Here is a 288,358-nt window from a genome sequence, read left to right on the forward strand (position 1 = left end):
TCATTCATATAGAATGATGCATTTCTTGGATCTGAGATTTTTTTGTGTCAAATTTGACATCATATGATCAGATCAGCGTTCTTTCTCTTTGTCTACAATTTGTTGTCTTTTTTAAACCAATTGAAATGCATGAAACATCTTAGTTGCTGAATAAAGATTGTGTTTCAAACTGCTGAGATAATGAAAATTTAACTTTATTGTCAGCAAACTGAAACTTCAAATACCAAAACATGATTTTTATTCCTGATTTAATTAATCAACTCACTTTGAGCCTGTTTCTTCACAGTAGTCTTCAGCTTTTTTTTTTGGTGCTGGCTGGTCTTAAAGCTTTACTGATGATTTAATGTAAAAGTGAAATTTTGAGTTCTGTTCCCAATCGGAGCCTCTTCCCTCCCTGCAACAAATTTCCGAACTTACCTAATACCCCAAGTTAAGCAAGTATTCTGTCTAACAGTGCTCTCTGGACCTAAAATTCATACTAAAAGAATTCTGAACTTAAGCGAAGTGCAAAATATTACCCATTACTTCTCATGCAATTATTAGAAAGGAAGGAATCACTCAAAGTCAAAGGACACCAAATTGCTTTTTTAAAGAAGAGGAAACATGAATGCAGAGAGTTATTGAATAGTGCGATGCAACTGTGCTCGCTACCATCCAGTCTGTTCTTCTGTCTGCATTGTTATAGTAATATGCAAGGGGAAAGGATAGTTTCGCTTCTATCTACAGAGGAAAGAAGAACTGGACAAAGAGCCTTTCCGAGCAATCTTGCACATCAGGACAAAATGATTTGCTGCAGATTTGGCAGCAATCCTCAAAGATCAGGAAAATGGTAGAAGATTGGATTTCATATCCTTTATATTAATGAAGAAAATAAATCATTTTTAAATGGTATGTCAGCTGGAGGGACATCCTCATATTTTGCTGCATAACTGCTCAGAAAAGCACTCACAAGGCATCACAAATTTCCCCCTGCTGTTAAGAAACATCTGGCTTGGCATGGGTAGGATTTTTAAAGATTCTGATAATTACAACCATGGATAAAATCCATTCAGCAGAATGTCTAGCCTGATCCTGGATTTGGCCAGTTTAATATTGAAAAACGTTCTTTTGTAATTCATGGAACATAAATGACTCGTAATTGAAGTGATGGTGAAATCCGTTTAACTCAGTCATTTTATCTTTACATTATGTGGTAGGATGGACCAAGCCTTTAACAACTGAAAAAACAGCGTTTTGTATCTTCACAATGGAAAAACACAGACTGGTGCATTATGATGGGGCTAACTTAGTAAACTAAAATCCTCCATAGAGGTTTATCTCAGAAATGTTTATCCCTTTAATTGTGCACGTCAAATTCAAACTGTTTATTGACAGCTTGCATATAAAAATACCTGGTAAACAAGAAGATTAATTTATTATTTGACACACAATATTTCAACAATAGCAAGTTTTGAATCCTTACAGTGAAATTTAATGTGGATTCTTAATCAATTGCATTTCTTTTAGCAACTAAAATGGAGAGTAATAAATATCATGTTGATGTGTATTCTCAATATAAGTATGGATCTGACAGTGCATTCATCACTCAGCATTCCTTTAATTACAGTCTCCTCTTGAACTGCAAAGTGCAAACACCTTGTCTCCTCTTTCCACTAAGTTGGAAGTGAAGAGAACCTGATATCCAACTCAAGATGAAATGACTGCAGGAGATGCACCCTTAGAGAAATCACCGACATCCCATAGCAATGAAATCCATTTTATTACACTTCAGTCTTCAAAAACCTGACTGGACCCTCCTGCAGGCGCCTGTAATGATGACCTACAATTGACCAGCAGGTTGGTTAGTACATTTCTGCAATCTTGGCCACAAAGCATTTCTGCCAAACAGGTAAGAGTTCACTGTTTAATTCATTCTATAACGCAAACAGAAACTGAACTTAAGAAAAATACTAATTCCTGACTTTTTGTATCCATATTTTGAAACTTTATAAAAAACAATTCTTCTTTCAATTCCATACCTGAGTAAGAATGGACAAATAAACATATTGGTGTTGTCAAACTATTTTCCAAACAAAGCTGTTTATCAATATGGGATTCTGAAGGACACAAATCATCAGTCACAAGCCTCAGTGTGTATCATGTGTAATCAATTCCAGTTAGTTATTGTGTTGCCCAGTACATTACTCAGAATCCCTATTGAGCCAATTCCGTTTCTTATTAGCAAATAGCCAAGAATAATAGACATCATTTCACTGACATGTAATCTCAACATTCATTCTTAAGGAATGCATGCTCACTTTAGCTTTTTGTGCATTTGTTGGCAAACTGTTAAGATGAAAATCAGTGTGTGTGCATTCTGCTCATTGTGAATATTTCGGCTCTTGTTTTCTGACAGCTCATAGATGTTTCTGAAGCAAATTACAGAATCATAGAATGTTCACAGCATGGAAGAATTTGAGCCATCCTGTCCCTGCATCTGCAAGAAAATGATCCCAGCTTCTGTACTCTGTTGATCTATCAATGAAGTCCTTCACTGCTGGAACTATTCTTCTCATTGTTTTTTGCTGTCTCTTCAAAATATTCACATTTCCTAAAGTGTGCCTAGAACTGGACACAATCTCTTCAATTAAGGTGAAACCATTTTCTGTAAAGGATTATCAATATTTTCTTATTTTGTACTCTATGTCCATATCTATGAGGCCCAAGATCCCATATGTGGTTTAACAATTTTCTCAAAAAGCCATGCCAATAATTTATATGGTCTTTTAATGGCTGTACACCACATAGAATTGTATTCTCTGTTCTATACTATCTTTCATTATTCTCCCTACTAATCACTTTACCTGATATGTATCAGCCCATTCCATTAGTCTATGTCTTCTTGAAGTCGATCTCCAACTTCCAAACAATGCACAATACTTGCAAGTCTTTATGCCTTTGATATATGGCTTTCATAGTATTTTACCTTTCACAATATTTAAAGTTCCATAATTTTGAATAGAGTTATTGTCATGAGTGGACTGACAGGAAACACTGCCTGATGTGAACCACAAGGGTGGAGAAAATGAGGTAATGAGAGGCAGAGGAGAATAAAAGCAAATGCAAATGCCAAGCAGGTAATTTCATAAATCGGTCAATTTAATAAATCATAGGATGTAAGACAGACAGTGCAGCTACAGTGCCCTTTAGAAGAGTTCAGACCTCATTTACTCACATTTATGAAGTCAGTCTGAGTGTGCATTTATAATACACATCATAAAACATAGGTTCAGTGTAATAAAAGTAGAAAATGTTGGGAATGCTCAGCAGGTCTGCGGAGAGAGAAAGAAACAAGTTAACGGTCCTGCATCGGGCCAGGAAGTCAGCTGGATGCTGCAAAATGAGGTGGGCTGTCAATGGGACAAACAGCTGACAACTACCCACCTCTGTCCAAGTAAGGTTCCGGGTGGGAGGTCAGTGGGTGGAAATCAACAACCTGTTCAGAAAATTCTGCTCACACTGTGCCATGTACGACAAATTCCACCACAGCAGCTGAGGTAATCCACAGCATTCCAAAATAATTATCAACATTCCAAATAAAACAACCTACCACATTTTTTTCAAAAAAAGGCAAGTCACTCCATCTCCCAATATCAATGGATACTAAAAAAAATCCAAGATCTGGATTCAGAGCTCTATCTTCACCAAAACGTATCAATTCTTTTTTTTTGCGCCATACTCTGACTGTGTACCAAGTTTCATCGAAATCTGTCCATTAATTTTTGAGATACTTTGTTTACAGAGAAAAAGTTTAACAGCAGTAAAAAAAATCTCCATCCAACTTCAGTGATGGAAGTAATTACAAGTCCCTCTGAGACATTTTCATTTCAATAAAATAATATCTTCTCATAGCTGTAGATGAGCCTGGTGTCTTCATATCCTAAACTAATAAAGTTAATCTTGTTACAAGCTGGGCTGTCTGCATCTTAATAGCCTCAATTGTACATTATTATTAATTTTGTAGGGTTGAATATCTCCCAATTTTTGTGACAAAATTATAATGTACTGCAATTAAATATTAATTAATCTATGCCCTTTAAGATAGTGATGCAGGCAGTATTCAAACTATGTACAGGTACACAATCTTTTATCCGAAATCCACGGAGCCAGTTGCTTTTCAGATTTCAGAATTGTTTGGATTTTAGAATAAATGACAATTTTGCAGTGAAATAAAATAAATCTTACCAAACAGCAGCGCAGACCCACGTGTGACGCATACGAGCGTTGAGACACACTTGAAGCCTGCCAGTGCTGGACCACGCTGCCACATCACATCCGAGTGGCATGGGTCAAGTGGGTGTGGAGTTGGGTCACCTGTTTGCACGCCAAACAACCTTGGTAATACGGAGAAAAACTTCACGAGAAATCTTCAGATTTCAAAGCTTTTTGGATTTCAGAATTTCGGATAAAGGATTGTGTACTTGTACTATCATTTGAGTTTTAACACACTGTCAGCTATTCAACCATAGAATTCATATCTCTCAGAAACACCATACTCATGGGCATAGTTCCTTTTCTTTTGCAGAACAAGGGGGTCTATAACAGATGGCAGCAGCAGCACAGCAGCAAGCACACCGGAGGCACTGATCCTTTAGATTAGATTAGATTACATTACATTACAGTGTGGATACAGGCCCTTCAGCCCAACAGGTCCACACCGACCCGCCAAAACGCAACCCACCCCATACCCCTACATTTACCCCTTACCTAACACTACGGGCAATTTAGCATGGCCAATTCAACTGACCTGCACATTTTTGGACTGTGGGAGGAAACCGGAGCACCCGGAGGAAACCCACGCAGACACGGGGAGAACGTGCAAACTCCACACAGTCAGTCGCCTGAGGCGGGAATTGAACCCAGGTCTCAGGCGCTGTGAGGCAGCAGTGCTAACCACTGTACCAACATGCCGCCCACTTTGGTGGAGATGATGCTGGGAATAATTAGAGTCCTGAAGCTACAGCGTCATTGAAGCCGAAGATGTTCCTGCTAAATGCACCTTCACCCTCCCCAACCCCTGTACCAATAGTTACCATATTTTAACCCGATCCTTGTGCCTTTACACCTTTACAGTCAGTGGAACGCTAAAGGCCTGGATGGAGAAGAGATCAAAGAAGAAGTACCATCACTCTACATGGCACTTGCAGCCACCAGCTCAGACACTGATGGAAACTAGTCCTGCTGCAGAGGATTTTCATAAGGTGATATCTAGGGAACAAGTAATGAACATGTATACAGAAATCCTTACTACATTGATAGACTTACGAGAGATCCTGCTGTTATTATCAAACAGCAGAGGAGTCCAGTTTCAACTTGCCCAGGACTTTGCCTGGATCGTAACCTCTCCAGCATGGACTTGATGACCAATTCCAGGAGAACATAAATGTATCCATACAAACAGCATTGATGTTCAATGTCTCAGCCTCCATTCACATACAAACAGAAGTTTGCCCAGTAATGGAGTGTTGCAGTGAAAGCTCAGACTGAGGTCATTCCATCTCAGCTCCGTATCATGCAAACTCAGCCAGAAGGTCTAGCTATATTTTGTTGGTATCAGAGCTCAAAAAGCTTCACAAAGTCTCACTGAATCAGAGCAATTAACTGCACATTCACAAAGTGAAATCCAGTATAGTTTCAACACATTTCAATGAGGTGTAGTGCCCATAATGCCATGTATGTGTAGTTAATAGTATCTTGCACCATGAGGAATGCAGCTACACCTGCAAAATCACATGCTTGCTCCTCCTGCTTCTTTCTATCCATGGAGAAGTATGAAATTTCTTCATATTATATACAAACACTCCAGTCTTCTGGATATGATAATGGATGCCAAACTGTGTGACATTTGCTATGTGGGCTATTTCAGCCTGGAAGCATCTGTTCCAAAAAGAACACTCAGAGACACAGTCACATCGAGAGAAATTGAAAGCATTCTCCTCACCCTACTCTGAGATTGCAGGTCTAGTTCCAAGAGGTGAAACAGTTCTGCAATCACTCATTCAATGAAGGACAGTTCCAATGCACCCTCCTCCTGACTAAGGTCTAGGCAGAAGAAGTGTTCTCTGAAAGTCCCATGTGGGTACAACTGTCTGTTGAGAGTGCTTCTTCCCAGGCTTCTCCAGCTCTGTCTGCCAGCACCTTGTCTTCTTTGCTTTCTCTAGTCTAACTCCTTCAATACAAGCCCTCCCAAGTCAATCTGCAACTGTAGCCCCATGACATAGCAAGTCCAGGTCCTACTGTGTGCCTTCCCAACATGCAACACCACTTTCTGCAGATGTTAGCAACCTTTCTGAACTCCTCCAAATCTGCTGCACCTCCACAAAATAAAGTAGATCCAACATAAAGTAGTTACCAATTTACCTGCAGGATGAACGGTAATGCTTTCAAATTGTGCTGATAGAGCACTGGAGAGACATCCATGTTGCTGAACACATACTTAATTGTATGTGTTTAAGGAAGGGTGTTAACTGAAGTGGAAAAGTCAACTCAATGTTGCCAAATCAGTATTGAATGCTGAATGAGTTCATAATCTACCTACTCCACATAATACCAGTCCATATATATAGCAACTGAATGAGTCCCTGAACTAACCCACTCAACACAACTGGGATGTGTCATGGGCTATGCCAGAAGTAACAGTGCAGATGCCATCTTTCACCTCATTGATCGTGACACCAGGGAGCTGGACAGTCAATGACATGAGGTAGCATATGTTTGAGGGCAAAGATAAACCCGGTTGCCGAATATCAGAAAAAAAATACAAGTCGTTGGGTGTGAATTTAGGTTCCAATTTTTGAACATGACCTTTTTCACAAACAGTTCATCTGTCTAATTGAAATGGGATTGATAATTACATCCTATCTGTCCTGACATTATGATTCTAATACTTTAATACATTTTGCTTGTTATCTATTGTGTATTAAACAGGTCAAAATATAAAGATATGAGCTACACTGTAGAATGAATTATGTAAACTCAGACAACTAACAAGTAAAAATACGCCAAAATTTATAGTACAAAATCAGGGCCAATGAAAGGAACCAGCAAATAAAACTCCCTCAAAATGATAGTGCAAGACTACTATTTAGGTAATTCTAATGACCTCATGGAAACTTGTTTCTTTTCATCATTTTTCACTAGACAGCATTGAAAAGTGAAGAAAAACTAGCAGAATCATCCTCATTCGTAGAAGATGATCACAGCACTAGCAACAAAGCATCTGTAAGCCCAAGTCATCCCACTGAGGGAGAAAGAATGGCATCAGCAGGTACCCTTACAGGAGAAATCAAAGAAGCAAGCAATTGTATACACAAAAGCAAAATACTTCTTTGTCTCAGAAACATCAGCATGTTTCCTTTGTGAGGCTTGGTATTTTGCTAATGGCACTATCAAGGAATTAATTACCTGGACTACAGGGAATGATATAACCATTTACAAAAAAGCATCCATTTTTGCAACACATTGACATCAAGGCTTGGATCAATCTAATCATCAAATAGCAGACTTTTGGTAAAGTTCAATGCTTAAAATCACTCAATAAAAATAATAAACCTTTCTCCCTTGTGTATTGGAGATGGAATGTGATGGAATAGGAGACTGAAAACAGAGTTTATATCCTTTGTAGTGGTATATAACAATAGATAGATAGGGAAAGAACTAGGTCAATATGTACTTTTTTATTTAATCAAATAAATGATGCTTCCTTTCCAGAATTTGAAGGGTATAATTGGTAGAGATGTCATTATGCAAATCACATGCAAATTAGGTAATTAGACAATACACTTTCCCCTAGCATTCTCAAAATATTAAGTCCTATTTTTAAGAAGCTTGGATGAGTTATGCTAATTTGACCTAATTTACAAACATAAATTAGGTTAATTGCAAAATAGACTTTCCCTGTAGCTCAAAACTTTTAACTCCCAGTTTTAGAAAGTCTACTGAGTATAGGTAGTGGGAGCCCTTTGAACTTTCAGATGACAACCTCCATTGGAAGGAGAATCTTTCCTGAAGAGCATGCTGTTGACTACTGCGATGAACACAAGAAAAGCAATCTCAGCGGCATATTTCCCAGACAGTCAGTCTGAGGTGACAGGCTGCTGCTGGTTACATTATGCAGCTAATGTTTCACCTTCAAAAGATCCATGTGCTGCTGCAGAACCAGCCGAACATCACCACAGATAGATGCTCACGAGCTTATATGATCAGCCAAGAGATATTCCCTGCTGTCACCTTTGATATTACATAGCTTGAGGTTATGCTGAAATGTATCCTTGAATTTCTTTTGCTGTCTACCTGCTTCCAGTCGCCGTGTTACAGCTTACTGTGCAGAATACTTTTCAACATTTCGGGATTTGTCCAAATGGAGGGCACATAGCAGTGTGGCAGTGTTCTGATCAGCATAACCTCACCACAGTAGTCTTGGCATATTCAAGGATCTTGCGGGTGTCTGTGGTTTTGCAGCTTCACTGGCCTACCTTTGACTTTGATCATGATAGGTTTGAATCTGCATTGATTAAACTACATGATTATTTCTTGTCCAGGATCAGCCTCAGGTGTTGGAGGTGGAGCCTGTCAAACTGCCAGATGTGATGGTGGGAACACCTCCAGGACGCACATGTCTATAAAGAAGCTTAAAATACTATCAGCTTTGTTGCACGTTTGATCCCATGCTAGTTCCAGGCATAACTTTTCAGTTCACAGAATGCAGATTTTTTCTTTCCTAATAAAACAGAATGTTTCATCATCTTTTCTCTAAACATGAGGGTGTAGATGTGTTAGAAATTGTACAGAATACTGCAACAGATGACGAAACAACAAGTTCTGTTTATGTTTTCCTTAGATAAGCACATGGATAATTTTAGATTAGTGGAGGGGGACAAGCTGAGAATAGTTCACAGGTCAGCGCAACACCGAGAGCCGAAGGGCCTGTTCTGCACTGTATTGTTCTATGTTCTGATTTGTTGAATATTCCCACTGGCAAATATGAAATGTGTGCTACCTTCATATGAGTTACAGTCCATGTGCTTTCACTGCTAAACCACCGTTGCTCAATAGCAAAGATGTCCTTTACTGAGACAAAATGACTTTCCTTTCCTAAGAGCCAGGGCTGACAGGTCAGCATTGTGGAGGGGGAGCCCCTTCCACAGGATTGCTTGTAGCAACAGCTGTGGCTCTCCATTTATAAGTGGGGCTGGTGTTTAAAGGAGGTGACAATGGGAGGGGATGTTCGAGTCATGCTGCCAACAGAAATCCTATGTTATATTACTTTGATTTCCATTACTGGCACTTCTTGAAGTCTGCCATCACTGCCAGTGTGTGGAGCAGTGTAAGGGATTGTTTGAGGTGCTTCACTACCACCAATCATCCTTTGGTCTATAATTTGTCTGGGGCCTGTCTGATGATCAGTGGTAGACAGTACCTTTACAGAAGAGGTACTGTTCCTAGTTAAGAGGATAGTTTAATGTGTGATATTATTAAGTATAACTACATCACTAGTCAGGCATAATTTCTAGGACTCTTTAGAGCTACACAGAATATATCTGCTCCCTCTGACTCCATCCACAGACCGCATGTCAATTTAACAGAGTGAGAACTCAATGTAGCTTGAGCATTAACTCCTACAGAACCATTAACTTATACAACATCACCCCCAACAGTTTTTCCCCATAGCTAACCCATTATACATTCATGCAGGTAACCATATTGCACATGCTACAACCCAACTCTCCCCGCCCCAGTCCATGGCAAATGCAGGCAGTCTAGATGTTTCACAATTTTCTCACACTCTTTTAGAACTTTGAAGAATGATCGATCTTCTGCTTGAAGATTGGTGACACCTGTTCTGATCCATGGATCATTTCTCTGCTGAAGCATCTTTTATCTTTCTGAAAGGCATTAACTTTACAGTGACAGGCAGAAACTATCTCTGACTCTTTATGAACCAACACAACTTTTGTACAATGGCACAGATTCCAGACCACATAGGCCTGTGGTTCCTTTTTGTAGCTTTTTTACAATCCAGAAGTATAATCACACAACTAAACAGCTTTTCCTACCATCCAAACACCTGTGGCAATTTTCACCTGTTCACTACCTCTAGTAAATCACCCGTGTTTCGAATTACAAAGAACAAAGAACAAAGAAAACTTACAGCCTAGGAACAAGGCCCTCCGGCCTTCAACTCTGAGCCGATCCAAATCCACTGTCTAAACCTATCGTTCAATTCCTAAGAATCTGTACCCCTCTGCTCCCCACCTACTCGTGCATCTGTCCAGACGCATTTTAAATGAATCTACCGTGCCTGCTTCTACTGCCTCAGCTGGCAACACGATCCAGGAACCTACCACCCTCTGTGCAAAGTACTTTCGCGTGTATCCCCCTTAAACTTTTCACCTCTCACCTTGAACGCGTGTCCTTTCGTTACTGAATCCCTCACCCTGGGAAAAAGCTTATCTCTATCCACCCTTCATGATTTTGTTGACCTCAATCAGATCCCCCTCAATCTCCTTTTTTCTAATGAAAACAATCCTAACCTACTCAACCTCTCTTCATATCTAGCACCCTCCATACCAGGCAACATCCTCATAAACCTTCTCTGCACCCTCTCCAAAGCGTCCACATCCTTTTTGCTCTAGAATTGTTCAAGTTACATACAGAGCCCATTAAGGACAATGCAATAACACCAAAAGGTGAGGGTGTGGTCCTTGGTTCTTCATACCTGCTAATCAACTTGTTCAGAAATGTCATGAAATGGAGGAATTTGAACCCAGGCCTCCTGCTTCAGAGATAGAGAAACTACCACTGCGTCATAAGGCCTTCTCAATATTAGTGATTGCCGTAAGCTGCCTTATTTGCATTGAGCAAAGTTAAGAATAATAAAGAGACAGAAACATGGTCTTGAGCTCAGTAAGATTATTTAATGTTAAAAAGGGAATTTTGGCAAACTACTGCATAATCCAAAATGACATAAAGGGATAATATTTCTCAGGAAGCTGATTGTTAACCATCTGTTGCTTCATAGCTGCTTCTAAAGCATATTAATATGACAGCTGGAGTGGACTTAAAAACCACAGGAACATGGACACCAACAGATACAGGAGCAGTCTTTGTAACTATACTCACAATATTCAGGCCCTTACCATAGGAAAATGTGCAGCTTTGTCAGAATCAGAAAAACACCCACTGGAGAACATAGTCACTTTATACATTGAATGTCACATTTCAAACTCTCACCTATTATGTCAAGTGAGGATCTCTGTATCATTTTTATTAAAGTGTTTCAATTCAACTACACATCCAGTTCAGTAGATATCAAAGTTTCTCCAGTTAAATCTATGGCAAGGTCATTTATTAAATCTGTAGACACACAGAATGCTTGAGATAATAAACTTGCATTAAAATAAATTCCAGCAAATATTTAGGGATTGGAAAGTTTTTGATCCCATTTGTGCTTCACGATATATGTTAACCTACATAATACACCATGAAGAATGGGCTCTTTTTGAGACAGACGTTTTAAAGTTCTATGCATCTATGTATGTTCTATGTAAGTTTATTTCTGTACTATTTACGTGGATTCAATATCAGACATACACACATAGCCTAGGTTCTGTACTTACTGATATTATTGTACGTTACATATGCATAGCTGACTACCTTAAGGTAGTACGCTGACTGCATGACACAGAAAGAGTAACTAAAGACAGGGCAGATATCGTTATATCAGAGAGTCACATGTCACATAACTGTCTTAAAGGTGCAGGCCCCTTGAGAATCCATACCACAGTACCATAGTTTAAATTTATTCACAAAAAGTTGAGATATTTTCTGCAGGTACTAATGGGTATCATATACCACAGTGTGATGTGTAGTTTAGGAGATGGTGCTGTTAAATCAATCCCTCGACAAAGAAAAGATCAGAAATAAGGATGATTTTCTGCACTGAAGTGTTTGTTTAGCTGAATATGGAAAGCTCATACTAAAAGGATCTTCTGTAATGAGAAAAGAAGTAATTCTAAGAGTATGTTTAAAGTTTCACAGTGTAATGTATTATATTGTCTTATATATTGACAGAATTTGTTACTAAATAAGTTCCAGTTAAGAGTTTATTAAACTGTTCATTCACATGAAAACTGCAAAATAAACTTGTTTCTTGATTTTTAATTGACCATGTCTCACTACAGTGTTAAAACAGTGCTTTTGAAAGATGCAACATACGGCTGGTGTTGTGGGATGGTGGGATGGGGGGACGGGGAGTTGTATGTAGCAGGGAGCTTATAATATTTATTATACTACCCACTTTGAATGTAATATAGGGCTTTCTTCTTATATTCTTTTGATCATATGTCATGTACTATAAATGCGCAGAATATTTTAGTTACTGAGATCAGTTCAACCTGCACCCAACAAATAAAATTCACATCAGCTCTCTGTGCGCAGAATAAATAATTATGTTTATTTGGTGTCTTTCACAACCTTAAGATGTCACAAAGCACTTTGCAGACAAAGAAGTTCTTTTGAAGTGTAACCATTGTTTGACCTTTTCCACTCCAGTCCAGCTCCGGCATCTCCACATCACTATTATAACTATAGGACAGGCAACAACAAAGCTCCCACAACCACAGTGTGATCATGACGAGGCAATTTGATTTTATGATGTTGATTGAGCGACAAATGTTAAACCAAGACAACAGCTGAAGTCATTTTAGACTCAAAACCTTAAGTCTGTTTCTCAGTCTACACATGCTGCGAGACTTACTGAGTTTCTCCATCATTTTCTGTTTAATTTCAGGTGGATGGTATATGAATAGGAATGGTTTAGAAGGATATAGGCCAATGCTGCAAAATGGGACTAGGATTGGGATGTCTGGTCGGTGCAGACAAGTTAGACTGAAGGGTCTGTTTCTATGCTGTATGACTCTATGACTCTATCTCCACTACTTTGCTTTTACTTAAAGGATAAATCCCTGCTCTTTTTCAATATCACACAATTGGATCAAAACATTCACCCAAGAGGGCAGATAGGGTCTCATTTTAATATCTTATCCATGGCACTTTCAACCGTACAGAAACCCCCCCAGTTTTGACGAAATATCAACCTGTTCAGAATAAACGCAAATGCTGCTTTGGTAGAAATCTGAAACCAATATAGAGAACGCTGGAGAAACGCAGCAGGTCAGTAGCATTGTGGAGAAAGAAATAAGAGTTAATGTTTCAAGTCTGGTCTGATTCTTCAGAACTGAAAGGTGCTGGGAATTTTTTTAATATACTTTTGACAGAAGTGGAGGAGGAGCAAGGGGGCCACATCATGTAGCAGTCCAGTGTAAAAAACAAAGGGATTGTTTATAGTGGTGAATGCGAAAAAGTGGATGTAAAAATGAGAGTAAATTAGGGAGTGGAAGGGAGAACAAAATAAACAAGATACAAACAAGACAAGGCTGCAGGGGGAGCAGGGAGCGCATATAAGGAAAATGGAGAACAGTTTCTGAAGTGATACCATTCAATGTTGAAACCTCAAAGCCTAAGTTTCTAAAGTGCCTAAGTGAAAAGTGAGGCGGTTTGGAACTTGACATGGTACAGATCTCCAGTCATCTACGATTTCATAAATGGAGACAAAGGACTGTAGCAGAACATCTTTTTGGAACGTCATAAATTAGCTACGTGGAAATCTCAATTATTGAACAGCAGTGAATTGAGAATTTCCAGAATCAAAATCTTCCATTCAGAAATATTATGAATTAGATTGTGCTATCCAAATCAATAATTATATATACAAGAGGAACCTCAATTATCCAGCATTTGATTATCTGAATTTCGGATTATCTGGACAGGATCACAAGGTCCTGATGCTTGGCTAAACTGTGTTATCCGGCATTCAATTATCTGAACATTCGATTATCCAAACAAAATATTCCCTGTCCGAGGCGTTCAGATAATCGAGGTTCATCTGTATATTGATCATGTAGAAAGGAAGAATAATAAATCTCAGATAATACCTCCTGCCTGCTAAAGCTTATTGTGAAATTGATGGTGAATACTTTTAGTTTTCACTGAACTCTCACAGTATAAGCACTGTAGGATATTTGTATTGTGGAAATTTTGTATCGAGGTCAATTTTCTCATTCATATATTTTTGAGAAGCTCTCCCAAGTGCCTTACAATGTTTGAACCTTTCATCATATCTTTTACCAAGTATCTGCAGGTCAGATTAGCAATTGTTAGAGAAAGCCATTGGTGGATATTTCCAGAGGTGCAATTGGGGAGCTCCTAACAGTTCATAGAACTAGGAATTGATTCTTGTTATTTCTAAAAACACCACCACCTATACATTGCCCTCCAAGCCATGTGTCATCCTGACTTGAAACTATATCACTACCCCTTCATTGTCACTGGGTCAAAATCTGACAGTTCCCTTCCTATAAATTATGTAGGTGCTCCTACATCCAAGGACTATATTAATTCAAAAAGGCAGGTCAACATCTTTTCTAGGGTCATTAGGGTTGGACAACACATGTTGGGGTGGACAGTGAAACCATATTCCCTTGAATGAATCTAAAAATGCCAAATTACTGGCAGCATTTTAGACCTACCTCCCATTCACAGCATCGATTGTTACACGGCATTTCCTAAGGGATCCACATGTATGACATCATCAAAAACACTTTGAAGCATCACAAGATGTGGAAAGGAGACTAAAAGAGCTTTTATTAAAAGAGACTTCACTGTAGGCCTTAACAGCAGTCTTATGTTTTGTGAAATAAAGTTTATCTTTGATAGCAGAGTCTTTAGCCTCACTTTCAAACAGCTTATCAGCTAACCCTGGCATGAAGGTACTAACAAGGGATGACAACAAATGCTGACCTGTGATGGCCATATCCTATGAGACTAGTACAACCCTGCAAGGGATATGGGCCAAAGCCAGGTATTTGATCAGTCATAGTCTCATTGAATAGTAGAACAAGCTCATGGGGCTAAATGATCTAGTCCTGTTCCTATGTTTTCAGCCTCATTGGCTAATGCCAATCATAAGATCATTCTGGGGCATCAAACTGAAGCAATCTCATTGGTGAATAGCAATCACATGTTTCTGATTGACAGACCGGAGACTTGGGAGAGATATTTTGGTATACTCAGGGGCTGGTAGAAAGCTTAGATGAAATATAAAGCCGAAGTAGAAATGGAAGGGCTGATCAATTGTTTTTGTCGTGTAATTTGCATAAATGGCCTACATTTTTGAAATCATAAACCAAGATACTCTAAAATGTCATAAATCAAGTATGTTACATCGTTATATTAAAATACTTTAATTGCGAATGAACACAATGATAGTGGAGCCCTCACTCTGTCATTACCATAAAACAAGAGGACTAACCCGAGTTCAATGTGGAATTTACTAAAGCATGCTAAGAGAACTATCAGGGATAGTGAAAAATGAGATATCAACCTGATGAATCTATAGAATAGAAATACATGGAAGCCAAACAGCACAAACAGCATGAAATAGATAGAGCTAAAAAATGCAACAACAATGGAGCAGACGCAAGGTCTGCAGTCATTGCACACCCAGTCATGAATGTTACATAACTCACTGGAGGAGGAGCCTCCAAAAATATCCCTGACCTCAACAATAGGGGAGCCCAGCCAATCAGAACCAAAGACAAAGTTGAAGCTTTTGCAAACATCTCCAGTCAGACGTCCAAGTGGATGATCCATTTCAGCCTGTTCTGGAGATCCCAAAATCATAGACATCAGTCCTCAGCCAATTTGATTCACCTCCTATGATGTCAAGAAATGACTGAAGGTATTGAACACTGCAAAGGCTATGGGCCCTGACAACATTAGCTGTAGTGTTCCAAAACTAGTCATGTGGCGGACCAATCTGTTCAGTACAGCTATAACACTGGCATTTACATGACTATGTGGAAAATTGCCAGGTACTATCTACTGGCTGAAACATTGACTCAGTTCGTCACTTGTGCACAAGGGCTCCAAGGTACAATGCAGCAGATTATCAAGCATGATTTGAAAACAACATCAAAACCTGCAACCGCTGCCACCCAGATTGCCAAGGGCATCAGATACTTGGGAGCACCACCACCTAAAATGCCCCTGCAAGCCACATACTGTCAGGACTAGGAACTATGTGTTCCTTCACCGTTAAAACCCAGGAACCTCCCTTTCTAACAGTGCTGTGGTTGCACCTGCGCCAGGTGGCATTGCAGTAATTCCAGAAGGTGGTTCACCAATACTGTCTCAAGGGGACCGGCAATAAATGGATGCCTGGCCAGTAACAGCCACGTTCATCTCAATGAAGACTTCTTCAGAAATGAAATACTGTATATGTTATTGCCTCCAAACATAGTATGCAGATTGTGCTAATTTGCATAACAGGCAGTTTGGGTTTTTCTTTTAAACAGCTTCTGTGTTTTCTTTCCTATTCTCATACCTTCCATAGAGGCATTTGACTGCTTCTATGTTTGATGGTTTAATTTGAGCCAGACACAAGGGTCAGGATCTAACTCAAAATTAGAGTGGTGCTGGAGAAGCACAGCAGGCCAGGCAGCATCTGAGGAGCAGGAAAATCAATGTTTTGGGCAAAAGCCCTTTATCAGGATTGAGGCAGGGAGCCTCCGGGGAGAGATAAATGGGAGGGGGTGGGGCTGGGGAGAAGGTAGCTAAGAGTGCAATAGGTGGATGGAGGTGGGGATATAAAGGTGATGGGTTGGAAAGGAAAGTGGCGCGGATGGGGGGGGGGAAGGAAGATTGGCAGGTAGGATAGATCATAAGGATGGTGCTAAGCTGGCAAGTTGGAACTGGGGTAAGGTTGGAAAGGGGAAATGAGGAAACTGGCGAAGTCCACATTGATGCACTGGGGTTGAAGTGTTCCAAGGCGGAAGATGAGGCATTCTGCCTCCAAGCGAGGGGTGGTGAGGGAGTGCCGGTGGAGGAGACCCAGGACCTGCATGTCCTTGGCAGAGTGGGAGGGAGAGTTTAAATGTTCGGCCATGGGGCGGTGGGGTTGATTGGTGCAGGTGTCCTGGAGATGTTCCCTAATGTACTCTGTGAGAAGGCATCCAGTCTCCCCAATGTAGAGGAGACCGCATCAGGAGCAACGGATACAATAAATGACATTGGTGGATGTGCAGGTGAAACTTTGATGGATGTGGAAGGCTCCTTTGCGGCCTTGGATGGAGGTGAGGGGGGAAGTGTGGGCGCAGGTTTTGCAATTCCTGCGGTGGCAGTGGAGGGTGCCAGGAAGGGAGGGTGGGTTGTTGGGGGGTGTGGACCTGACCAGGTAGTCACGGAGGGAACGGTCATTGCGGAAAGCGGATAGGGGTGGGGAGGGAAATATATCCCCAGTGGAGCCCACCCCTATCCATTTCCCCTTCCCCACCATTCCCCAGTTCCAATCTACCAGCTCAGCACCATCCTCATGACCTGTCCTACCTGCCAAGCTTCCTTCCCACCTATCCGCTCCCCCTCCCCTCTGACCTATCACCTTCATCCCCACCTCAGTCCACCTATTACACTCTTAGCTACCTTCTCCCCAGCCCCACCCCTTCCCATTTATCTCTCCAACCCAGAGGCTCCCTGCCTCATTCCCTGAAGGTTTTTTGCCCAAAACGTTGATTTTCCTGCTCCTCGGATGCTGCCTGCCCTGCTGTGCTTTTCCAGCACCACTCTAATCTTGACTCTAGTCTCCAGCATCTGCAGTCCTCACTTTCGCCTCAGGATCTAACTCAACTGATTAGCACAAAAGGGAGATGGATGTCATATTCTAGAACTGCGAATTAGCAGTTGGAACTGTGCCTGTCTGTGCACCTTCCATCATTTCAACACCACGGCAACAAGTGCACAATAGAGTGGTACCTTGACTGTACGGCAGCAGCCACTCAGAATGAAGGAACATTAAACCAGACCTTCTGCAGGAGAACTTGGGCACTTCAGGAGAGAAGGCACTGACTAGCTTGGTATGAAAATGGGAGGCTCTTATCCAGACTGGATTGATGGCAAGAACGCACGATTCCTTAAAGTCAGCAATGAGAGGGAGAAGTACCGGGTACGTGTGACAGCTAGACAGAGATGCTTTTGGCGCATTGTATCGACACAAATAGATCTGCTCCCTGCACTGCTATATTCATAATGGGAACTGAGAGAATCGCATTCTGGGGCAAATTCCAGTATATTCATGACCAAGAAGCTGCCCTCATAGAATCTACTTTAAAATCAAATTGTACTTGAAAATTTAACTGCTTCTGTCTCCACATGTTCTCTCTGACCTCCTGAGCATTTCCAGTCCAATGTTTCTATTTCAGGTTTTCAGCATCCACAGTATTTTATTTTTAAAATGTTAAAATCTGAGATAGCAAAATAAGCCAGGCGGTGATGCTGGACAACAGACTACTTTCTCACTTGCCTCTGTGCTTTATTACATCACAGTAAGTGCAGCAACAAATAAAGATTCCTCTTCCATCCATAGAATCAGACGAGACCATTCAGCCCACAACATCCCTCCCAGCTCTGTGCCACACCACTTAAATACTCCCACTCCCTCAACTTTCCCCCTTGGCACTGCAGATTTCATTTCTGATCAGATATTTGCCCAATTCCCATTTGAAAGACATGTTTGAGTCTTCCTCCACTACATTCACAGGCAGTGCATTCCAGATCCTAACTGTTTGCAGCCCAAGAAAGCTATTCATGTCAGGTGAGGATCACTACCCTTGACATCAAGACAGTATTTGACCACATGAGGCATCAAAGAAGCATAGTAAAACAATATGCAGGTTAAGCAGATTTGAAGCATCTGAACAGGATAAACTGCCTTCTATTTTCATCGATTTGGCTGGCATACCTTGCCTGTTACCTTCATTAATATTTCCAACATGAAATGGCTTGCCCACATTTATCATTGATTTATTTTCTTCTTCTGGTGCGATATGTTCTGTGATAATTACATCAGTTGTGCCTTAATCTTAGGTCAGTAGCCTATCTTGCAGCTTATTTTCCTTGTTTCATTTGAACCTGGCCTTGTTGCACAGATCTGAGGGCCTGGCATTGACAAATTATAACCCTTACTTTCAGAATGTCCTTTCCTCACTACTTCTTATTTTGTTTCTTTCAAAATAAATCGTGAGTCTTTTGAGAAATGCAATGGTCCATGACGACCACTGGGTTAAACTGGACCTCAATGCACTCCCTTGTGGGTTGCAAAACCAATTTATCAGGCCATTCTATTGCTCCAAACTCCTTCCTTCTCTTTCTTAGGCAGTCTCTCAGGATCGAGAATAACTTCCTTACATGTCAGTTTGATGCGTTCTAAGATAGCTGGTGATCCCTCTGTGTGATCTGCAAACTCTGCCACATTTGAGGCAGCTGGGACCAGAATGTTGAGTACATGGGTTGTTTAGATGCTTGTGCACTCCCTCTGTGTATTCATGACAAAGTTTCTTGATGTGTTTGGTGCCTTCCCAGAAGAACCTCCACAATCTTGAAGGCAGACTCTTCCAAGAGTTGACTGGGATGTTTGAGCTCTTCAGGGAGGCTTTGCGCACATTGCTAAAGCATTTCCACTATCCTCCTGTAGGACTCCTGCTGTAACAGAGTTCTGAGCAGAGCATTTGTTTCGAGAGTCTCGTGTCAGGTTATGCAAATGACCTGCCCTACCCAGTGGAGCTGATTTCAAGTGCTCACTGCCTCAATTCTGGGTTTGTAGACTTAGGAGAGGATCCTGTTATTGAGATCACCTTTCTTGCCACAGGATTTGGAGGATCTTGTGAATGTGCTGCTGCTGCTACTTCTTTACATTCACATCAAACGGCAAATTGCCATGGTTTTAAGTATAAAACAGGCTTATAAAGGGGCATAACGTCTCTGAAATGGTCAAAACCTAATTAGAGCTCACGGTCACAAAATTACAGGAAACCTGTGCCAACTGTACCCTAAAACCATTAACTCAGCAGATAAATGTTCATAAGGCACAACACGTTTTACAAAGTTTCTCCAGCAAATTATATTTTGCACATATACAATTTCCCTCAGATTACAAAGTAGCACACAATCATACTTGTGAACTTTCACATTTGGAAGTGTCCAATGAGCAATGACGTCTGTCTGATTGACTTCAATACCATTTAACTGAATAGTTAGGAAATCTACTAATGAACAAAGTGCAAGTAGGTATTCAAATATCAGTCAATGATCAATAGCTGCCGAATAATTACTGAAGGGAAGAGAAACCAGTGAAATCATTATGGGGGTCCAAAATTTGGCCATTTGCAGAATGTTTGGGTTCCAAAACAACTTGTTAATAATTTTGTGGATACATTCTTAGCAAGGCTCATTGTGATCTGCAGCTTCCATATGTGTACTTGCCAATGCTTTTGTGAGCTGAATATAAGAACATTTTAATGGAAATAAGCCATCCAGCTTCTCAAGTCTGTTAATTAGACAGTGATTAGTTAATTAGATAGTCTGCACCTCAACTCTGTCATCCACATTTATTGCCTATCCTATACCTACACCCATTAGTAATGAAACATTTACCCATTTTGGAAATTTCATGTGGTCCATCAGCTCTTTGGAGAAGCAAGGTCCAGATTTCCACTCGGCTGTGTTATAATGAGTTTCTTGATTACACTTCTACATGCCCTCAATCTAATTGCTGTTCCGACTACATTAGGAAACCTGAAACTAATGTCAGTTGCCAGACAATGTTGCCTGCTTCTATGTCCTCAGACTGGAGACATAATTCATTTTAGGATAACAATTACATATCAGATTAAAAAAACAGAAACACTCAGTTTCCTTTCTGTTCTTGCATCTTTTCTGAAAGTATTTTCGTACAAAGCTTTGCTCAATTTTTGGCTTTTGGAGCCTGAATTCTCCTTTTTACCGCAGCTATTGCTTAAATGATGAAACCCAACCAGGTAACAGACTACAAACTGCAGCACAGAGGTGCATATTGCTCTCCAGGGTTTCTGTTCTGGCCAATGGCAAAACCGATCATTCAGAGAACACGTTAGAATCATTGTTTGCAACCCAATCCTCCAATAGAATGATAAAAATATGCTATCAACACTAAAGCGCAGGGATATTTTCAAGGTAGCTGTGATTTATTTTGGCAAAATATGAGAACATTGAGTAAAGCATTTTTGTTCATTGCAACTTCAGTTTTTCTCCATGGGTAAAATATTACACAATTATCAATTCAGGTATTTTATAATTAACAAGATATTAAAGGTACAAATATATCAGATATCGTATAGAACCTTTAAGAGACGTGCTAATGTTTCTAATATATAGCAGTGTAAGGTATGTGATATAACATACCATTTGATTCCTGCATAGTATCGCCTGAAGAAGGTATCTGGACAGTGACGATCTGAGTGTGCATGTGGAATGATCCATGAATAAAGAATCAACATTATTGTGTTACTGATCAAGTCTTAAGTGGTTAGTACCATGGGTACTGTAGTAACAATTACAAAGGAGTTAGGAAAACACAACATTGCAGCTGATTGTGGGAACTCCAACATCTCAATTTCTTAATAAGCACAGTCAGAGAAGTGCTTGTTCCACCAATTGCCAATTCTATTGGAGCTTCAAGGCTGTGACTATCATCTTATAGAGACACACAACAGCAGCACTGCAGGCAAAATTTCAACCTGATGAAGGGTTTCGGCTCAAAACTTTGACGTTACTGCTCCTCGGATGCTGTCTGAGCTGCTGTGCTCTTTCGGCTTCACATCTATTGACTTTGCTTCCAGCATCTGCAGTCCTTACTGTCTCCAAATTTGTGTGCATGTGCACTGCAAGGTACAGCAGTTTTGTTCCAGTTGGGATCATTTAAGAAAATTCAGAAGGTCAGATTTCTTGTGTGAGGAGCAACTAGGGAAGGTTTCATTGTGCAGGACAAAAATAGTGTGATTCTGGGATTTTAAAAAGAGATTGACATTTTTCTGATTTATTTGATTGGATCTGCAACAAACTTGCAACACCAGGAACACTCAGTTTTGTGTATTTGCTGAAAAACCAATCACCATCAGCTGACAGTTGAGATAAAATGTTGCTACCAATCCTCCTTTCTCTACTGAGCCTAAGGTCCCACTTAATTACCATTGATAGAGGATGATTAACAAAGGTAGACTACTTGTGAGTATTCGTGAGATTAGATTAGATTCTCTACAGTGTGGAAACAGGCCCTTCAGCCCAATAAATCCACACCGACCCTCCAAAGAGTAACTGACACAGACCCATTTCCCTCTGACTAATGCACCTAACACTATGGGCAATTTAGCATGGCCAAGTGAGGCACACGTGTAAATAAGATGGAGTTTATGGCATGGCAGCAATGATGCACTAAAATAACTGCTCAGAGGCCAGTATCCTGTCACCAAGTCACCCTTTATTTACAAGTGCACAGTACACTGGCTTTGGCCAGCCAGCTCAGAGTCAGTCCCTGAAGTGAGGAGATGATTTGATTTGATTTGATTTATTGTAGTAAAATGTACCTAAATACAGTGAAAATATTTGTTTTGCAAGTGGTACAGGCAGCTCATAACATACAAGGACATACAGATCATAGGATGTTCAAATGGAGAATTGAGATTTAAAAGTGTGGAGCAGTTGTAAGAAATGTAACAATAAGATCTGCTGTAGAGAGTTCACAAAGAGTCACCTGGTGTGGGCACCATCTTGAATTCCATCTTTACTGAATCCCCTGTTTATGTCTGTCAGACAGGCCTTTCCTGATTGGCTCAGGTCAACATCCCCCATCAAGGGTATCATAGTTAATAAGATCCACCTGGTTCCAATCACTACAGGTACAAATTACATTGACGAGTCAGATGCAATAACTAGTTGGATGTTAGAGTACCAGGAAACACTGATGAGACATCTGACACATAGGATCTCAAAATAAATTCCTGTTTGCCTGACTCAAAACTGTATGACATCATCAGATTGGGTGGAGCTTAATTCAGTTCTCCAATGTTAACCATTGTACAAAGTCAGTATGCTCCAAAGGATTGTGGAAATCTTGCAATGCTGTGGTTACAGGTGGATCCACTTGCAATTATTTTCTCTACTTGTACTGTAGGAGGTTACTTTTATTTTAAGTAAGGTTAAAGGCACTGAGTAATCACAAGATGACAGCACAGTTTCCAATTATCAATTAGAAAGCTGCAGACCTACTATCAGAAATTCAGCCCTTCAAGCAGAGTCCAATGTAATTTGTTTTGTTGGCCGAGCAGTTGCTGAATCGAAAAAGCAGGCAGTAAAAGCATACGTTGGTGCTGGCAATGAAGGCTAATATAGTCTTAACACTACTGTCTCACCAAATAACAGCAGAAGGATACTGTCAAAATCTATTCTATAACAGAGCATCACCTTTGAGTCAAGCTGAATGTTTCTGTTTATCGGCATAAATTTCTTTATATTCAACAGCAGCCCACTGAGTCCACTACCAGTTTGTCAGTTGGTACCAATCTAACCGTCACAAATATGACTTGAATGGTTTGCAGGTTTCGATTAAAAGAACTTAGAAGTAGTTCTGGAATTTACATATTTACAACCGAAACCTGCAACCCGTTCTAAAAGATGGAAGACTTAACAGCAATCTAGGTTTGACCAATATATTGTTTAAATTGCATAACACTGTGATCTGTTGTTATAAATTCTGTGACTTAAAATCCTGTCTGACCAGTTACTTGTTGAAGGAGCAGTGCTCTGAAAGCCAGTACTTCTAAATAAACCAGTTGGACTATAATCTGGTGTAATGTGATTTTTAACTTACTTAAATATGATTGGAAATTTGAGGCTATCATTATGGGCTAACAAAGTTTCCAATCCCATGTGCTGTGAATACCAACAGTGCAATGAATAAATACTCTATACCCAGTATGACCTAAGAGTTAAAAACAATGACTGCAGATGCTGGAAACCAGATTCTGGATCAGTGGTGCTGGAAGAGCACAGCAATTCAGGCAGCATCCAACGAGCAGTGAAATCGATGTTTCGGGCAAAAGCCCTTCATCAGGAATAAACTTGTCCAGCATTTAACAACATATGGAAAGCATGATGTATCAGGTGTCACTGGAAACAGCAGTGTCAGAAAGCCAAATCTGAAGCTATTTGAAAGAGTTATGACAGAAATCAGGCAGACCTAAAAAGCCTTCACATCATTTTGGATACATCCACAAGATTGCAGATGAATCCAACCTCAATGATAATGGTGGTTAAGGTCCAAGTCTGATCAGGTAAGAGGAAAAGTCATTTCATTTTGACAATATCACTGTACACATTGCTCTACCAGATGCATTTGTATCTATTCATGTTTTGTGTCCAAAGAAAGAGAAGATGCATGCGTACACTCTTGGTAAAAGTGAACACAAGTGCCAACATGATTATTTTACCTTTATGTACACTAAAAAATACATTTCTGGATAAATAGGGATCATGGTATTGCCGACAAACACTCAATTGACCACATAAAATAGTTAATCCATTCCATGTCTTGAGTCCATCAAGATTAATTGCAAACATAACCAAACAAAACAGACATCTGAAGCCTGTTTATGACCAAATGGCCAGACCTGTTATCGCTGGACGATTGGTTTGCAGAGTTGTGACCCAGGAAGTGATTCGTGGGTGTCTATCATCAGCACAGGAGTCAGCTCAACATGGAAGAGCAACAACTTAAGTCAACAGCATCAAGAAAATTAAGGAAAAATACAAGAAGAAATAAGAAAAAGTAATCCAACTAAGAAAGGAGTCCACAAAGGACTCTGAAGAATTTAGGAAGAAAAGTGATGAAATTAATGTTGAAGGAAAAAGCTTCAACACCATATTAAACATAGGGAAATACAACTTATGTAAACAATTTATATGAACAAGAAAGCATTATCAGAAGAAGATAGACTATGTGACAGAGGTACAGCACAAGTCTACAAGTTCAAGAGATCCACAGTTTTACAAGGTTAGTACTGTTATTGATGCTTTATCATATCATAAAAGAAGTTAGATCAGAATATATCATGAACGACTCTGTCACAAATTCAATAAGATCTCAGGCAGAATGTGCATATTCTACTTGCATATATAAAAATCCATATAAATCTGTTACAGATTCCAAGATCTGTTATCTTATTTCCAAATCGATCTGTTTGATTAATCTACCTTTCTGTTATTGTGATGGATATATGTTTCGGGTATGGTTTTGCACCATGTATGATTATTTCCTATCATTGTTGTTGGATTGTATATTGTTATCTTTTACCTATTTGAGGGGGTATGTTTTTATTTGAAAAAGGGGAATGTTGTGGAACACTTGGAAGAAGTGGTTTTATGTTTCTAGTGTACAACAGTGAAAGGTTTGTGTTGAAACACATTAGATGATTTCTTTACGTTAGCACTCTGAGGAAGGTACTTGTACAGTGAAGACCTGTATGTGCATGCAGAATAGTTGCGAATAAAGAATCCGTATTATTGTGTTACTGATCCTGTCTTGAGATATCCGTGGCCTGTGAATTATTGTAGTCATTGGAGTATTGCATTCGGTTCTGGCCACCACATTATGTGAAGGATGTGGAAGCTTTGGAAAAGGCTCAGAGGAGATTTACAAGCATGTTGCATGGTATGGAGGGAAGGTCTTACGAGGAAAGGCTGAGGGATTTGAGGCTGTTTTCGTTAGAGAGAAGAAGGTTGAGAGGTGATTTAAATGAGATATATAAGATAATCAGAGGGTTAGATAGGGTGGACGGTGAGAGCCTTTTTCCTCGATGGCGATGGCTAGCATGAGGGGACATAGCTTTAAATTGAGGGGTGTCAGAGGTAGTGTCTTTACTGAGAGAATAGTAGGGGTGAGGAATGCACTGCCCGAAACAGTAGTAGTCTCACCAACTTTAAGGGCATTCAAATGGTCATTGGATAGGCATATGGATGAGGATGGAGTAGTGTAGGTTAGATAGGTTTCAGATTGGTTTCACAGGTCGGCGCAACATTGAGGGCCAAAGGACCTGTACTGCGCAGTAATGTTCTATGTTATCTCAGTGGTTATGAAAACATGGCAGTACCAAGTCCATCCCTCTAGACACAATGTTACAATGCCCATTCTGTTTCTCTTATCATTTTTATTCACAAGTGTCTCCTCCATTTTTGACATTATCCATGAATATTTTCACAGGAGATCCACTGAATAGGATAATATTTTATAAATGTACTTTCTGCTTCCCCTTTATCCCCACTTTAGCTATTGAAAACAAAACGAGCTTTAGAGCTTTTGAATACCCTGAATGAACAGTCAAGGAGAATGGAGAGAGAAAAAGTTGAAAAAAGTTTGGAAAAGTTAAAGACTATTTCAACTCAGAAAATCTTCACTAACCTACAAAAGGTGAGCCGAAATCATTTTAGTATGTATTAAATATATAGTTTCATTTATTCTTTATGTCAAAACATAAGAGAGGCTTTTAGCATTTGTGAAGAAGTCATTCGATTTAGATTAAACATATTATAATTTACTTTAAATACATCTAACATCAATTAAATATTTGTCTGCAAAACTTCTCACGTATGAATCAATTTCCCATAGTGTTACACAGGCTGAGTGGGAGAATATGGTTACACTCTTATCTGTCTTCAGTGGTGTTGAGTTGCTGTTTCCCTCTGCTTCTCTTTTCTGCTTATATTCACACTTTGGTTCTCCTTCTTTCCTTTAGTTTATTTTTACTTCTTTAGCTGTATTCTCCCGATTATCTGACCTGAAATTTCTTCAGTGCTGTCAATTTGAGAAAATCATCTGTGGTCAGCAGGAATTCAGTGCAGGAGACATGAGTAAATTCATTGTTGCAAACATTGGTGTAAAAGTCAGTGCAAGCGACCGAAGCTCTGGGTCTGCACTATATTTCAAAAACGCACTTTAGCTTACACTCTGGAGGGCAATCAAATAATGCCGCATCAAAGCTTTTTCTTTAATTTTGCTTTCAAATCATCTCTTTTTTTCTAAAATAAAAGCAAATTACTGCGGATGCTGGAATCTGAAACCAAAAGAGAAAATGCTGGAAAATCTCAGCAGGTCTGGCAATATCTGTAAGGAGAGAAAAGAGCTGATGTTTCAAGTCTAACTGACCCTTTGTCAAAGCTCTTTTTTCTTCCTATCAACATTTAGATACTATTTTTGAGCAATATATTGATCACCTAAATATAACTAATGCCCAGAAGGCAGCAGTGACGGACTCCGTTTGGGAGAAGGATACAGACTAATATAGAATTACACAGGATTTACAGAATAACACCAGCTCCAATTATCTATGCCAGAGTTTATGTTCCACTTCACCCCATTCACTACTCATCTCATACTATCGGTAGTGTCTATTCTTTAACGGGCTGCCCCTCAATTTTTTTATTCACACATGGGATGTGGATGTTGCTGCCTGGCCAGCAATTATTGCCCATCCCTAGTTGCCCTTGACAAGGTGCTGGTGAGCTGCATTCATGAACCACTGTAGTCCATATGCAGTAAGTAAACGTGCAATGCCCTTAGGGACGGAATTCGAGGATTTTGACCCAGCAGCAGTGAAGGAATGGCAATATATTTCCAAATCGGGATGGTAAATGACTTGGAGGAGAACTTGCAGGCATTTCCCATGTATCTGCTGCCCTTGTTCTTCCAGATGGAAGTGGTCTTAGAGTCACATATGGAAAGAGAACCTTTGGTCCAAATAGCCCATGCCATCCATGTTCCTAAACTAAACTCATCCCACTGGCCTGTGTTTGGCCCATTACCTCCAATCCTTTCCTATTCATGTAGTTCATCAAATGTCTTTTAAATGTTGTAACTGTACCTGTATCCACCACTTTCCCTGGCAGTTCATTCCACACACAAACTACTCTCTGTTTAAAAAAGTTACCCCTCGTGGCCTTTTTTGAATCTTTCTCATCTCATTTTAAAATATGCCTCCTAGTTTTGAGCTTGTCATGGGTTTTGTGAGTTGCTGTCTAAGGATCTTTGGTGAATTGGCTCGAAAGATCTTTGGAACATCCAAAGGTTACGAAAGAAGTTGTAGACAGAGGAACCTCAATTTTCCAAAGGACATGGGCAGGCAGTATTTCATTCAGTTAATCGAATTCCAGACAATCGAATGCCGGATAACATAACTTAGCCGAGTGTCGGGATCTTGTAATTTTGCCAGATAATCCAATATTCGGATAATTGAATGCCGCTAGTCAAGGTTCCTCTGTAGATCTTCATGCATAATACACCATCATGGAACTTGGGTTCTGGAATATCAGCAGTAGATTACTTCAATTCTCTCATTCTGATAAGCTGAGAAATTAATTAAGCTCATATTTTCATGAAAGATAAGAAAAGATAAAAGTAATTTAAGAGATTAATGGTCATGACAAAATCCACTTGTTTGTTACACTGTAAATTACTTTCAGATTTTCTGTATCCTGCTTTTAATTTTATGCTGAAACCCTCTTTCTCTTCTTTAGATTTTCTGAAAAGAATGGAAATCCACATCCACGCCCAATATTGCAGCTCATCCCCCACTTTAACCAGTTCTTGAGCTCATTAGTTGTACATTTTAATCACAAACGTATTAACTTCAGTGATATTGAGTCCCATGCTGCATTGAAGGCAACAGAAGCCTGGGCATGTGTATCAGCAAGCCTGCGGGACTATTACTCATGCTTCTAGGTGGGAAGGAAAGCTTACAGCACTGTTTCCACAAGATAAAACAACTTGCACAAGACTGGCGAGTCCTTCCTTCTTGGGCACCAGCACAATCTTCAATCTCTTAAACGTTTAGCATTGCTAATGTATGATGCCAGTAAGAAAATTCACCACTTCTCTTCCTATGGTGGATGGAATTGTGTAATAGAACAGAGACATAGAACATAGAACAATACAGCACAGAACAGGCCCTTCGGCCCACGATGTTGTGCCGAACTTCTAACCTAGATTAAGTACCCATCCATGTACCTATCCAAATGCCACTTAAAGGTCGCCAATGATTCCGACTCTACCACTCCCACGGGCAGCGCATTCCATGCCCCCACCACTCTCTGGGTAAAGAACCCACCCCTGACATCTCCCCTATACATTCCACCCTTCACCTTAAATTTATGTCCCCTTGTAACACTCTGTTGTACCCGGGGAAAAAGTTTCTGACTGTCTACTCTATCTATTCCTCTGATCATCTTATAAACCTCTATCAAGTCACCCCTCATCCTTCGCCGTTCCAACGAGAAAAGGCCGAGAACTCTCAACCTATCCTCGTACGACTTCCTCTCCATTCCAGGCAACATCCTTGTAAATCTTCTCTGCACCCTCTCCAAAGCTTCCACATCTTTCCTAAAGTGAGGCGACCAGAACTGCACACAGTACTCCAACTGTGGCCTAACCAAAGTCCTGTACAGCTGCAACATCACTTCACGACTCTTGAATTCAATCCCTCTGCTAATGAACGATAATACTCCATAGGCCTTCTTACAAACTCTATCCACCTGAGTGGCAACCTTCAAAGATCTATGTACATAGACCCCAAGATCCCTCTGTTCCTCCACCTGACTTAGAACCCTACCATTAACCCTGTATTCCGCATTCTTACTTGTTCTTCCAAAATGGACAACCTCACACTTGGCAGGGTTGAACTCCATCTGCCACTCCTCAGCCCAGCTCTGCATCATATCTAAGTCCCTCTGCAGCCGACAACAGCCCTCCTCACTGTCCACAACTCCACCTATCTTCGTATCATCTGCAAATTTACTGACCCACCCTTCGACTCCCTCATCTAAGTCATTAATAAAAATTACAAACAGCAGAGGACCCAGAACTGATCCCTGCGGAACTCCACTTGTAACTGGGCTCCAGGCTGAATATTTACCATCTACCACCACTCTCTGCCTTCGACCGGTTAGCCAGTTTTCTATCCAATTGGCCAAATTTCCCTCTATCCCATGCCTCCTGACTTTCCGCATAAGCCTACCATGGGGAACCTTATCAAATGCCTTACTAAAATCCATGTACACTACATCCACTGCTCTACCCTCATCCACATGCTTGGTCACCTCCTCGAAGAATTCAATAAGACTTGTAAGGCAAGACCTACCCTTCACAAATCCGTGCTGGCTGTCCCTAATCAAGCAGTGTCTTTCCAGATACTCATAAATCCTATCCCTCAGTACCCTTTCCATTACTTTGCCTACCACAGAAGTAAGACTAACAGGCCTGTAATTCCCGGGGTTATCCCTATTTCCTTTTTTGAACAGGGGCACAATATTCGCTACTCTCCAGTCCCCTGGTACCACCCCTGTTGCCAGTGAAGACGAGAAGATCATTGCCAACGGTACTGCAATTTCCTCTCTTGCTTCCCACATAATCCTAGGATATATCCCGTCAGGCCCGGGGGACTTGTCTATCCTCAAGTTGTTCAAAATGTCCAACACATCTTCCTTCCTAACAGGTATCTCTTCTAGCTTACCAGTCCATTTCACACTCTCCTCTTCTACGATACGGTCCCTCTCGTTCGTAAATACTGAAGAGAAGTACTTGTTCAAGACCTCTCCTATCTCTTCCGACTCAATACACAGTCTCCCACTACTGTCCTTGATCGGACCTACCCTCGTTCTCGTCATTCTCAGGTTTCTCACATACGCATAAAATGCCTTGGGGTTATCCTTGATCCTATCCGCCAACGATTTTTCATGCCCTCTCTTAGCTCTCCTAATCCCTTTCTTCAGGTCCCTTCTGGCTATCCTGTATCCCTCCACTGCTCTGTCTGAATCCTGTTTCCTCAACCTTATGTGAGCCTCCTTCTTCCTCTTTACCAGACATTCAACCTCTCTCGTCAACCAAGGCTCCCTCACACGACCATTTCTTTCCTGCCTGATAGGTACATACATATCATGGACACGTCATATCTGCTCTTTGAAAAAGTTCCACATTTCCACCACATCCTTCCCTGACAGCCTATGCTCCCAACGTATGCTCCTCAAATCCTGCCTTACAGCATCGTAATTTCCCTTCCCCCAATTATAAAATCTACCTTGTTGTGCGCACCTACCTCTCTCCATAACCAAGGTGAAAGTCACAGAATTGTGGTCACCATCACCAAAATGTTCACCCACTAACAAGCCCACCACTTGTCCCGGTTCATTACCGAGTACCAAATCCAATATGGCCTCCCCTCTGGTTGGACAATCTACATACTGCGTTAGAAAAGCTTCCTGGACACACTGCACAAACACCGCCCCATCCAATCTACTTGATCTAAAGAGCTTCCAATCAATATTTGGGAAGTTGAAGTCGCCCATGACTACGACCCTGTGGCTTCTGCACCTTTCCAAAATCTGTTTCCCAATCTGTTTCTCCACATCTCTGCTGCTATTGGGGGGCCTATAGTAAACACCCAACAAGGTGACCGCTCCTTTCCTATTTCTGACTTCAGCCCATACTACCTCCAGAGGCAGATCCCCCTCAAACTTCCTTTCTGCAGCCGTTATACCATTTCTAATTAGCAATGCCACCCCCCCTCCTTTTTTCCCACCCTCCCTAATCTTACTGAAACACCTGTAACCAGGAACCTCCAACAGCCATTCCTGTCCCACATCTATCCACGTTTCCGTGATGGCCACAACATCGTAGTCCCAGGTACCGATCCACGCCTTAAGTTCACCCACCTTATTTCTGATACTCCTTGCGTTGAAGTATACGCACTTGAGCCCATCTCTGTGTCCGCAAGTAGTCCCTGTCAGTGCTACCTTCTCCACAGCCTCCCTACAGTCTTGGGCATCCTGACACACAGCTAGCTTACTTGCTGGACTACAAGTCCGGATCCCATCCCCCTGCCAAATTAGTTTAAACCCCCCCGAAGAGTGCTAGCAAACCTACCCCCCAGGATATTGGTGCCCTTCTGGTTCAGGTGCAACCCGTCCTGCTTGTACAGGTCCCACCTTCCCCAGAATGCAGTCCAATTGTCCAAATATCTGAAGCCCTCCCTCCTACACCAGCCTTGCAGCCACGTGTTCAACTGCACTCTCTCCCTATTCTTTGCCTCACTGTCACGTGGCACCGGCAACAACCCAGAGATGACGACTCTGTCTGTCCTAGCTTTTAGCTTCCAGCCTAACTCCTTGAGCTCTTGAATGACCTCCCCACCCCTCTTCCTACCTATGTCGTTGGTGCCAATGTGCACCACGACTTCTGGCAAGGAAAGTAGTCATTACAGAATGCATCTACTCTTCCCCCTGAGAACTATCAATCCACTGAGTATACACCCTTTCTCACTATTATCCTTTATCTCACTCATAATCAGCAATCCACTTTCCTCACTCTGGGTCACTCTCCAAGGGTAAGGCCAGATGGGAAGAAGCCTCTTTAACTTTGACCAGTTTCTATTCTCTCCTGCCATTTTCTGTCCTGCAATGTTTCCCTCAAGGAATGTGTTTTACAAATTTATCTAATTTAAATCAGTTTAGAATGTGGAAAGAATTAGTCTACGTGACTTCAGATTCAAAATATATCAGTATTTCACAAGTATATGCAATTAATAATGATCTTTTTTGTCAACAAAATAGAATTAAGGTAATTAGTTGGTTTCATTCAACATTTCACAGCTTACAGTCCTTTTAAGGATGGATAGTGCACTGTAAAACCTTAAACAATAACATTCTTCTTGCAGTGCAGTTTAAACCAACTTCACAAACTAATCTAAAATTGGATCCAGAAGTTTAATTTTAATATTGAGGTACAATCTCTGTCTGACAGGCAGTGACCATGACAACCTAACAAAAGGCTGTGCTAAGTTTGCCGGTAGCCCAGGCACAGACTGAGTTCAGGACAGGCCTCCCCAGTTCTAGGTTTGCTGTTGTTGCAAACAGGTCACATTGGTGCAAAAATATTGACAAACCACAAAACCTCTCTGAATTTTGAGCATGAAAAGACAAATAATATTCTCAAATTGAGGCACAATATAGTAACTTTTCACTTTGAAAGATGCCAGAAAAAGTTTCAAAGATAATCCCATCAGAAGATCAAAGGCCAGTATCGATAAAGCCATCTTCGGACACATTAAAAAGTCAGTTTGGAGATCACCTCCCGAAGTTTGCAAGCTATCTTCAGAGTTCGCCGAAAAAGCCGGGTAGGAATAATGGAAAGAAACTATTGTTTAATTTGCATTGCTAAATTATGTAAATATTTGCACATTTTTATGATAGCTATAGTTCTACTGCGCAACGTCTCAAGCAAACATTTTTAATTGTAGCTGAAAAGCATCGTTTTGGCACATTGAGCAAAAGTATCAGCCCATCAGTCAGACTGTGCTTAATCATATAAGCCCAGAGGGTCACAGCTTTGATCACCACATTCAGTGAACTGATTGCAACTGGGCAATGGATGTATTAAATTATTACATTTGACCTAATTGTCCTTGGATTAAGATGAGGATGTACAGGGTTTGTACTCCTGACCCGTACTAGTACACTAAAGTGTGCAGCTGAGATTATCATGAGATCAGAATTAGTCTCCATTGGCATCTTCCCGATAATCTGCCAGTGCTGACTCTCCAGGCTTGCCCAGAATGAACTAGGTGCTAGAATGATAATTGTCTTCAGGCATGAAGACAAAGGGATGGGAAAAATGGGGATAAAGAGAAAAGGGAAAAAAGGGAAGAAACAGATCACCAAAAAGCAAATAAATAGATCATTATTGATAGATCTTGCTGCTCCAAAGTTTTCTATTTGAATCTTGTATGACAGGCAATATGATAAGTAAATAAATTACAAGATGACACAAAACACTTTATGAGGAAGGAGAACATGTGACAAAACTTACTTCGTTCATCTAAAACTCAGTTGTTACATCTCATTGTTTCTCAAGGGGAAGTTCAGAATTTTTGATTTTACCATTTGGCCTGGAAGTCTATTTTACATGTTGTTCATCTTCTGCACAAAGAGTCTTTGATATTAGTCCCAAAGAAACGTTTTGTGAATTTGAACCTGTATCTTGCTTTATTCCCCTATTGAAAGTATTCCATGAAACATTTCCAGACCATTTGCTATCTTGTGTCTCTTCTCCAGGCTGAAAACCCCAGATCTTTCTGTTCCTTTTCCACTTCTTAGAGAGTTAACATTAAAAATCATCCTATTGGCCCTTCTCTGCCCTGCCTTCAGTGTCTGAATGGTTTTCTTCTGTTTGTGCATACAGAAATCGACACTATCAAGGCACGGTGTGACCAAAGCACTGCATCATGCCTCTGGCAAATGTTTCTCATGTTTTCTGTTATGATCTTACTCTTAAGTTTAGTATTGCCTCTGATTTCTATTTTACTGTTCTAATATATATCAAAATTATATTGGCTTTGTGAGTCTCTCAACATTCTAGGATAAATACCATCCACCCCGAGAAACTGTTCACTTTATGTGCAGTCAGCAGGTTTAGGACATCACTGACATATCAATATCCTGAATTATGCCTTAGTATACTTTTCAAGAGACAGCTTTTCTGTCTTCCTTTGTAAAAGCTGCTGTTGTATTATTGAAACAAGTTTTTATAGTTATGTTTTGCCTCTGCATCCATGTCTTTTTTGTCAGTTTCTGTCTTTCTGATCACTCTTTTAACATGAAACCCAAAAACGTAGTCTAGATGAATTTGTTTACAATCAATTTGCAAATGCAAAATATTTGTCCAACATTTTCAGTTTAGATTCACCTTCTATATACAAATAGGCAAAATATTATCTGTCTCTCTACTACTTTTACCTATTGCACTTCTTGATATTGTTCATCCAATGGGTGGAGAGAATCTGTTGTGATCGCTTGATTAGCAACAAAGGTGGATGTAAAGAAAATAAATGTATTAACAGCAAATGTCTAGTTGATGACAATTCTTTTTCCATTCCCACAGTTCATTTTGCTTGATTGATTGCTGCCAGGCTAAGAGATGTGTTCAGAAAGGGAAAGAATGAGTGGATCTGAATGCAACCCTTTAACTTGTGCATGTGAATGTACATTTTCACCAGCAGGACAATTGAAGAAAACAGGGGATAAAGAGTCCATTTTGTTAACCTGCCAATCCAGGGGTGTTCTCATTCTAATATTGTAGGTTCAGAATTTCAAATTTGTGATATTTGGAGCATTAGTACAGAATTCCACAGGCAAATTGAACCATAAGATTATTCTGAGTGTCTTCATTAGTTTCATTTCATTGGTTTAAGCTTTGTTATTGATATCATGGTAGAAAACGGAAGCCTCCACACCTGATCACTGGAAATGTGCGCAGAATCTAAGCAACAGTGCTGCAGCTCTCATAGCTGCTCCCCACCACCAATACTTCACACTCTTGTCAGTCTTGGTTCATTATTAGCCCTATTAATGGTAGTCAGCTGATCATGGGTTCAAGTCCTACTCCAAATACTTAAGCATGTAACCTAAGCATTGCAGGGTTCTGTTGGGGCTGCTGTCTTTCAGATGAGACCAAACAAAACCCTTCCTGAATTCTCACACAGATGCAAAAGAGCCCATGTTAGTATTTGAAGAAGATTAGGAGAGTTCTCTTAGTGCATGAACATATCTATCCCTCAAAAACAAAATCAACAAATAAAATCTGGTTACTCGACTCCCTGCTGTTTAGAAGACCTTGGTGTCTCCAGATTGGCTATCTTCATTCTCTATACCACTAGAGTGACTGCACACTAAAAGAACTTCATTTATGGTGAAGCTCTTTGGGTGCTGATATAAATACAAGCTCTTTCTGTAAGATTTATCATGCCAGAGCAAGTTGTACATTAATATAGCATTCAACTGTTCACTAGTTAATTGTTCCATGATGTAGAGTACAGTAGCACACATAAGGAAAGGTCTGTATTCAATCCACAATCTATTCGATTAGCTATAATCTGAGAGTTCATATCCCCCAAAACACCACCCTTTGCCCTTCCATGTACCATGTCACCTCACTTGGTATCCACCATAGGTAGACCTCAGAATCAATGTAGGGATAAGAAAGAAAATGAAAGTTCTTACTTTAGTAAAGTAAATATATTATGAACTTCACCATATTGAAAAAAAATCAGAAAAACATATTTGCTATATTTAAATTGCTTCACCTCAATAAAGTCTCATAAAACAAGCATTTCATTCAAGTGCAACAAGCATTCGAATTCGTGACAGGGAGTTATATATCGTAAAGGAAAATAGCATCCCTCTCCATTCGAGAGAGTGAGAGACAGAGAACTGATTATACCAAAATTGAGGGTAACTTCTCCATGAGCAAAATGAGGAGACACGCCTTAATGAATTATCACAGCCACAATGCAGACTGAACTTGTATTGTTGGCTTTAATTTGTACCACACTTTAGACAATAGGTGCAGAAGTAGGCCATTCGGTCCTTCAAGCCAGCACCACCATTCATTATGATCATGGCTGATCATCCACAATCAGTATCCTGTTCCTGCCTTATCCCCATAACCCTTGATTCCACTATCTTTAAGAGCTCTAACCATCTCTTTCTTGAAAGTATCCAGAGACGTGGCCTCCACTGCCTTCTGGGGCAGAACATCCCCCATACCCACCACTCTCCGGGTGAAGAAGTTTCACCTCAACTCTATTCTAAATGGCCTACACCTCATTTTTAAACTGTGTCCTCTGGCTCTGGACTCACCCATCAGTGGAAAAATGCTTCCTGCCTCCAGAGTGTCCAATCCTTTAATAATCTTATACATCTCAATCAGATCCCCACTCATCCTTCTATACTCAAGTCTATACAAGCCCAGTCGCTCCAATCTTTCAACATATGATAGTCCCGTCATTCCAGAATTGACCTCATGAATCTACGCTGCACTCCCTCAATAGCCAGAATGTCCTTCCTCAAATTTGGAGACCAAAACAGCACATAATACTCCAGTGTCGGTCTCACCAGGGCCCTGTACAGCTACAGAAGGATTTCTTTACTCCTATACCCAATTCCTCTTGTTATGAAGGCCAGCATGCCATTAGCTTTCTTCACTCCCTGCTGTACCTGCATGCTTGCTTTCATTGACTGATGTACAAGCACACCTAGATCTCGTTGTACTTCCCCTTTACCTAACTTGACTCCATTGAGATCATTATCTACCTTCCTGTTCTTGCCACCAAACTATATAACCACACATTTATCCATATTAAACTGCATCTGCCATGCGTCCGTCCACTCATCGAGCCTGTCCAAGTCACCCTGTATTCTCATAACATCCTTCTCACATTTCATCCTGCCACCCAGCTTTGTGTCATCAGCAAATTTGCTAATAATACTTTTAATGCCTTCATCTATATCATTAATGTATATTGTAAACAGCTGTGGTCCCAGCACCGAACCCTGTGGTACCCCACTGGTCACTGCCTGCCATTCTGAAAGGGACGCATTTATCACTACTCTTTGTTTCCTGTCAGCCGGCCAATTTTCAATCCAAATCAGTATTTTGACCCTAATACCATGTGCCCTAATTTTGCTCACTAATCTCCTATGTAGGGCTTTATCAAAGGCTTTCTGAAAGTCCAGGCACACTACATCCACTGGTTCTCCCTTGTCCATCTTCATAGCTTCAAAAAATTCCAGAAGGTTAGTCAAGCATGATTTCCCCTTCGTAAATTCATGCTGACTCTGACCTATCCTGTTACTGTTATTCAAACGAGTCATAATTTCATCTTTTATAATTGACTCCAGCATCTTTCCCACCACTAACGTCAGGCTAACCGGTATATAATTCCCTGTCTTCTCTCTCCCTCCCTTCTTGAAAAGTAGGACAACATTAGACATCTCCCAAACCACAGGAACTGATCCTGAATCTATAGAACATTGGAAAATGATTACCAATGTATCCATGATTTCTAAAGCCACCTCTTTAAATATCCTGGGATGCAGATCAATGAGGTCCCAGGGATTTATCAGTCTTCAGACCTAACAGTCTATCCAACACCATTTCTTGCCTAATATAAATTCCCTTCAGTTCATCCATTATCCTAGGTCCTTCAGCCACTATTACATCTGGGAGATTGCTTGTGTCTTCCCCAGTGAAGACAGTTCCAAAGTACCTCTTCAACTCTTCTGCCATTTCCTTGTTCCTAATAATAAATTTACCCATTTCTGTCTTCAAGCACCCAATTTTAGTCTTAACCATTTTTTATTCTTTTCATGTACCTAAAAAGCTTTTACTATCCTCCTTTATATTTTTGGCCAGGTTGCCATCATATCTCATTTTGTCTCCCGCGTATTGCCTTTTTAGTTATCCTCTGTTGCTCTTCAAAAGTATCCCAGTCCTCCGGCTTCCCGCTCATCTTTGCTATCTTATACTTCTCTTTTATCTTCACATACTCCTTAACTTCCCTCTTCGGCCATGGCTGCCCCTGCCTCCCCTTAGGATCTTTCTTCCTCTTTGGAATGAACTGATCCTGCACCTTCTGCATTATATCCAGTTATACCTGCCATTGTTGTCCATTCAAGTAAGGTAACCAGTAACCCCCTCTCTCACCCTCACCCCCAACCCCCAATAGAATTCATCCTTCAGTCAGAGTCCAAAACCACTTGCAGCTGTCAATCCAACTGAACAAATAGAAGGCACCACACTGCCTTAATAGATCCTTGTAAAAGCAACTCTGCAGCATTCATCCAGTAATGGAAATCCTCACACTTGTGTCAACAGAGTTAAATTGAAAGCAATGATTTTGTACTCTCCTGGCATTTTTTCAAGATTTAAAAGCCTGGAGTTTGAAATGCCTGGAACAATAATTTTGACCATTTTTTCAGTTCTTTGACAGGTTGTCAGTCCCAACAAATTTAGTTAAAAATCACACAACCCCAGGTTATAGTCCACAGGTTTATTTGGATGCACTAGCTTTCAGAGCGCAAACGCCTGATGAAGGAGCAACGCTCCGAAAGCTAGTGCATCCAAGTGAACCTGTTGGACTACAGCCTGATGTTGTGTGATTCTTAACTTTGTACATCCCAGGTCAACACTGGCATCTCCAAACCAATACATTTATTCATCTTTTAAACACAGTCTGTTTTTTAACAATCCCAAATAGAAGCAAACTCTTTCAAAGGGGTAGAGTTCCTCTCTCAAAAGGTATAAACCTCCAGCAAAGGGCAGATTTGCTTCCCCTGATGATATCCCAGGACCAGATCCAAAGGGCTAACTAACATCTTCAACAGGGAACGCTGGCTATCCAAATGAATCAACAAGATTCAGATTTCTTGATCCTGACCTAATCTGCACATTTTGTACTCCAGATGTTAACTTCAACAAAATCATGCAGGAGTGGAGAAAGCTGATGATTTAAATGGTGGCAAACGGAAATAGAAGTTGCTGGAAAAGCTCAGCAGGTCTGGCAGCGCCTGAGAAACCATCACTGGACCCAAAATGTTAACTCTGATTTCTCTTCACAGATGCTACCAGACGTGTTGTGCTTTCCCAGCAACTTTGGTTTTTGTTTCTGATTTAGAGCATCCACAGTCCTTTCAGTTTTGATTTAAATGGTCATCTGCCTCTGTAAACAGCATACACATGAATCCTGAGCTGAATCCATTTTCACCTGTGGGACAATGGGACATGCTGCATGCAAGGATGGAGCTTGTGATCTGCAGCCACTTGCGCCATTTTCACTTCAAGGGAGAGGCTTTCCATCCAGGCAAAAGTCTGAGCCTCGTGTCTGTGGCTGCAGTCTGCCAATGACCAATGTTTGCTCTAATAGTTCTATTCCTTCTGTGCGCAAAGGCCACAGTGTATGTGGAACTTTATTTGAGACAAGTCAGTGGAGGGAGAGGAAATAAAATAGAATGAAAAGAATAATTTATTCTTTATTTCCAATCATATATTTTGGATAACCGAGGTTTACATTCCTGAGAGTGTTTTTGTTGAATTTTGGGCCCAGTGTAATTTCATGTCAGATTTTTACACTTTTTTGAAAAAGTAAACAATGCTAAAGCAAGTAATGGCCGAGCATATGTTTTCAATATAATATTGCTCCTTACAGTAAGTAGATTTCAATTTTAAGGAATATTTTGTAACACAGAATCCTTTTCTTGCAGGGCCATTGCATCTAAAATCATCAGTACCATTTAGTCGTTTAAGTTTGCCAACTAACATGCCAACCTCCAGGAACACAGAAACCCTGAACAAGAATACAAAGAGTGTACCAGGAAGTGTCAATCTGGCTAAACTGAATAAATATAGCACATCATATTCACGTTCCAGCCAGATTCCAAGCAGTCTTGGCAGTCATGGCACAACCACAAGGATGCCCTCTTTGTCAAAGGTCCTTTCTTCAGCTGGAAGCAAACCTCTGAACGAATCACGTGACAGTGCTTATGGATCTGTTGCCTTTGATAAAAGGTTAAATGAGATGCTTGCAAAGGTCACAAATGAGGATATTACAGATCAATCAACAAGTTCTGAGGCATTCAAACCTGAAGCGGTTCTAAGATGCAGGTAATAAAGTTAACAATAATATATTTACAAAATTCGTTTGTGGGATATGAGCACCACTGGCTAGGCCACATTTATTACCCATCCCTAACTTCCCTACAGAAATGGGTGCTGAGCTGCCTTCTTTAACTGCTACAATCCTTTGGGTGTAGGGACACTCATAATGCTGTGAGGAAGAACCTATCAATAGTGAAGGAAAGGAGATATAATTCCAAGTTAGGATGGTACATGGCTTCAAGGAGAACCTGTAGGTGGTGGTGATGTCATATACTTGCTGCCCTTGGCCTTCATCTGGCAGAGGCCTCATGTTTGGAAGGTGCTAATATAAGAGGCACGGTGAGTTTGTGCAGTTCATCTTACAGACAGTATACACTGCTTCCACTATGCTTCAGTGATGAAGGGAGTGAATAGGGAAGGCAGTAGATGGGGTGACAATCAAATGGGTTGCTTTGGAAGGTTTGACTTCTCGAGTGTTGTTGAAACTGCATTCATTTTGACAAGTAGATAGTATTTCATCACATCAACAACATTAAAAAATGAAATTAAAATATAATGTGCAAATCAAATAATTTTAGTGTATCATCTAATGTCTATTGACTGATCTATGTTCACTATGCTTGATTTATTAAGCCTGGGGTTGGAGCGTCTGTGAAGTAAACAGAAGCTTCCAGAAAGATCTAAAAAGCAAGAGTTGTGGGGAAATCCTGTGGTTGCTCACATATTTGAAAATGCTGTAAATAGACTAGTGTCATCTCTGCATTGCTCTGAAGTACATTAGTTACACAAATATATGATAAAGCAGCAAAAACATATCCTGATTCATTCCATAATGCACAGAGCTTCACCTTGAGGCCAGAGTTGTCAGAATTATTCCAATTTTCACACAAATACGTTTTCTTTGTGTGCCTTAAACGATATTTGCAAAATTGAGTTTTGTTTCTATTTTCTTCAATCACCTGATACAGCTCCAGTTATGACTCTCCAGTGTTCAGATTATTGAGTATAAAATATTAATAGTTTTTGCCTTTGTCTTTCTGTTTACAATGGGCACTATGGCTTTTTATCAGAGCAAATATTGTTTACCACATTCACCCAGTAGCAATGCTTTGGCACTCAACGCCAATGAACATTTATTGAATTAACTTTCACAGCTTGTTGTTTTGAGACTTGAATGAACAATATCTGAGCTTTGTTGAAAAAAAGGCACATTATGGCAAAGCTTTTCATCTTGCTTTCATCAGACAATTTGCAAGAAAAACAATTTTTTTTTGGCTTTTTTTAATGTGGATGTAAATAGGTACAAGGCTGTGTTTTAAAGGCAGTTGAAGATTTGAAGGACAGTTGAAGGATTGCTGTACCTTTTAAATGCAACCTACCTGACTCTCAGCATAAGTGTATTTACACAGCTGTTTATTCAAGCAATGGGGGAAATCTAGTAACAGATGAAATGGGGCCAAGGGGTGTTCACAAATGGAAAATTCCTGAATTGATTGGTAAGTTAATCAAAGCTTGGCAGTCCATGTCAAGCCTTTACCAATCAAAGTCAATTTGTCAATGAATCCGTGCTCTCCTTCCATTAACTATAAGTGCTGTTCTCCCTTTACTTTGGTATTTCTTACAAATTGACCTGAGAATAAGATGAGAAGCTTTGATAAAATATGTGTTTTCTTCAACAATACTCAAGTTATTTATGACCAAATGGCTCTTGGTAAATGTGTGAGTTATTATGAAGGGAAAATAGTTGCCAATTGAAAAGATAATATGTAGTATTTTATCGAAAAACATATAAAATACTATGAAAATACTTTCTTATCAACTCATATTTAGTCTATGTAATTTAGCGTTACTCAGTTTCACTTAGATTGCAAGTGCATACTTAATTCAGATATGTCTGTGTATTTGATTCAAACATAGTAAAATGATAAACGAATGATAGTGTAAATATATTCTTGCACCCCTTTTCCTTTCGTACATATACGTACAGTTCTGGATGTAGGTTTGCTCACTGAGCTAGAAGGTTCATTTTCAGACATTCCGTCACCATTCTAGATAGCATCTTCATTGAGCCTCCGAATGAAGCCATGGTAATGAAGCCCACTTTCTATTTATATGTTTGAGTATCTTTGGGTTGGTGCTGTCATTTCCTGCGGTGACATCATTTCCTATTCCAGTAGGAATGCCATGCTTCTAGGAATTCTTGTGCGTGTCTCTGTTTGGCTTGTCCTAGGATGGATGTGTTGTCCCAGTCAAAGTGGTGTCCTTCCTCATCTGTATGGAAGGATACTAATGAGAGTGGGTTATGTCATTTTGTGGCTTTTTGATGTTCATGTATCCTGGTGGCTAGTTTTCTACCTGTTTGTCCAATGTAGTGTTTGTTACAGTTCTTGCAAGGTATTTTGTAGATGGCATTAGTTTTGCTTGTAGTCTGTATAGGGTCTTTCAAATTCATTAGTTGCTGTTTTAGTGTGTTGGTGGGTTTGTGGGTTACCAAGATGCCAAGTGGTCTGAGTAGTCTGGCAGTCATTTCCCAGATGTCTTTGATATAGGGGAGAGTGGCTAGGGTTTCTGGACATATTTTGTCTGCTTATTTGGTTTTGTTGCTCAGAAATTGGCAGACTGTGTTCATTGGGTACCTGTTCTTTATGAATACACTGTAGGTGATTTTCCTCTGCTCTGCGTAATTTCTCTGTACTGCAGTGTGTGGTGGCCTATTGAAATAATGTGTTGTCCCAGTCGAAGTGGTGTCCTTCCTCATCCGTATGTAAGTATACTGTGAGAGCGAGTCATGTCGTTTTGTGGCTAGTTGATGTTCATGTTCATGTATCCTGGTGGCTAGTTTTCTGCCTGTTTGTTCAATGTAGTGTTTGTTACAGTTCTTGCAAGGTACATACAGATGAGGAAGGACACCACTTCAACTGGAACAACACATCCATTCTAGGACAAGCCAAACAGAGACACGCACAAAAATTCCTAGAAGCATGACATTCCAACCAGAACTCTATCAACAAACACATTGACTTGGATCCCATTTCCACCCTCTGAGAAAAAGAACAGGAAATCATGTCACCACAGGAAGTGACATCACCAACCCTAGAAAACTCAAACATATAAATTGAAAGCAGGCTACACCACCAGTGCTTCATTCGGAGGCTCACTGAAGATGTTGCCTAGTATAGTGATGAAACATCTGAAAACAAACCTCAGGGAGCAGACCTACATTCAGAACCCCAACCTGAGCTACAAATCTTCTCAAAACTCACTATTATGTACAACGTTAGCACCATTCAAACTGGTGTACTCTAGCCCATTACTGAACAAGCAATGACACTTGTTTACGTTTGTAATTCACCATTCAAATGTCCATGACATTATTTTTCTTACTTCTGTTCATTTTTTGTTGCTGACTACATCAGTGATTTGGCTCCAGGGAAAATGAATTATTGGTACTTATGAAAAGTGCATCAACAGTGCATCAACACAATAGATGGCAATATTAAATGAGCAATAATTTGCTTGTACACTGTGACACCAGAATTTGAAGGATACTAATTTTAGGAAGCATTAGGTGATAACAGCAGCATATAGATATTAACTTTATCTTTATTATAAAGATAGCTGAGTCCTTGAATTAGTCTTCAGAAATGACTGCAAAGATTAGAAGAAAGATACCGTACAAAATAATTGTCATTAACAAACACTAGAATCATTATTTGGAGAATAGATTATGTGCTGCAAATTATCAATGCATACTTTTAACTATCTTTTCCCTCAGATATTTGCGATTGTCTCAAAACAATATTTCTACTTTGCTGAAACAATGTGAAGAATCCGGTTTACAAGTCGATATTCATCCTCATATGCAAGAGTCTGAAGTGAATGTTGATGGGGTTTTTTCACGATCCTTTAGTTCTGATAAACTGTGATGCAAATAGTCATCTTTTTTTATTTGTCAGTACACCACAAATGTCCATCCTCTTGATTTCAGGGCATATTATTGCTTACAGGAATTAGCTAGTAATTAGATGTCACTGTTCAATTTAAGATAATTTCTATTTTAAATGTTCTTCTTTAGTCAAAATTAATACAATCTCAATTGTTTAACCTTCATGTAACAATCACATGTGATAACAGAAATCTTTCTGATTCAGTATATTTTAAATAAAGTTTTCTAGAACTGGTATTTAGATTAGTAGTTTCTTATTGTAAACACTGAGCAACCATCTAACAAACAGAACATAATCAGACAATGCTGCCGGGTAACTCCTCAAAATGTTAAAGCTAATCATTTTTATCCATATCTAAATATTTTTTCAAAGCTTAGTTAATAGGAAATATAATATTTGTTGATCCCATGATTTTCCTGTCATTATCTTTTTTTCAAAAATAATTTATGTTTTTGATAGACATTAGAAAATCATGTCATCTGCCCCTTGGTTCAAGATGATGTCTATTCAGAATGGTAGATTCCCTGCCTGGGTCATCAGGTGACTGAACAGGCACATTCTTAATTCACAGATATTTGACCACATGACATGAAATTCCACAAGATGGTGATATCCAGATTAAGCAAATAGGAAACAAGGATTACGTACCTAAATATTATGAATTATAAAGAAACCACTTTCGTGAACAGATGCAATATTCATGGTAATGATGTAAACTCCAATGACTATTCATTTTAACATTTCAGGTAAGGAAGGGAGGAAACATGGGTCACTATTAAAATAACAATGGCTCAGTGGTTAGCTCTGCTGCCTTATAATGCCAGGGACCTGAATTTGATTCCACTCTCAAGCGACTGTCTGTGTGGAGTTTGCATGTTCTCCTCATACCTGTGTGGGTTTCCTCCAGGTGCTGTGATTTCCTCCCACAGTTCGAAGATGTGCAGGTTAGGTGGATTGGCCATGCGAAATTGTCCGTAGTCTCCAGGGATATACAGGCTAGGTGGATTGGCCATGTGAAGTGCACGATTACAAGGATTAGGGTGGGGTTCTGGGTCTAAGTGGGATGCTCTTCAGAGGGTTGGCATGGTCTTGATTGAATGGTCTCTTTCTGGACTGTAGGGATTCTATGATTGTAAAAGTTCCAGCTAATTAGAATTTTCAGCTAATATTTAAACTGCAACAGATATCCCGCCATAATTCTCCTGTTTTAAAGAAATCTGTCAATTTGAGGAGCTTGATAAACTTCATAACAAAAAGTAACAGCTACAGGTCACAGGTCACCTTGCATTTCGTGCTCTTCATTAAAAAATGGAAGTTATCTCATTTGTTCACTTCATAGATAGCCTAAAAATTCAATTGCACAACCTTGTTTTGTCTGCACACATTAAATGATCTCCTAAGTCTCCAACATGGTGGACAGGGATTCTACATTCATTATGAATAATTTCTTCATCATCTTACAGATCAATGTGGGCAAACAAAAAATCCTTAAATGTCTTAAGTTTGAAACAGGCATTAGGTCCTTTATATGAAATAGGGGCCAGAAAATGTTTGACAACATTCTGCAATTATGATCTTGCTACATTCAAGAAAGCTGGGTTGATATGCAAGTGGACAGGCTACCTATAAAAAGATAACCACTGTCAATAAGATAAATATTTAAAATATATTTACCTGAAGGTGAAGCTGAGCGGAGCAGGCAAATACCCTAGACTCCATTTTAAAAAGTGGAATACAGAAGAAAATCTTGGCAAGCTGATCTATTTCTGAAAGATAAAGCTGAACATTTCAGATGTTACATTAGAAATGATATGTTTTCTAACTTCAATAGTCATCATGATTTTAAAACACAATTAAGGAGAATTAAGCAGGGCCCCTGGGACATTTTAGAAATGAAATGGGAAATTTATGCTTGAAAGTAAGGGAAATGGCTAGGATGCCTACTTTGTATCAGATATGATGATCTCAGCTGATGAAAATACTGATCAAGTCAGATCTCAAGAGTGAATCCAAGCTAGATAAAGCATCATATTTACTTTTCAATTTGTTTATTGTGGTTGTCAGTCCCTGAGTATATTCACAAGAGGCTGCCAATTTACTCTTAACAAGAACATTAAAAGTTTATTACACTCAAAAGGAAAACAAGAATGGTTTTACAGCATGTAAGAATTATTACAGATATCAAAAATAAAGATTCAGTCCTCTTCCCCTCACAACAATCTTATGGATATTCAAACCTCAGTAGAAACCCCACTTCTACTTTAAATTCCCTCATTTAGATAGCACAATTTATACTTGGTATCTTTCCAGCAAACTTCAGCATCACTCCATGTCATCATTTTTGGATCTCTTCATGATATCCTTAAATAAACTGCTCATCCAGCTCATTCACTCCTTAACATGTGCTCCTCAAACTTATGCATGTATCAACCTTGGAGAATGTCTTCCTTTCTGACATCTTAAAGTCTTCTGTTTCTATTACTTCTTTATTTCTGCTCTATTTTGGAGACTCCCAAACTACACTGCTGATGTTGTAGATTTTTTCTCTCTGTTTGATCAACTATTCTCTGAAAGAACCTCAATTTTGAATGATATAAAAAGTAATTAAAAATCTTAGGCCAAGTAAAAAAGCACTTCAAAGTATCTTCAGCAACATAAATCACCATCATGTTTTCAGCATTCTTATTAGAATAGTTCGGCCTTTCTAAAATAATTCTTCCCTGTCTGTCTCACTGTATTATAGGACACTAAATTGCTCGACATCAACCCTTCTTTTCTTCTATTCTGGATTATTCATCTCAAGAGTTTTTTTAAAGCCTTATTTAAATGTTTGTAAACAATGTTGAGGACCACTCACAGAACTCAAAATAAAACTTATACTATGTTTCTATTTTTTAAGATTATAGTCCAACAGGTTTATTTGGAAGTACTAGCTTTCAGAGCGCTGCTCCTTCATCAGGTGGCTGTAGAGCAAGATCATCAGACACCACAACCACCTGATGAAGGAGCAGCATTCCAAAAAATAGTGCTTCCAAATAAACCTGTTGGGCTGTAACTTGGTGTTATATGATTTTTAACTTTGTCCGCCCCAGTCCAACACTGCCACCTCTACATCATGTCTATTTCTTAACACACACAACATACAAATACAAATTAAACTGAAAGCTATACATGCTTCTGACCACTTCTGAGCCCAGGTTTCCATATATTAATATTACATTATCACACAGCGATTACATTGGTTTGTATTAAGCAGTCTTGGAATACATAATAAGGATGCAGAAAACATGATGGTGATTTATGTTGCTGAAGATACCTTGAAGTACGTTTTCACTTGGCATAAGGTTTTTAATTACTTTTTAAACCATTCAAAATGGAGGTGAATTATCATCACCAACAATAATTCAGTTTTCTTTTTGTATTTTTATGTGTAGGATTGCATTATCTTTATTTCACTTAGCCAAGAGTAAAATGTGAAACGATCTTCACTCCATTATAAAAAACACATACAATTTCTTTGGAGGAAAGTTCTCTAACTATTCACATTAAACAAAACTCTTTTGCAAATAGATTATGCTTTTCCATTGGCCCAGATTGTATCCGGCATTTTTTTTTTCCCTCCTGGCAGTCTGTCACCTCTGGATTAGAAAGCTTCCAATGAAATGTTTAAGTACTAGAAATGATTGCCACCAATACAGAAGAACATCAGTGACAAACCAAAATCAACATAAGCAGGTCAGGTAGTTTTTGTGGAGAGAGGATTACCATTTAACATCTTTCATCTCTAACTCAGAAGGATGATGCAAATTCAATTGTCACTGCAGGACATGAGCCCAACATTAAGATTAACACTCTAGTACTGAGGGAGTGCTGCACTGTGAAAGGTGCCATCTTTCAGCTGAGACTCTCAGCTGAACCGGTCTACTCTCTCAGATGAACATAAAAGGTTCCATGGCACTGTTCTGAAGAAGAGTCAAGGTGTTCTCCTTGATAGCCTAGCCAATATTTATCCCTTAAACAACACTGCAAACACTGAATATCTGATCATTACCATATTCCTGTTTGTGGAGCTTAATGTGTGCAAGTTGGCTGCTGTGTTTCCTATAGTTAGTGACTATTTTTCAAAGGCATTTGTTTAACTGTAAAGTGCTTTTAGATATCCTGTGGTCATAAAAAGGACTATTAAATGCAAATAATTTTTCTTACAAGACAGGCTGTGAAGCAAAAGTATTTAATGATACAGGCATAAAACAGTGAGGTGAACAACAACTCGCACTATAGCATGGTTTTAAACGCAATGAATATTCTGAGGTGCTGCAGAAGAGCATTACCAGACCTTGTTTGCATCAAACGCATTGTTTCAGAACACTGGGCTTTTGTTTGACTGAATTGCTATGGCTTTAGCACCAGCTAGTGGAGGAAAACTTAACTTCATAAGATGGTGCACAGGCAATTTTGCTGTAGATTTAATATGTTTATTCAACATTTCGCTTACAATTATGAATTACCATTGTCCAAGTTTGAAGCGAACCCTTTCTCATTTATTAACTCACAGCAGTCAGTGTGAACAAATTGCTATAAGCCAAAATAAATCTAAATTTATGTTTGTACACTTCCCCTTGCTTTTGCACGATTTACAGTTTGTGTTGGAGCGCTTGCCCACCAAAAGACAATTTTCTTCTTGTTTTTGGCATTGGCAATATAATAGATAATAGGCCTCAAACATTACTCTGCATTTGAGGATCACTGCAGAAATGCAGATTTTTACTGTAAATATATGTAAGTTACATCAAAATATGGGTAATAAACAAATGCCTTTGAAAAATAGTCACTAATTATAGGAAACACAGCAGCCAATTTGTACACATCAAGCTCCACCAACAGGAATATGGTAATGATCAGATATTCAGTGTTTGCAGTGTTGTTTAAGGGATAAATATTGGCTAGGCTATCAAGGAGAACACCTTGACTCTTCTTCAGAACAGTGCCATGGAACCTTTTATGTTCATCTGAGAGAGTAGACCGTGGAACAAAGTGGCACAAATTGAAAAAAATGCCACCTATTTTTGTCATTCCCCATCATTGTCTCACAAGTCGATCACTGGAGTTTTTCTGATATGCTTAAGACACAATGCCACAGGGAATTAACCCTGTTAGCTTAACGCCTGGGATGTCACCTGCCAACAACCTCTTGTTGCAGGAATGAAGTATTTTCTGCACAAGGTAGTTCCATCAAAGCCCCAAGATATCCTCTTGATTCACTAATAGATGAATGTGTCTACAGCCCATACATAATGAGTGCTTATTCCTACTGCATAAGCATGAATCTGCAACACAATTAGACATATGACTGAAGAGGACTGATTTGCAACATTAAGAGGAAAAAGTCAGGATATACGAAGTAACTAGAACAAGTTCTTTCAAAGAACCAGTGTCACAAAACTGAATGGGCCAACTGGCCTTCCTCTGTGCAGTCAGATTCTATTCTTTGCTACAGCTGAGAAGTGAAGAACAAACTAAAATTAACACACGTTTGTGAACTGGAGCAAATAGGGACATGATCTGCTTTAAAAAAAACTAACACGTAATTTCATACGAAGTAAAGAGAAATGTTCCTGGGCACCTCACACAAGTATGTCAACAATTGCTTATCCATTTTTTAAGTTGGTGTTAAAAATTTGCTTGTCCTGAAATTGCTTAACATTGTGTGCCCCTTAAAATTAGTTACATTACATTTGATCAAAATTGGTTTTCAATGATTACTTCCAGTTTACATTGAAATCAAGTAATTGTTACAACTTATTGAAGGATGTCCATAGTTCAGTGATAAAGTGAGAAACTGAATCAATTTTCAGAATAGAGGGAGATTTTGCACACCACCTATAACTTTGCACAGTGTTAATACATCATAAAAAAACACCAGTAAGACATTGAATGGTAGATTCTGGTGTGGGTCAGCCCACATTTCTTCTAAATTCACGACCGATCTTTGCATCGATAATGCAATATTGGAGAGAAAGGTTTACACACAAGTCTCAGTGATTAAGAATCTCATGGAGACTCCCTCTCAGAAAAGAGTACAATGGAACTGGTTCACAACAAAATAGGTCATAGTAGCAAGTTACTCACAGTTACCAAATGTCCTACATGCAAGACAGTGCCCTGGCCAAGCAGAAAAGAAATGAAGCATTATACGAGCAAGCAAATCACAGTGAGAACCAGCAAGCATCACAGAGACTCGGTATGAGATGCGCAATCAACCGTCCCAATAGCTTGGTGGATAGGTGTAGCATTGAGACATAGTGCCACGTATAATTCTTGGTCAGTACTACCTGCATAATTTCACCTGAGTTGGGGTTTCATTATTGTCTATCGTAGCATGGGTCATATGCTGCGAGGGGAGGAAGGAAATTATCCAGCATATGGATGTCAGGTACCATTGTTTTAATATATAAAAACAAGCAATGCTGGAAAGATTCCACAGGCCTGGTAGCATCTGTGAGGAGAGAAGTAGATGTTTTGAATCCAAAATGATTCTTCTTCAGAATTCTAAACTATTAAAATTCTCATGAATGTGAACATTAGGAAACATTTGTTGGCCAATCTTAATTGCCCTTGAGAAGAGTTAATGAGCTATTAGAAAGGGACTCCATAATTTTGATCTGATGATTGTTAAGATACAACGATATCATTCTAAATCAGGTTTGTCTATTCTTTAGAGGGGAGCTTTGGAGGTGGTGGTGATATCATGTAACAAGTGCCCCTGTCCTACCAGGCCATAATGGTCATGAGTTTGGAAGCTTCTGTTCAAAGCGCCGGTAAGTTACTGCAGTGTATCTTCTAAATGGTCCTCTACTTTTTGTCATGAACATAAATGATTTGGATGAGAGCATAGGAGGTACAGTTACTTTTGCAAATGACACCAAAATTGGAGGTGTAGTGGACAGCAAAGAGGGTTACCTCAGATTACAACAGGATCTGGACCAGATGGGCCAATGGGCTGAGAAGTGGCAGATGGAGTTTAATTCAGATAAATGCCAGGTGCTGCATTTTGGGAAAGCAAATCTTAGCAGCACTTATACACTTAATGGTAAGGTCCTAGGGAGTGTTGCTGAACAAAGAGACCTTGGAGTGCAGGTTCGTAGCTTCTTGAAAGTGGAGTCGCAGGTAGATAGGATAGTGAAGAAGGCATTTGGTATGCTTTCCTTTATTGGTCAGAGTATTGAGTATAGGAGTTGGGAGGTCATGTTGTGGCTGTACAGGACATTGGTTAGGGCACTGTTGGAATACTGCATGCAATTCAGGTCTCCTTCCTATCGGAAAGATGTTGTGAAACTTCAAAGGGTTCAGAAAAGATTTACAAGGATGTTGCCAGGGTTGGAGGATTTGAGCTACAGGGAGACGCTGAACAGGCTGGGGCTGTTTTCTCTGGAGCGTCGGAGGGCCAATGCTTACAAAATTATGAGGGGTATGGATAGGATAAATAGACAAAGTCTTTTCCCTGGGATCAGTGAGTCAAGAGCTAGAGGGCATTGGTTTAGGGTGAGAGGGGAAAGATATAAAAGAGACCTGAGGGGCAACTTTTTCACACAGAGGATGGTACGTGTATGAAATGAGCTGCCAGAGGATGTGGTGGAGGCTGGTACAATTGCAACATTTAAGAGGCATTTGGATGTGTATATGAATAGGAAGGGTTTGGAGGGATATGGGCCGGGTGCTGGCAGGTGGGACTAGATTGGGTTGGGATATCTGGTCGGCATGGACAGGTTGGACCGAAGAGACTGTTTCCATGCTGTACATCTCTATGACTCTATGACTCTAAATGGTACACACTACTGCCACTATGCATCAGTCATGCAGAAATTAAATGACTAAAGTGATGGATGGGACAGCAATTAAGGCTTCTTCTTCAGTGGTTTTGGAGTTGCACACATCTAGGCAAATGGGGATTATTCCATCACACTCCTGACTTGTGCTTTGTAGCTGGTGGACAAGCTTTGGGTGTCATGGGAAGTGAGTTACTCTCACAAAATTCCCAGCCTCTGACCTGTTCTCAGTAGTTATATGGTCAGTTCTGATTATGGTAATCCTGTAGATGTTGAATCAGTAATGAAAGTTTTATTGAATATCAAGGGAGATTGTTAGATTCTCTCTTGTTGAAGATGGTCACTGCCTGGAACTTATGTGGCGCAATTGTTCATTTATACTTACCAGCTAAAGCCTGAATGTTGTCCTGCTAAATATGGACAATAACTACTTGAATATAGGAGAAGTTGCAAATGGTATTTAGCATTCATCAATGAACAATCCCATCTCTGAATTATGACTGAGTGAGGAGGTTATTCATGAAGCAATAGAAGATGGTACGGTCAAGAACACTACACTGAGGAGTTCAAAGTGATGTCTTGGGACTGGGATGGTTAACCTCCCATAATCACAACCATCTTGCTTTGTGTTAGGTATGAGTCCAACCAGTGAAAAGCTTTTCCCAATTCCCATTGACCTCAGTTTTGATATGTGATAGCCCTATTTTCAACCCCTTCCATCAGTTTGCAGATAAATGGAAGTAGACTGATGTGGCAGTAATTGGCTAGGTTAGATTTGTGCTGCTCTTTGCTGATGAGACGTACCTAGGATACAGTACAGTTTCTATGTGGCAACATGTTGAAGGTCTCAATGGAGGTGCTGGAGAACTCAGGAGACCAAAATGAATTCTGGTTGAATATGGAGTAAATGCTTCAGCCTTGTCATTTGCACTGATGTGCTGGGTTGCCCCAACATGAGGTTAGAGACATTTGCAGAATCTTCTCCTCTCATCAACCAGCATTCATGGCTGAATCAGCAGAGCTTTGATCTGATCTGTTAGTTGTGGAGTCACTTAACTCTTTATAATTCATACTGCTTTTGCTGTTTGGCATGCAAGTAGCCCTGTACTGTAGCTTCACCAGATTGACACTTTATTTTTAGATATTTCTCAATACTGCTCCTGGCATGTCCTCTTGTATCTTCATGGAACCAAGGTTGATCCTCTGGCTTGATATAATGGCAGAGTGAGGGCTAAATGGGCCATAGTGTTACAGATTATAACTTAACACAGTTCTGCTGCTGATGGCCCACAGCACCTCATGGATACCCTGTTTTATTTCTACATCTGTTCTAAATCTATCCCATTGAACAAAGTGGTAGCACTACACAACACAGTGGAGATTAGTCTTAATGTTAACACAGGACTTTGTCTGCAAAAGAACTGTGTGTTGCTCACTCCTATCAATATTGTAAAGGATAGATGCATCTGTAACAGATAGACTGGTGAGGATGAGGTCAAATATATTTTCCCTCTTCTTGGCTCCCACACCACCTGCTGCAGAGCCAGTTTAGCTGCTATGCCCTTTTGCTCTCAATCAAGTCCATCAGAGGTGGCACTACCATAATTGGTGGTGAACATGAAAAGTTCTTCATCCAGAGAACATCCTGTGCCTTTGCCATTCTCAGTGCTTCTTCCAACTGGAATTCAAAACCGGGGAATACCGACCCACCTGCCAGTGAGAGAACTGGGAAGGGAGGAGGTAAATGGCAATCAGCAGACAGTTTCTTTGACATGTTTGACTAGAAGCCATGAGATTTCATGGCACCTGAAGTCAATGTTGAGGACTTCCAGGGCAACTCAGTCCCAACTGATTAGCACTGTGGTGCCTCTTCTGATGGGCCTGTCCAGGTGATAGGATAGGACATACCCAGGGATGGTATGTTCCGGACCTGCTATCTTGCAATGGCTTTAGTTCTATAATCTCTTCAATTAAGTAGGTTGCTATCAATCCTGATCTAGGCTCATACGTGATTGTAAAATTCTTTGGCAAGGTAGTAGAGTGACCCGACAGGCGAAACCATGACCTAGCAAACTTCAGTAAAAAAAATGGTTTCAGTAAAAGAGAAGAAAATGGGACCAAAAGGATATAAGACTGTGTTAAGACATCATCAGAAACTGAATGATTGAAAGAATTAAGAACTGCACCAGTGGGGCAATGTGAAGTCAGGAACTGTATCCAGAGGAATGACTGCAGGAAATGAGAGTATCCCTGAGAGAAAGAACGACATTGTAGCTAAGCCCAAGGGAAATAAAAATGCTGTAGCTCAGCAGTGCAGAATGTGATAGCAAAGCACTATAGGAAATGAGAGCATTGCAATTAGTTGCTAAAGGAAGCAAGCACAGTAAATCACCTCAGTAATTAGTGCATTGCACAGCCTTGTTTCATCCTTAGCCATGTGCCATTTCTTGTCTGTCTTGTCTTCTGGCAAAATTAGTTTGTGGAGGCTTTTCCTCCCTACAAACTACAACTCATTCAAAATGCTGGATACTTACAGGAATGCCTACAGGAACCTCCATTCTTCACCACTGCAGTCTAACTTTATAGTTATTGTCCAGACCTTCAAGTGCCTTTATGGTCTTGTCCCACACTATGATCAGCAACCTTATTTCACACACATACCATTCATTAATTTAACATTACATTGAACTCAGAAAGCTGCACTTAAATGGCTGGGAGGGAGGGGGAGAGAGTGAGAGCAAGCAGAACAGTAGAACTACCAAAAGGGTGACCTGTTGACCATGTTTCTACTTGCAGCTGCTGATGCCCTTTCACCAAAGAATTTGATGAATCTGAATTATTGCAAGAATTTACCCTGAAAATGCACAAGACTATTTAGATCAATGTTATGTTCTGAAGGCTAGATATTTCCACTGGTGTAATTTGCAGCAGCATCTCATTTATGTTTCCATGGCTTATACATTATAATGCAAGTATGACACCAAGGCTGCAGAAATGAAAGGCTGGCTATGTTAGACTGGAGTTTGGGAATGAGTAATATTAGGGGCAGGATTAGGGAATTTGGGTTTGGGAAGATGGGCTAGATCTGAGTTGAAGAGTTAGAAAAGAGGCCTGTTGCTAAGAATGGCTAAAGATCACAGTACCATGGCACAGGACTAGGAGGCAAGCAGCTTTAATGAATGGTTTGTCTAAGATTTTGTACAACTTTGTGAGCATTTTGTAACAAAACACATTTCAGCAAGATCAACATTCAAATATTTCTGGATGAAATACAGCAAAAAGAGCCGCGAGGTTTTGCTGCAGCTCTACAAGTCCCTGGTGAGACCACACTTGGAATATTGTATCCAGTTCTGGTCGCCCTACTATAGGAAAGATACAGAGGCTTTGGAGAGGGTGCAAAAAAGGTTTACCAGGATGTTGCCTGGACTGGAGGACTTGTTTTATGAAGAAAGGTTGAATAAGCTCAGACTTTTCTCTCTGGAGAGAAGGAGGAAGAGAGAAGACCTGATCGAGGTATACAAAATAATGAGAGGAATAGAGTCAATAGCTAGAGATTTTTCTCCAGGGCAGGATTGACTAGTACGAGAAGTCATAGTTTGAACATATTAGGAGAAAGGTATAAAGGAGATGTCAAGGTAGGTTCTTTACGCAGAGTTGTGAATGCATGGAATGCATTGCCAGCTGTGGTGATGGAAGCAAAGTCATTGGGGACATTTAAGCGACAGCTGGACGTGCACATAGATAGCAGTGAGTTGAGGGGTGCATAGGTTAAGTTACTATATTTTACGTTAGGATTAAATCTCGGCACAACATCATGGGCCAAAGGGCCTGTTCTGTGCTTTTCTATGTTCTATATTCTAAAATGTAAGTTGCTGGGGACAAATAAGATGAAATAAACTTATAGACCATACGGTGGCGTCAATAATGAGTCCCCCAACCCAAGACTCTGTGGGCAGATGTTCACCGACCTGACAAGTGAAGGTGGTAAAATACATGGACCTTGCTTGGGTATCAGCAGTTAACTCTTAAAATTTATACTTGCACAAATAAGACCACATAGCAATGTGCTCAAGATCCTATAGTGTCAGTTTCCATCTCCACTGCAGCAATCATTTGCATGCAGAACTTCATTTCCTTCAGTTAAGCAAGGCAGAAAAAGTGACAACAGTTGATTAAATACATCAAATATCTGCTGCCAAGAAGTTGGTCTGTAAAATGCAATAGTGGTCTGCACATATGCTGGGCTAAGGAATGTGAATAAATCTACGTGGATGACAAACCAGATTCCATTTCTTCCTTTGGAAGACATTTGTAAGACAAGGACAATGCTCCCAGACTCAGCAGCATTATGAAACTAAGAGAGGATGAGCTACCGTATAATATTTTCTCATTTCCATCTCTGACCTTATGAAGTTAATACAGACCACCCATGGAATTTTAACCTTTAGGTCAGTTTGCCATTTTTTAAACATGATTTTTATTGTAGGTCTAACGAAAATCATTTTTTTAAAACTTTCGAACAGTAAGATTATAAATTCATAATATGAGCCATATAGCTGATTGAAAAATTGGCAAGGCACAAGTTGACTGGGCTCAATATTTAAAAATGCAGCAACAGAAGACAATGCATGTCCTTTAATGTCATGCCTCATTTATTTAATAAATCCTATTGTAATGGTTCTCTAAATCGCAAATGCAAGATAGGACATAAATAAAACTGAGGCAGGACCATATCCTCCCCCAGAATTCACTTTAAAAACTGCATATTGTCATCTTACATCAGAAATGCATTCAAACTGTCATGTAATTTAAGAGCATTATGAAGAGGCTCATGATAAATGTCCTAAATACAAACCAAATTGTCAAACATGTACATGGCCCTTATAAAGTAAAATGCATCAGCGAGAGAGCAAACTATTTCTAAAAATTTTATGGAGAGAAGGACGACATACTTGAATTTTTAAGATCAGAGAAAGATAAGTAAATGTTTATTCATAAACTTGACTTGAAGGTAGTTGATACATATTCAAAATGTAATCCTCTCCATTTCCAGCAGCACTTTTTCAAACATTCTGGACTTTAAAATTAAACAAAAAGCAGAAGATTGACGTCTGATTATTCACGTCCCTGTGTTGTGGTCCTGGTCAGCTTGGGAAAATGTATGGGTCAATTTAAACAGCTCTCAGCTACTGATCCAGCTCTCATTTAGTTCTATCACATTCACTTAGAAAGTGAATGAACCTTACGTACCAAACCACATACATGCTTTATGATCCCTCAGATATTATTAAAATGAATTGTTTTGCAACAAATAAATATGAATGAATTGACAAATTCTTTCAACTTTTGCAAAAGAGTAAGAAGTGTTGTTTTTTGGAATATTAAATCCAATTTATAATTACATTTACAGTAAGCATGTTAAAGGGACACCAAAATGGAAAAAAGAGTAAAGGAGATGGCCTTCTTCATTCCCACTTAAATTAACAGCATTGAGAGATACTAAAAAAGGCCACTGCAAAGGTGAAAAGCAGATGAAGAAAGTCAAAGCAGGATTAAGCTAGAATGTTCTCTTACAGCTTATGAACAACTTTAAGCATAAATCTAAGAAGTAGATAATGAAGGCAGATTTGAGAGTGTGCATGCATACATGCATGAGGCAAAGGACAAATGCAAGAATTAAACTATCCGTTGTAGGACATAACACAGGGACTAGTGTTAAATTGAGACAGAAGAAAGACCTAATTACAGCTTTCAGAGTAGGATCATGACACTACATGATCACTATCATTTGAGTGATGTTAATTTATATTTCAGCACAATCACTGGTGCCATCTCTAACTTCAACAGCAGCACTGAACTATAAATGAAATGGAAATGGTGCTTCAGGCAGCAACCATCACAAAATTCTCTATGCACTGTCAGAAGCCAATATAAAAATCTGCTGCAACTAGAAATGTGTATGATATTGGTGTATTTTGGATGGAACTGTATAATTTATACAGATCTTCACTTAGAATCTATGGCCAGAAACCAAAATTGCAGTCAGAACTATGCAGGAATTACCTAGGTGTGGCTGTTTATCATAGCACACATTCCAAGAGCTCTATCCCATAGTATAAACAGCTACAGAAGGATCTAACTGCAAGGTAAGTTTCAAAGAGTTCTATAATACAGTTGAAACATCCATGGCTTCTCCAAGAACAGCGTCTGAGGCCTGGAATCTGCAGAAAAAGGGAAACTGTCAGCATTCTCTGCTGTTACTGTGTAAAACTGACAGCAACCTCTGCCACCCACGCATTGCAAATAAATGTGAAAAATCTATCAATTGCTATTAGAGCTACTCTGCTCAACCAAATGCTGTGTTGTTGTAGTCTTCATGGATGCAATGATTAGAAATCACTAATTTGTCATTAGCTTCAATAATTTATATCAAACACATGCTGCTAAAAAAAACAATGAAAATGTTAATTACTCCTAATGGAACAAGACTCGAATACTTAAAGGCATCCCAAGTCATGATTATTGCTGAATAACTCTCAGGCCATGAGAATCTATTTTTACACATATGGAGTTCATTCCCTCAGAACATTTTAAAATTGCAGAATTTTCACTGGCATTTGTTTCCCACTTAGCTGTATGTTGATCTCTCAATCTTTATTTAACTCTCTACACAATGGTTTAAGCATGATTTATCGATCCTGTTCTTTATTTGCTGCTTTGCTGTTTGTGAGAATACTTCAATCTGACTGGCTGATCACTCTGCCACCTACTGCTGGTGACACCAATTCCCTGTAGTTGGCATTAATTGAAGCTAAGGTAAGAGAAGAGGAAACCTACTTGCAAGACCACACAGCTTTTGTGAATCAGTTTTACTGGAGGTCAGTGGCTGTTGGTCTCTTAGTGGTGATTGCAATCTGTGGACTATATGATCCCACACCTCATTCGCAGATACAATCAACCACATAACCTACTTATTCCCTTAAGTTTGAGACAAAATAAATCATTCTTGTGCTATAGGTGTGGTATAGGATTCATCTCTACACGCGAAACAGTGAAGCCATTGTTGGGTGAACCTATCAACTTGTTTCTGTGGTTCCTTACCAAATCTGTTTCAGAATCAAAGTAAACAACAGAATTTTAAAGTGGTCCTCTTGTTTATTCTTGAGTTAACTGTGAGGCTACATTAGGAGTATGAAAGCTTCTCTGATTTGATTCTATATTATGTTGTTGTTACCTCACATTAAAACCATCACCAACATCATTGCTTAAAAACAACAAAAACTCAATGATAAAATTAAAATAAACTTTGTATGAAGTCCCACATGAGCTTCACAATTCTCTGGGATTACAGTTATTTTAACAGCTGCTTAAGATTGATCAGGATGCAATTACCTTTTGCCAAAGTCTTCCAAAATTCACCATTGAAATGGCACGCTGATCTTTACATTTTCTTAATGTGTTGCTGGTACTGTTTTTAACCAAATATTGAGTACAAGGTGGCGTGGTACATAGTTAGTATTTTGTACATTAACAAAGTGGGAAGCAAAGGATTTATTTCTGTAATTGTGTCTACACCATTATCAGCAGCTAATCTGAATGGCAGCAACGATTTGCAAATAAAATGTCTTTCAAACATATATCACATCTTGCATATTCTGCAAGTTTCCAAGTGCTGGTCTGGATTTAGAAAAATCAATTAGAAGCGTCTTTTGTTCTTGAATACAGCTTGGACTGTTCAGTGGCCAAAAACATGATTGGTTAGTTCATATTAATCTATTCCATCTTGTGGGCCCACTTCATGTCATCAGCCCTTGGCTTATGTCCAGTCAGGTTTGTTATGACATATTCAGAGTTCCGCCAAAATCCAATCTTTTCCAGAAGGTAGTTAAGCCATCCTGAGTATAACAAAGAATATTTTCATATCAGAGTGTGCAGTCTTAAAATGTCTAAACCTTTAGGTGACTTCAGTATCCTGGACAAATGTAATTTATTTCCCTCATTCTAGAGTATACGATCCTTCAAAGATTCAGATAATTTAACCAGTTGTTTTTGCATCATATGTATATTTCAGGATCAGGAAACATACATTCATGTGAGTAGTTTTGCTTCAATTTCCCATGATTGATCAAAAGCCCAAACACAGTCACATTCTACTTTCTAGAATGCCCGGTAGTCCAGCTGGAAGTGTGAGATAAGACAGAGTAGGTTAACAGGGATGTGGTCAGTGATTGAGACCTTTTTCAGTGCACGATGAAGAAGGCTATATTTTGGAGAATTTGGAGTTGCTGGTAATTGTGTTTATTCCATAAGACCTGAGCTGATTTTTTTTTGTGGAGATATGAACTTGGTTGGCCGATTTTTAAGATGAGGCTTAAAAGAAATCGGAGGAAATGTTCTTTCACCCGGGGGATATGGGATAGATATTAAATGTGCTGCCTGAGTGGATGGTGGAGACAGATACTCTCACAACACTTAAGCAGCATCTGGATGAACATTTAAAATGCCAAGGCATAGAAGGCTATGGGCCAAGTGCAGGTAAATGGGATTAATGTAGTTTGGTACTTGTTGGTTAGCATAAATGTGAATGGCTGAAAGACCTGTTTATATGCTGATGACTCTATGACTTAGAACCATAGAATCCCAACAGTGAGGAAACAGGCCATTCAGCCCAACAAGTTCACACTGACTCTCTGAACAGCATCCTACCCAAACTCACCCCTGGCCCTATCCCTGTAACCCTGCACTTCCCATGGCCAATCCACCCAACCTACACACCCCTGGACACTGTAGGCAATTTATAATGGCTGATCCACCTAACCTGCACATCTTTGGACTGTGGCAGGAAGGCAAAGCACCCAGAGGAAACCTACGCCGACAAAGGGAGCATGTATAAACTCCACACAGACTGTCGTCTGATGGTGGAATGAAACCCAGGTCCCTGGTGCTCTGAGGTAGCAGTGCTAACCGCTGAGTCACCATGCCACCCCCTGCTAACCACTGAGCCACTCAGAGTGTTTTCAGGAAGTAACCAAAAAGATTGATGAGGACAGAGCGATAGATGTCGTTTATTTGGACCTTAGTGATGTTTTTGACAAGTTTCCGCATGATAAACCATTTAGTAAATTTAGATTTCATGGGATTCAAGATGAGCTTGGCAATGGAATTTAAAATTGGCTTGACAGTAGGAAACAGAAGGTGGTGGTGGGAGGGTTGCTTTTCAGATTGTAGGTCTGTGACCGGCAGTGTACTACAGGGATCGGTACTCGGTCCACTTTTGCTTGTCATTTATATAAATAATTTGGATGAGAATAAACGAGGCATGGTTAGTAAGTTATGGAAGACATCAAAATTATATCTAAGATTCTCAAAAGATATTGATAAACTGAATCAATGGAATGAACAGTGGCAGATGGAGTTGAATTTGGATCTATGCGAGATATTACATTTTGGTAAAACAAAAAGGGCTGGACTTATACAATTAATGGTAGGGCCCTGAGTAGTGTTGTTGAACAGAGAGACCTAGGGGTTCAAGCACATAATTCTTTGAAATTTGCTTCTCAAGTACTCAGGGTGGTTAAGAAAACGTTTAGCATGCTTGCCTACATTGCCCAAATCATTGAGTATCAGAGTTGGGACATCATGTTGAGGTTGTATGGGACATTGGTTAGGCCTCTTCTAGCGTACTGTGTGCAGTCTGGTCACCCTGTTAGAGTCATAGAGTCATAGAGTCATAGAGATGTACAGCATGGAAACAGACCCTTCGATCCAACCCGTCAATACCGACCAGATATCCCAACCCAATCTAGTCCCACCTTCCAGCACCCTTCCATATCCCTCCAAACCCTTCCTATTCATATACCCATCCAAATGCCTCTTAAATGTTGCAATTATACCAGCCTCCACCACTTCCTCTGGCAGCTCATTCCATACACGTACCACCCTCTGTGTGAAAAAGCTGCCCCTCAGGTCCCTTTTATATCTTTCCCCTCTCACCCTAAACCTATGCCCTCTAGTTCTGGACTCCCCGACCCCAGGGAAAAGACTTTGTCTATTTTTCTTATCCATGCCTCTCATAATTTTGTAAACCTCTATAAGGTCACCCCTCAGTCTCCGATGCTCCAGGGAAAACAGCCCCAGCCTGTTCAGCGTCTCCCTGTAGCTCAGATCCTCCAACCCTGGCAACATCCTTGTAAATCTTTTCTGAACCCTTTCAAGTTTCACAACATCTTTCCGATAGGAAGGAGACCAGAATTGCACACAAAAGTGGCCTAACCAATGTCCTATACAGCTGCAACATGACCTCCCAACTCCTTTACTCAATACTCTGACCAATAAAGGAAAGCATACCAAATGCCTTCTTCACTATCCTATCTACCTGCGACTCCACTTTCAAGGAGCTATGAACCTACACTCCAAGGTCTCTTTGTTCAGCCACACTCCCTAGGACCTTACCATTAAGTGCTGCTAAGATTTGCTTTCCCAAAATGCAGCACCTCACATTTATCTGAATTCAACTCCATCTGCCACTTCTCAGCCCATTGGCCCATCTGGTCCAGATCCTGTTGTAATCTGAGGTAACCCTCTTCGCTCTCCACTACACCTCCAATTTTGGTGTCATCTGCAAACTTACTAACTGTACCTCTTATGTTCGCATCCAAATCATTTATGTAAATGACAAAAAGTAGAGGGCCCAGCACCGATCCTTGTGGCACTCCACTGGTCATTGGCCTCCAGTCTGAAAAACAACCCTCCATCACCATCCTCTGTCTTCTACCTTTGAGCCAGTTCTGTATCCAAATGGCTTGTTCTCCCTAGAAATGGAGGGCTTGAGTTATAAAAGTAGGCTGGATAGGCTGCGACTGTTTTCAGTAGAGTGTAGGAAGGTTGAGGGTGACCTTTTGAGATTTATAAAATCATGAGGCACATACATAGGATGAATAGCAAGGGTCGTTTCCCTAGGATGGGCGATTTAAAAACTAGAGGGCATATTTTTAAGATAAGAGGAGAAGGTTTTAAAGAGGGCACAAGGGACAATTTTTTTTTGAAACAGAGGGTGGTTTGTTTGTGTGATGAACTGCCAGAGGAAGTGGTGGACGTAGGTTCAGTTATAATATTTAAAAGACATTTGGATACGTACACGATTAAGACAGATTTGAAGGGATATAGGCCAAATGGAGGTAAGTGTGATTAGTTTAGTTAGGAAACATGTTCGGCATGGGCTAGTTGGATCGAAGGGTCTGTTTCCATGCTATAGGAGACTATGACCAAGACATCAGAATATCAGGATTGAGCAAAACTGAACAGAAAGAGACACCATATGAACTAACAGGTTTAGAGACAACTCAGACTCAACTTTAACTTGACACAGATTCAGTGAACTACGAAAGCTCAACGAAATTTTATGTATTTATATATGCAAGTTTGAAGTCCTGCAATAATCACATGATCAGGAATTTGCGTAGTCAGAATCAACATCAAACACAAAGTAAATCATTGTGCACTGTGAATGGCATTAACGATCACATTTTGTTTTAATTCATTCTTGGGGTGTGGGTGTCACTGCCTGCACCAGCACTTATTGCCGATCCTTAATTGCACAGAGGACAACTGGAATCAACACCATTCCAGTAGGTCTGTAGAATTAGATGAGGTATGAGTTTGAAACAGATACAGATATAAGGAGTACATAGATGTTAATTAAAGAATAAACTTAAATGGAAGTTTGGACTGCAGGCAAAAACTAGTCTTCTATTTATCTCAAAGCAGAAGTGGAACATATAGCACTCACTCATTGATTACACAACATGTAACGTTTGGAAGACATGGAATGTGACACTTTAGTGAAACAATAGGCATCAGATGCCTTGGGCTGACAAAAATTAAGTGTCCGACAACAGCTTTTAGATTGGTTTTATTTAGTAGCTTGTCACAGAACTGAGAGGAGAGGCAGTATTTGGGCTCTCAGATTTCCAAAAGCATGCAAGTGAGCTGGCTCCCTCCATCTGCCTCAATAAGTAGAAAAGAAATAACACCAAAATGCCTCAATAACGAGAACAAGTTTGAAATTAAGCCAAGACCCAGGTCCAACTGACCAGGCACCAAATTGAGGATGTGAGGACGCCACAAACAATATAACATCATTGCAGAAACAAAAAAAACTGAGGAAGTCAACTCAGTTCCCTACTGGCTTGGATTCTTGATCCTCATACTTTGTTTCTTTTTGCTTATGTTGTGCATGGAAAATAAACCTGAAAAACCATTGTTTCATATGTTCTGTCCATCCTTTTTATTAATGAATGCGTATGAGTAGATTTAAAGGTATATAGTTTAAGCTTGCATACTCACAATTGATAATCCATTTTTGCCACATTAAAAAAACCTGGTGTAAGTTTTTTTATATTAGTTAGTGGACATAGGCAAATTAGCCATCACTGTAAATAAGATGGCCATGTTTTACATTTGCAAAAAACTCTGAGAATAGTGGGGTTTGTTTACCAGCACTGTCTTCACATCAGGGTTGTCAAATTGGTTTCTTAGTGAACTAAGATACTGTAGCCCTGAGTGTCGGACAGTATAAAATTTTATAACTTATTTTGAGGTCCTCACTTCAATTTAAAGTGCAATGTGACATCTTTCTCTGCACGGGTTGTATCCTGGAATTACAAGTTATTTTCTTCATCCTAATATTTTTGCATTAAGAATGCATTTATCGGTCTCAATTCCACTCTTACAATCTCAGTGAATTATTTTATCTGAACACATGCTGGTCAGTTGCACTATATTCACTCTCCATCATCTTTTAATGATGCATAATCTAGGGTCAAGTGGACTGTAGCAACCACATTTGCGATCTTAACTTTCTAGGTTAATGCTCGATTTCAATGCTAAATCACAGGACATGCCAAATGCTGGATAATACATTAAAAGGAATCAAAAATCTAAATTAGCTGGGGCGGGGGTTCATAACACTATAGCCTCCTCATAATAAAATTACACATTATCGGAAATTTTTTCCTACATTAAATTATCAGAACTCAAAATTACGTACTCATGTTTTTCCCACAAAACAAAAAGCTGATAAAATACTATGAATAACGATAGCTTATGTCATGGAAAGTTCAAGACCTACTGCAGTGTCATTCTAAGTATGGCTTTTCTATGTATTGAGATTTCCAAGTGTGGGAGTGAAAGAAAGAACAAGAATTGACTAGAACACATATCAGGTTTTAAGCAGGTAAAGGGCAGGGCGTCACATGTGGGAAAGATCTGATAATGTCAGGACATTAAAAAAATACAATTCCTTGTAATCAGTATGTGAGCGATGGCTTAAAAAAAGGTGGATCAATATTGCATCTTTCTGTGGTGTTACACTTTGATGTTCTAAAGTACTATTCTGCCACACAGCCTAATAGCTGAAGTCAATTGGAAGCATCATTCACATACTAAAAGTACAGAAAAAAAACCCACAAATTTGACTAAATTATGGCCATTACAGAAAACAGGAAATAATATTGTCCAAACATAATTTGCCTCAATCTGGTCTCGGGGGAGAGAAATATGACATGTTAAGCAAGATTCAAAAATGGGTTTCACAGACAGAATGGATCGTAAAAAAGAATGATAAAACCATAAATTTCATTAAGTGTTGTCATTACAGTAAAAGCACATCATAATCATGATAGCAGTTCTGCTAAAGATTCAACGTCTGGTAGATAAGGTCTTAAGCAGAGAAACCAAAAGCCCAACAGCCTTATCAATTAAACTTCAAATGCTAAAAATACCTTCCTTATCAATGACTATAATTCTCAGCAGCAACATAAACATCCTTCCATTCATTCTATTCAAAGCAGACACATATTATCTGCTTTCCTCAGAGTCTGAGTTATTTGGAAAACTGTGGGTAATTTTATGGATGACAAAAATTGAAAATATTGTCATTTAATTAGAAACAACTTAAAATAAAGGAAGATAAGTTTGTCAAAACAGTGGAATTAAGAAGTGTTGATTCTCAATGATCCTGATAATGGCTCAGCATTGGTATACCTAAAATCATAAATAAATGAGTGCAAGCTGTACTTTAATTTGGTCTCTAATAATTACCAATCCTTGAAATATTGAAATCCAGTTATAAGGTGCATCTCAACATAGCGTAACTGAATAAAAGAAAAATGTTAAATATGGCTTTTTTTCAGCAAATAGTCATTCTACAATGCTGTAACTAAGAAACAGTGCTTCAAGACTACCTCAAAACCCTGATTGATCCCTGTGCAGCCAATTTTTCTTATTTTTTTTGCTGGTTCTGTTTTATTCAGGTCTATTTGTTACTACTGACAGAGGGTTATTAATAATTCGATGTGGAGAGTGTTGCTTACTGAGAACTGAGAGCACGTCATTCCTCAGAGAGAATAGGACTGTTAGGCCACATTCTCCCTGGAAACAGATACTCTCCCCTGTGGTTTTTTTGTAAATACACTCATCGCTGGTGTCCTACAAAACAACTCATCATTTTTTCCAGTGGTGTTCGTGAGCCCAGGTTCTGCAGCAAGGAGGATGTTTGAGCGCCTCGTGCTGTAAAACAAGGGTCTGGCTTCCTCGTGCCACCCTGAAAAACAGCACAACCTAAAACTAGAATTCGCAATTGGCTAGGCTCAGTCCTGAAAGGGATGATTGGCTATGTTCCATTTGATTCTCTTGATTGGATGGGCAAATTTTACTGTGCAGAACTAATACACAGAACTTTACCTTTGAGGGAGGTTAAGTGTACCATAACCGGCTTTATCCTTCAAATCTGATGACTCCCCAAAGTCTGTTCACTATCTTCAAATCAGGACTGTGATGGAATACTCCACACTTGCCTAGATGGCAACACTCAAGAAGCTTAACACCATCCAGGACAAAGCAGCCCACTTTATTGGCCACATATCCACAAGCATTCACCCCCTCCACCACCGACGCTCAGTCACAGCAGTGTGTGCTATCCACAAAATGCACTGCAGAAATTCACCAAAGATCCTCAGACAGCACCTTCCAAACTCATGACCACTTCCATTCAGAAGGGCAGCAGATACATGGGAACACCACCACCTTCAAGTTCTCCTCTAAGTCACTCACCATCCTGAATTGGAAATATATTGCTGTTGCCTCAGCATCGCTGGGGCAAAATCGAGGAATTTTCTCCTTAAGGATATTGTGGGTTAATTTACTGCACAGGGACTGTAGCGATTCAAGGAGACAGCTCATCACCACTTTCTCAAGGGCAACCAGGTACAGGCAATAAATGCTGGTCAGCTAGCAATGCCCACGTTCCACAAGTGAATAAATAAACTATAACTATTGACGAGATCAGGGTCTGGGGATAACCCAGGTTGTTACACTACAGTACTCATGTGAGCCATATCTCAACCTAAAACAGATGAAATTCAGCAAATATTCCACCTAGCTTGGATAATGAAGGATTACTTCACATACAAAGATGACAAGTGATCAATCCCATTCTGGACCATTTTACCTCAAGTGAGAGCTAATCCAGAAATACTGTTTTTCATTTTTAGGACAAAAACAGCCCCTTTTCTTTTATGTGATTGTAAGCCTCGGGTTGGTAACTGTTTTTGGACCTGAATTTCCATCAACAAATGACAAAGGCACCGCCGGCACCTAAATTCTCTCACTAATATCTCACAGCCAGATATGAATGCAAAAGAAAAGTAGGCAGCGATTCATATTTCTCCAGATAGGGCTGATTTCCCTTTTACAATCATTGCTAGCAGGAATAAAGAGCCATGGGTGAATTTTCTAATTTGTCCTATAGGTCTCATATCAACATCAGTGTTTAGCAAGTCGAGTGTTTACACTCGCGAGACAGTTTGACTTTTGGGCAAGATAACATTTATAGATTAAATGCTGTACTGTTGAAGTGTTCATTTCATTTACTGTTCAGTAATTTGCTAATTTCCTTGATATTTTACCTAAACAGATTTTAGTTCAAGGATTAAGGTTTAAGTAGTTTGTCGACAGCACAATTTGTGAAATAAAAATTGAAAGAACGATGGATGCTGTAACTCAGAAACAAAAACATGAAATGCTGAAAAAGCTCAGCAGATCTGGCAGCATTCTCTTGTTACCTTTGGTTTTGAATTTTCCAAGTAGCATTTACAACTCTGAGCCTACCTGTGGTAATGCAGAAGTAAGTTTCGTGAGGGGCAACATGATGGATTCGGTGATGCTTTCTGGGCAGAATGATGTGCAGGTCCTGCAAGATGGTGACCCAGTTAGGCAGACCAAAGTACGTGTGGGACCATTTGTGAATCTGATTGGTCATTGTCACAAATATGCCTAAACAGAAGACATAGCAGTCCCAAGCATAAGCTTCATAGATAGCTTCTGTAAAAGAAAACAAAAAATAAATGCTTCATATCAAGCTCCATCTCACAACACTCAAATCTTTGTCAACATTGTTTAAACAAATTTCCTTTTTGTTAATAATTGGAAAAATATTCAACCTTTCTCCTGGTGTTAGCTCTCATGACATATGCATGAACTTCAAATCTAGCTTCTCCATTTTATGATAGTTAATGGAATTATTTTCTGGAGTAAAATGAGGCAGAATCACATGGTCGGTAAAAACTTGTTTTAAAAGAAGCTAACAATATCTCAAGTAGCACTTTTAATTTCTACAAGACTTCCCACTAAGATAATGAAATACAAGAAGGGAATTTCCAATGTTGGAAATTGTTCAGTTAGAATGTTTCAATGAAATAAAACTCCTGACAAGTACAACCAACATGGGCTGGTTCCCACATCTGACCATGATAGAAATGTCCATCAGTAATTCCTTTCATTTCCTAAGCATGATTTTCCCTGCTATACTTAGGCGGTTTCCACCTCAAATATCTACAACAGCCTTTGCCTCCTTCATCACAATCTCAAACAAGTCAAAATAGAAAATACAGATACACATTACCTTTTTAAACTTGCAATTGTTTAAAAGGAAAGAACTCCTAGATTATCCATATTATTCAGATTTCTTAGAAAATGTTGCATTACTATCTTGGTGTCCAGGTCAAAAATTCAAAATGTCACACTCTTTGTTCTGTCAGTGATGTTGAATCCATTATTCAAAATATATTCTTCTCAGAAAGGAAGGATTCTTGGTGCAAAAATCAGAATTATAGATTTGAATCATTCATTTATGAGTGTTCAAGGAATTAACATTCAGTCTATTTCATGTTTAATCTAAACTGAAAAATGCATGGCTGCACAATGATGTGTGTTACTATTACCTGAAGTGATGAATTCCTTTCTCAGCAACAGCACTTCCCCTGTCAGGAGAGTCTGCATGGAGAGAAGAAAGAGGTTGCTGACCTGCGCAGCGTTTTGGGATGAAAGCAGTTTGGTTTCACAGGCCTACTTCATCAACTCTTTATATGGTTAACCTACTGAGTACCATATGTCCTTTGCAGTCTTCAAAATTCCCAAATGTTTTGTGGCCAGGCAACATATGAGAGTGAGAGTTGCTGCAATTTTCTAACATTTTATATAAAACATCTGAGCGATAAAAATCTGTAGAAATATGCAATTTTTCAGAAACCAACCAAAGTAACACTTTCAAATATGGATGGAAAGGTGTCAAATCCTCATGTGGTATTTAATGCATTAAAATACTAACAAACATGGTTCTTGCTCTGACTGCATACAAATTGAATACTTTAGGATACCTTTTCCTCATTAAAATTTTAACCGTCTGTTAAAACAAAGTGATGTCACAATATTTATTGTGAGTGTGTGTAACAGGTTTAACAGCCTTGAAACATTTAAGTGAATGTGAGGAGATAACTATCCGAAAATATTCTTGCTGACCAACAGATCCACCACAGACTCAGTATGACTGCAAAGTGGGGACATCGCACCAATGCTCCTCTTCACTTTCCTTGCCCCACTCCACACCCATCTCCATGACATTTCCCACTGAAGTGGAGCCACAGGAAAAATGGGAAACTGTTCAACCTTTAATGCCTCCAGGCCAAAGTACAAACCATCATTGATGCATTCACCCAAAGAACGGGCCTCAGAATAAACATCCGGAAAACAAAGGCTCTCTCCCAGCCCACTCCAGCCACACAATACTACCCCCAAACCCCCATCACAATCTATGGCTAGCCCCTGGGCAGTGTGGACCATTTCCCATACCCCAGGAGCCTCCTTTCAGTGGGAGCAGCCATTGACAATGAAATCCAACACCGACTCCAAGACATCAGGGCAGTCTTTAAGTGCTTGGAGGAACAGAGTGCTTGAATTCCAAGACCTCAAGCCCAAGCTCATGGTCTCCACTCTTGTATATGCATCAAAAATGGAGCTTGCACAGAACACACCTCAAATACTTGGAGGATTATCACCAGCAGTCCCTTTGCAAAAGTCTGCAAATCCACTGAAAGGATAAGCGTACCACAATCAACGTCCTCTCCCAGGCCAATGTCTCCACTATCAAGCACCAGTCATGTACAAGTAGCTCCGATGGGCAGACCACTTTGTCCATTGTGAATGACACAAGACTCCCTCAAAAAGTATTCTACTCCATGAGTCCCGCAATGGTGCGTGATCACCAAGTGGGCAGAGGAAACACTACAAAAACAGCCCGAAAGCCTCCCTAAACAAATGCAACATCCCCAGCAACACATGGGAATCGCCTGGAGAAGAAACATATGTGAAGGTGCCAAGTGCTTCCAGCGATAGAGTTGAGCACGAGGAGGCCAAGCACAATCAGCCGAAAGAGTAGCAGAATCCTGACTGACCTACCCACCTACTGAAACACTACCTACATAGAGACTGCAGCTCCAGTACTGACCGACTCAACCACCACAAAACCTATCAGTCCAGAATGGAAACAAGTCCTGCTAAAGAAGAAATTCTATTCAGCAGATTGGATTGATGGTAGCTTCAGTAGCCCTATTACATACTTAGGTAATAAAGTTCATGATGTGGAGCGTGAGGTGAGAAGTGATAAAGGGGAGCACAAGATTATTACAATTTGAGGACTATGGGACACTTCTATAAAATGCTACATTGTTGCAAAATTGTTGGTTATTTATAATACTATTTACTGCCATAGCTACACTTCTCAAATGTTACTTTAGATCACAAAGTACTCAACATTTGCAGAAACTGTCCATTTAACCGGGTCTAGCAGAAATCACACATACAGTAGCTGCAGAGAACATCAAGTATTGAAGAGTGAGTCACTCAAGGTAATAAGCAAGCTTGTGTGCAATTTTCAATTGTGCTTTGTTGAATATGAAAACAGCAATAAGCTAGGAAAATCTAAAAGGTTTACAATAATTATGGTAAGTTTCTAAAAGAATTAGAATATATTAAGAGTTTAGATTTTATCATATACTCTCAGTTTTCATAATTCAGTTATCTCCTCCCAGCATCATCTGGAACAAGCATCTCACCAACGGCCTTGGTCAACGAGTGGAATATTGACGTCTGGTGGCTTTGAAATACTAAATTATCAATTTATAATGTCCACCTGACAGATGTAGAAGTGTGAGAGATGATCTTACTGAAGCATTAAAGATCCTGAGAGGATTTGACGGGATGACTGCAGAGACGATGCTTCTCTTTGTGAGAGAGGCTAGAACTAGGGGAAATGACTTAAAAATTAACCGAGGAGATGACCAGGGCTTTTTTTCCCCTCAGAGGTTCATAAGTCTTTGGAGATCGCTTCCCCAGAGAGTAGTGGAAGTACAGCTACTGAATATTTGTAGAGTAGTGGATTTTTAATTAAAAAGAGAGTCAAATGTTATTGGGTAGAGGGAAGAGTGTGAACTTGAGACCCCAGTCACATCAGCCATGATCTTACTGAATAGTGGAGCAAGACAGCCAAGCCAGACAGCTCACTCCTGCTCTTAATTCATAGGTAAGTGTCAAATCTAAATCATTAAAAAAGACAACCTTTAAAAGCAGAATTATTTCTGTTTTAAGTCTTCTCAGCAACATCTCCCCTTCAAAAACCTCACAAATCACCTTTTTCGGTAAATAAATAGTTGGTATATATACTTGATTAAGTAAAAAGAAATACTTTACAAAGATGAATGATTATTGACAGTAAAAATGACAATCAATTACATTAAGTGCAAGTCAGAAATTTGTTTTTTTTAAGCTTAACTGACAAAAAAAATGCATGAAATTGCCACTAGATGGTGCCATAAAAGAACAATTTGAACACTGTTGCAGCTTGCTTGTGAGAAAGTCGGCCATGTATATAAATAACTAACTAAATAAATAAAGTGACATCTATTTATTAATCTTTTAACGATGGAATTCAAAAGAACAAGAAGCCAAACCTTCAGTCTTTGCCTCCGTAGGGATATTACTTATTGAGGCACATTTGTACAGATCAAACAAAAGAGAGATACCATCTATTTTAAATATTTAAGGTAACAAGAAACACTGTTGATTTTGAGATATTTCTAGTTTTAACGTAATACTGCTTTTACAATCAATCAGCTTTACATACTTTCAGATGCTTGCAATACCTCTTATAACATTCTATTAATGAGACCAGGCTGGAAACCCAGGTAATATTGCGACACATTCCGTGGAATCTGAGATAACTTCAAATTCCAAAACTGCCTGCAGTTTATGGCCCTTGTATTTTTTTTGGCAAGGTCTAATGGGATAAAAGTGACCAAATGATCACTTTGAATAACACAGGAATGTAAAGTTAGATTCTCCACTTCCTGCAAAATATTCAGGAGATTTGAAAGGTAGCTCAGCAACAACAGGTTTAATATAACAGGCATTGATGAAGGTACATAGAATGTATCTACAAAACCAAAGGGAGGGTAAAAGAACTTTCTCATTCCAAAATTGAGTTTACTGGTAAATTTCTACTGGATAAAGACATCTGTGTTTGGATACCATTCCTCATCTTCCATCATTCCAACTTCCAGCATTCATCTATTTCCATGTGTGCTCTTTAATTAAGTGTGAGAATTTCTCTCCGCTGCTAGTTTTAATAGGTGACATTTTGTCCATATCTGCAATTATCCCACCTAGGAATCAAGCCAACACATTGTAGATATCATTTGAATACCTTGCTCACGGCTGAAGTTCACCTCTTGGTCACGATGGTTTGAACAAGTGTTGAATGCGAGGTAAGCAGCTGCTCCAGATTTCCCAGAAAAAAAGCTAAGTTAATATCCCCTCACATTAATCAGAAGGGACAAACAAATCACAGGCTTTTCCTGATACAATGCCCAGATTGACTCAGTGGGTATCACTAGCCAGCACCTAGTGTGTTACTAACAGTAAATCTGAATGCTGCGACGTAATTATCAATCATTGCCTATATCAGCAGAATGCATGGGTCAGTATTTTAAATGCTGCATATTTTTACATTAGAGAAAGGTGCTGAATTGGACCCTTTGCGCATTTAGGATGTAACCTTAAAATTATTATGCACTTAAATATCTGTTAAATATCTTTATAAACCTGCATCTCCTTATTGTTTCATTAGTGCAATATTCTATTGCCACATTTACTTCATTTAATGTAGTATCTCCCTCTCTTTAGATACTTCCATGTCACGTTAGTCACTGGCCAACAGATTTCACCAACAGCCTGATTCAATATCTTCAGTAAAGCAATTGCAAAGTGTCCCAGAGCAGCCCAAGGCAAATCCCCCTCCCTGAACATCACCTCACCCTCATGATAAATTCAGCTTATATAAAATTTCAACACATTACTAACAACATGCGCTTATCTAACATTTTAACTTGGTAATATGAATTAGAAAAAATTAATTAGAATGACACCAAGCTAAAAAAAAGAGCGACCAAAGGTTTGATCAAAAGGTAGATTTTAAGGAGTGTGATCAAGGGAAGGAGGTAAAGAGACAGGAAAGTTTTGGAAGGGAATATCAGAGCTTAGAACTTAAGTGGCTGAATACACGGCTGCAAATTGCTGGCCACAACAACAATGCAAATGTACATGAGTCGACAATTGAAACATAGTTATAGGGCTGGAGATGTTTATAGGAAACACCAAGGTCATGGAGGTATCTGAGCTAAGAACTTCAAAATTGTTATTGGATTGGGAGCCATTCAGATCAGCATACAAAAAGGTGGCAGATAAATGGGTTTTGCTACAATTTAAGATATGCAGAGCTTAATTCTGGGTGTTTTTGGAGGGTGAACCGATAGGAGGCTCGCCAGGAAGGTTGAGTCAGCCGGTAATTAAAATATGAAATAGGGTTTTAGTAGCAGATAGCTTGGGCACAAGTGAAAACTAATAACACACATATCAGTCAGCATTTATTGTGGGAGAGTTGATTAGGCATCAAGAGCTGGTCTTGAGATCAATAAGTCTTTGAGATTACTGACAGCCTAGTTCAGCCTGAGAACCGGCCAGGGAAAGAATGATATCAGTAGCTAAGGATTACAGTTTGTGGCTTGGTTAGAAGATGACAATAGCTTTGGTCTCTCCAACATTTAACTGTATGACATTCTGGTTCATAATAGGTCTGATGTCAGATAAGTAGTCTTATGGTATAAAGATAAAGAAGGGATTAAGAGAGGTGGTGAGATCAAGCCAGGGCCTGGGACAATGAGGTACATTAGAGCTCAATAATTGAATCCCAGGGCTGTAGGAAGTCTGCTGTGCTTTAGTTGGAGACAAAACCATAGGGACAAGGTACAGGCCAGGAACAGCACCAGTGTATCATTTCAGACCCTGGATACAACTGCGAGTTGTCATTCATAGAGATGTACAGCACGGAAACAGACTCTTCAGTCCAACTCGTCTATGCTGACCAACCCAATCTAGTCCCACCTGCCAGCACCTGGCCCATATCCCTCCAAACCCTTCCTATTCATATACCCATCCAGATGCCTTTTAAATGTTGCAATTGTACTAGCCTCCACCACTTCCTCTGGCAGCTCATTCCATACATGTACCACCCTCTGCATGAAAAGGTTGCCCCTTAGGTCTCTTTTATATCTTTTCCCTCTCACCCTAAACCTATTATTGCACGCAATATTCCAACAGTGGCCTAACCAATGTCCTGTACAACCACAACATGACCTCCCAACTCCTGTACTCAATACTCTGACCAATAAAGGAAAGTATACCAAATGCCTTCTTCACTATCCTATCTACCTGCAACTCCACTTTCAAGAGCTATGAACCTGCACTCCAAGGTCTCTTTGTTCAGCAACACTCCCGATAATCTTACCATTAAGTGTATAGGTCCTGCTAGGATTTGCTTTCTCAAAATGCAGCACCTCACATTTATCTGCCACTTCTCAGCCCATTGGCCTATCTGTTGTAATCTGAGGTAACCTTCTTTGCTGTCCACTACATCTCCAATTTTGGTGTCATCTGCAAACTTACTAACTGTACCTCTTATGCTCACATCCAAATCATTTATGTAGATAATGAAAAGTAGTGGACCCAGCACCGATCCTTGCAGCACTCCAGTATTTATATTTGGAACCTGGACTGTATGATTTTTATGCTGTTGCTAAGAGATAGAACGTCTTGAAAGTTAGGGTGGATTAAGGATAGATGCTGACGTTATGGTGTGGAGGCAAGATGGAAAGCCACTGGAGGAGATTCACTGGTGATGTCCGTGTGGGTAAGAATGCCATCAGGCAAAGGTACTTTCAATCAGCTCAGCTAAAGAAAGAGACATTTGATAAGGTTGGTGTTGTCAACCACAACTTGCTGAAGGCTGCAAAAAGATCACATTGGCTATAACCATTGTAATGGAAAAAGTTTTCACCATGATTTTTTAGCAAGGTGCTGCATTAGAGGCAGGCAACTGGGGGCATAAATATCCCCCAAGCAAGGGGCACATTACTATTCCAGCACAAAATGCTGACCTGCATTGTGGCAGCACAGAGAAGTTAGATTACCCCAGTAACAAACAATTCAACAGGGTATTTCGGTATTTTTCACTTCCCTCCGGCAAAACTCAGTCTTGTAATAAATCCTATCTAGCAGCTCACCTGAGGAGAATGAAGATTCACCCTCCAAGGCAAACACATTTGAGTGACAGGCATCCCTCGGAATCAGACTTGCATCATTGTAGTCTGCAGCTGAGCATTAAACCACTGGAGCTATCATTGTGTTTTTGAGTTACTGCATGTCCTAATGAGCACCAAAGGATGCCAGATCCTAGTCAGGAAAGACTGCAGAAGCTTCTTCTTCATCTCTTCATTCTCTTCCTGGCTGCCAGCTTGTGCTTCATCCTATGCTATGTCCCACTGACACTTTGTGTTTCATCTGACTGTGTTAACCCTATCTAAATCCACCAATCCATATCAAGTATGTCTGGACTGATCAGCTATTTCATCTGAGTAGCAGATAATTTTTGACACATATTCACATCAGATAACGAACCTATGTTACTTTTTCACACATCCTAGTTAACAGTCCAGAGTTACATCTTTCTCATAGACATTTTCTCTCAGCATTTGCTTGTTCACAACCTCAACACATAGAAAATCAGGGGATGATCAGATCCTGGTAGGCTCGGATGTTTACAGTTATTTTTGAGCATTTACACTGTTCTACTTCTCCAAACTTGCTGTGTTAATTACATTCTTGACCTTTCTCACAATACACTCTACTGTCAGGGTTTGGTCATCAACTGTGATCGTGCGAGACTGCAGCAGACTGCAAATTAAATACCTCCCACAACTCATTACAGGGGGAGCGAAAAGGCAGAAAGCTGAAAAATGTGCCTGTTATACATACATTTGTTCCACACTGTGCTGAAACACACTATTCTCAAATGTACAATTTAGAAGTAAAATAGAATCAATTTGTAAAGACATTGCTCAGAATTGAAAGAATACATATGCAAGCACAAATGGCCTTTGTTAGTTTTAGTCGTTTGAAATAAACTTTAAAGAAAACTGAATATACAATAAATCTGTACCTTCTCCATATGACTGTGTACTTGAGTTCTAATTAATTTGATTCAAACACCTTTAAATAGAGTTGAGGTATTGATCAGCTTTGAATTAATGCTATGGAGGAACAGCTGGAATGGCTGAATAGTCCATCCCTATGTGTCCATTTAGGATTGCAGTTATCTGTCAGTTCATTTGTAAGCTAGTTTGTTACTTCTTTATAATGTTAACAGATTGTTGCGTGCGACGGAATAAATGAACAGCAGATCAGTACTATAGGTGTGAACAGATGATCAGAGAGTTAAGGTGGGAGCTTGACACAGCCTGAGAGATTAATATTCAGATGCAAGTATATGTTTTTATTCACTTTTGCCTACCTATCTTCAAAGTATTCAGGTATTTTAAAAATGGAGTGAAACATGATGGTTCCTATAATTTATCCATTAGCTGCTGATTTGGGCATTTTTAATTCAAAAGTTGTATCTTTCATCAACATTGGTCCAGAATTTGCAGCTACAATGATGAGGTAAGTGTCAGTGTTCACCTTTATTATTACCACTATCAGAAACTGATAAATGTGGCGGCACAGCGACTCAGTGGTTAGCAGGGTCCTGGCTTCGATTCCAGCCTCAGAGTCCAGCCTCAGGTGACTGTGCGGATTTTGCACGTTCTCCCCATATCTGCATGGGTTTCATCCAAGTGCTCCATATTCCTTGCACAATCCAAAGATGTTCGGTGGATTAGCCATGATAAATATAGCGTTATGGGGTTACAGGGATAGGATGGGGGCCTGGGTCTGGGTAGAATGTTCTTCGGAGGGTTGGTGCAGACTCAATGCTGAAGTGCCTCTTTCTACACTATAGGTATTCTATGATAGCAACCTCTGAAGTTGGGTTTTCAGAATCCTCTACTGATGGCCTGGGAGGTACAGGAGAGAAAGCAGGATAAGAGGCTGTTAAAAAAGTAAGGACCACATTGTAGACACCCAAACTATCATCTTTCAGAGTTCCCAAGGGACAGGAGGCATCCCTCTGGATTGAAAAATTGCACACGATCACTCTGCTTTTGAAGAAATGTGAAAGAGGAAAACAGATCAGGTATCCCAACATCTGTAGTGGGGAAACTGAATTCTACAATCAAGGATAGGTAACTGAACACCCCAAAACTTTTCAGTTAATCTGGGAGAGCCAGCATGGATTCATTAGAGGTAGGTCATACCTGACAAACCTCACTGAATCTTTTGAACAGGTGACTAAGGTAGTGGCAGGGAATGTCTACGGGTATTGTTTATATGGACTTCCAGAATTCACTTCCCACTTAACAGACTGTTAATAATGTTCGAAGCCCTTGGAATTGAGGGAAAATTACTGACATTGTCGGGAAACTGGTTGAGTGACAGGCAACAGAAAGTAGGGGTAATGGGTAGGTACTCAAATTGGCAGGATGTGACCAGTTGTGTCCCACAAGAATCAGTGTTCCGGCCTCAATCATTGACATTATTGATTAACAACTTGGATAATGGCAGAGAAATGTATATATCCAAATGTGCCAATGACTCAAAGTTAGGCAGCATTTTAGACAGTTAGATGATCACATAAAATTACAAAGGGATATTGACAGTCTAGGTGAGTGGGCAAAACTGTAGCAAAAAGAGTTCAATGTAAGCAAGTATGAAGCTATCCATTCTGGACCAAAAAGGATGGATATGGGGACTTTAAGAGACCTGAAGATTCAGATGCAGAGGTCTTTAAAATGCCATTAACAGATGCAGAAAATATGCAAGATGGCTAATAGAGTGCTGGGATTTATATAGAGTCATAGAATCCCATCAGTGTGAAAGCACGCCATTTGGCCCATTAAATCCACACCAACCTTCCAAATAGCAGCCCACCTACATCCATCCCCATATCCTATTCCTGTAACCCTAGATCTTCCATGGCTAATCTGCCTAGCCTGCACATCCCTGGACACCATGAGCAATTTAGCATATGGCCAATCCACCTAACTGTGGGAAGAAACCGGAGCACCCAGAGGAAACCCATGCAGACACGGGGAGAATGTGCAAACTTCACAAAGAATGTGGAATTGATCCTGGGTCCATGGCGCTGAAAGGCAGCTGTGCCAATCACTGAGCCACTGTGCTGCTCAATCTGGAGGATTCAGAAGCTACTGTGGTTCCTTTGTTCAAGGAGGACAGTAGGACTTGGACAGGTAATTATAACTGCTGTTCTGGCAGCAACCTTTACAGTCTGTTCCTCTCAGTACTGCCTGTAGAATAGTAAGCATGGTATTGCTCAAATACTGAATGCAAACACAGAGAACAGCACAAGTAGTTTTCATCAAGAATATTGAGAGCTTTGAATTTTGTACAAGCAGATCGATAATGCTGATAGTGACTAAGAATGCATCATTTTATCCCAAATTACAAAAAAATTAAACAGAGCTGTGTCCAATTATCAAATCACATTTTTATTACAGAATATTGTAGATCTCTAACTCAAAGTCTATGACCAATTGATCATTCCAATGAAAATAATTCAAAAGATAGTTTAACTATGCAGTTAATAATGATATTGGCATACAAGTCAACCTGTGGAACCTCAAAATGTCCCTCCAAATAGGAAGCTGACTTAAATACTGCACTTAGAAGTGAAATACTGGCATAATATGAGATTACCATTTTGAATGTCATTTGCTTCTGATGCAATGACTGGGCATATCTTAAACTCCAGTACACTTTCACAAAACATTCCCTGCTTGAACTCTTTGCCCAGCTAAAAGATACCTGTAAGTAAAACATGCATTTGCAAAGAGAAAAACTGAGAATGACTCCAAATATAAGTACAGGCTGTCACAGCTGGAAAGCGGATCAGCTGACATACCTAAAATAGGCAAAAAATTATATTTAAGTTGGGGAAATGGGGACATCTTACATACAGTTAATATCCCACCTTTTCAAAAAATAAGTTAAAGGAAACTGGTAAGAAAGGTATTTCATGAGGGTGGCTGGTGAGTCTTGAACATTATTTGTGGTAGTAGTGGTGGTATCATTATGTTGAGGTGGTGATCCTATAATTTTCAGACGTGAGTCAAGAGGTGTGTTGCAAAAGCATGAAGGCATTATAATCTTGAACATTATTCTTTTAAACGATAGACGCAAAAGCTTTTAAGTTAGTGGGTAGTATGTCATGTGACCTTGTGGCATATTCCATTCCTGGAAGTCCTAAACTGAAGTAAATTTGAGATTGTGGAGAAGATTTGTAGCTCAGGTTGTTGGTTTGCTCACTGAGCTGATGTGTCTGTTCTCAGACGTTTCGACACCATGCTAGGTAACATCATCAGTGAGACTCCAGTGAAGCGTTGGTGTTCTGTCCCACTTATTATTTGTGTGTATTGGTTTGTTGTGGTGGGTGATATCTATTCCAGTTCTATTTCTGAGAGGTTGGTAAATGAGGTCCAAATCAATATGTTTATGAATGGAGTTCTGGTTTGAATGCCAGGACTCTAGGAATTCCTGTGTGTGTCTTTGCTTGGCTTGTCCCAGGATGGATGCGTTGTCCCAGACGATGTTTACATCAATAAACATCACCCTAAACAAAGAAACACTGGCCTCGCTGCTAGACAAACCAGGGATACAAACACCTGACAGCACCAACTCATTGAGCAAGGAAAGCATCCCTCAAACTACTGCACCTGTGCCTCACAACCCACTTTCACCTTCAATGACAAGGTATACAAACAAGCCAATGGGATGCCTATGGGATCACCGATATCAGGACTCTTAGCAAAAGCAATTAGGCATAGGTTAGAACAAACAGCTCAGCCCACTATCCAGCATAACTTTGGGTCTGCTATGTGGATGATAGCTTTATCACGAAACGTGACAAAACTGGAAGAAATCCACAAACACATAAACAACATCCTCACCATATAAAACTCACCAAAGAGGAAGAGAACAATAAACGACTTACCTTCTTGGATGTCATGGGAGAACGAAAAGCCAATTGAGAGGTGAAGACCAGCGTCTACACAAAAGCCACACACACACACTGACCAGCAACCATCCCAATACCTACAAACGGAGCTGTATCAGGACACTAGTTAAACGAGCCAGAAGACACTGCAGTACCCTGGAACTACAAGAAGCCGAGGTAAAACACCTATACAATGTAGTCGGGAACAGCGGGTACCTGATAAGCACAGTCCACCAATTTCTGCACAACGGACCTAAACAGGAAGACACAACACACACAGAGACTCTTGACATCCTGCCATACATCAAAGACATTTCAGAGATGACCACCAGTTTACCCTGCCCCTTGACATCATCATAGCTCACAAACCCACTACCACACTAAAACAACTACTGATGAATTTAAAGGAACCCATACCCACAGCCAGCAGAACAAACGTCACATACAAAATACCTTGCAAAGTCTGCAACAAACATTACATTGGATAGACGGGCAGGAAGCTAGCCACCAGGATACATTAGCACCAACTACCACCAAAAGACATGACCAACTATCACTAGTATCCTTACACACAAACGAAGACAATGCATCCATCCTGATACAGGCCAAACAAAGACACGTGCGGGAATTCCTAGAGATCTGGCATTCAAACTGGAACTCCATGAACAAACATATAGACTTGGACCCCTTTTACCAACCTCTCAGAAACAGAACTGGAAATGATATCACCCACCACAACAAACCAAGACACATAAATAGCAAGTGGGACAGAACACCAATTCTTCACCGGAGGCTCACTGATAATGTTACCTAGCATGGTGACAAAACCTCTGAAAACAAACCCACCAGCTCAGCGAGCAAACTGACAACCTGACTCAAGCGAATACCTAATTACAGTATATACTTGTGTAACAGTCAAATTTGTATAAAAGTCCACCTCAGAATGTTGGCCCAAAAATCACTCTCTTTTCACAGGTTGACACCCGACAATTAACAGAACAATCCACTCTTCCTAATTATCACCCACTTGCCGTTGATGTCAAACCTGCCCTGGTGTAAACCCACTTAATGGAATTACACAATATCCAACACCGAAATGATTTTCAGCTCGTTTTAACTGTGAATGTCAATGTGTTGTCATCTCACTGTTGCACACTGATTCCCGAAAATCCCATTATCTAATATGACAACTACATACAGTAACTAAGGTCAACCAAAGTTACTTGTGAAATTCACACATCTCATTGTTAACAAAGAGGGCTTTAACATTCTAGCCAACCCATCCTTATGCTTCACCATGGATAACAGAGATATTAAACTCAATGGTTGCTGAAAGAATATGAAATGGATATCATTAACTTTTTATTGTATTATGATAGTTCTTCATCTTAAACACAAAGATAATACTGTCCCCAATACCCAAGGTGCAAAAAGCCACAACACAGGATGTTTACTGGCAAACATGCCATCATATTTGGACTCACATGGGTAAGACAATCATATTTATTGTTTTTATTTACTTGTATATTCACGTTGTTAAAGATATTAGGACAAGTTGTTCTGAAACTGAACACCACAAAGGGCACCGTCTGAAAGACCAACTGGAAAGCCATCAAACTAGCTGAAAGTCAACTACACACCAAGGTGAATTAGGAAAGGCCTTAAAGTTGTAGATGGACTCTACTCCAACTGGATCTAACTTCAACTGAAAGTTGACTTCACAGTAAACCAACTATAGGAGTCTTTGCAGTTTACTCTCTGCTTTTACTGACCGCCATTTCAGAAAAGGTATCAGCTCATCTGAGAAACGACATGCCTCCTACAGAAGGGACTGAAATAATTCCCAACTTGTAACTGCAAATTTTCACTTCCTCTGTACCTAAATCTTTGTGCATTTTATAGTGTGTGAGACATAATGTATTTTAAAATTCTGGTACAAGCACACGATAATAAATGGCATGTATTTTTTAATTCACAAAAAAGCTTGTGGCTTGAATCATGTAAATTGGGACAAATCCCTCTGGGAGTCAGAAAACACAATAATCTCGCACACAAAAACACTTTGATCTTGAATAAGAATAAAATACAAGTGCTGCCCATGTCAGATGAAGGAGTATTGAAATGCCAGGGTCAGCAAAACCTAATGGGAGGAGTTAAAGGATCCAAGGGCAATAGTGGGGCTTGGAGGGACTGAGAAAACCAGAGGCTGTGGAAACACTGGAAGGGGTGAGCCACAGTAGAATAATGGTGGTAGTTTGCAGGAATACTGGATAGAGAACAGTAGGTATTGGATGGATCAGCAATGGTGGGAAGTCATAAACAGTAAGGATGGGGGGAGTGAGAGCAGCATCAGGAAATGCCACGGGTAAATTGGGAAACACCTGGTGCTCAGTATTGAATTGTAACCGAAGAAACTCCTCATAGGAATTGTCAAGTACTGATTTGTTGAGTTCAACAAATCTATCCTTCTGTGTTGCTGCACCCCTGTCCTGTAACCAGACCAGAAGTGCTATGCATCTCCTGTTAGTTGCCAAAAGTCACATCCTCAATCATCACCAGGAGCCAGGTTTAAGTGCTTATAGAATCAACAGAGGGAATTTTCACCTTCACCACTTAGGCAGCGAGCCAATTGTTCGCCAAGAATAAAATCTGCCTGATTTTCATTTCCATGTGGGAATATGAAGGTCAGGCAATGACTTCCCCAACTGCAAGTGAAAATTATCTCAACGTGTTGATTTTAATGGGGCTGATTTTCTGAGTTTGCATTCAGAATTAAATTAATTATGTTTTCAATGCCAATTTGGAAAAATAAAATCTACTAAACTCTTTCGCTCCTAGTTTCAAAGAAGCCTGATCAAAATACCAATAGGCAACTGCAGCTTTCACTTTGTATGACTGCTGACCTCTTTCAGGATCCCATAGATTTTCTCAGTAGGTGTCCCCATAGATTATTTGAATGTTTTGGAATGACCAAAAAGGAGGAATTTGGAAGGTTGAAGCCTCTCGATCCAGAATTTCAAACACTTCCCTGCTTGAAGAGAAGTCTGATGCCTGCTGAGCTGTTGGCTCTCAATTGAAAAAAGGCATCAAATCATTTTACACAAAGCTCATACACTATGTAATTCAAACCACCCCCCCTTGGCAGTTAGTTAGTGTTCAAACATTACTGAAGATGATGCTGCTCTTAATTTTTTGAAAGCAGACCTGACTCTGAAAGTGAGGTTTATCCTCAGGAGGGGTGTTGCTGCAAAATTCTGTAAAAGTCTGTGAGGCGTTTCAATTCTGTAATGTCAGCACAGAAAGATGAAGGAACAGGACCACCAATATTATCTCCACTTTCCCATCTGGGAGCTAGATAAAAGAATTCCATAGCACTGCAGGCAAAACAGCACTGACTTTTTACATAGGTTTTGCTTACTGGGGGGTCTCAATAATGTTTCCTGCAAAGAGCACTGGGAGACAGAAGGGGGTCAGATCAAAAGTCCATTTGAAACTAGAGGGGAGGAAGAACATGTGGTGAATCAGTTTTCCAAGCACATACGGGATTATCCCCAGGGAATAGAATTCAAACAACACCATCTGGATGCTCATCTCCTGGGAAAAAGGCCTTAGCAGCTGGACATCTGATTCAGAATGCATCCCCTGTTGGTTGTTAATGGGCCAATGGATATGACCCCGTGCTCCTTGCAGGAAATGGCATCAGGACTCACCCCAATTTTCCTGTGTGACCTGAACTACTACTATACGGTCTCACGAGTCATTCTGAACTGGAAAGATTGTTAAAATGTGATTAGCGGGGTTCAACTATGCAGGAGTAGATTACCGTGAATCATTCAGATATCGTTTAAAAATAAAAGTGAGAAATATCACGCACTGCTAGCGATTCGCTGGCAGCCGCTCACATTGAACTATCAGAGCTTTTAAAATCCTCTATCAACTGACATCATCTGCTGGCACAATGAGTCCATTTGAACTGCTGTTACTCAGCTGATCTGATTGTGCAAGTCCAGTATTTCCACAGCAACCACTCTGAACACAGTATGCTGATAGAAGTGCCAGCTTCATTACCACTACCCATCCCCTTCTGTGGGAGATGCTTTCACCAAAGGTCCGCTATTTAAATGGACTTCTGCAGGGAGGACAAAAAAGGTTCAATGACACACTGCATACTGTAGAGGAGAACAATGATAAATCAAATAACCTTTCAAAATTAAACAGCTTGGTCCTTCTTTAAGAGGAGTAAGACAGCATTTGGTAAATACAAAGTATAAAAAGAATTCATACTTTAAAAACCACATGCCTTGGATTCTTTATAATACTTGAAATGCATTAGAATAATAAAACAAGCAGCTATTGTTAGTAAGACCCATCCCTGCAGGGGTGGCTTACATTATAGCTCCTTTTATATTGCCGGTATGTCACATCAGTACTGCTGGCTCCCAATGCATGGGTCTCATGCAGCCTGCAGCAATCCTAAAGTCATTACTTCAGCTTTTTTTTTGAGGACCTGCAAGAGGAAAGAGGTAGTTAAAGAAATGGCCTTGATGAATTCAACAAGTTTATTTTGGGGCTACCGCCAGATGCACAGGATCTGTGCTCTGGCACTTGGCTCACAAACAGAACAACATAAGCATGTGTATATGCCTTTCAAATAAACAAGATTTGTGAGGAGGTCCATCTTACAATATGTCTTTCAAGCAAATAAACAAACGAGACCAGTGCCAGGATATTTCCATGCTCCAGTTTACATTCTGATTCTTTCTACTGAATAAACAAACTGAATCACTGCCAATCCTTAATAAGGCCCATCTCCATGGATCCAATTTACATATCTCAAACAAACAAACTAGACGAATGCCAGCCCATATTACGGCAAATGTCCTTTGTCATACAATCATGTCTATAAAGATAAGGTTACTTTCGTATGTGATCTGCAGTTTACTTGGCTGTTTTTCTATTGTTTCACATGCTTTTGATTAATTTTTGATCAGTTTTTTTTGGTATCAGGTTGCAGTGCAATGGCACCCCAGGTTGGGATATCAACACACTATATCAATGAATGGGAAATGCTAATCAAATCCCTCCATTTCACTCAATTCCAATCTCCAGCCGAGTCTTTCAAAGAAGAGCAGTGCATTAAAGACACCATTTCAGACATATATATCAGGTGAACAAAGAAGTATAAATTTGTGTGAAAATGCAGGTGTCCAAATACTTGACAACCTATATGGTTAAAATAGTAGTAGAGACTCTAACAGCCTGTCAAAGATGGGGGTATTAATTAAAGAGCATTTAGACACAGGTTTTTAAGGCATAATACACTTAATAAAGTAAACCGATCTCAGATAGTTAGGTACTAGATCCAAACCGGAATAAAAAGGGGTTGCTAGCTAAGGGTGCAATTGAAGAGGTAATGGTTGAAAATGGAAATGGGGTGGACAACTGGAATTAATACCAGTGTGGGTAAAACAGAGCAACAAGCAGCAGTCCAGAGTTGAAAAGAGCGTGAGTAGGGGGCTGAGAGCTGGAGAATACTCTGGCAATAGTATGGAAAGAGACAGTGGGGGGATTTGAAGGATGATGAAATTGAAACTGATCTGCTGAGAATGAGAAGCCAGTTGAGCTTGGTAAGAATTGGGCCGATAGGTGAGTGAGTTAAGATGCAGACACCATGCTCTGGATCAATGGAACTTTACTAAGCATATACGGTGGACAGCCAGCTAGGAAGGAATTCAAAAGATTAACACATTCAGAGATGAAAGGTCTTTTGGAGGCATAGGGAGGGTGCCCTGGCTATGTAGTGGATTTGAGGTTCACAGCTTTGCCCAGGGACAAGCAACATGTAACTGCTGGACTGAGCTTTGCAGATGGCCTGACAGGGTGATGAGATCAGAGAACTGGATGCATGATATTGAGCGGTCTTAAACAAGCTGGTTTTAATCTTGCCAATAATAAAGTGCAAAAAACTCTGATTGGTCTAAAATTGATGCTGGGTGGCAGTGCAGCAGTGGAGTAACAAAAACAAAATCTATTGGACAGCAATCAAAGGATAGAGCCAGTTACCATTGTTATACAAATAATATCTGATTCATTGCTTATTATTGAAGCATAAAATATGAATGAAGGATAGAAAGCTAGGAGCACATTGCAGTTAACCATAACAACATTGGAGAGGAAGCTATTGGGGGAATTGTACCATTGCATTGTGACTAGTACCAATGAAACTGTAGGAGCATAAGACCAACGTGATGGGCAACAAGCCAATCAATAAGGAGAATGGTATAATTGATCCTCTCCAAGATTTCGAGATTTTTGGAGGGCAGTGTTCAAGTCAAGTTCCAATTCCTTCCCTTTTTTTTGGTATTTATATGTTCATATTTTAGCTAAGTGAAAAATACATGCTTTTGTCCATTTCTATTGAAATCCAGAAACCAGAGTCCTAATTTTCAGTACAATGTGGCTTCCAAAGAAATATGTAACTGGTTGAGACTTTTCCTAATGTGGAATGAACTTACTCTCGACAACACCGGAGGACTGGTCCCACATATATATATACTCCCCCTGCCCGTGAAGTTAACTTTATTATCAGTCTATAACTGTTTCTTCTGAACCCACTTCTCTTTTTGTTTCACTTTATATTCCCTGGTGGAACTGTTCTAACAAGAAACCACCAGGTATTACCTGTGCAATATAAATAAATATATTTGGAAAAAAAAATGATGGTCATTAATATTAAAAAGAGAAATAGATTTTTCAGAACTAAGACAATTATAGACTGACAATGAAGTTAACTTGAAAAAGACAAGCAAAGCTAAAACAAAACTTTATGACAGGTGATGATGTCTCACATTATATCAGTGACCCATCCTGATATCCACACTATTTTCTTTTGAAAGTCACACCACTTCCAATGAGTTTACTGTTCATGGGCTGCATAATTGTGTACATCACACCAAGCAGATTTGGAACAGAACCAGAATTGTTCAGGATCATCCACACTCTCAGCCAGCGAAAATATAGCATTGCTTGTTTGAAGTCTGATTACATATAAATGAAAGGTTTTACAAACAATCTGGAATGGCTGTGAGCACAAACAATCTGGAATGATGGCAGCGTGATGGTTCTCCTGTTGAGCATTTGGAAGGGGTGTGAGTAACGCTGCAATGTCGGCAGTATGATAACCCCCACTGAGTATTTGGAATGAATTGTGAATGGCTTTTATGTCTCTCTTTGCCTTTTCTTTCAAGCAGATGGTAATGCAGGGAACCCCAGCTACTCAACACTTTATAAATTAACATGGATGCAGTGGAATAACATTAAATAAGGTGGAATCTGAAATGTTTCATATTTACTGACAATATTCTATAGTTTTGCATCTGCAGGTTATTTGTTGTTAAACCGTGGTTTTGCTTATTCCAAAACGGGCTTTGGCAGAATCCTGTATGTTTTACTTACAAACCCCACTGGAGAGAGCAGTAAGTGAAACAACATTCTGAAATTTCAAATCTGTATCAGACACAGATTGCATCACCAGATGATGTCAGGTTATCTTAGCAATCTTCAGAGAGGACATCACCACCATTAATAACAATAACTGCATTTACGTTGTACCTTGATTGTAAAAAAAAAAACACCCTGAAGGTGCTTCACCAGGGTGACAAAATGACACTCAGTGAAAGGAAGGACTACAAGGAAGGGTGATAAAAAGATCGATCAAAGTGGTATGATCTAAAAGATCTTCAGTGGTGAAAGGGAAGCAATTTCAGGGCACAGAGGTTAGATGGCTAGAATTCAAAAAAGTGAGATGAAGGAACCTGAGAAACAGTGCGTTCTCAAAGGCAATGGGCCTCAACTAGATCATAGACAACTTGAAATGCAATGTCAGTAAGGAATTTGAACAGCAGAAAGACAGCTGGAAATCTGAGGTGTTGGAAGACCAGGAACCAATGTATGTTCTCAAGCCAATGTAAACCAGGGCAGACATGAGCAGGACAAGTGCAGGATTGAACAGCGACAGCTGAATTTACAAGGGTTTGGAGGGTGGAAGATAAGACAGCCTGAAGAGAATGGGACGAGCAAGTGTGGAGTTAAAAAAAAAAGCATGAGGTTTTCTGAAGAAATCTGGCTGAGGTAAGTGTGAAGGTAGGTGATGTCGTAAATGTGGAAGCTGATAGAATTCCTTCAGTGTGGAAAGGCGCTTTGGTCCAACAAATCCACACTGACCCTCCAAAGAGTAACCCACCCAGACCCATTCCCGTACCCTATTATCCGATATTTATCCCTAACTAATGCAACTAACCTAAACATCCCTAAACACTATGAGCAATTTGGCCTGGCGAATTCACCTGACCTGCACATCTTTGAATTATGGGAGGAAACTGGAGCACCCAGAGGAAACCCACACAGACACAGGGAGACTGTCTGTGTGGAGTTTGCACAGTCTCCCGAGGCTGGAATCGAACCTGGGTCATTGGTGCTGTGAGGCAGCAGTGCTAACCACCAAGCCACCATGCTGCCCATTTGCAACAAGCTCGTTGCAGGTGGGATCAGAAGGAGCACCCAGATTCCGAACAATCAGCACAAACATGGTGGGTCAGAAGACCTTTTCTCTACACTGTATAACAATTCAGAGACAGTCTGAGTTAACATGAGGCTTTGGGCAGGATGGGGATGATATTAGTGGCATAGGTATAGAGTGAGAGGAACAACTAATCTGGTCTTCCTGAGGCTTAAATAGTGGAAATTGTAGCTCATCCAGTACTGAATGTCAGAGGAGGAGTCTGACAACATATGGCCACTCTCGGGGCGATAAAAGAGCAGAGTGTCACCACAATACAAGTGGAAAAAATACACAATATCTTCAAAAATACATTGAGAACAAAAATTCAATTCCACAATTTGTAGTGCATCACTTAACTTGTTTAAAACCACATGTTGGGAGTACATTGTTTACATTTTAAAGGAAAAGCATGATCTAAGTTTACATGCTAACCTCATCTCCGTGGAGAAGGAGCACTGCCTTGTACATTCCGAAGGCAAGCTGTCTCTTTAAAGAGATAATGCTAACTACGGTTGAACCAGCTTACACTTATTGTGCAGCTTTAGGTAGTGTGACACAAAAAAATCTCTTTTTCTGTACATCTACAAACTAATATCCGTTAAATAAGTTCCATAAGAATACCAGTGCTTTCATGAATCATAACAATAGTCAAAAGAAAAGCGAAACAAAAAAAAGGTAAAATTGCTTTAAAAAATAAAGACTTCAAAGCACAGACGTGACAAAACTTAAATAAAATATGCTCATTAAAATATATTTGTTGCAGCCTCTTAAGTAAACATAGTAGTTTGTCACCATGATTGACAAGAAGACAGCCTCCATAATTAGTGGTGTTTTAATTCTTTCTCATGAGTTTGAAAGCGAGCAGACTCTTATCCAAAAATGCAGGCACTCCCAGTTGAGACTCTAGCCCAGAGATTGCTTTATATTTGACTGGTGCTACAAATACTGCGTGGTCTTTTTGGCAACATTTGAATTGTTGAATGTCTTAGCAGCTAAACTATTATGAGCTTCACAGCTGCTGCCAAGTGTTTCAATCCATATTAGGATAGAGGTCGAAAATACAGCCACATCTGGTACAAAGCTTCGCAAATGAATTCTGACCTTTCAAGTGCTTCAGAGTTAAAGTTTACCTGGACTTCTAGTGAAGTCATAATCTGGCCAGCTGCCCAATTAAGAGGCTCAAGGCCCCAGCATCAATATCTGCAAATTTATTAGCCCAAAGAACTGGAATAGGGTGGGAATAAAAACAACACCCACAGTTTCTCAATCTAGTGTTTCCAAAAAGAGTCTCTAGCCCAATGGGAAATTTCCTTTTAACAAAGGAAAAATTGCAATGTCAAATTGCAATTTATTTCTCTCCCGTTTTCTCAAAATTCCCAACCAGTGGGCCCATGCAGAGGCTTAATTTGATTCCCAAAGATCATTCTAACTTCATAGCCAGGGATATGCTAACTTAATATTGTACTCAGTCACTGGTGCACCATCTAAAATTATTACTCACCAACAGGAGACAAGCTGATTTCAAATAAAGTAATACCCACACCTCTTCTCCTCCACCACCTCCTCAAAGGCTCTTCTGGTGCAGTGGTAATATCCCTACCTCTGAGCTAGGAGATCCCACCTGCTCCAGGGGTGTGTAATAACATCTCCGAAAGGGTGATTGGAAATTACCACACCTCCTTCTCTACACCATGATCCACCACCCTGGCCCTTCAATCCTCCCACCCGCACTTCCAGCTTCCAAACCAGAATCAGTTCCTGAAGCAGCACTTTCCATGCACTTCGCACAATCTAGTCTACTGCACTCACTTCTCAGTGTGGTCTCCTCTATACTAGGGGAACGAAGCATATACTGGGGGACCATTTCATGGAACACCTGTGCTCTGACCCTGAGATTCCAGTTGCATGCCACTTCAACACCTCACCCTGTTCCCTGGCCAACATCTCTGTGTCAGGCTTGCTGCAGTGCTCCAGCAAAACTCAGCGCAAGCTGGAAAAACAGAACCTCATTTTCTGCTTGGGGGCCCAGCAGCCTTCTGAACTCAAGACTGAGTCCAACAATTTGAGGGCTTGAGCTCTCCCATGTCCTTATCCCAAACCCCACACACCAGACCTTGTTATCACATGGTCTGCTATTACACACAAACCATTGGTAGCTACCAACAGTCCCAAATAATAGCTATTCACCTTCCTAGCCAGATTTTTATCCACTCCTTTGTCTGTCCAACTGTTCTTTTTTCTCTTAGGGCTCTACTCCCACCTATCATTTACTCCTTATATTGTCACACCTCCAATCCTATCTTCTGCATATAAACTAACATTTTTCTAGACACCATCAGTTCTGAGGAAGGGTCACCCAACCTGAAACATTAATTCTGCTTTCTCTCCACAGGTGCTGCCAGACCTACTGCGTTTGTCCAGCAACTTCTGATTTTGTTTCTAATCTCAGTCTAATGTTCTGAGGACTTGGGTTCAAATCCATGACAGATGGTAAAATTTGATTCAATAAAAATCTGGAATAAATCTGCCATCCATACCTGGTCTGGTCTACATACGACTTCAGACCCACAGCAATGTGATTAGTGCTTAATTAGGAATGGGTAGTAATTTCATACTCTAGGTAAACTAATCTAATCTAAATGTTGGCAAAGCCATTGACACCCACATTCCATGAATTAGAGAGGAAACCAGACAGAAACATCAACTAATTACAGTGCCAATAACCTCCTCACAATCTGTGCAGTTTGTAATTAGGACATTGAGATTGGACTTGGAATCTTTAATGCTCAGAAATTTAAAGATCTTTTTATCCAATTAAATGGCATCACAATAAAGAGTTACATAATCTCACCTGGACTGTTAGTGATAAACTTGTAGGTCATATGGGCCAGTGGAATAATAGTGAACATACAGTTATCACCGTTAGTCTCAATGAAGTCATGCCTTGTTATTGCAGTTGGGTCAATATGATGCTCTCGAAAAGGTCTTATAAATGCCTGTATATAAACAAAAGAAAACAAAAAAAAAATTGAAGTGTGGCTTGACTTTTTCTCCAATCTTACAAATATTTTAACCAAATACATCAAAAGTACATCTAAATCACATGTTTTAATGATAACTGCTTGCAGATAAAGGGAAGCTGTTTTACTGTTGCATGAAATCTTTGTAAATATGGTGTAAATTAAATTATGAAGTGTTACAATTATACATTAGGATCGCTGGTCATAAGTTCTGGAAGACCCGATACTCAAAGCTCCAATCACTGAATATTATATTTCCAAATTACACATTGCACCGTATTTGTTGAACATGAGATGTTTGGGCGAAACTTGTTGGCTCAAAACTTTCTGCGTCACTCTAATTGAAAATACTTGGGCAACATTCAAAAGCTAGGAGATTCCTTATTCAGAGCTTGCTTGCTGGAAATGGTCACTAATGCCCTTCTGCAGCAGTTTAAAGGACAAGGATGTACAAACACAAACATGCAATACAGCAGCAAAGGATTTTAAATGGCAGGTGTGTGTAGCAGTAGATATGCCATTACAAATGCGGAAATGTTGGTGATTGAAGTTAAGCTAAGCGACAGGGTTCGGAGCAGATCACTAATAGGAACAGCACAGGGAATGAAGATGGTGGACAGACCTGGACAACAATTCTCCAGAGGAACGACACTCCCATTATGCCATAAGACCTCTACCATTTAATAAAAAGCTTGCTCCTATTGTTATAATTAGTCTAATTCCTCTCGCTACCAACTTTAATTGCCAAATATTCCATGTTTTAGCACTTCTCCCCAGAACACAAGTTCACAGATTTAGAGAGATTTTTAATGAGATGGGGAATCAAGCGTTATAGGGAAAAGGCAGAAAAGTGGAGTTGAGGATTATGGATCAATCATGATCTCATTGAATGATAGAGTAGACCCAATAGACTGTAGGATCAACTTCTGCTCTTTCATCTTATGATCTTATCTAACCACATTCCAACTACTGCTTTTTAATTAGGGTTTGATTGCATATCGAGCAAAATAAATTACTGTTTAACAAGCAATCAATTGGGGAGGATAGGGGATGTTAACCTTTGTGTTTAATAGAATTAACCAGAGAATGTATTTATGCACTTTTATGAATTGATGAATCCTATCACTGAACCTCTTAAATTCTTTCTGAACCAGAAGGTTTATTGCCAGGTAAGGAAGGATGAATATGCTTCTCCGTTTTAAACTTCTTTGTTTTCTGGAACGATTTCTTTTTAGCATAAGATTATACCTCTCGTTAATAAAAATATCAGTACTCAATGTGTATTTTAACAGAAAAGTTGCAGCTAAAAGTTTTCTTGAGGGAAAGAAAGAACAATTGTGTTACTAGCTCATACTGAGAAAAACAAAAAAGTTGCATCAGGAATATACACACACACACACACACACAGACAGACTACAATGATGTCTTGTATCCTCAGCAGCAGCAAATCATTCTATTGCCTTTTGAGGTTTTGATGATCTAATATTTCTTTATAACCAGCTCTCTCCAGTTCATTCCAGCCACAAATCCACCTGCCCTCCTCAATGAAAAGTAGCTCGCTGAAATACTGTTAATTTGTGTATTCCAACATCTGAGTTCCTTGTTCCTGAGCTCTAAAGTTTCAAGGCACGACTGGCCAGCATGCTGCATACAGCACCAGGGACCCGGGTTTGACTCCAGCCTCAGGCAGGTGCATGGGTGGAGTCTGCACATTCTCCCTGTGTCTGCATGGGTTTCTTCTGGGTGCTCTGATTTCCTCCCACAGATGTGCAGATTAGGTACATTAGCCATGGGAAAAATGCAAGGTTACAGATTTGGGGGAGGATTCTGGGTAGGATGCTCTTCAGAGGGTCGGTGTGGATTCGATAGACTGAACAACATAGGGATTCTATGACTTTCTTCTCTGCTATGTGAAATGTATTACACAGGCATAAATCAGAATAGAAGATATGAGATGCTTCATCCTGACTGGTTGGAATATTTTCAGTAGCTTTGGTAAAAATGCTTATTTCAATTCAGATAAGTTTAGTTTAATCCATGTTGGCTTCATGAAGTGTGGCTAACCAACGTGGTCAGCTGATTACTATGGACATTTTAAGTCATTGTCTTCTGTTGGCAAAATATTTATGCCTTGAAGGTCCCAGGTATTAAAACTTGGTGATGGAATGTGGAATTAACCCATCACTATCGTGACAGATGCAATTCTAAATTCTTCTTTTGAATATGGTATGGCAGTGAGAGGGAGGTGGATGAAGGGGACTCCAAATGTTACAAAACATAAAAGCCTGTGTTTGCTGACATGCAAAATGCATTTTTTAAAAAGATCAATAAAAAAAAACCAGCTACACATAAAACTGGAAAGAACTGAATGAAAGAAAAAAAATTATTAAATGCAAAGCAGTATCAAGCAAAGTATCCTTTTAATACCAGCCTTTTTATTGCACATGCACAAAATGAGAAAAAAAAGAAGAGTCCAGTGCAGTCAGTAATTATAGGCAGTTGTTGGCATCAGCAAACATTTCGAACCCAACATAAAAATGTTTGGCATGTATAACTCTGCAACCAAGTAAACTGTAATTTACATATGTGAGCTAAATGTGCACTCTTCCATAATCAGCAACTTTTAAAGTGAAATGTAAGTCACACCAATTACTTGGTTCAGGCCTGTGGTATATGCATCAGTGTTAATAGATGAAAATAATTCAAAGCCCTACTCAAAAATATTGCCTGTCATTTGCTCATGGAATAAGTCGATACAGCCATCGTATAATGAGAGCTTTAAAAAAGCTGTATTAGTGGGGAATCAAATATCGAATGCAAAGTGGTTCATCTTTAATCAAAGTAAAAAACAAATGGTGTGCATTGTCAACTTTGGACAGGGACTCGTACCAGTTTTGTCACTTCAACTGACGCAAAGCCTGAACAGTGGCTACTCAATTGGCAGAGGAAGGATTCAGCAGAAACAAGGGATCAGGAACAACATCAATGAGGATAATAAATGATGAAGAGAGAAGAGGGAGTAAACAAATTGGTCAAGTACAGAGGTCATGTGGTACTCTTGTGCAAAAAAGTTTTCGTCACCTTCTCCCTCACCTTCCTGCTTCGAAATAGAGCATATCCCTTCTGCACCAACTCTCTTTTAATGAATGTATTTACTTTTTAAATGTCACTATGACAAAGAGGTGGCATTCTCCAAGGAAGATTTCAGTTAGCCCCATAAGAAAATACACAATATAAAAAATGATCTATGAGTGCACAAGGGGAAAACTAAAAGAGGAAGAGTTTTGAATACAGCAGAGAGAAAAAAAACCACGTAGAATGAAAAACAAACTGAAAACTACAATGTCACAGGTATTGAGGTATGAAAAGGCCACAATAGAAGAGCAAGTCAGCCCTAGTTTGATCTCTTTTAACAATTCAGAAAAATTATAATCGGAAAATACTCCGCAAGCTAATTTCTGCTTTCAACTAACAAGAGACCACATTCACTTGTGTGAGGAGTCACAAGATAAATACCTCAGAGTTTATGCAGAGATCTGCTCCCAGTTAGTATGTGTATTAGTCTGCCCAATAAACAAGGTCAAATACTGAAAGTTGGTATTCCAAATTCTAAGTAATAACAGCAGTATTCAGATAATTGAAAATGTTACAAGAAGCCAGAAAACATCTTTCACCAGTCCTTTTCAATATATACATTTTTCTCTGGCAGTGAATCGAAGCAAACCACTGCATCTTTTAAGTGAGAACACTTAGTGTAGAGTACAGAAGAAAATAACATTTCTTAATGTCACAATACTTAAAAGTTGAAGTTTTTTTATTCTTTGCTGAAATGTGCATGCCTCTGACAAGGTTTATCCTTTGTGCCCATCCCTAATCGCCTTGAAATGAGTGGCTTCCTCTGCCACTTCAGAGGACAGTTAAAAATCATCCCTATTGCTGTACTCTTGAATTACATGTAAGCCAGACTAGGTAAAATTTCCTTCCTCAAAGGGCATAAATGAACCAACGATAAAGATATTGATTCACTATTGTTAACCATCCAAATCTAGCTTGTTGCATTTCACACACAGCATCATCCTGACAGGTTTGTCACATAATTTAATAATCTATCTCTATCATTATCATTAACTTCAGAAACTGCTATTCTTCAGTCGATATTTACCCAACACTTTGAGTGGAATTTTCGCCAGTCTAGTGTGTGCATGCAATACTGAGACATTTTGGAATATGTGAAGAGAATGAAAAAAAATCTTAGAATCCTGATGTGAAAACATGTTGCAATCTTTCCCCTTAAACCTTAATGGCAACTTCAGAATTGGGCTATTGAGTGGTCTTGTTTCTACGAATACTCAGCAGTACTCCATGTTGTCTTTTTATATGCCACTTCCAAATCTCTCCTTCCTCAAGAAACTCAAGCACAAATTTCTGACACGAAAGCAGGTATCTGGAAATTATAGCTCACTGACAGATTTCCCTGGCTGCCATCCAAATATATCTCCAGCACAATGTCCACACGTGCTCCATGGATACCATCCTTCTCACCCCATTGTCCATGACAGTCAGCGTAGGCAAGCTGCAGCCTCACCACTTCACAACTCCAGCTCTTGGACCAAATCTCTCACCATTTCAGCCCTTCAACATTTCACTTTGAAACTCAGGGATAACTAGAGCATGCATAGTTCTGCCAGGTCGTTTTGGCACAGGGACAAAGGCATCTGTACGGGATGCATCCTATGGCCCTTAGCTTGCTTAGTGCGCACTCACTTTGCGCTTACTTAGAGGATGCCAGCCTCTAACTAATTCATCCTGAACAGCAGGAAATCTGCTGTTCAGATTCCTTTCAACAGTGACTGAATTCCAACTTTCAGAGTGAGAGAGAGACATTTCTTTTGCTTTGCATGTACCACAGTTGTGTTTAGAATGGCTGTCTTCAAACCTGTGGCCTTCAGAGCACTTTCGTCCATGCAGTAGGACATCCAGATAATAATGCAGACGAGACAAGCACTCAGTTTTTAGCCACTGCTTTTGAATATTTGCGAAAGGTACAACTGACATGTCTGCGAGAGCTGGCTTTCTGTTGAAGGGGGCACAGATAGTCCACTTGCTATCCCATCTTAAGTCTCTCCTTATTTGAAGCTTCCCTGACATAAATATGAGACATTCCTGGAGATTCATACAGAATTGTGCCATACAGTCACTGCATTAAGATCCTTTGGGTACTTTTTCTCTCTCAGTAGCAGTGTTCTTTTTAAAACAAAACACATTTTGGAATTAAAAGCAAAACTTTTCTATGAATATTTCTGGGCTCGTTATAACACTCGCCATTCTGTAATTTTAGGAATTATTTATTACAACTAGAATAATCCAAAAATATACTGCTACTTGCCAAACAACTTCTTACCCTATACCAAAGTAACAGTGAACTACAGAAAGCAGTTCCCAGAACAAACCATGATGCAGTTCTTATTCTCTCTGATGGCTCTCTGCTTTATTCAAACATACTTTATTCATAAAAATCATCTATAAGTAGATACAAAGGTTCTAAATCAATTCTGTACACTCTTTGCTGAGGAAGGAAACAAAAAAAGCATTGGAATTTTGACATTTTTCAGAGTTTCTCTACAGTTGCAAAAAACAAAGACATTTTTGACTTATGCAGGGAATAATCTATGTTCATTTTGAGGCACTGAGACGACTGACAACTAAAAAGACCTCATTAAACTTTAGTAGAAAGATCTGACACAGTAGGCTTTCCCCACTGTGCCTAGGCACAGTGTGTCCCTCAGCATGTAACCCTGGACCTTAAAATATGCCAGTCTGCAACATTCATTCAGGGCCAACTCCTGGATCTGGAAGACCAACAGGTTTTGGATAGACCAAAGAACTTCTTTCACAGAGTTGATGGTCCTCCAGGCACAGTCACTGTCTGTATCAGTGTGTCCCCCAGGGAACAGACTGTAGAGCACAGAGTCCTGCTTGAACATTTCATGCTCTCAGACCACTTTCCTCCCTGAGTGATGCTGACTGCCTGTCATTGGGCCCTCACCTCAGCTGATCCTACAGGTAATGCCCATTCCTGGAGGTGATGTTGACTGCCTGATATTGTGTCCCCCCCCCCCCCCCCCCTTGGCTGCTGCTCTAGGTGTTTCTGACTGCCTTTCACCAGCTCCTCACCTCGTTTTCTCCGCTATGTGATGCTGACTGCCTGACACTGTGTCTTCACCTCAGCTGATCCTGTAGGTAATGCCCATTCCTGCAGGTAATGCTGACTGCCTGACATTGTGTCCTCACCTTGGCTGCTCCTCTAGCCTCAATCTTTTCTCCCATGAAATGTGCACATTACTGTTTGCGACTTTTCTGTGAACATTACCCCAAAATATCAATCTCTTTTTGAAGGTGATGCCTACAGAACAACATTTCAAAGTTTGAGATGACTAAAAATTTTAAAACATGACTTGACATAACATAACCTGTCTTGTCAACCAATCGAGATGTTGGAAGAATATTCTACAGGCTACTGAGCCTTGCTAGTAACCCAATGCAATGACTGGTTACTTTCTGCACATGACTAATAATCTGACCAAAATCCTTTTGCTCTCAACCAGTTATGATTCTGTTCCAACCAATCAATAATAACAACTTGCATATAACTGAGGATGCCATCTAATTATTTGATGGTTGGATCCTAAAATGTGTAAGGCTCTCACATGACTGTAAGAATTGCTGGTGCAGCTTTTTGTGGCAAGTAGTGATCATATCAAGTCCCCACTGTGTTAATCTAATGGGCTGGGAGGCTCTGGTGAATATAATGCAAAGACAGACTGCAGCCTCATTACTCAAGGGTGTTACAGCATACAGTTAAGTGGTTCACATATAAAGGAAGCACTTGTAAAATTGTTGCATTGATATAACACAGACATTTTAACAAAAAAACACCATCGTATTCCAGACACCTTTATGGCACCAGTAATCTAGACTTGCTAAAACCTGCTCCCTGTTCTGGTGTCGCAATTGATTTTATTCTCTTTCAGCACAAGTTACAGTTTGTAGCAATAAAATCCTACACCACTGCAGTCATCAGATAGTGTCCAGTATAACAATTCTGCAAAAGTGCTTTGAGCTTTAAAACCTTTGCTTACTACAATGAGGACAACAACCTGAAACAGGTGACAGTTCTTTTAGTGTCACAGGCACTCCAGAATAAATATCAGCAGTTTGTTGAGAAGTAGTAAAGGTATTTTAAAATAGCAAAGACACTTCTAAAGGAAGCACTGAAGCAGGATTATTCGGTGTGCAAATGCATTGACTGCTACACGCCAGATTGAGAAAGCAGTTAAACTAAGGCATAGGTAACTCAGTGGTTAGCATTGCTGCCTCAAAGCATCAGGGACCCAGGTTCGATTCTAGCCTCGAGTGACTGAGTGGAGCTTGCACGTGCTTCCCATGTCTGCATGGGTTTCCTCCCACATTCAAAAAATGTGCAGGATGGGTGGATTGGCCATGCTAAATTTCCCATAATGTTCAGGGATGTGCAGGCTAGGATTAACCGTGGGAAATGCAGGATTACAGGGATAGGATTGGAGGTTTCTCTGGGTGGGATGTTCTTCAAACGGTCAGTATGAACCCACTAGGCTGAATGACCTGCTTCCACGCTGTAGGGATTCTATGATTCTTGATGATATTGAATCCTGCAGCAGTTTACACAGTATAAAAGCAAGGTGCTTTGGTGAACTAATTTTTAAAAAAAACTGTGATCCCAAATTAAGTATGGTGTCCAATTCTGGGCTCCACACTTTAGGAAAATGTGAAAGGATTGGAGGGACTATAGACAAGATTTAAAAAGCCACTGAGGACTGAGATGAGGATAAATTTCTTCACTTTTCAGGGTGGTGGACCTGTGAAATTCTCTATCACTTAAGGCTGTGGAGCCAAGTTACTGAATATATTCAAGAAAAAAATAAAGGTAACACTAAAGTTGCTGTAGTCTTACCAGACCATTGGGTGGTGGTGGTTTAATCTGAGGATCACCACACCTTAGGTGAAGGGAAAGGCTGAGAAAGAAAATCCTTCATCGTAACCTCAACTGTGGCTGCCAAATGAACGCGCTCTGCATCACGAATCAGCTGTCCAGCCAATTCAAGACTTATATCGGCGAATTTCATCATGGTTTCTCCACATGGCTCATGGTTTTTCCACATTGATTTCCGCAACTCTCCTCATTAGCTATGTCCCACATGGTGCCCTATTTGTGCTGACTGCCTTCTCACCATTGGTGGAAGCATTCACCACTGCTGGGATCTCACGGGATTCCCAGCGCAGCACCATTGTTAAAGCACTGTTCTAATTTTTAATTTTAAAGTTCATGTCATGGGAAGGGAACAAAACAAAAATGCTTCTCAGGGCATATAGGTGACATGGCTGACACTCCATTGCAAATACAGGAGCACATTGTAAAGGTGCTGCTATTTAAGAACCAAGCTCCACAGATTACCAGTCCTTAGCGCCATGCCCTGCCTAAGGGAGCATTACTCTTGCCCCAGTGCTCAGTACAGTCCAACTTCTTTTCATGGTTCACTGGGGGAGCATCACAGGCTGGTAAACCTTCAAATGGTTGAAAACATTTACTTTTATACTGCAATAACAAAAGCGAATTAGAAACAAGTAAAGTTGCAGTTGCCTCTGGGTATAGATAAGGGCTGCTTGTGTTCCAAGCAGCAACAAGTTCACAGTCAATGATTGATCACTGTACCCAGCTCACAGCTACTGGAGCTGCTGTCAATTTAACCCTGCCTGGTTTGTTGTACCCGGTGCTGCAGCACTCTGTCATGCTGAAGGTGATGCTCCTCCTGCTCAACATCGTTACCGAAAATGATTGCAATATACCAGCTCTCCAATGTCCAGCACATGGCCTCATTGTCTGCTGCATGCAATGATTATCAGCTCACTGCCTGGAGTGCACTTCAAAGACACCCTAAACCCATCCAAGCAATGGAAACACACCTTCAGCAGGGCTACCGTCTACTCCATGATGGCCCAAGTCGAACAATGGGTAGCGCTGCATTTACACTCAACCTTGGTCAGGCTTTCATCGAATTGAGGCATTAGCCATTGTTGTAACAGGTTGCTTTGGTCTCCCAGCAACCATTCTTAGAATACATCAAGCCCATGAAATGAAGGAGGAAGATAAGAATTCCCAAAGATAAAGGTATCATGGCAGTTCCCAGTAGACCCGGAAAAGACGTTAACGATCCGATACCAATGATCACATATAACTTGTGCATTGATGGAATGGAATCAGTTTCTGTTGATGTGAGTTGTGTTATGATATGGCCCTCTCATAGGACATCGTTGTTTGCATCAGGGGCTTCATTGGCAAAAACGTCTACTGTCTGGTCTGCAGCACACTGACCCCATCACTGAGAAACAAGAAGTGGCATGATCTGTCACAGATTTCCTCAGTAACAGCCTTGAAACATTTGTGGGTTGAGGGTTGTGAGATCCCACACAGGGCCCCAGTGGATCACTGAAAGCAGCCAAGTCCATCAAAGTTTAATGCAGCTGTCACCCTCACAGCCACTCACTCCTTCATGTCACAGTCCTGCTCATGGAGTTGGCATAGTCAAGGGCTGTCACTCACACTGCACCTCTGAAATTCGCTTTTTTGTCCATGTGTGAATGAAGACTGTACTGAGGTCAGGAGCTAAGTGGCCCTGGTGGAACCCAGACTTGGCATCACTGAGCAAGTTAGTGCTGCGTGAGAGCACTGTTGATGACTCCTTCCATCACTTTACTGATGATCAAGAGTAGACTGATGGGGGATATTTGGCTTGGTTGGATTTGTCCTGTTGTGTGTACAGGATATACCTGGGCAATTTCCCAAATTGTCAGGCAGATGCCAATGTTGTAGCTGTACTGGGCCAGTTTGCCTAGGAGTGTGATACATTATCAACCACAAGTCTTCACTATTATTGCTAGAATGTTGTCAGGGCCCTTTGCAGTATCCAGTGTCTCGAACAATTTCTTTATACCACATGCAGCGAATTGAATTGGCTGAAAACTGTGATGCTGGGGACCACTGGAGGAGGCCAAGATAGATCATCCACTGGACACCAGGCTGAGGTTTGTTGCAAATGCTTCAGTCTTATCTTCTGCATGACATTGGGCTTCCCCATCACTGAGGATGGGGATATTTTTGGAGCCTCCTTCTCCAGTGAGTTGTTTAATTATCCATCACCACTCACAACCAGATGTGGCAGAATGCAGGGCTTAGATCTGATCCATTGGTTCTGCAATTGCTTAATTCTGTCTATCACTTACTGTTTACTGAGTGGCATGCAACTGGTTCGGTTTGGTGGCTTCACCAAGTTGACACCTCATCTTCAGGTATGCCTGCTCCTAGCACGCCCTCCTGCACTTTCCATTGAACAAGGATGACCTCCTGGCTTGATAGTAATGGTTGGGTAGGGGATATGCCAGGCCATGATGTTATAGGTTGTGCTGGAGTACAATTCTGCCATTGTTAATGACCCACAGAGAACCATGGATGAACAGTTTTAAGATGATACATCTGTTTGAAGTTTGAACGATTTAGCACAATGACATGATGAAGGTTGTATTCAATGTGAAGGCGGGACTTCATCTCTACAAGTTCTCTGTGGTGCCCGCTCTTATCGATTCTGCAGATTGGTAAGAATGAGATCAAGTATGTTTTTCCCTCTTGTTGGTTTCCTCCTCATCTGCTGCAGACCCAGTATAGCAGCTATGTCCTTTAGGGCCCAACCAGATTGATCAGTAGTGCAGCTGCTGAGCCACTCATAATGATGGACTTTGAAATCCCCCACCCAGAGTACATTCTACACCCTTGCCATTCTCAGTGCTTCCTCCAAGCATTATTCAACATGAAGTAGTACCAATTCATCAGCCAAAGGAGGACAGTATTTGGTAATCAGCAGGAGGCTGCCTTGTTCATATTCGATTTGGCATCATCAGACTTCATTTTGTGCAGAGTCAATGTTGAGAACTCTCAAGGAACTATCTCTTGACTGGATACCACAGTGCCACACCATCTCTGCTGAGACGGGATATACCCAGGCCTGGTGATGGTGCTGTTCAGATGTTGACTAGAGGTATGGTTCTGAGTAAGGCTCATAAGGCTGCATAAGGCTGTCACTGGTCTACTCAGTGAGACAGCTCTCCCAATTTTGGCACTACTCTTGTTGTAGGGTCGACATTGTTGTTTCTGGTGCCTAGGTCATGACTAGGCCTTTTACCTTCTTTGAAATTTTCTAGTGACTGTTAAAACTGGTTGGCTTTCTAGGCCATTTCAGAGGGCAGGTAAGACTCAACTACTGGATACATATGTAGGCCAGACCAGATAAGAACAGCAATGTTTAAAGTACATTTGTGAACGACATAAGTTTTTTTTGATAATCGACAATAGTTTTATGTTTGTCAGTAGACATCTAATTCTAGATTTTCACTGAATTCAAATTCACCATCTACCATGGCAGAAGTATTGCGAGCCTTTAAGCTCTAAATGAGGGGACAAAGCACAAAGAGGCAAGACAAGCCAGAGATGTTGTATGTACCCAAATAGTTGCAAAGTGAGTGAACACTAACAGGCCAAGTGAGAAGCCTCGAGTCCAAACAATAAACTGGATACCTGTTCCTGTACACTGGTAATGTGTTGCTGGAAAAGCGCAGCAGGTCAGGCAGCATCCAAGGAGCAGGAGAATCGACGTTTCGGGCATGAGCCCTTCCCCGAAACGTCGATTCTCCTGCTCCTTGAATACTGCCTGACCTGCTGCGCTTTTCCAGCAACACATTTTCAGCTCTGATCTCCAGCATCTGCAGTCCTCATTTTCTCCTGTACACTGGTAGTAGCATACCAATGACAGTGTGTTCCAAAGTGCTGAAGTGCAGAACCATACTCTAAAGGGTGTTTTCCCAACTGACTCGCCAATGCCCATGTCTTTTAGAGCTGGGAAGATTCTATCCATTGAACAACACATAAATATAACTTTATCAAGAGCTTAGTTCATGCACATGCTTCCTATTTAGTCACTATCACACTATTTTAATCACACTACTTTCCAGTGGTTCCTTTCAGATCCACCTCAAAGACCGATTTCTTTGATCTCTAAAGGTCACCCACTAGCCAACAGTTCTGGTCACCCAAAGGTTCTCTCTTGCTGCTTCCCTATTAGACAGCCTTGAACCAAGCATCGTGCCAAGAGCAGCCTTTTTCCCACCATTGACCACAAGGGAAGCTCTTTTCAGCTATTTCAAACTTGACACTTGTGTCTGCAAGTCAGATTCGTGTCCAGTCGAACTGCTAAAATCACACATTTAAGAGGCATTAGAAGGTCCCCTTAACTCATGAGAGATTCAGTTTGTTGGCAGAATACTATTTGGATAGCTGTTTAAAACCTTGAAATCTAGGTGCAATTAATTAACACTGCCTATCCACACACCTTTACATTATTGTTTTAACATAAGCAAATATTTTTTTTTTAAATAAAGCCTCATACAGTTCTTATTTTTGGGGCACTACCCTCATCAAATTCAGAGGAACTAGCACACTAGATTAGTAATGGGGACCCCCTTTCAGGTGGCTGAGAATAGTCAGTCTGCACCCAGTTCTTGGCAGTAGCAGAAACACTCAGACTGGAAAACACACTTTGTGAAAAATGTCTGTGACAGTTATTCCTTTTAACTTACTTTAGTTTTCATTTGCCAAAGCAACAGAAAACAATCAAGTACTTTATGTTGCTAGTTGTGCTGTAGAAACATGTAAAAATATTCAGTAAGATTCCACAGTCAAAATAGTCACTGCAGAGTAATTAGGTTTACTTTCCATTCAACAAGGTAGAGTCAAGTTCAGCTCAAATCATTGGCATTCCATCCTGTAATGTATACCAGACTCTAAGAATGAAGCAATCCACTAGGGACTATTCTGAAGTCCAGGAGGGAAGAACAGTTCCATGTTGAACTTTAGCCCATTTTACCTTCATTCCTCCAAATATAAGAAGCATTGCTTTGGGGCTTGTATTTCTAGCTTTTACGTGAAGCATTTTTCTGAAAATTAATCAGTCCCACTAGCTGCATTATAAACACCTATTTCCCTCGATTATTTCCCTGGATTGCCAGATTGAGAGCCGGAGTTGGTAACGTGATCACAGCCATTCAGAAAGTAACGTGCTGAGATATCCTGCGAGAGGGTGCATTGAGTACATGCAGTCTTGCCCTCTGTCTCAGCTGTCACATTCTGAAGGAAGGGTTCCTTTTTTAAGCCATTTTTCCTCCCCTCTCCTCCTTGGGCCTCACTGCTATGCTGCATCCCTGGAAAACAGAGTGGGGGAAGGGAGAACAACCTGTACACAGGCCTTTGTCAACACTCCTTTGAAACCAGCCCACTGGAGGTATACAAGAATGGTCCAGCCTGACTTACTTTTTAATTTTCTATCCCCGTGGGTGGGGGCTGGATTCAATGCTTCCTCTAATGGTACAATTGAGGCAGGTATAGTTGACATAGTACAAATGAGATTAATTAGTGCCTGTTTACTGCACAATTAGATTATTGGATTTATAATAACCATACACATAACAATTCAAAGAGATTATCATCAGCAGTACAATGAAGGACAAAAACTAAGTTCATGGTATTTAACATGCATTAGGATATCAGTTAGAATTTCCAGAAAGCACAATCTCAGAAATTATCTGAAACAGCTCACAAAAATAACGCTGGAATTAAAAAACAAGTGTGATATAGTTGATACACAGTGTAGCTTGCAAGATAACGTAGCCCTTTTAAAAGCTTCACCCTACATTATAATGCTGTCTCTTTCAACAGCTCTCAGCTGTTCCCTGTTAAGTCACAAGCTGATTTCAATTAATCTGATTCGAGCAAAATCTTTGGGTCATTTAAAATACTCCTTCAAGAAAGATCCTCTCAGTGAAGGGTCTTACTATAATGCAAATCTCTACAGATTCTGGTGTTAGCCCACAAGGAGCCACCAGTATATTTGGTTCACATTAGTTCATGCCCAATTTACATTGAAGCTTTCTGAATTAGCTTTCAAGCGTAAATACAAGATCAGAAATATTTGCAGGGTGTGTGCGTCTGTGTGTATGTGAAGAGAAAGTAACAATGTGAATGGGTCACTGAAACAAAGCACTTATTTTTAGACAATTTTTAATTGTGGCCCAGATGTCAGCATGCTCACAAGACAATGCACATATTAAATGCTATTCATCCAGTCGGCCCTCACCTTGCCAATGACAGGGATATCAACAGAACCCCAGGTGTCTGCTCCCCAGTGAACCAGGCCGGAGGCAAAATCCGCAGTAACAATCCCAGCAACTGGAAAATATGGAAAGGATTGGAAGATCCATAATGAGCTCACAGACTGAAGCTATGTATGTTCAGATAGTTATTTTATCCAAAGTACTGTATTTAAATTAAAATGTGAAAAAAGCAAATTACTTTTATAGTTGCTGTCTTTTTTTCTCATAACCGTGACAGAAATCAACAATTTTCTTACAAGCAGGAAATGGACATTGAGACATACACAAATTATTTTTTTAAATACAATGTATTCATGTTTTTCAAGTCAATACAATCAAGGCGGACACACATTGGAAACAAAGGTTTCGTGTAATTATGAACAAAAAAACTTTTTGAAACCTGAAGACTTTTTACTGTCACTGAATGGACAGCACAACGCAATCCATTCAGTGAAACACTGACATGCTCAGAGACATAGGTTAATGCTCATCTCCCTCACCACCCCACCAAATTTTCCACATTATCATAACCTTTCCTCTATGAACCACATGATGACTGATCAGTTTTTTTTCATCTGGGACTGTATTTCTATTTCTTCTCTTTGAGACCTCTTGATCTCAGTTCTGTTTCTTAGGTAGACAGCAAGCAGACCCCCTCTGGAGTACGAAACTGCAAAGTGAGACAGCCACCAACCAAGCACCACATAAAAACTACAACTACAGAGCATGGCAATTGGCCTGGGATCAGAAACCCACTCATTCATTGTTAGTATAAAGTGGACAGATAGAACAGCAGGTGGGAAATATTTAAAAAGTGAACACTTTTCTAATCAAGTTTGCAAACCCATGACAAAGCACCTCATTATTATTTAATTGAACAGTATGATTTCTTGATCTGTAAAGTCCTGCACAACTCTTAAATGTCTTGGCTATTTCCAGGCTTTAGACCTAATGTAGAAAGGCACTTCTACATTTGTAGACTCTTTAACTCAAATCAAAGGACAAAGACACTTCACGTACCAGCCACGGCAGATATTAGCTCCCTTATCCCCACAGTATATAAAGTAGTAGTTCCATCTTTCTGATTTGATCAATAACTTTAGGAAACATGTCTATACTACAGAAGCTGTGCTGGAATGGCCAATACAATTCAACATTTGACTTTTTCTTCTTCTTAGGAAGAAGCATCCAGTCTATACTGAGTGCCTCAAACCAGCCCAGCTTAAGCAGTTTGGATGGAAGGCTAATCAAGAGCCAAAATCCAGAGCCAATATCAACTCGTATTGCGTCACTTTGATAACAAATGGTCTCTGAGACACAACTGCACAACAGAAGACTACCCATCTACCATGGGCACCAATGTTCATTCTCAAGTAATCATGTCACAGAACTTCAAGATAATTTACAGCTATTTTTCTTTTACACTGGGATCACATTTCCAGCCACATTGTGCCTGATGTAAGTTGCTAAAGTCTTTTGAGAGGCTTCATGTGGCGAATTGAAACAGAATGCCAGTCACTTAATGTTCCTGGTCAATCAATTGGAAACTCTTCTGTCAGATACCCTGCTTAAAATTCCATAGTGGTTTTTTGGAATGCTTGTTTTTGAAAAATGACGTTCTATCGTGAAAGTTCAGTTGATACACTAACTGCTCTGAATCTCCAAATCCTATTGTCACAACGGTTGGTCTGTTTTTTTCACCTCAGTATCCAACATTATAATTGTCCATGTCATCAAGTTTCATGCAAATTCACTATGTAACCAGATCTTGGTGGCACTGTAGTTGCAGATTACAGGGCACCAGGTGGTGTAGTCATCCTATCGTATCACGTACCACAGGATCGTCTGATTTGCTGTGAGCAGTGCCACAGGACATCAACTAACATTTAACAATAGCCACAGATTTATTGACTATACTCCTCCTGGCAAAAGAGGCGAGGAAACCATGATAATATTCTTTACCACATCAGCAGAGCAGCAAAGTAAGGAGATTTCAGCTAGACTTTCCAACATACAACCAGAGTTCACTCAATTGTAAATCAAAGACAAATGCACTTCATTACACTGTTATTTGTAGGTTGTTAAAAACAAACCAATTTTTATTGCTTTCATTTCTAAAATAGCTCATTATTTTAATGAGGCCTTCGGAAATAAAAATGCCAGTTGAGGGGTTACGTGGATTTAAAATAATGAGACATACAACTGTGTAGGAATCGTGGGTGCCAACCTGCATCCTACATCTCCATGTCACCACAACTTCCCTGCTGCTACACCGGCATACTCATTCTACCATGCTGCTTCAACTCTTATCATTTTCATTAAAATGATTCAACTGTGCATAGCTCTGTGTCTGGTCCCAATTCAGTTGGTTATTCAGGTTCTTGATCCAATGCATTTGAAATGCTCTTTTTTTTTATTAGACATAATGTAGTTAAATGCTTCCAGCTTTAGTCTAGAAATTCATATTTCATTTTGGGACTTAAAATTTGATTGCAAACAAAGCCAAATACAATTCTTACTGGCGTCATCTATTTTGATAAGAGTGCGAGAATGAAAGATAGCTCATTTATTAAACCCACATTACACAACTAACAGTAGACTGATTAGTATCAGGAAGCAACCACATGAAGTGGAAACACCTATTATTTAAAATGAAAGTACACCAGATAATCAGCATGTTTCAAATTTAACAGTAAAACAAATTTGTTGTTCATATCTGAAAGGGTTGAAGAAATCTGAACTCTTTAAGCCTCATACACAGGCAGTTTCTCTGAACATTAAAATAAGTGGCTATTATTCATGTAAATCCACTTCAGATTGTAACCAATGCAAAATATATTTCCATTTCTGGTTAGCAGGCTGTTTGGTGACTTGGTAGTTTAAGTTTCCCTGAGTGTAGGAAGGTGCTGCTCAAGCTGCAGTTATCACATAAAAGAAAGGCCAAACATAAAACAAAATTAGCTCAAACGCTCATCTGTAATTTTTCTGGAAAGGCTTCCCTCTCACAAAATTTTCAATTTCTTCCCTGAACAATGGTTTTACAAAAAGCACAACAATAAGGAGGTTCTGCAAATTCCAATTCAGAAAAAGCGTGGTTAACAAATTTCCAGTGGTGCAGGTCCTCTTATTAATTCAGATCAAACTGCTACCAATGCTGGAGATAGGATATTTTAATTCTGTTTTTTTCTGCAAAAATCTGCATTTTGTACTTTGCAAAATTGCAATTTTCATCTTTAGAATACATCAAATAGTTTTACATTTTACCCCATTAATATTATCAAGGTTGAAACATGCCCATAAAATTTTCGAAGTTACAACAGCCTTATATCGTTGTAAACAACTATTGCATGGAATTTCTCTTTCTCTTAGGCAGTCCCTTGAAATTGAGAAAAAAAACACATTTCCATTCTAGTCCAATGGGTTCTGAGATAGCTGATAAGTTCAATGTGCGATCTATAGACTTTGCCACATGTGGGGCAAGGGATGCTTGGATGAGTTGTTAAGAGATTTGTGCTCTTTCACAAATACCTCAACTTTGCCTCTGTGCGTTCCCAACAAAGTCTCTTGATGTATTCAGTGCCTTCCCGAAAGCACTTTCTTCATTTTTGGTCACAGGACAGAGACTCCCATGAGTCGACACGGACATTTGGCTTCTTCACAGATGCTTTGGGGTCATTCCTAAAGCATTTCCACTGTTCTCCTGGGAGTCTTTTGCTGGAACTGAGTTCTGAACAGAGCAGTTCCTTCAGGAGTCTGGTGTCAGGCATACAAACAACAATGCACTGTGATGATAACAGTTGCTCCATCCTAAGTTACGTTTTCCAGTTAATTCTTAGGGAAACTTACATCTGCAACAATAGACTTAACATGAAATATGTACATTAAAATAAATTACCTTAGGAAGCATTTTCAAACATTTTTTTGCTTCCATTGCAAGAGCGTAACTGTGGGAAAACTTGAAACAAAACGATACCAAGACAAATTACAATAGTTAATGTTACTGATCAGTTATGCAACAGCAAGTATGCAAAATGTAAAGGGTTTAATCAGGAAAAATTATTAGGTAGCTGGAAGATGCAAATCACATTCCTTAAGCATATCAGCGCTACCCAGGGAGAGGTCAAGTAAATATACTCGCATGTATCTGTTGTCATGAAATGCAACATTACCAATCCAAATGAGTCTATAAACCTTCAGAGTACAGGATGCAAGTAAAATCTTTCCCTGTTCTACAGTATGTCATGTTAAATTATAGTTGTGAATGTTCCTGGTCTTAGAGTTGTCCTGATTGAGGCACTTAACTCAAGATACAATCCCTAATGCTATCATGTTGGTTAGTATGAAGGTTTCGTGTTTAAATCACAAATGAACGAATCCTATACAACAATATCACACTATTTACTGCATTCTGTAATCAGCGTAAGTGACATGCCATAAATGAAAGGAATTTATAAACTTCCAGGGAACCATTCCTAAGATAGTGATGAAACACAAACATTTTTATCCTTGCTAAGCTTGGAATTACTGATGTTTTAAGTTAAAAGATCTCTGTTCCACATATCAAATATCAGACATCATTTAAAATGATAAACTAGAGAATGGGAGCCCCAAATATATACTTGGAATTTAAGTTTGCAACCTATGACTCGCGAACAAGCTGCCAGAGGAAGTGGTGGAGATGGGTACAATTCAAACAATTAAAAGTTAAAAACCACACACTATCAGGTTATAGTCCAACAGGTTTATTTGGAAGTACAAGCTTTCGGAGCATTGCTCCTTCATCAGGTAGCTAATGGACATAGGACATGTCTTATGGTCCTGCTCCACTAGCTACCTGACAAAAGAGCAATGCTCCAAATGCTTGTGCTCCCAAATAAACCTGTTGGACTATAACCTGGTGTTGTGAGATTTTTAACCTTGCCCACCCCAGTCCAATGCCAGCACCTCCATAAAATGTAAACGGCTTTTGGATAAATTTTTGAATAGGAAGGATTTAGATGGATACGGGCTAAATGCTGGCAAAGAAGAAGAGGTCAGATTGGGATGTCCGGTCGGGATGGAAAAGTTGGACCAAAGATCTGTTTTCGTGCTGTATGACTCTGTCACTCTTAACGCAAGGCCATGCCAACATTTGATGAAAAAGCACTTAAACAGGAGAACAGTTTGTAAGAAGAAAACGCTTGCATTATTCAAGCTTTGCAAATCAAATACCACTTATATTCAATAGTTACGCTAGAAAAAAGTACTTTCATGGAGTTTTTGTGGCCGTACAAATGCAAAAGAAGATATTCCAGGGTAAAGAACAAAAAGAACCAGAGATGCTGTAAGTAAGAAACACAAGCAGAAGTTGCTGGAAAAGCTCAACAGGTCTGGCAGCATCTGTGAAGAGAATTCAGAGTAAACATTTCAGGTCCAGTGAGGCTTCCTCAGAATCCAGAAACCCAGGTAATGTCTGGAAACCCATGTCCAAATCCCACCCTTGCAGACAGTGGAAGATTATTTGCAGATGGTGGTATTTCCAAGGGCAGCCGATACATAGGAACACCACTCACCATCCTGACTTGGAAATATATCACCGTTCCTTCACTGTTGCTGGGTCAAAATCATGGAATTCCCTCCCTAAAAGCAGTGTTGGGTCAACCTACAGCAAGGAGGAGAAAGTGAGGTCTGCAGATGCTGGAGATCAGAGCTGAAAATGTGTTGCTGGAAAAGCGCAGCAGGTCAGGCAGCAATCAGGGAACAGGAGAATCGACGTTTCGGGCATAAGCCCTTCTTCAGGAAGTAGGTCAACCTACAGCAAGTAGATTGTAGCAATTCGAGACGCAGCTCACCACCACCTTCTCAAGGTCAACTCGCCTCAGGCAATAAATGCTGGCCAGCCAGTGCCACCCACATCCCACAAAAGAATTTTGTTTAAAAATTGTATTCAGTAAAAAAATCTGGAATTACGAGTTTAATGTCAACCACTATCAATAGTCAGAAAAACCCATCCAGTTAACTAGTGTCCTTTCAGAAGGAAATCGGCCTTCATTCCCTGGTCTGGCCTCCAGGTGACTTTAGACACACAGCAATGCTGTTGACACCGAAAGACCCTCTGGGCAAATAGGGATGGACAATAAATGCTGGCCTAGTCAATTGGAATACTACATTTAATTCAGGTCTCCCTCCTATAGGAGGGATGTTGTTAAACTTGAAAGGGTTCAGAAAAGATTTACAAGGACATTGCCAGGGTTGGACAATTTGAGCTATAGGGAGAGGCTGAGTTGGCCTGGGTATTTTGTCTGGAGCGTCAGAGGCTGAGGGGTGACCTTATTGAGGTTTATAAAATCATGAGGGGCATGGATAGGGTGAATAGTCAAGGATGATTCTCCAGGGTAGGGGAGTCCAAGACAAAAGGGCATAGGCTAAAGGTAAGAGGGGAAAGATTTAAAAGGGACCCAAGGGACAACTTTTTCACACAGAGGGTGGTGCATATATGGAATGAGCTGCCAGAGAAAGTGCTGAAGGCTGGTACAATTACAACATTTAAAAGGCATCTGAATAGCAGGGGTTTGGAGAAATATGGGCCAAGTGCTGGCAAATGGGACTAGATCAATTTAGGATATCTGGTCAACATGGAGGAGTTGGACCGAAGCATCTGTTTCTGTGTCTACATCTCTATGTCTATGCCTGCATCCCATGAACAGATTTTTTTTTAAACTCACAGGCTTCACAGGCAGTGGTATTGAGTAAATAAGCAGTGAAATTATGCTTAATCTCAATAAAACTCTGAGAAAGCAAGAGCATTACAACCATTCTAGTCACCATACTTTGGGAAAGATATGAGGGCACTTCAGAAGGTTCAGAAACCTACCAGTATGGTTGCAGAGATGTGAGATTTTAGCTATAAAGTTATATTGGAGAAGCTGAGGTGCTTTCCTTGCAACAATGGAGATTTAATCGAGATGCACAAGATTATGACAGGTTTAGATAAAGTAGACAAAGGAAAGCTGTTCCATTAGCTTAGGGCACAAGTAATAGGGGACATAGCTTTATCACTGTGGGCATGGGATGGTGGGGCATGTGAGAAAGAATCTTTCCACACAACAAATGGTAATGCCATGGAGTTCACTGCTTATGATGGTGGTGGAGGCAGAAATGATCAATGATGTCAAAACAACATTGGATGGATACTTGAGAGAAACAAACTTGTAGGGCTGCAGGAATAGAGTGAAGGAATGAGACTAATGTGGAATCAATGGGCCAAAAAGCCAGAGTGTGTGGACTGAATACTTAAACCAGTTAAGTTCTCATTGGAGAAAAGGAATGTTGGTACGTTTACAACAGCTGCTTTGGATAATTGACAAACTGTTTCACCTTCCGAAAAATGTGTTGCTGGAAAAGCGCACCTTGACCAGGACAGAGGTCACAGCCTTTGCTTGAAGAGCTATGCATTAAAAACCAAGCAGCAGAAGCAGTGGATGGAATTGTAGCCAGCAAAATGGGAGAGTTGGTGTCAGCTGAGGTGCTGAGATGTTAAAAAACACACTCCAAATATGTTTACTTTCAATTTAGACACAGCTGAGTCAGCTCTTTAAATATCATAATGAGATTACATGCCTCACATTTAACCACCATTTTAAATTTCATCCTGATTGGTCAGGTTTTCTGGGCCTTGACAAACCTGACATCTATAGGAAGGGACTATTGCAGGATCCAGTAGCTCAGTGCCTTCCAATACTTGTTGGATTCAATATACACTAATTCACCAACTTCCCATTCTCAAATACCTCCCAATCTTTTCAATTTGTCCCACCCACCTATTATAGCTCCTCATCAGATCTGCCCCAATTCCATTCCACTCTGGTCCCTGCCAGTTCGAGATCTCCAATACCACTGGCTTCGACTCCCAAAAGCATCTGTTTTAGACTCCCTGAGTTTGTTTTGCAGTAACCACTTTGAAAAGTGCTGGGCAATGTTGTAATGTTCTATTTTGTATTAAGTCAGGACAATGGCAGGAACCTATAGTTTGCAATCAAGATAATGATGTTGAATGAAGTATTGAAAATCCTCATTGGGAACAAAATTCCACATTCCTTCCAGTTTCCTGAAAGTGTGCATGAACCTCATTCATTATCTCTAGATAGTCTGTGTTTGATTCAAGAGTATATTAGAAAGGAAGACTTGACTATTAAAAAATTGAGAAACTTGACCAATGTTCACAAAAGCATTGATGAAAATGTCGACTGGGGAAGTGGTACAGTGATTGAAATGACTGCAGAGGAGGCAACATCTCTGGACACGTAAACATCATTTGGTAGCCAACAGGCCAACTGGCAGATTACAAATATGTTAGTATTTCCTTTGGCAAAGTACATGATTTGTATCATTTTAAGTGCAAGGTCTGCTAACTGTAAAAATCGATGGTAGCTGTGCAATGAATTAGCAATCTTATGAATCATGAAAAATGTTTGAAAATGTATTACCTAATGAAATTTTGTTTGCTGCCAATGTGTTGGCCACTTTTGGTAATTTATAGTTTGTTGTCGGTGCATCCCAAATTGTGCATCAATGCCACTTCAAATGGAAAAAATGTATGATCACTGGTCTGACAATTGTCAACTGCCAGATTTTTATAGGTGACATGTCATTTAATGTTGTGATCTAGCTGCAAGGAGATAAAGCAAATCATTTTGCAACACCTGACCATTATCTACCAGGAAATCCTGACAAGTGGCTTGTGTGGTGCAGTGGTAGTGTTCCTACCTTGGAGCCTGGGTTCAAGTCCACCTACTCCAGCAACATGTAATAACATGTCTGAGCAGGTCAATTAAAAATAACTGCGAAGTTAATTATTGCGATTATGAATATCACATTAACTATTGTGCTTTTATCCCTTTTGATCTATGTTCACTTTAATTAGGCTTCAGCAATTTAAAGGGAGCCAATATGAAGGTTTCTTTAGTGAATATCTGTCTTGCAATGCATCTAATGAACTGAGACAAGCAGAAAGGCATATCTGTTCCTGATTATGAGAATGAGTGAAGCGTTAAGATCTTTTCTGATAAAAAGCATTATTTAAGATAAACAAATTACAGTACATGCATAATTTTGTCCTTGTTACTTGGCATCTACCTTATCTATCTTAACAAATAATGTTGGTAATCTAAAGCCTGAGAGAGACCTGGTCTGCCAAACATTATGATGCTTGTCGCTGCACAAGAGGAATCATGTCAAATTACGACCAGTTAGACTATCAGCAGAGTAAGGGGGCTGTTGCTTGTCTTTACTACACAGAGGTAAATTGTTGCTAAGATAATGTTCAACATACTGAGTAAGAGCAAACGGGAGTGGTCCGTATGTAGAAATATCTTGTGGGAGCCTAAATCAATATTGGATTACATGGGACCTATGGAAAAAACACAGGCCATTCGACCTAACCAGCATTGATGCCCCATTCAAGACTTCTCCCATTTTCTTCATCCAACTCTATCATAGTTGCCCTGCATTCCTTCTTCCTCATAAACCTGCCCAACTATCCCTTAAATGCATCAATACTATTTGTTGAAACCACTCTGTATGGTAATGAATTCAACATTATCACCGCTGTTTAGATAAAGACATTTCTGACACACACTACTGAAATTTGTTTGGTGGCTATTGCATAAGCATATGAGAACCCTGGAGCAATCTTGTGATGGCATCACAGAGTTGCACGTTACCGAGCCTAAATAAAGCAGTTAGAGTGGAGTTAGAACATTACTGAATACTCTAGAGTTGCAAGAGAGAGTTTTGATTTCATGTGAACATGAATGTACAAAGATGGATTAGTCTTTACTTAACATAATAAGAAGTCAGGGCCTGGTATATCTATCATTAATACAAATACTGCCATACTAGTGTTGTATTATAAATTGTGTTACTTTGACATCTAAGCCTGAAGACATTCCATGACTTTGCCTTCTCCTTGATGAGTCTGTCTTGAACACAACTTCATCCTGTGGCATCAAACTATACAACAAAATAATAGATTTTTATATTGATCTCCCCCTACCCACCTACAAAGTGGAAACATTCTCCCTGTATCCATTCTACTTAAACCCATTAATAATTTTAAAGGATTCTATTGGGGATCCCTCAGCCTTCCTGGGATCGGATGGGAGGATGGGAGAGTCCCTGAGAGAGAGAGCAGAAGAGATTTTAATGCCCACCCCCCCCCCCCCCCCCCCCCCCCCCCTCCAACACATTAACAGCACAGAATTGGAACGAGTGGAGAGTGTCAAGCTCCTGGGAGTGATCATCCACAACAAGCTTTCTTGGACTCTTCATGTGGATGCACTGATTACAAACGCCCAACAGGCAGCTGAGGAAATTTGGCATGACGGTGAATACCCTTGCCAATCTTTATAGGTGCCATCGAAAGCATTCTGTCTGGATGTATCACTATCTCGTATGGCAACTGTACCACTCAAGATCAGAGACGGTTACAGAGAATGGTGAACTCGGCCCAGACAATCACAAAGACCAACCTCCCATCTATAGAATCCATCTACAAGGCTTGCTGTCAAGGAAAGGCTGCCAGCATTCTCAAAGATCCATCCCACCCTGGCAATATTCTTCTACAACCTCTAACATCGGGGAGAAGGTACAGAAACTTGAACCAGCCGGTTTCAAAACAGTTTCCATCCTAGTGTTGTTAGAATACTGAATGGACTCTCAAATTCCTAACATTCACTTGTACCTGTGTTTTTGTTTTTGCCACTGTTTACCTATTATTTACTTACCTATGCTACTTAACTCTGTGATCTGCCTCTATTGCTCACAAGACAAAGCTTTTTACTGTGCCTCGGTACATGTGACAATAAATTCAATAAATAAATAAAATAAATAATGATTCCAAGGATGAAGGTTTTCAGCTGCGACATTAGATTGGAGAAGTTCGATCTATTTTCCTTGGAGCAAAGGAGATTGAAGAGAGATTTGAGAACAGGTTTTGATAAGGCAGACAAGGAACAGCTGCTCCCATTGCCTGATGGTACAAGGATGAGGTACAGAATTTTTAAAGAGGTTGAAGTAGACTAGAGGCAAGTGAATCTGCAATTCAATCTGCTGCCGTGCTGTTTCCTTGCCACAAACCTGGACCATGTTTAGAGATTGGCTTGGGGTTGGGCTGACATCCAACCAGTTACCATTAAAGAAAAGTAATCTAAAGGCTTATTAAGGTCCCCTTCCCATATCAACTAAGATTTTCAGATGGCGATACAAGCAGTCCTCCTTGGACTGAACTACATCCAGGCTAAAATGGTGGGTTTAGAGTGGAAAGATACAAAGGCAATGACTGTTCGTGCATTTTGTTTCATGATATCCTTCCACTGTCTCCCTTAGCAGGGATTCTATGATTTTTTTCTACTGCCGATGTTAATGATTTGACTTAAAATTTCTTGGGCATGTTCTGAAGCTCTAAAAAAGATGAACCACATCGTCCTGAGCTGACAGCCTTTGCACAATGTCTAATGAATTCAATCAGCACTTGCACAGCAAACATCCACCAAGTTTTGATTTGTGAAAAAACAAATTCAGTATTTGATGAAAAAACATTTCTTTCAAGTATAGTTAAAAGGCTATTGAGATTTTTGCATATTTCAGTGACTCGTCTGTATTTCCAGAGATAACAGCACAAGCAAACAGCTTCTAGATTCTCTAACATAAAACAAATAAATCATTTGATGTCAAGCCGGGGTAAAAATACATAATTTCTTCCTGTTCCATTATACTTTATTTGCTCCCAGTTATATTTTTCCACGATTTGGAGATGCTGGTGTTGGACTGGGGTGTACAAAGTTACAAATCACATAACACCAGGTTATAGTCCAACAGGGATCACCTGATGAAGGAGCGTCGCTCCGAAGGCTAGTGTGCTTCCAGTTAAACCTGTTGGACTAAAACCTGGTGTTGTGTGATTTTTAACTTTATATTTTTCCACAAATAAGACAATAGACCTTTACCTGGTAATTGGGAGACAAGTGAGAGTTGATTCAGCAACTGATACTTCCTCACTTCCTGCAGAGTAACAGTAGTCTCTACTCAGCACTTCCTCTGGATGACATGGTCAAGATCAATAATTTGATATGTGAGGAATCACAGCACAGTACCACAGAATCACTGCAAGGGACTAAACACTGCAGAACCAATAAGGCAGTACTTTAATATTCAAATGTTAAATATTTCCAGATGCATAATTCAAACCATTGATTCTTCTGCTCAGTTTAAAATAAAATACAAGAGAACACATGAACTGGACCTTTTTAAACTTCCAAAGAAATGGTCTTGATATTTATTATAATATTCAATAACTTCAGATTTGGGAGTACAGGCAGAGTTTCACATCTTGCAATAGACACAAAACTTAGTAATATTGTAAACTGTGAGGAAGTTAGTGATAGATTTTAAGAGGACATAAAGTAATGGAATGGGTGAATGTGTGGCAGATGAATTCTTTTTGCACAAAAGTATGATGAGATACAGTTTTGTGGGAAGAACACAGAAAGGCAATACTAAACAAAGGATACAATCTTAAGAGGGATGAGGAGCAGAGGAACCGGGGGCTATATATGTACAAATCATTGAATCATGTGATAGGGCTGGTTAGAAAAACATCAAGTCTAACCAGATCTTGGCTTTTATCAATAAGACACTGAGGACAAAAGCATAGTGCGTTGGTGAATCTTTATGACTCGGCATCAACTGAAGTATTGTTCACAATTCTGGGCACTGCATTTCAGTCAGAATGTGAAAACATTGGGGAAGGTGCAGAGAATGTTCACAAAAATGCTCCCAGGAATGACAGACTTCAGTTACAAGTACAGATTGGAAGAGATGGGGTTGTTCTCTTTCTTCTCCTCAAGAAAAGACGATTTTATTGAGCTATTGGAAATCATGAAAGATAGTAGATGGAGAGCGATTGTTCCATTGGCAGGAGAGCTGAGAACCAGACAGTGAATGGACAAAGAATCAAAGGTAACATGAGGTCTTTTTTTTTAAATATTGCATGGTTAGGATGTGGAAGGCACTCCCAAGCATGTAATCGAGACAAATTCAATCATGACCTTTCAGAGGAAGCAGAAAATAAATGCAAGATTGGAAATGGGGTGGAGGAATGATAGCGTAATGGGGCTACCCACAATGGGGCTACCTGAGTTGCTTCGCATAGAATTGACAAGGACATAATGGGATGAATGATCTCTTTTGATGCTATATCTATTCTATGCCGGTACCTGAACCATCATCACCTTAAAAGGCAGAGCAATCACTTGATTGTTGTATTGCCTGCTTTGGTGCTAATGTATTTGGCACAGATATATTCTTATCCCAATGAAATCAATCCTCCTATACTGTAATATTTTTAGTGTAGATTGTTCCTTGTCCTTTTGCACCTAATTTAAAAACATGATACAATGATCACCACTCACTACTAAGACTTGAATCCACTTCATTCTCCAGCAGCAGATTCGGCTATACCTCTTTCATATTTGGTCCAGAAATATATCACCTGAAGGTACCACAGAAAATGTCCCCCTCTCTGCCCTTTACTATGTTATCTAAAGTCGACATTAGATTAATTAAATCTCCAGTCATCATCACACAATAGTTCTTTCACCACTGTTATTTCCCTGAGAGCTTGCTCCTCTATACCTTTCCCATTACAGAGGAACCTCGATTGTCCAGCATCTGAATATCCAAATTTTGGATTATCTGGACAAGGTGGCAAGGTCCTGATGCTTGGCTAAACTGTGTTATCTGGCAGTCAATTATCCAAAAATGTGATTATCTCAGCAAAATACTCCCTGCCCATGTCGTTTCGATAATCAAGGTTCCTCTGTAGTTGGTGACTTATCAAATAACCCCTTTTGCATAATGGTATGTCTAACCAGACTGAGGCTCTGTACTTGACCTCTCCAATGCATCGTTGCTCAGCAGCACTGCAACATTCTACATAATCATTACCGACACTCTTCTCCTTTTTCTTTCTCTATTCCCTAAGAATTGAAGGAAATTAGTGTTAGTTTTTTTTAAAAACTCTGAAGAAATTAATAGGAGTGAAAGAATTCCCAGCAACCAATAATTTACATGCCAGGGTAATAAAGAAGGGGACCATGGAAACATTGGTTGTCAACTTCCAAAATTCTGTATATCCTTGAAGAGGCCCAGCAGACTCAAGGCTGGCAAATGTAAATACTTTATTGCTGGAACAGCACAGCAGGTCAGGCAGCATCCAGGGAACAGGAGATTCGAAGTTTCGGGCACAGGCCCTTCTTCAGGAATGAGCAGAGAGTGTTCCGCAGGAGAAGATAAAAGGTAGGGAGGAGGGACTTGGAGGAGGGGCGTTGGAAATGTGATAGGTGGAAAGAGGTCAAGGTGAGGGTGATAGGTCGGAGTAGGATGGAGGCGGAGAGGTCAAGACGACGACTGCAGGTCAGGAAGGCGGTGCCGGGCTGGAGGGATCCGGCTGAGACAAGGTGGGGGGAGGGGGGATGAAGAAACTGGTGAAGTCCAAGTTCATCTCCTGCGGTTGGAGGGTTCCCAGTCGGAAGATAAGACGCTCCTCCTCCGACCGTCGGGTTGTTGTGGTTTGGCGGTGGATGAGTCCAATGACCTGCATATCCTCGGTGGAGTGGGAGGGGGAGTTGAAATGCTGTGCTACAGGTTGGTTGGGTTGGTTCGTCCGGGTGGCCCAGAGGTGCTCTCTGAATCGCTCCGCAAGTAGGCGGCCTGTCTCCCCAATATAGAGGAGGTTACACCGGCTGCAGCGGATGCAGTAGATGATGTGGGTGGAGGTGCAGGTGAATCTGTGGCGGATATGGAAGTTTCCTTTGGGGCCTTGGAGAGAAGTGAGGGGGGAGGTGTGGGCGCAAGTGTTGCACCTCCTGCGGTTGCAAGGGAAGGTGCCGGGAGTGGAGGTTGGGTCAGTGGGGGGTGTGGATCTGACAAGGGTGGATCCACACCCCCCACTGACCCAACCTCCACTCCCGGCACCTTCCCTTGCAACCGCAGGAGGTGCAACACTTGCGCCCACACCTCCCCCCTCACTTCTCTCCAAGGCCCCAAAGGAAACTTCCATATCCGCCACAGATTCACCTGCACCTCCACCCACATCATCTACTGCATCCGCTGCAGCCGGTGTGGCCTCCTCTATATTGGGGAGATAGGCCGCCTACTTGCGGAGCGATTCAGAGAGCACCTCTGGGCCACCCGGACGAACCAACCCAACCAACCTGTAGCACAGCATTTCAACTCCCCCTCCCACTCCACCGAGGATATGCAGGTCATTGGACTCATCCACCGCCAAACCACAACAACCCGACGGTCGGAGGAGGAGCGTCTTATCTTCCGACTGGGAACCCTCCAACCGCAGGGGATGAACTTGGACTTCACCAGTTTCTTCATCCCTCCCTCCCCCCACCTTGTCTCAGCCGGATCCCTCCAGCCCGGCACCGCCTTCCTGACCTGCAGTCTTCTTCTTGACCTCTCCGCCTCCATCCTACTCCGACCTATCACCCTCACCTTGACCTCTTTCCACCTATCACATTTCCAACGCCCCTCCTCCAAGTCCCTCCTCCCTACCTTTTATCTTCTCCTGCGGAACACTCTCTGCTCATTCCTGAAGAAGGGCCTGTGCCCGAAACGTCGAATCTCCTGTTCCCTGGATGCTGCCTGACCTGCTGTGCTGTTCCAACAATAAAGTTTCAACTTTGATCTCCAGCATCTGCAGACCTCACTTTCTCCTGGCAAATGTAAATCCACTATTTTAAAAAGGAAGAAGGGACAAAACTGGGTTCTACAGACTAGTGAGCCCAACATCAATAGTAAGGAAATGCTGGAGTCTTTTATGAAAAAGTGGATAACAGGTTACTTAAGAAAAAGTACTAGGAATATTACACAAAGCCAACACCAATTTGTGAAAGGAAAATTGTATTTGACAAACTTAATTGCATTTTTTGAGGATGTAGCTACCGTAAAATCTCCATTATCCAGTAACCCATTGTCAAGAAGTTTCATTCAACCAGCAATCAATGAGAGTAGGCTTTCTCGCTCTGAGAACTAATTGTTTGGTCACCTCTCTCTCTCTCTCTCTCATCTCTTCAGACATAACCTCACTGCCTGCATCAATGAGCCATCCTGGCCACAAATTATACATTCATGTAAGTGGCAACTCTCATTCTCCATGCATACCAGATACCAAGGAGATTATTGTAGTAAAATAGTCAAGGGTGAACCAGGGGATGTGGTATATTTGGATTTTCAGAAAGCTTTTCATAAATTTCCATTTGAGAGGTTATTGTGCAACATCATGGGCTTGGTGGTAATATACTGGCACTGATTGAGAATTGATTAACAGACTGTGAGAATAAATGGTTTGACTCAAAATAGCAGGTGTTGAAAAGCAGAGTACCACTGGGATCAGTGCTTCAGTCCCAGTTATTTACAATATATATCAAAGATTAGTTCAATTGGCTTGATGGCTGACCACTGATGCAGAGTAGTGCCAATAGCATCGGTTCAATTCTTGCACCCAGCTGAGGTTACTACGAAGGACTCTCCTTCACCCCTTACCCGAGGTGTGCAGACCTTCAGGCTAAACCACCGTCAGTCAGCTCTCTCTAATGAGACAGCAGCCCTAATGTCTGGTAGGGCTACAAGGAATTTGATCTTTTCTTAAATGCTGTCATGGAAAGATAAAATACTGTCACAATCCACTTGAGAACCCACACTGATATGGAATCCCCACTATTCCTGAGATCATCACGAAAGTTAAAGATTTAATCAAATTATTTAAATCCCCAATTTTATTGTCTAACAAACTCAGATTATTCAAAAACACTGACAAGGTTTCTATACTTAGAAACTGCTATTTATTACAAATAAATTCATTCTAACTACAGGCAAACAATCTGAAATATCAACTTATAACTTTTTTAATTAAACTCTACCCCTTCTTAAACTCTTATATACATAGGCAGACAGATATCAAAAAAACAAACAAAAATATGTTATGGATGGAGAAAAATATATTAGGGGACCTCAGTAGAATCACTGAAGTATTGTTTTGTTTCTTTGACGTCCTCTTGATTTCTTATCTTGTTACTAAGTCCTTTCAATTCTTTACTGCAGACACAGAGCAATTGGCACACTAATTGTTCAGTCTCTCAGTCACAGGTTAGAGACAGCAACAGTAAATAGCGAGTAAGAATTGCTAGGTATACTCCAATACTTTGTCACTTCTCTGCAAGGAGAGATGGCAGATGTTTTCTTTTTAGAATCTGGAGGCTATGTGTGACTGTATTGCTCACACATAGACTGTCTACTTGTCCAGATGCCATGCCCAGCACTCCTGACCCACACAACTAAACCGGATTGAAAATCCAAATCAACAGGTTGTCTCTGAACAAAACTGATTGTTGCCAATTAGTGCAACAATCCTCACCTACAACTTGAACAAAACAACTGTGCAAATAAAACTCAAAGTGAGTTCAAAACTGCAAAACCATCTTCCACAATTTTCTTGGTATAAAGCTGTATTCTTTTCATATTTTTGGTAAACAATCAAAGTAGTAGAGAAACATAAAAAGACCTGGTTTTTATAATAGATAATAAAGCGCTAAAAGACATAGTTCATCCAAAATTATCTTGCAACATAACTCTGATGAGCAGTTTATTCCCACACTTAAAATTAGCAACATTCACTGGAGCAGAGTATTCACCCAAGATCATCAATATGGACCCTTAGCCCAAAGGTGCAAGCTAACAATGACATATAGATCAACAGCATTAACAGTCTATTTCTTGAATTAATTAAATACTAGGTCCTGGAAGACACTGGAACACAGGAAAAGGACAAGGAGTCAAGTATCAAGTTGCATACAGAAAAAGGAAGGAAAGAAAGTTTAGATTGAGAGGGAAAAAATTAAATTAAGAACAAAAAAATGAAGTTTAAAATCTTGTGGGAATAATTTATGACATGCAGGAGTGAGGCTGCACAGTTTCAATTATTCCCTTGCACAGCCACTCTGCAGAAATATTAAATCACGCTATTCAGAGTCTTAAGATGTGAAACATGGGCCCTAACATTCTATGGCAAGTTTAATTTGTTTCATCAGTGAAAATTCATATAGTATGATTGATGGTAAGCTCCAGTTTTCATAAGCTAATGCAGAAGTAGCCTAAACTGTCCAGAAATTTGTGGTGTTTCACCATTCCTGGGGCAACTCTTCCTTGCTGCAAACTGTCTGTTTTAAACATAATAATAGCGTGATCATTTAATTCATCGATTTTTCAAGAAAATTGTTCACTAATATGATTTTAGATTTGAAAGTTCTTTTCAAAAGCAAAGAGACAAACAGGAATGTAGCCAGTATTGCTATAATGAAGCAATTGTTTCTTAAAGGCAGAAAAATGCAGATCTATTAAACAATACTTTTATGACCAAAAAGTAAAATAGAACTACAGAGGATAACAGGAACAATGCTTTCGCTTCTATTTTCCTCCTTTCATCACTGATGTGGTAAAACAATTATGTTCAACCAATTGTTTGTCAATAAAAACTGTGATCTTGGTCGCAGGTTGTAGTTACAATAAAAGATATACTTGAGTTTTTCTGGCATCGAAAGCAACTCTTCCATGGGCTTAAAAGCAGCACACCATTCAGTGCCCATCTCCATCAAAATTAACTGTCTGAATCTCACTCGTCATCCCTTGCAGAACAAACCACCTCAACCCCTCACACTACCAGCCCTTCATATCATGATGCCCATTCCCTATGCTCTATATCTCCCTCCCACCCCTCTGCGTTGTTCCCTGGCTATGCCCGCACAACTCTCCTCTCATTCTGGCTGGCCAGAAGCAGGGAAGAAAACTCCAATAAGTTCCTGTTATTCAATTCTACACACAGCCCACATTTCCACTATGGCACATCTCCTGTCCCATGTAAATATTGGGGCCCTACTACCTAAAATCTGAGTAAAGTAAAAAAAAATCTTCAGCTCTGGGTTTTGTGGCATCATTTGTGACCGAGGAGGCAAAAGGGTGGTCTTTGGAAATCCAGAGAGATTTCAACATTTTATGATTGGCTAGCTTGAACCTGGACAGTCACTACAACACAGACATGATGAGTGGATATTTCCACTCAGCCGATAAAAGTGTTTGCCCATTTTAAGAATTATGTTAAAGTCATATTTGTATTGTGTATGCACTGGAAAATATAGATTTAGCTAACCTGGCATTAAAGATTGTGCTACAGGCTTCTGCCAATGCCACTCCTGAACCAGTCATTGATCATTTTACAAGAGCAGTTCCTGCTGACTAACATCAAATACAATCTCCTATTTGGTCTCTGTCATCCCACCACCTAATGTGAATATAATGTGACCGAAATCAAAGTACCACCTCAAAGAACTAATGTGACAAGCTAGTAGCATCATCACTGGAATTTTTGCTCAGTCTTTACAAATCTTGTACAGTCCAAGGAAGATTTAACTTTGAATTCTCTTGGAAGCAGCAATCAGAAAAATAAAAATCGACAAATAAGGAGAACAACAAACTTGCCACAGAATCTTTTATCTTCAATGGGTCCAAATATTCTCATGCTAAGCAGCACACAAAGTAGGCAAGACATCAGATACTGAAAAATCTTCACACGAAAAAGGAGTGTCCGGCTATCATAAAAGAATGTGAGATCTGTACAAAAATGGATCACTTCCAAGGAATATGCATAAGTTGGAAACAGTTCCAGAATAGTGCAAGCACTGGTTGGTACACACAAAGCACTCTACATAGAAGCTCATCCACCTCCATGAGAAGGGATACCTACTTTTGCAGATATACCCATTTAAATAAATACCGGAGATATTCTTAAGCAAAATAGAAGATCTATCAGAATTGGATACCAAACCTGAAAGATATGCACTGAAGATGCAGTGTTAAATCTCTCGAAACATTAAATTCATAAAGTCAGAAACATGGTGCAATAAGGTATAATGCTATGATGTAAAATAGCTTTATGAATTGTGTATAATGGATTAGTTGAAAGGAAAGATTGGGTGAAGATTTTATATAAGAATGATCATGAAAGCATTAATGATCAAGCTATGTTGAAGCTCTGCCCATAATATAGCCATTAGGCTGAGGCAGATCGGGCAGCCTTCAATAGAACATAGAACATAGAACATAGAAGAATACAGCACAGTACAGGCCCTTTGGCCCTCGATGTTGTGCCGATCCAAGCCCACCTAACCTACACTAGCCCACTATCCTCCATATGCCTATCCAATGCCCGCTTAAATGCCCATAATGAGGGAGAGTCCACCACTGCTACTGGCAGGGCATTCCATGAACTCACGACTCGCTGAGTAAAGAACCTACCCCTAACATCTGTCCTATACCTACCCCCCCTTAATTTAAAGCTATGCCCCCTTGTAATAGCTGACTCCATACGTGGAAAAAGATTCTCACTGTCGACCCTATCTAAACCCCTAATCATCTTGTACACCTCTATCAAGTCAACCCTCAACCTTCTTTTCTCCAATGAAAACAACCCCAAGTGCCTCAGCCTTTCCTCATACGATCTTTCTACCATACCAGGCAACATCCTGGTAAACCTCCTCTGCACCCGTTCCAGTGCCTCCATATCCTTCCTATAATATGGCGACCAAAACTGCACACAATACTCCAGATGCGGCTGCACCAGAGTCTTATACAACTGCAACATGACCTCAGTACTCCGGAACTCAATTCCTCTACCAATAAAAGCCAGTACGCCATATGCCTTCTTCACCGCACTATTTACCTGGGTGGCAACTTTCAAAGATCTGTGTACATGGACACCAAGATCCCTCTGCTCATCCACACTACCAAGTATCCGACCACTAGCCCAGTACCCCATCTTTTGATTACTCTTACCAAAGTGAATCACCTCACATTTAGCTACATTGAACTCCATTTGCCACCTTTCTGCCCAGTTCTGCAGCTTATCTATATCCCGCTGTACCTGCCATATCCTTCCTCACTGTCTACAACTCCTTCGACTTCCGTATCATCCGCAAACTTGCTCACCCAACCTTCTAACCCCTCCTCCAGGTCATTTATAAAAATGACAAACAGCAATGGTCCCAAAACAGATCCTTGCGGAACACCACTAGTGAGGGCACTCCAAGATGAACCTTTGCCATCAACTACTACCCTCTGTCTTCTTCCAGCCAGCCAACTCCTAATCCAAACCTCCAACTCACCCTCAATGCCATACCTCCGTATTTTTTGCAGTAGTCTACCATGGGGAACCTTATCAAACGCCTTACTAAAATCCATATACACCACATCTACCGCTTTCCCCTCGTCCACCTCCTTAGTCACCTTCTCAAAGAATTCAATAAGGTTTGTGAGGCACGACCTGCCCTTCACAAAACCATGCTGACTATCCTTGATCACATTATTCCTATCCAAATGTTCATAAATCCTATCCCTTACAATTCTCTCTAAGATTTTGCCCACAACAGAAGTGAGACTCACCGGCCTATAGTTACTAGATCGAGCATCCAATAGTTCGAGCAGCCAACAGATTGGAGTTTGTTGGACTTTGGCTCAGTCTCCCGATGGAGGCACATTACTGGAGTCTTAGCTGTCTCCTTTTAGTAGTACAGTAATCAATATGCCCAAAGATTCAGGTGATCTGTAATATAATAATTTTATATAATACACCACTACTTGTTTTTGAGGATAACAGACAGATAACTGCTGAGCCTTATTTCTGGTCCATCATCCACCATAGATTACTGAGTAGCCCTTTGGACTAGTAAAGGATGGGGGGCCAGTGACAGCACATGCCATAAATTGTCAGTGGTTGCTAATGCAACACTCTCCAAATGAGATTGATTTTGATTAGTGACTATCAGGCATTCTGGCTACAAGACCATTCCAACTCAGTTGCGAGCGAATCAATAGTGTGGTTACTTAGCAAACCAACTTGGGTCAACACCTCAACATTGAGTCTTTTTGTCCTACTATCTGATTTCAGAAGTCTCTGAAGGGAGGTTAGTGGAAGTGGTTGAGCTTCTTGGCATGATGCTGGTACACAGCTTCCAGTTTTGTATACGTAGCAGGGACAGTTGCTTTTTCAGTTTGGTAGGCAGATGTATTCTTCTTCATTCCCAGACTGATGTTCAAACCCTTCTGGAGGTTCAATTATACTTGCATTTGCTCACCTAAAAGTAGCTGACTGTTTGAACTGATGTTATCATGCTGTCTGGCCCATATGTCTGAGGTTTACATACAAGCGAGACTGTCAATAACCTAGTTAACCGTGGAGGATATTGCAAAGTTCATTCTCGCTCTTACCCGTGGTCCAACATGCAGTCACTGGATAATGGTCAGACATAGGTACCTGGTTGACTATCCCTATTTCCAGTCCAAGATGGCAAAGTTGGAGACCAACTGTACTACTAAAACAATGCTTAATGGAGATCATCTAACTCACTAAAGCAAGAATCAAAGCTAGAAACTTGGACCCACATACACTGTCAATGTTTAATTTCCTGTTCTGAATTCTAACAACTTTCCTCGTATCACACAACAAAGTACAAGAAAATTGTAGAACATCTCTCTGTCTGACTGGGGAAGGGTTAAAGGGCTTTATTTTGTAAACTAATCAGATTGATGCAAAGCAATTTGTCTCTTTGCATAAACAAGAAGGACAAGGTCATTGTAATCATGCCAGAAACATGTGCACAGTATGCAATTATATCTTTGAGTATTTAAAACTGCCCCATTTGGGTCAACTTGCTATTTCTGGATAGTTTCCTACCGATTTTCAGAAAATGTAATCTTCTAAGTTTTAGTTATTGAATTTACTGAATACATCAATTAAATAACACTATTCTTACTGTGCTTGAAAACAATGTGAAAATGATCTCTAGTCCAGCCCATTACTAGCTATGTCCTTACAAATTCAGAAACAATTCTCCAGCTAAATATGTTTTATAAACTGAAAAGAAGTATCATAGAAATCATCAGCAAATATCCATACCTCTGACCTCATGTGGACGGAAGGTTACAGAGGAAACAGATGAAGGAAATGAGCTTGGGACACCACCCTGAAGAACACCGACAGCATGTCCTGGGACTGAGGTGACTGCTCTCCAATAAACATCTTCCTTTAGGCTAAATATGGCTCCAAACAATTAATAAAAATTTTTCCTTTTTATTCCAATTCCTTTCAATATTTTCAAGGGTTCCTCAATGCTACACTCAAGTCAAATGCTCCCTTAAATCAAAGGCAGTCCTCATCTACAGAATTAAGCTTTTTTGTCCTTTTTGGACTAAGACCGAAATGGTACCCAGAATTAAGGGGTCCCAGTAGATACTAAAGAATAATTCAGCATTAACGAACAGGTTATTGCTGAATAAGTGCCACTCGATATAGCACTGTTGACAATGTTTGCTCATTACTTTGCTGATGATTGAGAGCAGACTGATGAAGTTGTAATTGGCTGATTTGGCCATGTCCTGTTTTGTTATGGAAGGACATAACAATGTACAGCTACGACACTGGCAACTAAAATGTGTTGCTGGAACAGCGCAGCAGGTCAGGCAGCATCCAGGGAACAGGATTCAGGGAACAGGATCCTTTTCCCTGGATGCTGCCTAACCTGCTGCTCTGTTCCAGCAACACATTTTCAGCTCTGATCTCCAGCATCTGCAGACCTCACTTTCTCCTCGTAGCTGTAATGGTATAGCTTGGCTAGGGAGATCTAGCAGTCTTCAGTACCACGGCCTGGATACAGTTCTTGACCCATAGCCGTTGTTGTGATCTATGCTAAAAATCCAGCTCCAACCATTTCACTCACCTCTCCCAGCCTCCTAAGGTGGTTGCAACTCCACCGACAGTGGTTACTATCCAGAAGTATATCTAGGTAGTTATTAGTAATGAATTAGCCTCGACAAAAGAGGCAGGTTCAGCTCTCCTACAGCATCTCTTTCTCCACACTAACCACTGCTCCCCACATCAAACTATCCTCTCCCCTTTCTACATGAAGCAACTATGCTCTGATACAAAAATAAACTGAAGAAATATTTTAAAATAGTGGTAAGATAGGATAATTATTTACACTTCCTTTAGGAATGATTAGACAGGTGCAGCATTGATCTACTAGAATGGCACCAAAGATAAAGACCAATATGGCGAGATTGACAAATTCGTAGTTCTTCTCCCAGAGCAGAGAAGACTGAGAGATTTAATAGAGATGTTCACAATATTTAAGGATTTTAATATAATAAGAAAGAAACTATTGCTTCCAGTTGTAGAACTGCTCATGAACCAGAGGACACATCTTTTCAGATGATTGATAAAAGCACAAGAGGTGACATGAGGAAAGATATTTTTTGTAAAAATGATCTCTGATTGGAATTGCACCACTTAGAAGGTAGTAGAAACTGATTAAATAATAACATGCAAAATTGTATTAGATTAAATATTTGAACTGAAATTTCTTCAATGAGTGAAGCCAGGAGGAAAGAGCAAAGAAATAGGGCAAACTGAATAGCTATACCAAAGACCTAGGAAAGGCACAATTAGTAATATAGCTTAGAAAAACAGAGGTTTACTGCAGAGAGAGAGAGGCCCTTTGGCCCACTGTGACCACAGTTACCAAGCACCTTTGTTACTTTAGTCCCATTTTCCAACACTTGGCCCATATGGTGTTCCAAGTGATTATTGAAATACGTTCTAGATGTTGTAATGGCTCCAGTTCACAGGCTTTACCAGATACCCACCACACTCTGAGTGAAAGAAATTCTTCCTTAAATCCCCTTGAACCTCCTGCCCTTTATCTTAAATATATGTGCAATGTTTATCGCCCCATCTACTGAGGGGAAATGTTTCTCTCTAACATATCCGTGCACACCATAATTTTGGATATCACATAAGGTTCCCCTCTCAGCCTCTCTACTCTAAGGAAAGCAATGTCAGCCTCTCTGGTCTCTCTTTACAGCTGGTGAATCTCCTCTTCATCCTCTCTAGTGAAATTACATCCTATAGAATGTGCAACTCGAACTGCACAAATTATCTCAGCTCTGACCTAATTATTGTCTTATACTGCTCCATTACTCAATGCCTTGATTAGGAAAGAGAAGTATCTGATATGCTTTCTTAACCACCTCATCCACCTGTCCTGTAGTTTGAGGACACGAACACCAAGTTCCCTCTAATCCTCTGTACTGCCTAAGGTCCTACCATTTATTATGTACCCCTTGGCCTTGTTCATTTCCCCCCAAAATGCAGTACCTCACACTTATCAGGATTAAATCCAGTTTATCACTGTCCTGCCTGTCTATATTGTCCTGTCTAAGGCGTTTCTTTTCACCTCTTCTGTACTGCAACAATCAATGAAGAAGCAAATTACAAAAGCATTATGCTTGTTTGCATTGTTTATTTCGAATTGTCTCCATCCTGGCACACTGAACTTTTCATCTTGCAAAGTCTTTTCTTTCTTGGTCACCAAGAAATCTCTCAGGGAATTTCTCCAACTTGTAAAGTGCAATTGTATCCTAGTCAAAAACCGTCAAATTGCAGCTCAATGGCAGGTCAAAATGATATCATTGGGGTAAGGACTAAAATCATTGAATAAATAGGTTTGTTCCTAACAATACATACATCTGGCATCCCTGTTAGCCACCAAGGCCTCAATATTTGTAAGCCACACTTATCTTCATCAGTGCAGTTTAAGCTTTGATAGAAAGGTCATTCTAAGTTTGAAGTGCGCATGTTATAAGAAAAACAAAATAACAGCAGAAGAGAGAAATTTTGAAACTGATGGCAATTAGCAAACAAAATGAAATTGTTCAAAATTTTGCACTGATGATCTGTCAGATGGTACATCCTGGGTATAGGTGCTTGGTTTATGCAAGCCCAGTGTAACTGGTGAATTTATTTAAAAATCACACAATACCAGGCTATAATCTAACAGGCTTATTTGGAAGCACTAGCTTCGGAGCAGCACTTCAAAACCTAGCGCTTCCAAATAAACCTGTTGGACTATAACCTGGCAGTGTGTGACTTTTAACTTTGTTCACTCCAGTCCAACACCAGCTCCTCCACATCATAGTGAATTTATAACATAGTTACGACATTGTACTATATATAGAAATAAGAGACATTACAGTCTTACATTACACTAGGTAACTGATGACACCTCACAAGGTTAACTAGGTACAGTATCAGAATGCACACTCTTCATTAGGAAGAGAGAAAGTTAGTATTGTAGCTTGCACCATGGACATAGTGATACTGCAAATGGCATCACACTGATAAAAGTTTAAATACTGTACCCGACAATGTACAATAAACCTTTAAAGGGCTTAAATTCATTTACATTTTGCCTCTTCCTATCAAAATGTCAGACATTTCAGTTACAAGTTTTAGGTGGGATATTACAAGTGATGCCTTAAGGAAAGCAGACTGTCAACGTTTCAGTCAGTGTGCTTGTGCGGTGTGAAGTAGCTCCCTCTTTTCTTATCTTAATTAATCTCATCAGCAAGAACAATTCACATAGAAATTCAGCAACAACTTTTTCCCTGTGTTTCACCATGAACCAAATACGTAGCAGCAACAACACCTGAAGGAGCTGCAGTACTGGATGCTACCTCTTCCTGTCCATGCAAATAAACACTATGGACACACAGTGATCTTCACAACAATTTACAGCATGCATTTGAATGGGTTTTTTGCTGGGTGAAGACCAGGCAATTGTAAAATGATTCTGATGTCTCCTGTGTTAATGTGGGGTCCTGTTGCACAGCATTTAATATAAACAGTCACAGAAAAATCAGTGCCTTTAGAAGAAAGCAAGCTGTTGATGCAATCTTCTACCATCCTATCAAGATTATATTTTCTAATGTTTTCCTTCCGATCTGATTTTCTCCCTTTCTTAAAAAAAGGAATGCCAGAATTGCAAATCGCTGACTTGCAATTTGCAGCAGCGAGAGTGTTGAGGGCACGGACCAGGGGTCTGCCGGGTAGGAATGTTTTCCCTCTTTAAAGACTTACCTCATAAATAGGCGGAGCAAAGGCGCAACAGGAGTGGATGTGGACACAGGGACTGCTGGGTACATGAACTGATATATTCAGGCAGTGGCTAAACCCGAGACTGTGTGTGGAGGGTTGGTAAGGTAAGGTTTTGTTTTTTTGTTTCTTCTTATTCAATCTGTCTTGGCATTTTAGAGCAAAAGGGATGGAGGTTAGGGCAGCTGCATGCTCCTCTTGCAGGCTGTGAGGTCACCACTGGTGTCCCTGCTGACTTCACCTGTGAGAAGTGCACCCAACTCCAGCTCCTCACAGACTGCGTTTAGGGAACTGGAGCTGGAGCTGAATGAACTTGAGATCATTTGGGAGGCTGAGAGGGTAATAGAGAGGAGTTAAAGGAAGGTCGTCACACCTAAGTTACAGGATAAGTGTAGCTGGGTGACTGTCAGGAGCAGGCAAGGGAATAGACTGTGCACAGACTCCTGCGGGCGTCCTTCTCAACAACAAGTATACTGCTTTGGATACAGTTGGAGTCAGGGCTCCTACCAGGGGAAAGCCTCAGTGGCCAGGTCTGTGGCACTGTGCTTGGGTTTTTGGCTCAGAAGGGAAGGGGGAGAATAGGAGAGCAATAGCGATAGGTGATTCAGTGGCGAGAGTGATAAACTTAGAACATTGACCAGTACTTGGAACTATGATGGTGTGGCCATTATGGAGACATTGTTGGATGTTCCAGGGTTTAGATATTTCAAAAGAAATCGTGGGTGAGGGTGGGGTTGTGGGGGGGGGGGGGGGGGGGGGGGGAGATGGAGGTGTGGCATTGCTAATCAGAGATAGTACCACAGTTGCAGAAAAGGAGGTCATCAAGGAGGGTTTATCTACAGAGTTCGTATGGGTGGATGTCAGAAACAGGAAAGGAGCAGTCACTTCATTTGGAGTTTTCTACAGATCCTCTAATAGTAAAAAAGACATGGAGGAGCACATTGGGAGGCAGATTGTGGAAAGGTCCAGAAGTAACAGGGTTGTTGTCATGAGTGGAACCGCCTTAGTTCAAACAGTTTGGATGTTTTTGTCAAGTGTGTCCAGGAAGTATTCTTGACACAATATGTAGATAGACTAACTAAGGGTAAGGCCATATTGGATTTGGTGCTTGGCAATGAACCAGGTCAGGTTTCAGACCTCTTGCAGGGAGAGCATTTGGATCATTGCAATCACAACTCCTTGACTTTTTCTATAGTCATGGAAAGGGATCAGAGCAGGTGGTACAGGCAAGTATTTAACTGGGGGAGGGGGAATTACAATGCTATTAGGCAGGAACTGGGCGTCTAAATTGGGAACAGATGTTCTCAGGGAAATGCACAACAGAAATGTGGAGGTTGTTTCGGGAGCACGTGCTGTGAGTGCTGGACAGGTTTGTCCCACTGAGGCAAGGATGGGATGGGATGGGATGGGATGGGATGGGATGGATGGGATGGGAAGGGAAGGGAAGGGAAGGTGAAGGAATCTTGGGTGTCAAGGGATGTAAAGCATCTAGTCAAGACGAAGAAGGAAGCTTACTTAATGTCGAGGAGGCAAGGATCAGACAGGGTTACAAGGTGGCCAGGAAGGAAACTGAAGAATGGACTTAGGAGAGCTTGAAGGGGGCATTCTACACTATGTAAGGAACAAGAGGATGGCCAGAGTGAGGGTAGAGCTGAGCAGAGATAGTGCAGGGAACCTGTGCCTGGAATTGAAGTAGGTAGCGGAAGTTCCTAATGAATACTTCATTTCAGTATTTAGTACTGAGAGGGACCTTGTCATTTCCGAGGACAATGTCAACCAGGCTGATATGCTCAAACAGGTTAATGTTAGGAAAGAGGATGTGCTGAAAATTTTGAAAAACATAAGGATAGATGAGTCCCTGGGCCAGACGGAATATACCCAAGGTTTCTACACAAAGCGGGGGAAGAGATTGCTGCACCTTTGGTAATGATCTTTGCATCCTCACTGTCCACTGGAGTAGTGCCAAATGACTGGAGGATAGCAAGTGGTATTCCTCTGCTCAAGAAAGGGAATAGGGATAACCCTGGGAATTACAGACAGTCTTACGTCTGTGGTGGGCAAATTATTGGAGAAGATTCTGAGAGACAGGATTTATGATTTCTTGGAAATCCATTAGAGATAGTCAACATGGCTTTGCAAGGGGCAGGTCATGCCTCACAAATCTTATTGAATTCTTTGAGGATGTGACAAAACACGTTGATGAAGGTAAAGCAGTGGATGTGGTGTACATGGATTTTAGCAAGATGTTTGATAAGTTTCCCCATGGTAGGTTCACTCAGAAAGTAAAGAGGCACAGGATATAGGGAAATTTGGCTGTCTGGATATAGCATTGGCTGGCCCATAGAAGCCAGAGGGTGTTAGTAGATGGACAGTATTCAGCCTGGAGCTTGGTGACCAACGGTGTTCTGCAGGGATCTGTACTGCGACCTCTACTTTGTGATCTTTATAAATGCCTTGGACAAGGAAGTGGAAGGATGGGTTAGTAAGTTTGCTGATGACACAAAAGTTGGTGGATTAATGGATAATGTGGAGGTTGCAAAGAGATATTGACAGGATGCAGAACTGGGCTGAAAGTGGCAGATGGAGTTCAACCTGGAAAAGTGTGAAGTGATTCACATTGGAAGGTTAAATTTGAATGCAGAATACAGGGTTAAAGGCAGGATTCCTTGCAATGTGGAGGAACAGAGGGATCTTGGGGTCCACGTCCATAATCTCTCAAAGTTGCCACCCAAGTTGATAGGGTTGTTAAGAAGGCATATGGTATGTTGGCTTTCATTATTGGCGGTATTGAATTTAAGAGTCGTGAGGTTATGCCGCAGTTGCATAGAGCCATGGTTAGACCACACTTGGAATATTGTGTTCAGTTCTGGTCACCTCATTATAGGAAGGATATGGAAGCTTTAGAGAGAGTGCAGAGGAGATTTACCAGGATGCTGCCTGGACTGGAGGACATGGCGCGTGAAGAAAGATTGAGGGAGCTAGGATTTTACTCATTGGAGCGAAGAAAGGTGAGAGGTGACTTGATCGAGATCTACAAGATGGTGAGGGGCATAAATAGAGTGAATAGTCAGAGATCTTTCTCCCAGGGCAGAAATGATGGAATGCATTGCAGCGGTAGTCATAGAGTCAGATAAATTAGGGACATTTAAGCGACTCTTGGATAGGCACATAATGATAGTAAATTGAAGGGTTTGTAGGTTAGTTTGATCTTAGAGTAGGATAAAAGGTCGACACAATATTAAGGGCCGAAGGGCCTATACTGTACTGTACCGTTCTATGTTGTATATGAACCAAACAGGGAATAAGTGAAAGCATCAGCAAAACATAAATCTTGTTGTAAAATTCACTATTCTTCATAAGAAAATTACTATGTTCTTTTTTTTAAATCACAGAAACCACCTTAAATTAGATGATACACTCCTGCAAATAGTTCCTTGCAAACAGAACAGTAGGGCATACAGAATTCATTAATGAACTGATTTATTTTTCCCTGCCTTCCCACCTTTCTTTAGTGTTGTCTTCTTGTCAGGTTCTGCGTCTTGGACACTAGCTGCCCTTCAGAATCCAACCAAAGTGATCATTCTTCATGTGTAAGTTTGACTGTGAATGTTAAGGTTATATGAACAGGAGTAAGCCATTTAGACTAAAACCGTTTAGCCTAAAATCTGCTGATTTGTCCTAAACTGATTATACATTCACAATCTTCAGGGAAGGAAGGTTCCAGTTTTCCACTACTTTGTGTGAAAAAGTAATTCCTGACTTCACTTCCAAATGCCCTAGTTCTAGTTTTAAGATTCTGCCATCTTGTTTTGGATCCCTCTGCCAGTAAAATTAACTTCACTCACTTTGCCTTATAATATAATTGAATAGTCTTAAATACTCAATTAGATCAACCCTTTAACTTACTAAACCCAAATCGGAAAATAAACTAAGTTTATGCAACCTGTCCTGACAATTTAACCCTTTAAACCTTGCTCTCATCCTCACAAATCTGAGCTGTACTCTTCAGTATGTGTAGTAACTCGAAGGTGTCCAAACCCAGCTTCACATGATATCTAAACATTCGCACTGGTAGCACTTTATCACAATCGGATGTGGAAATTCTAGCTAATTTTCTGCTCTTTAACCTGGGGAAGTAAGGCTGATTATAGCATAATTATCATTGTCTCTGCTGAAGCCAGCTAAATTAGGAGTCCTCTGGAACTTTAAAATGATGGTAACTCAGTTACTCACTAAACGGACTTGTCAAGTTGTTAAGATTTTATGGAAATACAAAAGTTGCCAGATCTAACAGTGCTCTCCCATTCTGTTTTAAATCAGTTTCTATTCAGCACCTCCTACTGTTTGAACTCAAAACAGCAATATTGCTGCATTACCTGACCTTTTGCCACCCAAGGTGATAAGTCACAGGAATAAAATAATTTGTTCGACCAAGGAGAGGAATAAGGAGGAGTCAAACTCATCCTAATACGAACTGACAACATCTGTATCGCAACAACCTCCCAACAGGAATTGGCTGCTGCCTTTGAATTTTTTTTGAAAAGCATCCGAAACTTCTTCAATCTGTTTCTCTCGGGAAGATTTGATCAGTATGTACTTGACCTCAACCAAAAACAAGAAAGGAAAAGCATAGAAGTAGAGAGATGCACAACGATTCTTCTGCTGAATTTTGAAATGGATGGACTTAAAAAGGTGTCAGATATAATATTAACTTAAAGCCTCATCATAAAACATTGCAACAAACAGTTTAAAGAAACTAATAGCTGTAATACAGCCAAGATCTCATTCACATAGTAGAAACGGTGTAAAGGACACAAACATTTGTCTTCTATTGATTGATTTCTGTACTTTGTTGCTACGAGTCTGAAGCCATTAGCTGCCATCAGATTCCAGCAAATAAACTTGTTTATTACTCCATAGCTTTAATGTTTCAATATACAGTTCTCACTGTGCAGAGCTGGCATTTCCACTAGGTTGCCATCACAATAGCACTGGATAAATGCTATACGTTTTTCCACAGCGGGGGATATAAAATGGAAAGTGTCATCTTCAGACTGTTTTTGCGCCTCGTGTTGTCAGCTCATGACAGTCACTTGGCTGAGGACTAGCAGAGGTCATAAGCTGCGGTCTCAGCGAGAGGAAAAACATCACTCAGGGAAATCAGGGAGGAAGTTAAAGAGCAACTCAGCATAAACAAATTGTTCATGTATACAGCTATAAATTCTTGGGTAATTCATTCTCGGACTTCGGTTCATTGTTTCCAAACTGTGGTTTGTGACCCCATTGGAAAACTGGAGTCGTGAGCCCTGGGGCAGAATGGTGACCTCTGAGAGGAGACTCTGCTAAACAAGTTCGGTGACCAGCTTTAAAGCCCCATGATACACGTGTGCTTGTTTTAGTTTCTGTCCCTGGTTCACTGTGAGGTGACGAAGCGAATGAACTTCACACAAGCAGCAACAGTGCCTACCATCAATTGGCCAGATGTTTTCTATAGACCCCATGGCTTACGGGAAGGGGAGATTACCTTCAAGTGACCCCATACATGACAGGGTCACATCAATCCACAGGAATCCCTACTGGAAGGTCAGTGAGCAGAGGAAGAAAGTGCAATTGCAGGGGTGAGGTAAGGAAGTTGAGTGAGGAAGGGGCCCATTAAAAAAGTTATCTAATCTTAGAGTGAAAACAAAAAATGCAGGAGATCACAGTGTGTTCAGGCAGCATCCATGGAAAGAAAGCAAGCTAACATTTTGAATCTAGGTGATTCTTCATTCTCTAATCTCGAGTTGGTAGGCTGAAAATCATTTTGATCATTATTGCATCGAACACCATGGAAACATTTTCACACAGAGCAATGAGTTTTCGAACTCTGTTGCAAATGAAAAACAAGAAATAAGCACAGTATGATGAATATGAATTCAGAAATGTTTTCACCAAACCTGAAGACTGGGCAAACGTATAATTTTTCTTAAAGCACCATCTAACAACAACATAAAGCCATGTAAGCTCATCGTGGTCTGTCTCCCACTTACTGACCATGAAATGGCACAGGGAATAATTAGTGTGTTACAGGGAAAATGAAGGACGAAGATATTTCTGGGCTTGCATGGTTGGACCTGGGTGATGATGTAGAAGCCACTAGTCAGGTCTACATCAATGAGAATTGCCCCGCTGATGTCTGGATTCACCATAATTCACAAGGCCTTACCAGCAAAGAAAACACTGAGCACAGAGCTAGGTGCAATATTGCTAAGGATCACATCTACCATGAACTATATTAAACGTCCCTCACTTGGAGAAAATCTGTTTACAAATCTACATGAAAATATAGGCTTGGATTACGTGTTATTTCACACTTGGGCCCACTGGCTTTGGAGATAGAAAGTACTACAAAGATTTTTGTTTTGAACTAAGGAATCACATCCTTGCATTTGCAACAGACTTCAAACAAAGACAATTCAATGATTTTTACTCCATAAACAGCACAGACTTGCTTTTTTTTCCTATGGCAAAGGCATATTTGTGAAATTAAATAAACTGATTGTAAATACAGAATCATAGAGATGTACAGCATGGAAACAGACCCTTCAGTCTAACTCGTCCATGTGACCAGTTATCCTAAATTAATCTAATCCCTTTTGGTAGCATTTGGCTCATATCCCTCTAAACCCTTCCTATTCATATACCCAAACGGATGCCTCTTAAGTGTTGTAATTGTACCAGCCTCCACCACTTCCTCTGGTAGCTCATTCCATACACACCATGTGTTGCCCCTCAGGTCCCTTTAAATCTGTCCCCTCTAACCTTAAACCTATGCCCTCTAGTTCTGGACTCCCCCCACCCCAGGGAAAGACCTTGGCTATTCACCCCATCCATACTCTTCATGATTTTATAAACCTCTATAAGGTCATCCCTCAGCCTTCGACACCCAGGGAAAACAGCCCCAGCCTATTCAGCCTCTCCCTATATCTCAAATCCTCCAACACTAGCAACACCCTTGCAAATTTTTTCTCAACTCTTCCAAATTGTACAACATGTTCCCTATAGCAGGGAAACCAGAACTGAACACAGTATTCCAAAAGTGGCCTAACCAATGTCCTGTACATCCACAATATGACTTCCCAACTCCCATACAAAATGTACTGACCAATAAAGGCAAGTGTACCAAATGCCTATGCAAGGAAAGAATACAGAAATTCTTCAATTGTTGTGTTAATCAGTCATTCATGAAAAGATGCTATGCAAAAGTTGAACTTTGACTCTTTCCCTCAACTTTTGAGTTGAACAGAATGAAGGTGAACAGTGTCCAACTCATAATGACCAATCAGTCACTTGAAGACACATTTTGGATGTGGATGCAGCAAGTTCAAATGGGTTCAAAAAGATTTACAAGGATGTTGCCAGGCTTGGAGGATTTGAGCTATAGGGAGAGGCTGAAAAGGCTGGAGCTGTTTTCCCTGCAGGGTCGGAGGCTGAGGGGAGACCTTATAGAGGTTTCCAAAATCATCAGGGGCACGGATAGGGTAAAAAGACAAAGACATTTTTTCCCTGGGGTGTGGAGTCCAGAACTAAAGGACATAGACTTAAGGTGAGAGACGTAAGATATAAAATGGACCTAATAGGCAACTTTTTCATGCATAGGGTGATGCACTTATGCAATGAGCTGCCAGAGGAAGTGGTAGAGGCTGGTACAATTACAACATGTGCTGCCAAATGTGACTAGTTTAGGTTAAGATATCTGGGCATGGACGAGTTGAACCGAAGGTCTGTTTCTATGCTATACACCTCTATGGCTCTAAAGTTGTTGGAGGGTTGCTTCCACAGAAACTTATATTCTAATAAAAAAGAAAAAACCTTCCCATTCGTATAGCATGCTTCACAAGCTGAGGGTATTTCAAAGCACTTCAGAGTTAATGAAATGTTTTCAAAAATGCAGTTACTCTTGAAACGTTAGGAAACACAGCAGCCAATTTGCACAAAGCAAGGTGCTATAAATGAGATAATTGGCTGGATAATCTGTTCTAGTGATGTTGTGAAAGAATAACTTGTTGAACAGGGTACTGGAAGAACTTCAAGCATGTCTTTGATGAATGCTTTAATTGATGTTTACTTTTAATTAGAGAACATAAAGATTTGGTTTAGTTTTTCATCTGAAAGATGAAATTTTTGATGGCAGCACACCCTCCTCATGGTACAGACCTGTGTGCCTGATTTAGTACCTTTAGTACAGCAAAATTTCTCTGAATTTTTCACTGTGTAGTGGGTGGGAGGGAGCCTCATTAAAATACTTAAATTACCAATCAACCTCCCAGGAGTAGGATCCTGCACAAGCCTCACTTCTTAGGGGTGGCTCGGTGGCTAAGTGGTTAGCACTGCTGTATCACAGCACCAAGGACCCAAGTTCAATTTTCCCCCTCAGGATACTGTCTGTGTGGAGTTTGCACATTTTCCCAGTGTCTGCGTGGGTTTCCTCTGGGTGCTCTGGTTTCCTCCCACAGTCCAAAGATTAGGTGAATTGGCCATGCTAAATTGCCCATAGTGTTCAGGGATGTGTAGGTTAGGTGCATTAGTCAGGGTAAATGTAGAGTAATAGGGTAGGGGAATGGGTCTGTGTGGGTTACTCATCCTGGTGAAGGGCTCATGCCCGAAACGTCGATTCTCCTGCTCCTTGGATGCTGCCTGACCTAGAAACATAGAAACATAGAAAAAATACAGTGCAGTACAGGCCCTTTGGCCCTCAATGTTGCACCGATCCAAGCCCACCTAACCTACACTAGCCCACTATCCTCCATATGCCTATCCAATGCCCGTTTAAATGCCCATAAAGAGGGAGAGTCCACCACTGCTACTGGCAGGGCATTCCATGAACTCACGACTCGCTGAGTAAAGAATCTACCCCTAACATCTGTCCTATACCTACCACCCCTTAATTTAAAGCTATGCCCCCTCGTAATAGCTGACTCCATACGTGGAAAAAGATTCTCATGGTCAACCCTATCTAAACCCCTAATCATCTTGTACACCTCTATCAAGTCACCCCTAAACCTTCTTTTCTCCTATGAAAACAGCCCCAAGTGCCTCAGCCTTTCCTCATACGATCTTCCTACCAGACCAGGCAACATCCTGGTAAACCTCCTCTGCACCCGTTCCAGTCCCTCCACATCCTTCCTATAGTATGGTGACCAAACCTGCACACAATACTCCAGATGCGGCCGCACCAGAGTCTTATACAACTGCAACATGACCTCAGGACTCCGGAACTCAATTCCTCTACCAATAAAAGCCAGTACGTCATATGCCTTCTTCACCACACTATTTACCTGGGTGGCAACTTTCAGTGATCTGTGTACATGGACACCAAGATCCCTCTGCTCATCCACACTACCAAGTATCCGACCATTAGCCCAGTACCCCATCTTTTTGTTACTCTTACCAAAGTGAATCACCTCACACTTACCTACACTGAACTCCATTTGCCACCTTTCTGCCCAGCTCTGCAGCTTATCTATATCCCGCTGTAACCTGACACATCCTTCCTCACTGTCAACAACTCCACCGACTTTCGTATCATCCGCAAACTTGCTCACCCAACCTTCTAGCCCCTCCTCCAGGTCATTTATAAAAATGACAAACAGCAATGGTCCCAAAACAGATCCTTGTGGAACACCGCTAGTAACTGCACTCCAAGATGAACCTTTACCATCAACTACTACCCTCTGTCTTCTTCCAGCCAGCCAATTCCTAATCCAAACCTCCAACTCACCCTCAATGCCATACCTCTGTATTTTTTGCAGTAGCCTACCATGGGGAACCTTATCAAACGCTTTACTAAAATCCATATACACCACATCTACCGCTTTACCCTCGTCTACCTCCTTAGTCACCTTCTCAAAGAATTCAATAAGGTTTGTGAGGCACGACCTACCCTTCACAAAACCATGCTGACTATTCTTGATCACATTATTCCTATCTAGATGTTCATAAATCCTATCCCTTACAATTCTCTCTAAGACTTTGCCCACAACAGAAGTGGGACTCACCGGCCTATAGTTACTAGGGTTATCCCTACTCCCCTTCTTGAACAAGGGAACCACATTTGCTATCATCCAGTCTTCTGGCACTATTCCTGTAGACAACGAGGACATAAAAATTAAGGCCATTGGCTCTGCAATCTCCTCCCTTGCTTCCCAGAGAATCCTAGGATAAATGCCATCAGGCCCAGGGGACTTATCTATTTTCACCCTTTCCAGAATTTCCAACACCTCTTCCCTACATACCTCAAAGCCGTCCATTCTAATTAATTGTGACTCAGTATTCACATCGGCAATAATGTCCTGTTCCTGAGTGAATACTGACGAAAAGTATTCATTCAGGTGTCTCCCCAATCTCTTCAGACTCCACACGCAACTTCCCACTACTATCCTTGACTAGACCTATTCCTACCCTAGTCATTCTTTTATTCCTGACATACCTGTAGAAAGCCTTTGGGTTTTCCCTAATCCTACCAACTAAGGACTTTTCATGTCCCCTCCTTGCTGCTCTTAGCTCTCTCTTCAGATTCTTCCTGGCTACCTTATAACTCTCAATCGCCCCAATTCAACCTTCACGCCTCATCTTTACATAGGCCGCCCTCTTCCCTTTAACAAGGGATTCCAATTCCGTATTAAACCATGGCTCCCTCACACGACCCTTTCCTCCCTGCCTGACAGGTACATACTTATCAAGGACACTCAATAGTTGCTCCTTGAACAAGCTCCACATATCAATTGCGCCCTTCCCTTGAAGTCTACTTTTCCAAGCCACGCATCCTAAGTCGTGCCTCACCGCATCTTAATTTCCCTGCCCCAGCTATAACTCTTGCCCTGCAGTGCAGTGCACACATCCCTCTCCATCACTACAGTAAAAGTCACTGAATTGTGGTCACTGTCCCCATCTACCTCCAATTCTAACACCTGGCCTGGTTTGTTACTCAGAACCAAATCCAGTATGGCCTCACCTCTTGTTGACCTGTCTACATATTGTGTCAGGAAACCCTCCTGCACACATTGGACAAACACCGACCCATCTAAAGAACTCGAGCTATAGCTTTCCCAGACAATATCTGGAAAGTCCCCCATAACAACCACCCTATTACTTTCACTCTTCTCCTGAATCATCCTCGCAATCCTTTCTTCTACGTCTCCAGGACTATTAGGAGGCCTGTAGAAAACTCCTAACAGGGTGACCTCACCTTTCCTATTCCTAACCTCAGCCTAAACTACCTCAGATGGCGAGTCTTCATCCATTGTCCTTTCCACCGCTGTAATACTGTCTTTGACAAGCAATGCCACACCTCCCCCTCTTTTACCCCCACCTCTGACCCTACTAAAACATTCAAACCCTGGAACCTGCAACAGCCAATCCTGTCCCTGTTCTACCCATGTCTCCGTAATAGCCACAACATCGAAATCCCAGGTACCAACCACGCTGCAAGTTCACCTACCTTATTTCGTATACTTCTTGCATTGAAGTATACATACTTCAAGCCACTTTCCTGTTTGCAGGCACCCTCCTTTGATGCCATGTTCCTAACCTCCCTACACTCCAGGTCCTGCACCCTAAAGCTACAGTCTAGGTTCCCATGCCCCTGCAGAGTTAGTTTAAACCCCCCCCCCCCCCCCAAGAGCACTAGAAAACCTCCCCCCAAGGATACTGGGGCCCCTCAAGTTCAGGTGTAGACCATCCTGTTTATAGAGGTCCCACCTTCCCCAGAAAGAACCCCAGTTATCCAGATACCAGAATCCCTCCCTCCTGCACCATCCCTGTAGCCACGCATTTAACTGTTCTCTCTTCCTATTCCTCGACTCTCTATCACGTGGCACGGGTAACAAACCAGAGACAACAACTCTGTTTGTTCTAACTCTGAGCTTCCAACCTAGCTCCCTGAAAGCCTGCCTAACATCCTCAGCCCTCTTCCTACCTATGTCGTTGGTGCCAATGTGGACCTGCTATGTATTCCAGCACCACACTCTGGAGAACAGTAGATACCTGGCCATGATATCAGCCAGTAATCTAATCAAGGAGTTCAAATGACTTTATCAGTCATGACATCAAGCTAATGATCTACTTTAGCCAAGGATGAGATTTCAGCCTCTGACACACTTCAGGATAGTCAGTTATCAGAATATGCGCTGTTAACTCCACAAGATAGCTTTTGTTAGTCATGAGTTTGTTTTTCTAATGATACTAACACACATTGTGGCCTCAGTAAGGCAAGGTACTCTATGGCGTTCATGTGTGAAGACACCCACACAACTAATGACAGTGATGTAATCATGGCATGCTTAATCACAAAATAATTAACAGTTGATTGCAAAGTGAGAACTGCATATTATTATAGATAGTGGAAGGTCTCCTGTGGAATAACTCTCAGCATGTAAGAGATTACACTGTTGCAAGGGGTGTGGGGAACTAAGTGTATGAGTTGGGATTGCACACTGGCTGGTAAAAAGATTTCAAAATTAGTTTCTGAGATGCACACAGAGACAGTGATTTAAGTGTTTCTAAGATTTGAAATTTAAGCCAATCAATTTTTCCTCAGATCGTGATAACGGCAGGGAGCATAGTGCAAGTATTCAACATTCAAAAGGTTTGTATGATGTCATGAATCACATGAGTGAAGCTTATGCAATTCATCATCTGCCAAAACGCAAGAGTTAGTTACAGCTGTAAAAACACTGCCTGTCATTCTTTGTTTTTTCTAATGAATACATGCAGTTTGTCCAGTTGCCAGGTTTCCATTTTAGTTTTTAACCTGTGTTTAGAGATTCTGTAAACTCACTTAACGAACATTATTGTGACTCAGTATTCTATGTGGCTTTACACTACACAACAGGAAAAGGGAATGGGAGCCAGCTGGAATAAAAAGGGCATGCTGGACTGATAATGATTTGACTATCTGCATTTCTCCTCTTGCAAGAAGAGGAGCTGGCCATTCTGCCCCTTGAGCTCGTTCTGTCATTCAATCAGATCATGGTTGATGTGCACTTCAGCTTAATTTACCAACCTTTTATCCAACTTCTTTACTACCTTAATAATCCATTAAAATTAGGCTTGAAATTTCCAATTGTCACACCATTTACTCATTGCCTTTTGGAAAACGTTCTAGATTTCCACTACCCTTTGTGTAGAAGAAATGGTTTCTTGATTGCATTTTAATTTTAAAAGAGGGTCATTTTGTTTTAGTTTTCCATCAGAGACAATAGTTTCTCTGCATCTACCCAATTGAACCTGTTATTGTTCAGCACCTCAATTAGTTCAATGGTTCTCTGAAGTGCATAGGAACCTGGTTATTTTTGCATTGCTTGAACCTTTCTGTTAGCGCATGACTGGTTTCATAACCATATAACTGCGTACTTGATATTTTCAAGTGATCCCGCCTTCAAAATGTACTATTCGATTGTCAGAGTAAATGGCCAACAGGAGCCTGGAGTCCCTTAGGGTCAGGTGATGGTAAGGAGATGCCTCAGGATTTCTGCCCAACCTGTTGCTGTAGATGGATATTATATGCTAACCTGAAATCACATAACTGCTCTGTCTCATTGCCTGCTGCTTTCTCCCTAATGACAACTATGACATGTAATGATCAGGTACTTTAAAGTGGGATCACCTGAAGATATGATAGACATAATTGTATGGATACAAAAACATTTATTTCATGCAAGAATACTTCAAGAAGTGCAGAAATAACCAAGTCCACATGTACTTTGTTACAGTAAATAGTACATGTACTATATGGCTGCATGCCATATAGCCAACAGAAAGTTATACAATGAAAGGAAGTCCAAACCCAGTTCATTTCTTCTGGAAGCAGATTCAGTGAGGCTCCATTTGGTCTCTTACACTTGACAGTGCATAGCTCTATCACGATTTCTTGTGAGTCCCTCCCAGTCTTGATCCTCATTCTCAGAGAATTTATGTCAATCCTCCATTTTCTCTGCATGCACGCCTCACCCTTCATCAACTCCTGTTGTGAAGGAAATTGTCACAATGATGTGACACAACCTTTCTGAGCTAAATTGTTAGCCCTATGAGAGTGGTCCAGGCATCGAAATACCATGGTAAGGAGGCTTATGCTCTGTTCCACTGTGGCCCTAGTAGAAGCAGGGACAGCATTTCATCTACCATCTGGAACCATCTGAAGGTTTTGTAAAGATATCATGAACCATGTTGGAAGCAGCCTTCCCTAAATGACCCAAGAACCTTGGAAGGATGCAGGACCTTGTGAGTTCTCCAGAATGTACAACATCACAGCTCCCAGAATATTTGGTACACCCATCCAAAGTCTAGCATCTTTGGTCGAATTGATGGAATAAAACCAGTTCCATTTGCCTAGCGCTGCAGTTTGGTGATAGCGTGCTCTCAAAGCAATGTGGGTGCAAATTATAATATCCTACAGCCGTGGAAGCAAAGGGAAATGGCGAGTCCCAGTATCTGAGGGACTTAACTACAGTTAACATCATGAAGGATGTAAACTGTTTGTAGAGAAAAATGGCATCATTGACATTGTATTTATGGGTCAAGAAGTAGGATATGCCAGACAGGTCCTCAGATATTCCTCAGCACAGAGTCCATCTCAGGTACATGAGCCAATAAGCTAAGCCAAATGTCAGTATTAGAAGAGCTCATCAGTAACAGGACTCCTGAGCCCTCACATTGATCACTATGAAGCAAAACGTAATGCCCTTACACAGTCCTAACAGAGGCTTCACAAGAAGGCTAATGTTATGCCTCCTAGAGTTCTGATTTATGTAACTTTATCCAGATGTAAGTTGCAGAACCAAAGTGCTATTGCTACATTGGGGAGTGAACATTTGGTACAAGTCCATTGCGATAGTACTCCTCCTGAAAAAGATATCCCAAAACATCATAGACCACATCCTGAGATACTTAGAGTTAGATCTACATGCTAGAGGCTTTGCAAAGCATTATTTTCCAATACTGGATTTGAGGAGTGATACAGAAATGGTAAATTCAAGTGAGATTTCTAAGTTCACATCTGCATGATAGGGGTTCAACTGCTGCAAGCAGTAGAATGGTCAGGATTGCTTAAGGCTTTAATTTTTAACATTCATTTTTGCAAAAAGGAATGAACAGTCAACAAAATGGAATTTGCTCACTGTACGGTATGTTATTTACATATCGACTTTTTTTTATAAAGCTGAGGACTGAAATGAGAAAGAGCTGATTTAAAACCAATGCACTAAGCCAAACATCATGAAAATAATTGATTCAATAAGCAGTAATTGAAATTGAGTTGCAGCCAGTTTGCAGCTGAGGCGGGGGGTGGGGGGGGGGGGGTGCGGTGCATGTTCAGATGCAGCTCTTGTTGGCAAATTAAGTTGACTGGTCTATGGACTTGTGCCCAATTATCAATGATTTGGGGGTGCCAGTGTTGGATTGGGATGTACAAATTTAATAACCACACAACACCAGGTTATAGTCTGGGTCACTTTGCGTACAGGGACAAACGCGAATCTCATGCATTCACAGAGGACTGACCTTGTTGGTTTTAGCTTAACTTCATCTATTTAATTGAAAGCAGTAGTTTTCGGAGCACTGCATCTTCATCTGGCGGTTGTGGAATACACCCAATTATCAATGACAGAGATCTTTTGTCTGACAACAACTGTGTTATTGGCTTTCCCGTAACTCAACAATTTGGAGCTTGGTAAAAACAATGAGGTAAAAACAATGACTGCAGATGCTGGAAACCAGATTCTGGATTAGTGGTGCTGGAAGAGCACAGCAGTTCAGGCAGCATCCAAGGAGCAGCGAAATCGACGTTTCGGGCAAAAGCCCTTCATTAGGAATAACAAGCTACAGGGATGGGGACAGGGGTTGTACAGAGAAAGGGAGAGATAAAGATGAATAAAACAATGTGTTGCTCAACAGATCAACCATAAAGGATCATCTCAACAAAGGAATCTGGTGACAAATAGTTTGTTGAACTGTTTTTCCATAATGCACATACACGTGTGTGTGCGCGCACTCGCGTGTGAGTGTGAGAGCGAGACAGAGTGTGTCAGAGTGTGTGTGAGTGAGAGAGAAAAAGAGAGAGAACTGTGTGTGTAAGAGAAACGGTGTGTGTGTGTGTGTGAGAGAGAGAGTCAGACACTGTGTGTATGCAGTTTATAAAGGGATTACAGTTTTAATTAGTCGTGTTATAGCTGACAGCTTATTACTGTTTACCTGTAGCTAAAATCTAATTACCTGTCATAAATAATTATTCTTGCTCAGTACAGAAGCTTGATCCATGCATTCTAATAACCTGGGTCTGAAAATCTGATAAAGTTTCAAAGTTTGTGTATTTAAAAAATGTTTAAAATTTGTAATAACCCTGGGTACAATGGGACTTTATTTCCAGTGCACTACTCCACTGAGCCATAACGTTTGGGGGCTCACAAATGCCAGTGGACTATAATCCCTGTCTTATATCTCAAATTGGCCCCTTTCACTGTAATCACTTCCTCAGCAACCCAGTCCAATAATCCCTATCATCGGATTGGAGATTCACACCTGCTCCAACCATTACTGGCCAAATCCCCAGGACTGACCATGCCCCAGCAAATTGGCTAATTTGGCTGGACAGCCCTGACTGACGGTGGCCCAGCGACTATATGGGCGTCTCGACAGCACCCTAACTGATGTACCTGTGACCCCTAGACTGGTTGCATTTGATCTACAAGACAGACTGTGCTATAATCTCAGACTGCAAGCTTACTGATCCCCAGACTCCAGTGAGACTAAGCAACTGACGGGCAGTTGTCACTCCTCCAACCAAGATTGAGTCACTTAACTGAATCTGGCAGCAACCCAAGATTGACCACAATCCCTTTTCAACTAACTAAGGACTAGTCCCATTTGACTTTTAGATATGATCATTTGGTTGAAGCCCAGGCAGTGTGTTCTGCCACATAAACTGCTGAGACGTGCTGCAGATTGACATCGACATTGCACAGTGCCAAACTGCAACATGTCCACCCCCTTGACTGTTCAGTACTCCAAAAATGACAAGCTGCCTACTTCTCCTTTTGTGCTAAATAGCAATGTAAACCGCAGAGGCTGGCAACATGTAAGTTGGGACTTTAGAGCATTATGTGCTTAAAAGCAATGCAAGCCAGAAAGCCTGGCAGCCTGCAGGTGAGTGCAAAGTGACTGAGCTGTAAGTTAAGCTAAAACCAACATGGTCAGTCCTCTGTAAATGCATGAGATTCGCGTTTGTCCCTGTATGCAAAGTGACCCAAGAAGTATCCAAGCCTTAAGTGTACCTGAGCTCCAAAATGTAGACATGACAGGCTAAAGTCATGGGCAAATTGGTCCAAAAGCAGCCATGATGATATGGGGGCGATGCTGGGGTGGCAATGCCCACTTACATGGAAGACAGTTTCCATGGAGCATGCCAGGGTGTTGTGGTGAAGAATGATTGTCTGGGAGCCCCCCCAGTAGCAATAGGCAAGATGCTGCTTCCAGCAGGTAATCACTCAATCTTCATGTGGGGAATTTGTGCCATCTAGTTTCTTGGAGTAAAGCAGAGAGAATTAAGAACTGCATGGATAGGAGGTGAGATCAGCTGACAGTGAAATAAGGTGCGTCATCAATCAGTGACAAAAGTCAGAATTCGCTATTTAAATCCTAATAAGAAAATAGGAAGTTTTATTTTGTCATTCTCACTACTTCCCCAATTGTTTTCACCAGTGTTCATGTGACACAAGGCACCTGAAAATTGCACCGAATATTAAACTTTTATTGTCACCATGAAATAAACCACGTCTTGTTCAGACAAGAGCCTCTTTATGTTAAGACTCACTTGATGGCAGCAAACTATCCCAACTCTACATTGATAGTGGTTTGCATCACAACACACTCAAAGTGGTAACAGAGATGGGCATTGTTCCTTAAGATCTCAAGGTTAACAAAGGTGAGAATTCCAGTGAACCCAAGCGTGGACCTGAATATTCATGGCTTTAATGACTTTATGGATACAAGAACTACTCACAGAGAGACTGCAGATAAATTACAGAATGTTCAACCAGGGAGAAAGAGTATTTGATGGTGAATCCTTTTACTTCAGACATGGTAAGAAGTGCAAAGAATAGAGTTAGCAAGAAGTTAGTAACACCTGGAAGTTACAGATTCCACAGGTAAGTGAGAACCTGTAGGAACAGTCCCAATTAGAGGGTCAGCTAAGAAGTAAATAACAATAATGTATGAGAAAATTACGGCAGATGCTGTATTTCTGTACTGAATACTGGAGGTCACAGTGGGTCATGCAGCATCCATGGAGAGAGACCAAGCTAACGTCAACTCTGATGAAGAGTCATCTTGACATGAAACATTAGTTTGTTTTCTCTTCATGGATGCTGCCTGATCCGCTGTGATCTCCAGCATTTTTTTGTTTTCAATCAGATAAACATTAGCAGCTTCATAAGAAAGATTATTGTTGGGCAAGGGGAAGACAGTGCAGAATGGGCTGACAAGACAGGAAGTTAAAAAAAGACAATTTTCTGCTTACAAGTGCTGTCATCAAAGTAAGCAGACTCCATGAAGCAAGGCTACAGTAGAGAGATCGGGGGCCACAGAAATACTTTAACCAGGGGATACAATACTGACAACACCACAAGATGGAATTAGGCAAGGTCAGGGCAATTAAAGAGACTAAACAAAGAAAGTCTAACCAAAGGGGATAATATGAACTTTACTGAGATTTCAATAATAGTGAGAAATCTATAATTTAATACATGGTTTGGATGAAAAGAATTTATTCAGTTCATAGGAAGCAGGCTTTATTTGAGAAAGTCATAGAAAAGGACAGGCAATGTTTTATCAGACTTTGAAAAGTAGAGAATCAATCACTTTGCTGGAAAAGGGTGGAAAAACCTGATTTTGCTCTCAGAAGATGGGAAACCTGCATGTTGGTGGAATGTGAGAAGCCGGCATTTTTTCTGTAAAAATGAGGGGGACAGCTCCAACAAACAACACAGAGATAAAATATCATAATATAGCAAAGATTAAAACTTTAAGAGGAATTTAAATCAGCATTGCTACACAATGCAATTTAAAAGTTTCCTTTAAGACAAGGAAAATAAAACAACACCATTACAATGAAGAAATACAATTCTACTTATGAAAGAGATTAAAGCAACATTGGTACACTGCAAGATTAAAAGCATATAAAGCAAAGATTAGAAGCAGTATCAAGATGCTGCAAAATTAGAAAGCTTCGAAGTATGAAAAATAAATAACCACATTAGAAAGAAATGGCTGGAAAAATAGTACTGCTTGCCAGATTTAAATTTCAGAAATGAGCCAAGTAGAACACAAGAATGGACATTTTAGAGAAAAGACTTAGAGTCATAGGGATGTACAGCACAGAAACACACCTTTCGGTCCAGAAATGCTTCCAAGTTACATGCTATATCACAAGCTGAGCAACTGAATATAGAATTGTATTCAATGGGGCCTACAGCTGATGCCTCCTTGTTATAACATAAAAGAAGACAAAGGTACTTTTGATGAAGTTGTACTAACCTTTGAAAATTACTTCAATCTGAGAATAAATAAAACTATTAAATTGCATGATTTAGATTAGATTACTTACAGTGTGGAAACAAGCCCTTCAGCCCAACAAGTCCACACCGACCCACCGAACAGCAACTCACACAGACCCATTCCCCTACATTTATCCCTTCACCTAACACTATGGGTAATTTAGCATGGCCAATTCACCTAACCTGCACATTTTTGGACTGTGGGAGGAAACCGGAGCACCCGGAGGAAACCCACGCAGGCACGGGGAGAATGTGCAAACTCCACACAGACAGTTGCCTGAGGTGGGAATTGAACCCAAATCTCTGGCGCTGTGAGGCAGCACTGCTAACCACTGTGCCACCGTGCCACCCACTCACAGAAGAGTTTAACAACCCTGGGAATCCATGGATAATTTCATTAATGGACTTGATATATTGATGCAAAATTGCAAAATTGATGGAACTTTGGAATGCTAGAATTTCTAACAGGCAGAATTGTTTTTGGATTGACTGATGAGTTTTTGTCAGATTTGTTACAATCAAAAAAAAATGGATTACACTGACAACAAAGCAGGAAGAATTGCAGTGAAATCCTGGGAGTAAAAGAATAATCTTATCACTGGAACCAACTAAATCTATCCAACTAAATCTATCCACTAAAGATACATATGGCAAGTCAATGCAAAAAGTAGGCCAGACAGCAGATTCCAAAGGACAGTGACAGCACTGTGGATCAACAAACACTCACAAGCACAAGCAGTGCTTATCTTTTAAAAAAAAATACTATAAAAATATAAACTAAAAACTTTAAACTGTAGATCACTTCAAGATGACAAATAGTTACAGCAGAGTGAAACGTCAGCAAAATGTCAAATGGCTACTGGTACAAAGATGTTAATGCATTAGAAAAGATACAAATGCAATCTCTAGGGAAACTGGTGATCCAACTAACTCACATTTGACAGGATCTGTTTATATCAATAGACATCTCATTAATTTTAAGTTTGTTACAGGAGCAATGTCATTTTATCATATTTCTTTACCCATGGTAAATAATCTAAGTTATGGCCTACAGTGATGAAACTGTGTGGTCCAGGTGGAAATGCTCTCAAGATTGAAGCTGAGCTGTGTTCGGGCAGTTTCTCCCCCTGATAGATCACTGATTGGTTTTTCAACCAGAACCAGTTGTGTGTGTGTGTGTGTTCAGAAGTACACAACATAGTAACCACATCTTGATTGGACAAGTGGCTGCAGCTTGATATTTGGACAGAACTGCAGAAACATCCAGTTTATGAAAATAAAAAAAACTTCCCCTTTCCCTTCTTTGAGAAGATAAGCAAAAGAACATTAAAGCAGCTAGCTACTCTCTGTCTCTGTAAACTCCATTCTTGAAAGGGGAAAGGAGAAAAAAAAACACCTTCGGAGACAGTTAAAGGCAAAATCCTTGGCCAATGAATGAAGGATTGAGAATTGATATATTCATAACCTTGTGTCCTCCTCAGAGTCGAAAGGAACTGGAAGGGAACTGACAAAATACATCACTTCGACATCTGTAATCGAACATAATACCAGAATAGCAATTCACTGTCCTTTTTCACTTTATCCACAAATGTAATAATGTGTCTTGTCATGTCTCTATGTGTGTCCGTTCATCTGTGAATTAAATCTTTCTTTAAGAAGGAACAGAATATAGGTTATGTAGATTTATAAGTTAGTAATTTGTATTATTTTCCTGTTATTGGTTAAAAACAATCTGTTTGCAATAAATAGTTGTTTTATTTTTCAGGATAGAAACCTGGTGACTGTTTCAGTTTAACCTGGTTTCACCATGCAAGTGAGGACTTTGGATAGTTTGATTGACAATGACTCCAGGAATAGAGTTTGATTTCCAGTGCACTATCCCAGTGAGTCACGATATTGTACACCGAATTATGTTAGGTATCTTTCAGCAGACTCATGGGAAGAGTTTCTTAGTTGTATGAAGACCTTTCTTTCTGCCCATGGCCCTGCACAAGTTAAAAATCTCTGTAACTAATTATTCATATCTAAACTTGTATACCTCGTTGATACTTTAAATATATTGAACTTATCAATACAACTGTCCACTGAATGACAAGATTAAAGAAAATTGAATATGAAAAACTATACCGTGCAATGAAGTTTCTGATATGTTCCGACAACTGACTGAGTTTCTGCATGCAAACTCAACGGCAGCTGAAGTGTGTGAAAAAGGGATCGTTGATCATCTTGCAACATTGGCACAGTACTTATAGAGTCATAGAGATGGATGTTGATGGGAAACAGGTTGAAGCATTGTTTTGCTGTTTACTCAAACCCAATGAAATATTATACCTATCTGAACTTTAATTTCTTATGTAATTGACCGATTCCAGTTTTAATGGCCAAGGGATCTTTGTCTGGTTCTGATGACGCCGATTCTTTCCCCATTCCAAAGGCCTAGAAATTTCATTCCAGTTCTGTTGGCCAAAACCACTTTTCTGATCAAATGGCCTATAAATGTTTAGATAAACCCTCACAACATAAAGACTTCATAAACTAATGTACATTCTACTGGGTGAAAACATTCCTCTGAACTGAAAATACAATTCTTTTGAACTAAAAGCTGATTCTGAACTCGAACTAATAGTGGCATCCAGTCTGGGTTTTTTTGTAACAAGAGATTCAACTTTATAAACATGCCAACAATTACCTCCTCAGGAATTCTGCTGCACAATTAAGTAGCATGCCTCTTGAAAAATGTGTCTTCACTGTACACAGTTTCAAATAAATCCTTTAAACAAAAATTACCTTCACAGAACCTAACCATGGATATGTTTAGATCTCCTTCAAGAACTCCAAATTCCCAAATGATAATACCTCATGAAGTTTTATCACAAAATTTAAAAAATTCCTGTTTCTTTCACTGAAGAACACCTTGTCATTGGCTCCTTAAGTTTCACAAGTATAACATTTTAACTGAAGTGCAATAGCTGTGAGCTAAAAGTAAAAACCAAGAGAACTGCAGATATGCAAATCAGAAACCAAAACAGAAACTAATGGAAAAGCTCAGCAGGTCTGGCAGCATCTGTGGAGAAAAATCAGAGTTAATGTTTCAGGTTGAATAACCCTTACCCGATACTTTATACTGGGGTGATGATCTCTTTGAGAAACAGGTTTCTCTGGAAAATGATTCATGATAAAAGCAATTTGATTCCAGCAACTGATCAGCCTTGAGTGACTGTCTGTGTGGAGCTTCCACATTCTCCCCGTGTCTGTGTGAGTTTCCTTCGGATACTCTGGTTTCTTCCCACAACCCAAAGATGTGCAATTTAGGTGGGGATTGGCCATACTAAATTGCCCATAGTGTTTAGGGATGTGTAGGTTAGGTGCATTAGTCAGGGAAAATATAGAGTAATAAGGTAGGGGAATGGGATACTCTTCAGAGAGTTGGTGTGGACTTGTTGGGCCAAATGGCTTGTTTCTACACTTTAGGGGTTTTATGATTTGACTAAGCTGCCTGGAAGAAATGCAATATTTAAATTAAAAAGTATAAAGAAGAAATTAGCAATGGGATTCTTGTTAATGCTGCTTTTTTTTTAAAACAGTGAATATTGGAACAAGCTGGATGCAGAGAACATCTTTTGCAAGCTAAATTCGATAAAGAGGTTCAACAGTTTTGAAACTGAAGAACAGATTCAGAGTGTATCGAATTTCTGGGATGGGCAATCTGAAAAGAAAAAGGGAGAGAAAGTTCCTAGATGCAAGAAATCAGACTTAAAGGATGTTCGAACCAGGGGAGTTCTGAGCTGACATTGCTACATTAAAGATGTGAGCAGCACCTGTATTGAGTTAGAGTCTGCAACTGTAGGACTATTGAACGTGGTTTGAAGGTTTAGTCTTGGTGGACATACATTGCTTGGGTATGCTGAAGAAATTTCAACCTTTATACAAATCTTTGGAACCATACTTGACCAAACGTTGGGTATCAGGAGAATCAATGTTTCTGGCATAAAGGACTTATGCCCGAAACATCAATTCTCCTGCTCCTCAGATGCTGCCTGACCTGCTGTGCTTTTCCAGCACCACACCTTCGACTCGAATCTCCAGCATCTGCAGTCCTCACTTTCTCCCAAATGCTGGGTAAGGCATGTTTGAGTTACAAAGAAAGGCTGGGTAGACTGGGGCTTTTTTCAGTAGGGTGTAGGTGGTTGCCTGGAAGAAATGCAATATTTAAATTAAAAAGTATAAAGAAGAAATTAGCAATGGGATTCTTGTTAATGCTGCTTTTATAGAAGTTTATAAAATAATGTGGGGTATAGATACAGTTAATGGTAGTTGTTTTTTCCCCGAGGATGTGGAATTTCAAGACCGGGGGCACACTTGATAGGACAAAGGCTTAAAAAAAACATAAGAAGAACACTTTTTTCACTCAGAGGGTGGTTCAGGTGGGGAATGAACTTCCTGAGGAAGTGGTAGATGTGGGTACAACTACAATGTTTAAAAGACATTTGGATGGTTACATGAATAGGACAGGTTTGGAGGGATATGGGCCAGGAGCAGGCAGGTGGGACTAGTTTAGTTTGGGATTACGTTTGACTTCGACTGGTTGGACCAGTCGAAGGGTCTGTTTCCATGCTCTACATGTGGTTAATCCTCCAATTTCAGATGACTATCTAACTTGAGTTGTCAAAGGGCATAAATAAAATGAGTTGGGAAAGTTAGGAAGCTTTGTTCAAAAAATGAGTAACTGAGCTCACTGTATTTTTAATATGTTTATATCAATGGAATCTGTGATAGCGTATGGTTATTAGCAGGTATACAGTTATTAGTAGTCATGCTTTTCTCGTGCTATTGAATTTAATATAGAAAGAAACTAAGGTTTTAAATAAAAAAAAACCCTGTGGTTTCATTACTTTAGTAGAAAGCTGGGTTTTTGGATTTCCAAAACAATATATACAGACATTACTGGTCTCCACCAAGTTATAGCACCAGATGCTGGGTTTTGTTCTTCCGCAACACCTGGGATTTTATCAGCCCCTGGAAGACAGTCTGGGAGGTAAGAGGCTTTATACCTCATACTGACACTTTCTCGATTGGAATGTTCCAGTCTGTGGGAATGGAAGAGATAGGCAGCACCCGATGTGGCCTCCTCTATATTGGGGAGACAGGCCGCCTACTTGCGGAACATTTCAGACAACACCTCTGGGACACCCGGACCAACCAACCCAACTACCCCGTGGCTCAACACTTCAACTCCCCCTCCCACTCCACCAAGGACATGAAGGTCCTTGGACTCCTCCATCGCCAGACCATAGCAACACGACGGTTGGAGGAAGAGCGCCTCATCTTCTGCCTAGGAACCCTCCAACCACAAGGGATGAACTCGGATTTCTCCAGTTTCCTCATTTCCCCTCCCCCCACCTTGTCTCAGTCAAATACCTCGAACTCAGCAGCGCCTTCCTAACCTGCAATCTTCTTCCTGACCTCTCCGCCTCCACTCCCACTCCGGCCTATCACCCTCACCTTGACCTCCTTCCACCTATCGCATTTCCAACGCCCCTCCCCCAAGTCTCTCCTCCCTACCTTTTATCTTAGCCTGCTGGACACACTTTCCACATTCCTGAAGAAGGGCTCATGCCCGAAACGTCGATTCTCCTGCTCCGTGTATGCTGCCTGACCTGCTGCGCTTTTCCAGCAGCACATTTTTAGCTCTGATCTCCAGCATCTGCAGTCCTCACTTTCCTCTAGCTAATTAATCTAACCAATACACTAGCAACCGACCACATCCCTCCCTCACAGGTGGCAGGATGGGCCTTCACAATCTGAGAAGGCAACAGCTGGGTAAACCTTGGCCGTCCAGTGGACTCCCAGATGGAGTGGGCGCCTTCCTTAACAGGTGCTCTGTGGACTATGGATAGAGCCCCCTACACCATAAAGACAATGGCCGTCCTCACAGTTCTGAGGCCTCAAGTGACTCTACACATTGAAAGCTTATTCCACTTTCCAGGGCAGCTCCACCCTGCAGTCTTGGTAGAGGACACTTTTATCATTGGTACTTCTAAGACTGCTGCCACTCAAATCTGGAAAGTCTGAGAGGCAGGCTACCAGCCTTAACTGGATGGTGCTCCTCTCATAACTGGCCTGCTGCCCACAGTCCATTTTGCTATCCGTTTTCCAGAAGAAGATTAACTCTAGAGTTCACAAATGAGAAATTTCCATCTCGAGCCATTTACCATTGGGAAAATATCCAACATGACTTTCTCAGATCTAAAGTGAATGGCCTCTCACTTCCTCACATTAACTATCTGATACTGTTTTACCCACACAATTAATTAGTTTTTACAGTACTTGATTAGATTAGATTAGATTAGATTACTTTACAGTGTGGAAACAGGCCCTTCGGCCCAACAAGTCCACACCGACCCGCCGAAGCGCAAACCAACCATACCCCTACATTTACCCCTTACCTAACACTACGGACAATTTAGCATGGCCAATTCACCTGACCCTGCACATCTTTTAGACTGTGGGAGGAAACCGGAGCACCCGGAGGAAACCCACGCAGACACGGGGAGAATGTGCAAACTCCACACAGTCAGTCGCCTGAGGCGGGAATTGAACCCGGGTCTCTGGCGCTGTGAGGCAGCAGTGCTAACCACTGTGCCACCGTGCCGCCCACTTCCTCAAGAGAACTGCTTCTACCTTGCACCACCTAATATGCTTCCAAACTTGGTATCATCTACAAAGCTGGATGGAGAACTCTACCCAAATCTGTAAAGCTGAGGCAAGAATTCAAAGAACAAAGAAAATTTACAGCCCAGGAACAGGCCCTTCGGCCCTCCAAGCCTGAGCCGATCCAAATCTACTGTCTAAACCTGTCGCCCAATTCCTATCTGTTATCCCTCTGCTCCCCACTGACTCATGCATCTGTCCAGATGCATCTGAAATGCATCTACCGTGCCTGCTTCTACCACCTCTGCTGACAATGCATTCCAGACACCCACCACCCTCTGTGTAAAGTACTTGCCATGTGTATTCCCCTTAAACTTTTCACCTCACTTTGAATGCGTGACCTCTCGTTATTGAATCCTTCACCCTGGGAAAAAGCTTATCTCTATCTACCCTGTCTATACCCATCATGATTTTGTAAACCTCAATCAGGTCCCCCCTCAATCTCCTTTTTTCTAATGAAAACAAACCTAACCAACTCAACCTCTCTTCATAGCTAGCACCTTCCATACCAGGCAACATCCTGATAAACCTTCTCTGCACCCTCTCCAAAGCATCCACATCCTTTTGGTAATGTGACAACCAGAAATATACACAGTATTCTAAATGCGGCCAAACCAATGGCTTGTACAATTTTAACATGACCTGTCAGCTCTTGTACTCAATATCCCGTCCGATGAAGGCAAGCATACCTTCAGGGTATAATGGACCTGCACTCCCAGATTTCTCTACACATCAACTTTTCCCAAGGCTCTACCTTTTACAGTATAATTCGCTCTAGAATTAGACTTGCCTAAATGCATCACCTCATATTTGTATGGATTGAACTCCATCTGCCACTTTTCCGCCCAACTCTCCACTCTATCTATATTCTCCTGCATTCTTTGACAGTCCCTTATGCTTTCTGCTACTCCACCAATCTTCGTGTCATCTGCAAACTTGCTGATCATACCAAGAGTGCCCTCTTCCAGGTCATTTATGTATATCACAAACAACAGTGGCCCCAGCACTGGTCCCTGTGGAACACCACTGGTCACCTTTCTCCATTTTGAGAAACTCCCTTCAACTACTACACTCTGTCTTCTGTTGCCCAACCAGTTCTTTATCCACCTAGCTAGAATACCCTGCACACCATGTGACTTCACTTTCTCTATTAGTTTACCATGGGGAACCTTATCAAACACCTTATTAAAGTCCATGTATATGACATCTACAGCCCTTCCTTCATCTATCAACTTGGTCACTTCCTCAAAGAACTACATTAGGTTGGTAAGGCACGATCTCTCCCGCACAAAACCATGTTGCATATCACTGTAAACCCCTTCTTTTCTAAATGTAAATAGATCCTATCCTTCTGTACCTTCTCCAGCAACTTTGCCACCACTGACATCAGGCTCACTGGTCTGTAGTTACCCAAAATATCTCTACTACCCTTCTTGTAAAGGGGGACAACATGAGCAACTTTCCAGTCCTCTGGCACCTCACTTGTGTTTAAGGATGCCACAAAGATATCTGTCAGGGCCCCAGCTATTTCCTCTCTCGTCTCCCTCAGCAACTGGGATAGATCCCATCCGATCCTGGGGATTTGTCCACCTTAATAACCTCTAGCCTACCCAACACATCTTCCCTACTTATGTCAACGTGATCCAGACTCATCAAACTTCTACCTCTAATCTCAACATTCATCATGTTCCTCTCCTCAGTGAACACTGATGCAAAATAATCATTCAGAATCTCACCCATTCTCTCCGATTTGACACACCGCCTTCCTTTATTATCCTTTAGTGGACCAATCCTTTCTCTAGTTACCCTCTTGCTTCTTGTATAAGAATAAAATGCTTTGGGATTCTCCTTAATTCTGCTTGCTTAAGCTATTTCATGACCCCTTTTAGCCCGCTTGATTCCTCGTTTAAGACTGGCCCTACTCTTCCAATATTCCTCCAGAGCCCATTCTGTTCTTAGCTGCCTGGACCTTATGTATGCTTCCCTTTTTCTCTTGGCAAGTTATATGATTTCTCCTGCTGAAACTTTATTGCTGGAACAGCACAGCAGGTCAGGCAGCATCTAGGGAACAGAAGATTCGACGTTTCGGGCACTTCTTCAGGATTTCTCCTGTCATCCACGGTTCATGAATCTTGCCTTTCCTATCCTTTGCCTTCAACGGGACATGCCTATCCTGCACTATCTTTAACCTATCTTTGAAAGCGTCCCACACATCAAATGTGGACTTCCCTTCAAATAGCTGTGTCCAATCCACATTTCCCAGCTCCTGCTTAATTTTGATCGAATTGGCCTAGGCCCAGTTTCGTACTCTTCCCGTAGGACCACTCTCATCTTTGGCTTTGACTATTCTAAAACTTACAGAATTGTGGTCACTGTTCCCAAAGTAATCCCCCACTGCAACTTCTACCACCTGGCCTGGCTCATTCCCCAATACCAAGTCCAATATGACCCCTTCCCTCGTTGGACTATTGACATACTGCTCTAGAAAACTCTCCTGGATGCTTCTTACAAATTCTACCCCGTCCAGACCTCTGATGCTAAGTGTATCCTAGTCAATGTTGGGAAAATTAGAATCTCCCAACACCACTACCTCTACATCTTTCCATAATCTGTTACCTATTTGTTCTTCTACCTCACACTCACTGTTGGAAGGCTGTAATACAACTCCAGCAAAGTAACTGCACCCTTATTTCTCAGCTCGCCCCATAATGCTTCATTTCCCAAGCTCTCCATATTGTCCTCCTTTAGCACAGCCGTGATATCATCCCTGACCAGCAATGCAACTCCACCTCCCACCCCCTCCTTTTAATTCTCTCCCTGTCCTGTCTGAAGCATCTATATCCTTGAACATTCAGTTGCCAATCACGCCCTTCCTTCAACCAAGTCTTCGTGACTGCAATAACGTCATACTCCCAGGCACCAATCCAAGCCCTAAGTTCATCTGCCTTACACACTATACTCCTTGCATTAAAGTAGATGCACTTCAGGCCACCAGCTCTTTTGCGTTCATCTGCTAGGCCCTAAATTCACACTAGGCCCTAAAGTGTGTTGCTTTTTGTTACAAAAGTTTATTACATTTATGACTTATCTTGATAGATATCCTCCAGCTAGGGATTTCTAAAAATTAAAACACCACAACTATTAAAACATTTTATATCAGGTATACATGTTAAAGAACTTCCTACCTTCAAGACTTCAACATCACTAAATGTGGAAGTTTGGATTAGGTAACTAGTTCTGTTTAAGGAAGCACGTTGTTCAGTTCCCTTTATGGAAAATTAACGCTTGTGACAGCTCATAAATGTAGTAGTAAATTCAAATTCTTGATATTCCTGGCCATTGGGTGCACCAATTGCAAGGCAGGTTCAACTCTGTATCGAACATGCTCATTGTGGTCTTGAGAAGACATCAGCCAAGGGGAAACAAAATGGCAGGATGTACAGATGAACAGAACTCAAGTCAGTGATTCTGGAGGGGTTAGTTCTTGCTTCTGAATGAAGACTAATAACATCGGGGTGAAGGGAAAATGTGTGTCCAGCTTGCTTATTTGTCTCTTATTAGAAATAAAGTGTTGTACAATCGGGTTCTTTTCTCCAATGTTACTGCATTTAATAAATCCAATGGCCAATACCATTATATGTTTTGTAGCTTTGTCTGGAAGAAAATGCTATTCCCTTTAAAATCACTAAGATCTCCAAAAACTTCAAGGCTTGAAATAACAACACAGCAGAACACTCTGCCTTTACTACCCGAGTTCAAATCGTGGCCAGACAGAAATTAGGAACTTTTTCCCATGCTGATACCTATTAAAGATTCGCTCTGAAATTACTTTGCCCAATTTGAATAAATTCTCTGCAGGCATGGATCCACTAAGCTACCTTTCATGACTTACAAGTACACAAAATCCGGCAGCAGCATACTGCAAAAGAAAACAAATTGTGATGCTCCTTATTCAAGGCCAAAACAATGCTTGTGGGGCCCAGAGAAATGCTTATGTTCTTCTTAGCCAATATAGAAATGTAAAATAAAAGTAACTGTTTGGAGTCTCTTCACTTCTCTGGAGAGATCAATTCTCTTCAGTGTAATGGGAAAACCTTTCAGCCAAAATCAGAAATAGAGCATGATGCCATAATCGGATCTCCATCTTGAATTTAAAATGGGACACTGTTGGCTTTAGGCAAGTGGCAATTGAGCATTCATTCAGAAGCTACATAAAATCAGGATCTGGATGCCATGACAGCAGTTTAGTAACCCCCACCTGGGGACTTTTTTCCCCACAATGTTGTGATGTGGTTTAATTACAGCTAATTCATTTACTCCACAGAGTGGCATTTTGTAAATGTCCCCAATAAGGGCAGCCATTGCTTCAGATCACAAGGATTGTTCTCAGGATTGTGCCTTTATAAACGCCACCAAACCACCCCCATCACTGCAGTTACTGTAAATGTCGTTTTCCCTGTCGCAGTGTAATTTCCCAGTACGCAAAAGGATAGATATCCTGCAGGCACTGCTGAATACAAAAACGTATTTACATGTAGGACTGGTCATGACTTGACTATCTCATGTGTTTTCACGTGTGTAACTATGTCCTGAAGGAAATTCCATTTCTGCCATCTGTATTTTATTCAGTTGGGGATTTTTTTTATATAAATGCTTTAATCATTTTGCTCTTTCTATGAGAATAGACTCCTCGCTGAGTCCTAGAGATGTGTGCATGATGGCAGCTCATTCCAAAAGCAATTTTATTTCAGGGCTAGAGTACAGATCAAGGAAGAGTTGCTGCTGGCTGGCTGTGCTCCATAGGGAGGCCTCGGGAAGAAACTGGGAAGAGCTGGAGGTTGTGAAGAAATCATGGTCAATAAGAGTAGGGAATCGGTTTGTTCCTAGGACTCAGGGCAGTAAAAAGAAACAGAGGAAAGGACTTGTGGCACTAAACAGAAAGACTGCATTTTTTAACCATTACATAGCATCAGCTAAAAAAAACAATAAAGTTTGATCCCTACATTTTATTATGTGAAAGGACAGACTAATTATTAAACAATTATTTCTTTTTTTAATTACTTAGCTTAATAGAGCTAGTGCCTGGATGATTATTCTGTACCTCAGAATAAAAGTCAATGCGGTTTCAAGTTCTGGATTACAAAATTTATCTCAGGACTAGAAATCACCTGGCTCACAAGTACCTGAGAATACAGTGCTCCATTCACACCATGAACTCAAACAAGTTTCAAACCACAAGACTTTTTCTACAATTACCTTTTACAATGCTGCATGCAGAATCAGCACAATGCTGGACACAGACACTCAGCAAGCTTTCGCTCACATTCTATGGACGGGGCATTCCCAAACGTTGCTGAATAACTTCAGTTTCAACCAATTGCAGAATTACTGGGTTCAGACTACATACCAGGATCAGCAAATGCCTGGAAGCAGTTATCCAGCTAACTGTCCTGGATTTTCAAACTTTACAGGTACAGGAGAAATCTAATTTAATTTGCACTGGAACAGAGAGCAGAGTGAATGAATGATGAGGGACTGACGAGAGACTGTACTGCATGGGACAAAGTTACATTCGCTAAGGGGATTGCATTGAAGTGAAACAGCACAAAAACAACTGAACACAACAATTAAAATATTAAATGCATCATCCACTCAACTGCACAAACACTTCATACACTTTTCTGTTTGCGTTGCACCTGAACACCATCTTTGACTCTCAACATCATAATGGTGCAATTTTTTCAATATTCTTCTGGATTGATTGTCTTTAGGTTTCTGGATTCTAATAAAAATCACAAAGTCTTAAAATGGTTCAATGCATCAGACACTGTAAATGATTCATAATTTAGTACCAAGCCAAATCACCTCGAGCACTGTCACTTATTCCAACTGGTTATAGTTTTACAAACACTCAGGAAATCATGGTTTTCATGGAGCGGTCCTGATTTAGTCAAAGTTATAAGAAGAAATTAGAATGTTTCCTGATTCAATGAAGAGTGGGGTCATATTGGATTGCAGATGGGAAAAAGAAAGTGACAAATTGTAAGTAAAAACCGAAAGAACTGCAGAGGCTGGAAATCAGAAACAAAAACAGAAATTGCTGGAAAAGCACAGGTCTGGCAACATCTGTGGCCAGAAATCAGAGCTAACGTTTCGTGTCCAGTGACCCTTCCTCAAAATTAAAGTTTTGTCCACAGATTTCTGTCCACTGATATTGCCAGACCTGTTGAGTTTTTCCAGCAATGTTTGTTTTTGTTTCTGTTTTTGATAAATAGTAAGGCTAGATGCGACAACAAAAACCTGGAAAGACAGAATTGAAAAGGTTTAAAAGACATTTCTTCTTTATGCTTGGTTATATTCTGAATAAAAGAATCTTACATTATATGAGATGGTGTCAGATCACTCTTAATCAATTAGAATCTTAAAAGGGCAAACCATCTCTACGGTAACTGGTTGAAGTCACGAGAGTACTGATTACTAGAGAAAAATGATCACAATTTTGCAGACAGTCCAACTAGAAATAAAATACAAACACTAATCTCACAGAAATTGCAGCTTGTAATACTGCTGATACACAACATGATGCAGCTCTCACTGCAATTTATACAGCAGCAAGTATAACCCTGCTCTTCATCCTTTCAAAACCAGCACAGATTAACACTATGGCATGCAATAGTAATGATTCCTTCAAATGATTAGTGTGCAACATAACATCAACATTATCTGCACAATACTTACATATGGCTACTATTAATTTGGAAAAGTGATCCATAGAAAAATGCAGCATCAGGAAAAAGAAGTTGATCACCACCAAACAGACACACAAGATGACACAGATCCATTCTTGTAACCGTTTACCTGAGAAGAAATGGGAAAAGGAGATATTATTGTTGGAAATTACAAGGGGTGAGACAGTATGCTAAAAAGTAACAATTAAACTTTGTCAATTTGCAGTCAGGTTTTCTTCATTTCATTACAGCAACTTCAGATCACTTTTTAAATTTAGGCATTTGATCTTAAATGATGATTTAACTCCTAATTTTCTTTTCTTTATTGGACTAATATTTTAATTACATTTGAAATCAAGCAATACAACCTTGAATCTTTAAGCAACAAAAATAATTTCCAAAGGCAATAAGGCAATATTTAAAGGAATAAAATATTAGAAAAGGTGTTTTTCTGGAAAGTTTAGCTAACCTTTCCCCCAACGCCACCCGCATAGCCCCCATAGTTGCTCCATTTAGTTTAGACATTTTAAAACAAAACTTTGCATTTTTTATTAAAGGTTTACAGATCAAAAAAGTCACAAAAGTGAGTGCCCATTTTCTTCTTGCTTCCGACCAGCTTACTGCCTTTCCTGTTCATGCAGAGACATCAGAATTTTCCAGAATACTTTGAGTCAAGGCAGAGAAGCAGAATTCTTCTAAGAGTGATTCCAGCTGTCAAGAGTGGGCTGGTTGAATAAAATGAATTTCTGTCCCCTTTTCATGGTTACCAACAAAGTCTTTTTGTAAGGAGTGGGTTTGAACACAGCAGGCAAATTGCAGATTGCCAGATATATTGTACTTATTTTTACAAAAATGTACTTTCACCATCACATTACACTTTGTTGTGCACAATCCCCGATTGAGGAGCAGGGCGTCATACTGCTTCCATACCTCCACCAACACCATTCCAATAGGAGACTCGAGACAATGGTACAGGTTAACTAACTGACCATTTTTTTCTGACAATGGATTACCTTGACAGCCTCCTGCTGAAGACACATTTGACAGCGTGAATCATAAATGCAAATACGCTAATGTAAACCGGCTTGAAGTGAAGTACAAAGCAAAGGCACTGACAAAGGAGGTCAGAATAACGCAGATTAGAAATTGTATAATAAGAGAAAGTTCACCTCTGTTATTGTTTATAGCTCTTAAATCAGGACTAATCCCATTCAGCTTTTCAATTAATTAATTGGGCTCTTCAAACTTCGGCTTTTTTTGTTCTTCCAATATTTTAATACGAGAAACTGCCAACACAATATGGGCACAATCTGATTGGAAATTATACAGGAATGAACCCAAAAGCTGTATAAATAAAATGTCACCCAAAAACGTACAGCAAAGCCTTGAATTTTCAACTGTCTACACATGAAGTTTAATAGAACAGATTCCAAGTGGAAGACTTTAAACCCAAGGATTAATTACACCAAGAAGTTTTTTCTGAAAATCTGAGCACTGAAACAACAGGACCAGAATTTTCTTTCAATGGAGACAGGGAATAGCAAAGAGAAAATCTTGGTCCAGTATATCCTTCATTCTGCCATTACCACAAAGCCAGAGATGGACTGTGCCTGACTAAAAAGAAGGAACCAATGCATTAAGACTATACCACAGTGTATTCTACTGTTTAAATGCCAAATAGGTGAAGCACTGTGCTATAGACAGAGTTAAGCAATGCCACAACCAGTGGGTCTGATTACAACACTGCACTACTGCCACAAGGTTATGCCTGGTGATAGAAAATTAAACTATTAGTGGGAGGTGAAATAGCTCCAGAGAGGCCAGTATCCAAGTCACCCTTTATTTACATGTGGAGAGTCCTTGACACTCATCCAGCCTCCTCAGAGCCAGCTCTCAGGCTGAACAGAACCCTTGACATTTCCGTTTATATCTGTCAGCCAGGGTTCCCTGCTTCAACCACAATTAACAGACCCTATCAGGGAACTCATATTCTATGAGCTCCACCTGACTGACCTTGTTACAATCACTACAAGAGGAGGTAACAGATCCATGAAAATCTCCATCCTCAATGATGGGGGAGTCTAGCAACTAAGTACTAAAGACAAGGCTGGTGCATTTGCAAACATCTTAATCTAGAAGTGTGCTGAGCTGATTATTCAGTGTGGCCTTGTCCTAAAGTCCCATCATCACCATCATCAGACAATTCAATTCACTCCACATCCCATCAAGAAATAGCACAGCATATTAGAGGGCATACAGCAAAGGCTACAGACTCCAATAATATCCCACTTGTGCTCCATTCTAAGACACACCTTCAGCTAAATGCTTCCAATCCAGCTATATTAAAAGCTTCTTCTCAACAAGTGGAAAGTTGCCAAGCTGCGTTTTCTCTACAAAAGGCAACAAATTGTATATCTAAACCAACAAATGAAGTAACACTCATCAGTCCACTCTTCATCATAAGAGTGATACAAAGGAGGATGAGGATTTTTTCAATTTGTTTATGGGATGTTAAGGTTCTTGCCAGAGGCATGTAGTGGGGTGCAGGTCTCTGACACAGAGTCTGCCCCTGTTGCACAGAAGCGAAGGAGGGAAAGTAGGACTGTATTAGTCATTGGGGACTCAATAGTTAGAGGGTCAGATGGAAGGTTCATTGGGAATGAACGAGACTCACGGTTGTTGTGTTGCCTCCCAGGTGCCAAGGTCCATGATGTCTCGGATCGTGTCTTTGGGATCCTGAAGGGACAAAGTGACCAGCCCCAAGTCATGGTCCACATAGGTACCAACGACATAGGTAGAAAGAGGGATAGGGATGTAAGGCAGGATTTCAGGGAGCTAGGGTGGAAGCTGAGAGCTAGATCAAACAGTTGTTATCTTGGGTTTGTTACCCGTGCCACGTGATAGCGAGGCAAAGAATAGGGAGAGATATCAGCTGAACACGTGGCTGCAGGGATAGTGCAGGAGAGAGGGTTTCAGGTACACGGATAATTGGGGCTCATTCTGGGGAAGGTGGGACTTGTACAAACAGGACGGTCTTCACTTGAACCTGAGGGGTACTAATATCTTGGGTGGGAAATTTGCTAGTGCTATTCAGGTGGGTTTAAACTAACTCAACAGGGAGATGGGAACCTGAGGTGTAGTTCCAGTGCACAGGAGGATGAGTGTAGGGAGGGGATGGACAGGAATTCACAGTCACAGGAGTGTGCTGGCAGACAGCAAACTGGTTTGAAGTGTGTCTACTTCAATGCCAGAGGTATCCAAAATAAGGTAGGTGAGCTCGCAGTATTTGGTGCTTCGATATTGTGGCCATTTCGGAGACATGGATACAGCAGGGTCAGGAACGGATGTTGAAGCATGTTCCAGCATTTAGATCTTTCATTAAGCACAGGGAAGGCAGTAAAAGAGGGGGAGGTGTGGCCTTATTAGTCAAGGACAGTATAATGGTGGCTGAAAGAACGTTTGACGAGGACTCGTCTATTGAAGTGGAATGGGCGGAGGTTAGAAACAGGAGAGGAGAGGTCACGCTGCTGGGAAATTTTTTTATAGGCCTCCGCAGGATTCCGGGTATGTGGAGGAGATGATTGGCAAAACAATTCTGGGTAGGAGTGAATGGAACAATGTTGTCATTATGGGGGACTTCCACTACATTGACTGGAAATGCTATAATTCTAGTACATTGAATGGATCAGTTTTGGTCCAATGTGTACAGGATGGTTTCCTGACACAATATGTCGAAGGACTAACAAGAGGAGAGGCCACGCTGGATCTAGTGCATGGTGATGAACCAGGCAGATGTTTGATTTAATGGCAGGTGAGCATAATTCGGTTACGTTTAGTTTAGCGATATAAAGAGATAGGTACATGCCACAGGGCAAGAGTTATAGATGGGGGAAAGGGCAATTATAATATGATTAGACAAGACTTAGGATGCATAGAATGGGGTAGCAAAATGCAGGGAATGAGGACAATCGAAATGTGGAACTGATTTAAGGAACAGGTATTGCGTGTCCTTGATAGGTATGTCCCTATCAGGCGGGGGGGGGGGCGGATAAGGGAACCGTGGTTTACTAAAGAAATTGTATCTCTTGTTAAGCGGAAGAAGGAAGCTTATGTGAGACATTGAGATGAGATGGTTCCAGGAAGTTACAGATTAGCTAGGAAGGATTTAAAGACAGAGTTAAGAAGAGCAAGGAGAGGACATGAACAGTCTTTAGCAAACAGAATAAAGGAGAACACTAAAGCTTTCTATAGGTATGTGAGGAATAAAAGGATGACTAGGGTAGGAAAAGGGCTAAGGGGTAAAAACAATGACTGCAGATGCTGGAAACCAGATTCTGGATCAGTGGTGCTGGAAGAGCACAGCAATTCAGGCAGCATCCGAAAAGTTTCGAAATCGACGTTTCGGGCAAAAGCCCTTCATCAGGAATAAAGGCAGAGAGCCTGAAGTGTGGAGAGATAAGCTAGAGAGATAAGCTAGAGGAGGGTGGGGGTGGGGATCTGCTACTCTATCCCCACCCCCACCCTCCTCTAGCTTATCTCTCCACGCTTCAAGCTCTCTGCCTTTATTCCTGATGAAGGGCTTTTGCCCGAAATGTCGATTTCGAAGCTCCTTGGATGCTGCCTGAATTGCTGTGCTCTTCCAGCACCACTGATCCAGAATCTGGTTTCCAGCATCTGCAGTCATTGTTTTTACCTCGTTGATTTTAACCCTACTGCGACTCTATGCTACTCTATCCCCACCCCCACCCTCCTCTAGGAAAAGGGCTAGTCAAAGACAGAAGGGGAAGTTGTGTGTGGACCCTGTGGAGATCGGAGAGGTGCTAAACGAATATTTCTCATGTTTTCACTCAGGAAAAGGAGAATACTGTAGAGGAGAAGAATGAGATATGAGATATTAGACTAGAAAGGATCGAGGTTAGTAAGGAGGAGGTATTATCAATTCTAGGAGTGAAAGTAGATAGGTCCCCTGGGCCAGATGGGATTTATCCGAGGATTCTCTGGGAAGCTAGGGAGGAGATGGTAGAGCTCGATCTTTGAGTCATCATTGTCTGTAGGTGTAGTACCAGAGGACTGGAGGATTGCAAATGTTGTGCCCTTGTTCAAGAAGGGGAGTAAAGATCACCCAGGTAATTATAGACCAGTGAGCCTTATGTCTGTTGTAGGAAAGGTTTTGGAAAGGATTATAAGATATAGGATTTATAATCACCTAGTAAGGAACTGTTTGATTGCAGATAGTCAACATGGTTTCATCAAGGGCAGGTCATGTCTCACAAACCTCGTTGAGATTTTTGAGAAGATGACCAAGCATGTGGATAAGGGTAGGGCAGTTGGCATGGCGTATATAGACTTCAGTACAGCCTTTAATAAGGTTCCACATGGTAGGCTGTTGGAGGGATAAATGGGTGGGTTAGTAAGTTTGCAGATGACACTAAACTCGGTGGAGAAGTGGATAGTGTGAGAGAATGTTGCGAGTTGCAGGGGGACTTGAATAAACTGCAGAATTAGGCTGAGAGGTGGCAAATGGAGTTCAATGCAAATAAATGTGAGGTGACTCACTTTGGAAAGAATAACAAGAAGGCAGAATACTAAGCCAATAGAAAGATTCTTGGTAGTATGGATGTGAAGAAGGATCTTGGAGTCCATGTACATAGATCCCTGAAAGTAGCCACCCAGGTTGATTGTATGCCTTCTTAGCAGCAATGTGTGTTAGATTTTATTGGTAGAGGGATTGAGTTCCGGAGCCGTAATGTCATGTTGTAACTATACAAAATGCTAGTGTGGCCACACTTGGAATATTGTGTATAGTTCTGGTTGCCCCATTACAGGAAGAATGTGGAAGCATTGGAAAAGGTGCAGAGGATATTTACCAGGATGTTGCCTGGTCTGGGATCGTCTTATGAGGAAAGGCTGAGGGTCTGTTCTCACTGGAGAGAACAGACTGGAGAGAAGAAACTAAGATGAGATTTGATAGAGTTCCAACCAGAACTCTATCAACAAACGCATTGACCTGGATCCCATTTATCACCCCCTGAGAAAATGAACAGGAAATGACACCACCAACTCAAGGAAACCTAAACACATAAATAGAAAGCAGGCCATGTCACCAGCGCTTCGTCCAGAGGCTCACTGATGATGTTACCCAGTATGGTGACAAAACATCTGAAAACGAACCTTCCATCTCAGCGAGCAAACCTACATTCAGAGACATACAAGATGATCAGAGGATTAGACAGGGTAGACAATGAAAGTTTTTTTCCTAGGATAATGATGTCAACTTGTACAAGGGGGCATAGCTACAAATTGAGGGGTGATAGATTTAAGACAGATGTCAGAGGCAGGTTCTTTACTTAGAGATGGTAAGGGCATGGAATGCCCTGTAGTTATCTCAGCCACATTAGGGGCATTTAAACAGTCCTTGGATAAGCACATGGATGATGATGGGATAGTGTAGTGGGAGGGCTTAGACTATTTCACAGGTTGGTGCAACATCGAGGGCCAAAGGGCCTGTTCTGTGCTGTATCGTTCTATGTTCTAATGGTTGAGTGGGGGACATGCCTGGCCGTGAGGTTGCAGATTGTACTGGAGTACCATACTCTTGCTGTTGATGGCTCATACCGCCTCATAGATGTCCAGTCTTGAGCTGCTAGATCAGTTCGAACTCTGTCCCATTTAGCACGGTGATAGGGCCACACAACATGATGGAGGTTGTTCTCAATGTGAAGATGGGACTTTGTCTCCACAAGGACAGTGCAGTGATTACTTTTATCTTTGCAATCATGGACAGATGTTTCTGCAGCCAGCAGGTTAGTAAGGATGAGGTCATGTATGTTTTTCCTCTTGTTGGTTCCTTCACCACCTGCTACAGACTCAGTCCAGCAGTTATATCCTTTAAGAAAGAAAGAGCTGAATTCCAGAGATGAGGGGAGAGTGACAGCCCTTGACATCAAGGCGTCATTTGACGGAGTATGGCATTGAGGAGCCCTGGCAAAACTGGAATCAATGGATATCAGGAAGTTAGAGTCATACCTGGCACAATAGAAGATGGCTGTGGTTGTGGAGGGTTAGTCACCTTAGCTCCAGGACATCTCTGCAGGACTCCCTCAGGGTAGTGTCCTAGGCCAGAAGTGGGGATGTTCACTGATGACTGCACAGTGTTCAGCACCATCCGTGACTCCTCAGATACTGAAGCAGTCCGTGCTCATATGCAACAAGATCTGGATGATATCTAGGCTTGGGCCGACAAGTGGCAAGTAACATTTGTGCCACACAAATGCCAGACAATGATCATCACCAATAAGAGACACTAACCATCATGCCTTGACATTCAATGGTATTACCATCACTCAATTCCCCACTGTCAACATCCTTGAGGTTACCATTGACCAGAAACTCACTGGACTCACCACATAAAAGCAGTGGCTACAAGAGGAGGTCAGAGACTAGGGATACTGCAACGAATAACTCACCTCCTGTCACCCCAAAGTCTATATAATACCATCTACAAGGCACAAGTCAGGAGTGCGATGGAAAACTCCCCACTTGCCTGGATTGGTGTGGCTCCAACAACATTCAAGAAGCTTGACACCATCCAGAACAAAGCAATCCGCTTGAATGGCACACACCTACAAACATTTAATCCCTCCACCACCAGAGCTCAGTAGCAGCAGTGTGTACTATCAACAAGATGCACAGCAGAAATTCAATAAAGATCCTTTGACAGCACCTTCCAAACCCATGACCACTTCTATCTAGAAAGACAAGGGCAGCAGGTACTTGGGAACACCACCACCTCAAGCCACTCGCTACCCTGACTTGGAAATATACTGTCGGTCCTTCACAGTCGTTGGCTCAAACTCCTGGAATTCCCTCCCTCCCAGCATTGTGGGTCAACCCAAAGCAAGTGGACTGCAGTGATTTAAGAAGGCAGCTCACCACCACCTTCTCAAGGGCAAATACGGATGGGCTATCAATGCTGGCCAGCCAGCGATGCCCATGTCCCACAGTGGTTCAGTGGTTAGTACTGTTGCCTCACAGCACCAGGGACCTGGGTTCAATTCCAGCCTCAGGCAATTGTCTGTGTGGAGTTTGCACATGTCTGCGTGGGTTTCTTCCAGGTGCTCTGGTTTCCTCCCACAGTCCAAAGATGTGCAGGTCAGGTTAATTGCCTATGCTAAATTGTCTGTACTATTAGGTGCTTTAGTCAGAGGGTAATGGGTCTGGGTGGGTTACTCTTCGGAGGGTTGGTGTGGACTTGTTGGGCCGAAGGACCTGTTTCCACACTGTAAGTAATCTAATCTAATCTAAATCTATCTGTTCCAGGTTACTGAATAAACTGGAAATAACACTCATTGTGTCAGCAACAGCCATGTTTGTTGTGTTGCTGTGTTATTAAACAATGGGAAATTTAAAGAAGCAATCTGTAACAAGGATATAACTTGCCCCCTGCGCTGTTACTACTTTCATCCAAGATGTGGATAGATCATCATGTGCATTGGAAGTTCCTTCTGCTACTGGCATTGACAGATATGTCTAATAAACCTGTTCAGACATTTATAATACATCTGTGAAGAAGGTCGGACTTGATCCTTGGTCCTTTTCACCTTGAGGAAGGGACCTACCACAAATTGCAACTGCTGTTAGGGTTGGCATGCCTCACATGCATTCATGAGTCATTGAATATCCGATTTCATCCCTGGTCACACGTTAGTTGTCTTGTGCATCCGATACTCTGCTGATGGCTGCAGAAGGTATCTCTGACACAATATCATCTCCCTCCTACATCAGGATATAGTAGCTCACAAAGCCAAGTAGTCTTTACTCTCGCTGACCACACACCACCTCTTGCCTGTATATGATATTCATTGATTTGTTGGGAAGCTTATAACCCAATCTTCAAAATGGCTTCCTCTGCTTCCTCTCCCAACATGAAACAGAATAGCACCATACCCAGTGAAGCATAGAAATGCTACTTATTTATTTTGACTCCAATTCTCTTTTTCTTAAGTAAATAAATCAAAGTACAAATGTTTACAAGCGGATATCGAAAACACCTTTCTTGGACTTTAGGTCTACAATTAGTCTACTCATTCAAAATACAGATCACAAGTATTTTGCACACGTTTCTTAATGAAACTATCCAAGCCCTCTCTTAACAGTCAAAGCACCCAGGCCTATTCTAGGGCAGACTCTAGAGCAGGCCACAGATGTTGAAATAATTCCACAGAGGCCAGTCCTTGACTAACTATAGTATTGCCCCATAGGGAGTCAGGTGCCAGAGTGTCATAATCTATGACACTCACTTGTTTTATATGTCAACCAAGGGTCCCTGCTTGGACCAGGTTAACAGCCCCAATCAGGGAACTCATACTCTATGGAGGTCCAGCTTGCTGGCCTCATTACAATCACTACAGATGCCATTCATTTACCCGAAATTTAAAGTTACAAACTTAAAGTTAAAAACAAACTTATAAACTTCATAATTGCAACTTGATCAACGCTGTAGCTCAATCCAAATTCAAGTGGACTGCATCATATGATTCTTCATTTCTGCCTCTTTATTTTCAACCATTTCCTTTTAATGTTACTTTTTCTGGTCAAGCTGCTTGTTTCCAATGGATGTCACTATACCACATGGTGGGATTGGATATATATAATTTCACAATGAATTCTCAAATTCCAAAGGAATAAGGGCCTGATGTTTGCAGCTCCATGGGAAAAATAAACTAACATTAAAAGGATGTTGCATAACAAAACCTTATAAGATTTCTTGCAAGTTGCATTTAAAGACAGCTTTCAACACGTCGCTTCTAAGCATACATTAGGTTCTCTTAGAAATCTGAACCAAGTATCGACAAAACATAAATTTTAAAACAGGAAGACATGGATCTCAGGCAAGAGCATTTTTAAAATTCTTTCAGAAGAAGTTAAATGCCAACAGAATACTGGAGTGTTAACATGCTCAGTCTCCATTAGCTGACAGCACAGTGGGGTGAAGAACAAGGCTCTATTGTCTTCAGCTCCATCTGTTTTGTGACCATACCATGGTCTGATTCAATTAATATAAGCTAATAGCTACTGAAATCCAAATACAGCAAAGACAGCCCTCAGCTAATTTATTAATTTTAGTCCTCTCTGCATTGTGTCATTTTCATACATATTCATACAGTCTTAACTCAGGAACTGGTTAAAGTTCCTCAATACCCCTGCAGCCAAAGCTGGCAGGATCTTTGACTGCATGCTGTGTCGGGTCCCAGTGACCACAATATTTACTAAAGGCTCAAGCAAGGAATGGTATTCAATTTCTCTCGAACACAGCACTACATTAAGCCAAGATACTCTCAATGGAAATGAACTAAAAGTTAGTATCAACTTGCTGAGTAATGAAGACAATTTCAGAAACAGACCTTCAGTATGGGCCAAATTTATTTTATGATATATCATGGGAAGCAGTTCGCAATCCATTTGTTTAACTCACTGGCTGCTTCCCATGATATATCATGAAATAAAGTTGGTCAATACTGAAGGTCTATTTCCGAAATTTTCTTCAGCACTGAGTCTTGACAGTTTGTATTCTAAGAGGCCTTGAGACACAATGGTTAACTCCGCAACTTATGAACCAGAAGCTCAAAGTTTAAGTCCCACTCCAGAACTTGGTGACCAAACAAGATTGTACATAACACAACCAAAGAGGATATATATCAACTTTTCAATTCTTCCATTATTAACTAATGGGAGGCAGTAAGAGCGGGAGGGATTTCTGGTCAGTGAGGTGACAAAGAAACTTGGAGCCTCTACCATCACCAATCATAACTCCAGCACTATAACATGCAGGAGATGAAGTAAAGAAATAGTCTGCTTTCTATATACATTTAATCCAAAATTTAAAATGCAGTGGAAAAATATTTTACAGAAAACATAGTACGTTCCTCCAAAGACTTTCAATACCAATTCTGAATTCATTCCTTGTTTATTACTAGCAATGTATATATTATTCGACAGTAACTTGAAGAAATTATGTTGGAGGAAAACAATATCCACCATTCTAAGCTGATGATGAATAACATTGTCAACAGCAGTTATACTCCTTTATTTTTGCACAAAGAATACTCTTCCTATATGTGGCTTGGAAAATATAATGTAATTATATTACACACAGATTCCTCTCACTATAAACTGATCATCTGTTCACGTTCACAGCCTAGTGTGCATCCACCCTCACTTAGAAAGTCAGTTGAGACTAGTGTAGGCATGAAATATTAATGAGAAAAAGGAGGTGGTGATCCGGTGCCCAATGCTTACAGTATTTCTCAGAGCAAGAAGGGGAGAAAGAAAGAAACCTCTGTATTCCAACTGGACTGGAACTGGATTGATGTGCTACCCATTCACATGGTCACGGATCTTTTCAACAAGCCTTGCAAACGTTGGCACCAGTTTTGTGCTGAAAAAAACAGGGAGGCTGCCAACATTCATCATTATTGAGCAAAATGGGCAATAAATTTTGGTGCTCGCAGAAGTACAGTTACATTCAGAGATCAGGAAGTTGCTGAGTTCGCCTGATCGCCACAAGCTTTGCCATACCAGGTGTGCATTACTCAACACTGCAAATATGCAATCAAGTCCAACTATTTACCCAATAGATTATGATTAAAAATGTGTCAGGAAAAGTCAGGATTTATCCATTCCAATATAAGTGAACCAGCTTGTGAAGTCTTAATCATCACTCAATCATCCTCATGACGTTAAGACAGCAATTTTATGACAGAAGGTGACATCTCATTCCTTCAGAACATAATTATTTTTGGAGGTTTAAGAATTTATTTTTGCTTTTACAGCTACCTTTTTTATCTCTCGTTTTCCCTCTCTTTTTTATTTTCTGCACATTAAACATTTTCTAATCAATTTTTCAGAGATGTTATGGCACACCCCTAAAGCAGGCGGGACTTGAATACTACTACTGTGCCACCAGAGCCGCTTAAAAATACACTCTATTTAGAATACAACCCATTCATACAAAGATGAGCATTCCCCATCAAGGAATAACCTGTTCAGCAATGTTATGACACAGCTCTCGAGCAGGTGTGACTTGAATCTGGCTCAGGGGTAGGGGCAACAACCATTTCATGACAAGAACCCCAATTTCTGCAGGTTAATAAAATATTCTGACTCACAACAGCTGGGTTAGACTCAAGAGGAGAAGGAGCAATTAGATGTGAGAGATCAGGTGTGGGAATGTGATGTGAAATTATCCCACGCTAGGTTTGGCAGCAGGGAGCACACTCATCAACATGATTGGATCATGCAACCCAGTGTGAAATGCAATGCTGATTGGTTGCATACGCTACAAGGGGGCCATGCGAGTTTTTGGCTAAGGTGACATCTAGTTAGCCTGCATTTCTTAAAGGCACCCTGTCCTTCTTCAAGGAAAACGGGTACAGCAGCTGCTAGAACTGTAATAAGAAGGGTTTGATGGAAGGCGGAAGTTTGTTTATGGAGTTGCTAAACCAGGAAAGGGCTCCCACATTCTAGAATGAGATACTGGATGCTTAGTAATGGAGCTCAAAAAGGTGAAGAAAGGTCATGGTTCACTGGAAAGCCTGGAGTCCACTAAGGCATTTCCTGAGAAGGATACCGAAGCACATGGCCATGAAGTTCAACACCTGGGGCCTGACCCTGACAACTTAGCTGCAACATTGGAAAAAATTGACTGATTTCAAGAGTGGTCCATGTCAACAAATGATCCTTCAAATGCCATCGACCCAGCAGAACACTAGGCTTTCACTGTGCCTCAAACAACCATAGCTCCATCTGCATCTGGTCTAATCTTCAGAGGTTCCATCTTACCTCTACATCCTTAACAATGACGTTAGCCTTGTTAGTATCTCATCTAATTCCAACATACCAAATACCACATTAGCTGAATACATTGCAAAACCGTGAGGTCCCTTACTGTACTTGGTATATCTTGAGGAGGTGCATGATTACAAAGTACAGACACCATCCAAAAATTGGTCATGTGGTGGAAATTGAGGAAGGTGGACACTACAGGGAGATTTCATTAGACATGTCAGATCATGAAAAAGTGGTAAATAGAATTCTATCTACAGAGGTTTGAGGTAATGTATTTAGGCAGAGTAAACAAGGCAAAGGAATTCACAAAATATTGTTAAAAGTGGAGTAATAGTGGGTTCTGCACGTCCACAGATCCTGAATGGAAGAAGGACAGGTCCAGCAATATAAGAGCTGGGAGATTGTACTACACAATACAAAACACTACTTAGGCCAGGACTGGAGTAATACATTCAACTCTGGTAACTAGAATTCAAAAAGGATATGATCACACTAGAGAGGTTAATAAATAAAATTGTCAAGAAGTTCCAGAACCAGAGAATGTTAGATATAAGCAGTCTGAGGTTGCTTGCTTTAGAAAAGAGGCTGACTGAAAGTCTACATAAGATGTAAAAAAAATTATCAGGAGCCTCAATAGAGTGGATAGGAAAGACCTATTTCCTTACCAAAGAGGTAAATAACCAAAGTGGATAGACTTTTAGATCACAATTGATAGAATGATTTGAGGAGAGCTGAGGAGAATTTTTTTCAACGAGAATGGTTGGACGTTGAAAGTCAGTGAATATAGAGGCAGAAACCCTCACTCCACTGGATATGTACTTAGAAGACAATAACGTGCAAGATGACAGATCAAGAGCTAGAAAGCCAGATTAGACTGGATAAGGTCTTTTACCGGGCAGCATCAGACATTTTCTATGTTTCCAAGCACCATCACTGACCTGACACTAGTAACCATTGCAATGCACGTACCATAGTTTAAATTCAGGATCAACTTGCAGTACATCACCAGGTGTGAGTAGGTTGTTGCAGAAGGAAACAGCAGTCCATGTGCCAACTCACCAGACATCAAGAATAACTCCACTGGCCTCCAGCTTCTATAATCCTTCAAGGGAAAGTGCTTGGAAGATTTATTAAAGAGGCTATAGCAGGGTGCTTAGATAAGTTCAAGGTAATCTGACAGAGTCAACATGGTTTGGTGAAAGATAAATCATGTTTGTACAATCTACTGGAGTTCTTTGAGGAAGTAACACATGCTCAGCAGAAAGCGGAACTGGTGGATGAGCTGTACTTAGATTTCTAAAAGGCATTTGATAAGGTGTCACATCAAAGATTATTGCAAAAGTTAAAAGCTTGCGGCGTAGGGATAGAAAATTGAGTGGCTGACAGAAAGCAGTGAGTTGGCATAAATAGATCTTTCTTGTTGGCAAGGTGTAGCAACTGATGTGCCACAGGGATCGGTGTGAGAACCTTAACCATCTCCATTCGTATAGATGATTTAAGTGAAGGAACAGAAGGTATGCTTCACAAATTTGTAACAACACAAAAATAAGGAGGAGAGTAAGGTATGAAGAGGAGGTTGCTAAAAAATAGGTTTAGTGAGTGTGCAAAGATGTGATAAATGGCATTAAAATGTGGAAAAATATGAAATTGTCCATTTCTGAAGGAAGAATCATATTAGACAAATGGGAGTGATTAGATCTAACATGCAGAGAGATCTGGGCATCCTCATGTGTGATTCACAAAAGATTAGAAAGCAGGTACAGCAAATAATTTACCACAAAGGGTACTGAATACAAAAATGGGGATGTTATGCTTCAGTTATACTGAGTTTGGTGAGATTGCATCTGAGTATTCTACACAATATTGGTCAATTTATTAAAGGAAGGATCATAAGACCATTCAGTACATTTCAGCCCCATCAGTCCATCATGTCTGCACCAACAAATCTACACTAAATCTACACTTTTCCCACTTTCCAGCACTTGGTCCATAGTCTTTAATACTATGATATTTCAAGTGCTCATCCAAATATGTTTTTTAAAAAATTATGAGGTTATCTGCATTAATTTTCATCCCAGGCATTGCAGATTCCCACCACCCTCTGGGTGAAAAATATTTTCCACAAATCCCCTCTAAACCTCTTGCCTTCCACCTTAAAATCACAGTCCCAATTATCATCCTTTCAACTGAGGGGAAACTGCAACTTTCTATCCACCATGTCCATGGCCCTCATAATCATCAATCAGGTCCCCTCTCAGCCTTCTCTGTTCTAAAGAAAAAGACCTGGGCTTATCCAGCCTCCCTTCAGATAAAATGCTTCATCACAGACAACATCCTGATGAATCACCTCGACACCCCTCCAGTGTAATCACATCCTTCTGAGAGTGTGGTGGGCAGAACTGCACACAGAGCCCCAGCTGTGGCCTGACCAAAGTCCTATAGAGTTCCAACATTACATTCCTCTGCACATCTATGGCAGGGGTCCCATAAAGACAGGGGTCCCATATGCTTTCTTAACTCCCCTATTAACATGTCAGGTTCAGGAACCTGTTAACTAGCACCCCAAGATCTCTCTGTTGCTCTGAGCTTCCTAGTGTCGTATTCATGAAGTACTCTCTTGTCTTGGTACTTCTTCCAAAATCCATCACCTCACATACATCAGAGTTAAGTTCCATCTTCCAATGATCAGCCCATTTGAGTAATCCATCTATATCCTCCTGGAACTTAAGACCTTCTTCCTCATTGTCAAGCACCCAACCATGACATCTGCAAATGTATTTGTCATCTTTCCCACACTCTCATCTACATCATTTATGTGTATCACAAACAATAAAGGACCCAGCGCTGATCTGTATAGTATGTCACTGGACATCAGTTTCCAGTCATGCAAACAACATTATACCATTCTTTGTCTCCTATCAATAAGCCAATTTTGGATCCTACATTCCAAATTTCCCTGCATCCCATGTGCTTTCCATCATCATCGCTGTCAAAATCACCCACTAACAAGTACGATTGTCCACCTAAGAAATGTCCTGTCACTGGTCATGTGTTCTGTGGGCCCTCGTGTAGCTGAACTGCCCAATCCTAGAGCTGCATCTCCAACCACACATTTGGCCACACCATACCACATGCTTTTATCAGCCTCCCATGTAGGATGTCATCTAAGATTTTGCTGAAATCCATACAAACTACATCAACTGTACTACCCTCATCCACACACCTGGTCACCTCCTTGAAAAATGCAATAAAATTTGTTAGCATGACGACCCCCTGACAAAGCCATGCTGACTATCCCCAATCAAATGTTGCCTTTCCAAATGGAGATAGTTCTCTCCTTCAGAATTTTCTCCAATAATTTGCCTAACACCGGATGTAAAATTCACTGGTTTGTAATTTCCTGTCTTATCTTTACCACTCTTCTTGAAAAGTGAAACAGTTGTAGGAGCTGGCACTGTCCAGTCACCTGTCTCTTGGTGAAACACAGGCATCTCTCACACTGCTCCTGGCTGAGTTCGAGGTAGGAGAGGAGTCTCCAAAAACCCTTGATGGGCAGGGTCTTCCACTGAGTGTCCTCATCCTCCACTTCTTCATCTTTTCCTCTCTGTTGCTTATGGTCCACTTCCAATTTTAACTGCTCATTTATCAATGTACATTCTCAGCCACTTGGGAATCCTCAAAGCTTTTCTGAGTTTCTCTAATAACAGTCAACACAGCCCTTCCACTTCCTCTACAGCAGAAGCAAGTCAGAAGCACCTCATCTGCAAGTTCCATGATGGTCTATTTAAAGAGCAACAGTTGGAGGTGGGTCCCTAATGCAGTTGATCACATTCTCAAATGGAAGTCATGATTCGGATGGAAGTGATTATGAGAGGACATTAACTCAATCTGCAAAATCTAAAATGACAGTTTGTGCACTAAACCAATGTTGGCAGTTCTCTGGTGTTGTGGTCTACTCACCGGGCATGTCCCAGCACACACATGGTACACCCATTCATGCCCACAGTCTGGGTATGCTACATTTTTCCATAGCGCCAACACTAGGGGAATTTTAGCCCACAATTGCTTACCCTCTTCACAAAGATCCCAAAGCCCCCACTGGAGCTCTCCAAATACTGCAAACCACCATGTAGATGCCCAGGGAATGCCTGGGAGCAAGTAGGCACTTTTCATTCATGACTGACCGTAAAATCCAGGCACAAAGGTTTCAGATTATGAGGTCACAGAATAATTTAGGCAATAATTTATTAACACCATAAAAAAAAACTGAAGAAGCTCACTGGCTGTGGCCAAATCACCATCTACCTGCCCAGATTATTATGGAAAGTGATTACAACATGTATATATCCCTTAAATGCAGCTAGTATTGACAAAGTATCACAACATTCAAGAGTTTCATTATCAGGTAGCTTTGAGGAAAAGATTTCAGAGTGTAGCAGCTCAATGACAAACAAAACTTACCCTGCATTTTAACCATGCTTTTTTTGATTTGAAAATTGGCCAATTTCCTATATTAACATCCTTCACTTACTAGCAGCAAAGCTTGGCCTATGATAATATACAACAAAGAACTGCGGTGCTAAGGATCTGAAACAAAAACAGAAATTGCTGCAGAAACTCAGTAGGGCTGGCAGCACCTGTGGAGAGAACGTAGAGTTAACATTTCGAGTCCACTAATCCTTCTTTAGAACTTCTGCCAGTCTTGCTGAGATTCTCCAGTGATTCCTATTTACGCGTATAATAATTTTGAAAAATAAGTCATTTTACAAGAGTTGCTTAATGAAGAAATAGTTATCGACTCCTAAAGATGGAATCTAATACCCTTATTAGATTATCCATCAGAATCAGGTGTGGGGACTGCTTTTTATCAAAATTAGCTGGGCAACTAATTGTAGATCTCTTCTATCAACTCCTCCAAAATGTTGTTGGAGTCACTGAGGCCCCACACTTGGCAATCTTTCTCTGAACATCTCTACCTTGCTACCTCTGTCAACTTCTTTAAAATGTTTAAAACTCAACTCTTTGATCAAACTTCTGATCATCCCTTCTAATCTTTCCTCTTTTGGTTGGGTGTCTTTTATTCCACCCCCACCCTGCCACTTCGCCAACAGCTACAGCTCCTCATGATATTTTTTTCTACCATCTTACCTGCAAGATGTTGCTACCTCAAACCATTCATCAAGCTGCATCATGAAGGCAAACAAAGGCATCTGAAAAGGTACTTGAAAGCCAAACGCAGACCCATATGTAATCCTTAAAGACTGATTGATGCAGTGTGTTCTATGCAGCAGTATTACACTCAATATGCTCAATTTTTGCAAAAAACAAATTTTACCTGTAAATGATTTTAAGACTTCAGAGAGTTGTTAATCTGTCCACCCTATGACTAACTAATTGTTATGGGAGGTCAAAGCTCAATAGATTTGAATTATGGGACCATGCAGTAATCGCAAAACACTGACTTAAGTCTCATGTCAAGTTTTACACCCAATAAGTAAAGAATGTTAATATGGGGAAGGACAATTTGCACACCAGATATTTTCAAGTTAATAAAGGCATGGTTATTCACATTTAAAACTTGACCTCACTTAATTTATTCCAGGACATTTTGAAACCTGGCTGTCACCAGTTTATAATTTCACTTCACTAGAGACATGGATGAGATCAAATATTCTTTTCTGTAAATAGAACGGTATGACTTTTTTTTTTACACAATGCACAAAGCAAAAAATTAGCTTCACAACCATACTCAATATCATCAGCTAAGTTCAAAATCTTGCCATTAAATCACAATCTAAGCCAATGAAGGTATAAAATTTCCAGAGTCATTTACTACGGTTCAGTTGGTAACACGATCGCCTCTGCGTCAAAGGGATCCAAGCTCAAGTTCCATCCCTAGGGCTTCAACATAAAAATCAAGACTGACACTGCAGTGCATTACTGAGGGAGTGTCAGACTGTTGGACAGACTGTTTTCAGCGGAGATATTAAACAGAGGACCTGATCTGCTTGCTTGAGTCATGTAAAACATACTATGACAATATTTCAAAGAATACCTTAAGAGTTATCCCTGGTGGATGGGCCAATATTTTCTCTCAAAACACATCACAAAAGCACAGATAGTCTGTTTTCTATCACATGGTTGTTTGCTCTGTATAAATTGTTCACCATTTTTCCTGCAATATCACAGCAACTGCACTTCAAAAATACTTCATTTGCTGTAAGGCACTACACAAATGAATTCACCTTTTTTTCTTTAAATGTAGTTTGTATAGGCGCTGCTTTCTCTTCTGTTTTTCTGCTGCTAGTGACAGCTTTCACTACAAAACATTGCAGAAAGGGTTTTATGGATTTCTGAGGAGGAAAACTTAGCAAACATTTGAGGCCAGAATTGCAAAATGGGGTCAGGAACTTGCCATCCAGATGTATTCCTAGGTACCAGAGCTGCATTGTGCTCACAATGTTATTTTTAGTGCAAGCAAGCCAAATTGGCCAAGTGGTAAGCCCAGCGTCCAATTAGAGGCATTGGGAGTCTAGAAGGGAAAATGTCTTCCTGGTTCCAGCAGCATGGGCAGGTGGCAGCCATTTTAACTTTGATGGGGAACATAATGGAACTCACCCATGGACCTAAGGGTGGGAACAGCACTTGTTGAAATCGCAGGATAAATTTAAAAGCTAATGCAAAGCAAATTACCAGGACTCCACGGTAGATTCAACAATTATGCCACAAGACTGTTTGGGTTCACCAGAAAAAGATTTTAGAAATTCAATCTCAAACTGATTGGCCCTTAAAGGAACTAGTAATTAGCAATGACCATGTTTTGCATATTTTGCCCTTTGCCCCAACCCACTGTCACTCCTTTCAAAGTTCGAAACTGTCCCACAGGTGTCAGGATCCTGAGGCAGCTTCACAACTTTTAATTCCCACAAACTTCAGGCCCCAGCCCCAAAGGTGCTTTGGAGATCAGGCTCACACAGGTCTCCAGTTTTGGAGAGGTGGAGGGGAGAGGTGTCATGCTTTGCAGGGGCAGATGTTATTTGGGACATGGTGTCAGGTTCACCAGGTATTGGTTATTGGTTTGGGATGATGTGTTGTTGGGTCATGGTGGGAGGGAAATTGTCAGAGCCAGCATTGCAAGGTGTCGGGTTCGGAGAGCAGATGCTGTTGAGGGGTCGGGAGGGGCAGTGATGGCCAGTATGGTTTAATAGTCTTCTGCAGGTGTTAAAAGTGGTTTTTTAATCGTCTAATTTTTCCTGGGTAGCTATTAAACTTAAGTGAGTTGGGACCCTTCATACTCTGGAATTAGGGGATGACTTTAGAAAGTTCCAGATTCAAGGGAATGTCCTTCAGTGTTATCAACTTCCCCATATAATTCCCAGAGAGTTAGCTGCCTCAGGATTTCTGCACATTTCCAACACATAACTCCAGTCCACATTGCTGCAGTGACTGTTCAGAATATCTGAGCCAGTATTGTTTCATTTATATGTCACCTTGACTCCATTTGTAGTACTTGGCGAGGTCAGAAGGTTATGGTTTAAGTGCTGAAATTAAGATAACCCACACTATTCTTAAAATCACAGAGTCTTTCCAGCGTGGAAGCAGGCCATTTGACCCATCATGTCCAATCACATCAACCTACCCAAAACCACCCTCTTACTTTACTCCTGTAACTCTGCATTTTCCATGGCCAATCCACCTAACCTGCACATCTCTGGACTGACACAGGAAACTGGGGCAACAAGAGGAAATCCGCGGAGGCACAAAGAGAATTACAAACTGCACACAGACAGTTGCCAGAGGGTGAAATCGATCCTGGGTCCCTGGAAATGTGGGACAGCATTGCTAACCACTGAGCCAACATGCTGCCCAGGAGAGGGAAACATTTGCATTGACCTATCTGTTTGTTGTCAAGTTTAGCTCCATTCCCCAGTTCATGTTCAAGAATAATATAAAGATAATAAGGAGTGCTAAGGGAATGCTGCACTGTCAGGGGTGCTGGAATTAAACCATTCAATCAGAGCCCCATCTGGCCTCTCAGAAGAATGTAGATGGTCCCACAATTTCAAAGAGGATTTGGGGAACTGTCAGCTTTATCCTGGCTAATATTTTTCCTTCAAACTATGTCACCAAAACTTCACTACCTGGTCATTATCACATTGCTATTGTGGACATTCGTAGTTCATTAATTACTGTAGGCTTTTCCTTCTTACAAGAGTGACTACAGTACAAAAGTATTCCTCAGGCTGCTAACCCTTGAGCAGGTTATAAAGCTGTGAAACATATTATATTACTTCATTTCTCATTTATTGCAATACAATCCTCTGATTAAACTGCATCTACCAGCTGCCTGCCCATTTTATTGGCTGATGTCCTCAAGTCTGGTACTATCTTCCCTGAGTTTGACACAATTTGCAAGCTTTAAAATTATGCCCTGTTTATCCATGTCTTAGAGATCGATAGGTATTAAGATCAGTCGAGGTCTAATATCTCTCTGAGCCTGTTTTATACTCAAGCTGCCATTGTCCTATTAATCCTATAGATTTCAGTCTTGGTAACAAGTCTATTATGCAGCATTTTTTTTTAAATCCATATGACTTAGTCAAACAATTCAATCAGGTTAATCAAATGCAATTTATTTTAAGAAATGTAAGCTCCCGGAAGAGACTGCCAAATTTATATTACAGTCTGATAAAGGACCAGGAAGCCTTTTGTTTAACATAGATAAAATTTGAGACCCCAGGTATTTACCAAGAGAACAAAGTCTACACAGCCAGTTGCCAAAGGGTGGAATTGAACCTGGACACTATGAGGCAGCAGTGTTAACCACAGAGCTACTCGGGAGAGTAAGACATTTGTATTCACTTGCCTGCATGGTTTTAAAGAAGCAGAATAGCCTTGACTCCAGAACTTTAGAACAGTAAAGCAATGTATGTACAATTTATGCTCAAACATCCAGAATTATTATGAGGTAACTTTGGGTGACAAACTGTTAGCAAACACCCACAGAGCTCATCACATGGCAAATTGCAGTGAAAGCAAATCCCACAGATTTGTCAGCAATCCCCCAATGTTAGTCACACTTTGGCTCTCACCTTGTCCAAGAAATGCAAGCTTGCGATGTTCTTTTAATTACTCTTTGAAAAGAACAATTAGATTCCACTCTGAACTGACACAGAGAGAGTTTCCTTTTTAGAAATGGGAGAGATCAGCTGGGCAGCGAGTTCATAGTGAGCTTTCTTCCAACTCAACTTTTAATAGCAGACTTCACTTCAACTCAACCAGGTAAAACAAGTAGGGGCAGCCAGGTCTCCAACCAGCCACTGCTCAAAACAACATCACCAGGAGTCTACAGGAAACAAGTAATATCACCAGTTCGTTTTGATCTCTAGGAAGTCTTTTAAAGAAACTGCTTCAGATATTTTCACAAATCACTAAATAAATATGTTCCATGATCCTTCAAAACACAAGTCCTCCAAGTGATGTTAAACATTTAGCATCTTTGGAACAGGTAGCGTGGGAGTGCAAAACCTCAAATTTACAGTGTAAACTTGGCAAGACTGCGCGAGATCTTAATACATTTCTGTAAGTAGCCAAGACACCGTTTTGGATATGACCCTGAGACACCTCTGGGGGAGCACAGCTGCCCTTTGGAATTGGTGAAACTAATCATGAATGTACACACACAGTCCATTAACTCAATAACTGTTAAGCTCATTGGGAATGGCAACTGACCTGTCAAATAAAGCTGTCAAAGTTGAGAGGACCTGAGAGAAGTGTTAAGAGAAATTGTCAAAAATGGCAAAAAGATGTGTCAAACACAAATGTCAACAAGAGCTGCCATGGATTTAAACGCCCTGCACTTTAAATCTTGGACAGAAATTTTCAGGAATTAAATAAATCATTGGTGTCCTATTTTCCTCTCACTGTCAATATAAGACTGGGGGTTTGCATTCTTGAAATAGTGTTGCATGACTGATTTCACAACCAATGATCATCACCAAAGAATGTCATCCATTTCATCGTTTGATTAGCTACTACAAGTGGTTACAGACACTTTGAAATCAAACTATTAATTCCAATGCTTGTTATAAGAGTCTGTGCACTTAAAGAAATGTTTCTTTTTATAAGGCATTACGTAGCTGAAGGAATGCAAACATAATTGTAGGGTTTGATGACTGAGTGAGGTTTTTGCAATAGACTCTTAGAACTTTACTTCATCCCATCTCAACTTGGCTCCTCAGCTCAGTCTACAATAGATATTTGGTATAAGGACAAAGGTGGATGGGAGGACATAAGTAAACAAACAGTAACCCTTAGTTCTAGATTCTTCCACATGTGGAAAAATCCTTTCTACAATAACTGTTGAGATCTTCTTATATGTTTCAATCAAGTCATCATTTGCTCTTCCAAACTTAGGATGCAAGCCTAGTTTGTCCAACTTTTCACCCAGGTATTAGGTCTAGTAAACCTTCTCTGAACTTCTTCCATTCTTCCTTAAATAAAGAGACCATTACTGTAAATAATACTCCATATGTGGTCCCACTATTGCCCTGCATTAATTGCTGATTTTGTATTCAATTTTCTTTATGATCCCTCCCAAAACTGTCACTGATATCATTGTGTCTGAAAGATAGGTGAGACATTAAGCAGTAATTATGTAGTGTGATCTCCCAGAACTGGTTATGATCAACTTTCCTCTGAATCGACTCATGTTGTCTTTCGCTATTTGTTTCTTTATCTTTCCTAAGCAATTACATGGTTACTGATGAAAGTAATACAGTGGATCCTGATGCTATTTGCATCATGTCTGCCTGGAACAGGACTATCCAGTCCTTTGCAGTCTGTTTGTTTTTCAAACATTTATATGTGTCAGGAGGAGCAATTCCATTCCAGAACATCCCAGAAGGCTTTCTACTTCAGGGACCATAATTTCCCCTCCCACGTGATCAGCAATGCCCTCCAATGCATCTCCTCCACTTCCTGCACCTCCACCTTTGAACCCCTCCCCCACCAAACGCAACAAGGTAGAACCCCCACCTCGGTTCTCACCTTCCACCCCAACAATCTCTGGATAAAGCGCATCATCCTCTGCCATTTCCACCACCTACAATCAGACCCTATCACCACAGATATATTTCCCTCCCCATCCCTATCAGCATTCTGAAGAGACCATTCCCTCCATGACTCCCTTGTTAGGTTCACGTCCCCCATCAACTCATCGTCCATTCCCAGCAGTTTCCCTTACCATTGCAAGACGTGTAAAACCTGCACCCACACCTCACCCCTCACCTCCATCCAAGGGCCCAAAGAATCCTTCCACATCCAGCAGAGATTTTCCTGCACATCCATACACCTCATCTACTGTGTCCATTGCTCTTGATGTGGTCTCCCCTACACTGGGGAGACAGGATGCTAACTTGCAGAACATTTCAGGGTACATCTCCAGGACACACACACCAAACAACCCCACTGCCAGTGGCCGACCACTTCAACTCTCCCTCTCACTCCACCAAGGACATGCAAGTCCTGGGCCTCCTCCACTGCCAAATCCTAGCCACCTGACACCTGGAAGATGAATGCCTCATCTTCCATCTTGGAATGCTCCAACTACACAGCATCAATGTCGATTTCCCCAGTTTCCTCATCTCCCCTCCTCCCACATCATCCCAGATCCAACCCTCCAACTCAGCACCACCCTCTTGAACTGTCCCACTTGCCCACCTTCCTTCTCCCCCCCATCCGCTCCAACCTACTATCATCACCCCCCCCACCTGCATCCACCTATCGCCTTCCCAGCTACCCACCCCCCAACCCCACTCCCCCCTCCTATTTATTTCTCAGCCCCCTTCCCCCACCCTCCTCTTCTTCCCCCCCACACCCCCAACAACACATTCATCATGAAGGGCTTATGCTCCTGCTCCTCGGATGCTGCCTGACTTGCTGCGCTTTTCCAGCACCACATTTTTCAACTGATCTTCAGCATCAGCGCCAGAAACCCGGGTTCAATTCCCGCCTCAGGCAACTGTCTGTGTGGGGTTTGCACATTCTCCCAGTGTCTGCATGGGTTTCCTCCGGGTGCTCCGGTTTCCTCCCACAGTCCAGAAATGTGCAGGTTAGGTGAATTGGCCATGCTAAATTGCCTGTAGTGTTAGGTGAAGGGGTAAATGTGGGGGAATTCTTATGGTGGGTTGCTCTTCGGAGGGTCGGTGTGGACTTGTTGGGCCGAAGGGCCTGTTTCCATACTGTAAGTAATATAATTTAATCTAATCTGCAGTCCTCACTTTCTCCTATTCATATGTGTCACTTGAACATGAGGGCAATTCAAGTGGTTTTCCTTATAGTAATGCCAACTGAGTGAACAGTTCACACAACATACTGAGGGGGGGACAGGCTATACAGAGGTATGTAACGGTTCCTGATCACCAGAAACTCAATATTTATTTGACTAAATGAATTTTCATTGGCATCCGAGATCCCACCCTTGTCCAACATGTGCCCTTTCTGGCAGAGGCTTTGAAATTATAATCAGGGACTAGAACCATGGATGATTTTCCATTCCCAAGCCCAAAAGGTGCTGAGGCCCAATATTGTGCCTAACCATCACCCCAACTGAGATAATCTAATTCAATACAGATCAGAAATTAAATGAGGTACTTGCAGTTTCACTTCCACAGTAAGCAGTGAATTAACTTAACGGCAACATTGGGTGTAAGCCTGTAATTAGTGACATCTTCAACTATATTTAAAATAGCAGATCTCTAATTTTAGTTAAAGGGCAAAACAATTCTCATGCCTGATGAAGAATTCTAATTTAATCATTACTAGTAGTATTTGTCCTGCTCTATATTTAGTCTATGTATTTAAATAAAATAGTCAGTTTTAATTTTAAGCTCTTTAATTAAAAAGTTTGCAGCATTTAGAGTTTTAATTTACAGTCAAAAGTCAGAACCTAATAATTTTGTATGGCGACTGAGAAACTGTCAATCATAGACGCTTGATAAACCAGAGCATATCCTTCAGCATAGCATCATTTGGGACTAAACAAATCCAATTCAACAAAGATATAGCTTAGCTACGATAGTGAAAGATTCAAAACAGAAGACAACTGCAGGATTGCACAGCAACGTGTCCCAAGATGATTTGTTTTCCAAATAATATTATTGTTTATAGGATTCCTCTGTGGAATCTTGTATCTGTAAGCTCTCCTTTTTTTTGAGTGAAGTGGATGTGCCCTTCAAGAACAGAAGTCGCATCAACTTCCCACCACTGGTGTCAATTCCTATTGTTACTAAAAATAGAATCAGAGGGCAATTCAAGTGGTTTCCCTTACAGTAATGCCAACTGAGTGAATCCACTTCACACATTTGTACTGAGGGGGGACAGGCTAGACAGAGGTATGTAAAAACAATTACTGCAGATGCTGGAAACCAGATTCTGGATTAGTGATGCTGGACGTGCACAGCAGTTCAGGCAGCATCCGAGGAGCAGTAAAATCCCGAAACGTCGATTTTACTGCTCCTTGGATGCTGCCTGAACTGCTGTGCTCTTCCAGCACCACTAATCCTAGACAGAGGTATGTATCCATTCAAGATCACCAGAAATCCAATATATACTATCCTTGCTCAGCATCACTGGATGAGTCAATTCATTCCTCTTTGTATTCACTAGTTGACAGCAATGTTAATGACATTATGTCATTTGTTTTTAGTAGATGGATGCAAAATCTTTAAATATCTTTAAGGCAGAGGTAGATAGATTCTTTATTACCAAGGGGATGAAAGAGAATATGCAGGGATGTCGAGTTGAGGTTAAAGTCAGATCAATTATGATCTTATTGAATGGCCAAGTGGCCTAGTCTTGTTCCTTGATGATATGTTCATAGATTATTTTTAGTCCCTGCCAGAATTCTGATTCTCTCACTACTGATTCCATCTCTCTCACAGCAACATCTGGGCCTCAATCAGACTGTATGCAACCTCAGTCTCATATCTGTCCCCAAGATATATTTTCAATCTCATGTCCATACTGTCACTAAACTGCCTTTTCCACCTCAACAATATCACTCATCGCTGCCCGTACTTCAACTCTTCTGTTGCTGAAACCCACATCCATGCTTTATTACCTTCAGATTCAACTATTCCATCACTCCCCTAGTTGGCCTTACACATTCTACTCACCATAATTGTGCTGTCCCTGCCCTAACTTGCACTGAGACCAATCCATTAATTACCACTGCTCTATACTGGCCCTCAAGTAAACAATGTCTCAGTTTTAAAACTCATTTTTTGTTTTCAAATTTCTCCACAGTCTGACCGCTCCCTGTCTCTGTAGTCTCGTCCAGCTCTACAACCTGCCAAGATATCTGCATGCCTCTAATTTCCAGTCCTTTGAGCATCTCTTACATAAATCACTCTACCAGCAGTGGTTATGCCTTCATCTGGCTAGACCCCAAAGCTCAGGGAATTTATTCCTTAAGCCTCTCTACCTATCTTTCCTCCTTTAATATATTCCTTAAAACCTAACTGCACACAGCAAAAGGTTGTCCCAATATGTTATATGGCTCCATATGATATTTTCTTTTAAGATCGCTTTGAGACATTTTATATTGGCTCAGCACAAAATGAATGCAAATTGGTGTTGTTGCATCAAAAAGTCACACGCCCAAACTTCCTCACTTGTGTTAATCAATTGCATTTTAAGATTCCACTTCTTGTCAGCAACATTAAAAACCGATTTTTTTTGAAAGCTAGACTTGCATTATTAATATGGCTCCTTTTACAGCATCAGCATATCTCAGTGCTTCATGACCAAATTACTTTTTCAATTATAGTCATTCATAATGTAGGAAGTGCAGCTAATGTGCACAGAGAAAATGACAATGTGATAATGATTATTGACCACCTGGTTTTGAGAAATTGGTTTTGGATAAATATTGGGCCAGACGCCAGAGAGGACTTCCCTGCACGTCTTCAAGATAGCACCCATGGGATCTTATTGGCCCATCTGGGAGACTGGTTCATCAGAAAGATGCCATCCTTGACACTAGGCCACTCTCTAAATAGAGCTCTGGAGTGTCTGAAATGATCTGCCCGAGTTTCTGCAGTGGGATTTGGACCCACAAACATCTGACTCAAAGCCCAGGGGGTGCCACCGCCCTCACACGTGATGCTGTAGCACTATCTAAACTGCAAGCTCCAATAACTTAGCTACCTCGGTGTCCCAGTTTGACCACCCTGACAATGCAATGGAGCGATCAGAATCCTGAACTCAGCGGCTCCCTGTACAGTTCGGATACACATGCTTTGACAGCAGCAAGGGGTAGAAACATGGACCATTGCACCTTCCAGAGAAGTAGTGGAGCGTTACAGCGGGGCAAAAGAAAAGGGGGAAAACAACTTGATTAGTTCTGGTTTGCTGTTAAAGGGTCAATGTCACGTCCTCTTCTTAAACTTCCAGAGACTACCTGTTGTCATGGCGTTTCTGCTCTGTAAGGGGAAAGCACCCAGTGGTACTTGCTGGGTAGGAGCCGAGCCGGGCTGGGCTGGGCACTGCCTTGTCTCCAGCCCTGACTGGGGGGAGTGTGCCCAGGGGGTGGGTGAGTGAGTGTACCCGGAGTGCTCCCCTGTTTACCTGGTGAGTAAAGCTGTGCGAGCTCCTTGGCCCCGGCGTGCTGTGGTCCCCAGCGCGGTACCGTGCTGCTCCTCGCCCCGGCTCCGTGCTCGTTACCGTTCGGATCCTCCTCGGCCATGGAGCGCCGCTCAATCTCCGGCTCGTCCATCGTGCGGAAGGCAAGGAGCACTCAAATCAGCCCCGGGGAGGGACCTCCTTCCAAAGCTGCTTTCCCCTCCCCTCGCTGGCTGGGATGGAGAGGGGGGAGGATCAGGTGAGGGCCCGAGAGCCGGGGAAAGATGCTGAAGATCAGCCTCCCCAGCACCAACCCCGGTCCGGAAAGGACGTGCGTGCGGTGGAAGCAGGGGCGGAGTGTCTGCCCCAGTCTGAACCGCTCTCACTGTCAGCTCACTCACTGCAGCGACAAAGTTGGAGAGAGAGAGAGAGAGAGACACTCAGAGGTTCTCAACTCCAACTCCAAAAAAGTTCAACAGCACCATCCAACATAAATCTGGCAGAAACCGGAGGCTTGGTTCCATTCTGCATGAGATTTCCCTCATGATGGTACTCTGTGGGTTCAATTTGCCTTGATGTTCAAAGACAAGGGGAGGCTGACGGATTTCCGACCCTCCAGCTCAGGGGATACAGAAAGTAGAGGTGTTCATGTCTCCTCTGTCCAGTCAGGGGACATTCCTACAGTGCCCACCCCTTTGTTGGCTGCTGGAATTGGGAGAACGGGTAGCCATGTGGATGTGGGAGAAGGTAGCACGGACAAAGTGATGCTATCAACTGCATAAATAAGATTAAGATCAGCTCTGTGCAGTTCCAGCGTGAGAGACTTTGAAGAGTTTTATGGCAAATATTCTTTCATGGGTGACGCTGGCTGGGCCGGTACCTGTTGCCTATCCTGGGTTGCTCTTGAGAAGCTGGTGGTGATGGTGAGCTGCCCTCCTGAACTGCTGATGTCCAGGAATGGTTTGTTTACAAAAAGTGACCAAGTTTTGAGCAGCCACACAGAGAGAGTATTAAATATGTCCCCGATAAGCTGTGGTCTGCTGGACTCTGCATAACTTGAAGATAAAATGAGATCTGGAATTGTACATATCTGGGGAAGTGGACCATCTGTTGTGCATGGACAGCATCAGGATGATCATCACTGATGCTAAAGAGCATTGAAGCAATGATTGTGTGCTGAGAATTTCAATAGGAGCAAAATTAAAGGAGCAATAGATGAATGTCATGTGATAGAGCTGGTGTCACCTAAGGGGAAGTGGAAGGAAGATTGGAGAATGATAATGGCATCCAGACTAGAATAAAGTCCTGGCTGTACTGGGAATTATTAGATGAAGAGGAGACAGAGGTTGAAGCAAACAATTTCAATTTTCAAACAAGCAAATCTCTAGGCTTCTTACAGCTGGAGCTGAAGGAATGGATGAAAAGAGAGAAATTAAACAGTTAAGTGACTTCCAGAAGCCATTTGATACAATGCCACACAACTGACATGTGAGGATAGTTCGAGCTCATGCAACAAAAAGACAATAACAGCATGGATACAGAATTGGCTAAGTGACAGGAAACAGAGACTACTGATTAATAGATGCCTTTAAGGCTGGGACAATGTTTATCGTGGAGACCTCTACAGTCAGAGTTGGAACTATTGCTTTTCTTGATCTAGGTTAATAATCTTGATGTACTAAACATATTTTTTAAATTTGCTGCTGGCATGAAACACGAATGTGGAGGTGCCAGTGTTAGACTGGGTTGGACAAAGTTAAACATCACACAACACCAGGTTATAGTCCAACAGGTTTATTTGGAAGCACTGTAGCTACGTGACAAAGGAGCAACACTCCAAAAGCTTGTACTGCCAACTAAACCTATTGGACCATAACCTGGTGCTGTGTGATTTTTAACCATGAAACTTAAAAGCATTGAAATATTGCACCCAGTTCAGGGGACCATGCTTTAGGAGGGAAGTGAAGACATTGGAGAGAGTGCAGAAGAGGTTTGTAAAAATGAGTCCAGGGATGAGCAATATCATTTAGGAAAATGGAGTTGAGAACCTGAAACAATTCTCTTTAAAGAAGAAATTTAGAGATCTCAGATCAGGAGATCTGACCAAAATGTTCAAAAATATGAGTGATTTGGTTGGAGTAAATAGGATAAAAATGTTCCCACTCATGAAAGGATTGTGAACAAGAAGGCACGGATTTAAAGTTACTAGTAAAAGAAGTAAAAGTGATATGAGAAAAATCTTTACCATGCAGCAAGTGTTTAGGGTTTGCAAAGCACTGCCTAAGAGTGTAGTGAAAATGGATATAGGTTGTTGTGCTATAACGCGATAGATATTTCCTCATGCTATGGAAAACCACTACAGAAAATTGCGCTAGTAGAAAATTGCTATACCCGTTCAGTAGAAAGTACACATTATCCAAATAACATCCACAATTCATCAATCGCATTTTAGCCAATTCGCTCTGACGAAAGGTGTGTTATTGCAGAATGGCCTGTCTTGTTTCATAAGAGAGAATATGCATGGTCTCAGAGAGAAGTCAGAGGAATGGCACCAGGTGAGTTGCATATTTGGTGAGCTGGTTCAGACGTGGCCGTGTTCTGTGTTGTATTAATTGTATGATGAGATTCATTGGAGTTTGAGACTTGCTTTACTATCATTGATGACAAAAAAAAGTCTGGTCATGGAAAGTAAGGTAGGCTCTTTCTTGAATCCTGATTTGGCAGCGAGGTAAAAACAATGACTTCCGTGACTATCTGGTCAGGTCCACGCTCCCCAACAACCCACCTTCCCATCCTGGCACCTTCCCCTGCCACCGCAGGAACTGCAAAACCTGCACCCATACCTCCCCCCTCACCTCCATCCAAGGCCCCAAAGGAGCCTTCCACATCCATCAAAGTGTTACCTGCACATCCACCAATATCATTAATTGTATCCGTTGCTCCCGATGCGGTCTCCTCTACAGAAGAGCGCTTTAGGGAACATCTCTGGGACACCCGCACCAATCAACCACACCACCCTCTCACTCTGCCGAGGACATGGAGGTCCTGGGCCTCCTTCACTGCCGCTTCATCACCACCCGATGCCTGGGGGAAGAACGCCTCATCTTCCACCTCGGAACACTTCAACCCCAGGGCATCAATGTGGACTTCAACAGTTTCCTTTTTTCCCCTTCCCCCACCTCATCCCAGTTCCAAACTTCCAGCTCAGCACTGTCCCCATGACTTGTCCTACCTGCCTATCTTCCTTTCCACCTATCCACTCCATCCTCCTCTCTGACCTATCACCTTCATCCCACTCACATCCACCCATTGTACTTTTTGCTACCTTCCCCCACCCTCCTCCCTGACCTATCACCTCCATCCCCACTCCCATTCACCTATTGTACTCTATGCTACTTTCTCCCCACCCCCACCCTACTATTATTTATCTCTCCACCCTGCAGGGACTCTGCCTGTATTCCTGATGAAGAGCTTTTGCCCGAAACGTCAATTTTCATGCTCCTCCTCAGATGCTGCCTGAACTGCTGTGCTTTTCCAGCACCACTCTAATCCAGAACCTGATTTGGCAGCACCCACACTTAAAGGTATGGGGTGGAAACTGAATCAAGAGGAACAGAGTTATTCAAACCCAATGGAAAAGACAAGAACATTTAATAAAGTGAAGGTATCAACAATAGCATAAGGGTCATAGAAATTAAAGGACTAGCATTTGGGAACTGCAGTTAGAGGGTGGAATGATAAGCAAGTGCAAGCAAATGTTTTTCTCAAAGAGGTGTGGTAGTAAAGGGGGCAGTACTGTGAATCATGCAGAAGGACGGACGTCATGAATAGAAAGAGAGATCAAGCAGAGCTCAGAGAAGGCATTGTCAAAAATCAAAACCTTGAATTTGGCATGATCAAAGGACTGTCCAAGGCTGAGTTTATATAGCATAGTGTTCAGTGAATGCAGAAGGAAGAATGGTGACTGGACGAGGAACTGAGAGAATTTAGAGATAAATTAAATGAAGCATTAAGTTGTTCACCACAGTATCTAAGCAAAGAATAGAGTAAGGAGAGCTCACTGAAGAAGCTGCAATGAGGCTTCAGGGAATGGTAGACAATGAGACGTAAGAGTGAAGGTGGAAAGGTTGATCGTGGATAAATTAGGATAAAGCATGGAAACTGTGTCATAAATTCCAGGAATCTCATGTGGCTATCCCCATCTCAAACAAATATGTTGTTTTGGAAAAAGGAGGGAGTGATGGACTCTCAGGGGAATGTACCACTGACAACCAGATTTCTGGCACTGAGACTGATTGTAATGTATCAAGGAATATGCCAGGTTCCAAGTAATCAATTGTGATAGGGGACCATCTGGTCAGAGACACAGACAACCATTTCTACGGCCGACAGTGAGACACCAGATGGTGTTTTGCATCCCTGGATCCAGGATCAAGGATATCATAGAGTTATAAAGATATACAGCATGGAAACAGACCCTTCGGTCCAACCCATCCATGCTGACCAGATATCCCAACCCAATCTAGTCCCACCTGCCAGCACCTGGCCCATATCCCTCCAAACACTTCCTATTCATATATCCAGCCAAATGCCTCTTAAATGTTGCAATTGTACCAGCCTCCAACACATCCTTTGGCAGATCATTCCATACACGTATCATACTCTGTGTGAAAAGGTTGCCCCTTAGGTCTCTTTTATATGTTTCCCCTCTCACCCTAAACCTATACTCTCTAGTTCTGGACTCCCCGACCCCAGGGAAAAGACTTTGCCAATCTATCCTATCCATGCCCCTCATAATTTTGTAAACCTCTGTAAGGTCACCCCTCAGCCTCCGACACTCCAGGAAAAAAGTCCCAGTCTCTCCCTATAGCTCAAATCCACCAACCCTAGCAACATCCTTGCAAATCTTTTCTGAACCCTTTCAAGTTTCACAAAATCTTTCCGATAGGAAGAAGACCAGAATTGCACGCAATATTCCAACAGTGGCCTAACCAATCTCCTGTACAGCCACAGCATGACCTCCCAACTCCTTTACTCAATAGTCTGACCAATAAAAGAAAGCATACCAAATGCCTTCTTCACTATCGTATCTACCTGCAACTCCACTTTCAAGGAGCTATGAACCTGCACTCCAAGATCTCTTTGTTCAGCAACACTGCCTCGGTCATTACCATTAAGTGTATAAGATTTGCTTTCCCAAAATGCAGCACTTTGCATTTATCTGAATTAAACTCCATCTACCACTTCTCAGCCCATTAGCCAATCTGGTCAAGATCCTGTTGTAATCTGAGGTAACCCTCTCTTGGAGAGAGAGCAGAATATTCTCAAAAGGGAAAGCAACCAGCAGGAGATTGTTATACACATTAGAACTAACGACATAGGAAAAGAAAACGATGAGATTCTGAGGAGACAATATAGGAAGTTAGTCAGGAATTTAAAAAGGAGGTCCTTGATGGCAGTAGTATCTGGATTACTCTCAGTCCCACAAGCTAGTGAGGGTAGGAATATGAGGATAGAGCAGATGAATGCATAGTTGAGGAGCTAGTGCAGGGGAGAAGAGTTCCCATTTTTGGATTATTGGAATCTCTTCTGGGATAGAAGTGACCTGTACAAGAAGTACGGATTGCACCTGAATTGGAAGGGGATTAATATACTGGCAAGGAGATTTACTTGAGCTGCTCGGGGGTAATTTGGGGGGGGGGTCGTGGGACCCAGGGAGATAGTGAAGAAAGAGATCAATCTGAGACTGGTGCAGTTGGGAAAAAGAGTAAGTCAAAAAGTCAAAGCAGGCAGGAACAAAGTAGAGAACGAGGTAAGACTGACAAATTAAACTGCATTTATTTCAATGTAAAAGGCCTAACAAGGAAGGCAAATGAACTCAGAGTATGGTTGGGAACAATAGACTGGGCTATCATAGCAATTACAGAAACGTGCCTCAGAGATGGACAGGACTGCCAACTTAATGTTCCCAGGATACAAATGCTACAGGAAGTATAGAAAGGGGGGGCAAGAGAGGAGGGGGAGGGGCATTTTTGATGAGAGATAACATTACGGGTGTACTTAGGGACGATATTCCCAGAAATACATCCAGGGAAGTTATTTGGGTGGAACTGAGAAATAAGAAAGGGATGATCACCTGGTTTGGATTGTACTCTAGACCCCCCAATAGTCAGTGGAAAATTGAGAAACAAATTAGTAAGGAGATTTCAGTTATCTGGAAGAATAATATTGGAGGGGATTTTAACTTTCCAAATGTAGACTGGGACTGCCATAGTAGTAAGAGCTTGGATGGAGAGGAATTTGTTGAGCCTGAACAAGAAAACTTTCTGATTCAGTGTTTGGATGTACTGATTAGAGAAGGTGAAAAATTTGATCCACTCTTGGGAGACAAGGCAGGGCAGGTGACTGAGTTGTCAGTGGGAGAGCACTTTGGGACCAGTGACCATAATTCTATTAGTTTTAAAATGGTGATGGAAAAGGATAGACCAGATCAAAAAGTTGAAGTTCTAAATTGGGGGAAGGCCAAATTTGACGGTATTAAGCAAGAACTTTAAAAGTTCTTGGGGCGGATGTTTGCAGATAAAGGGATGTCTGGAAAATGGGAAACCTTCAAAAATGAGGTAACGAGAATAAAGAGACGGTATGTTCCTGTTGAGGTGAAAAGAAAAGCTGGTACGTGTAGAGAATGCTGGATGACTAGAGAAATTGAGATTTTGATTAAGAAAAAGAAGGAAGCATATGTCAGATATAGCCAGCAAAAATCAAGTGAATCCTTAGAAGAGTATAAAAACAGTAGAGGTATGCTTTAGAGGGAAATCAGGGGACAGGCAAAGAGGGGACATGAGACAGGATTGGCAAATAGGGTTAAGGAGAATCCAAAGAGATTTTACAAATATATCAATGACAAAAGGGTAACTAGGGAGGGAATAAGGCCCCTTAAAGATCAGCAAGGTCACCTATATGTGGAACCACAGGAAATGGAGGAGATACTGAACAAGTATTTTGCATCAGTGTTTACTGTGGAGAAGAACATGGAAGATAGAGAACATGGAGAAATAAACAGCTGCATCTTGAAAAATGTCCATATTAACAGAAGGAGGTGCTGAATGTTTCAAAATGCGTAAAGTTGGATAAATCCCCAGGACCTGATCAGATGTACCCTAGAACTCTGTGGGACGCTAGCTGAGATATTTGTAGCATTGATAGCCACAGGCAAGCTGCCACAAGACAGGTTGGCTAACATGATGCCACTATTTCAGAAAGATGGTAAGAAAAAGCCAGGGATCTACAGACCAGTGAGCATTGGTTGTGGGCAAGTTGTTGGAAGGAATCCTGAGGGACAGGATTTTCATATGTTTGAAAAGGCAAGGAGTGTTTAGGGATTGTCATCATGGCTTTGTGCATTGGAATTCGTGTCTCACTAACTTGATTGAGTTTTTTGAAGAAGCAATGAAGAGGATTGATGAGGGCAGAGCAATGGACGTGATCTATATCGACTTCAATAAGGTGTTTGACAAGGTTTCTCATGGTAGACTGTTTAGCAAGATTATATCACACAGAACAGAGGGAGAATTAGCTATTTGGATACAGAACTGGCTCAAAGGGTGGTGGGTTGCTTTTCAGACTGGAGGCCTGTGACCAGCTGTGTGCCACAATGATTGGTACTGGGTCCACTTCGTTTCGTCATTTATGTAAATGATTTGTATGTGAACATAGGAGGTATAGAGTCATAGAGATGTACAGCATGGAAACAGACCCTTCGGTCCAACCTGTCCATGCCGACCAGATATCCCAACCCAATCTAGTCTTACCTGCCAGCACCCAGCCCATATCCCTCCAAATCCCTTCCTATTCATATACCCATCCAAATGCCTCTTAAATGCTGCAATTGTACCAGCCTCCAACACATCCTCTGGCAGCTCATTCCATACACACACCACCCTCTGTGTGAAAAGGTTGCCCCTTAGGTCTCTTTTATATCTTTCCCCTCTCACCCTAAACCTATGCCCTCTAGTTCTGGACTCCCCGACCCCAGGGAAAAGACTTTGTCTATTTATCCTATCCATGTCCCTCATAATTTTGTAAACCTCTATAAGGTCACCCCTCAGCCTCCGACACTCCAGGGAAAACAGCCCCAGCCTGTTCAGCCTCTTTTTATAGCTCAAATCCTCCAACCCTGGCAACATCCTTGTAAATCTTTTCTGAACCCTTTCAAGTTTCACAACATCTTTCCGATCGGAAGGAGACCGCAATTGCACGCAATATTCCAACAGTGGCCTAACCAATCTCCTGTACAGCCACAACATGACCTTTCAACTCCTGTACACAATACTCTGACCAATAAAGGAAAGCATACCAAACACCTTCTTCACTATCCTATCTACCTGCAACTCTGCTTTCAAGGTCTCTTTGTTCAGCAACACACCCTCGGACCTTACCATTAAGTGTTTAAGTTCTGGTATGGTTAGTAAGTTTGCAGATGACACCAAAATTGGAGGTGTAGTGAACAGCGAAGAAGGTTACCTCAGAGTACAATGGGATCTTGATCAGATAAGCGAATGGGCTGAGGATTGGCAGATGGAGTTAAATTTAGATAAATGTGAGCTGTTGCATTTTGGAAAGGCAAATCAGGACAGGCCTTATACAATGATTGGTAAGGTCCTGGGAAGTGATGCTGAACAAAGAGACCTTGGACTGCAGGTTCATAGTTCCTTGAAAGTGGAGTTACAGGATAGTGATGAAGGTGATTAGTATGCTTGTCCTTATTAGTCTGTGAGTGTAGGAATTGGGATATCATGGTGCAGATGGACAGGACATTGGCTAGACCGCTTTTGGAATACTGCATTCAATTCTGGTCTCCTTGCTATAGGAAGGATGCTGTGAAACTTGAAAGGGTTCAGAAAAGATTTACAGGAATCTTGCCAGGGTTGGATGTTTTGAGCTATAGGATGGGGCTGAATAGACTAGGGCTATTTTCCCTGAAGCATTGGAGGCAGTGGGGTGACCTTATAGAGATTTATAAAACCTTGAGGGGTATGGATGGGTAAATAGGCAAGGTTTTTTTTCGCCTGGAGTGAGGGAGTCCAAAATTAGAGAGCAGAGGTTTAAGGTCAGTGGAGAAAGATTTAAAAGGGATCTAAGGGGCAGCTTTTTCACGCTGAGGGTGTTGCATGTGTGGACTGAGCTGCCAGAGGAAGTGGTGGAGGCTGGTACAATTACAACATTTAAAAGGCATCTGGATGGATAGGTGAACAGGAAAGCGTTAGAGGGATATGGGCCAAATACTGGCAAATGGGACTAGATTTATTTAGGCTATCAGGTCGTCATGGACAAGTTGGACTGAAGAATCTGATTCCATGCTGTAAATCTCTTTGATTCTACGAAGACCAAAAGTCAAGATGGGACTTCCCAACATCAGCAATGCTACCCATTTGCCAGTTTGGACAGGGGTGTGATACAAAATGTACCAAAATATCAGTAAGGATAGAGAAGTCACCATCTTTTGGCTTCAAATAAATCCATTATACCAGTGCACTCACAAATGAAATATATGGGAAGGGTCTTGATTGCAAGGAAAACAATATTTTGGAGAATTGATTGACAAAATAGTTCTATCATAACATCATAGATGAAGAAGTTGGCCTCTGAAAAGTGATTATGTTGACAGGCTTACTGTGCTTGGAATTTAGAAGAGTGAGAAGTAATCTCATTGATTCTGAACGGCTTGATGGGGTAGATGCTGAGTGGCAACTGAGAACTGAGAAAGTGTAGTCTCAGGATAATACATTGTCCCTTTAGGATCGATGAGGGGAAATTTCTTAGAGGATTGTGAATCTTTAGAATCCCCACCTTAGAGGGGTCTCTGTGCTTAGATGTGGAGTGCCTTTAAGGGCAATGAGATTAGACTGTTCGACTCTCTAGAACTCAAGAGAATTGGGAATCAGTGGAGTTGAGGTTGAAGGTGATCCATGATTTTATTGACAGGTGCAACAGGCTTTAAGAACCACATGCCCTACTCTTGCTCCTGTTTATTTTGTTCTCATCGGTCATTTATTTGTAATCAACTTTATTTTGAACCTGTTGGAGTGTTTACAGGGCACTTTAACCAGTCACTACGTTCCTTTACTGAAGTGTTGTAATGCAATATTTATTCCAAGACTGTATTTGATTAAGGTTCCATTTGATTGTTGCAGTGTGTTTTGCACTGCAGTCAGGGCCAGAAAACTGATAGAAGAAGAGTACATGATGCAAAAACACAATATGGAACACAATCACAGGTTCAGTTGCCATCATAAATCTGTAGCCTGAGATTAGACTACAAACCTCAAAATATCTTTAATTCTTGAGTCTCCAATTCTCTCCATTGCTCTGGATTCCAAAGATTAAATTGCATTATTCAGAAAACCTAGGCAATACAGATGCTTAGATGTCTTTTTTATTCCAAATAACAAATCCGTATGATTTTTAAATAAAGTCAAACAATATTATTCAGTCCAATGGACATAGTGATCAACTTTCCTAAGCTCAAGAGCTGGACAAAAAATTTCATGCTGTCAAAGAGATACAAGTGTTAATGTAACATACTCACTGATACTGATGACAGCTAGCTACTGTTAATCATTAATTTACTCGTTATAGTGCACAGATATACAACTGTTTGCTGCCAATCTTCTATGTTAAAAATCACACAACACCATCAGATTTATTTAAAAGTACAAGTTTTTGGAGCGGAGCTCCTTCATCAGGTAGCTAATGGTTGAGATAATTGGGCTTCTCAGGGACAATAATTTTGATGGTAACTGTATTTGTGGGAAAGACATGGAATAAGTCTGAGAAGACCTGTCTGTTGATCCCATATAATCTGCAGCTTTGGAGCCAGGAGTTTTGTCTTGAAGGGTTATAGGTTAGCACACTACTCAAACTGAAATTAGCAGAGATACAGGGTTATTCAAAGACTCTGTGATAGTATCTTGAAAAGAATGTGGGTATGGTAAAGAATAATTTTATGTTGAGTTATGCATTTCAGAAATGTAAGAGAAACATATTTACAGCATTGAAAATTTGGATTAGTCAAGTAACATTTCTAAGAGCCAATGATAATGGATTGGATTTCTGAAGGGCTTGATGCTGTCGTCCCTCTGAATCTGACCACAATGTCAGGATTTAGCATTAGTGCAGTTTATGTGGAAATCTTCAAGTTGCACACTGTCATTCACTGCTCCCTGCAGGTCATTCTGTGAACCTTCACATTCCCACCTTCTCAGCAGCAATATTCAAATTCATCAACAACTTCAAATTGGTGTGATTGGAACTTCCTCTTTCCCTCTTTTGGATTGCTACTGGAAACACCAATCAAAAGTCATGCATTGTTTAACCAGCTGTAACTAGGTTTTCAATTTTACGGCCCATCTATGGACTGAAATGAGTTATGTGCTTTGACTTACTAGAGTCAAAGTAGTTGCATAATAGCTTAAAATACACTTCAGTAAATGAGAATGTGTGGGTGGCACGGTGGCACAGTGGTTAGTACTGCTGCCCCACAGCGCCAGAGACCCGGGTTCAATTCCCGCCTCAGGTGACTGACTGTGTGGAGTTTGCACATTCTCCCTGTGTCAGCGTGGGTTTCCTCCGGGTGCTCCGGTTTCCTCCCACAGTCCAAAGACCTGCAGATCAGGTGAATTGGCCATGCTAAATTGCCCACAGTGTTAGGTAAAGTGGTCTGGGTGGGTGGCAGGTCGGTGTGGACTTGATGGGCCGAAGGGCCTGTTTTCACACTGTAAGTAATCTAATCTAAACTCAGTGCCTGGGGTTCTCTGTTTGTTTCCTGAATCTCAGTTCCTTTATGTCAATATTTGACATATAAAATTTTATGGAAGTTGTTGATTTAAACACGTTACAGGTAAAAATAAAAGAAAGGTCATGTGCCCCTTAAGTTTCAAATGCATTATACTCACTGATATCACTGGAGGTACAGGTATAGAATACAAGAAATTTTGAAACCTGGTTTAATAATGTGATATGTTTTAGTTTCAATGTTTCACTAAGATCTTGATTGCACAGTCATTCCCAACTCTCTATTTTCCCACTCTCCTTCTATGGGTATACATTTTTTCTTTCATTCCCCATTTGTTCTGTCCCTCTTTCATTCCGTCTTGTTCACTCTTTTTGTTTCCTCTCTCTCATTGCCGTCTTTTCCCTCTCATTTCTTTCTCCATGTCATTTCTCTCTCGCGCTCTCTCTGTCTCTCTCACTCTCTCTCTGTCTCTCGCTCTCATTTCTCCCATTTAATATTTACCAATATTGGCTGCAGAGGCATTAAAATCACTTTCTGGTTTCTTTTCTGGTGCACAGGCTAATAACACTGATTGTTTCAGAGCAGTGTGTGTAATGGCACCTCCTCCCTATCTTAACCCCCAGTATTAGATTTGGTGCAATATTTAAATTAAAATCATTCTATTAACATTGAAATATAAACTAATTTATTTTATGGCAGGTACACTGTACATTTATTGTTATTTTTAAAAATAAAGTCATGGTCTATGCATGTGTACTGTCAAATGTTCATTGTTGACAGTAAACAAGTTTCAATTGTCAAGAATGTTTTTAAAATCACTTCTGTTCAGTTTTTTTAAAAAGAGCTCAGATGTTTCCCCGGAAGCCTTTTGGAAACAGAGATCTCTGGTGTCACAAAAGTTCCATCCAACTATGGCTGCACCCTCAGAGTCAGTCAGGGCATTTATATGTTACCAACAGAGCAGCTGTCTCAAATGAAGAAGGGAAGGATTATAATTGCCACAACATAAATGAATCTGAGAACCTTTGAGAAGTCAACAAAAACTCTGTTGGAGCCGTCAATTGAAAATAATGGGATTAATTGCTCAGTGGATTGTCTACATTGCTGAAATCAGCCTTTTACATTTAAATTCTTCAGAGACTTTGAGCAGTACTCAATACAAGGTACACAGTAATCACGAGGAGTGCACTGGCAGGAAATGAATTCTTTCTGTAGCTAGATGCATTATGTGACTACTCCAACTTCCAGCTGAGCTTTTGATGGGCAGGAGAAGGGACACAAAACCAAATCCTCTCCCTTTCAGCTTGTAATACCTCTTCACTTACTGTAGTTGCATGCAATAGGGTGGCTATTGACAGCATAAGGAAGGGAAAGTGCAGCATGGACTTAGCAAGATGATATCTGGACTCCAAAAGATAATTTACAAAGAAAGAATACTCAAAATAGGATTCTATTACCTGGAATTTAGGAGTTTAAGGGTGCATTGTTTGAAGTTTTCAAAATATGAAGGAGAATAGAAGGAGTAAAATGGGAGGGGCCATTTCTATTATTTTGGGAGTTTAGGATTCTTGGTTTGTACTGTGCCAGCAATTTGTAAGTGTTGGTTTCTGCAAAATCATCTGAGATATCTTTTTCAGGTACTAACTGCCTTATATAACACTTGGTAGTACTATTGAGAGATTAGAGCCAGATCTTTAAGGACTGAAATTAGGAGACACTTCCACTCACAGAAGTATGGAACTCCCTACTACACACAATGGTTGGTTCTGGATTAATTGCAATTTTTACATCTGCATTCAGGTTTGTATGCAAAGCCTACCCTTTATTCTAACTAAGTTTCTTATTCACAGATACTAAAATGAACTGAACAGGTCAATTCCAGTCGACTGAGATGAAATGTAAATCTGAAGAGTTTTTCTCCAGGCACCATTACAACCCATTTTCAGTTTTTCCTTGTTTGAAGCCGAATTTATGCCAAGGAAGATGGAAGAAGTCAGCACTTCATAACATGCAGCAAGCCTCACCAACAAAACATTAGTTCAATTGATCTTTAAATTGAAGAAAAAAAGATGTGCAGTAAGTAATAAAGCACCCTCCACCCTTTACAGGTGGAAGTATGAAGGAGCAGTGGTGAAAAAGGATGAGAAGAAAATTCTTCCTTCTGGCAGATCAACTTTCATATGGTCCTAAGGAAATGAAACAGATACTGACACATGCTCTCAAAACAAGTCCAGTTTCTAAGCAGTTATTGAGGGTGTGATGTAAAAACAAATGATGGTCGATTGGGATGAATCCATTACCCACATCTACCTTCTGCTGCATTGTATGCAATTCACCAGATGGTACTTAAGATAGCTCCCTATAAGTTCAGTTGTGCAGCAGACATTGGTGAGACTCGAAAGTCACCTAGAACATTCCTCGTGATTGCTTAGGCTGCTGAGTAAAAAGGCCAAGGGCCCCATTGTGCAACAAGTTCACTTTTCTCCATTCCTTAGTTTAGGACCTTTGTGGGAAGGTGTGGCAATATCTGGCTTATTGCCAAGCAGATCACCAGACATAAGGAGGCAGGGTCCAATACACAAAACATGCCCAGAGAATGGAAATTTGCCTCATTGTGACAGTGTGTTCTGATTTTCTTACTTAGACTCAGAGCTGTACAGCATGGAGACAGACCCTTTGGTCCAACTCATCCATGCCAACCAAATATCCTAAATTAATTTAGTCCCATTTCCCAGCATTTGGCTCATATCCCTCTAAACTCTTCCTATTCATATACCCATCCAGAGCCTTTTAAATGTTGTAATTGTACCAGCCCCCACCAGTTCCTCTGGCAGCTCATTCCACCCTCTTCATGAAAAAGTTGCTTCTTAGATCCCTTTTAACTCTTTCCCCTCTCACCTTAAAGCTATGCCTTCTAATTTTGGACTCCCACACCCTGGGGAAAAGATCTTGGCTATTCACCTCATCTATGCCCTTCATTATTTTGTAAACTTCAATAAGGCCACCCTTCAGCCTCTGACGCCCAGAGAAAATAGCCCCACCCTAATCAGCCTCTCCCTAAAACTCAAACCCTCAAACCCTGGCAACATCATTGTAAATATCTTGCGAATCCTTTCAAGTTTCACAAAATCCTTCCTATAGCTGGGAGACCAAACAAGGCCTAACCTATGTCCTGTACAGCTGCAACATGACCCACCAACTCCTATATTCAATATACTGACCAACAAAGGCAAGCATAACAAATGCCTTCTTCACTATCCTATCTACCTGTGACTCCATTCACAAGGAACTATGAACCTGCACTCCAAGGTCTCTTTGTTCAGCAACACTTCCCAGGACCTTACCATTAAGTGTATATGTCCTGCCCTGATTTGCCTTTCCAAAATGCAGTACCTCACATTTATCTAAATTAATCTCCATCTGTCCTCTCCTCGGTCCTTTGGCCCATCTGATCAAGGTCCCATTGTAATCCAAGGTAACCTTCTTCACTGTCCACTATCCTCTAGATTTTGGTGTTATGTGCAAACTTACTAACTCTACCTCATATGTTCACATCCAAACCATTTATATAATTGACAAAAAGCAGTGGACCCAGTTCCGATCTTTATGGCACACCGCTGGTCACAGGCCTCCAGTCAAAAGCACCCCTCCACCACCATCCTCTATCTTCTATCTTTGAGCCAGTTCTGTATCTAAATGGTTTGGTATGATTTGATTTGAAAAGTGTGGCACTGGAAAAGCGCAGCAGGTCAGGTGACATCCAAGAAGGCATCCAGCCATCTGCACTCCTCACTTTCTCCTATGATTTGATTTGATCAATTATTATTGTCACATATACCTAGACACAATGAAACATTTTGTTTTACGTGTAGTACGGGCAGATCATACCGTTCAAAGTGCATAGGGTAATAGAACACCCCTCCAATATTTTTTCTCTGTATCAGAAATTGGGTTGGGGATAACTTCCCTGCTTTCGTAAATGGCACAAAGCCTAAACTGACCTGTCTCACATGCCTTTGCATAGCATCATGGACAGCACCCTCAAAACCTTTTCATGAAAGTAGTTTATCCACTGAGCAGACTATCAGCATGCATTTCTAGCATGAGGAAGCATGTGTGAGAAGTGTTTGACTCGATCACAGAATGTACCAGTCACATACTACGAGCAAAGACATGCATTAGCTAGGGAAATATTTATAATAAGTTGAAACTTTATTGCTGGAACAGCACAGCAGGTCAGGCAGCATCCAGGGAACAGGAGATTCGACGTTTCGGGCACAGGCCCTTCTTCAGGAATGAGCAGAGAGTGCTCTCTGCTCATTCCTGAAGAAGGGCCTGTGCCCGAAACGTCGAATCTCCTGTTCCCTGGATGCTGCCTGACCTGCTGTGCTGTTCCAGCAATAAAGTTTGAACTTTGATCTCCAGCATCTGCAGACCTCACTTTCTCCTCAAATATTTATAATATCCCATCACATTTCCAGATTTTGGTTGCAAACCTTGAGGTGCCCAGGAAGACTAACTCTTTTGTCATTGAATTTCTCCTTCCTTCCACTATCTCACAACCTTCCTTTTGGCCCTGTTCCACTGCCCCCCAACCCTTATGCAAACTGTTTACATCTGTTTCCCAGTTTGGATCGAAGATGATCAACGTTAAATCTGATTTTTCTCTCCACAGACTTGCCAAATATTTGGAATATTTTCTGTATTTATATTAGTAATTTGACAGTGTCTGTTAAAAATTCAAACACGAACACTAACATCTTATACTTGTGTAGAGCCTTCAGTCTAAAAAGAACCCAAGACACTTCACTTAGGTGATAAAAATGAACATAGTATATGGTGGAGTGAGGATGTAAAAGGTTTCCAAAACTGGACTGACATTTTGAGTTAAGGCAATGAACAGTAAAGTAAAGTTATGCATAAAGTTCAATTTTCCGCTTGCAAAATTTACTGCTGCCTGGATCGTAGCCTTCAAATAATGGATATGGTAACATTGAAAAGCCATGGATAGTGCCATGACCACAAAACCCTAAAATATGGGGAACATTTTAACTCATACTTCCATACCATTTTTTTTAAAAGGAACTGCAGTCAAAAATGGTTGCAGATGTAAAGTGAGTGTTCAAACAGATGATTTTATAATATTATTTTTCATAGATTAAACAGTGAAATTAAATTTCTTTGATGTTTTTATCAAACAGAAATTACACCAGTACACCAAAACTGCAAATTGATGCATGGTTTGTCAGAGGTTATGAAGGGATCATCTTTCACTTTGGGGAAAGTCTGAAGTAGAAAAGGGTTAATAGGTAGCCATAAGAATAGTAGAAATCATACAGCAACAATTTCATGCTTGGGAAACATGACCAGCACTTTGAAATGACTGTGATACACAATGTCAAAATGGAAACTATATGTGTTTTGATTTAGAAAGCTGAACAAGTGCATTATTCATCTGTGGTGGTGTACCTAATTAGGTATTGATACCAGTTTAGCAACTTGGTGCAGACCAGAAATGTTTTTTTTCATCTGGTTCCCAGTTTCAGGCCATAGGTTAGACGCGCTCCATCACCAACATCCTTAATGCTCCAATGTTCCTCTATCACGAGTGGACCTTTCATCTGAATCAGTATCATCATTTGCTGTAGGACTTCCGACAGTTGCATTTGCAATGCCTGATTGATTAACCAGGCTAAACTGTTCCCAATGATTCTACACATCTTGCAGAAGCCCAAGTTTAAGACAAGCCAGGAGCTTTTTAAGAAAATCTATCCTAACCTTAGAGATCCCAGCAAGTCATGCACCAGCTAATCCACCTTGATAAACTATGACAAAGTCAATCACTTTCTTCTAGTGGAACAAGAAGTTGGATTGTATTATTGACCCAGATGAGCATTAAGGCCACAGCTCATGGATGGAAAACATCTGCAGTCCGAGGAGTATAGGATGGAAACTTCAAACTGGCAGAAAACAAAACAAACATCTTATACTTGTGTAGAGCCTTCAGTGTAAAAAAAACCCAAGACACTTCACTGAGATGATAAAAATGAACACAGTATAGGGTGGAGTGAGGATGTAAAAGGCTTCCAAAACTGGACTGATCATTTTGAGTTAAGGCAATGAACAGTAAATATTTATGCATACAGTTCAATTTTCTGCTTGCAAAATTTACTGATGCCTGGATCGTAGCCTTCAAATAATGGAGATGGTGACACTGAAAAGCCATGGGTAGTGCCATGACCACAGAACCCCAAAATACAGGGAACATTTTAACTCCTACTTCCATACTTTTTTTTAAAAGGAGCTGCAGTCAAAAGTGGTTGCAGATGTAAAGTTAGTGGCTCCCAAAGAGAAAATGCTGGAAAATCTCAGCAGGCCTGGCAGCATCTGTAAGGAGAGAAAAGAGCTGACGTTTCGAGTCTAACTGACCCATTGTCAAAGCTGACAAAGGATCAGTTAGACTCGAAACGTCAGCTCTTTTCTCTCCTTACAGATGCTGCCAGACCTGCTGAGATTTTCCAGCATTTTCTCTTTTGGTTTCAGATTCCAGCATCTGCAGTAATTTGCTTTTATAAAGTTAGTGGCTACTTGGAGACAGAGGGAGATCCACAGAATGTCACATCTACAAATGCAAAAGGGGTCTTCAAACAATAGCCCTTAAAAAGTGGGGGGGGGGGGGGGGGAGGCGGAAGAGGTCAATAAAACAGACTAGACTGTGATATCATGTGATTATAGTGATTCCAGAGACCTGATGGCCGTCTGCTCAACAGCAAGTTACTCCAAATTCTAGATATACTTCTTTTTCCCTTTGAACAATATACAAGAACATGGGGTAAAAGTTAATTTCAACCCCACTGGAGTGCACTAGTGGGACTGAAGGTTCTCATGTGTATCAGCTTGGGTTCAAGCTTTAGCATCTAGTGAAGGTAACAGGCAAAGAACTATCACATAGTCACCTCTCTGTTGCAAGTAAAGACCCTCTCCTGCTGTGAGTGCTAAAAGTCAGCTAGCTAGCAGCCAGTGAAATGGAAAACAGGATGACAAAAGGACTCTTTCTCACCCTGAATGCTGGAATCAGCCACAATCAAAAAGAATCACCACTACAGAATCTGAACCAATCTCCAAAACTACATGTAACCAAATGTTCAACTACCAATGCCAATACAACAGTGAGCTTCACCACAATGCCCATAACATTTAACTGTCTTCCTTTCACAAACAATTCAGAAGTGACTTCTATCTGTGTTTTGAACTTTCTTTTTTGGACACACCTTTTATTTCTAATCCTTGTCTGTGTGTGTTGTGAGGGTAATTTTTCTCACATTTTGTAATTAATAAATTCATTCTTTGTAAATTCAATGAAGCCTGTTCACAGTGACTCCTTTAAAACATTACTTCACTTGAATCTGGGAGAAAGGTGACCACAAGGGAAGGGGTCTGTTTTTGAATTAACCTGATTGCAACTAAATGAGGGGCAGGTGAGCCACTTAGGTCCTTTTCACGCAGGAGCTTAACAATTTGGAGTATCCTGTTTAGAACTTAAAATGTTGAAGAATGCTGCCTTGGGTCTGGTCATAACAGCCCATTGGGTGTGTAATTGAACAGATGCATCTGCTCCTGACCTCCGTGGCTGAGACCACCACAGTCTACATGGTGAAGAGGAGATTCCCTGCTTTTAATAGCATTCCTGAAGAAGGGCATGTGCCCGAAACGTCGAATCTTCTGTTCCCTAGATGCTGCCTGACCTGCTGTGCTGTTCCAGCAATAAAGTTTCAGCTTTGATCTCCAGCGTCTGCAGACCTCACTTTCTCCTTTAATAGCATGTGCAAGTACACATGCCACGGCACATCTGGAATGTCCATTATAGAAACTGGGACATGAGTTTGGAAGTCATAGCCCAATTGAGGCAGAGGTCAGAAGTTATCCATTTCCCTCCTCACCATTGTAAAGAAAATATCGCTGTCCTATCTTCTCGCTATTCTGACAAACTACAAACATTCCAGTGCCTAGAAACTTGTTTGTAATTGCACTGTCTTTCTATACTTTTTATTCTGTCTCTTCAAAAAACTCAGACAGGAATGTGGTTCCACATATGCTAGCTGGTGTCCAGTACTTCATTCATGACACAACATGTGTAAAACTGGATAATGAATTTCACTGGATTTTTTGATTTTGGGAACTCTGGCACAGTGGATAAAGCTCAGAAGAGTTAACATAGCTCCCTTCCAATATTATTGAGGTCAATTGTGCAAGATCAGTATCAGTCTAGCTGAACCCAGTTAGTTTAAGGCAAGCGAGGAACTGAAGAAGGGACATTCCCAATCTCTACATTTGCTCAGCCTGGCAGAGTGGCTTGCTGATTTTAATTTTATATCCAGCTAAATGTATCTTAGCCAATCTTAGCATGCTTGGAAATCCAATCAATTGTTATATAATACTTGACAGACACCATTATGTTGTTCTAAATGTTCTGCACGTTGATGTTTTTAAGCCAATATGAAATATTCATGTATAGCCCACATTTGGACATGGAAAATATAGTGGAAAAATGCAATATACTAATTAGCTTGTTCTTAATGGAGTAGCACTCTGGTTGTAATTAAATTACTTTCCACTTAGCATTAAAAATCACAGCATTAATATTCTATTGTTTGATCGACAAGGAACAGCAGAACTTGTTCATAGATCACTAGAAATCAGTGCCTCCAGTCATCTAACACCTAATCTCCGTCTCACACTGACTGATTCTCTTAATTGCACTTTTTTTCCAGTTCAACTACAGGAAACAATCAGTCTCAGACTATTTAACTTACTCTGTCGACTCCTCACTGATTTTCTGCTCCCTCTGTGTTATCTCAAGACCCTGCAGCTAAATTATGACTAGCTTTACAATCTCCTGATCCTTGCCTCCTGGTGACTCTCGTTATACTTCTGGCCCATTTCTTTCTCTTTGCTCCTCTGAGCCTGATTTCACCTCTGTCCCTTTCTTTTTATGTCATTTCTTCAGCTATTTTCTTCTGCCCTAATTAGCAGAAAAAGTTAAATGCAGAGAAAAAGGTTTAAGTCTGGTTCTAGAGAGCACCCTTTTCTCCATATGGCATCTTTCTGATGTCATGCCATTGCATAAAAGATCTTTAGGTTAATTGTTTGTTGATATCTCTATGCCTTGCTATAAATTACAATGCTTCCTCTATGCACAACCTAATTTTCAAAATGTTTGCTACATTTTTGTGCTAACTTCTTACCAATATATGTTTTTATGTCCACATGCCTGTAACTTCACAATTTTACCAAGCACAGAAAAAAACGAGACAGAGCAAGAAATAACATGAGAAGAAAGCAAAACGCTAAATTTTGAAAACTCTAATTTATCTGCTTCATTAATAATTATTAATCAGCACATTCACATTTTCTTACAGTGTGTGTGTGTGGGAGAGAGAGAGAAAAACAATCACAGAAGTACGTGTCTCAGAACCAAATACAAAACACCAAATTCAGTGCTTGCAGAGATACCTTAAAAAGTAACAAATCAGCTCTGCCGACAAAGGAAAACAGGAAATCCAAGCCTTATCCTTTTATTAACACTGAACAGTCATCAAAAAAGAGTGAAACTTTGAGTCCTGCTGAGGTCAGAAATGAGATTGGTCAGTTAGGGCCTCAAAATTACATGGTCGGCCAACACGCTGGTTTCCTGATGAAGGGCTTTTGCCCGAAACGTCGATTTCGCTGCTCCTCAGATGCTGCCTGAACTGCTGTGCACTTCCAGCACCACTAATCCAGAATCTGGTTTCCAGCATCTGCAGTCATTGTTTTTACCTGGTTTCTGACCCTACCCAGAAGGAAAACACAGTTTTACTGAACAGGAAAAATGAAAGGGGGATACTGGGAACATTTCAGTTGTCATTAGCAGTTGGAGATGGTTATCACTGGCAGCTATCTTGTAGATCATTATTATCTTGTAGAGCAGTTTTTGTTTGGCCTTTCAGCTCTGCTTATGGTTTAAAGTGATTGTTTCACCAATATGCAGGTTTTAAGTATATGTGCCTTCAATGGTAATGTGGATTTTACACTTTATTGGTGAAGAGAACTTAATGAAACCCATTGGATCTAGGCTGAAAACCTAGCTGAAATTGAAGGATCACGATGAGGCAAAGGCAACAACTCAATTTTAAATTTTTATGAAGAAATCCAAACAAAAGACCCATATGGTGAAATTAAACCTAAGTGCAAGAATTAATGAGCACACAGTAATTACAACAACTATTTACAAATTGAGCACACAATTACAACAACTATTTACAAGATGATTATTTGATTGCAACAACTATTTACAAAATGAATACACAATTGCAACAATTATTTAAAAATTAAGATGACATACCTGGCATCTTGTTTAAATCTTAGATCTTGTCTGTTCAGAGATTGGAATGTGTCAATTTTGGCGAGATCCACAGAGGTTTTCTCATTTTTCTGATTGTTCTCATATTTCTCATGCTATCTTCCCAAACTCGCCTCTTTGCTTGTGAAGTACACCCCTTTGACACTAGTCTCATCTTATTCCATTCACAGTAGCTGCTGGGATGTTCTAGGTTCTTGGCACTGGCACCATTTGAAAATTCAACTATGAAATCCAACAGCTCCTGTTGTTTGCCCCAAAGATGTGGATAGAGTAAATTGACATCCCGCTTTACAGACAAGGACCTGGAGGTCCTGGTAGATTGGGTGATGCAGAGTGGACTTCTCTCAGGACCAGTAGAGGTGACAGCAACACCTGGTCTGAGGTTGCTACCTGAGACAGTATTGTTTCCACAATTCAGAGGAATATGCAGCAATGCAGGAAAAAGGTCAATGGCTTTCTCTGCTACATTAGGGCAAGTGTCGCTGTTTTCTCTCTGGTATCTCACAATCTGTTTTTCTGCTGCAACTATCTCCCACCAATGTTCATGGTCCACCACTCTCACTGTTATATGCAGCATCTTCCCTTACTCACTCTTACTCACACAATCCTCCCACATTACTATGTCTGTATGGTCTCTACAGTGCCTACTAATGTATTCAGGACACCTTGCCCCCATCTCCCATCCCCCTCCCCCTCCCCACTTGCAGCAGCACTAACAGCTGTGCCACCACTTTCATATCAATCAATCCCTCCCTTTGTCTCATTCAAGGAGAATTGCATAGAAAGATTCTATGATTTCTCTTCATATTTACTGGTGCTTTGCCAATACTTGGCCTTTTACTTTCAATGATATTCTTGCAGGATGTTATATGTTCATTGAGGATACAGCAACTTAATCTGTTTTTTTTATATAGATATTTTTATTGAAAAAAGAAAATTTTAAAGATTTTTTTCAAAATTACAAAAGTAATACAAAGAAGCATAAACATCAATATAAAATTAAATAAATTTTAAAAAAATAACCAAAAAAAGAAAGAAAAACCCAACTAACTACTAATCTATCCTACAAACAACAAAATAGCATGAAATAGAATATCATACATTACTAGCAATAAACAACAAAATAATTAATTAACTAGATGCATGCTCAAAATAGATTTACATCAAGTCATAATAAAATCCGTATTTATACGGATCCCCGAACCAGCCAGAACCATTACCATAGCTAGACAAAAGCCCTGGACAGTATGGCCGAACTATCTGTGTCGATATAGTCTATATTTTATAGAATAATTCTGTTTTTTGGTGCACCATATTTGTAAGGAAGTCAAGAGGGATATATTCCATGATTAACCTGTGTCAGTTCGAGAATCCTGGAGGGCCTTCAGCTATCCAGTTCACTAAAATATTTTTCCTTGCACAAAAGGAAAGAATGGTAAATAATTTCCTCTTGTGCATATCCAGGGAGGGAAAATCTGAAGAGCCCAAAAGCAGGGACACTGGATCCGATCTAATCTCTGTACCCAAGATCCCTGCCAAGGCATTCGCTACTCTATCCCAATACCTGCGGATCTTATGGCATGTCCATAGACAATGCATGAGAGTGCCAACTTCTATTTTGCATTTAGGACACACTGGGGATGGTACTGCCTTGAATTTTGTGAGTCGTTCAGGTGCCATATGAGCCCTGTGGAGTATCTTTAATTGAATAGCCTGAGTTCTATTACAAACAGAGATCTTTCTGCCATTTTCCCAGATGTCCTCCCACATTTCTGATGAGACTTCCAACCCTAATTCTTGATTCCAGGTTTTAAATAACCGTTCCATGTCCTTAGATACTTTCTTATATAATGAGTGATAAAGAGTACTGACCGAGGGCGGCCTCATCGGCCATCGCACTCTCTTTTCCCTATCCGATTTGTAGGAGTTAATTATCAGTGCAGTCTTCTTTTGTATATAGTCTCGAATTTGGAAATACCGAGAAAGGTCCCTGTTAGGCAATCCAAACTTCTGGTGCAGCTGCTCCCCATCGAACAGGTCTCCCAAGCAGGAGATACCTCTGGACTTCCAAGTTTTAAATGTAGTATCTGTCACCCCTGGCTGAAACCCCAATGCTCCCACTATAGGAGTATAAGGAGAGGTTTTTTGCAGGTTACCCTCATCTTGTCGCATTATTCTCCAGGCTTTAATTGCATTTAATACAATAGGGTTTTTACAATAGTCCATAATAGCTCTCATCTTGTCCATAAATAAAAGAGTGATGAGGGGACACTTTGCTTGGGAGGTCTCAATATCTAGCCAGATTGATTGTGGTCACAAGAGACCCAATCAGCTACATAGGACAATAAGGAGCTCAATTGGTACCGCCTAAAATCTGGAAAGTCCAATCCTCCCCTTGCTTGTGGAAGCTGCAGCTTTTCTAATTTAATAAGGGGCCGTTTATGATTCCAAATAAAGGAGCCGAGCCAGCCGTAAAGCTTACACAACACCTACCTTGGCAGCATCAGGGGGAGCATTCTCATGGGGTATAAAAGATGAGGTAGGATATTCATCTTAACTAGTGCTACTCTGCCTAACCAGGATATTGGAAGATCTCCCCAGCGTTGAAGGTCCTGTCTTATTGTCTCTGATAAGTGCACAAAATTGGCTTTATACAGCTGACCAAATACTGGGGTGATAAAAATACCTAAGTAAAGAAAACCTTCTAGTGACCACCAAAAGGAAAAACAAGATCCATCCGGTAAATTAAACACACTGGCAAGACCTCCCAACAACATGGCCTCAGATTTCATGAAATTGATTTTATAGCCTGAAAACATACCAAATAAGCTGATCACTTGGATTAGGTGGGGTAGGGATACCAAAGGATCACTTAAGAAGAGGAGGACATCATCCGCATATAGAGTGATTTTATGTTTGCCTGATCCAACCCTCGGAGCCGTTAGGTTAGGGTCAGTTTGTATAGCTTCTGCCAGTAGTTCAATCACTAGTGTGAATAATAATGGTGAAAGAGGACATCCATGACGACATCCCCTGCCAATACTAAAGCTATCTGAACTTAGACCATTAGTGATCACCCTGTTTTAGGATCATTATATAACACTGAAACCCATTTACTAAATACCTCTCCAACACCGAACCTTTCCAGTGTATAAGAAAGATATGGCCATTCTACCCGATCAAATGCCTTCTCTGCATCCCAGGAAACAGCTAAACCTGGTACTGTACCCTGTTGGCAGGCTTGTATCATATTTAAGACCCTTCTGATATTATTAGTTGACCTGCGGCCCTTTATAAACCCCGTCTGGTCCTGTTTTATGATGTATTGGAAGACCCTCTCCAATCTTAATGCTAACATTTTAGAAAGAATTTCAAAATCCATATTTAGTAAGAATATGGGTCTATATGATGAACAATCTTCAGGGGCTTTTACCTTTTTAAGAATAAGAGAGATATTTGCTTCTCTCTATGAAGGTGGGAGGCAACCCTGACTACGTGAATAATTAAGCATATTTGTGAGTGGCCCGGCCAGATCCCCTATAAATTCTTTATTGAACTCGACCTGGAATCCACTTGGTCCAGGTGCTTTGCCACTCTGGAGCTGCCTAACCATGTCAAGTACTCCCTGGGTTGTCAGTAGGGCATTCAAGATCGACACCTGCTCCGATGTTAAGCCCAGAAAGGTCAGATTTTTTAGAAAGGATTCCATCTTCTCAGTTCTATCCGCACAGTTCTGCAATTTATACAGTTCAAAATACAACTTTCTAAAGGCTGTAATGATCTTTTTACGATCACAAGTCAGGGTACTAGCACTTTTTCTAATGGACATAATGGCTTGAGGAGCCTTTTTCTTTCTAGCAAGATATGCTAGATATCTGCCAGGCTTATCGCCATATTCCTATAATCTCTGCTTTGCGAATAATATTTCCCTCTTTGCTGTTTGAGTAAGTGTGGTATTCAAGGCTGTCCTAAGGACTGTGATCCTTTGTAGCTTAGTAATAGAAGGCCTGTCAACATACGCTGTCTCAGCTGCCTTCAAGTGAGCCTCGAGCAGATGCTGTTGCTCTCCCTTTTGTCTTTTCCAGGTCGCAGAATATGAGATGATCAAGCCTCGCACATCATCGACAGGTTACTGACCATACCTGAGCTAATTTCCCAGGAGGTTTTGAATTCCTGCAAAAAATACTTCATAAATTTGCTATCCTTCAATAAGAAGGGATCCATACGCCAATGTCGGGGGCCTATTCCATCATCCCTGATCTTGACTTCCAAAAATACTGCGGCATGATCAGAAATATAGCTATATTACCTATTTTACAAGACAATATGGAATTCAAAAGGGTTGAGGGGCAAAAACATATCAATTGGCACTTGTGTGGGTTAGAGTAGAAAGTAAAATCTCTATCCTGGGGGTGAAGGCACCTCCATACATCCACTAGCCCAAGCTCCTTATTCAGATCCGCCAATTGTCTAGATCTCAGAGATATACCCGTAGTGCTCTTAGGTATTCTATTTGTCTCTGGGTCCATAATACAGTTAAAGTCTCCTCCTATAATTGTATGGCGGACTCCAAAAGCTATCAACTTAGAGAATGCTTCCATTACAAATTTAAAGGGGTGCACCGGCGGACAATAAAGATTCAAAATTCCATATTCCTCTCCATGTATTAGGGCTTTGATCAATATATACCGTCTTGACTCATCTTTTATCTGGCTTAACATTTGGAAAGGAAGATTCTTCTGAATAAGAATGGCGACTCCCCTACTTTTTGAACTGAAAGATGAGAAAAAAGCCTGATCAAATCCATCCTGTTGTAGCTTTATATGTTCTTTGTCAAGTAGATGTGTCTTCTGTAAGAGAGCTACATCAACCCTTTCTTTTTTGAGACTTGATAATATACTTTTCCTTTAGATTGGTGAATTACTCCCCTTGACATTCCAGGTGCACCATCTAAGCGAATAGCTAGCCATGATCGTCCGGGCAAGCCCAAGACACCCCGAGGAGGAAGAACCCCACTCAATGAACCTTGAATAAAGACCATAAGAATTTCACAAATACAAAAATTCTTTAAAACATTTAAACCAACACAATTAAAAGCTATTCCTAAATGAAAAAAACAACGCAAAACATATTTGAAAGTAGACTTTCCCCCTTGCTCCCAGGGGGCATAACTAGCTATCGATAACCCCACCATAACCTCTCCTAGCTAGGGCCCTGCCCTCGGCCCAGGCATTATAGAGTGGAGTAGACAAATTCAAATATTTTATAAAACCAGAGTTGAAAGTGAGTAACCCCCCAACATCTGGGTGCATTTAGCAAACACAGTAAAAAAATCGAAATATATAAAATACAAAATTACAATATTACAACCTCAGCAATTATTAGGCACCTAATTAAAATGAGGAAAAAAGAAAACCCCGCTCTTAAGAAAAGGGCAAGACAAAACAAAACCCCCTCACCCACAAATTGATCCGCACGGACTATAAAAAGGAAACAAAAGGAAAAGTAAAGAACAAGCCCCCCCCACCCCCACCCCAACCCACCCCCAGGGAAAAATGAGTGGAAGAAGAATGAAAAAAAAAGAAAAAAAAGGTGGTAAACAAAGGAGGGGTAAATAAAAGTCATTATCCATACAGTTCGAGTCCCGCAGTCTATTTAAGAGAGTCCAAGAATTGTTTTGCTTTTTCCAGCAACCCAAAGTTGTAAATGGATCCTCCATGGCTGAAACAGTGTTAGCGGATAATGCATGGAGTATTGGATATTTAGGTCTCTCAGACGCTTCTTTGCCTCATCGAATACCTTCCTCTTGTGGACCACAACTGGAGAGAAGTCCTGAAATAACATTATTCTGGAGCCCTTGTGCATCATGGCCTGGGGATCTTTCCCCAGGGCTCTGGAGGCTTCCAAGAGCATTTGTTTTTCTTTGTAGCATTGCTGTCGGATTAGAACTGGGTGGGGGCACTGGTCCGACCCAGGCCTGCGTATAACAACCCGATGGGCCCACTCCACCCGCACCTGGCCCGGTCCCAACTCCAACTTCAATAACTGTGGGAGCCATCGCTCCAAAACGTCTATATGCTGGCCTTGTGCTTCCCGTTCAGGAAGGCCCAGCATGACCGAGATTGACTCAAGCCTGGACCAGGACTCCTCAGCAAGAGCGTCGATTTTCTCTTGAAGTTTGTTGATCCCGGAGAGCAGGCTTGCCTCTGCAGGTAATTCCCGGAGGCAGCCGCGGATGTCTCTGCTGCTGCGGGAGTGGGTGGGGGAGGGGAGCCTGCCTGTTGCGAGCTGGGGGATTTTTTGCCTTTTGTCATTTTAAGAACAACACCAAACTATCCAAGTTTGACGCAAAATCACTAACTACACTGGGCAAAAGCTATTTTAAATGATTTAATGGGTGAGGTAGAGGCGAGTGCCCCACTTTGCCCAAGTCTTAGGCAGAGCCCTACAGACTCAGACTTGCTGGATCGCCGCCATCTTGAATCCCCCGCAACTTAATCTGTTTAAGCCATTGGTGCTCATCTGATAATGCTGAATCATCAGCTCTGTACCTAGTTTAAATTCTATGGGGTATCCATTTACCTCTGGTTTGACACTCAAGTATTTGTCTTCAGCTTTGAGGATATATCCTTTTGTTTCATCTATGTCTGTACTTTACCTAACCAATGGGACTTTAATGAAGGCACCTGAACAAGTGGAGGACCAAGCAAATGCTTCAAAGATTCCCTGAAGGCTTCTCACAAGAAATGCAACATAGATACCAAAATCTGGGAGACTCTCACTCAGAAGAAACCGACTTGGAGGAACCTCCTGGATGAGGGGACACAATTCTTCAAAAACACCCCTCGACAGGAGGAAGTATGGAAAAGGAACCGGAGAAAGGAATGCCAGTGATCTCAGGCCAAAGACCAATTCACCACCAGGAAATCCCTGCCAAATGACGCGGCTCTAGGATCGGGCTCATCAGCCACACAAGGACCCACAGTACCCATGACCAGTGACACAGAATCTCCTAGGGAGACAATCCTACTCATTAGAGGATGAATGCTAATGACAATGACAATTTTAGAGACCCAATTTCCACAAGTGTGACACTGCTGACCCTGCTGGACATTTTTGTCACTTGTTCCCACTATATCAACGACTTTTCAAAATGTCTGCTGGCATGCTTGTCTCCATTTTTGGCAGGCAGTGGTATAAGCGCACTTTCTTCCTTATAACCTAAAAACTTGCTCACTTTATTCCATTCTGTCTCAGTTTCTTGTTGAACATGCAGCCTGTTTTGTTTCTGAAATTCCACTGGTAATCTGCAACATTAAATCATTATTGGCTTGTCAAAATCCTTGTTAGCCGTCAACTGCTACTGTGACTATGATCTAGTTCCAAAATATCTCTGCCTTCAATCCTTCTTACGCACAATTTTCTGCTATACAGTAAGGATCTTTCATGAATAAATCCGTGCTTTCACTTTGCGTCTGCATCCCTCTATTAAACTTTAGCTGTTCAACAATTAAAATTCTCTGAACACTAAAATAATCATCAAATGCATGTGAACCTCTTCATATGATACCGTATTCTCATCAGTGATAATATCATCATTACAGATAACTTCAATGGTAATGTGCTAACTTGATCCTTCTGGCTATTTTTAGCTAATCCTGAAGCAGTTTTATACCCAGTGAACCTATTCTCTCAAGTCTCCCATTCTTCAGCCTGATGCAGTCCCTCAATTTCCTGGATTGTTTATGGGGGTAGGAAATTGGCTTTGCCTGTCTCCTAAACCTTGAAGCTCTTCCTGCATCTGGGACAACCAGGCTCTGTCCTGCAGTTTTTGGCTCTGGGCCAGTGCTTATTGTTGTCCAGTCCTTTCAAGCTTGCAGCTCCTCAGACATCCATGACACCCTGGCAAGAATTCAAACAAATTCTCTCTTTCTTTTCACCACAACTTCCATTTCAGTTGCTGACTTTGACCTTTTTATTTCTTTCTCCCTTTCCACCTGCCACCATTATTGCTGACATGTCTAACTTTGATTAGTTTCTTAAAGTGTTGCTGCTGGAACTGTTTGCAAAACATCTTTGCAGCTTGACCTACAGATACATTCTCTTCATACTGGGTTACAGCTTCTGTTTCTTTCCAGCTACCACTATCTATCTATGTAAGTCTGACCTTACCATTCTGTTATCGTCACGAATGCTACTGATCTCAATCCCCAACAACACAGTAACCATGGAAGCAGGGCAGACTGTTGGATGGATGATTGTCTCAGTTTGAGACAAGTGGCAAGAGATAGTGAAAGTGTATGCTTTTAAGTTATCTGGAAAATTTGAAACTTCTTTTTGGTGATGTAACACACAGGATTGATGGATTTATGCCAGACATAAAATGCTTACTTCTAACAAAGTGTACTGACATTTCATTGTTATGCTTTTTTAATGCCAGTTGACAGTCTATTAAAGGAGACATGTTTTGTGTAGACATAATGACACAAGTTAGATTAAATGCTTCCCCTATAAGTTTCAACATTTAAAAGCTTTGTGTGATAGAAGTGATATCCTTGACTACAGTTTTAGACAAGTAAACCCTAATGATTAGTTTAGTCATTGTTTGGTGGATTTTACTAGCATCCGATCTCAGAACTTCACTCTCTGGGAATGCAGCTAGGTAATTTGCAGACCAGCATTTAGCACATACTGCAGCATTTTCAGCACAAATTGAAACACCTAACATTAAATTATTTGAAAATTTCATTTTCAAATCATTGAGAATGTATGACACATTTAAGTATAAGGTCACCAGTGAGGTCAGCAGCTGGTTGGTCTCACCGGTTCAAAGCTGAAGCTGCCTCAGTAAATATTGACAAAATGGCCTTTTGACGTAACGTTGTTGGCTGCTTGAATACAAAGCAGTCCAGCTATGATGCTTGTCTGGAGTGAGAGGGATTGTAGTTGGTAAGGGGTGTACTTTCAGATCAATCACCAGAATTCTCTGAAACATTAAACAGTTTCAGATCACCAAATTATACAGAAAAGCAAGTGACAAGGCTGTATCGTGTGTGCTGTGAAAACTAACTTATGTGGACAAAAGCAAAATCCTGTGGTGAAATTTGTCAGTCACATTGAGAATGTGGAGTCAACAATGCGTCTGCAATGTGTGCCTCAGTTTGGAGCCCCTTGGTCTACCCAAATGTAGTAGGCTTCATGTTACATTGAAACCAAGTGGGAAATCTCCATTTTCACAGGCAGCTTGCCCACTTCCAGAGTCATAGTGTCATAGAGATGTACAGCATGGAAACAGATCATTTGGTCCAACCCGTTCATGCCAACAAGATATCCCAACCCAATCTAGTCCCACCTGCCAACACCCTGCCCATATTCGTATACCCATCCAAATGCCTTTTAAATGTTGCAATTGCACCAGCCTCCACCACTTCCTCAAGCAGCTATCACCTGCCTTGCAGTTAATTGCTGGAGTAGTTAAGAAGAACAGGAGGTGGGGATGCAGCTCACAGGCCTCAGGGCTTGAGAGGGTTGTGCAGAAGTCCTCTTGTTTCTCTTGGCTTCGCAACATTTCAAAATATATTTCTTCATCATTTGTTACTTGGGCCACGTAAGGAATCCAGGCTTCATTACACCTTCGGAGAAAAAAGCGAGGACTGCAGATGCTGGAGATCAGCAATGTAGAGGAGACCACATTGAGAGCAACTACACAGTAGATGATGTGTCCTTCCTCATCAGACAGAGATTTATCTGTAATTCCACACATGTCATCTATTGTGTCCGTTGCTCTTGATGTGGTCTCCTCTATATTGGGGAGACAGGACGCCAACTTGCAGAATTTTTCAGAGAACATCTCTGGGACACGCACACACTAAGCGGCCCCATCACCCTCCGACCTATCACCTTCATCCTCACCTTCATCTACCCAGCTACCTTCCCTCCCAGTCCCATCCCCCCCCCCCCCCATTTATCATTCAGCCTCATTGGGCCAGCCCTCATTCTTGATGAAGAGCTAATGCTTGAAACAACAACACTCCTGCTTCTCGGATGCTGCCTGACCGGCTGTGCTTTTCCAGCACCACACTCTTCAACTCCACTCATCATTGATCAGTTTTGGAATTGTGGCTTTAAACAAGCATATGAACCATCATCAACAGTGAAAAGGGACACAATAGCTGTTTTAATTGCTATTATAGAAACACACTCTAGACGTAAGGGTTGACTCAGCCCTCCCTTTCTTGTCAATAGGAGACTGGAACCATTCAGCAGTATACGAGAGTTTATTTAAATGTTTCTGGCAAGCTGTGAGTGTCGAAGAGACACTCTGCAGATAACCACATAAATAAAAGACTTTTCCTGAGTCCTTTTGTGAATGGTCTCAGAGAGTCTTTTGAAGAAATGCTGGTTAGGCCACTGGCACACACTGTAGCTATTTGCATCCCTAGCGCTTGGAGCCTTTAATGTGTCAGATCCCTGTGTTCAAGCTTTAATATGTCTCCTTCCTGATTCAGGTAGGTACCTGGACTAGAATAGTGAGGACCCCATCATTCAACTGAATCATTCAAGTTAGTCTGGACCTTTTCGAAGAGAAGAGGGGGCTGATGCTGGGATATGTTCTTAATTGGGCAGAAGTCAAAATATCAGTTTTCCAACAATGGTTTAGTGTTTTGCTATTTGTCGCAAATGGCACAGAATCAAAAGAGGCTGTCAACATAGCTGCCTGCTCATGAGCAAATGGGCCAGAAAGCATCAGTTTCTGATGACAGACAATCCCAAGCCAGAATGAACCTGCACAGTGTGTGTGTGTTCACATCACTATGTTCGAAATGTAACAACATCACCAGCTGCACATGTGCAGATGGCCCCACTGAGGCCAAAGGTCCATATATCCAGGGGAGTCAGGGTCTGAGAATCTAGGAGTGGGAACACACACCTTGACTGGAGAAAAACCCAGGAGTGGAGATTAAGTCCGGTAGCGTGCCAAAAGGTGGGAATGGGGCCAAAGGCCATGATAGTAACATGGACTATCAAGCAGCGTGGCTGGACAGTTCCTTACAGCAGGCGAGAGAGATAGTGGCTCTCCAGGCTGCATGTGGGCTTGGGGGGAGCACTGAAAGCACAAGAACATTCCACCACTTCGCCAAATAGTGCAGAGCTGGCTCAATAGACTATCTCAGTTAGAGGTAAAAAAACTGCAGATGCTGGAATCCAAAATAGACTTGCAGGAGGCTGGAAGAACACAACAAGCCAGGGAGCATCAGGAGGTGAAGAAGTTGACATTTCTTCAGGACTGGGGGTGGGTGTAGGGGGGAGCTGCAAATAAAGGGGGCAGCGTGTGCAGGGTGATGAAGTGGGGATAGGTGAAGAGGATACGACCTGATTGGAGAAATGATTCTGGTTGGTGGCAGTGAGCAGTGGAAGGGAGAGGGAAGGGTTGGAAAGGGATGGGCTTTTGTGTGGTTGCTTTTCACATCGATTTTCCTGCTCCTCGGATGCTGTCTGACCAGCTGTGCTTTTCCAGCACCACTCTGATCTAAACTCTGGTTTCCAGCAACTGCAGTCCTCACTTTTGCCTTCTACTCACTGGAACTTAAATCTCCTTTCTGATATTTCTTCACTGATCAGTGCCAAATGTTTGACCATCTTCACCCAACTGCTCTACAGCATAGCTGTGATGAAGAAGGAACAGGAGCAGAAGGGATACCCAATGCCAACACTTTCCAGAGGGTATGTGTCTCCCAGAGAATGACGCCTCAGCAATCATTACCCTGTTCCCCATGATGTACAGTGATTAGTGCCCCTAAAGATAGTCTGCAAGGCAGTTATAAATCAGAAAGCTTACCAAGTTGAAAAAACAAGAGGACTACTGTATTTGTCAAGTGTCAGGTTGTACAGAAGGTTCATGTCTTTTCATCCAAAGTGATTCCAATGTTGTTTAATCTTTCTTTCCTGATCCCCATGTCTTGGTGCCACCTTGACAGCCTCAGCTAAGCTTGAGGGAACCGGTCCCAAATAACTTTGACAGGCAAGCTTTGATGATCCAGAGTTACCGTCTGCTGGTTGGGCGGGTCTCTTATATAGATGCACCTTGACCTGATCTGCTGGAGGCATTTGGGTACCTGACAGAGGGGAGGAGGTATCCCAGGGCACCTCCAGAGTGTCCTGAGGTGACAATCCCTGGGTGCCTGTCTGTTGCTCTTCCTCCATGTCAGTATACAATAGCACCTCCCTCACCTCTCGAGGGATAGGACATCCTGAGATTGTTCCAGTTTGCTCAGCCCTCTCTCACATAGCCACTGAAGGAATGCATCCATGGCTTGAGCAATGTAGTAAAGCTCTGAATGCATATCACAGAACCATTGATTTGTTCCAGCTCAGCAGGAGACCATTTGGCCCATCATTCTCCACCTAATACCTAGTGCCTATCCCCTATCTTTTCCTCATTTACCTACACACCGTTTCTATTCAAATGCTCCATTCCCAGTGCACTTCTTTTGGATGGTCAGGGTATTGCTGTGGAGAGCTGAGGAATCCCACTGGATATGGTCCCAGGACATCTTGGGAATGCATTGAGATGGCGAGGTTTTTGCGGTTGGGAAATATGAAAGAATGGGCTCTCCCAGGTTTTGATTAGTCTAAAGGCAGGATCTCATTATGTTCTGATTACCCAGCTTCCCAGCCCAGTTTGACAGATCCATAAAGTGTCATAGAGCAGGAATAAGGCAGAATGGCCCTTGGGACTAGGCTGGAGCCAGGGAGCAGACCCAAGGGATAGAAGGATCAATAAGGCTTGGACTTTTGAGCGGCACAGCAAAAATTGATGAGACGTTAAACATTGTGCTTGGTGAAGATGTAAGACCCAGGCAGAGGGGGAGATTAGAAGAACTTGATAGCAGATTGGAAGGACTGGGGACAAACCTTAAAAGTTGGTGAGGGATATTGGAAATGTTTGTGAGGGGAGATCAGTAGGACGAGGTCAAAAGAGTCCAGAGGATCAAAAGAGTTTGTGAGGGTACAGGCATGAAGAGTAGGTAAAGCTTATCTAATGGGTATGTGGAAAAGCTCTTCATCAGCTGGGTCCATCCAGACATGCTCATCTCTCATTTGCTGCCAGGATTTCTGGGACTAAAAATCATCCGAACATTTAACAGAATGCTCTATTCTATTTTCCTATAAAGATGTTGGAAAAGAAAACAAATAGACCAAGGACTTGCCAAGTGAAGCTAAATGCTGTGAAGACTACAAACCAGTTTTTTTTTTCAATTAGATTCCGTACAGTATGGAAGCAGGCCCTTCAGCCCAACAAGTCCATACCGATTCTCTGAAGAGTAACCCACCCAGACCCATTCCCCTACGTTATATTTACCCCTAACACTATGGGCAATTTAGCATGGCCAATTCACCTGACCTTGTGGGAGGAAACTGGAGCATCCAGAAGAAACCCACACAGACACAGGGAGAACGTGCTAACTCCACACAGACAGTCACCCAGGGCAGGAATCAAACCCAGGTCCCTGGTACTGTGAGGCAACAGTGCTAACCACTGAGCCACCATGCCACCTCATTCTGCAAAACAAAAAGAGTAGCACATACTTCTATTCAATCCAACTATTGCTGACCAACAGAAAGTAACTTTTCAAGGCTGCGTCAACAAAGTGACAAATTCTCATGAAAACAATGGCATGGATGCTTATAAAATTTGATGCTTTATTAATTCAAATGGACTTGAGTCGTATTTAACTTCACTTATTAAAACACATCCTGGTGTTATGCTCCCTGCCACTGAGGGGCTTGCCTGATCCCCTGGCTCTGGAATCTCCTGTAACTACTCCTGTCCCATTCTACTCCTTTCTCCCCTAGATAACAGAGTCTCCTGTAGTGCCATCGTCTGAGGAAACATCACCCATGCCAGTTCACATTCACACTAACTGGAGGATCTATATTCCACTGGCCTGTCCCTCCACCCACTATTTGTAACTCCAAAGACTATTTGCTACCCCTAAAATAAGTGAGTATTACTATGAAAACTTAATAAAGTGTTTCTCAGAAAAAAGAAAAAAGGTCTAGATGTTTAAACATAAATGTCCAACTTCCCTTTTAATGATTGGAATTACTGGCCAAATCTACTCACCAATCAGATTCTTTCCCCTGCCTTTGTGACATCATGCTATTGTTGGTCTCAGTGCAAACAGGCCTCTTGATTCATGCTTTGTTTTCTCTCCTGTTCACCCCTCACTGTCGAGACTTCATGTCTTGCAGTAAACCTTAAATAAAGTTTCTTCTATCCACCTCTCCCTCTCCCTTTCCCCCAGTTCTGAGGGACGGTCACCGGACCTGAAACATTAACTTTGATTTCTCTCCACAGGTGCTACCAGACCTGTTGAGTTTTTCCAGCACCATCTGGTTTGGTTCCCAGTTACTCGCTCTGTTTCAGTTTCATTCCAGCAATGTCTCTCTCTCTGTCTCCCTCTGACCACGTGACCTACTCTGACATCTTTATTACTGTGAGCTGTTTTGGTCTCTTTATTTGTGGAAAGGTGTAAATGCTTTGGCGAACATTCAGAGGAAGTTTACTAGATTGCTACCTGGAATGAGTGGGTTGTCTTTTGGGTAAAGATTGGACAAGCTGGGTTTCTTTAAATTGCAAAGTAAGGGTGATTTGATTGAATTTTATAAGATCCTAAATGATCTTGACAAGATGGACCTGGAAAGGATGTTTACTGTCATGGGTGAGTCCAGAATGAGGGGACAGCATTTTAAAATTAGGGGGCACCTTTTCAGGAAAGAGATGAGGGAATTGCTTTTCCTCTCAGAGGGTTCTACTACTTTGGAACACTCTGCCTCAAAGGGCAATGGAAGCAGAGTCATTAAATATTTTTAGGATGGAGGTAGTTAAATTGTTGCCAGGCAGGGGAAATCAAAGGTTATCAGGGAGAGATGGGAAAGTGGAATCAGCCATGATATTATTTAATGTCACAGAAGGCTTGAAAGGCCAACTGACCTACTTCTACTCTGAATTCATGTGTATATTCATAAGTGATGTGTTGTAGATCAGTCACACTTCAAAAATCTGCAAGTAGATTGTGAAGATACTGAAATGGAATATCTGAAAGCATCGAAGAAGGGTTAAATCACTAAAATTGTGTCTTCTGTGGTTTTCTTTCAAAATATGCAGCTCAGGCTTACATGAACACTCTATTCTTCATGGACACACTGTCAGGTCAAGCAAGAATGGATTTGATGTTCACAAACATGCTCATTACTAAGTGGATGAATAGCCCTACATATGTCCCTGGTATGATTATTGTGCTGTACAATCAGTTGGAGTCCAGCTGAATGTGGAGTGTCACTTTGTAATTTTCATTCTGGTTTAACAGAACAGCCCAGTGACTTATCTTTTTTTTCTTTACTCACCTTATTTTGAACTTATACAGGTCTTTAGTGAGATGAAGAACTCATTATTGAGAGAAAATATACTGGCCACAATCTCAATTCAATAATTTTTGGAATGCCAAGTTATTGTATCCTGCCAGACCTGAGCCATCAGATATAACAACCCCTGGCATTTTTATATTTCGCTTGTAGTTCACTCTGCAACAGCAATACTACATACACCTTTAGAGAGTACCTTTAGAGAGTCTTTCATGCTGATTTTATATTGCTCAAGATCCAATCCAGTACTATTGGCTGTCAATATGTGAGTCTTGTATTGTTACTGGCAATACCACTGCAAACATACTGGATTTCAGAAAGTTTACTTTGTGAGTAGGTGACAGCTGCATCAAAACATAGCTTCCAGGAAGCAACAGCATTAGAATCAGACTCAGCCATCATATAAGCAGCTTTTATTAAATACATTGTTTCCAAGGGAGATAAACTGAACAGCAACTGACTCTTAAATGAGCATTCTAGTTGTATGTTAAAAATAAATGCTGCCTTATGCTGTTTAGTATTTTGCCAAGTTCTGCCATTTCATTATTTAATTTATAACTAATTATTGCCTAAGTTCAATTTAATGCGGTATTTTCAAGTTTGACCTCGTAGAATGAGTAACATGTGTAAGAATTTAGGGTTATTTATGAATTGTTAGTCAAAGCATTTGCAATTGTAAATGTTACACACCTAAGTCACATGGTGAACTAAATCAAGCGCAGCCTAGTACAGACGTTCAAAGAAAAAAAGTGTTTTAGAGCTTGAACAATAACATTCCTCAACCTGATGAGTAAAAAGTTCACAAAAGGAAAGTAGATAACTACTGAGAATGTTAAATGGTTATGTCACAATCACACAGCAATTGTGGCAATTAACAAGAAAGATAGCACTTGTATCTGGGAGTGAAAACATCAAACTGCACTTGAGGCCCTGAAGAACCAATTAATGAAGAACACAGTGATTTTGATGGAGTTGAAATGGCTGAACTTAAATGGATGTAAGTCCATATGGAGACCACATTTGTTTAAAGATGCCCATCTCAAGATAGAGAACATAAACTGTTTTTGGATTGTCCCTTTCCCACCAGCTGACAATCAAAGTGTTTTGTGCAATTTGCAACAAATCTTGGCACGCTAAATTTTTTTAATTAATATGGCAGACGAGAAGGTGCATTTTTTAACTGAGCTATCCTGACTGTCAAGTTTCATTCTTTGGTCAGGAATCACACAACATGATAGTCTTGTCATGACAGCTTCCTAATGTCATCATATATGTTTGTCTGCAGGTGACAGTATATGTCCCATACTGGCATCATAAAATCACTTGTTGCTGATATCAAAATGACATTACATGTGCCCTTAGTAATTTCTCCCACCTGCGAAATGCAGTCGAGCGTAGATTGTTTTCCAAGAATATGCAATCCCTTTAAAAACCTGACAATGGCAACAAGTTAAATCAAGCTACGTAATAAAAGGTGCCCATGCCTACTAGTATTATTGTTATTTCCTGAAGAATAAAGACAAATATTAGAGTAAAGGATCATTGAATAAAGCTTCCTTGACATGAAATGAAGGCATCTGAACACAAAGTCGCTGGCAGCCTCAACAGTTGTATCTCAATTGTTTTGTTATGAAGAAGCTTACAGCAGCATGAAATCATCATCAAGTAAGGAAACAGAATAGAAGGAAATGGAATTTTGGAATGGGAGATGGAAGAAGACACACAACAGATGGGCATAACCACAGTAACAGTTTAGGATATGTATAAGACACTATAATTATTTGTGATAAATAATGTAGGGAATCAGCAAAATCTACACACATGAATGTATTGGATTGGAGAAGAATATGCAAGTTTTCATGCATCAAACGTTAAGTAAAAGGTGAATACAAGAGCACAGGCCTCCTCAGGGCAGCAGTCAATTGTCAGAAGCTCCTGCCTAAAAAGACTGAAGATGCCAGGAAACCAATCACTCAATGACTGCAAGTCCAATCAACATTCACTTTCAATGCTGAAATATTTCACCAAAATGCTGTATTATGATTAACTATTTATTATCCAAAATCAAATATGCATGAAAGGTCGCTACGTTTACCTCACAAATGGCTTCAATGGCTTCTGAGAGGTCATGTGGCATCTTTACCTCTGATCCAGAAATTCAGGAATCTGGTCTGAAGCCACAACCTGCTGGTCGTGGAAGAAGAATTTGCGCTGTAGTTCAACTACTGGAATAAATAAGGACCATTTGTGTGGCATCCTGTCAAAAAAAAGCTTGATGAAACTCCAGTACATGTCAACTAAACTAACTACATCACTAACTCAGGTGGCAGATGAGGTTCAATGTGGAGAAATGTGAGGTGATGCACTTTGGTCAGAAGAACATTGAAAGTCATCATAAAATGGGGAGTAGCAGAGGAACCTGAGTTTATATGTGCACAAATCATTGAAGGTGGCAAGACGGGCAGAGAGAGCAGTTAGTAAAGATTTCTCAGCTTTATTGATAGGTGCATAGAGTACAAGAGCAAAAAGCTGATGTTGAACTTGTACAAGAAACATGTTAGATCTCTGCTGTAGTATTGTGTACAGTTGTGGGTGGCACATTATAGGAACTTTTGTGAATGCATTGGAGAGAATGCAGCAGCTGTCTACAAGCATGGTTCCAGGAATGAAAAACTTCAGTTCTGAGAATAGATTGAAGAAGGTGGGGCTGGTCTCCTTGGAGAGAAAGCTGAGAGACTTTTTCAAAGTTTTCAAAATCATGAGCAGGCTGGACAGATTAGATTGAGAAAAGCTCTTCCCAATCATAAGAGGTAAAAAGAAAGACACAAGGGCATGGTTTTAATGTAATGTGCAAATGGAGCAAGGTTGATGTGAGAAAAACCTTTTCACATAGCAGGTAGTTAGGGTATGAAATGTCCTGCTTGGAAATCTGGTGACGGCATATTCATTTGAACATTCAGGAGAGCATTGGATGATTACTTGGACAAAAATGGGGTGCAGGGATATGGGAAAAAGGAAGGATATTGGCACTAGGTAACAGAGCCAGTGCAAGCACAAGGGGCCCAACAGCCTCTTCCTGTGGTGTGTACGATTCTATGAACTCAGTAGCTTCCTTAATTATTTCTAATAGTACTCACGAAGCTCGAAAATATCCATTTGTTTACATGGATGGTACCCTATTCACTAACTGAAAAATGCACTCCTTCCACTACCAATAGTGGCAGTGAGTAATGTTTATGAGATTCACGACAGCAACTCAACAAGACTTTTTCAGCAATACCTTTCAACCCCATCACAAGGCCACATGGTAACATAACCAGCTACAATTTCCTCTCTAAGCCATGCATTGTCATAACCTGGATGTATATCACTGATGTTTCACTCTTGTTGGAATGCAATCCTCAAATTCTCTTTCTCATAGCATTGTGGGAATTCATACATCACATGAATTGCAACAGTTCAATAAAGTAAATCTCATCAAGAGAAAATGAGGTCTGCAAATGCTGGAGATCAGAGATGGAAATGTGTTGCTGGAGAAGCGCAGCAGGTCAGGCAGCATCTAGGGAACAGGAGAATTGACGTTTCGGGCATTAGCCCTTCTTCAGGAATGAGGAAAGTTTGTCCAGCAGGCTAAGATAAAAGATAGGGAGGAGGGACTTGGGGGAGGGGCGTCGGAAATGTGATAGGTGGAAAAATCTCATCAAGGACAATTAGGGATGGGCAACAAATGCTGTCTTTGCCGTTGATGAAACAGTTAAAGAAACAATTGGTTTCAAGCTCAGTTCTGGGTTCAACTAGTCCAGCCTGAGTGACCAAACAGGGCAAGGAAGGATCGAATGGAAATGGGATCAAAAGTTTTGATGTGGATGTTAAACAATGGCTTTAAACTTTCCAGTGCTCAACTGGAAGAAATCCTGGCTCATCCATAACTAAGGCCTGAATTTTCCTGAAGATGGTAGTTACAAATGGAATGGTAATTGGAAGTGACAGACATTGAAGCTGATTTTCCTGAAAAATTGGTTGCTGAGTTTTGATAAGGATATTGATGTCATACCAGAAAAGGGAACAGTTAACAATGTCAACTAGCACTGCAAATGGGAAAAGCAATTGAGTTCATAGCACTGAGAAAAACAAGGTGATACGGCCCTGAATTATTAATACTTAAGATCTCCGAAAGTCATTCAATGCAGAACCACCGTTAGCCAGATCTCCAGTTGCATTGTTTCATAGCATTAAGTAAGTTATAAACAATGTAACGGGGAAAACAATACAGAAAGCAAGTTATAGGAAATAAACCCACTGTACATAGGTCTTTTACACATTATTTTCAAATCAAAGGAGTCATTACTCCTGAAAATGAACAGCTTTATAAAATCGATAGTTAAAGTTCATTAAGTAAATGGCAAATGCAATATCTGCTTCAGGACATGCAAATCATCAAGGCAGAATGACATTATTTTATAAGGGGTTGTTTTATAAAAGAAAATTATTGGCTGGAGTTTTCTCAAATGCAAGTTCGTCTTGCTGCTAGAATGGAAATTGAGTTGCAAACCTACATGGACGGGCAATGGAACTCTTGGCGTAATATTGAAACCTAATGAAAGGCAAGTTTATAAAGTGATTAATGTTTGAAATAATCTTCTGTTAAGGAAGTGGAAGTAAAAACTCTGGAGTCTTTCTGTTGGTAATTGGATATTGGAACATGAGGAATACTATAGGTTTCAACAATCAACTGGATGAATTCTCTGAGCTGTACTTATATCTGTGGTTTTCGTGTTTTATTACTAATAGTAAGTAGATGAATATATAAAACATTTCAGCAATTCTCCTCTCAACTAAGCACGATGATCAAAGCTTCATCATTAGCAATGTCAAAGAAGAAATTTATTAATATCCTGCCCAAATTCTGGGCATGAAATGGATTTGGAAATGGTCTTGTGTAGTTATAACACATGCTCTAACCTGCCCCATCTAACTACCCCCAAGACATTCCCTCCCCACCCCACATTCCCTCCACCTCTCACCCCCATCTACTAACCCATAACCAGACGTGCACTGGATGCTAAATTACAAACTGATGAAATTTGAGAGCCCAGAGAGCTTTGTATCTATAACAGGTTCCTTCAATTTGCTAATGTGGGCCTAACCCCTGTTTGGGACACAGTTCCCAAATACAAACAGGGACACTGAATGGAATGGTTTGTTTTTAGTTAATGTAGAGTTTGAAAGATCGCAAGTGATTCTGTGAATTCAAGGTTGAGACAGCCAGTTCTACAAAGACCCTGACCATCAGGCTGCATCAAGAGACCTGACTGACATTTGTAGCTTGCCTATTTTATGGAAATGAAGTCTAAAAGTCATACTGGAGGACCATTGCAGCCATGTATTTGGGCAATCAAACTTCTGTTTGCTTTTCAGCATAAAACCAATTTCCCAGCCTTTTGAAAGGCATAGATTTCTACAAAGATAGAATCTAGGAAGACAGCCAGAATAGCAGTCTCTCTACCACTTCAAAGAGTGTGTCTGTCTTTGGTAGCTGGTTTGAGATAAATTCAATTCAGGCGATACCAGGAAAGATCTGAATACCAACAATCAGCAGAGAAAGCAAGGCTATTGCAGTAAGTAAAGGTGTGCATGTTTTATTTTAATAGGAATACCATTTACCTTCTTTAATCGCTCATGCTTCCTCAGCTCATTGTTCTTAATGATTTAGTTTACAGTTTGGCATGTACCAATACAAAAACTGAGTTAGAATTTTCTTCATCACAAAAGGAATATCATAAAATCTTTAATTTTCAATTATTCATGGTTATAAAATAATTGAACTCAATTGATATCAGTGCCACATAAAATGCATCACATGTATAGGTTAATCATTAGTTAAGGCCAAAATGAAATGCTGAAACAATTACTGCTTTGTCAAGAAAAAAATTATTAATTACAATTTTACATATTCATCGCTCCAATTAAAGTTGAAGACTAGAGGAAAGTTTGTAGCATTCAACAATGAAAACTCACTGACAGTACAAAACAACAAAATATTCCAGTAAGGTGAGCTCTAAAGTGCAACACTGAAGTGCAGAGGTGCACTGTAAGTGGGTCAGAGATGTGGCAGGATGACGCAAAGAAGCTGGCACATATTGGATGCCAACATCTGCAGATGTGGGGTTGGTGCGGCCACTGCGCATGGAGAATACCCTCAGATGTTGGTGCCAAACTATCCGAGATGGAGATCTGGTGGAATAAGTGGTGAGCTGGTGGCACAGTGGTTAGCATTGCTGCCTCACAGCGCCAGAGACCCGGGTTCAATTTCCGCCTCAGGCAACTGACTGTGTGGAGTTTGCACATTCTCCCAGTGTCTGCGTGGGTTTCCTCCGGGTGCTCTGGTTTCCTCCCACAGTCCAAAGATGTGCAGGTCAGGTGAATTGGCCATGCTAAATTGTCCGTCGTGTTAGGTAAGGGGTAAATGTAGGGGTATGGGAGGTTTACGCTTCGGCGGGTCGGTGTGGACTTGTTGGGCCGAAAGGCCTGTTTCCACACTGTTAAGTAATCTAATCTAATAGAGTCATAGATTTGTACAGCATGGAAACAGACCTTTTGATCCAATTCGTCCATGCCAACCAGATATCCCAAATTTCCTTCCATTAGCCCATGTTGTTCAGGGCCTGTGGAGATTCCTTCCCAAGCTTTAGATCAGAACTTCCCAAACTTTTTCTCAGTGTGACCCCATTTTAGTGCACAATACTAGCCACCACCCCAGATTTGTGAAAGCAGGGGTTTGGAGCATTGCCATTGAGGGACAGAGGAGAGAGATGGGAGAATGTCCCATGTGAGCAAGTAGGGGGAGGTGGTGGACTGGTTAATCCATAGGGGCTTTAAGTAAAACATCATTTTAGGTTTTTAAGAAAATGATTCAGGCCTCCAGAATTGGACAATTATAGCCAACTTGCCACTAAAAACTCTGGGAGTTTAAAGGGACATTTGTTAGCACTTGGTCAGAGTTCCAAGGCAACCATTACTACAATGGAGGCTATCATCCCCCCCCCCAGCATAGTGGCTCAGTGGTTAGCATTGCTGCCTCACAGCACCAGGGACCCAGGTTCGTTCCCACCCTCGAACGACTGTCTGTGGAGTGTGTTTATTCTCCCTATGTCTGTGTGGGTTTCTTCCCACAATCCAAAGATGTGCAGGTTAGGTCAACTGGCTATGCTGAAACTGCCCTGCGTTATGTCGGTTAGGTGTATTAGCCATCATAGTTGTGGGGTTGCAGGGATAGGATAGGGAGCTGGGTCTGGGTGGGATGCTCTTTGCACGGTCATTGCAGACTTAATGGGCTGAAGGGCCTCTTTCCACATACTAGGGGTTCTGTGAAACTGGGAACTGTCTTTAAACCAATATCTTTTGTGGTATAATTAAACCTGTCAAATCACTTTGATTTATTATCTGAATGATTTATAAAAAAATCTCCTGCTGCGTTAACAACTTAGCCCTTGGTGTTCCTTGTTTGTTTGTTCAGAGTCTGTTTACTCTTGGTGAAGCTGAGGAACAACAAGAAGCATCTTTGGACTCTACATGGATTGTCTTGATCCAACCACGAGTTAAAACTCTAATCCTATACCACCAAAAGAGCGTGTTAAAAACAAGGGTGAACTCTTTTCATACAGTCATTAATGTAGTCATGGACTCTAACACAGCTATTACAGTGATCTGGGATTCACTAAAGTCATCCTTAATATGACAATCGCTAATTTTCAATTATTGCATCATTGTTTAACTCGACAGTAAGAAGGCTCAAATCTTTTGGATGACTTAAAATGAAGGAAAACACATAATGCATGGTGGCCTGACCATTTAGCTTAGTAGTTTAATTTCTGTTATGTAACAAATGGCAAGAAAATTAAAACATTTGCCAGTGTTTAATTAATCTATGATGGTAGGAAACAGAATGTATGAACACCTTTACAAAAATGAGGTGGTGCTTTCTGATCTTCATTTTGCATCCTTTCAAGTATTTTAAGGTTAAAAATAATGATAGCAATCTTTTACTTTTTTATGATGATTATTAAATTGTACATTCTATTTTCAAGTTAGACCAGTTTTTCATTCTAGGATGATTGTGTGATGTTATAATGTTTTCTTCCTCTCGACTAGCTCAATTTCATTGAGACTTTTTATCAAATGTGAAATTTAACATTATTCCTGATAGTGTTTCAGAAAACCATGACTAATAAAATGTGTGCACAACAGCCAGCTTAAAAATCTTTGACCTGACATCTACTTATCCTATTTGTCGTTTATGATCATCTTCTGAGAAGACAAATATTATTACTAAAAAAGGGACTAGAAGCCAAAATCCCTGATTATTGTTGTGCACTTAAAATGATTCTCATCAGGGAACTCTGATTGAGGTAATCAAGGAGACAGAATAAGGAGGTCAAGAACTCCTGCCTTCAGATTCACATCTTGAATCATTTTTACAGCCTGTAATGTGTATTAACATTTGAGGCAACAAATTTTCCTGCTTTAGAAAGCTTTTAAATAATTGCTGGTTGTGATTTAGTTTCTCTCCTTTCCACTCGGTAGACTTAGTGAACTATAACAATGATCAAATTAGAAAAAGGCAGCAATCGTTTGTTTTTACTTTTCCTGATTATACTGAAGGCAATGATGTCATTATACATAACAAGACAAATACATTTCTCCTGTGTATAGTTGTCATTGGACACTAACCATGTGAAAACATGAAAATGCATGTGAATTAGGAAAAGGAGGCCACTCAGCGCTTTGATCCTGTTCTGACATTGAATGAGATCATGGTTAATCTCTACATTCCTGCCCATCCCCTATAATCTTTCACCCCCTTGCCTTTCAAAAATCTATCTGTCTCTCTTTAGAAATATTCAAAGACTTTGCTTCCACCGCCCATCATGGAAGACCATTAGAAAAGATCTCTCTTCATTCTCGGTCTCAAGTTGGAAACCCTATATTTTATAACGATGACTCCTAGTTCTAGATTCTCTTGCAGTGGATACATCCTTCTCACATCCATCCTGTCAGGACTCGTCAACATTTTACGTTTCATTCAAATTGCCTGTTACCCTTGTAAACAGCAGTGGAAACAAGCCTAGGTTCTCCTACCTTTCCTCATAAGAATACCTGCCCATTCCATGTAGTAGTCTATTAGATTAGATTAGATTACTTAAAGTGTGGAAACAGGCCCTTCAGCCCAACAAGTCCACACCGACCCGCCGAAGCTAGTAGACCTTCTCTAAACTGGTTCCAATGCATTTACATTCTTTCTTAAATAAGCAACCATTACTGTACACAGTACCCGGCTGTGGATTTACCAATGCTCTGTATAACATAAAGAAACCTCCTTATTTGTGTATTCACTTCCCCTTGCAATAACAATAACATTCTATTAGTTTTCCTAATTGCTTGCTCTACCTGCATACTAATCCTATGTGATTCTTACATTGGGATACTCAGATCCCCCCACATCTCAGGGCTCTCAACATTGAAATAATATGCTTTTTAATATTGTTCTTACTAAAATGGACAATTTCACATTTTTCCATATTATCCTCCATTTGTCAAATCTTTACCAGCTCAGTCAGCCTATCCATTTTCCTTTGTTGTTTCCTAATGTCGATGTATGGCCTATCTTCGCAACTATTTTTGTGTCAGCAGCAAATTTAGCAATCATACCTTAAGCTCCTCAATCCAAGTCCTTGATATAACTTTTAAACAGTTAAGGTCCCAGGATTGATTCATGTGGCATGCCATTGTTACATCATGCTAACCAGAAGGTGGCCCATTTATGCCTATTCTCTGCTTCCTGTTTACCAGCCAATCTTCTTTCAATGACAATATGTTACCAATGGAGATGATGGGCAGTGGGAGGGCATGTGCCGATAATGTTAATGCCTTTTCAAGAAATGCATGTTCCCTTCTATGTGAAAGGAGCTTTTGCTAGCAGTCCCATTATTTCCACCGTTACACAGAACTGGCAAAATTACACTACATCAAAGCAACAGATTTGCAGTCTTGTAAAGATGACATCAATGAGATGGATAATGTGATTAGATGAAAGCTTTTCAATTGAGGAATGTGAAATGCACCAGAAACGATGTTGATAAACAAGCCCAAATGAATTGATAACTTGTTTTACACTTTGGCCAAATTGTTTCTTATTATTTTACCATAAAGTAAAACAGACCGCTGATGCACCCTTTTCTTTAACATCCACTACCTTCTAGTTTCCACAGTGCAATTTGCTGCTTGTTTTAAAAATCTCCTTATTGGATCTTCAATAGATTTCTACATTCTGCAATTTCTTACACCCAAATCATAATCCATTTGCCTTCCATTGTAACTTTAATCATTCTTTTTTGCAGAATATCGATAATTTGTTGCTGCTCTGCGTTATTTAATTGAGGATGTAGCAGTTCTGTTCACTGACACACCACCCTGCTGCTGACCACTTCACCCATCTGCTGTTTTCTACAGTCTGTCTGATGAATGAGAGGGGAACCATTTATAGCAGAGTAAAAATGCGTTGTATGCGTCAGCTCCAGGCTTCTGTTTCAAAGAGAGAGAGCATAAAACAACAGATAAAGCCTGTAAGGTGTAGAAACTTTACATGATATCAATGACACATTTTTTCCTCATTTTTATCTGTCCTCTTGTAATTTTGGTGAAGAATCAGCCCCCCAAAAAAATCCCAATCGTCCCTTGGTGCTGAATTAAGAAAGAACATATTTAAATGATATTTCCAATTTTTAACTTTTAACCATGAGGCAATATAGACTGTCCAAATATCATAGAGTCATAGAGATATACAGCATGGAAACAGACCCTTCTGTCCAACCCGTCCATGCTGACCAGATATCCCAACTCAATCTATACCCACTTGCTCGTACCTATCCCATATCCCTCCAAACCTTTCCTATTCATCTAACCATCCAAATGCTTTTTAAATGTTGCAATTGTACCAGCCTCCACCACTTCCTCCGGCAATTCATTCCATACACATACCACCCTCTGCCTGAAAAAGTTGCCCCTTAGGTCCCTTTTATATCTTTCCCCTCTCACCCTAAACCTATGTCCTCTAGTTCTGGACTCCCCAACCCCAGGAAAAAGGCTTTGTCTATTTATCCTATCCATGCCCCTCATAATTTTGTAAACTTCTATAAGGTCACCCCTCAGCCTCCGACGCTCCAGGGAAAACAGCCCCAGCCTGTTCAGCCTCTTCTCATAGCTCAAATCCGCCAACCCTGGCAACATCCTTGTAAATTTTTTCTGAACCCTTTCATGTTTCACAACATCTTTCCGATAGGAAGGAGACCAGAATTGCACTCAATATTCCAACAGTGGCCTAACCAATGTCCTGTACAGCCGCAACATGACCTCCCAACTCCTGTACTCAATACTCTGACCAATAAAAGAAAGCATACCAAATGCCTTCTTCACTATCATATCTACCTCTGACTCCACATTCAAGGAGCTATGAACCTGCACTCCAAGGTCTCTTTGTTCAGCAACACTCTCTAGGCCTAACCATTAAGTGTATAGGTCCTGCTAAGATTTGCGTTCCCAAAATGCAGCACCTCGCATTTATCTGAATTAAACTCCATCTGCCACTTCTTGGCCCATTGGCCCATCTGATCAAGATCCTGTTGTAATCTGAGGTAACTTTCTTCGCTGTCCACTACACCTCCAATTTTGGATACACATCTGCAAACTTACTAACTGTACCTCTTATGCTCACATCCAAATCATTTATGTAAATGACAAAAATTAGAGGACCCAGCACCGATCCTTATGGCACTGCACTAGTTACAGGCCTCCAGTCTGTAAAACAACCCTCCACCACCACCCTCTGTCTTCTATCTTTGAGCCAATTCTGTAAAGGCTCGTTCTACCTTTATTCCGTGAGATCTAATCTTGCTAATCAGTCTCCATGGGGAACCTTGTTGAACGCCTTACTGAAGTCCATATAGATCACATCTACCACTCTGCCCTCATCAATCCTTTTTGCTACTTCTTCAAAAAACTCAATCAAGTTTGTGAGACATGATTTCCCACGCACACAGCCATTTGACTATCCGTAATCAGTCCTTGCCTTTCCAAATACATGTACATCCTGTCCCTCAGGATTCCCTCCAACAACTTGCCCACCACCGATGTCAGGCTCACTGTGCTATAGTTCCCTGGCTTGTCCTTACTACCCTTCTTAAAGAGTGGCACCACGTTAGCCAACCTCCAGTCTTCCGTCACTTCACCTGTGACTATCGACGATACAAATATCTCAGCAAGAGGCCCAGCAATCACTTCTCTAGCTTCCCACAGAGTTCTAGGGTACACCTGATCAGGTCCTGGCAATTTATTCATCTTTATGTGTTTCAAGACATCCAGCACTTCCTCCTCTGTAATATGGACATTTTGCAAGGTGTCATCATCTATTTCACTACTTTCTATATCTTCCAAATCCTTTTCCACAGTAAATACTGATGCAAAATACTCGTTTAGTATCTCCCTCATTTTCTGCAGCACCACACAAAGGCCATCTTTGCTGATCTTTGAGTGGCCCTATTCTCTCCCTAGTTACTCTTTTGCCCTTAATGTATTTGTAAAAACCCTTTGGATTCTCCTTAACTCTATTTGCCAAAGCTATTTCATGTTCCCTTTTTGTCCTCCTGATTTCCCTCTTAAGTATACTCCTACTGCCTTTATACTCTTCTAAGGATTCACTCAATCTATCCTGTCTATACCTGACATATGCTTCCTTCTTTTTCTTAACCAAACCCTCAATTTCTTTAGTCATCCAGCATTCCCTATACCTACCAGCCTTTCCTTTCACTCTAACAGGAACATGCTATCTCTGAATTCTCGTTATCTCATTTCTGAAGGCTTCCCATTTTCCATCCGTCCCTTTACCTGCGAACATCTGCCCCCAATCAGCTTTTGAAAGTTCTTGCCTAATACCATCAAAATTAGCCTTCCTCCAATTTAGAACTTCAACTTTTGGATCTTGTCTATCCTTTTCCATCACGATTTTAAAACTAGAATTATGATTGCTGGCCCCAAAGTGCTCCCCCACTGACACCTCAGTCACCTGCCCTGCCTTACTTCCCAAGAGTAGGTCAAGTTTTGCACCTTCTCTAGTAGGTACATCCACATACTGAATCAGAAAATTTTCTTGTACACACGTAACAAATTTGTCTCCATCTAAACCTTTAACACTATCACAGTTCCAGTTTATGTTTGGAAAGTTAAAATACCCTATCATAACTACCCTATTATTTTTACAGATAGCTGAGATCTCCCTACAAGTTTGTTTCTCAATTTCCCTCTGACTTAGGGAGTCTATAATCAATCCCGATAAGGTGATCATCCCTTTCTTATTTCTCAGTTCCACCCAATAAATTCCCTGGATGTATTTCCAGGAATATCTTCCCTCAGCTATAATGCTATCCCTTATCAAAAATGCCACTCCCCCTCCTCTCTTTCCTCCCTTTCTATCATTCCTGTAGCATTTGTATTCTGGAACATTTAGCTGCCAGTCCTGCCCATCCTTGAGACATGTTTCTGTAATTGCTATGATATCCCATGCCCTGATATCCCATGTTCCTAACCATGCCCTGAGTTCATCTGCCTTCCCCTTGCATTGAAATAAATGTAGTTTAATTTATTCATCCTACCTTGTCCCTGCCTGCCCTGACTGTTTGACTCGCTTCTGTTCTCAACTGTACCCGTCTCAGATTGATCTCTTTCCTCACTATCTCCCTGGGTCCCACCCCCCCACCTTACTAATTTAAATCCTCCCGAGCAGCTCTAGCAAATTTCCCTGCCAGTATATTAGTCCCCTTCCAATTTAAGTCCAAACCGTCCTTCTTGTACAGGTCACTTTTACCCCAAAAGAGATTCCAATGATCCAAAAATGTGAATCCTTCTCCCATACGCCAGCTCCTCAGCCATGCATTCATCTGCTCTAGCCTCCTATTCCTGCCCTCACTAGCTTGTAGCACTGGGAGTAATCCAGATATTACTACTCTCGAGGACCTCCTTTTTAAATTCCTGCCTAACTCTCTGTAATCTCCCTTCAGAATCTCAACCTTTTCCCTTCCTATGTCGTTGGTTCCAATATGGACAATGACCTCTTACTGGCCCCTCTCCCCCCGAAAACATTCTGCAATCTCTCTGAGACATCCTTTATCTTGGCACCAGGGAAGCAACACACCATTCTGATTTCTCGCTGCTGGCCACAGAAATGTCTGTCTGTACCTCGGACTAGAGAATCCCCGAACACAGTTGATCTCTTGGAACCCGATGTACTCCTCTTTGTATTAGAGCCAGTCTCAATACCAGACACCTGGCTGTTTGTGTTACGTTCCCCTGAGAATCCATCACTCCCTACATTTTCTAAAACAGCATACTTGTTTGAAATGGGTATAGATGCAGAAGGCTCCTGCACCAGCTGCCTACCTCTCTTACCTTTCCTGGAATTAACCCAGCTATGTGACTGTATCTGAGACTTTCCCCCCCTTCCTATAACTGCCATCCATCACATACTGTTGCTGTTGCAAACTCTTCATTGCTTCTAATTGTCTTTCCAACCAATCCATAAGATTCGCAACCAACAGCATTTATTGTAGATATAACCCGCAGTAACCCTTAAACTCTCTTTAAACTCCCACATCTGACAAGAAGCACATATCACTCTACTAAAGGCCATTTTTGCTACTTCACAATCTACAGACCCAGAAAATAAGACAGTCTTATTCCTCTACAAAACACTGCCCCAGGTTAAATTAATAGTTATGGCTTATATTTTAAGTTTAATCAAGAGACAGATCTCAAAAAACATATAATCAAGAAAAAAAAACACTCTCCTCACTACGCCAGACTTTCTGTAAGTCCCACTTAAAAACAATACACTTATCTGCTTCTGTGCTGTGAACTTCACCCAAACAGTTCCTCCAAGATCAGTTGTGAATTTCACTGCTTTTTAAATTGCCCAGACACACTGCTGTCCAGCGATACATGAATTCAAACAGCAAAGGCAGTAACTGTGCAGGTTCACTGCTGTGTCAGTTTCTTTCTCTCTCTCTCCTGCACTGACCTCACCATGTGTTGCCTTTGTCTGTACTTCTCCCTTTTAAAACTGCTTTTGTTCAGACTTTTTTTTCCAAAGTTCCAAAACAATATAACAGCATATAAACCAGTAATTGCTGATCCTGGAATTCGAGGAAATCACCTCCAACACCTAAAATACCTCAATAAGGGAGTCACTGTTACAGCCAGAAGTTTTCCCCGTCCTCCATCTTGGATTACCCAGAATCCCCTATGTGCAAAAACATTGGGTGGAATATTGTAGGGGTTTGAGTGTTATCGGTTAATGCAAGATTTTGTGGCAGAATCAGGCAAGAAATGCAGGAAGGCCTGTCACAACATCAGGGAGATCTTGATGCAGCTTTTACACATTTGCCAAGCAGTGATGCAGGTTTTTGTCAGGAACGGGAAGTTGCCAATTAACAGGATTGTAGTTTGTTAATGACCTTATTAAATGCAATCTTGTCTCATTAATATTCAGTTTCCCATCTTACCAAATACACCAAACAAGCTAGATGTCAAGAGTTCTCAACATGGAAGTTAGAGCAGTTACTTGACAACTTCAGCTTGCCACTTGCTCTGAAGGACCTTCATATTGAATGCTGGCCACCAACATCTCAGGGCATGCTCCATGGGCACTTGTCAAATGCATCCCATGTCCATGACCATTGGCATCTGAAATATGCTGCACACTAAGAATGCTCATTGCACATCTCCAATCCACTTCCAGGAAATTTTGAAATTTCAGTGCTGCACCTCAGGCTGCACCAACAACCAATATTGTAATGCTGCAGTAAAGACATCTTGTGCTAAGTGTCATGCACCCAGCTCATTTACTGCACCAGGCTGCATCTCTGGACTCCTCCCTCTCTGTCGCAGCACTCCCTCACTCTGAGCCAAATAAAGATTGAACAACTTTACATATATAACATTTTCTGTGTGATAATGTTCAGGCAGCTATCTATCAAGGGGGTTTTAATCAAAGCACTGACAATATGCATCCCAGGCTTCTCAGGATAATCTTGCTCAGAAACCAAAGGAAAAAAAGAGAATGAATGCCAAAGGGAAATGGATTCATACATTTTGTGGTTATTGGAGCAATCTTTGAAAAGAGAGTGAAGAAAGAAAATCTTGATAACATTTGAATAGTTCAAAAGTGATGTTTTACTGAAGATGATGACAGAAGAGGAGAGGGGAAAGTGAGGACTGCAGATGATGGAGATCAGAGTCAAAGAGCGTGGCACTGGAAAAGCACAGCAACTCACGCAACATCTGAGGAGCAGGACAGTCAATGTTTCGAACATAAGCCCTTCATCAGGAATGGGGGCGGGGGGCATGGATCTCTCAGCCCCCATGAGCCACCCCCTCCCCATTCCTGATGAAGAGCTTATGCAGGAGAGGAGAGAAGCAATGGTGTCCATCTGCAGTCATTATTCTAGGAAGAGGGACAATGTCATTGTTTACATTAATCAACATGATTACAGGACAGAGTACAATCAAAGACAAGAGAACCCACATGAACTGTGACAGAAAATCCATTAGTAACTGTGCATTGAATTTCAATGCACACAAATTGAATTGAAATATATCTTATAACTTTGATGAAAATCCTGAACTGTCTTAAAGTCTTCTAAAACAAATATTTTGTCAAAAGAATTTCATTATGGCGAATCCCTATAAATTGCTTTAGCCTGACATTGCAGCACTATGTCACTCAGATCAAGTGTAGTTGGGTTATTCCTTAACGTTAATAGAATGTGTCATGAAATAGCATTATCTGTATTTATTTGGTAGTAAACGTTATTTTAACATTTCATTCCTAGACAAACCACTTCCATTATGGTCAATGTGGATTAAAAATTAATCAGATGTACTTTGCCAATTGTTCTCCTACAACTGAATTGCATTCATAACTGCACATAACATACAAGTCATATATCACAGATATAATTCAGCCCTTTGCTGTGAGATTTTACATTATGATCTCTATCATCAATTCTTATCATCAAACAGTTCTGTTATGAACTTCAGCCACCCATCATTCAGGTTGTTCACATTGGACTTGCATGTTAATCATTTAGTAAAAGAAATAACAAATTAGTCAAAAGATTTAACATTGGGAACAGGAGCATGCTTAATACAATACATTGAAGTAGATAATGGAGATCTCTGAAATGCTGGTTTTGCAGCTTTTGCAACATGGAATGAAAAGACCTTTTCTTCTCAGTTCAAAACCTGAGCTATTTGGAATATGGCGCCACCCACAGTCCTTTATTAAAAGGGATTATCAAATTCCCAGTGCCGGTCGACAAATGGAATAGAAAACACCCTTCTCCATATGTGTGATCCAACAAGGACCCTGGAATGTCACTAGACGGTTTTCTGCCAATTTCTTTAAGCTGTGGTAAATACACCAGATGATTCACATTGATGGAATAAGTCCACTCTGTAATGAGCAAAAAATGTTAGAAATGCTCAATAGGTCATATGGCATGTATGCAGAAAGGAGGTAGGATTAATCTTTCAGGAGTTACAAATGGGCATCAGAATGCTATACTTCAGCAACTTTTCTTGACTTGAGCCTCTGTGTTGCAATGGTGTGTATTCAAGACCCACTCCCCTGATGGTGGGTTTGAAGACAGGGTGGCACACAAAGTGCAGGGCATGGCCTTTCTGCTGCCGACCCACCCACTGCAACAAGGCTAAAATTATACAGGGGTTAGAGTGGTATTGAGCAGCCTGACCACCCATGGGCCCAGTGAGACCCTTAAGTAGCCAATTAACAAGCTGCAACAGGCTGCTGACAGCAAAGGGAGAGTTTTTTTTTTCTATGGCCTCACCAAAGGGACCTACCCATCCCCACCCCATGAAGGTCATCCCAATCTTTAACCTTGTCCCCAGCAAACATGGCCACCCTCTCTCTCACCAACTCTCCAAACTTCAGATCACCTGGGCTCTTCGTCCTGGTAGGACTGCTTGTGGTCACGGTTGTCATCATGGCCAGTTAGATTGGCCAGAGTCTCTCTAGTGGGACTTCCTCCAATTAATCCAGCGTTAGATTGCTGCAGGGTGACTAGTGGCATCATGGGGTGGGGTGGGGTGGGAAGGTGGAGGGGGTGTTTGATCCAGATGACACGGTGCTGCAATGTCAGGCTAAAGCAATTTAAAGGACTTCACCATAATGAAATACTTTTGACAAAATATTTACTTTAGAAGACGTTAAGACAATTCAGGATTTTCATCAGAGTTACGCTAAGGTATGTTAGCCAGGGACCATGATTCCCAACAAAATCCTGCCCCATTACATGACCACATAATTAAGTATTTTTCAGTGCAATCCTACATTTTGAGAGATTCTTTTCCTCAGATGAAAATTTTAAAATGGAGCCTTGTTTGCTTTTTGACATCAACATAAAGATGGCAAAGCACTACAAAGAGTGCAGGATTTATCCATTTATCCTTCAAACAATGTAATTTAATCAGCTCATGTGGCTATTTATCTCAATGTTTTGATGCCATCCATACATTGACTGCTAATTATGCAACAGTGACACTTCAAATGTATTTCATTGGTCATAACGCTCCTGGAAATATGAGAGGCAGTCTTTAAATCCACTTTTCTGCTTTCTGACTACAACTCAGAGGAATAGTTCATGTGTTAATTTTGTAGTCACTACATTAAACTGGAGAAACTCAATGACTTTCTCTCAGAATGTGTGCTGGAATGCTATGAGCAATCTGTATATACCTTTCACATTGCATACATTCCCCTCTTCCGCACGATAGTTTCTCAATCATCCTTCAATCCAGAAAGCAGATGGTCTCTACCTCACCCAAATAATGAAATGAATAAATGTTGACAACACTGACAAAAACAAATGCAACTTGGACATTTATGATGTAGCTTGTGGATTTTAGTTTTCTGGAAACAAAGTAATGAGTAAAATGTTTCCTTTAATGAAAGCATCAGGGACACTCACTTTAAAACAAAGAAGAATGGAAATGTAAAATATATTTATTTAGGATTGATAACTTAGCTTCAAGGCTTTAAGGAAAGATGGGTGATAGCATATTATATGCATAAATTAGCTTCTTCAAGGTCCTTCTTCTTGCTTAGGTTGAATATAAAGTTGACCAGTACTTGCACTGTAATACAACAGCTTTTTTGTGACCAGGTTTCATTGCTATCGGATAATACTAGGTAAAGTCCCAAGCTTTCCTGGAAAGACTGTGCATAAGATCACTGCATCAGGAAAATGTTCTGGATGTGTAACACATCCTGCCTGGTGTCCACCTTCCAAGATCCTCTTACTCAGATCACCTGACTCGTCCATTGTTCCAGACTTCATGCACTCAAGAGTGTGACACTCCTCTCTACACCAGATAAAAACTGATGATACACTCACTGAGTTTAGTTCTTCACATGCAGCAGGTCACATGCTATTTCTGCTGATATGCCTTACCGGCTATCTCAAGGCATAACTGCAAGGCTATGACATTTTGCAACACATTAAACCTTAGCCACATTCAAAAGCAGTTGATAATGACTCAGAGGTACTAGTCCAACTATATGAGAAATTCTTCACATACCCCAACTCTAAATAAGTAACATGCCATTTCCTTTTCCTTTGTATATCTCTTTTGTATACATTAATTGATCTTTTGTTCAACTGTCTTTCACCAAATCTAGCACAGTTCAGATGGATATATATAAATAAGAGAAGCTACATTTTGTAATCCATTTGTTTTGTCTACTTTAGAATTGGGGGTTGCAGAGTATTAGAGCTAGAGCACATATAGTCACTTGTACTTCTAAATTTTGGGCCTAACAAGTTAAAAATAGTTGAAACAATACAAAAACAACACTCCACCTTTGGCATGGGTGACCTCCTACTTGGAAATCTGGAGGCTGTCTGCTTGAACAAGAACTCACCCACTGGTCAAGCTGAGACTCGAGGCTGGAGAGGATCTGTTTGCCAGCAGCATCACAATTAATCTCAAGCTCAAAAGCAGGACCACAAATTGTGAAAATATGGTCCAGTGTCAAAGGAGAAGCAAAGAGTTTGAGAAGACATGACGGTTCCAATTTATTTCATAAGCAGCGTCAAGGGATTGAACATGGGGGAATCTTCCAGCATCAATGATTTCTATCACCGTCTCATGTATTCAACAGCTCAGTCAACAAGTTCCTTATGAAAGAGAGGTTGAAAATGATGACTCTGCTCACCATCATTCAGGCAGTTTGCCTAAAATATTGGCCATGAGCCAGACAACTCAAATCTGCATCCTTTCCCCACATAGCCATCAGGGAAAGCAACAGGAAATTCTTCAGAGTCCAGGTGGTGAGTACTACGGGTGCCAACATTATGATTGGAAAAAACCAAGATCCCAGTCATCGGAATTAAACTGCTGTCCAGGGTTAAGTAGTGGCTTTTGCATTAACTAGCGTAAATTAGTAAATATCAGCTTCATTCAAGAAAGTTATTTGACTAAGTCTATTTTTGTTTTCTGATGCTACAATTTCTAAAGTAATTTTAGTTTTCTTTTCAATTTGGAGGTTCTTGATAACTTGGTGAATTTTTTTTTACTTCATATCCATTTCCCTTTGGTCAGGATAACAGATGTATAAATCAAAACTAGAGGAGCTGCATCAAAGTCTCTGTTTACTAAGAAAAAACACAGAGACTATAAAACTCACTCTGTCCCTGGAATACAAGATGCAGACTGACTACTAATTTCCAGCACCATTTCAGTCCCTTGTTGACAAAACTGCTCCCCTCCTTTTCAGTATACCTGTGGCTAAATAATTACCAGTTTGTCAATAAGACATTATGATCCTTAATATTTAAGTTCTCCTCAGGTTGTTGATGCTAATGGTTACCTCAGGTATACAAAAATGGCAGGCTTTTCCAAACTATCAAACACTGTTAATACTCCTGTAAAGTGCCAGGATTGTTGTTACTATGTTAAAGGAACGATATAAATTCATATTGCTGTTGCATCCCATTGTCAGCGGCTCCGTTCTTTCCATCAGAAGACAACTGTATATTTTTATGGATGACCCACTTATATTAGAGTCATAGAGATGTACGGAATGGAAACAGACCCTTTGGTCCAACTTGTCCATGCCGACCAGATATCCAAACCTAATCTAGTCCCATTTGCCAGCACTTGGCCCATATCCCTCTAAACCCTTCCTATTCATGTACCTTTAAATATTTCAATTGTACCAGCCTCCACCACTTCCTCCGGCAGCTCATTCCATACACACACCATTTTCTGTGTGAACATATTGCCCTTTAGGTCCCTTTTATGTCTTTCCCCTCTCACACTCAACCAATGCCCTCTAGTTCTGGACTCCCCCACCCTAGGGAACAAAACTTGTCTATTTACCTATTCATGCCCATCATGATTTTAAGTTAAATTAGATTCCCTACAGTATGGAAACAGGCCTCCAAAGAGTAACCCACCCAGACCCATTCGCCTACCCTATTTCCCTGGCACTGTGAGGCAGCAGTGCTAACCACTGAGCCACCATGCCACCCACATATTTTATAAACCTCTATAAGGCCCTCACCCCTCAGCCTCTGATGCTCCAGGGAAAACAGCCCTAACCTATTCAGCCTTTCACTATAGCTCAAATCCTCCAGCGCTGGCAACATCCTTGTAACTCTTTTCTGAACCCTTTCAAGTTTCACCACATCCTTCCAAGAATTGCATGCAATATTCCAAAAGTGGCCTGACCAACCTCCTGAATTGACAATTTTTACAAGATTTTGCACTTGAATGAATCTTTGCCAATGCCAATATTCTGAACATATCTACATTCTAGCATTTTTTGACTAAATACAATAAATCCACAGAGTGAACATATGAATCTCCACTTGCATTTTGCAGAAGTACGACTTAATTTAAAACCAATAACGACAAAATTCAATGCCCCAAAATGTAGTCAATTATGCAACAATCAGGAATGCTGGAATTCTTGGAGTAGCTGTTACTAGTACACAGCGTTTCTCTTTGGTCTAGCCTCAAATACAAAAGATCTTTAAATGTCTTGTCAGCAATGGAAACTTATTTATATCTGTAACGATTCCTTGTGAGAATACATAGAATCATTATAGAATCATAGAATCTCTACTGTGTGGATGCAGGCCATTCAGCCCATTGAGTCCACACCTACCCTCTAAAGATCATCCCCTCAGACCCACCCTCTTACCCTACCCCTAACCCGACTTTTTCCATGGCTAATCCACTTAGTCTGCACATTCCTAGACACTACGGATAATTTAGCATGGCCAATTCATCTAACCTGCACATCTTTGGACTGTGAGATGAAACTGGAGCATTTGAAGGAAACCCACATATACATGGGATGGAAACTTATACATGAACTAAGGAATGTGCTTGATCACCTTAAGAGTAATGCCTCATTTCACTCTTTCCAGTGTTCACTCCGAGCAAACTAGATAAACATCTCTTTCTTGGCAAGAGGATAACACACATGACATAGTAGTGTACTGACGAGTGTGCTGAAATAGCAACCCACAAGTTATGCATTCAAGTTCTACTTTAGAGGTCGGTAAAACAGAATTATTGTGAATGTCCATTTGAACACTATGTTGTCCTGACTTGGCTTAATCCATATGTTGTGGTTGATGTTTAACAATTTCTGAGGTAGCCCAAGTAGCAACTAACCTAAAAATGAATTATTTCAAAAAACAGATTCCCCTACAAAAATATCAGACTTGGAAACTGAAGAGTTAGTAAAATGATCCGTCAACATAAAAGACTCCCTGCTGGAAAGGCAGAAAAAAACAGCTACAATTCTTTCAAAACAGGATTACAATAGTTGCACGGGGGGTGGGGGTGGGGGGAGGTGTCTTAGATGAAAACTAAAGCTGGCAATTCTTGATGCCTAACATAAGTAATTGTTCACAAGGTTACTTCAAATTAGGCCCACTACCATTCCATCCCTTCCATCCCACAGATAAGATTGAGTAAAGGTTTAGCCCAAGTCTCCCTCTGGTGGATGCCGACCGTTAAAAACAAATGGCACCATGTGTCAACCATTACCTTCATCGGTACTTACTGCAGATGCTTCCTTCATTGTATTAAAAACACAGCTGTCAACCATGTGTGTACAAGTGATTTAATTTTATATAAAATATATTAAGAAACTTGAGCTAAAAGTTTTGAAGCTATCCCTTCAGCACTTCCACTGCTGCTTCCCTTTGTCAGAACTCACAACCCTCCAAGTGGATGGGTAAAACATGCAAATAAAGGAAGCACCAAGGCACTTGGTGCAAGAAATACAGCACTGACTAAAACATCCTCAACAAATTGACAATCTGAGTAAGACTGCTCTTGCCTAATCCCAGCCTTACTATTTATAGACCGAAAATCTGCAATGGTTACTCAAGTTGCCCCCCTCATCATTATCTCTTGAAGCCTCAAACATCCATTCTTAGTTCCTTTCTAAGTCTTAATGCACGCTGATGATTGGCAAAGAAACTCAGCAGGTCTTGCAGCATCTGCGGAGAGGAAAACAGAGTTAATGTTTCAGGTCTGATACCACTGTCTTTCAGAACTGGAGTTGTGGACTGCTTCATCAAAATCCTCAGCTGAATCCTTTGCCGAAGAACTCATGAGTGATTCACCCTTGGAGGGGACCATTGCTATCTTTAACACTGTCCAGTCAGCAGACCACATGACCAATGTTTTACCATGGACTGGTCTTGTTTCTGTGCTATCCTATGAAGTACATGACATGTCAATATTTAAACTTGTGGCTGTTGGTGTGCAGTCCACTGACACAGTTTCCTCATCATCATCAGTTTGCTCTTCTATAGCCTTGGCCACTTGCAGTTCTTGAATAATTGAAAGGTGTAAAGGGTAAGGGTAGAATAAAGTTCAGGAAAGGTGTTGGTGCTGGTGGGGGAGGAGGGGGTGATAGCAGAGGAAAGAAAGAGGTGCATGCTTACAACATTTGAAGTGTGTAAATCAGAATAAATTGTGGGATGAGGAAAAAGTGGGAGCAGGAAGCGTGAGAAATAAGGATATTGTCTTCTCCCATCATTGCAGCACTGCCGCTGACCATGTCTTCAGCAATGGTTGCTTCAATAATGACCAGCACCATCTGTGCTGCAACATGAGTAAGGGTTAGCAGCCTCACTTGCCCCCACTAGTTAACACTTGTTGCCTCAGGTTGTACATTACTTTGGCCAGCAACAGAAAGGCAAGTGTGTTAGTGAGCGCAACCTTCACAGATGAAGCTACATGTCAATGTGCATATGTTGGTGTGAGGTTTACAGCAGATCGAGATATAGGAGGGTGAGGTGAATCTATGTACACGATCTATGAGCCTGGATTGATAGATTTGTTGGCTGTTGAGTGAGAGAGGTGTGATGGAGTTTAAGGGTATGGTGTAATTGGGGGTATGGTATTTGGAGATATATTCATCTTCTGACCGCTAATGGCAGGTTACTGAAATTAAAATCTTTTATGGCACTGCTTCCAAGTCCTTTGGTGCTTCCCGAGGATTAACCACCACTGCAATCCTCTTGCCTCTTAAATATTCATTGAGGTGACCATTGACTCCTCCACTACTCCTGAGAATATATCACTTCTGCATCATCTTGATCAAAGTATTCAGTGCTACATTAGAATATCTTGGAGTCCAGCCATTCGGAGTCATTTCCAGGTCATAATCTGATATAGAATAACTCACAGTGTTCCAGCCGCAATGCACGTCTGAAAGTGCAGGCTGGCATTAAGGAGTGAAAACTAGCTTTAACTGATCAGAATGGTCGCAGCACCAACGTGAGTGCAGTCTACCTCTGGACAGCCAAGATCACTATCTGTTTGTAGCCTTGAGTTTGTGGAGGACTGGAGCAAGTAGATGTCAGCTTGATCTGGAATTAACACACTTGCCTTCATTGCTTAAACCTTTGAGTATAGGAGTTGGGCATCATGTTGAGGTTGTACAGAACATTGGTGATGTCTCTTCTAGAGTACTGTGTCCATTTCTGGTTGCTCTGCTACAGGAAGGATATTAATAAACTGGAGAAGATTCAGAAAAGATTTACTAGAATGTTGCCAGGAATGGTCACCTTGAGATATAAAATAGACTGGAAAGACTGGGACCTTTTTTTCATTGGAGCGTAGGAGTTTGAGGGATGACCATATTGAGGTTTATAAAATCATGAGGGCATGGATAAGGTAAATGACAACTGTCTTTCCTCGAGGATGGAGATGTTCAAAACTAGGGGGCTTTTTTTAACATGACGGGAGGAAGGTTTAAAACAGACATTGGGGCATTTTTGCACAGAAAGTGGTTCATGTGCCAGGAAAAGTGGTGGATGCAGATACAGTTACAACGTTTAAAAGAATTTAGATCAGTTCATGAATAGGAAAGGTTTGGAGGGACATGGGCTAGATGCAGACAGGTGGGACAAGTTTAATTTTGGAAAATTACCAATGGGGACTGGTTGGACTGAAGGGTTTGTTTCCACGCTGTATACTCTATGATGCTATCAAACTATGAATTGGATAATCAAAACTGACTGTTATCTTGTTGGGCCACTTGTGGTATTCAGACACTCCACAACGCAGTTAGTGATTGTTGTATGCTGCAATCATATTAAATAGCAGGTAGCACAACATTACCATGTCCATGTTCACTTGCATTGGAAACAACAGGTGTGGGCTAATTCATCATTCAAATCCGTCCCCTGTTTATCCTTGGTCCATGTCAATAATTCCAATCTGTCACCAAGATCCTCATCAATTTTCTGGCTACTGTATCCAGTTCACTAAATTGTTCGGTACTTTGGTATCTTTTATGAGCATCTTACCCCATATCTTTTCTATTTCAAAGGCTGCTTAACTTCACTTGTGGAATATTGTCAGTTTCTGACTCTGCGTCAAATCATATTCTCATCAATGTTTTTAACTACCTCCAAACTCTACTCAGCTCCCCTGGCTGACCTCAAACTTAAGTCAACCAAAACTCGACAGCTTCTATCCCAACCGGCATCAAACCTATTTCACCTGCATGAGAGGAACAGAAGGAGGAACAAAGAAACTTAGGAACAGGATTAGGTAATTTAGCCCATCAGTCCTGTTCTACCCATTCAATGAGACCAGCACTGATTGGTGACTTAATTCCATATATGCCTTATATTTTTGTTAATCAATGTTTTACTCAATCACTGATTTCCCCTTTATAATTAATCTAGCATCAGTTGCAATTTGTGGATAAGAGTTCCAAACTTCTGCCATCCTTTGTGTGTAGCAGTGTAATTCTTACTTTCAATTCCCGCCTCAGGCGACTGACTGTGTGGAGTTTGCACGTTCTCCCCGTGTCTGTGTGGGTTTCCTCCGGGTGCTCCGGTTTCCTCCCACAGTCCAAAGATGTGCAGGGAAGGTGAATTGGCCATGCTAAATTGCCCGTAGTGTTAGGTAAGGGGTAAATGTAGGGGTATGGGTGGGTTGCGCTTCGGCGGGTCGGTGTGGACTTGTTGGGCCGAAGGGCCTGTTTCCACACTGTAAGTAATCTAATCTAATCAATTCTGTAAGGATTGCTTTCCATTTTTTGAAGCTGCCGATCAGGCTTGGACATCCCAACCAACAGAAATATTTCAGTAGCCTGTTCTTTACACATTTGATTAAATCTGCACTATAGGAAGTATAACCTTAGTCTATGTAATAATTTCTTGTAATTCAACCAAGTATGATTCTGATACTTCTGTATTACCCTCTCTCCAATGCAAACGTAATCCTTCCTCAGATACGCTCCCCAGAACTGCTTACAGTGCTCCAGGCGAAGTCTCATCAAGACATTGAATCGCTCAAGCTCCAGGTAGAAAGGCCAACATTCCTTTAATCTCTTCGATTATCATTAATTTCAATGATCCATGTATGTAACCATGTACTCCAAGTTTCTCACTTTCTCATCATCTAGCACTCTGTTCTAGCCTTTCAAGTCCAAAGTAGATACTCACATTCGGCAACATAGAAATCTGTTTGCAATAACTTCAAGTATTTCCTTCGGCTCTTAATATCACTTTTCAATATCGTGATTTAATCTATACAACATACATAGAAACAAGGAGCAGGAGTAGGCCAGTCTGTCTTCAAACCTGCTCCACCATTTTGAAGGTAATGTCAATGGCATAGCTAATCCTTTATATCAATGCCAAATTCCTACTTTGTTTCCATATTCCTTGTTCCCTTTAAAATCTAAAAATAAATCTCTTTCTTTCTTGAATACATTGAGTGGTTATAAACTCCCCAACCAGAGAAAACATCCTCCTCACTTTAGTCTGTTCAGATGTTGGAATTTTATAATGTTTCAATCAGATCCTGTTTATCCTTCTAACCTCAAGTGCATATAGGTCCAGTCAAACCAATCTCTTGTCATAGGACAGTCCTGCCATCCCCAGTATTAGCCTAGTGAACCTCCACTGCATTCCCTCTATTGAAAGTGTGTCTTTTCTTCAGTACAAAGACAAAATCTACATGTCTCCAGGTGTAAGCTGACCAAGGCCCTGTATAACTATAGTAAAATGTCCCTATTTCTGAACTCAAATCCATTTGCAATGAAGGTCGATAAACCATCTGTGTTCCTAATTGCTTGCCTGTCTACTTTCACTGACTGGTGTATCAGCGAACCCAGATCCCTTTGTATGTCCAAAATTCCCAATAGATCACCATTTAAATAATACTCTTCCTTCCTGTTTTCCACACCCAAGTGTGAACTCCACATTTAGCCACTTATACTGCATCTCTTTTTAATTCATTCATCACTGGTTGAGACCAGCATTTATTGAGCATCTCTAATTACCCATTGCATTGCTCTGGGTCTGAATTCATATGTCGGTCAGACCAGGTAAAGACAGTGTATTTCCTTCTCTAAAGAACATTGACGAACCAGATGGGTTTTTACAGTACTCGATAGTGATCATGGTTATCATTAGACTGGCGTTTTATTCCAGATTTTTGTTTGTGATACTGAATTCAAAGTCACCACCTGCCATGATGGGGCTCAAGCGCATGCCCACAGAACATTAGCCTGAAGTTCAGGATTATGGGCCAGTGACATTCTCACCACATCACCCCAGCCCCTCCTGCCTTGCATTAGCTCACTCATTGCACTGGTTTAAGTCACCTTGAAATCATCTCGTATCCTCCTTACAACTCACAATCCTACCCAATTTTTCATAACCAAGCAAAGGTGGAAATGTTGAATTTAGTTCCCTCAGCTGAATTGATTATACATAGTGTGAACAAGCATTGCCTATTGTGGTACCCTGGGAGTGGATCTCTTTATGCTCTCAGGAATTGATTATCTTGCTACTGTTCTGATTACTGGAAGGTGGACCAGCTGACTTTGATGACTACCCGTGAGATTGCAGGATGCCTGAAAATACATTTCAACTTTATGACATTCCCAATAATGTGTTGAGTGACAATGGCTCTCAGTTCATGAGTGAAGAATGCAGCTGCTTCATAAAAAATGAGGAAATTCAATATCATGCTTCAATCGCATACTATTGCCAGTCGAATGGAAAAGCTGAGCTGGCAGTAAAAATTGCTGAAGGTATCATAAAGAAATCAAGCCTATCCATCCATGTCACCTTCCAAAAAAGCACATTCCTCAAGCTTAGCCTTGTACAATTCCCACTTCATCTACCTTATCATTGGCAGCTCCACCTTCAACCATATGGGTCTCCTCCTTCAATTACCTACTTCAACTTCCTCCTTTAAGATGCTCCCTGTATCCTATTCACTCACCATGCTTTTAGTGTTTCTCATTGGCTTGGTCTCACCGTATATCTGATTTTGCTCCTATTAGCTCCTTGGGATATTTTAATGCATTTAAGATGATAGATCAGTGCCGGTTTTTAAAAAAAATTCATAAAGTCCAACATCCAACATGTGTAGGTATCTGAGCTACAGGTGAAAATAAGCACTTTAAGTTCACACCTGTTTTGAAAGCAATCATTGAAGAATGAATGAACTGACAAATATTTGACAAGGAAAATTATTGTATGCATTCCCCAAGTTTTTAGAAATCTTCGTGAGTCAGAGGGCCATTGGCAACCCTCACACAAATTCATTATCTGCGTAGATCTTCAGTTTCTGTCTTGTTACACTTTACAATCTAAACAAAAGAATATTTGCTGTCAAGACTAAAATTATTCTGATTCTGATTACTGTTTCAACAATGCACAATTGATATCACAGTCATTGGTTGGCAAACATCAAGAATTGAAGGTTTATGAGGGTAGGCAGTGTGCACCAGGAAGTAAATACATTTTTAGGACAAGATACAGCACACTAATGTGAGTGGAACCTTCTCAAAATATTTCATTACTAAAATTTATTTTGCTCAACTCTCAATCTTAGCTAAATAAGGCTGTATGTAATAATCGCAGCTTCATTCCACTCTCCAAATAATTATATCTTTTGCTATCTAGATTAATTGTAAAAGTATGGACACCAGAGTACTTCAGAGAGATATCATTCATGTCTGAGATGAATATGGCATAAGTACAAATTATATGGAACTATATTGGAAAACCTTTAAGTATATTGACTTAATAGTCCCTGAAACATTATAAGATCATAAGATATAGGAACAGAATTAGGTCATTCAGCCGATTAAGTCTGTTCCACCATTCAATCATGACCAATAGGTTTCTCAAACCCATTCTCCTGCTTTCTCCCCATAACCCTTGATCCCCTTACCAATCAAAAATGTTCACATCAGGATTGTTTACAGCAAATATTTTCTCCATAGTAGTTTTGCTAATGGCTCAAGTAGGCCTATCAATATGGCGGTGGAAGAGGACGCTGCAGCCGGAACTCATCCACTTTGCCTATTCTTCTTCTTCTTTCTTTTCCACTAAGTGTGGGTTTTTTTTCCATCCCTCCCAGCCTCTGGCGCTGACCCCAGGCCTCCAGCAATGACCTCATGCTCCCAACAATGACCCCATGCTCCCAACAATGATCCCCAGCCTCTAGCGATGCCTCTGGTGATGACCCCAAGTCTCCAGTGATGACCCTAGGCCTCCGGTGATGACTCCCAGCCTCTGGCGATGACCCCAAGCCTCAGGTGATGGCCCCCGGCCTCCAGCAATAATGCAGACCTCCAATGACTGGTGACTTCCCGGCCTAGCACAGCAGCCTCCCATAGTGGCCTCTTGGCATGGCGTGCTGTGGTGACCTCCCAGCCTGGCATAACTGTCCCCCCACTTACTGTAGCATTCTCTCAGGACAACGTCTTCACATGACAGGCTCTCAGCCTGACATGGCAGTCTGAAGTGATCTCCCAGCCTCATCACCCTCAAGGTGAGGCCTGGAGTGGTCTGGAGCCAGGACCCAGTATGGGTTGGAGGCTAGATGCCAGCATAGTCTGGGTTGGAAGATTGTTGTTCTGAATTTTTATTTCTGCAATGTTGGAGATTTTATCTTGCAACTAAAGAAACTGTACCTAGGTACCTTTGTACCTAAGATGGGGCTATAAGTGGTAACATATAAACAGTCCACTGCATTCATTGAATATATGTGACAATAAAGGCTGATTCTAATTCTAATCTTTTCCATGTACTACGTGATGGGCTGACTAGTGATCCTAGAATAAATGAAAGTGACCCATAAGCTCTTAAAAGTTAAGAATTCATTGGGAATGCACCTTTAATCATAGATCAGAAAGTAAATTGAAGCACAAAATGAAGTATTCTGGCTGGCAGTTTATGTTTTTGTAAACATTCCATGATATGGAACATGGAAGCAGAAAATCGAGTTGTAACATTATAAAGTGGTGAGAGGCTAAGGGAAAGAATTAAAAGGTTTTAACAATCTAATTAATTTGTGTTAATTCATGGCAGAGAAAGGAAGATAGGGATACAGTAGTGTGGGTGGAAGTAGGTAATTAGAATGGAGGAGCTTTACAGAGTATAAACACTTTCATCCAGTCGTACCAAGTGACCTGATTCTGTATACAGTGGAGGTAATTTTACAAATGCCATACTAATTTAGTAACCATTCTTGACCTGCATAACTTTATTCAAGTGCAGGATTGAGCATAGGATAGATGCCATTAATCTCTTAAGAATTGCGAACATCAGATATTATTTCTACATCTTCTCATTCACAAAATCCTGACCCTACCACTATGCACATTACAAGATTTCAAGATTATAACAAATTAATAAAAAATTTCTGTTAATTTTTTAAAAATTCTATTTCGACCTGAAGGAAACATGTCCCTTTTACAGAGGTACGTTTAAGAAAAAGAACACCGAAATATTCAAAAGAATCCAAAAGACCACCAGTGAAATAATTTGTTCTGTGCACATCAGCTTTTATTTTCTGTTAACTAGTGTGATGACTGGTGAATTACCATATTCAATTTTAAATAACAGTTTTTCAACATGACAGAATCTAGAAAGAATAGTTAAGAATAAAAAGCCTTACAAGAAAGCAAAATATAATGGCCCTTGAAAAATAGACACAGGGATCATGGCCCATGATTAGCCCATATCAGTTGCTTCTAATACAACTAGCACAGCAACTTCAGACCGTCTCCTTATTACTATACTGATGTGTGCAGCCAACATTAGACATCATCTCCATTCTTCTTACTCTGACTCCTCAGCTGCACATTGTATCGCAGGTTGTAAGAGCTGTTGCCTTATAATGCAGAGGTTGTATAGAGGATAACAGATCACCACTAATTTTAACATTTGTTCTGTCAGGTAGGGCAGGGCTTCTCTAGAATGAAGCAGGCAGTAGACATGTTGTCATAGCATGTCAATGTTCTATTCTATTTTGTTTCATGTAGTAGCATGTCTCCCACCATATGCAGACTGACCATGCATGGCTTGTGCATCAGAATCATGAACCATGACATCAAAGGATGACCACTGTCACCCAGTACACTGTCTAACTTGTTGTATTTGGTACAACTAATGGCACTTGCACCAAAGGCACAATCTGTGATGACCACTCTTGGTGACTTGCAATGTTTACCACCTGTACCAGTGTATATTATCAGGTAAGAGTTGTTTGAGATAGTTACCAATCGTCCTTTGTCTTTATTTTGTCTTGGGCCCATCTAGTGCATTGTGGTAAAGAAGACAGGTACACAATCATTTATCCGAAATCGTTGGGGCCAGTTGTTTTTCGGAATTTGGAATTTTTCAGATTTCAGAATAAATGACATTTTCACAGTGAAATTTAAAAAAAATACCTAACAGCAGGCGCACGTGTGAATAGTACGAGCGCTGAGACACAATTGACTTCTGCCAGTACTGGGCCACGCCACTGCAGCACATCTGAGTGACATGGTTTGAGTGGGTGGGGAGTTGGGTCACCTGTTTGCACACCAAAATGACGCTCCACATCCCATAAAAATAATTTTGGATTTCAGAGCTTATCGGATTTCAGAATTTTGGATAAAGATTGTGTACCTGTATCTACAGAAGAGGCACAGTTCTTAGATAACAAGAAGGTTTATTACATGCTAGCAATAACTACTATTACTACATTTAATGAGGCATTATTTCTCGGAGCTTAGGGATCTAGTATAGATACATTTGTTCCTTCTGAAAGCTAGGGTAGAACTTCTTGATCTTCACACAAATATTACACATTATATTAGTAGAATAGGAGAGGCAATATAACATGAATGGTAGCCCTTTTAGTAACACCATCTCCCCCAAGCTTTCTTTCTCCATATTTCTCCATGTAAGCCAAGTATATAATTAGATTACATCTACCACTTCCACACACCCCCACCAATAACATCACCTCAAAGCCTCCATGGCTGCATGTGCTGCCACTCCAATGTGAGTGGTGATTGGCCAGCCAGGTCGGATGACAGAATTGATCCCCGATCCTGAAGTTGCTCTTGTGCACATACCTCTGCACAGATGGAAAGGATAATGGCGGGAATACTGCTCCCTAAGTCTCAGACTTCACAAAGACAGTCTGGATTTTTCACATATTTCTCTAAATGCATTCCCATTGATGGATGGTAGCTCTCTTGCTTGAGGAATACTGAGCCTGATTCTGATCCATAGATAATTTCTCTGCTGGAGGATTTTACATCTCTCAGATATCCTTCACCGAGGATGTTGTACTTTGTAGGTATGGTTGTTCATCCTCATTTCCTTTCCTTCATTTGGCTCATTTGTCTGCATTGACTCTGAGCATTTTACAATATTGCTAGTCTCCTATGCTACATTGTATGTTGTTTCTATGTAGATAATCTTCTAATATTCTCTTTAATGCCTCAAGAATAAAGGCTTCCATGCAGACTCTAGCCACTCAGTATTTTACTTAGCACTGCATTTGATCGCTTTTGAAAGGCCACGTACATCTTGTCAATGGCATTGTCCTCACCAGACCTCTGTCACCTCTAGACATGATTTTTCTAAACAAATCCATGCAGGCTCTTCTGAACTAACCCATAATTTATCACATGACTAGCAATCCCTTCTAAAATAACTTTACAGAGGTTTCCCCACCACCAAAGTTCAATGAACTCTCGATATTTGCTGAGCTTATTTTTTACAATCTTTACTGAACAAGCATGTAATATTTGTAATTCTTCAGTCCTCCAGCACCACTCCAGGAATATTGAAGTATTATTGCCAGGGTCTCTGCATTTTCCATTCTCATTTTCTTCATATCCTTGGATGCATCTCACCCGATCCCAGTGCCGTACTAATTGTAAATACCAACAACTTATCCAATACCTCCTCACGATCAATTTTAAACACTTCAGAGTTTCTTCCTCTGTCACCATGCCCTGGGCAGTATTTTACTCCTGGGTAAAGACAGAGGTTTTTAAACATCTCTCTCATGCTTGCTGTTTCCATGTGTAAATCCTCCTTTTGGAGCTTAATCAGCACTATTCTTCCATTTACCATCCTTTCACTATTGATGCACCTATGGAAGACTTTAAGATTTCTCTGTATGTTAGATGTCAGCATTTTTTCATAATCCTTCTTCACTTCTCCGCTTACGTTTTCATCTCCCTTCTGAACCTTATGTGTACAGCTTGGTTCTCAATTGTATTTTCTATCACAAGCACATTTTTCCTTATTTAACTTCAATTTCTATCTCCTTCATCAAGCAAGGAATTTGGGATTTGTTCATTCTACATTTTGATTTTGAGAGAATATATCTTAACCATGTCCGATCTATCTCCTCTTTGAAGATAGGCATTACTGTTTTTCTTCATAACCTTTCATTAATGTCTATCTGGCCCAGTTTGTTTCTTGCCCCATTGAAATCAGTTCTGTGCCAGTTGATTATTCTTATTCTAGATTGTTCATTGTTATTTGCCATCAAAATCATAAATATTCTGATACAATGATCACTATCCCTAAAATTTCCTCAACTCACACTTGTTTTACTTGACCCACCTCATTCTCAAGGAAAAGGTCCAGTCTCAACCTTTCTTAATGGACCAGACAGATTCTCCTGTAGGAAATTCTCCTGAACACAATCTAGGAATGTTAGTCCCTTGCTGGATTTTACATCACTCTTTATCTCAGTCTATATTGAGGTAATGAAAGCTCCCCACTATAATATTTACAACTCTCTGCAATTTTCTTGCTGGTTTGTTCCTCAAAATCATTCCCACAAGACGAGTTGTTAACCCTATAACTTAACATATGCTTCAATCCCTGGTCTTGAGAACCTGCTAGCTTCTTCCTTGAGTTGTCACATTTCTCAACTTCAAATAGCCCCTTCAGGGTTTTAACCAAACACTTGTGGTCTGGAACTTTTGAACTAAACTCATTAGACTGGGGTAACCTATGTCTAACAACTCCAAACTATTGTTCTTCTTCAGGAGAAACTTTAACTATTTGGGTTTATGTCCTGAAGAGCACATCACAGGCCCATCTCGACAGCTTGGCAGAGGTGAGTACTGCAGATGCAGTATCCTGAGGAAGGGCTTTTGTCTGAAATGTCAATTTCCCTGCTCCTCAGATGCTGCCTGACCTGCTGTGCTTTTCCAGCACCACTCTAATCTCACATCTCCACAGCTGGTCAAGGAAGAAAAACCCTGGGTTGCTGGAAATGGGAGGTCAGTAAAGACCAGGAGCCTTCTCAGCCCCAGGGAGAAGATGATGCCATTGTATTGGCCATTAATAACTTCAGGCAAATGTAGAAACAGTCACAGGAGCAATGGGCAGTTTTTTCAGGCAGTCTTGGTGAACTGGATTGAAGGTTAGCTTAATATTGTCTCTCTCAAATGGGAGAGTGGAACAATGGCAACTTTACTTTTACTGTCAACACATGCAAAAAGGGCCCTCACCACTTACCAACAAGATTTGCATCCAGCCGTTGTGATCTTAAGGGAAAAACCAAGAGTCCTTTTCCTCAATGTTGAATATGTTATTTTATCATTGTTGCAACACTCTGCCAAATTTATCACTATTGCTCATACTGCTCAGTGGTTGGCATGCATGTGGCTGAAGTGGAGCAAACATTAACATTTATTCTCTAGATCCTCACACCAAATCCTTCCAAAGTTGTGTACTTGATTCACTTGCTTCTCTCTGGAGAGAGAGTATGCAACATACTCATCAGTCTTGGAATAAATTTCATACCTCAGTGACATCCTACATGTAACAGTTGTATGGTATTGTAGTCTGATCCAACGTCAGATGATCCCAATACACAAACACTTGTAGTCAATATCATTTTCACAGACATTGGATGCTGTCCTTATCCTGCTCCCAGATGGCATTTAATGCTGCCACAAATGGCATATCGCAATGAGAGCATTTTACTGAAGCGCACACAGTTCCTCACTGAAACTTACGTCGGTAAATTGTCCTGAACACGGTCTACTAAGGAGAACACTGCTCCCCTTCTTGCAGCAGCTTGTCTTGCTGGGTTGTCTCTAATTATCCTCCCTGCTATGTTTTCATCCAACAGGAATGCATACTATTTATTTTCCTCAATTTTAAAATGTGGATGTCACTAGCAAAGCCAGAATTTGTTTCCCCTCTCTGAGTGCCCTTGAGAAGATAGTGGTGTGCGCCTGCTTGAACTGCTAGAGTCTACGTCCAGCAGTATATGCCAATGCTGTTAGGGTGAAAAGTTCCAGGACTTTGACCATCCAACCTTGAAGGAATAGTGAGATAGTTGCACACCAGGATAGCATGTGAATGGGAAGGAACTAGTAGCGTTGTTAGAGGTCAGGCAGGTGAAGATGGTTTGATGAACTGCAGTATTGCTTTGCGCAGAGGGTACCCCAGAGGTACTGCTATCAGTGAATATATAAGGTATTGTACCGGGATACAAATAAAGCAAGCTACTTAAGTGGTGTTGGATCTACATTCAATCAGGCAAGTTATCATTCTATCACACTCTTCCTTTGCAACTTGTAGATGATGGGCAGACATTGTCAAGAGTAAGTTACAAGCAGTAGAATGTGCAGTCTTTGACCAACTCTAGAAACCACAGTATTTATACTCTTCAGTGAAGAGAACAGGAGCCATGGTTTTGATGCAGTTGAAACTGTTATGTTTTTGGATGGCAACACCCAGAATGGTCAGGATTTCAGTGAGAGCAGCAGTGAGTGTCTCTGTTTGACATGGTTATTGTCTTGCACTTGTGTGGCACAAATGCCACTTGCCATTTATCAAACCCAAGCTGGAATGTTATGCTGATTTGGTTGAATGAAATTCTACAGTGCCAGAGCAGTTGTGATTGGCAGTGAATACCATGCAATGATCGGCAAATACTTTAATGTTTGTGGGAAGTCCAATGATGAACCAGTTGAAGATGGTTAGCTCAAAGACACGAAGAAATCCTGCAATTATGTCATGGTACTGAGATGATTGGCTTCCAACAGTCATTTCAGTTCCCTTTGTGCTAGGTATGACTCCAACCAGAGGAGAGTTTACTGGATTTCCTTGGATGTTAATGTAACCAAGGGTTTTTTTTTTTAAATGTATTCTTTCACAAATTTAGGCTACACCAGCCAGGCCAGCATTTCTTGCACTCTAATTAAAAGTAAAGTACTGCATATCGTGGAGATCTGAAACAAACAAAAAGTGCAAGAAATGGAAATGTTTGTGGGGAGAAATAATTTCAAGTGCAATGACTCTTCTTTAGAAAGCATTCAGAAGACATCATTGAAACTTGAAAGATTAACAGTGTCTCTCTCTCCTCTGATGCAGCCAGACCTGATCTTCTCCAGCACCTTCTGCTTACAATTGTTGCACATCTTTCATCAGTCTTGAGCGAGAAGTAGTAAGCTGCCTTCTTGAACTGCTGCAATCCATGATGGGTTGAGATAGTGACAGTTCTGTTAGGAAGGTTTAAGAATTCTGAACCAGCAACACTGAAGGAATGGGGATAAAATTTCAAGTCAGATTGGTGCATGGCTTGAAGGGGAAGTGCCTCATTTTCCCACCTATCGGTACCCTTCTCTCTACAGATGGCAAGAGTTGTGGGTTTGCAAGGTGCTGCTGAAGCAGCCTAGGTTAGTTTTTGCACTACACTTTGTAAAGGTTACACATTGCTGCTGCTATGTGTTGGCAATGGAGGGAGTGAATATTTAAATTGGTGCTGAGGTGCCAATCTAGTCCTGGAGGGTATCAAGCTTCTTCAGTCTTGTTGGAGCTGCACTCATCTGGGGAAGAGGAGAGTATTCCATCCTTAATATCACACTTGGTCAAAAACTGTCTTGTTGCCTTGGTCATCACTCTCATCTCGCCTTTAGAATTCAGCTCCATTGTCCATGTTTGGACCAAGGCAGTGATGAGTACACAGCTGAATATTCCAGATTGAACCCAATCTAAGCATCAGAGAGCAGGTTACTGCTGAGTAAGTGCCACTAAGACTTTTGACAATATGTTCCCTGGTTAAATCACTTTGCGGATTATTGACAGTGGACTGTAGGGACAGTCATTGGCCAGATTGGATATGTCCTCTTTTGTGTGGACAGTATATACCTGTACAATTTTCCCCACTGCTGAGTAGACGCAAATGTTGTACCTCCGAAGTAGCTCAGTTACAAGTGTAGCTGGTTGTCAAACATTATTCTTAAGTCCTACAGGTGGAGTGCTGCTAGACTCCATTGGTGCTTCAATATCCAATGTCTTCACCTCATTTTTGAAACCATGTGGAAACTTATCAAACTGACTCAACGATGAAATCTATAATGGCGATGAGCTTAAGGGAATGTTCAAATGGATCAACCTCTTAGCAGTTCCATCTGAAGATGATTGCAAATACTTCAGCCTTGTATGTCTGAAATACTGCTTCTGTGTTCAGCAAGTCCTGCATTGAATTCTCAACCAGTTGGACTTCAGTTTCAGATACATCTGACGATCCTCCAAGCACGTTCATCTTCATCTGTCATTGAGTCACACAGCATGTTGCTTATGCAAAACATTTAAAATCTTGACAGTATACTTCAGCTCAGCCTTGCAGACTGTAACAATATTCAAGAACTCTAGAAACCATCAAACACTTTAACATTTTCAGAACCAGCCAGTAGAAATCAATAAACAACTAATCTATTAAGAAACTAATGATCTCTTTAAGTAGTTAGCAGTGGTAGTTAGTCCGTGAGTGGAGGAAGGGTTGGAATCCTGCTGCTGAATGCATGCTGAGCTGTCCGTGATTAAGAAATGGTACCTACTGGGAGTGCTGAGCTCTAAAATGGCAATGCTGACGTCAAATCAGACATTCCAAATAACCTAGCCTACATGTTTATAGTGAGCACTCCCTGTGTGCACACTAAAGCCCTGAACAAAATGGTGTTTGGCATGGCCTGCCTCAAGAATCCGGTTTCCAGCATCTGCAGTCCTTGTTATTACCTAGTCAAATTTATGTACATGCACCGCAGGCACCAACCTGGACTTGAAATGGCACATGCCATGCCAAAAATAAGGACTGAATTTTGTAAGCCTAACTGTTGCTGGAAAAATTCACCTGCAACTCAGGCTAAACTAGAAAATCGACAGCAATGATCTGTAGTGGCACAAGCTGATGATGTACTAACTAAACTGTGTTGATGAAACACATTCAATTACCCTGGCACCTCTTGGTTTACTACTTAAGCACTTCCTACATAACATACTGATCCATGGTGTAACTAAGCAAAGGTTAACTTAACAAGACATCCTAATCTCAAGTCAGCTGCAGGAAACACAGGTGAATAGAAGTATGAGTCAATATGAACCCTGACGCATCTTGCATGTAGGAAGGAAAGGTGGAGTCTGAATAGCAGGTGCCTTGCTCGTCTTTTCTAAGGAATGCTGGCAGCGTGGAAAGTTTGGAAGAAAAAACAAATGAGGAGTTGTACAATAGGAAATGTTTTTTGTAACTTCACAAAAGTCTGTGATTTTCAAAGCTGTAAATCCAAATTTCAAATATTTATCCAGAGGAGGTAAGAAAGCCAAGGCAATATCTGCATGGTCTAGTTTGCACACTTACATAATACAATTAAGTGATGTATACATTTGATCTTTCCAGAAGGACTGAAATTTTGATGGAGAGAAAACCAAGCAAGAGGATTCTGTTCATTAACATCTCTACCCAATCTAAAAGAAGCTAAGGTCAAAGCGTTTTAGTTATCCTGATTGTAAAGGAATTGTGCAGTCTTTGGTTTATGAAAATTATAATTTGAATTACTCATTTTTAATAAATCATTCATAATTCATGTAAAAATTGTTTTCATGAAATAATGTAGTTGGGAAAGGGTCACAGAAACGCTGATTAAAAAGACGGGAATCCATAAACAATAGGTTTTCTTGTGGTTGGCTTTTTATAAATTGCCATAACACCATATACAAATCTCCATACAAAGTTTAACTAGGGCAAGAAAAAAAACACAGGACAAATAAACCAATATAAGGTTGCAACAGAAAATTCAATAATATAATTTACCTACATTACATCCTACCATTTCAAATCCAATACTTCCTCCACTTCTACTAGTGTTGCAATATTTCAGTTCGAGGCAGTACCCTGTAAAACAGTGCAAGTTGTGTGCAATAAAAACAACATCTTCCAGTTATGGTGCCTTTAACATTGTGAAACGAGGTTACAGTGAACCATTACTGAAATAAGTTGGAGACAAACCTGACCTCAATTTCACTGAACATCTCTAGGGTGAATTAAAAAACATAAGGGAGTTCTGGTATAGTATAAAGGGAAGCACAGTCATATTAAATTGTGTGCAAGGGGTTTATGTCCTCCACGACATGCAGTGTGCTACGACACCAAGCTGACCAAAATTATAAAGTTAATCATATAATCTCTGCATGACTACTCTAATATTAGCTATTGTGTAACACTAAAATGTATTGCATTATGTGCATTGATGATTAATACACTCTACTGTGGTCAAGACCTTCTGCTAGACTGAAAGAGAACAATAACCAACACATGCATTCACACAAAATACAAAGACAGATCAAGTGCGTGGTTTCCCTTTATTATACTGTCCTAGTTATTGCAATCAGGTAAATCACATTTTATAAGCAAACACCATCCAGTTGCACTGTAATCATTGTTTTTCTTTACATAATCTTTCATTGTACTGTGAACCGGTCAATTCAATTAAAACATCTTTCTTTGACAAAAAGGGAAAAAAAAATTCTGACAATGGCAAGCTAGCGCATCACAGTTATCACAACTGGCTAATTCTGCATTTAAAAGCAAGTATTAACAAAATACATCTAGTTATCTTGACATCTATTAGCTTACTACATTAAGCAACAAAGGACAACAGCAACAAAGCTGATGTTTCTAACACACTATAACTCTGATTAGAAGCAAAAGCTGTGAACTCACTAGTTAAAAGCAGGACAGAAAAATACTGAGCATAGAATACTTTTAATCTGTTACATTAATATTCATTTCAAACTGCTTATAATAGCAGTGCCTCATGGCCAAATCATTAGTTTTACATCTGGGTTTCAAATGACACTTTGATTGGATGTAATGTTCAAAAGTTCTCTCCCACTGTGTCTCTGTCGAGTCTTCTGCAGAGAATATGTCTCGCAGTGCTGACACCTTACTGTGCGTGCTGACTCATCATGTGGTTCTGGAAAGACAAAAAAACCCCATAAGGGATAAATTACACGTGTCCATATCCACCCAGGGCTCACTGCAGATAATGTAAAATTTGTACAACTTAGCTTTATGCACAGAGACAAAAGTAACTGTTAGCTGCACTAGGTTCCAATTTCATTAGCTTAACAAGAGCAAGACTGAACACATAATAATTCCTTATAATCAATTGGTATGACATACACCTTTGTTTTGTAATAATGATATTACATTGGACAGGACTGCAAATGAATACAAACTGCAGGAGATGTAAGTCTGTTTGAACTCTAAAAATAGATCATGTTAAATTTGAGATTTAAAATCCATTTAAAAAAAAATTGTTTGAATCTGTGTCAAAGTATTTTTGACTTAATTCTGCAACAAACTGATCGTCATGTGGAGGGTAACTCTACAGACATGGAACGATTTATTAAATTATTGTTCCAAACATTGAAATCAAAGAATAACTCTTTGGTGCTATCTTTGATCTGATGCTTTTTGTCAATGTTCAGCAAATTCTGTCTTTCTACCAGAAGAGGGAAGCACAATACCTATGTTTTTTTGGTCAGCTTTCCTTCATTTAAATATTCCATTTAAGAAACACAAAATCCCTAATTCATTTCAATTTTGTATGATTTCTCATAATAGAACCAATCTTGGTTCACATATATGCATTTCCGGTTTATAAAAAGTTGACCAGATGCGTTTAAAGAAAGATTAACAGTCTCCAATCTGATTTTTATAAATATTAATTTATTCATATCAAAATACTGGCTGAACAGTTCAGGTTTCATTGTTTGTAATTGTAATGTGATCCAGTATTATAATCTGGTGTCAGGACTTATAGTAATGACATCGAGTGCAACTGACTCCTCCATTAATATGGCCTGTTAAATTGAGCTGCTTACAAGGACAATTAATATAACATAACATGTAAATGTTTAACTATACATGAATATGCATACAAAAATGTACGAACAGAAAAAGTATATACTGAAGGCAAAAATGGTTCACAGCAAATCCGCCTACAGTTTAAACTGCTTTTGTGCATCTGAATCAGTATTAGCAGGAGACCTACTCCTGAGGTGAGTTTACTTAAAAACAGCACCAGTTTGACATTCATAATTCAGGAGATTTATATTGTCAAATGGAGGTCATGTTTTGGGCTCAATCTAACTTCCAAGTGTCAATATAAAAAGGGTTTTAAGAAGCTGACCAGAGTAAATATTCAGTTTTGAATCCCTATGTTATTTCACTCCATTCTTTTAGATGACACAATTTTAAGTTTAAATGTTGAAAACTTTGCAATTAATCTGACTGCTGGGAAATTATAGTAAATAATAAACAATTAAATAAATAACAGTAACTTTTTCTTCAGCTATTGTGCAGGATTTTTGTCTCTTAAACAGTCTCACATCAAGGGTGAGCAGAAAAAGATCAAATTATTGAATGTCAACATTGCAGAAATACATTATGTTGATCCAGTAAGGTGAGCATGAGAATGACAATTGTCATATATTGGAATTTTGATTAGAAGTGATTAAAGGGTTATTTCACAGGTCAGGATTATTTACACACTGGTCTAGGTTTTTGCTAAATTGCACAGCTTTTTCAGCCCAATTTGTGTGAAATAGGGCAAACTACCACAAAGGACAACAGAATATTAGGGGCAAAAAATGTCCAATAAAATCAAGTCTCAATGATCTTCCACACTGATTTAAAAACCATCAAACAGAAGCTGACTGTCCACGAATGATTGGCCATGGATCAAAGTTTGAATTAAGTACTAATGCAAACTTCTAATTGTGCCATCTGCAGCCTTCAAGGAAACTCTTAAATTTGAGCATGTTTCTGTAACAAAGAACTTTGAAAGCTTTGAATAAAATGTACTAAAACATGCATGTCTGGATGTCTTGCATGCTGCTTACAAAAGCACCTGTGTGTCCTCAGCAGGCAGTTTAGTGAACACCAACGAAGATGCTGAGGACCCCAAAATGGGACGCCCCAGCTGCCTGCAGGATGCCAATCAATTAGAGGGCAGCAGCTCCAATATTCAGTAGCACCATGGTGGAGGTGTGGCTGCTGCCAGTACTGAATTTCCCAAGATGAAGAGCAACGAGCGACAAGTGTGGAAGGAACATGCAGACGTTTTTTTGGGAGGCAGGAGTCACAAGCAGCTACTGCGGTTGGAAGCAACAGTGGTGGATTCTATGTCGGAAGCCAAACTGCCCTACCCTACACACACTAAATTTAATCATGCAAAAGATATTGCAGATCTATAGGGCAGCTCTCCAGCTAATGGGCAGCTTGCACAGGATTATCAGTCAGTTATACCATCTCTTATTTGTTCCACCTAGGATTGAAATAATTGCAGCCCAGGAGGGAATAAGCTCTTAAGTGGTCCTTGAGTAACTAGAGGGTCTGAAAGTGGTAGCAGAGCGAGACAGTTGCCTTTGAACCTTCTCATCCAGAAGTCACTTGGGCCAGAGGTAGAGAAGTATGGTATCTGTCCTGACACCAACCCACCTAATTTTTCTAGATTTTTAAAATAAAACTACATTGTGAAATATCGTCTGAGAGCACCAGAAATCGGATTTTCAATAGTACACAAATGAGTCTGAGCAGAAATTTAATAGAGAGGAAACACTTCTTAAAAACTTGTGCAATTTCTGGTGTAGTTTGTGCCCAGGTAAGTAATTGTGCATAAAACTGAAACTCCAGGCCATAATCTTTCCACATAATAATGCAAGTAAGGAGCTGTTTATCCAGATAATTAGAAAGGTTTATCTGTGATTGTGCATTAAATGCATGTCAACTGTTGTAAGCTAAGTATCTACGAACAGACATTTATTCCGGATTTAAATAAGGACCACATCCATTTTGCATACAAAGTCAGTGGAATTTGTAATCTAAACTGACACAAATCCACTTCAGCTCTTAATTTTGGAACCATACCATTACAAATATTCTGACATAAAGTGAGCATTAGAGACTTCATTGAGAAACACTGCCATTTGCTGCTTATGCCTACCTGGAATGCCTAATTCAACATGTGCAGCATTTTCTCATTGGCTTACCTGACTTGCTGTTTGAATTGCCTTTGTTATGCAGAAATTTCAAATAAGAACAAAAAAATGAAAAACCTTGATTTGCACTACATTGAAGCATGTTGACATTGTTATCTTTTCTTTAATAAAATTGGAATAAACAACAAATGAGATGCTGGGACAAGCCCAAAATTGAAGGAGGAAGTTTCAAAAAGCAAAAGATGTTAAGACAGGCAACTGTGTTTGTTATACTCACTTCGTGGAATAGCAAATAGTCCTCAGGCTCTTTATCTGACATCTCTTTTTATTATTATATGGGGTAAAATACTGGTTTCAAATCTCTATATAATAGTACAAAAGGCAAAAAGTTCACTGTAATGCTGTTAAAGAGAACAAAGTAGAACTTCCTATACCAATCTAGTTTTAATAGCCACTTTCATCATGCTACTGTAAACACTCAGGTGGTATGAAACAGATATCGGTGCTGAACACTTTTACTTCAATTTGTCCTATTCAAACATGATAATTATAGCAATTAAAATAACTGTCTGTATCAAACAAGAATTTAACATGGTAATAATCCAGCATCTGCACTGGTAACAACATACAAAAAGAAACAGCAGTTATCATAAACTTTACTTTTCTTAAAAAAAAAATCCACAGAGACAATTAGATTTCTGCTTGTCCCCATGGCAAACCCACCATCTTGGAAGTGAGCCAGTTTGGGAAACTGCAGCTGTGCACTCGCTCCTCCTGCTGCCTGACCTGCTTTTCCTGGTAGTGCATTGTATAGAGACAGATATACAAAACTCATCACCACTACATCTGTCCCAGTACCTAACACTGGACAACTGTGGTACCCAGTGGGACCAGCCATCTGAGAAATCCTATCTTTAAAAAGATAAATGCTATTTTGGACCAAAATTCTCAGGATAGCTCCTTAAAGCGATGACATGTTATATCATCTTTGAAGGCCACAATGAAAAGCTATTCAAATGCTCAAAGTCACTGTCAAGCTGGTGACATTGTAATAACATCTTGATTTAGGTGACAACCAGCAATAAATTTCTTTCGTAAATTTTAGCAAGCTTTATGTCAACTAACGGAAAATTGGATTTTCCTTGAACTGAATTGTACATAAAAAAATCAATGAAACTTTAATCTTGTTATAATTTTATCATTTCAGCAATGTTAGGTGGATTGGCCATGCTAAATTGCCCATAGTGACCAGGGATGTGTTGGTTAAGTGGATTAGCCATGGGAAATGCAGGGTTACAGGAACAGGGTTGTACTGTAGGTCTGGGTGTGATGCTCTTCAGAGGGTCAGTGTGGACTTGATGGGCTGAATGGCCTGCTTCCACACTGTACGGGTTTTATGAATGTGACCACAGAACTAGCAGGGTGTATGGTCAGTAATAAGGAAGGAGGGGGTTGGCTCTCAGCAGTACTATCCCTCCTTTGCAATTCTGGGTCCCTCAATCAACCATTGAGCACTTTTGAACCGGGGCTATGCCAGAGAGTCCGCAGGTCACCCACACTGGTTTCCTTGCCATATCTCCTACATGACAAGCTTTCTGCCACCTTTAGGATATAATCAGATTGTAGATGGGGCCCCAACCCACCAATCCTCTATCTGATTAAATGCCCCTTGCAACCACACTGCCAAGGGGAGGGCGTAAGATTCTGCCCATCATCTGCAATTCGACATGCAATGTTTCAATCTTGGCTAAGCCTCTGGGAAATTCCAGTGATAGATAACAAAAGATCCTTATAACAGTTGCTGATTTGTAAGACTAAGAGGATCAGAGTGACCTCAATCTTCCTGCTTGTATTAGTATAAGTTACTGATGCCATGTGGAGAAGGATACCATATGAAGTCTTCAGCAGAAGATATGTTAGATCTTGATAAGCAGTAAATAGGATTATTACATACCACTCAATAGTTAGTTGCATTTCATCTGAGATACGTGATGGTTCCCCGAGAGAAACTGAACTCAACCTAAGAGTAGGTTCACATTTCTAAACTGAAACATTCTCATGCAGCTTTGCTATCAGAGCTGGTCACTTAGCTCCTCCCAGGAATGATAATTTATGAATTTATCGTGGCTACAACTTCTAGGTACTACTAATTTGCACTAGTGACACATTAGGAGTGGATAAAAAACTTTTGGTTTGGAAAATATGCACAGGATAGGCAAGATGATAAAGAGATGAGTTTTTTTTATTGAGAGTCGATGGAATTCTCTTCACAAGAAAGCCATGGAGGCAGGCAGCAACACGAAATATTTATAAGGCAGAGGGAGATAGATTCTTGACTGATTTTGGGAATCAATTGGTGTCAGGGATAGGCTGGAAAAAGACATTGAAGGCCCAAATCAGATCAACCCATTATCTTAATAAAAAACAAAGCAGACTGGAGGGGCCAAATGGGGCATTCCTAATTTGTATGCTTAAATGAACAAAAATAAATTAAGTTAAAGAAGCAAAATAAATTTTCTTTCTATCCTGTTCAATACAATATCTATATATTTCTGACTGGTGGAGAAAAAAATGCTTCAATCCAGAATTAAATAAATCAAAAAGCAAGAACCTTCTGCAAGACCTTTTATAACCTCAGGATATTCCTGAGTGAGTTACAGTTAAGTACTTTTAAAATATACTCAACTGCTGTATTGTAGGGAATGTGACAGCCAATTTGCACACAGCAAGGTCCCAAAAAGAACAAAGGCAAATTGTTAATTACAGCAAATAGGGAACATACAATTTGTACAGGAAGCAGCAATATAACTATTTGGCTTCCTAATCTAGTGACGACATGAATTGAAACAGTAGCTGGAGCCAGAATATTTGTCCATTCGTGACATCACAGAGGCAGATCTTAAAAACATCACCGTACATTGGGTTTCAGACAGAAATCCTGCTTCCAAATTGTTTTGAGCCAATAGTTTAGTAATGGTGACTGAAGTACACCAATAATAGTTGACATCTCCCTTTCATAAAACTGGAGATTATTAAAAACATAGATGAATGCAGTACCCCTTTAATATAGTCGCTTATTGTTTTCTGAGAAATGGTGTAATTTTGATGCCAGCTGTGAGTAGATGTCCTTGTGCCAGAAATTGGTGTTTTGTCAGTTTCTGCAGTACAGAGCTGGATCTGTGCCACATGCAAATGATATGATAATGTGACCTACTGCACTTTTCACCATTGGTAAATTAAAGGGTTATTCCCGTGATTGATCTTTTTTTTGAAAAAGAAACTATATTAACTCAATGAAGGACACTTGACTTGTTTGGGAAGGAGATTCGTTTTTCAAAAATACCATATATGACAAAGTGATTTGCAGCGTAATATTTCCTTTCCCATTCAGAGCAATACAGCAATACCTAATGCACTTTAAACAATTAGTGTAGATTTAGGAGACAGACATATTGACAGTTCAAAGCAACCTAATTTAATGGTATGGTAATTGTTTTCACTACGTTGATTTTCTCTCTCCAAACATGTCAGGATCTTTTCCATCCCTTTCTTGTTCATTATGTCAGCACACTACATATCAAGCAAGATATGTTACCTGATTTATTATGAAACCTTTGAACTGTTGAGAACTGTAGACACGCTTTATAATTAAAATCTTAAACAGAACAAGATTTCACCATTTGCTAATTTTAAAAACAACTTGCCTAAAACAATGCTTTTAATGTAGGAAAATAGCAAAAGACACTTCAGAGCAGAAAATAAGATAAAAATTGACACTAAGGCATTGGTGAAGCTATTTGAAGGAAGTGACTATAAGCATGGCCAAGGAGGTATATTTTACAGAAGATCTTAAAGAAAGTATAAAAATTTAGAGAAGAAATTCTGGTGAATATGGCCAAGGTGGTTTGGCAGAGAATGGGGATATTACAGGTCATGTGGAAAAACAGATTCTTTGCAAATAATAGGTTTTCAGAAGATTATAGAGATAGATGGTGAGAGTGGCAGGGGTGGGGCTGGCTGAGGTCATTAAGACACTTGAACGCAACACTTAAATTAGAAATGTTAGGGGACTGAGATGTCAATGCCGATCAGTGATCAGATAGGTAAGAGAGATGAGAATTACTCTAGTTTAGGTAATAAGCTGTAAAGTTTTGGGTGAAATTGAGGTTTATAAAGTGTGGAGGACAGCAGAAGGCTTTGAAATACTTAAATTTGGAGGGGGTCTGGACAGTGGGCTAAGACATGAAGAGCTGAGGCTCAGTGGATGTACTCTCACCTCTGCCTTAAAAAGGTTAAGGGTTCAACTCCCCTCTGCAGAGATCCAGACTGACACACCACTGCAATATGAATGAGTGCATGCACTGCCAGGAGACAGTGGAATTTGAATTCAATGAAGAATCTGGAATTAAAAGTCTAATAATTACCATGAAACTATTCCTAATTGCTGGAAAAACCCATCTGATTCACTAAAGTCCTTTCAGGAAGGAAACTGCCATCCTTACCTGGTCTGACCTACATGTGACTCCAGACCTATAGCAATATGGTTGACTCTTAACTGCCCTCTGGGCAATTAGGGATGGGCAATGGAGTAACAACTGTTTGTTTAAAATATTCCAGCTTCTTGCACATGTGGTGGAAAGCCATAGCTATGATCTCATCAGTCTGTGAAAGTTGTGCTTAGGGCAATAGCTTTTTCTGTGTAGCACCGTGTTAGTTATTTTGAAAAAAAACTTCTATTTCTTGTCTAGTGTCAATTTAAATATAATCGAATCAAGAAAAAAAATCTGTTCTTGTGTGTACTTAAGTTTAATGGAATGTTGGTACGTGCTGAGGATATTGATGATTTTTTCCAATTCTATGTCAAGTACTCAAGGTAATGTTACAGCGCAACTACATGAGAATGAGAAAGTAGCAACCGAGAAATCAAAAAGCAGAAAAGCTCAAAAGGTAACATTTTGCTCCCTGTTCTCAAATCTGAAAGATGTGGGGGGGGGAGTGCTAAAGGCTGTCAGGATGGGGAAAGAAAGGGGCTCGAGAGACAGAGAAGTGCCAGGGCCCACAATCTCCCTCCTGGATCCTGCTGGGCACCGGAAGGCTGTTGGAGAAAGTGAGGACTGCAGACTCCTGCTCCTCGGCTGCTGCCTTAACTGCTGTGCTTTTCCAGCACCACACTCTCGACACTGGTAGGCTGTAGCTAGGATTCCCGGTGATGTTCCCCCAAACTGAACAATAGCAGAGAGGATAATGTGTTTAACTGTGCCACGAGCTGCACAGAGGATGAGGAGGACAAAAAAAGGCGAATGCGCCATATATTTTACTATCGTTCACGACTTGCTTAAACCATGGGAAGGGAGGTTTATTGTAAAGATCAAACATGGAGTCATTGGAAAGACAGTCACTGAACTGCAAGATAACAATACAGTCAAGTAGTTTAGAGATAAAGGTGTTTATGTAGGAGCTGGTAGTTTGAGGACAGGTGTCAGTTTTTTTTATAATACAGTTGAACAATTGTCTGGACATTACACTTTACCAGTCATCAGTTGAACTACGTCATTGTGATCACTGGCATGATGGAAAACCTTCATATGGAGAATCTAATAAAAATTCTTCTCCAACTAATTTTTGATGTAAATTGTTCAAAAACATTTATAGCAATTATCAAGATAAATGGTTGATGTAAATGAAAAAAAAATCATTATGGGATTTGGGCTTATTTTTCTTTCACAGGTTGGCAATTTGCATTAAAACAGTCAACTATGACTTAGGAATCTATGTAATAACAACAAGACTGGTTTTCTAACATAATTAGATATTAATAGAAGGTCTATTTTCTCTTAAATTGTAAACCATTTATTTTACTAAACATCATAACTCTTAAAATTCTGTTAAGTTGTGTAAATAACTAACAGCTACTGACATCCAATCAAAATTAAGCTGGTATGTGTGTCTATCATTTGGAGCATGTAACAACATGGGACTTTTGAGAAGATAAAAGTCAGGTCTCACGTAATCATGTGACTCCCCAGTTAACCTATCAGTGAGGTCTTATTCTGACTGTCCACCAGATGTCACAATTGTTATTATTCCTCAAAACTTGGCAATATCCAACAAATACCACTTGCCACTAATTGTGGCTGCAAATGGTTACACAATTGTTGGTTACACCTACTCCTTTTAAAAGTTGGGCCATAATGCCCAATTTCAGCCAACAGTCTATCAAATAAACAAATGACAAGTTTACATCCTCAAATGAATTGCCCAGCACTCACCTAAAGTCACATTGAGGAATCCATCTTGTTGATGGAACCCATTCTTTTGGAAACAAAGCCTGACCAGTGCTGGGTGTTGCAAACATGGCCCCAAATAGTCTAACATTTCCTTTGCTGGGTGCTGCTAACTGATCACACAGGAAAGATCATTATGCAAAATACTCTGCAAGGGGATCAGGCAATGAACCATTCAATGTCAAATTACACCCCACATTAAATGATGCCTTTGAAGATGCAGCCGATAGAAATTAAGTATGGCAAGACCAAAAAGATAAGTCCAATAAGACACTGGGTAGAATATCACTGGGTGAGGGAGTCTTGACCAGTGGTTGGAGGGGCAGCAGGAGCCCCTCACTGCCTTTGTTCAAAAAATCCTTCTGCACCTTGTACCATTCAGGCAGTTCACAGGACAAGAAAACACATTCCTCTGGGATTGAGTATCCTAGAGGCAGGGTCCTGTCTGCTGAGAGTTGCTGGATATCAGAAGCCCACAGCCTACTTCTACTCTCAGCACCACTGATAAGTTGGTGGCTGCTTTCAGTACTGCATATGTCGATGAGACGGGGCCCATGCACAGGTGACGATAGCTGGCAAGATGGGAGGGGGCTAGAAACATGGGTGGTAGGATGGCTATCTGAGGTTTTGTCCCATTCTAGATGCTAGGCCTCTCAAGGGACTTCCCATTCTTCTCTGCCCTCAATCCCACACTCCAGGAACCCACAAATAAATCCTGCAAGAGTTTGCTTGCTGTGCTCCTTGAATGATGAGCATCCTCCCACCACTCACAGCAGCAGAACTATAAGGTGTTTGATTGGATTAATTCCTCATTTAAGGGCCTTAATAGCTGTGGAGATGGGATCTCCACCTTGCCACTCAATTAAATGTTCCAGCACCAAGAGAGGTTTGCTGGAAGGCACAAGGTTCTATTCATTTTGAAACTACCCAACAGACATTGCTGAATCTCCTGTAGGGGAACAACTGAATATTAAACACAAAGGGTCAGACTTTCTGTGGCTACTTCCTCTGCCTCATCTCTCTGTGATTACAGCAGGAATAGAGAACATTCTCTCAGCATTTTAACTGATCATCCAAAATTATGGCTGGAAGTCAGGAAAACATACTGGGAAATCCTATCCCAAGATTTTTTTTATTCATTTGTGGCAAGTGGTATTGTTGGCTGGCCAGCATTTATTGCCATCCCTAGCTGCCCCTGAGAAGATGATGGTGAGCTGTCTTCTTGAATTTCTGCAGTCCACCAGTGTCTTATTGACCCACAATGCCAATAGGGAGTGAATTCCAGGACTTTGATCTAGCAACAGTGAAGGAACGGTGATATATTTCCAAGGCAGGATGGTGAGTGTCTTATTGACCCACAATGCCAATAGGGAGTGAATTCCAGGACTTTGACCTAGCAACAGTGAAGGAACGGTGATATATTTCCAAGGCAGGATGGTGAGTGGCTTGGAGGGGACCTTGCAGGTAGTGGTGCTCCTGGATGGTGTCAAGCTTCTTGAGTTTTGTTGAAGTTGCACTGATCCAGGCAATTGGGGAGTATTCCATCACATTCTTTGTGTCTTGTAGATGATGGACAGGCTTTCAGGTGGTCAGTTATTCAACACAGTATTGCTCGCCTTTGACCTGCTCTTGTAGCCAGTGTTTATGTGGCAAGTCCAGTTGAGTTTCTGGTCAATGGTAACCTCAGGATGTTGACAGTGGAGGAATTCAATGATGTTCAATAACACCATGAATGTCAAGTGCCAGTGGTTAGATTGTCTCTTTCTGGTGATGATCATTGTCTGGCTGTTGTATGGGGCAAATGTCACTTGTCAGCCGAAGCCTGGATATTGTTGCATTTGAACATGGACTGCTTCAGTATGTTGTGAATGGTGCTGAACGTTGTGTATCATCAGCGAACATTCCTATTTCTGATCTTTTAATGGAAGGCAGGTCGTTGATGAAGCAGCTGAAGATAGTTGGGGTGAGGACACTACCCTGAAGAACTCCTGGAGAAATGTCCAGGATCGAATGTGACTGACCTCAAATGACCATGACCACCTTCCGACTTGCCAGATATGACTCCAACCAGCAGAGAGTTTGCCTTGATACCCATGATTTCAGTTTTGCTGAAGCTCTTATGTCATACTCAGTGAAATGCAGCTTTGATGTCAAGGGCTGTCACTCTCACCTCACTTCTGGAATTCAGCTCTTTTATTCATGTTTAAACCATGGCTGGAATGAAATCAAGAGCTGAGTGACCCTGGCAAAACCCAAACTGGGCGTCACTGACCAAAAGCCATACTCTATGTAGGTTCCTTTGGGGCCTTCCCATAACTGTAGTTGAAAGCAGTGAAACTCACTGCAAATGATAGGAATTAAACAACTTTATCTAGTTATTTTCTGACATGCTGAGTTAAGCATGGGACTTCTATCTACACCTTAGTAGGCAAGGGGATACCTGGTGTCACATTATTCAATTAAGGATAACTAGCTAATGGTTGTCCATTCAGAGTGCTGGCAGCAATGGATGCTGCTGAAGCAGGCAGTTTGTCCTTGGTGCATGTCAAAATTGAAGTGTTCTCCAGACAGTTATGTATCAATTAAAACATAGGGAGATGAGGGCATTTCCCTAGTGTGAGACAAAGGGGAAGCATCTCATGGGAGCTGGACTCTGCAGCAGGGATCTTTCTTGACCCTGTCCCCTCTGACTTTGATGGACTTCCTGGATAGCTACAGGAAGGTTTCCATTATGAAGCTGGAAGCTTTAACTCAGTCTAAAGGTCTGCGTGCCATCAGCAAATTACAGACAGCCTCACAGAATGGCCCAAATTGGTTCCTGAATTATGCAAATCGGTTGCTTTCTTCAATGGAGAAAACAACTATTCTGACTTGTGACCTATGCTAAGAGATTTCCAACACATCACAGCTCAACCGCTATTTCACCAGTCTCTCTGCCTGTACAGGGCGAGTAAAATTTAGCCTTTCAGTTGAGTTCATAGCTGGAGAAACAAGGTACAACTCATGTAAGATCAATTCTAAACAAGATATAATTACATTCTGGAGAATTTTACTCAAGTGTAAAACCACGCTATTAAAATCTGATTAGGATTTTGTATTCTCAAATTCAGTCCAACTATTTCAGACCAATCCTATACATCCCATATCATTGGCTTTTATTCAATTGTTGCTCAAACAAATCTGCTATGACTCTATTAAATCCAGTCAGCTCCACATTAGCAAAACAATATGCGTGTTGGCAACTGATTTTGTTGTTAGTGTTGAGATTTAACGTGTTTCATGATTAATCCATAGTGATAAAGAAATCAGTCATCCTCATGTGCCCTTCGCATTGGTTCGATTGAGTATGTCTGTTCTACATCTACTATACTTAAGTGCAGCAACATCTAGTACCAGAGCACTAAGCCACTACTTAGCATATTGTACAGCCACTGATCCCAGGTGTGCCCCATTTTACAGTCTTATCATAATGGTTTGGCTACAGACATCTTAAGGCCATCAAGAAAATCAAAACCAGTATTGTTTAGTAACATGTATCTTAAATTTTCTGGACGTCTGATTTTAAACAAACAAAACTTTAGCTGGCCCGACAGTATATATTCAGCTCATTAACTAACAATGAAATCTCACGCAGCTAAAAAGATTTGCATGCTTCATTACATGCTATCACAAAGCCAAACTTTGTTTACACCTTTCCAAAGAATAAAACAAAGCATTTAATTGTCTTTTTCAGTGTATTTTTATCTGCTTATTTTTAGACTAGTTTGACAATCTTCCAATGATCCAGGACTAACAGATGGCCTGTCTTAAAGCCTCATATGTTCTGTAGTTTGCACTCCTGACAAACAGTAAACGCACTCAACGGGTGTGCAGTGAATCGTGTGCAGCAAAGGGGGTTATAAAAATACACAACTGAATTTGGTTGGTTCGGCTGAACATTTAGGCCAAATGCTGGCTTGGCAACATAGAGTGTGGTAATAGCAAACTACAATTACTGGTGGCAAAAGCAGCAGCAGGCAGTATTCCATGCTGTATATCTACATATCTGTACATGCCCTGGAAGTGACATCACTTAAGGTAGGTACTTTCTTTACATATTCCTTTACCAACACAGAGATCAATTTATTTTTGGTACTCTCTATCAGATGACGGTGGATGGTCACACCAAGAGATCCCATACTACTGCTAACAAATGATATCATGTTTTTAATAATGCAAACTCCAACAGCATCCATCCCTCCCATTCCCAGTAGGAACAGAGATGAAGTTCCTTGTGTCCACAGTCGTTTTTTTTCCCTCTCTATAGTTTCCTTTGCCACCTGGTCTCAGTTCAGTATTGCCTGATTTGATGTTTACCTTTCCAGGATCTCTAATCAACTTCCCACAACCCACAAACATAGGATCTCTAATCTTTAAAAGATCTGTGTAAGATCTCTCTCCACTTTTGCTTTACCTACCCCATTTAAAATTTGTTTTGCTTCCTCCTCCCTGCAACCATGATGTCCTTATATTTCCTTCCTCACCCTGCATATTTTGTAAACTTCAGTGCTGATATAGTCAGAAGTTCAGTCAGGGAGGACAGTCTAGTGCGTTGCCCTCTCCCT

At 40.7% G+C, this 288,358-nt stretch overlaps 2 protein-coding genes across 6 annotated transcripts in view; both read right to left on the reverse strand.

Moving 5' to 3' along the window:
* Nucleotides 1-55,424: 55,424 nt before the first annotated feature.
* On the reverse strand, nt 55,425-195,937 carry peds1a (plasmanylethanolamine desaturase 1a). The gene is made up of 6 exons (XM_043706931.2): nt 195,612-195,937; nt 167,146-167,265; nt 107,013-107,104; nt 92,571-92,715; nt 68,436-68,648; nt 55,425-60,163 (listed from the first exon to the last, which is right to left on the reverse strand). Exons 1-6 carry the CDS (start codon nt 195,757-195,759, stop codon nt 60,042-60,044), a joined length of 840 nt encoding a protein of 279 aa, XP_043562866.1. The 5' UTR covers nt 195,760-195,937; the 3' UTR covers nt 55,425-60,041.
* Nucleotides 195,938-273,806: 77,869 nt separating this feature from the next.
* The window catches only part of znf423 (zinc finger protein 423), a 379,132-nt gene continuing 364,580 nt past the window's right edge, over nt 273,807-288,358 (reverse strand). For all 5 annotated transcript variants that reach the window (XM_087995887.1, XM_087995886.1, XM_087995883.1 and 2 more), the window contains one exon: nt 273,807-274,439. In XM_087995887.1, the coding sequence (XP_087852013.1) occupies nt 274,312-274,439 (128 nt within the window). In that variant the 3' untranslated portion in view covers nt 273,807-274,311. The remainder of the gene's footprint in view (nt 274,440-288,358) is intronic.

This window comes from Chiloscyllium plagiosum, unplaced genomic scaffold (genome assembly GCF_037043375.1).
Source record: "Chiloscyllium plagiosum isolate Xiang-an unplaced genomic scaffold, Cpla_swu_hap1 HiC_scaffold_17, whole genome shotgun sequence".
Taxonomy (NCBI): domain Eukaryota; kingdom Metazoa; phylum Chordata; class Chondrichthyes; order Orectolobiformes; family Hemiscylliidae; genus Chiloscyllium; species Chiloscyllium plagiosum.

Bases quoted from the DNA above. Each gene is read 5' to 3' on its own strand.
- peds1a (XM_043706931.2), bottom strand. From the start codon at position 195,759: ATGGACGAGCCGGAGATTGAGCGGCGCTCCATGGCCGAGGAGGATCCG. The intron at 107,105-167,145 runs GTAAGTATTGTG...CATATTTTCCAG, and splicing joins CAAATTAATAGTAGCCATAT to TTGCTGGGATTGTTACTGCG. The intron at 92,716-107,012 runs GTGAGGGCCGAC...GTTTATATACAG, and splicing joins ATATCCCTGTCATTGGCAAG to GCATTTATAAGACCTTTTCG.